Source organism: Glandiceps talaboti, chromosome 10 (genome assembly GCF_964340395.1).
Source record: "Glandiceps talaboti chromosome 10, keGlaTala1.1, whole genome shotgun sequence".
NCBI lineage: Eukaryota > Metazoa > Hemichordata > Enteropneusta > Spengelidae > Glandiceps > Glandiceps talaboti.
The window spans coordinates 6772501-7030000 of NC_135558.1; the positions used below are offsets into that span (position 1 = coordinate 6772501).

Genomic DNA, 257500 nt, shown 5'->3' on the forward strand with positions numbered 1-257500 from the left:
TCCTTTATTCCTATGAAATGACTTAATATCAACATCATGTTTGGGAGTTTTCACGTCCTAGTTTAGGGACGTAGTCATAGAAAGTGAGTTTCACTTAATAATGTACGTGTGTCTGAAAGTATTGAGGTTTAAATTGTGTGACTATGCAGCCTGGGGTTATTTTTTCTGTGCTTACATCGACGTTGGGGAGATTTTTTCAAACAACCAATGAATTCAATTCATCTGTATTTACATACACACTCTATGTATTTTGTTACGATTCCATAAATAGTATAAATCCATCTCGTATTACTGACTACGAGATAGTTCCTAACAAACTGAAGTGAGGTAGTTCTCCATAATTGCTATCTATGTCAATAATCTACTCTTTCAACTTGCCGGGTCACTGACTTCATATGGTTCGCTTTAACGTCGCATCGGGTTTCGTTCGCTCCCAGTATAAATTGTCGAAAAGTATCGCACACGCGATCATTTCTCCACCTCAGCGAAATACATGAAATATGAACAATTCTTGCGGTCGATTGTAACATATATAACACTAATGTGTCTATTTATTAACTCCTTCTTGTGCATTTAGGGATCCTTCAGTAAGTACGAATGGGGAGGGTCAGGGGAATGGGGGGGGGGTCATATTTTACAAAATTATATTTATATTTTTTAAATCGGTTCTCGGGGAGGGTCATATTTTAGAAAATGAAATTAGGGGAGCGTCACATTCTACGTTGACTCCTTGTATTATCTACAACTTTGCAATATTTTGTGGTTTTGCCATTCCACCGCCGCCACTGGTTCCACATCCCCGCACTGCCGCATAATCCCATCACTGCCACCGTTGTAGTCACGTTTACCAGCACATATATCACTGATTCAAATCACTACTTCTAACCAGGCAGTAAATCAACTGTTGTGGTGTGATTAGAGGGTCTCACAGGGGTGAACGGAAATGGTGTGGTGAGATGATATGGTTTCGGCAGTGTGCCCATTTAGTCTTTGGGAGTTCTGGCAATCAGCTCTGCCAATTAGATTCAAACACGGGAAATAATGTATGCAAAACCTTCATACAAATTCACTGTGGTGGTGGTGGTGGTGGTGGTAGTAGAAGTGAGAAATAACCACTGCCTTTAAAATCGTCAATGTGGTGGCAGCGATGGGATCGAGTCCTTGCTAGTGATTCTGCTACTCATGTCCCTTTCCACGTCTGACAGGATTTGAACACAATCATGTTATTAAAACAATATTTGCACAGAGGGGAGAGTCACCTTTTAGAGAAAGGAAATTGGGGGGGGGGTTCCAATTTTTAGAAAATGGAATCGCGACTACTCATATTTTACGTTACAGGTCGGGCTTGATTTCCCTCAGCCCTCCACCATGTAATTACTGAATGCTCCCTCAGTAGATTATTCATCCGAAAATGTAGAGTATTATGTGGTGTCTAAAACAAGGTATTTAGTAGGTCATTATTTATCTAACCAGATTTAGAAACACGCCCGTGACGGGCTTTGCTTTGCAACTAGTGTTGTAGACTATTGTTGTACGAGTAGTTTAATTTTAGTTGGTCCGGTGGATAAATATACCGTGGCTCTGCTGGGTCAGTACAACCAATACGACAGGGACTGTTTTCATTACTAAATTGCTAAAGTGGACAGACTTTATGTTCAATTAGTTTTCAAGCATCTACGAATAAAGGTAACATATGGACCAATTTGCTTTAAAGTTCTGAACTTAAAGTATCAAGCAAATAACTACGTACGTTATCGGATCATCTATTAGACTAGGACGATCATGCTCTGGGCCAATTAGCGGAGACATACTGACAACTCTCCGTATTGACGTCTCATTCAAACTAGTGTACATATGATGAATAATGATCATATCTTGACATAAGTATACAAACATATGTCAGAGTTCAAAGTTCAAATGTATGGGTGGGTGAAATTGGGCTAAGCTCGTTCTCGCTATATAATTAGATGCGATTACATTTCCACCTATTTTATTTGAAATGATATTGACAGCAAGCTGCTAAGAAGATTGGTCCACTGAATTACAAAATGGCAAGGGACACAAATGATTTCGAAATGTCTGTCCACCTCGGATTTACCGAAAATTCTAATCTCACCAGCTTCCTCGTGTTTATCTCACTGTCATTATTTTTGACGGTGCTGTGGAAATATTTCAGCGGGGGAAATCCTCACCTCAAGAAATTGCCAGGTCCGCGAGGAGTTCCTATCTTCGGTAATTTTTTTCAGCTTGATCCGAACCCACATATACAACTAACTAAACTATGGTACAAGTATGGCGATATATTCCGAATTTACATTGGCAATAGACCTGTTGTGATTGTCAATGGTATCGATACTATCAAAGGAGCTCTCTTAAAACGAATAACGGATTTTGCAGACAGGCCCAATTTTCCGTCCTTCTCCACTATCAGTGGTGGCAAGGGTATGGCGTTCGGACGTTACGGCGATAGATGGAAAGTACATCGTAAAATTGGCACAACTGCATTGCGACTGTACACAAGTGGTCGTCAACTAGGGGTACTGCAAGAAGAAATTACCAACGAAATGTTGACATTGGTCAAGATTTTGACGGACAACAACAGTAAAAGTGGCCGGGTTTTGGATCCTCAGAATTCTCTTCGGACAGCGACTGCGAATATAGTGTTTGCTATGGAATTTGGTAAACGATATGCACATCATGATGAGCAGATTCAAAGTGTGGTAAGACTAGCTGACCAATTCAATGACAATGTAGGAGGATTTGCCAACCCGGTTGATTACATACCATGGCTTCAATACTTCCCGAGTCCAAGATCAAAACTAGTGGAAAACCTGACCACTTCCCTCGCGCAATGGATGAACACTCGTATCGTCGAACATCGCCGAACGTACAAACCAAATGTACAACGTCACATCATGGATAACTTGGTGAAAGTGAGTCAGGAGATGGATCAACAGGAAAAAGATCGTGTCGGAATCACGGAGGGGCACATCTTTGCAACAATGCAAGACATCTTCGGTGCTGGTTTCGATACAACGGCAACTACTATACAATGGGCCCTCCTGTATGCCGTAAAATATCCACAGATCCAGGCGAAAATTCAACATGAATTAGACCGGGTCGTTGGTCGGAACAGTCTACCGACTCTGGATGACCGCAAGAACTTAATATACACCGACGCATTCATATTGGAAATTCTCCGCCATGCTACTGTTGTACCATTTACCATTCCACATTCCACACTATGTGCAACAAAACTTGGTGACTTCGTCATCCCAAAAGACACTGTTGTATTTTTTAATTTATGGTCGGTAAGTCACGACACCAACTTTTGGACAAAACCAGACCAATTCAACCCTGAACGGTTTTTGACTTCAGACGGACAGTCTTTAGATATAGAGACTATAAACAAAATGATACCTTTCTCTGCAGGTAGAAGAAAGTGTCTCGGTGAACAGCTAGCCAAGATTGTAGTGTTCCTAGCCGTCGCAATTCTTTTCCACCAATGCGAGTTTCGTGAAAGCGACGAAGCTTTGCCAAATTTGGATGGGCGGTATGGATTGGCACTTCGACCACAACCGTTCATGGTCCACGCAACACAACGACTGTAGATTTACCAGGATCTTTGATATAATAGTAATACGATAGGGATTTTCAGATGGCAATGGATGAGGTATACGACATTTGAAACTCCTAGTTACAGTTACAATAACTTTTGTCAAATTTATTATTGCTATTCTATCTATTGAATTGTGATGGATGACTTGCACGTATTGTGTATACTTTATTGGAAAAGGTATTGTAATTTCCATGTTCTCCAAACACCGTCGGCTATCATACAATTAGCGTGATTCTGTTGTGTTATTCTTGGTTCATATGTGGACATTCGATATTGTAAATTAACGACAAGTAAATTACATGTGTTTGGTTCAAACAAATGAACAGATCATATGCCACATGCGATTGTATGACTTCTTGACAGAATAAATGCATTTCAGTTGCAATTTGCCGTTTTCATAGAAATATTTGTTTTGTTTTCCCCTTTGAACGCCTATTTTAGAGCTTTCATTTATGTTATGTCTTTTCATAGTAAAATACAAATACGTACTTAGCTGCACGTTGAAAATGTAAGGACTAAGCGAGAAAGTTGTCAGAAACTGTGGGACTTACTAGCACACGTCATGGCATGACATGGTGTGTGTGTGTGTGTGTGTGTGTGTGTGTGTGTGTGTGTGTGTGTGTGTGTGTGTGCGTGCGCGCGCGCACGCTTACACGTGACTGTGTTCAGGTGTGTGTGTATGTATGTATATGTATGTATGTATGTATGTATATGTATGTATGTATGTATGTATGTATGTATGTATGTATGTATGTATGTATGTATGTATGTATGTATGCATGCATGCATGCATGTGTATATGCATATGTGTGTATGTGCAACTGTGTGTGTGTGTGTGTGTGTGTGTGTGTGTGTGTGTGTGTGTGTGGTGTGTTTGAGAGTTTGAATGTATGTGTAGTTTTAGTTTTACGTTATTTTACAAACGTCGTGGCGGTTCGCAGTCAGAGACCGTGTGTACACTGTACCCACTCAAACGAAAAAAAACTAAACAATGTTTGACAACTTTGGTACAGTATGAACAGGGTGCGTGTTGAAAATGTGTGTTTATCAACTTAATTTACGGTGTATTCGCACGATACATGTGATAGTATGAAAGTTTCTCACGCAAACTCCTAATCCGTGTCGCATTCAAATACCACGACTTGACTACTGAAGTGGCGACCTGGTATTTTAAGGGACTGGTCATATTCATTGTACGATGGGAACCAACAAGTACCTTACAGAGTGAAATATATACAATTGGATAAATTTTATGATATGTTGTTCGTAAATTTTAAATTCATATAATACTACTTTGTCTGTCTGTCTGTCTGTCTGTCTGTCTGTCTGTCTGTCTGTCTGTCTGTCTGTCTGTCTGTCTGTCTGTCTGTCTGTCTGTCTGTCTGTCTGTCTGTCTGTCTGTTTGTTTGTTTGTGTTTTCTTGATCATGTTTTTATGTTTTTAGTGTGGATTACCAAAACCTCGACAACGGCTTCTTAAATATATCCACCATTTTATAGTGTATACTCGTATTACAGAGATTCATTATCGGTCGACTGGTCCTGTAAACCAATGTTTTTATAAACGCTTTGAGATGCCAGTTTTTGTTTTGGTAAGCATAACTTGGACAGCCTGGGGCAGTATGTAACTATAAACCTATTTAATGTCTTGCCTAGAAACATATTCAATATCATCGATGTAGTGTTGGAATGCCATAAACGTTTGGCCTAGAATTGGTCGTGTTATTCATCACGAAATTTGCTGTGGAAGACACAAAATAATCAAAATCAATTCTGACTCCACAGTTATCCTTAGAAATTGTGATTCTTGCAGATCAATTAAGATCGTCAGCTCGATACACACACACACACACACACACACACACACACACACACGCACGCACGCACACACATACACAGAGACTTGTTCGCAGTAAAAGAAAGTTACTAACGGTGATCAAAATTAAACACGAAAACAGTACCTAAAAGACAGTATTTGTCAAACCAGCAGAATGATAAATAATAAATTTAACATTGCATTTAAAAAAAAAGAAACGATGGAGGTGGAGATAATGAAGTGTGCGTACATTTGAGGAGAGGATAGGGGGGGGTGTTCATTTTAACAGACAAAGATATCTATAGAGACAGACGTAGTGTAAGACCAAATCTAAGTCTAGAAAAAATGGCTACTTTTAGAACAGGTTAAATAAATAAATCATACGATCTCTTAAGTTAACAGGATGTATTTAAGTATTTCGTAGTTGTGGAATCTACGAATGTTTGTTTTTAGGCCATGCACACGGTGGTACCGTTCTTTCGTTGTACTGTCAATACCCAAGTAATGTTTGACATTTTTGGGTGCGTGTTGAAATCTAAGTTTATCAGTATAATTTACGGTGTATTCGCACGAATGTGTGATAGTATGAAAGTTTCTCACGCAAACTTCCAATTGACGTCGTTGGTAAATAACACGGAGTGCCTTTGAAGTAGTAGCACCAGTATTCAACGTGACTAGGGGGCTATCCTAACAACGTAGAGGGGTGGGACTGGGCATAGTCCAATTCGTTACATCGATACCGAAAAAAGATCATACAAAGAGATTGGACAAATATATTGTAAAAGGAAACGCAGGGGTAAAATTTTTCACAAGAACTTAAGTACATTTCGTAACTTGTCATTGGAGTTCAACAAATGTTCTATGATCCTAAAATACTTGTTGGTCATGAACAAACAAAATATCATGATGTATTTATGTAATGATCAAAAATGACGAACTCGGTGCTTCGTGATTTGCAATTCTATAGCTCGGAATGGTGCTCATGATTCGCAATCCTGGGTACTTTTTGAGAGTGTGTTAAAGGTCAGATCTGAACATTTTGTCTACGACATTTTTGTCTCATTTGAGAACGAGTTAGACATGTTATTACGCTGAAACATAACTTATTTATGATGATCACTATGGAAACCGCGAGATCTTTGGCATATACATGTGGTTTAATAGGCAGACCAAATGAATGATTTAATGATATACTATTTGGGTGCAGCCAGGAAAATGCTACTTACATCAGGACGGTAGACAAAATGCAGCCAAAGATCGCATGATGTGTGGATAATTTATGCTATTTTCAGAGCAAAAATCACCATTAATACGCTAGATTAGTTTTATGTAAATGGAGCTTCAAATTAGTTGGTATCCACCTCTTTAAAAAAAAGATAGAAAATAAAAAATCATTCTCGAAGTTTATTAGCCTAGATTCAAGTCATGTGAGGTTTTGATTATCGAGACGATAGTCAACTTAATCACCACGCAACTCTAATAATAGTAATATGTCTCGATTCGTGTACAATTTTGTCGCGAATAAGATAAGTGAGGAAACATGTTGTATCACAGTATACGTCTGCCATAACATATACTAGTCTAATAACTTCAATCCAGTCTAGTTTTTTTATTATAAAGATTTGTAAAATTCAAGCACATTGCCAGTGTTCATCATGACAGCGATACAAAGGTTATTGGCCTGTCCTTATCACCATGGTGATTAATGAGACACAATACCTGTGTGACTTTGTGACCTATATCAAAGTTTAAACCGTCCACACCCAAAAAACACTAGTTTGTCATCAACGAGCATCGAAACAACACTGCTATGAAGCACCCAAGTACTCAGACCACTCATCTCTGAGCCAAGTAGTTGGTTTAATCTTATTGTAGCGAAGAATTCCACGACCAAACCTCACTGTAAAAGTATTATGACTGCACTGTTTTCTCAGTTTAGTTATTTCTTTGGCCAAGCTAGTTTAAACTATATCTCATATTTCTCGTAGTTTCTCTTATATCGTCTGTTGTTGTCTTGCCAACTCCATCGAATTTTAAGAGATGATTTGATACCACGTTAACTTGGCATACAGACTCCCTTTACTCGAATATTAACCCTCTCCATAGCACTTGTCAAGTTAGTTTTAAAAGCATAAGCTGACTCGGCGTTTAATATGTAAAAGTACGGCTTGATTGAAACCTCTTGCTGTAAGATTTTGTTGAAATTGCAACACTGAGATGAATGTGTGCAAAATAATTAGTTGAACAAATTGATCAGCGAATCACCAAAGCGTTAGTAATTTTATGCATATTTAGATGTAGTATTCTAATTATTGAAGAACATTATACAACCCTTCCTATTGGCAGAACCCAAACCTGGTAATTTCGTATAATATGTAAATTATTTGGCGACAAAATTTAACATACATACACTACAGTGGGTCGAGGGAATCATTATTATGCTACGGATACTATACTCTACAACTATGTTAATGACGTCAACAGATGTTTCCCATGACTTCGAGAAGGCATGCTAGGCAGTGATTTAAATGTTGTCTTCTTCTCGCACGACTATTTTATAGTGGTCTGAATTTTTTGGACGTATAGTTAACCCCCATACTAAAAATAACTTGATAATATACTCAGTTTATGCCTCTTTAACTCCGCAGAATTATAAATTGTGCTCTTAGACAACAAATAATCGTTACGGTTGTAATTCGAGTGTCTATTTTCAAATCTGGTTGAAACTCTGCATAATATGGAGGTTTATAGGAACGTCGTTTTATCAGTTGAATTTATGACACCCTTGCACGCACACGTACTGGTGTAAGACCCACAGTCACGCAACCTCTCATATAAAGAGCGGTGGTCCATGACGATAAATGAACATTAACTGGTGTAAATCACACAGGATTAAAACAGGTCGACACTTTAAGAATAATGATACTTTAACTTGCATACATTGATCTGCATATAGTAATATGATTATCGCCTAACCCCATTAAAGGGAAACATTCTATAATTGCGATTTTATTTTTAGTGCAGTGGCGTAGATGATTTCATTTATCGTACAATAAGCTTACTCGTACTCGTCTGTTATTTGGACACACTTTGATTTACTTCATTACTTAATTTTTTCACTCCAACGAAATTACGTCACAGAGTAATTTGCATATTTTCTTCTTACTTCTGACAGTAGCTTATGATCGCTTGATATGTTTAGGTACGCGAAATTAATGAAAAAAGTTGACTTTGATTGGATACGAAAAACCAAGGTTTTGAACAAAGTTCCGTTAATGTTATGTTTCAATTGGGTAAATATTAGTCCAGATGCCAATGTGGTCTCGAACTAAACCATAAATCGTAACGATATTATACGGTATAGGGGCTAGACTAAGTAAATATTTGCTACGTCCTTGCAGAAAACATCTCCAGTTATTTATATGCTAGAGTTAGCCTTCTCGAGATAACATGTTCTAACTCGAGTTCTGAAATATTCATTTTCATTGCATCTGTAGTTGAAACTTCCATGCTTGTATATTAGGTTGTGTTGTCCACGTGATTGATTTAGTTATTAGTTTTCCCGACACACTAGACTGGCTCAGTAAATAAATCCACATTATATGGTAGTTATCTCAGGTAAAACCAAAGCATGAAAACACAGAAAATTGGCTTTATTTCAATTCAATCGACGTCAACAAGTTTAAATTCTTCCCGTAACAACTTAGGTATTAAAAGTTGCCGTTCTCAATGTTTGGGTTTGAAGTTTTAACATTTTCACTTTACTGTGCCTTGAAAACAAGTTTCTTTTGGTTGGTTAAAAACAAATATCAGAGTTTGCTCTCGACTCGATTAGAAAGCGTTCGTGCTCGATGCACAAATAAAGAGCGTGGGTAGGCTTCATGTTGAACAGTGATGATGTGTCTAGTGTTGACTTGCATTCGAGGATGAGAAGGCTTGTCAGCATTAACAAGTTTTGGTGGGTGTGCAACCGTATTGTTTACTTGGCAGTAATTACTCCTGAACGAACAGGCTCTATCATCACGCATTGCCGATCGAATTTCTCCGCAACACTTTAAACTTAAAGTAATGTATTTATTGAGTCTCGACCTCTACACATTGCCCGAGCAGATATACGATATCATATTTGCACCGGTCACTTTCCCGACATATAATCATCAGAACGAAATTCTGATGATTTGTCTCATTTCTGTCACATTTCTACTTTATGTTAGAAGAATTATAGAAATAATCTTTCACTTGTGACATAATGCCAAAATCAAGATTAAGAAATCATTTTTGTTTTCAATAGTCTGTTAGATACAGACATTCGTGCCACGTTATCAGCCAGCACCACTCATGTCGTGGTTAAGAAGCCTGATAGGGCTGAACAACGAGAAATACTGTATCTAACAGTCTAAGTTTTTGAGAGGATAGTCAGATATTGGCGGGGTTAGTTAGTGAAGAAATTAACACGAAGGTTTTAACTAGTAGCGAAGCAAAGTTCATGATCAATCTAATCGCAAATCACTCTATCTCTTGTGAACTTAACTGGTCTTACACGTTAATGGGGAAACACTTTTCATTCAGGTCATATCAGGATGCGACGATAAATTTGTTAAATTGCTCCATTTGGTGTCGTACGAAGAAAATGCAATTTAACTTTCCACAAATGTAATTTGTCTGACGAGTCGAAATTTCACTACAGGACCATTCATATATGTAGACTAATTTACTTTGAGAATAATGCTGACTACGAATCAAGGTGAACGGTAGTTGATGGTCTAAAAGTAACACCATTATTGCGTTTTCTTTTTCTGGAGCCCAGTCCGTGTTGACGAAGTCTATATGTCAGCGAACAGGTCAAAGGTTAAATAAATCAAATACACGGACTGTCCTCGTTATAAATTCGTTATTTTCTGAACTCGGTGGCAAAGAACATCTGGATGACAAATCAAATTCGTAAGCTTAGAGGTAACAACTCCAGAATAAGTGTAAGTCTTAGACTTGAAACAACTTGATGACGTGGTATAGTTCTCTTATTAGTGGATCTTTTTTAATTAGGAGAAAAAATGGACAAGTATGTTCACTGTACATGAAATTCTTTCAATAGGTAGGGATTACATACATTTTTACCTTCCGTAACGGATAGGATACATTTGACTGCACACAACGGTATATGTAAGGACGATACCATCAGATGTCCGGAAAGACATACATAAAAGAAACTAGGTAATTGGTGACAGTTTTTGCCAATTAGAAACTACGAAAGTAACAATTTCACAAGAATGATGACGGAATCGGCCATATTATTGAAAGTTCTTCGGGATTTCATTTTCCTCCTTTCAAATTGAAAGTTACCGAAAAGTTTAAATTTGTTTTCCTGTACATATGGAAATGCTATTCATCGCTACAAAACGGGAATGGTATAGTTCTTGACCAAATCTACCCAATATATATTATGTCGACAGCATACACAACTAATGAAAAGAATCCCAGACCATGGAGTCAGAAAGATCAAAAGGCCTAACATAATAAAATATAGACTCTTGGGTCAAGCAGAATAACGGGTCAAATAGCAGATTGAAGATCACGATGGCCATAAAGACTAATGGGTCACGCGTAACGGACCTCAGGGTCATGAACAACGGGTCAAATATGAAAGCCCTTGGGTCAAGTAGAATAAAGGGTCTATCGTGGTGGCAGTGCATTGAAGATCATGGTGGCCATGTATTGAGGATCCTGGTGGTTATGTATTAAAGATCCTGGTGGCTATGTATTAAAGATCCTGGTGGCTATGTATTAAAGATCCTGGTGGCTATGCATTGAAGATCCTGGTGGCTATGTATTAAAGATCCTGGTGGCTATGCATTGAAGATCCTGGTGGCTATGCATTGAAGATCCTGGTGGCTATGCATTGAAGATCCTGGTGGCTATGCATTGAAGATCCTGGTGGCTATGTATTAAAGATCCTGGTGGCTATGCATTGAAGATCCTGGTGGCTATGCATTGAAGATCCTGGTGGCTATGCATTGAAGATCCTGGTGGCTATGTATTAAAGATCCTGGTGGCTATGCATTGAAGATCCTGGTGGCTATGTATTAAAGATCCTGGTGGCTATGCATTGAAGATCCTGGTGGCTATGCATTGAAGATCCTGGTGGCTATGCATTGAAGATCCTGGTGGCTATGCATTGAAGATCCTGGTGGCTATGTATTAAAGATCCTGGTGGCTATGCATTGAAGATCCTGGTGGCTATGCATTGAAGATCCTGGTGGCTATGCATTGAAGATCCTGGTGGCTATGTATTAAAGATCCTAGTGGCTATGCATTGAAGATCCTGGTGGCTATGCATTGAAGATCCTGGTGGCTATGTATTAAAGATCCTGGTGGCTATGCATTGAAGATCCTGGTGGCTATGCATTGAAGATCCTGGTGGCTATGCATTGAAGATCCTGGTGGCTATGTATTAAAGATCCTAGTGGCTATGCATTGAAGATCCTGGTGGCTATGTATTAAAGATCCTAGTGGTCGTGCACTGAAGATCCTGGTGGCTATGCACTGAAGATCCTAGTGGTCGTGCACTGAAGATCCTGGTGGCTATGCATTGAAGATCCTGGTGGCTATGCATTGAAGATCCTGGTGGCTATGCATTGAAGATCCTGGTGGTCATGCAGAATATTGATTCAAACAGAAGCTCATACATGCTTATGTCAGTTAAAATAAAGGGTCATGCATAACAGGTCAGAGACCACGGTGTATATCAAAGAAACAAAAAAGTCAAATATGCAGATAGATCACAGGTCACCGTCTGAGTCAAGCAGAATCACACATAATAGATCACACATTTCATATGAAAAATCAAAAATTGCTTTTGACAACATTAATACAAAACAGAGTTTGAAAAAAAGAGAATCAAGTTTATTTTTGACTTTGAAATATGTACTTGTAAATTACAGATAAATACATCACAGAAAACATTAAAAGGAGGGTAGGAGACAAGATTCCCCGAATATTTGATTTTTAGCACACATGAAAAAAGAGTCTCTACATTCGTACAAGGAAACAGTTAAATAAACGAGGCTTTGATCTTAACATTACAAAACCTATAATTCCATAATTTGATGATGCCAAACTCAAATTACTTGTGTGGATTTTGTTGTGTTTTGAGAAATGAAATAACATCCTCTTAAAAACTGGGGACTATGATACAGAGAGACTGAGGTGTGTGCACCATGAAGTATATCATGTCACAAGTAATGTACAACTATCAAATAATACCCTTTCATTTTAAAGGAATACTTCACACAAATCCCTTAGGGCTGGTCATTTTGAGCTGGCTGGGGGGGGGGGGGGGTAGGTGTGGTATTTCTGGTGGTGGTGGTGGTGGTGGTGGTGGCAGGGGTGGTATTTCTGGTGGTGGTTGGGGGGCCTCATTTTGAGAAAACCCATGCATGTTCAACTCTAAAACTCCTCCCCATGACAGTTAAAAATGACCAGACCCTTATGAGAGAGAGATATAAATAACCATGAATCCATACGTCCATCTCAATACAGATAACTGACAGATTAGGATTAACATAAGATTAGGATTAACATAAGATTAACCAAACATGATTAAAGCTACAGTAAAAGTTGGTCCTAAACCAAAACAATGATCCCAAATAATCCTTATGATCCAATGATAGGACAGCACTAATGCAATAACTTGGGACTGAATTATGGGCCTTTAACCTTTGTCACGATTCAAGCATAATTCACATCTTAATTGACTTGTGGTAAAGTTCTGAAAGAAATTGTATATATTGGTTTTTAAAGATATCAGTCCCTGAGCTGACCCTCTGTTCATAGGATAACATGTGATAGAATAAATTCATTGCATTATATTCAAATAAGGTCAAATGAGTCAATTTTTAAAATATCTGACTGACATGAAATGATGTTATCATGGTGTACATGGATAAGGGTAATCCCAAAATCACAATTTCTTGTTACATTTTGTCTATTATGAAATAAACCACTGAAAGGTATTGTAACTAGACACAGACACATGCATCAATGTTTTGATGTCAGCATTTGATGTCTGCATTATGGTATGTTTCTTCATTTCATTTAGAGAAACTGTATTCATTCAATCTTGCTATCTTTAAGTGTAGCATACAAATGTATGTAGTTTCTTATTTGGTTCTGCTGGTTGTATCAAACAGAGCCAGTCAACACTAACGTGAAATGGGTGGTACTATACATTATGTAAAGTTGCTAGGCAACAAAGATTACAACTTAAAGCTATTTGAGACTGGAGTATGTTTTTTTGTCAAAAAAATACAAACTCCAAAAGTTGATCAAATTCTTCATGACAAATGTTGTACCTAGTAATTTGTAAAAAAAAATTATGATATGTAGATAAACTAATAAACTTAAGTCAGAATTCATATACTTCATTGATGCGTGGAACATGATTTTATGCAAATGTTACTTTAATCATGTAATATTTTTAAAATTAGTTAGCTCTCTTTTTATTTGAACAAATATTTCGGGCAAATGGTGACATATGAAAATATGGTGAAAATTTATCATGACAAAATGTGAAGTGATGTTTATGAAAGCTTTTCATGCCTAATTACCTTAATATATTTCTTCAAAACGGTTTGGTAATTTTATCAAAGAAATTTATTTTTTTAATTCTTTCATTCAACATAGAATATTTCTGTGAAACTAAAACTGTACGGAAATCTTATATATATTTAGTAAAATCAATGCTGATTGGCAACATAGTTAAGGGGTCTAAGCCTACTTTTACCCCTAATTATGACTCCCTAGCTTTATGTCAAATGTTCACTAAAATGTATCTAACTAAAAAATGCTACTCTGCATTTTCACAATTAATACTGGAGTGAGTTGCCATAGTGACACTATCATTTACAGGTAAGGCAGATGGGCATATCCCACAACAACCAGGGAGGAATATTCATTCCTTGTTCTCTTGCAGAACAACATTACCAACAAATTAAGAAATATACATTCAAGATTCATGATTTTACGATACTGTATGGTTAGTTTTCTTCATAGTTTGGCAGATAGGAAATAGGTTGATAGAAAGAGATACCTTAGGAATAATACTACACATCAGAAACCTACCAATATTGTGTGTATATAGATAGTAATATGTTAACACCATGACAGTCAGCAATCACCAAAACATCTCCCACTCATTTTCATTATTGCCTGGATTATGAAGGGGTAGAAGTCGAGTGATGGATAAACAAATCAGGGATTTCATTCTTTTCGTTGAAAATCACCCCTACACGTATAGGTGAAGAGGTACAGGATGACAATATTAAATCTGAATAAATTACCATTGCTACATCATTATCACTGTTGTTCTTTCATTTCTAGACTTTCTAACATCCCTCACTGACTTTGACAAATTGTCTTACTTAATCCAACAACTCTGATCCTCATGTATGGTGCAAAGCCACCTCACTGGCTTCACAGGTTCACCCACCATGTTGAGTGTATGGTCTTATGATATAGATGAAGGAACAACAATCAACGGGATCAGAGTTAGCCTGTAAGGTATGCCTCGATAGGGCGCCCTCACACATCAGTCAACCCCTAGGAGGCCGGTCAGGCGGCGTGACATGACATATCTTACACAGTCTAGATCAGAGTAGCTGTCAAATCAAATTTGGACAATTTAGCAAAGACAGCATGGTCGGACAGCATCTGTACCATTTTATCAATCATAAAATTTGATATGGGCCATCATTGTTTGCTCGTTTTGTGAAATCAACGAACAGAATATATTAGCATCTTAAATTCCCTTACAAAGTCATTTCATACATTGAAAATAAATTCTGACTTTTTTTTATGTAGATCCTAAACGCAAAGTTGATGAAGCAATCTAAAAATATAAATTCTGTAAAAAAAAAATAGCAATTTAAAAACAGTAGCAAATAGGGAATAGCAAATGTTACAGATAATGTTATTTGAAATAAAAACATAAAATCTATCAATATTAATCTTGTCACTACAAAACAATATCTTTTTGATTACAACCTAATGTTCGAATAATTTTTTATTTCATGAATTCTGTTTCATAATCAAAACATGATGGGCATGATACAGATATATTTTTGCAAAAATAATTTTTCCATTAGAGCACCTTTTTAGCAAGTATAAGGACAGATGCGGTTATAACAAAAGAGCGCCCTCTACGACACATATGTAAAGTTTTAGCATTCTAGATAGACAGCAGGGTTCGATTTGCACAATCATAATCATGATTTATTGATCACAATCATGATTTCGCATTTGATAATTACCAATCACAATCATGATTGGTAATCACAGAAATCATGCCCCGAACCATGATTTACGTGATTACAAGATGGCAGACAATGTAATATCATGATGGGATCGCATGCGTGTGGCTGACGGCAAGTTAGAAATGACATGATGTAAATAGATTGTGTTCAGTCAGATTAGTAATTTGTTATCATTGTAAACATTTTGACGATGTAAAATCATTCAATTTATAGGAAATGTGTGAAACTTTTAAACATGTTTACATGCAAGTTATCATGATTGTGATTGAGTGTTTTGTTTACAACCTCATTTCCAGAAATGATGTCAGATTTATCACAATCATGATTGTGCAAATTGAACGTGCCCCAGGTATAAGAAACTAGCACCCTCTATGGTAAACATCTACTTGTAAGCACAAGCAGGACCTCTGTGATCTGTGATATAGTTTCTACATGCCAACATTGACACACTTTGGTCACATGATAAATACTGCCCTCTATGGCACATTTCTGTAACAATGATGCTACCATTCCTTAAAGCACATAACCATTGACTAAAACCTGATTGTGTCCCTTTGATTTAAAACATTTGTCAACTTCTGTCAAAATTGCTCGTAATCGTCGATCTAGGGATTCATAGTGCAACTCACTGAGCACAGGACTGACAGGGTCATGTGATAATGCCTGTCGTAGGAGACTACTTAGTGTTCCACTTTTTAGGGTCTGAAGTTTCTGCCATGTAGATGATCTGATTCTAGTGTAGAGAGAATAAAAAAGTGAAGAAAGAAGGTGTTACAAGTAAACCACAGTATAGTATTTGCAGCAGCTATTATATGCTGGCTTGTCGGCAGTGCTGATTGGTGATTCCAATAACTCTTGTACTCCCTCCCCACCAGCTTGTTATAATAGCTATTCAAACCGATCAAACTAGCAACACCCCATAAAGCTATTATCAGAATACTTCTATATGTTTATATTTATATAATATGTAAATATATGTAAATCACTATACTTCAGTCATTGTGTTACATGTGTTCATTTACATAATGCCTTCATTTGAATAATCAATCAGTCTGACAGATGTAGTCACTCCCCACTGTGACCAATAAATTATCTACTTGATGACAAGATGAGAGTATGGGAGCTGTCAGAGTCCAGATCAGAGCCAAAGACACGCTACCTATATGCATAGATAACCCATAGAGTTGATCTTAGCCAGAAGTGTGGTAAAGTGTGATTGAACTTTCTAATGATGTAATATGAGTGATAGTCAAGTTCAAGACATGGCTTCTGTCTTTTATGACATACACACTGTATATCAACTTCATAATTAACTGCACATATTTTTTACATTTGCATTCATTTTCCTGGTTGACTTAGTTCCATAATAAATAAATAATTGGTACCCCTGTATGCATAATGTATTCATTGACAGAAGGCTACATCGAAGCTAATTGGCCACATCATGCATGATGACAATTATTTCAAAGAAGATAATTTGAAATCAGTTTGGCTACAACTACCTGTATATGACTTGTACCTGAATGGTCATTACGTCAAACTGATCCCAAGTTATACATGAAAACAGACCAATGAATTATTCACTATCGCTATGACATTCTCACAAAACCTTTTTAGCCAGGTACAAAATGAGAGACAAGGGTATTGAGTATAACTTACTTGCAGCACTGGAATATAGGGGCTAGGATGCTCTTTTCATCATGAAAGGCATTACCAAAACTAAAAAGAAAATTGCATAATATTTTAACACAGACAAACAGACAATGAGTAAACAATAATACAAACAAACATTTTACATCTTTGATATAGGACAAATTAACAGACAGTCATACATTAAAAACTGTACTATATACCATAGTATGTAAACTCCATACATAGCCTAATGACCTTCTTGCCAATCATAATTCCCACATTTACAAACAGTATTAATGTTAATATACCCATGGCGAATACATTTAAGATGACTGATGCATTACTGTTACACATTCAAACCTCATAGTGTTGTGTTCACTTTATAACAATGTTTTTCATTCTTCAGGTGACAAAAAAATGCATGACTGAGAAATATGCCCCTAAAAACAAAAGTTTCAACATACTAAAACATAGATGGCGCACTACATTGTTATGTATTAGTATATGTATATTTACCTTTTAGCATTGTCTAAGTTTAACAGCATGGCATCATTACCATCCTGTTTAAATGTTTCATAATGATGTCTATCTGCATTTCCTATAAGGAAGTCCAATACACTGGTATCTATAATATCTAGAAACCTCGGACCAGAATTGTATGGTACTCTCTGGACAACATCCTGACAATAACTGTTGTCATACTCCCATCTGTAAAACAATAACAATAACAATAGGTAATCATTGTGTCATCTGATCTGTGTATATGTATGTGTGGGTGTGTGGGTATGTCTGTCTGTCTGTCTGTCTGTCTGTGTCTTTTGTTTGTTTGTCTGCCTGTCTGTCTGCCTGCCTCTATGTATATGTGTCTCTGTATCGCTCCCTTTGTTTACATATATGTGTACTGTGAGTTGTTCCAAGTTATTTTCTTGACACACACACATAGACCCATCCATACCATTCAACTGAGTTCCATTAAGAGAATCAGGTCTGTTTCAGTCCTATATTACAGAGTCACTATCATGTCATTGTCAGTCAGTCTACAGTCTATCCCCCGGTTTCACTTAGCCTCTTACTACTTCACATTTCCAACTTTAAAACAGGAAACTGTGTAAATGTTATCATACATGTTTTTTTAAACAGCAGCAAAATTACGGAACTATGACATTAGTAGTAGGGATTTTAGTGGCATACGTAACATGTGGCAGTTCATGTTTATAAAATGCAATATGAGATTGTTCTCTCTCAGAAGTTAGATTTTTTAATTATCAGCCTTTATAATTGCTGGACAGTAAAAATATAGTTACTTTGGAATGGTAAATTGGAAATGAATGCGATGTTTTGATCTATCTACTATGGACTGTGATCATGCAATTATCATTGCATCAATCAATCAATCAATCAAATTTAATATAGCACTGATTTCCAGAGCAATGTTCTGTGTGTTTGTGTTGTCTTCTGCATGTTCAAGATCCCTAGTAGACGGATCGAAACATTGCATTCATTTTCAATTTAACATTCAAAATTAACTATATTGTACTGTCCTATTCATTCATGAAACCATGAACAATATGTTCTCCATATACTTGTCATCATGAACTCTGACCTTGCTTTCTTGCCTTCTTTGTAAGTCCTCTGCCATGGATGGTTAGATTTTTGTAATGGCCATGATGTTGGTAACCATAGCGTTACTGATCCCTCTATCATAGCATCTTTACCACATGCTGGTTCTCCTTTGTTGCAGTAGTGGCATACACCATAGAAACAAGTGTTGTTTTCTGAAAACAATCCAAGTCAGAAATTGGGGTCAATCCAACTGATTGCATAACAAAAGAGTACCTTTGGAACAAACACATTAAACATACAAATGTATGTCTTCTGCCCCAAACCAGAAAGTTAAATAAATACATTTCACAATGCTGTCTGGTCAGCATGCCCACTTAGGGAAAAGATCACAAGGTGAACACAGCACATTCAAGCAATGTACACCATGTGACACACACACACACACACACACATACACACACACACACACATGTATAGTATGTATAGAACTTGTGACTAACAAGGAAGGAAATAAGGTATACCTGAATCCAGGAAAAATGTTTCCTTAAGTCTGCTAGAGGCAACAGGTAATATTTCTGTTTGTAAATTGATATACCGTCCAACAACCAGTGGAGCTCTTCTGAGTCCTAAAATTCTACGGAAAGAAAAAAAAGTGTGTAAATCTACCAATTCACTAAGTCACTTTACCAACTATCTCTGTCTAACTTGTGGTAGAATGTATGGAAACTCAAATTAATTGAAAGAATGAATGAATTAAAGTTCATTATTTGTAGGGACTGATTTGCATTCTAAGAGCTAGCATAACACTGATAGTTACCACAATATATTATATTGTGATTACCAATGTTCTACTCATTTTGTACGTAAGGATTTGTAAGAGGGTGCACCAAATATGTGTCAAAGAATCGTGTGTTCTTAAAGAGCATTACAGTAGTGGTAAGGCATGTTTTTATAACTGGTAGTCACTAATAAAACAGTACAGTTAGAACAGTATGGACAATGAGTTGTTACTTCATGTCTGCTGTCTGTACGATACAATACTAAACAATTCTTGTCCTCATTTCCAACCTCAATACAGATTGCGAACAGCACTCCTAGTGGTTAAATCACGAAATCTTTATGTCTCTGATAACCAGAATATGGTGTAACTCATATAAATTCTATGTTTAACAGAGGCACAAAGAAACAAAACCAAAGCTGTGTTAGGTCATTCCACCAATTTGAGAAATTTAGAGAAGCTGAATAGGGAACTTGCAAATCCGCCATGTTGAATATTGCATCATGGGAAATGTCATAATAAATACTACTCAAATAGTATTGTAAACACTAATGTTACGTTGTTTTTAACCACAGATGATCAATTCATAGTCTACTTGATCATTGTGGGGGGTTTACTTTATCGGTAGCTCGAGATTAGGTATTACAATAACCACAGAAAATCCCATAGTCCTTTGCGTCTGAGCATGCTCAGTCTGGATTGCAAGTTCCCTATTCTGTGAATGTAGGAAAATGTTTCATAATCTTAACCTTCAATAATAGAAGGTAATTAATATTCTAAGATGACTTTTGAAAACACTGGTCTCTAAATACATGTATCAATTGTAGTTTACTTGAAGACATAACCAGGTATGTACTGTCATAAACAGAGTCTATGAAACAGTGCATTTAGCAAGAAACTCGTGCAAGAGATTTCTGCCCTCTATTGTCAATTAGTATAGTTTATTTTGTTTTTATGTGTACACATATGTATCAAGTGCAGCATAGCCCCTGGTATTCATGCCAGGATTTATATTTCACAGTAGTTTTGTTTTTATAATTTCAGTTATGATTCAGAAAGACCCAAATGCTGATATCTTGAAGTTGAGGATGAAAATTCAAAGATCTTTCAGTTTAGTCTTGAAACACTTACTTTCCATCATTTCAAAATTTTTATAAAAATTCTATGTCAAAGTAGAACATACCCCATGTACACGTTTTGTACAACAATTAATGTTTTTTTATGATGCTGTCTCAAGTCTATATAAAACCATGGGTCATTGCTATCAATAGGTACTTGATACATAAATTCTTTCCTTGTAACATACACCAAGGAATAAACACATTTTGATTGTGTATTGTGCTTGCACATTTTGAGAGCATTGGGCCTGCACATTTTGAGTGTATTGTGCCTGCACATTTTGAGAGCACTGGGATGCACGTTTTCTTTTAGTGTACCTGCAAATTTGAATACCACTGGTATTACAATGCCTACCAAATAACCACATCCGGAGAAGACATTCCCACTACATCACATGTGTGCTGGCAGGCAAGTATTTCAAGTTTTCTTGTGCAAACCACACTACTCTTCAGTTCATTTACTTTTGAGAGTTCAGTATGAATTACATGTACAGACACCCACAGGAACCTGAGTAAGTTGACACTTTCCACTACCAATTAGAGGGTCATGTTAGGAATTCAACTTTGCTGACCAATACTTGGCAGTATGAATATGGGTCAAACTCACACAAGGCAGCAATTCTTTACATCAGTATTGTTAAAATGCACAGATGACAAAATTTGGAGGGGTTGACAGATGAACTTTCCAATAGTTTGAGTTAGACCACTTGTACAATTTGCCTGAAGGAATCTGGGTCATAATTAACACAAGGCTACCATTCTTCAAATCATAAAAGCTACATGTATGTACTACAACTTACAAGTATGGTAAATGCATCAACCAACATTGTTGAGATGCTGGTAAATATATCATACATTCCCGGGATGTATGTGAACGGCAAAGAGTACAAGTCATCTTTGCTGACATTCAACAATAGCCACCTTAATGCAAATTGGGGGAGGGAGGACAAGAGAGATCTCAACAAAATACATGTAGTAGTAGTGACTAACAGACTTACTTGTGCATAACATTCTGACAAATTACAGCTAAAACAGGATGCATTCACTAGAAGACTAAATGTAATCTAAGCCTACCTAAAGTGGCCTGAGATGTATTAAACATACATTTAGATCAAAGTTGATCATATTGCAAATTGAGGTTGTTTTACTTAATAGATAACATGTAACAGCACTTTCACAATGTGTTTAAGAAAACTGAATTAATATAAACAAAACTCTCTCCTAAATCACAATCCTGCTGTGGTCAGCTGCAAATATGCCTGGATCTAGTGAGAAAAATAATGGCCTCAATTTGTGAAATAGCTTTGATCATCAAATGTGTATGTTATGTCTTCTTGTAGTCTAGTTCCTCTACGGTATCGTTACGATTTACACCTCCACCCACTAGGCTAGTTCCTATATGGTATCATTACCATTTACACCTCCACTCACAGTCTAGTTCCTATACGGTATCATTACCATTTACACCTCCACTCACAGTCTAGTTCCTATATGGTATCATTACGATTTACACCTCCACTCACAGTCTAGTTCCTGTATGGTATCATTACCATTTACACCTCCACTCACAGTCTAGTTCCTATACGGTATCATTACAATTTACACCACCACTCACAGTCTAGTTCCTATACGGTATCGTTACGATTTACACCTCCACTCACAGTCTAGTTCCTATATGGTATCATTACCATTTAAACATATAGAGACCAAGTTGGCATCCAGACTAGTCTTATGGCAAACTGACTCTGTTTTAGCTATAAAAGTTTGATTTATCAAATTGCCACATTTCATTGAGCAATTACACCATCACCTCATGAAGTCTACTCCTGTGGTTCCTTCACGCATATAAATGTCAGATACACCACAAATGTCAGTAAACAAATATCAAAATTACTCTTACATAGCTAAGACCTAGCTCACAAAAACAACTTAGTATCACTGTTTTACTGTTGCCATCTATACCCAGTCATGTTACAATACATTAAACTTGATCTATATCAACTAATTACTAGCTAACGACAACTGTAAGAGTTAATAATGTGAACATGACTGCAATAAATGTCAGTTGAATGTGACCTGTCCATGACCTTTCTCAACCTCATATGTGCCATAGAACCAGAACTGTTCATGAGGTCAAAGGTCACATGTTTATTTCATTATTAGTATTCTATATATAATATGCTTTTTATTCATTTTTTTTTCAAGATGAATCCAACATTTACTTGCACAATTGATCATTTATGAAGCAATTTTTTATTTCAGTGTTGGACTTTTTCAGATGACCTTAAAACCATTTTAAAAACCAATGTTTCACAAAAAATAAAAAAACTATTCTAAAAATAATTCTGCATATTTTACACTTCTCTATTCTTGGAAGTTTTTCAAAAACCAGATAGTTTCTAAACCTCGTCACTAAAACTCTGTTTACATCACATTCTGTGATTTTGCTTTGCTGTCTAACAAACCACTTGCAAAGCTAACAAGGCAAACCAATTAATTTAGCCATGTCCCTAATGACTGTTATCAGCATACCTGTTTGTAGATATTTAAATAATATTTGCTATATGCAAATTATGTCATTCTTGTGCTCATCTCAAGTGGGCACAGTTACATAATGACTTCATTTGAATATAGTCAATTAGGCTGATGTAAGTTATCACTCCCCACTGTGACCAATCAGTTTGAGTGCAGTTGTTCTTGGCAATCAGTTTGAGTGTATAATTCTGACAACATTAACTGTTTCCCATTGCTTCAGGAATACAAGGGTTTGTGAGATTGTGATGTAAAAAGTCTACTAAAGATCAAACACACTTGTTGTTTGTAAGTTACTCTGCATTTATTGTGTATCACCACAAGCTTCAGCAATACAATAACCAACCATTCACAGACTCTAAGTCCCATGATAATCATCAATCTCACTTATCCTGTAGTAACACAAACCTTGACTCCATCTTTTGCATATATCACATTATCTAACCATTTAACCATCAAACTTTCACAAATCACAGACAGACAAGTCAGGCCATTGAACCATGTATCAAGGTTTTCACACAATCTGAAATCTACATGTAGCGGCTGATTGCTGATGACATTATAGATATGCAAATCATGGTGTGAGTAACATGGATCAAATGAGTTCTTTGATGTGATACTTTTTATGAAATACATGTAATTGTTGTCAATAACTCTTTGCTAAATATAACTGTAGAAATATATACACATCAGTGTCACTGGTATTAAGATAGGGCACCCTTTACCACATTTAGAAACCTATATACTGGTATCAAAGCACTTGATGCCCCAGTTACGTACTATGAGTAGATGAGTGAGTCAAGGTTTTTATATTTGACATTCGTTGCGTGGAGCCATTTTCCCTGCTTTAATAAAAAGGGAAATAGTGAGCAACTGATGAAGAAACTGCGCTCAGGGTTTTGAAAGGATAGCGACAAAGGATTGCCGTTGTCAAATTTGAAAGATACACAAGATCCAGCTTCGTATCGCCGTGGCAATTTTATTAGTAATATTACATCATCAGCCAAACAGAACAGACACAAATAAACAAAACAAAAACACATCTCTACTGCACACACAGAAGTTTAATACTTGTTGTGTGGGAGTAACTTTTCCTGATAAAATAACTGACATGGCAGCAAATCATGTAAAGTTCTTAACATATTTACACATTAGTCTTGTGCTTGTATTTAAATACTGGACTAAATACCAACATTGCTGACAAATTATGTCAAGTTTTCAACATCTTGTAGTTGTACCATGTACACAGGCACTTTTACACTTTTGTATTCATAGGAAATAGGTGTTTATATTGTACATGTAGATGAAATATATCACCTAGGATACCAATTGATGTTTGCCCACCATTGATTGGTAGGTTAGGAAGCCTCCCACCATTAACCCTTCAAAGCCTGAAACACTATATTTATAGTGTAAGTACCAGAGAGTCACAGAAACCAAGTCACTTAAGAGGAGACAATGTGACTTGCCTCCCTTAATGGGAAAGCAATGTGATTTTCCATCGTCTGTGGAAAGGCTATGTGCTTTCCCACCATTTATAGGGAGGTTATGTACTGCCCACCACCGATGGGGAGGTTATGTCAACTTATGAGTCTTCTCACCACTGATGAGTAGGTAATGTGGTTTCAATTAACAGTCATGTCAGAATTAGTTGTTCTTCTCTCTAGATGACACTATCAACTTCCTTAGAATGTCTTCAAACAAATCATTATTTACAGCCACCCCAGAAAGAGTGTCAAGATTTTTAACGGGCAACTTCAACAACTACATGTATCAGGTTTATATAGTTATCATAGCATTATGTGAAAGAGAGTTTTATGTTGTCGTTCTCACTTCAACAAGGAATGTTTGTATAATCAATCATTCATGATAGGAATAGTGTATAAATAATGTAATGAGTATAAAAAAATGTGTTGTTACATACAAATGTATATGAATGTAGGAGTGATAACTTTACTGGTGCATGCACATACCACTGGTATTTGCACTGAAGTCAGTGTTTTTGTTAAGGGCAGTAAATAGGTAAAATCTACCGGGGTTCCCATGTCATTTTACCAGGGTTCCCAAACAAAATTACCATAGACTCTATGTGGAAACACTGCCATTTTTACCCCTTTCTCCCTTACTGTTACCTGGGTTCCTGAACGTTAGCAAAAAACACTGGAAGTGCAATATAGAAAACGTTTTTGCATGCATTTCTTTATACAAATGATACTAGTATACCACTTAAACGAGTTGTTCCTTACACACAAAATATGTGCCCATTGGGAATAAAAACAGAACTCTATGATATGTGAGTGCCTGTGTGGGTACTAAAGAATATTTGAACACATGCCTGCAGTGTTTTTTGTTACACTCTCACAGTCTGAAAGTAGACTGCAGAGAACACCACAATCAATCATGGAGTAGAGGATGCCGTACTTGAATTTCTACATCATGGGGTTCTGTCATATTATTGGGTCAATTATATACTGCGTTAAACATGCAGAATGTCCTACCAGTAACTAACAATGATTGACAATACCTCAATAAAATAGACAGCTCCTGGTAGCCGGTTTTTATACAAAACTGAATAAACAACCACATTGTACGGTAACTATATAAAACTGAAATTCTTGACTTGAGTTCTTCAAAGAGACACAAGCTGAGAGAATTTATAAGCTTTTTCACTCAGATGAAAATACTGACATAAATATAATCTTAATTAAATTATTCTAGTATAAAATTAATATTAATGTATACCTTCTTGAAAAGTGTCTTCTGGCGTCAACACAGTTGATGGTAAAACTGATGTCAGTGTACACAATAAAATGTATGTGTATTAAAGTGGTCATATGGATGAGAATTGAGTATCTATTTTGGATTTTTAATTTACAAAACAATTTTATCATGGCTTCTTAATTGAAAAATCAATGTGAAAAAATATATGCCAAGTCCTTATTTGTAATTCAATAAATTGCAAAAGATTACTAAATGTGTAAACTGTTTCTTATTGTACATACACAAACCTTTTTACACATGTTTTAGCTTTTTTGCAATGTATTGACTGACAAACACTGACTTGGTCTATAGCAGTTTCAAATTGATTTCCAAAGTAGGAAACTGTGTTAAAAATAGATACCAAAGTCTAATCGTTTTAAATCCTGTCATCAAAGTGTTTACATATTATGTCTGAATACTTGGCTTAGGAGGGAATTTGTTATGTTGATGACAGCTGAATTGAGGCCAAATATCACATGTCAACTCTTTCTGCATATCAAGTGTACAGTAGATGTACTTGATGGTCTTAATGGAGCATTTGAGATCAAATTTACAAAATTTCAGACATTTTCAAATTATTTCTGACCTGATTATGAGTCAGAATAATAGTGCTATGAAATTCAATTGAATGGTATTGGTAAGCATACTTTGGAAGTTATGAACAATGTATGCATACACACCAATGCACACATACAAAAGTGTCCATGTTTGCACATATAAACACATACTCTGTTTCTCTTTATATTTGCCTGTAGGGTGCATGACCATATGTTGTTGACTATATATAAATGAGAAACCACCGATAAGTGAGTTTGACTACATATAATTGTATGATATAGTAACCAAGGAACCATACACCATGCTGTATCATCTGTATATATAAACACATGTACACACACACACACACACACACACACACACACACACACACACACACACACACACAGAGAGAGACACAGACACAGACACAGACACAGACACAGACACAGACACACATTCATGTATATGAAAGTGTCCATGTTTGTACACTCAGTATACAGATATATACACAGTTTCTCTTATCTCTCCAATGCATAAGCGTACAGTGTATGTATTTGCACATGAACATATGTTGCAGACTGCAAATGAGAAACTACAGAGAAGTGAGTTTCTCTAATGTCTAATTATATTACATGGCAACCAAAGAACCATATGGTGTAAACTAAGTTTTCTCAATGGATGCATGATATAGCATAGATTAGCAGGATGGCTATTATAATTTTGAATATCATTTGTATAATAATCGTTATGGCCTGAATGTAGATTTTACTGAGCAAGATTGTATGGTGAAAGAGCCCAACGTTCACAGGGCCTGTAAGCCATACTATTGAGATCTACAAAAACCCACATATATACTTAAAGTCAATTTCTTGATAATCAAATTTGACACGTGGTGCTCAAATTTTGGAAAAGGAAACTGATTTTTGCCTCAGTACATGTATATTTGTTAGAAGTTAGTAAATCTTAGCAAAATCTATCCCAGTTCATGAGGCTTCTTAATGAGATTTGTCTCCAAAATTATTGAATTTGAACAAATTTTATCAGAGTTACTACAGTGATGGGTTCTACATCAAAAGCAGAAGGACATGGTAAGAAGATAAAAGCAGTGCGTACAAAGTTGAAGAGCTTTTACAATTTACAATGACCCTCGTCTGTTTACATCACCACATCTGGGTGATCTGTCACTAACTGCTTGTACATGTATTGCAAGCACTGGCAAATGATTAATGTGGTTCAAATATTTTACACTAAAAGTGATTGGTTTGAAAAAATGTACTCAATCTGATTGGTTGCAAAGGGGAGTGATAATGTACATCAGCCTAGTTGACTATATTCAAATGAAGTCATTATGTAAATGAACACTCAAACTGATTGGTCACAATGGGGAGTGATAATGTACATCAGCCTAATTGACTATATTCAAATGAAGTCATTATGTAAATGAACACTCAAACTGATTGGTCACAATGGGGAGTGATAATGTACATCAGCCTAATTGACTATATTCAAATGAAGTCATTATGTAAATGTGCCCTTCATTGAGATGATCACAAGAGTGACATAATTTACATATAGCCAATATTATGTAAATATCTACAAAAAGGTATGCTGATAACTGATATTGGGGTATGGCTAAATTAATCATTTGCTGCTACTAGCATTATAAGTGGTTTGTTAAACAGCAAAGTAAAATCACAGATCTTGATATAAACATGTTACAAGGACTCCAACTAAACTATGTCAACTGTATAGGAAAGAATGTACAAATAGATTAGTATAGAATGTCATTCAATCATCATCCAGTTTAGAGCCTTTCAAGTAATTTCTGTTTTAGACCAAACATCTAATAAAAACCAACCTCAAAGGGCAGTACATCTATGTATGTGTAAAGTCACATATGAAGAATACCCATGATGGAGTTGAATGGTTAGAGTGCTTGGCTTGAAATCTGTAGGGTGCAGGTTTGAGCTCTGCCACTGTGCAGTTTGTTTCTGAATGTCTAAAGTCCTTGTGCATGAACTGAATCATGACTGTGTCTCAGTCAACCAAGCTGTATAGGACTTGGAGGATAGAAGTTGCATGTGACTTCTTTAATCCTATGCAGTTATAGAGGCTGTAATGGCATGTATGCTCCCAGGGGAGCTGAGCAAGTATAAAGGGCTGTACTGTTATAGGTAACTTATAGATCTGTGCTAGGGGTAATAATTGTAAGCCCATTGAACACAGAGTGGGAAAGCACTAAAACAAAAATTGGGAACAAATTATTATTCATTCAAATGTACCCTAACTTAGTAATGCAATTCACTGCTTATGACATGAATAATGAATTGAAGTGAAATGATGTTGACAAGGTGACTGGTACTTACCAACTTATGTGTATGTAGCATCTTAATAATCAACAACAGACATTGCATTACAGAATTTTAATTCCATAAAAAAATTGACATTCTACCATTGAAACCTACAATTTCAAAGGTAGGGTTAAGCCACTTACCGAGAAAAGCTGCAATTTCTGCATTATGTATATTTCTACCTCTGAAATCTACAATATCAATCAATGTACATGTAAGGGTTATATCACTTACCTATCTAAGTGAAAAGCTGCAATTTCTGCATCATGTATATTTCTACCTCTGAAATCTACAATTTCAATCAATGTACATATAAGGGTTATATCACTTACCTATCTAAGTGAAAAGCTGCAATTTCTGCATTATGTCTATCATAGCCACCATATGGTGAACCACTAATAATATGATCTCTTGGATACCTGTAAAAAAAATATTGCAAAAAGAGACAAATTTTGAGATTAAAAAATGTACAACAATTATTTGTTTATACATTTTTTTTTATAGCTTTTTGCAATGTATTGAGTTACAAACACAGACTTGGTCTATGTTGTTTCACATTGATTTTTCAAGTAGGACACCATGATAAAAATTTTATAAATTAAAAATCCAACATGAATAACCAATCCTCATCCATATGGCCACTTTAAGCCAGATTTTCACTACTTCCACAAGGGTTGGTCTGAAATTTGCTTCAATACAGTTCAGTAAATACCCATAACTACTTTGAGGTACATGTAATTGCCATTAGACATTACTTACATTCTCAATCTCAATAAAGCCAGATTTTCGCTAATTCCACAAGGGTTGGTCTGAAATTTGCTTCAGTAGATTTCAGCAAATACTTGCAACTTTGAGGTTTGTGACCATTTTATATAAACATACTTTAAATTCTCAATCTCAATAAAGCCAGATTTTTGCTAATTCCACAAGGGTTCATTTGAAATTTGCGTCAGTAGCTTTCAGAGAATACATGTAATCGCAACTTAGAGATTCATTCCTATTAAACTTACAATCTCAGCAAAACCAAATTTTCGCTATTTCACAACGGTTGGTTTGAACTTTGCTTCAACGGAGTTTAACAAATACTTAACTACATGTAACTTGAGGTTCTTTCCACTTTACTTAAGCTTTTTGATCTCAGCAAGATTTTTAGCTAATACCACAGCGGTTGGTCTAAACTTCGACAAACAGTGAAGTCGTGCCAATTTTCGAAGCCACCTTTGTGGTACATGTACAATGTAACAGTACATGTGCAATCCCATTAAATTTAAAGTTTACAAAAGTTTTCAATGTCAGTGGAGCCTGACTTTTTGCTACTTCCACAGGGATGTCTGAATTATGAGGAACAGCAAAGTCAAGTATTCTCACAGCCACCTTTTGAGGTTCATTCCCTATTAAACTTTACCTAAGTTCTCATCTTAAAATACACCCCAATTCTTGGCCTAATGATCTGGTGTATATCTCAAGTACCTCTATTTGTATGTCTACGTTTAGTATGTAAACATTTATTCATTACTTTTGGTACTGCCTGAGGATAAAGTCACTTTAACACTGTTATCAAATTACTGTGCACAAAATAAATACAGACACTGCAACTGTTGATATTGCTAGTAATGGCTTACATAAGAAGGCCTGCATAGACAGATAAAATAACAATCTGTGCACGAATGTAATATTTTGTCTACATAGAGAATCACATGATTTTACACTTGTGATCCAATAATAAATATCGTTTTTGTAAACATAAACACTAAAACTATCATGACATCATTTTAAACAAGTAATAAACCCATAGACTTGTATGTTGTAGACTAGATACTATCCATGGCTTTGAATTTCTTCTCTCTGAATACTGGACTGGGGGGTGAAGAGAGATAGTGAGATTTGAAGCCACAGATACATTGTACCTCGAGACTAAGAACGTTGTGGTCACTATGTATAAAGAAGAACAGTATGCTCTACCTCTAATGACAGTTGACTGACAAAACTCTTTGTTGTGGATCAAAATTGGGTTTCCTTGTGAGTCACCCCATAGTATGCAATAGGAATTGGGGGGGGTCACAAAAAATTGCTATGTGTCAAATTGCACACCTAAGAAGAGTGTTAAAACATACATGTTTTCTTTTATAGTGACCACAGCGAGTCATGTGTCTGTGTTTGTTACATTTTCATTTTTCATCCATACAAGTACCTTCTACTTTCTTTGAAAACATAAATGTTGATAGCAGAATGAATTACATCAAACTTTTAGAATAAAGTAGTTTTCATAACCACTGAATAAACAGGTATGTTAACTTTTTCACAAGAAATTACAAATATCTCCCAAGACATGAACAACATATCATTTTATCACACAGATTTAAAATTAATTGAAATTATTCAACATAACATTGCAATATTTCTCACATACAAACGTCCCTGGACTCTCCTATTATTTTCTTAAGGGGACACTGTTACATTTTTGTATATGTAAAGTCCCTAGTGGTCAAGTTTTCACTCAGTACTGTCATTATCGCAATGGAAAGTCATTCTGTTCCACCTTATCACTATACTAAGTACTTCCATGTTACACATTGCCTAGAAATCATAGAGATTGTCATATACCATGGAAGTCTAGCAACAATTTTTTTTGTATTTGCAGCATGTACATGCTTTAATATCCGAGGATCTCTGATTTAAATTCTTTTCTGCAATTTTACTTTTGATCATATCATAATAAGCCACATTTTTATTATCCAGAGTTAGCTGATGTCATTTGTGATACGATACAACCCATAACACCGAAGTAAAGCATTTTCTGTATGTACCACAATCATTTATAGCATCCACATCAAGTGTAAAAGTATACTGTTTCATTTGCTAATTGACCACTTTATAAAGGCCATATGCTCGGCTTGTAAATAAACCAGTGGAAACAGTATACTCTTACACTTGATATGAATGCTATAAATGAGTGTAGCACATAGAGAAAGTGCTTTACTTCAGTGTTACTAGTTGTATGATGACTTGGGACAGGACAACTTCCAGAATATGGTAATGACCAAGAATTAGGTCTGGATTGTATGCTAAGTATGTTTTGTGCATTCTAAATTTGACTTTCACATGTCCTTTACTTGTGAATCCCAGAGTGGTACTAGAATGCACTAAATTTACATTACATACAATGTAGAATACAAATGTATGTAAATATTCTTAATACTGTCCTGGAATGCAATTAGGGTCTATGGTCTTAGCCAGTAAGTTAATGACCACATGCAGGCAAAGTGCATTCAAATATTCACCATATATGTACATGCAATGAGTCTTCAGGGAATTGTGTCAAAGTACAACATGACAATGACAGTGTATTACATCTACAAATGTATAGTCTGTGATGGAGACACTCACAAAACAAAAACAAGAAATCATTTTTGCCAAATGTATTACGAGAAACTAAACACGGGTTTTGCATTGTCCCTATCTATCAAAAACCTTTGTTTTGTGTTTTCATTTTAAAGGTCTCACAAGTCTGCAGTTTCAGTGGACCTATCATACAGTTGGAAAATATATCAAGAAGTTAAGGAGTTGGATAAAGTTAGGATAATAATCATGCTACAGAAAGAGTCCCTAAGTATGTACATTTATATCACCAACTGCAGGAATTTCATCATGCTGTATGTAGTCATCCCAAAATCTTTCACAACATACAATTTCACAAAGTCAGTGTTATCACACTTGAAAGCAAGTAGAATGAATAACTGCATATAATTAACAAGTCCATAGTTTACTTTCTCTTATAAACAATAAACATAATGAACACTAACAGATTAACATTCGGGAGTGCAATCTTTGTGCTTGGATTTTCCTGCTATTTTGGAACAGCTAGACTTCTTACATTTTGTAAAAAACATGTGAACTTGTGTTTCCATTGTAAACATGTTTAGGCAATCAATGTCATCCATCAAAGGGCAATGAACTCTAGCTGGGTAATTACTACCACAGACTTGGAACATGTGGGAAAAAGTTGGATTTGCTTACTTCACAGGGACCTAATATTTCATCTGATAAAATCTGCAGAGATGGGACGACTTGAAACACTGATAAAGCACAGACCATTAAAGAGTCACTGCATAAAGTTTAAAGGCTGTTACAATCAGCAAACTTACACAAACACCAAATGCAAATTAGTCTGAGGAAACCATACAAAAGGCCTTTTCAAAAAACACTATAGAAAAGTCAAACATAACATTGCGGTTGGTTTCTTGACACGTGTCTGGCAAAACTTCCTTTTTGACACATCTCGACATGACATTGCTTCAGTAAACTGTTCAGTGCTGTCATACTGACAGTGATTGTGTAAAGTATACAAAACACACATTGCTCCCACAAGTAGATACCAGTGTAGCTCCGGAAATACTTATCTAAAACTACTAACATCCATGGCTTTAGCAAGTAGGGTTGATGACCCTACCACTTTTCAAAAACAAACTTACCTCATTGGTTTAAAGACCACATGCTGACCACCTTCTAGAGTTAACATAGCTTTGAGTTGTGTTCCTTTATAACCAACATCAGCACGTGTAATTTTTGCTGTCGCCATTGCATGCAAGACAGTTCCTAAATCTGGAGCAATAGGTGGATAAATCTCTCTCGACTTCACCCAGCCTTCAGCAAGTCTCCAGATGTCTTCTATATTTTCAAATCCATGATCCTCCACTTCATCCTCACTATCAGGAAAGTTGAGGTCTCTATCAAGTCTTCTCTTCCCACCAACCACATTAGCATTTAAGTCAGGTATAAACATGTTACCGTCGTCATCCTCCACAAGAATTTTCTCAAAATGGGGCTGAGCATGCCTCTGTTGTATTGACATTTGTACGTTACTTGCGATGGCTTCATTGGAGTCCAAGGATAAGATCATCCACACGACAGCCATTACACACGCAAAGAACACAATTACTAACTTCTGTTTTAGCTTCATTATAAGGGACATTATCCGCATTGCACTTTCCGCATTGATATGAAATCCAAAACAAAATTCAAATTTTTCACTGACTAGCTTATCAGGTATAGAGTTGTTGTGTTGGAACCCAGCATGTATATGCAATCTTACAAACAGCTGTTCAGTTAATAGCCTATGGCCCAGGGTCTGATTTAGAGAGTCTGAGTCTTTGTGTTCATGTTCCTAGAAGAATGTAAGCCTAGTGCAGTTATGTAATGGCTGCTTGAGTTGTGATAAGACTTTGCAAATCATTCTGCATCCCATACATATATTAACGACCTGAAACCACACAATGGAGTACACCGTCAGAGGGTAGCTTATCCCTTCTCGCAACCCTATAGCATTATATAACAGGTTGTTTAGCCATTCTCACTTTCCTCTTTTCTCTTCACTTGGAGTCACTTTGATTGGACAACAATATCATGTATATGTAAAACTGGGGTTCAATCCATGGCTGAAAGGTCATTTGAAAGGTCAACTTGACTATTCCCTGGACATTTGCAGACCGAATCAAGTACACACCAATCTCGATCACACACCACTGCAGTGAGGAAGTCTGGTCAAAGCTGAAATGAATTACTGTAAGTTAGACAGACAAACCTATGACTACTTTATCTGACTGCTGCTAAGAGAGCTTTTGAAAAGATTTAGACTGGTTTATGTTCTGAGTACACTATAATTAGCAGACATTATCCTTCATCTACTATGCCTTATCATAATAGGATACCGTTTTAACAAGTTATAAACATCAACAACTGAAAACTATGGGAAAATATGATGTTCATATCTATGAACCATACAAAAATAAATTTTGGCTAAATTTGAAATAAATAAATTATCAGTAATATCCATATTAATAATAATATAAAAAGTAAGAACCATTGGAACCCTTGAGTTGAGTTTTGTTATATATGCACACATTACAGACAGACATGCATGCATGAGTGCACACACACATACATACATACATACATACATACATACATACATACATACATACATACATACATACATACATGCACGCACATATGCACGCATGCACGCACGCACACACACACACACAAATACATACATACATACATACATACATACATACATACACACACACACACACACACACACACATACATACATACATACATACATACATACATACATACATACATACATACATACATACATACATACATACATACATACATACATACATACATACATACATACATACATACATACATACATACATACATACAAAAATAATGAAAATGTCCTTGAATGGATAGAGAATTTGGTATGAATATGTGTACAATAGCTAGAATCGAAACATCAATAGCTATCATATAAACAAATGGACATGTCCCAATAAACAGATTCACCTACAAAAAGGAAGTTGATCAGACACCAACCACATAGAGACAGATATAATCAAGAATACATGTGTACTTTCACTGGAATTATATGACTGTTTTTTTTTTGTCTATTAATAACCATATAATAGTGATATTTTATGCAAAGTATTGCAGACGAAAGGTTAATGTATAAGCGCGCACTATTAATTTGTCTCGGGAGTTGGAGAATATCGCCTTGGGGTTCACTAACACAACTGCGAGTTTTGTACGTAGGCACACGAACACTTGAATCACTGGATAACTAGATAATAATACTATCACAGTTGGACATTATCTCTCACCAAGTTTAGAGACATGGCAAGCAATCCGTGAGCATTCTATGTATGTGGTGATACATAAAACAATAGACAAGTTTGGTAAAGTTAACTTCATAGGAATGAATGAACGCATATGTATCTGCCCGGTGAATCACTCCCATAACGACGTCTCACTGTCGACATTTGTTCCATATGCTACTAACGCAAAGACTGTCTTTTCATCTTCGCAATCGCTCCTACTCACCTCGTACTGCGTGTCTGCGTTGCCTGTCAACCATACGCTCTTCACGTCTTTTCAACCATGGACAAAAGTAGTCACAATGGATAAAACTACCTGCAGAACTACCAACAACATTAATACTTCGCCATCTTGTACCCTTTAAGTTGATGTAAGTTATTGCTGACATGACCAACTAAGCTAGGCTAGGTAGATCTTCACAGCATCTGACTGGTTAAAATTAGGGGGCGCTTTATGTATTGTACACGACATAGAAGCGCGACAGGAAGGAATACTGACTATGCATCGATATTTTGTAGTTATTGTTTGCTTTGAATAAATATATTATACGATACCTATCAGTATATGATCATGCCACGATTACCAGTAATTGGTTCGTCTAGGTTACTCATAATGGGGTCCCATCGTCGTAAACCATTGCCTCTTTTACGGCACCGTCCGTAAGCAGAAAAATTGTACTCTAGCCTAGCGAGAATGCGCCATCCACAATATTTTCCCCAATGTGGCTACTAGAAAGTAAGAGCGTCAATTTAATTACAAATGCGATTTTAATTAGCTAGTAGGCGTGCCATCTACAATTTGTTGGAATTCAGATCTTGAAGCGTCTCTTTAATTAAAAAACGTAATTTAATTAACTTCTGTGTGTTCCGTCTAATCCTTATTCTTATGACAGTATCGATTTAATTAAAATGCAATTGAATTAAACTGTTGCTCACTGCAAATGGCGTTTACACACAATAAAAGTTTTGATTTTATCAAGGCCCAATAAAATCTCCATCAATAAAAATCAAAAGCCATCGGTTTTCTTACATAATTTAACTCGAATAGGTCCGTGTCTACGTCTGTTCCAACCTGAGAGTTTCGGAGCTTAGTTTAGATACCTTGCAAACAAACGGTCAACAGGAGTGAAAACTTAACCTTGGTCCAACTCCCGCTGGCAGCATACTCCGACTGGAAGTACATATAAACAATTAAATTGGCAGGTGCTTATATGGTGCACGTGCATCAAGTGAATATCACTGCACTCCATATCGCGTCTCTAAACGTCTGTCTTTGATAGATACATACTTTCAATGAATCAATTAGTTACAAGTTATAAATAAACGTCGGATTTCTCTTTATTTTGAAGGACCACAGATCCTTCACAGGAGGGTCTATGGAAGGACACAATCATTGGTTCACTCTTCTAATTCCAAATAGTTTAAAGATGTCACGCGGTGTCACGGTCGATTTTACTCAATGTAGGATACTTTACTCAAATATATGTAGGATTACTTGAGGTAAAGAAATATGAGGCTGCAATGTTTTGAAAAAGAAGAGAGGACAGTCTTGGACATATAGTGAGCAATATGTATATAGTGCTGTTATATTGGCATGATGCTGGTGGTTTCATTTAGGCTACCATGATAATTACCCTGGCCATATCATATTACCACTCCCACCACACCTTGCATCGTCGGGCATAGATTTCAGGATGATAAAAATGTCGTATTTGATATAATATCCCCTCTATGTGATCACATTAGACCTGCAATAGAACATCCTTAACGATAATCTCACAGCTGAAGTCTCCTTAAAGGTCTTCAATTTGTTAAGACGGATTGGGGGTAAACAAGATTATAATTGTATTACATTTAAATATACTTGTTTGACCCGGCGTTATTCCTGTCTTGAAAACGTTTTGACCTTTGCAAATTGTCATCATTCGTTCTCAACCTAGACTCTCTGACAGCCTCACTGCTTTCGCTAATAAATTGTCTTACATGCGATCACTACTTTCGCTGTGAGTGGACTTTCGCTGTTTGTGGGTTGCCAGAAGTAACCGTTGGGGGCGACTTGCAGTTCATAGCTAGATCCAGAGATCCTACACGAACCAGGGTCTATCGGTCAAACTGGACAAATTCAGAAATTGAGAAAGTACAGAGGTTGTGAGACAGTCTATTTGCTATCCAGGCTTGAAATTAACGTATGTTGATGCCACATCCCTAATGAATTTGACGTCATGGTTGGCGAGACATGTATAGATTTCATCCCGGCTCAACAGAGATCCCAGGTACTTTGGAACCTTCTACTTACATACATACATAAATAAATACATACATACATAAATAAATAAATAAATAAATAAATAAATAAATAAATAAATAAATAAATAAATAAATAAATAAATAAATAAATAAATAAATAAATAAATACATGCATGCATGCATGCATGCATGCATGCATGCATACATACATACATACATACATACATACATACATACATACATACATACATACATACATACATACATACATACATACATACATACATACATACAATATTTTTTCAATACATCATCGATCTCCAAACAAAAAGAATTTTACTGTTAGTAAAGAAATATACAAGAAAAGAACAACGACAAAGTTGTCGTTCTGAAGTCAAGATTTGCCATCATTTAAAGTTCCTGCCATTTCATGAAATGTTATGTAGGTTAGGATTTATTTTAGAAGTTCACAATTTTTCTTTTCATGACAAAATCCATTTTCATTCTTAATTTAGTTAACTGGCTGTGAATTGCTCGATATTAATGCTTATTGGTAAAAATAGGTCTCAAGTTTCTTTGGATTATGTCAAAACTTTTGATTGGTCAAAAGTTACCACGTGTTTTAGTTTTATTAAATTCCGTTAAATATATTGCATGGTACGCATAGTCTCATGACTTCTTCTGTTTCTGGATTGGTTAAAGGTAATCACATGACATCTTCCGTTTCTTGTGATTCAGTTCTGTACTCTACATTGCGAGTTTCGTCTTTGGAAGCCAAAATAAAGTTTGAGGGTTTTCTCTCCTTCAAACCATCCATGTCTTCGTCTATCGTTAATTCATCGTCATCGAAAGGTGAGTCAAATGCACTATCTTCTCGTAAGAAGTCGTTTTTCGTAAAATTGCGTCGGAATCTGCAATTAATAAAAATATGCAAACATTTATAAAGTCTTTGTGTGGACTACAAATAACAATACAAATATGGTGAAGTGGTCCATATAGTAATGGGACCTGAAATTGTTCAGATAAACTGAATTCCGGATTAAACTATGTTTAACAGTGTTGAACATAGACAACAGGTACCACACTGTGAGAATCAACGAACATTTCAGTCCCTGGGCCGACAAGCATTTGAAAATACAAATTCTATGCGATTCGCGTCGTCTGCTGCACTACTTTCTTCGTGACATTCATGATGTCACCAAGTACGTCACTAAGTGAAACTGTTACGTGACGGAGCTCACACTTATTCCGAAGGTTGTCTTTTCCCTCTTTAAAAAAAATCCAAGGTAAAGTTTTTCTTTGAAATTCCTTTTCTTTACAGAGCAATAAATAGTTTGTGTTTAGTTTTTCTTATATGGTAGATTTAAGGACCACAGAGGTATTTTGATAAAACGTTTTTTTGGTCAATGAAAAGTATAACACAAATTCATGATAGTTGGAATTTTATATTTCGCAGTGAAGAAATGGTGTTATTTGATTGATCTTCGGATAACCGTGGTTACCAGTGTATGGAGTGCACTGGTATAAACTTTCCATTTCTCTGATCACAGCAGGATTCAGCTGTTGAGCTGCATAGCGTGTCGCAAGTTGTATGGCATGGTGATGTGAAGAAATTAGGACCATGCACCCGAAATTTGGTCAAACTTTACAAATGTTGTATTTTCAAATATGTGAGAGGGAGATGATATTGTCGAGCTCACTATTCGCAATGGTATGGTTTATAGTGAATTAATTATTTTGATGGTACAATCAAACTTCACCAATAGTCAATCGAGGGAGTACTACTAGTTGTGTTTGTGACCATCACAAAGTACCATGGCCTTTGACCTACCCTTCTTTACAGCAGCATCTTCTCAGAAAAGCTAGACTCAGAAGTAAACTAACGGTACCGAGAAGACCAACCCAGATGAACGAAGCTATGATTGTCGCCGCCTCGGCATCTGTATAACAATAGTCATCAATAGTAAATACCAACACATGACGTCACAGTCATAGGACAAAAAGATTTATACATTACAGTTTGTAACATACGAAATACATAAATAACAATAATTTTTTGCCGAATATTAAATTTACGCATTTACGGAGAAAACCACCTATCTTTATGTTCTATTTTTTTAAACATATGTTCGTTTGCGCGTAGTACGTAAATGTCTTTTCATGTACGTGTACATAGAAAGTGTTACTTTTTGACCGGATTGCGCAGAAATTTGATATTTATGAAAGATAAAATGGGGATACTGCGGCCTACGAAGATACCCCTTGCCCATGTAACTTAGTAAATGCAAAACTTGAAAATTGCAGTTAAATTACGGATTGACTCGATGGTATTTCTATAACTTGAACTGCACATACTGTGATGACAGCATTAATTGAATGAATCATGCTATAAATTAAGTACACAAAGTAAGTTGAATTACTGTACATACCGTTGACTATATCAGTAACTTCACAACGTACTCCATAGTAATTCGATGAACATCTGTTTGGAATAGATGAATAACAGTGTAAATATCGGCAATTCGTTTTCGATCAGCTGTTTCAGATATCTTTATCTATATATATATATATATATCTGTCTGTCTGTCTGTCTGTCTGTCTGTCTGTCTGTCTGTCTGTCTGTCTCTGTGTATATGTATATGTATGTATGTATGTATGTATGTATGTATGTATGTATGTATGTATGTATGTATGTATGTATGTATGTATGTATGTATGTATGTACGTACGCGCGCGTGCGTGCGTGTGTGTGTGGAACTTTTTTCTTTCAAAAATAGAGTTTTGAAAATACATGTTCATGTATATTTAAATTTGCTTCGAGTTTGTTCGATGGTATGAGTTCTTATCAATTGCTGCATGCAATCACTATGATTATGTAAATTAACGCAAATTTTCCATTGTGAAATAAATATATTTATATCAGCCAGGTGTCTTAATTCACAATCAATTACATTATTTGTAAATACTTCCACATTAAATACAAGTAGTACTTTCTGAACAAAACACACCCTCGTCATGATATACTCAAACACCTTACCGACACTGGATCAGGTCATTCGTGACGTCAGCTGAACACTGGCTGCCATGGCGACAGTAAAAAGTGTTGTAATCGCAATGTGCAACACATTTATCAGCTAGAGTTGTACAGTTCATATACTCGGGACATGGTTTTACATAACACCAATTAACCACCACTTCTGTACCTGAAATACAGAAGGATATGACTTTCTCCTCAAGAAGTTACACAAAAACGTATATCCCCACCAACACTTAGCACAAAACGCAAACAAAGGCGCCCTCAAGTTTTGGAGGGTGATGCTAGTACAGTGATGCTCTTGAAACTCCGAATCCGGAAAGGGTATTCTACCAAAAGGTAATATCAATTGGGCTTTGTCTTATAGAAAATCTTTCCACAAGTTTTCATGTAAATAATTATTTTAAATAAACTAACAGACAGACAGACAGACAGACAGACAGACAGACAGACAGACACACATAACCGACCACCCAGGCTCACTTTAATACGTCACCTTCGCTAGGTGACGTAACCTCCTTACCTACCTACCATAAGCTACAGGATATACGTACGCAATACAGTTTTTATGTTGCCATGTAATGATGATATTCATTACACAGCTGCATTCCTATTTCCCCACATCTACCCGATTCTCATTCAAACCAGATCACAGTGGTTGTACCATAGTATTATAGCATTTATACATCAAATAGACGTGTGCGCCTCACAGGTGACGAATTTGTGTCTCTTTATATTTTTCTATGGGTAGTAGAAATGTTTTAACATATCATGTTTTTACCTTCTGGAGATTGGTATTTGAGGTCCCTGGCGACGTAGTTACCAATGTACCCTGCATCGACGTCGGGATACACTGCCTGCAGTGACGGGATATAAACTGACTCGTCCACAAGTTGATGAAACACAACAACCATGTCAGCAATGACACTGCCAGACCTTCAAATGATATACAGATGTTACAATAATGTAATATGAACTAATGTGAGGGTATGGTGGCTGTTTATGAAAGATTAGTAAATAAATAGATAAAATATTATTTGTATATGGGACATATGAACATAATGCTGAAAGGTCTTCAAAGGTAGAAATCTATTTTTTCTTACACTTTTCTGATATTTCTGATAAAAGTGCAATATTTCAGAAACCTATGATAACAATTATTGTCTTGTAGTGTTTTCACTTGTAAAGTGTAAGTTTTGAAAGAGATAACCAAATCTCAGTTAAAGATTAGGATGTCAAATTTGTCACATTTGCTAAGAAAATAAAACCCTAGTATAGATAAGAGATAAAAATTAAATTCAGCTTCACTTGAAGATAATCAATGTGTTATCATAACTTTAGTATTAGCTGTACACACAAAATCATGGATAGTATTGTTTGTATTACTTTAGAATTATACTTGAGAAAGTTTATATTTTCAAGTATGGTGTAATATTGTTAATGCTGATATGTTACTTTGTAACATGAAGAAATAACTTGTTTAATCACATGAAACAGCCTGGGATATTAAAGTAGGACAAAAATATATAAATCTTTCGATCCTTTGATGAACAAAAACAAATAAAAGAAAATAAACACCTCAGTAATGAATAAACTAACAACACTAATAACAGAAAAATATTACAGACAGACATATACAACAAACAGACGGAAAGGCAGAGAGAGACACACACAGACACATAGATAGATAGATAGATAGATAGATAGATAGATAGATAGATAGATAGATAGATAGATAGATAGATAGATAGATAGATAGATAGATAGATAGATAGATAGAGAGAGAGAGAGAGAGAGTGAGAGTGAGATGGGAGAGAGAGAGAGAGAAGAGAGAGAGAGAGAGAGAGAGAGAGAGAGAGAGAGAGAGAGAGAGAGAGAGAGAGAGAGAGAGAGAGAGAGAGAGAGAGAGAGAGCGAGAGAGAGAGAGAGAGAGAGAGAGAGAGAGAGAGAGAGAGAGAGAGAGAGAGAGAGAGAGAGAGAGAGAGAGAGAGAGAGAGAGAGAGAGAGAGAGAGAGAGAGAGAGATCTTGATGGGGATATGATACCTGAAGTTCGTGACTGCTACGAGATTAAACCCTTCAATCTTTGCTCCTTGTAGGAGAACAGCAATCTGAAATGACATAATCGAATAAAATATTGCAGAACACTGTCTGTGGTAAAGAACCATGGAATGAAGGAGTATTAGAAAATAAAACAAGTCTATAGACATTATGTATTCTGAATCGAAAAGAGGATGGACAAATAAAGGAAAGAAATTTGGCTTTCGGTGTGAGAGTGAGAATGAGAGTGAGAGTGAGAGTGAGAGTGAGAATGAGAGTGCACTCCCAACTTTCAAAGGGGACGACGTCATTTTGTTGTAGCCAGCTATCGCGTTTGATTTAACGTCTTCATTTCTTCATTTCTTCACTTACAAGAAACCTTCACAACACCAAAATGAAATTTAAAAAGACGTTATTCTACATGACGTTCAATAAGCTGATATATACATTCTATCAATTCATTTTACGCTAACTTTACTCGGGATGTTGAGTTCCACTTACTGCTGTTTCCACGTCTGTTGCTAGGACATTGAATTCTATTGAAGATTTGTCAGAAAGTCCCACTGTGAATTCTATGTCTAATGTGACTTCCATCCTCATCTGCTGACCTTCCGGGAATTCTAAAACGGATAAAGGAACACAGGGAATCATATTACTTATACAGTTTTATGAATTCATACATCAATTTCGTTTCTTTTCCATTTCTGAATTAATGTATTTATATAAAGGAAATATGCCTAATTATAGAGTTACAAACTGAATGATTTATCATTGAAAAATCGAGAAATGTACTTCAAACGAAAGAAAAATTCATTTTTATACTAATTCGCATATTCAATGAGGTTTTTTTTCTTTTCTTTTTTAAACAAAAAAAAATGTGTTGTTGTACTTAGAATTTAAAGTTTCACCTTTTCAACCACAGCATTTAAATTCATTGTAAAATAGGTCTTTGCTTACCTTCTAGAGATTCCACGAAAATATTGAACGAACATTCGTTCGTATTGGCTGACGGATCAGTAGCGGTGTAAACTACCCTCGTCACTCCCTTCGGAAAATAATCTAAAGGATTGTGAGTGCTAGTTACGATAACGCTTCCAGAATTGTCAGTGGCGGTAGGAGGACTCCACTTAGCAAGAACACCACTCTGGTCCGTCGTTATTCCTCGTTTAATATCACCAGGACAGTCTTGAAACAATGGTTTCTCTCCATCTGTAAACGAAGCAGTTAAGATTGATGGGGGTGCCCGTACTGAATTCAATCTTTCTCATCGTAACACCTTAAAATGATGCGTCGGTCGGTTAAAGATATATTACCGTACGTATAAAGTAGGCCTAGATATGTGTACACGTTGGCGATATTTTCATTTCATAATATACTTTAACAGTCTGAATGACTTAGAAGTGACAAAGTCAGAAGGAACCTGAGCCATTTGTTTCATTAAACTTCCAAATTTCAGTAATAATTGATAAGTTTCACTCAAATATGCGCTTGTGAGGTCGCTATCGTACAAACACTCAGTGACGTTGCATGCTGATGTTGTCATTTTATAATACTACCGTAGAGGGCGTAAATATTTTAACTATCTTGCCAACTTGCAGAAATATCGAGTCAGTCGGGTTATGACAAACCTCAGACCACTATAAGAAGTAGATTTTAGAACGTCCGCCCTGATGTCTACGCAAACAATGATAATGCTACACACAAACATAATCTTAATTTGGTAAACACAATTAGTCTTCCCGTGTCTATGTTTAATCGAAGTAATTATCCTTAAAATTGTAGGAGCAACATTTTGTCCAAAAATACTTTAAGAAAAAGTAAATTTGATAATGTATTGATCAGTGTATTTATGGAAAGCAAAGTAAGCACCGGCTGATCTAAAACAAACAATTTTCCCGCCATCGCAGTCATCAACTACAGGGGGATTTTATCGACGAGCTAGATTATGAGCGTTGCCCTCACTGTATGCGGATATCAGATATTATACCAAATACCGTTTCCATAGTTCAAAATAGGAAATTACGAGTGACATAAGGGGCCCTGTCAAATCCCTGTTTTGTCTACGACTCATAGTGACTAGTCCCCTTTATGTCGTGAGTATTTTCAGACTAAACGAAGAATAATATTGGGGAATAATATGATCATGCCTGAGCAAGCTTTATTTAAGAAAAATGGACAAAGTAATAGCAATTCCGGACGTGTTGACTCTTATTTCGAGCTTCGCTGAACTAATGAGGTACACTCGGGTTGACGTGAGTATATATTGAGTATATAAATTCTGTATTTTCTGTTCTAACGCGTACAATTTAACTTGTGTATGGCAAACAGTTTGTAGTACTCTTACCTTTTACCGTTACTGTGAAAGTGCTTGGACAAGAAGCAAAATTTCCAGCTGCATCTATTGCTGTGTATGTTATCTCTGTCTCTCCTATTACGAAACTAGATCCTGGTCTGTGTGATGACGTTGTTGATACGTCACCCGAATTGTCTGTTGTAAATGGCTCATTCCATGAGGCCTTAGCTGATTTCTTTCCTTCAGGTGTGTATATTGTTATGTCTGAAGGACACACGTGCAAAACTGGATTTTCTATGTCTGAAAAGATTCGCACATACATTGTAGTCAGTAAAATTACATGTAAGTCCGTCTGACTCAGTAGATTTTCATTAAAACACCGATTTCATTTTTTACCCATTATTCTTAACTTTTTTGTATGGAATTGTAGAGCCAGAAGACAAAAAAGGTTGTTTATTTGTTTGGTTGGTTGGTTGGTCCGACTCGGTTGGTTGGTTGGTTGGTTGGTTGGTTGGTTGGTTGGTTGGTTGGTTGATTGGTTGGTGATTGGTTGAAAGACTGACTGAACACCATATTGGTCGGCATAAGGATAGAGAAAGATTAGATTAGATTACATTAGATTAGACTAATTAAAACTCATGGCAATAACATATGACGTTGAAATAAAACCCTCACCTATTTCACATCTAAGACCTGACCATCCATCTAAACATCTACAGCTGATAGATTCGTTCTCAAGGGAACAGGTGCCACCATTTTCACATGGATTGTCACTGCATGCCACAGCTGAATTTATAGGTGAAAACATAGTATGTCGCTACGGGTTAATAAAGTGGTGTTGATAATTTCAAAGTCCTGCATCAATGGGGTTATTCAAAGTCCCACATCAATGGGGGTTATTACAATTGTAAACATCGACGAAATAATTGACTTTCTTTGATGGACAAACAAATCAGTGAAGACCTAAATGTTTGTAGTAAAACTTAATAATTCAAATATTGCAAACCATATCTAGTAATAACTACTGAGTTCTGCCCATACACGTACTCAACAATGAATGACACACCAGCAGAAGAACAGTGCGTGTAGATATATTCTCACAAAAAACGCGAGGAACGAAAAATGTCACGATAATGAACTACTTCATTTTTAGTACACTCTAGAGTCGTATTCACCTATTTCACAAGTTGGGCCGGTCCATCCTGCTCCGCAACTACATAGGTATTGTTGACCTTGAACTATGCAGGTTCCACCATTTTGACATGGGTCACCTTGACAGGGATTTTCTGTTGTCAAATTAAAAAAAATATATTTCAATGTTTCTTAAAGACCAAGTTTGGATTAGGTTTTAAATGTGGATACAGTTATATAATTATAGAAAGGACAAAATAATACCCCTATGTAATCCCACTAATATGATGGCAATACTGCGATAACATGGGGTTGACACAAATATGTTTACCCACAGGTGATACAATACTGTTCAGGGTGTCAGTTATTATATATCGAACGAAAGAGTTTCAAAACCACTTTTCATTTACAGCTTGTGCATCTCTAATTCAAAACTCAATGTAGTCCATATTTTCTGTATGCAAATTTCCAAAAAAGTGGATACAAAAGTGTCTACATCGCTTGCTTCAGGACAAATCTTAGATAATGCAAATTAGACGTCGACAATTAAACTTTATATCTTATTTAACCAGTCTACTAATATTAAATAGGACTTACCAGGTTCCACACATTCTACGTAGCAGTCTTTAGTTTCGGTTGGTCGTGAACTCTCCTCGCATACTGTCGGTAAATTATCATCCTCTGGTTGACAGGTCACATACCGAATTTGATAGCCTTGTCCACATGTCTTAGGACACTGTATAATCGAATGCAAGTGAAAAATATCGTTGAGTATGGCTGTCACTGACAGAAGAAATTTTTATGCCAAACGATGGATGTATGTATGTATCAATACTTTATACATTGTTGTTATTCTGATATCTCATAAAATTTAGTATGCTGTGGTGGGCTGCATAATTCAATTATATTTTCGCCACAGTTATATTCATACTACGAACAACGTTTAGTATCAACAATTTCCTCTGTTACCTATATAAATTTCTTACTTTCTTACCTCTGCCCATGGACCTGTAATCCATACTCCGTTGCATGATTCTTGAACGCACATCTGTGTATCTGGTGGCTTGTCGTCTGATGGGCAGGACGCTTGGCTGTCCACTTCCTCAACTACTCCTTCAAATACACTGTAGCATGCCACTTGTCGTGTTTGAACCCCTGTGCCACAGCTTACATTACAATTTCCCCATTCACTGGGTAACCAGCTATACCTAGAAATAGTTTTAATAGTGTTGATAAACGATAATGTTCTCTCTCAGATGTTATAATAGTTTCATTTCAAGAAAAATAGAAACTGAATGTACGAATTAGCATAAATTGCTAAATTTGACAGCGTGTGGAGTATGCCTTATTATATATATGCAATGAAGACTGTTACAGTGGTCTTGCACGGCAGCCATTGTAATACTCCTCCGAGTTAAACTATAAACATTACATATATAATAATTGTGGTAAATAAGATACAAATTGGAACATCAACTTTAATTTATAGCGGGTTGTACTTGCAAAAATTGTCGTCAAAATATGCCATCACCTGGTTGGACAATTCTCCAACATACATACATCTGTATCATGGGGCTTTGCTGTCAAGTTGCAGTTCTTTTCGTCGAGTAGAATTCGTTCATTGGTCTGTAATATGCAGTACAGATGTCTATTCTGTGTACCGTTACCACATGTTGCTGAGCACTGTTAACAGAATAGTAGAATGGGATTGATTAATTGTAAAGGTAATGAATAAAACTGCAGTTTACATGCGATACACAATGTACATCAAACTTTTCGTCTGGAAGTTAAACTGCAAGTCTTTGTTGGTAGAGAGTCTATGATTATACATAATGTAATTATACCTCGCTCCATTCAGTGACATGCCAAACTCCAGGACATTCATCCCTTGGGCAGACCCGAGAATCGTCTGGTTTGAAGATGCCTTCCAGAGCACATTGAGTGTCATTATAAATTTCCAAATTACCAGATCCAAGATGGACGCAATAAACAGTCCTTCGTTGTATACCAATAACGCAGTCACAAATCTCCCATGATCCTGTGATGTAATCGAACTGTAACCTTCGTTTTGATAAATGAGGACAGTGTATCTTAGTTAAAACCCTGACATTTATCGGGTGATGTATGGTGATTTATGCAGCAAGAATTTAAAACAGTGAATTGACATGTACTGACATGTACAGTATATACATTTGTATTCAAGCTAGCTAGTAGGGATAGGGTCAAACTCTCTAGTACGACCTTAGTTTGTATCTTCTACATTAAGTGAACACTGTCCTATAAATCTCCCATTCATACATTTACTCACCAATTTGGTCAAATGTTAAATGTTAGCAGCTTCCTAACTGTTCCAGTATGTTTTGCAAATATTTTTTGCCGTCATAGTCATATCATGAAAACATTTTCTACAATAACCATTTGTCGTTGTCGTTTATTACACAGCTTGAAAAATGAAATTCCAGGAAAACGAATTTGTAATAATACATGGAATGGATTACGGAAAGTTTGACAAAAGAGATAAAGTAACTATGCTTACGTTCCATCTGTTGGGCACGTCTGTAGGTTGCAATCTTCGATGCTGGTTGGTTTAGGATCATGTGAACACAATTCATCTAACACTTGTGATTGTTCTGTAGTCTCTATACACCGTACAGTTCTGACTCTATTCCCGTCACCACATGACACAGAACACTAGATAAACAACAGTTATCTAACTTAAGTTGTTATTCTGTACGACTCCAAGTACTCTAACATCCTGATGTATCTCTATCTGACAATGTCTGTTCACTTCGTCTTCGACTAGAGTTGATAATACTTGCAAGTCACACATTTATGTTATTATGTTAGAACTGTTTTACACCACTATGCGTAAATATTCCGAGCACATAAAAAGTGGTGTGTAGCACGGGATCAACTATTTCAATCAAAGCTTGCCAAAGGCTAAACAGAAATCCACGCATTATTGGCCAAAGTAATGAGTAATTCATAATATACGATCCATGCATCAAAAAGCTCACTGCCTTGATGATTTTATACAATGAATCTTTCCTTCTTGAAATGTGTTTGTTCTCTGACAAGCAACTACCAATGATCTGTGCAGTGCAGCTATGAGCTTTTCTTCCTTCTCTTTCATTCACTTATAATATTATTTTCTCGTCTATCGTACTAATTAGTGTATTTGAAAAACCACTGGTCCTATGCCCTGATACCACTTACTTGTATATATATATATATATATATATATATATATATATATATATATATATATATATATATATATATATATATATATATATATATATATATATATATATATCTATGCATATACACACACACACACACACACACACACACACACACACACACACACACACACACACTTTCTTCAGCCACAAGTCTGAAAATGCCTGCTTACTCGGCATTCAAGATATTTTGGAGTCAACAGGTGTCTGTATGAAAGTTTTTACTAACCTCTGACCACATACTAGTGTCATAGTGAAATTCAGGGCAAAACGATATATTCTGGCACGGTCGTGAAGTGTTGGGTTTATTCAACTGCCATTCTTCATCACAAAATGATTCATGTACAACATTTAAGCTTTCAGTTGATAAATCTAGACATGAGACATTGCGATATTGCATCCCCTCACCACACGTGACGGAACACTGGATAATAAAACAAGAAGTGAGAATGTTAACTGATATTAACATAACTGCTCTAATGATAAAACAGATGCGTTTGAATTCATTCAAAATTTTAGTCGCTATCAATATCACCCGCCGAGGCAGCTAAACAAATTGCAAATATCAACTGCCAAGGTACATTCTATCGCCCTCTTGGGGATGGATACTATTTGAATACACTTATGTGACGCAGTACAAATTCATTTATTTCTTTAATTCAGATTTATAGTTATTTTATTGAATTACACAAATTTACAATTATGCTATAATTGCAGTATTGATACAGTCCATTCTATTGGCACGAAAGAGTTGGCAAGGGCTAACTTTTAATAAGTTTGTTTTTAAAAACTGAGAGAGAAACTATTTTGTCGTATGAACACGTGTCTTGATATGAGATGTAGTGTTACAGAATACTACAGCTGTTCATATTCCGTCGACGCATAACCATGACGTAGCACACGTTCTCATCCACGAATTCAATATGATAACACTCTTACAATATGGTGAGACAAACAACGGTGGCCAATACTATGATGTCATTGTATTAGAATATATAGGATGTGACGTCATTTCCAACGAATTGCCATTGAGTGATTTGAACTTGACTAATAAACAGGAGAGGAGATGGAAATGAAGCAATATTTAGGTGGAATTTTCTTTGTGTGAACCGAGTCATTTTTCCTTACAAAGTCCAAGCGATTTTAGTACTTGGGGTTACCTCTCAGCAAAGTGATGAAATGTAATGTTTTTAAGTTATCGGTGAAGTGTAAGAACAATCCCGAGTAACACATATTTTCGGCATCCAATTTAATTGTGCAGAGACAATTAGAATATTGTTTGATATAATTGCAAAACATAGCAGCTCCTCAAGTTATAATTGCAACTCAGTCCGGCATTTGTTATATTGATTCCTTCTTGTTCGACTTTGCTCATGAAAAACGTAACTATGTCTAACACAGCGCAAATCGCTGATATACGTCAGTTTACAAAAATAGACATTTCGCGTATTTTTCGAAAATACTCTCATCTGACGTAGATATACATATAACTAAACACCCCAATATATGTATATGAATAACATTATGTGCTACTGTTTATGTATATATATCATTCTAGCAAGCAACGACAGAGAGTTGCTGAAGAGGCCAGTCTTTAACGATGGCATCAGTTTGTGGAAGGATGAACTTTACCGTAAATTAACTTTCACACACAATGCACAATACTGCAGAAGACGTGATATGTCGTTAGATTTACGATTGCCTACCTGTGTCCAAGGATCCGTAACGTATTCATAGAATGGACAGGTCGATTCATTTTGACATGGACGTGACATAGCAGGTGTATTTAACTCAAGTTCTTCACAAAATGAATTGTTCACGATATCTCCAATATTTGGTTCCAAGATATCATGACAAGTAACATTCCGGTACTGAATGCCCTCACCACAAGTTGTAGAATTTGAACACTGTAAGAAATACAAGAAATTAGACAGATATGAGCTTTGAAATGTGTTCATAGAATCAAGTAGATGACATACATACATACATACATACATACATACATACATACATACATACATACATACATACATACATACATACATACATACATACATACATACATACATACATACAGACAGACAGACAGACAGACAGACAGACAGACAGACAGACAGACAGACAGACATACAGACAGACAGACACACAGACAGACAGACAGACAGACAGACACACACACACACATACATACATACATACATACATACATACATACATACATACATACATACATACATACATACATACATGTTACATACATACATACATACATACATACATACATACATACATACATACATACATACATACATACATACATACATACATACATACATACATACATACATACATACAGAATTAAATACCTCTTCCCAGATCCCCACTGAATATGCGTAGGCACCAGGGCAATCTCCCTCACTACATTCTGCCATTTCCGTTCTCGGTTTGACCATGCCATTTTCTTCACACATGGAATTATTGACGATATCCTGGGTAACGACGTCTAAACATTCAAGAATTCGACTCCTCATTCCAAATCCACACGTAACTGGGCACTAGAAATATAACAAATTGATGTTCGTTTATTTGTCTAGAGTATATATTTGGTCTATATGATTACACGAGGATCGTCGATCGAGACAGCTCGAAAGTACAGTGCTAAAAACTTTGAACTGCTTGTAAATCATTTGATCCACCAAACTGTACTGACGAACAGTTTGGTTATATGATCTTTCTTATGCATTGAATGTGTTAATTCTTACAATTGGATAACAGGTTGGCCTTGGTAGTGTGATATATTCTTTCATTGTCAAACAATTATATGTGACCCCATTTCCTAAATCGTTACTGTCTTTTCTGATAGTTAATAAACCACCATCCCCCCACTCCGCCTCCTGAGCAATTACAAGTGATTGATGAAAACGTTACCTGAGTAAAGTCTCCTTGTACCCACTGATATCTTTGAAATAACTGCCTTCGTTGTCGGAGCTTGATCTCTGCTAATGAAGCAATACAGACGATACATTGTCCATTAGTAACTTTCAAACGATGACTTGCATAAAGGACATGTTCATGTCAATGGGCCGTGTCAGTTTCATCGTATATAGTAATATAGGGAGTTCTACGATTTGTGTTAAGATACAGATGACGCATAGGACACCATTGTTTAATAATAGCAAACCCTGCAATGTAGATATTTTCGTAAGCTTTGAATAATAAAGACCAATGGAAAAAAGAGACCATTCGTGTTTGGGAGTGATAACTGGCGAATCATAAATCTATGTCTGTTGAGCTATTCCTCTGTGTGTGTGTGTGTGTGTGTGTGTGTGAGCGTGCGTGTGATCCGATACGAGTTGAACTTGAATGCAGTGTGTAGTTAGCTGAATATTCCCTACACCATTTGTTGTGAAGTTCACCAAGCGGCGTGGCAGTGCTTTGTTTTGTTTTAAGAAACTCCGAACCATTCTGAATTAAAATCAAGAAAAGAAATGAGGGGCGACCTTGACCTGGTCATTTAAAAAAAAAATAGAAAACAAAATTATCTCAAATATATACCTATATCATACTAAAAAAATAGTTGTATGGAAATACCAATGGATTGAAAAAGGAACTTTTTGTGATATATATATTTTCCCACGTGATTTAAAAAAGTGAAACAGCATTGATCAAGTCCGTGTTTGTACGTTGATCAATAAATTGCAACAAGTTAAAAGGAGTTTAAAAAGTTTGTTATTGTACGTTTTACCACATTTGGACCATGGATATTCTTATTTTACCATATTTGGATCGTGAATATTCGTTAACATATTTGGATCGCGAATAGTCCTACTTTACCACATTTGGACCATGAATATTCCTATTTTACCACGCTATTCTTCCATGTTTTGACTTGTATCGCCATACGTTGTACATGTTTAGTCGACTAATGCATCTCTGTCGATCTATGAAACTTCCGGCAATGACGTCAAACACGATCGATAAACAACGAAAAATTCTAAAACATGTCAATCATCCCCTGACAAAATAGCAACTTGAAGAAATCATCTCAATGGAAAATTATAAAGTGGGAAACACAAATGCAATATTGAAACTGGAAGGTAAAGGTATTAGGAGATCTCTAGGAACAGGTGGTTCAAGATCATGCTGCACATGCAATCTCAACTGCTATATTGGTCTTAAACAAACACTTTTAGTCTTAATTTATGCCAAGGACTGGGCGGGGAACAGGTATTTGTTTATATAGAGAACTAGGTTAAGTGGCACCATTATCGAAATAAGACTAGTATTAAATTGGAGTGTAATTATCCCTGTCAATTAAATGTAGTACATTCTTTGAGTACAAGTATAGCTTTCATCCAAACGTTTTTTCGTTGAGGTAAAAATGTATTTTACATGTTTGTTTGGTTGTTCGTCTGTCTATGTATGTATGTATGTATGTATGTATGTATGTATGTATGTATGTATGTATGTATATATGTATGTATGTATGTATGTATGTATGTATGCAATTCCATGCGTGTATGCTTGCTTGTTTGTTTGTTTGTTTGTTTGTTTGTTTGTTTGAAACAGCGGTAAACACAATTTTAAAGAAGTCTGGGTATGTTGATATCCGAAGCCAAATTCAGAAAATGTAAAATATGTTTTGATGAAATGACAAACCGTGCAAGCCATCTTTTTCAATTGCTTCGTCAACATCTCGAAATTCTCCATCCGCAATTTCATCCTGTAAAGAAATTAGACAATAATGAGACCCAGGAAAGAGTATTATACTCTCGATAGTTTGTGTGTTCTACATTTCGAATTCTGGGCCAAGCGATCACAATGATGTACACAGTATAGATTTAGTAAGAATTAGAAGTGTGCTGTACTGACTCCAGTTTCTACGTACTAAGCATGAAAGACTGCCCGGGGAGGGGATACTTGGCAGGGTAAGGGTACATGTGTACCCTGTCTGGTTCAAATTACAGCCACAAACGCTACAAAGATTTAAAAATTTTGGGTCAAAAGTCTACATTTGAGCCAGAAACTATGGAACAAATGTCAACATTCAGCAAGACAATAGCAGTAAAAACTCTCGACAACTTAAAAACTACGTTCAACTTGTCAAAAAAAAGTCTTAGAAAAACTTGAAAACTGGCAATTCGGAAACTCCGTTGTCCAAAATATGGTATTTAAAAAAAATCATATGTGTATTCAAATTGAAAGAGACGTCAAACCCCTAAAAATCAAGAGTCTAAAATCTACATGAGTCAAAAAGGAGATGGGGTAAAAACCGTTGTATGTTTACTAACTATAGTATGTATATACTCTTTACTATCTTAGACCCCGCCGTCCATGACTAGATAGGCGTCTGGAAAAAAAGGAAAGTGCGATACAAAATGAAAGCCATTGGAGGTCAAAGGTTAAACTATGTTTATGATGATACATCTTGAATTCATCATTCGATCACTGAGTGAACGACATTTGTTTCCTTACTTCTATAACTCTCTATCGACTTAACAGACATACAATTTTGTCCGCTAACATTTTTAATCCTTCGCGTTGTTCCGTTAGTATACAGTTGTCTGTTGTTAATATGTGACACAATGCTTTAGTACAGTGTTGACATTACTGATTTGATTTAAAAGACAGTTCCACTAGTACTGTACAGAGTGGTTTACTTGTCAATGCACTGTACATGTTACTTTCACCTTTCATAGGGTACAGAGTGGTTTACTTGTCAACACACACAGTGTACAGGTTACTTTCACTGTGTCATAGGGTACAGAGTGGTTTACTTGTCAACACACACAGTGTACAGGTTACTTTCACTGTGTCATAGGGTACAGAGTGGTTTACTTGTCATTACACTGTACAGGTTACTTTTACTGGGCTGTGTACACGTACTAAAATAATTATCAGTAGTTGTAGTATATGGAATCGGACAGATGTCAAATTATTATCAACACCTCGAGGACAACGGGCCAGTACTCTTCCAGATTAGAACAATTTTAGTTGATAAAGCCAGTAACAACTACTACTTTTAGTAATCTGGTATTTACATGTAAACTGTGTGTGTAAACAAAGACTATCTATATTTGATATTGTGTACTGAATTATTCAAAGCAGTGTATTTGGAAGTTTAGCGGTTAATTTCTGCATGTTTTTTTTTTTTTATAGTTTCTGTCAGAAAGGTATACTACTGTCTAGGGATTCTTGGATCCCGAGATCGTCCCGGGGGCTCTGACGTCTAAAGTTGATTGTTGTGGGTTAGAGGAATACACGGTATGTCAACAACTACACGAAACCTGCACCTCCGGGACCACTATACTATATTGATCTGAGTATACATCTAAACAAAGCTGTACTGCGTTTACCTTGTGGAATGTTTCAGGTTCTTTCGTGCCCGCATTCATATTGTTATTCTGACAAGTTCTTTTTATTGGTGATTATTTCAAGGCTATTGAAATCACCATGTTCAACTGTTGTCCTAGTGGCATGTACAACATGATGATTGTAGGTTGATTATACATTAAATCTATAATGGAGCCAAACTATCAATGACCCGGCCTAACCTAACTCTTTTAAATAGACTACAATGTGAGCATAGAATGTTGGAGACTCCTTATACGGGTTATGGTTGAGTGACTGAATTCATAAAGGTTAGTCTGTTGGTTAGTTTTACAGAGTGTTTTCAATGGACAACAGGGTAATCACATTAGGGTAAATAGGGAGAATTCAATAATGACTATTTTCACTGTCAAATATATGGTTTGTGAAAGCTGCCTCTAAACATCGTAGGCGTGAAAGAATCGCAGTTCACCACGAAGAGTAAATCCTCACCTGTAGGTTGAAACCATTACTTTAAATACATAGCCCCGAGTGATATGTCTCTTTTGTCTGACATTATCAGACCAAAGTTACAACTCTGTCCTTGCTTAGCAGAAAGAGAGGGAGAGAGAGAGTCAAAAATCTATTTACCTGATTGTTCGTATCCTGAATTTCTAAACTTCTGGTAATGGCCATAAAAATAACCAAGCAATTCAGCAGATAGCGGTGAACGGTCATGTTTCCTATTAACATAGCGGCTTTCGTCCAAATAACGAACGTCCTGAAGGCCACATTACTAACTCATGGCATTTATTTGGTTTCTGTGCCGAGTGAAGTGTTTGAAGAAAGTCCTCTATTGATATGGAAATGAACGTGTATGATATGTACACATCACTGGCAGAGTATTACCATGCCCTCTCTGTCCAAGTGATACGCCTTCAGGTAACAACGTTACATACCATTTCATTTCATTTCGACCCTACACAAAATTAAGGAGGGTGTTTGATAGGCAGTAAAGCCATTGCTCGTGCATTCTTAGAGAAGTATACAAGGTCAGTACACACAAAGTCGGTATACGATAAACGTCCCTGATTTTAGTATACTTTATTGTTGAATCTAGAATTGTTACCTTTCTTCCCAACCAGTTCATTGACTGACTGCTGAATAGAATATTCTCTCTTTTATCTCTTTCTACTAAGAAGCAGACAATACACAAGGAGAGCAATTCTCGACATTTTGAGCAATAAATCCTAACTGCTCAGTAGATGCATGTACAATACATACTCGAAATGATTCATCAGTTAAGGGAGAATCCCAGGGTTAAGAGAGCACTCTTTGCTCGCGCGTGACTTGAATTTTTTTCTCTCGATGCATACAAACATGTGCGCCCCTTCTTATGTAAAATGTATAAGTTTATACGGTTCACATAATTACTTTATAAATCTCAATTTTTTAAAGCGTTGTAAAGTCGGCAGACGACAACTGAGGTGAGCCATTGTATAATGAAATGACGTGACTACTCACTATAAAATCTAATGTGTAGATGACCATGGTATTTGCATTTATCCTAGGTAACATTATGAATGTATATGTGACCACGGTATTTGCATTTGCCCATCAAATATAAACAGCAAAATGCAAATGTGATGTCATATTCGTCTATTTAAACATAGCAATTTATATGGTTGAGTGAATAGTGATATTTCTGTAATTAAAGGGGAACAACCTGAGTTTGTTTAAGCGTCGGTTTTTTGCATACTTAAAAAGTACTCTCATTATTGTACTTACTGAAGCACATTTAACCACCTGAACTCAAACCTGGTATGAAGCTACAACTCATAAATGATCCGATGACGTAATTTATGATGCGTATCAAAAAAATGTTGAGGATATCCCTACTATGGAATCAGCTGTTCTAACAATAACAATAACAAAAGACAATCGTAATTTTATAGAAGACGTGCATTAACATTAACATTAAGTTGGATCGTGGTTTTATTTTAGTATTTTAACTTACTAGTAAAAAGCTTATAACTTGTGACCCAGCTTGTACCACTTTAAGTACCTACAATTTCCCACAGTTCACTGTGCGGGAAAAGTATACATCCAGACGGGAGATTTATGCTATGGGTCAATTGTATCAGTCGTTGGGATTTCCAATATTGCAATATTTTAAGTGGTTTTAGTCTAGTTTTATTGGGCCTTTTATCAACAATAGTGCAAACACATTAAGAAAGTGTAAACTATTCTAATTAATCTTGTGCAGCCCTGTTTTTCAAAGATATCACGTCAGCCTAGTGGTAGTCTCGGTTACCCTAAATCTCACTGACTGTTGGTGGCTACTGAGCTGTAGAAGTGGCCGTCGGAAGAGAGCCCCCAGTGGCGAATCGAGTCTGGATAACTGAACAAAGGGGGTCGAAATGAAGAGGCTGTCGACGGTTGTGGTCTTATGCTTGGGCTTGTTTTTGTTTGTTTGTTTGTTTGTTTGTTTGTTTGTGTGTGTGTGTGTGTGTGTTTGTTTGTTTGTTTGTTTGTCTGTCCGTCTGTATGTCTGCCTGTCTGTCTGTCTGTCTGTCTGTCTGTCTGTTTGTTTGTTTGTTTGTTTGCTTTCTTTTGGCCAATTCACATCTTGTTTTTGAAATTAAATATTCCTGATTTGGCGCAACGCCACTAAAATCACGTCTTTGGGACTCATCATTTAATGAGAATAAAAATATATCTCAGTGATTATACAAACGCAATGTATGAACACTGAACCCATGAGGGATAACACTGGACTTCTTGGGAAACAAGTTTATGACACTGAAAATGGAATCCAGTATAAACAAAAGACTATTAATCTGAAAAGGTGTGTATTCAAAATATTACGTGTAATTTGTCCATGAGGACATTCGATTCGAATGAATGATTTCTACTTTACTGTCCTGGAATACGAACCAGGGAAGATATCGCAACCAAACAAAGTAAAAAAACAGAGGAAACATGTCATTACGTTTGATTGTCCATTCTATAGTCTTCGTGCACCCGACGAAACTGTTCATACAAGAGCGAAAAATGCGTCTTTTTAGAGGGGTGGGCTTGTGTAGGCTTAGACTAGTGGAAGGGTATGGGGTGGGGGGGGGGCAACTCCAACCTCCTAAATGGAGGAATAGAAGTTTATATTTATTCCAACATAGTTATCAAATTGTACACAGTCATAACCCTATATCCAACCACAGACCTTCCATCAACGGTCTATGACTCAACCTATTCCTCTGATATTAAAAATATTCAGATAATTGTGCATTTCAACATAACTAATTATTTCCTTTCGCTGTTAGGGAGAGAGATGTATCCCATGTAATTAGGGAGAAGGCAGTAAGCGCTATTGTCGTGGACAATGCGGAGGGAAGATCTTAACATAGACGTTGGAGAGAAACGTCTATGCCTATGGTAATATCAAATGACGACGAAGGGGTGGGGGCGGTAGAAGGAAGGAGTGGGTGGGCATATATTAACATATCTTATAGTAGAAGGTGTGTGTACGAACAACTTTCACTTTCCCTGCTACGTATGTTTTCCTTACCTCAAAAGTTTTATAAGAATAGTTACGACACTTCTGGTGAATAGTTCACAATGATAACTCGTTGGCTGTACCTGTATTGTGCGGCATGTGAGTGTTACTCAACCCCGGCTCCACCCCAAGATCCACCCTTACATTATTGTGTAGAGGACGAAAGTATCCATGTGATCGCATTGATCGTAGTGCCAGTCGTTCTGATTTCTGAGCGATGACCAACGTCGGGCTATCGTTGAAAGTGACGGGTGGAGTTAAAATGTGGACAATAACGTAATTGTGAGTCATCAAGTTGTGCTAATAGCTTTAATTTGTACAGTGTCGTTTCTTATGCAACATTCATTGTTCCAAGCACCACAAAGAAATCGAACCCTTGAATGACATTTCAATCCGACCACTACAATCGTGGTCTGAGATAAAACTCACTTTTGTAAAAAAAAGAAAAAAAAAGATTTATAATAGTTACCGAATATGCACGCCCTAAATATGCTAATCTGGCTCAATACCCCTGCTGGGGGGAGAGGGAGCTAACCTGTAAGGGAAGTCTCCGCTCAGACCTCCAAACTCCAAAGTGCTGTACATGTTAAACATATTTGTACCACACTTTCAATACGAAAAATTGAATACCTTTTCTCATTAAAAACGTTAACGTCACGTGTATTCTAATAGTAGCGGTCATGAATTTGTCGCTGTATTGGTTGTGCTCTTGTCTAACATTATGAAAGGCAAATATGGTAACAATTTCTTAAAATAGTGGAGGAGATTACATATTAATATTTTGTATTTAACAACACCAAAAAATAAAATTGACCGTTCTCAAACCAGAGGGCAATAAAAAAGAACACCTATCGCACGCACCCTCCCCATATATGGGGAGTTGTATGGTAGTGGTTCAATATTCCGAATCCATCCTGGTGGTTCACTGTGAAAGATCATTTGGTGTCGATCAATTTTTGGTTAATATCACCATTTACTCCAAATGTCTTTTCTCTCTTTATTTTAAACGTAAGTCCTCTCCAAGGACTGTTTTTGAATACAACGTAACCTGTTTTCCGAGTCGACAAGTACTTTAGCTCTGAGCATTTTTATAGTTAATTTTAACACAAATGTGGATACTTTATAATACAAAAGATATTTGTATTTTCTTTCCATAGACAAAGTAACTTAAAGTCGTCAACGTTACATAAGGTTAAGTTTTTGGAGACTTTTTCTGGATTTCTACTTCGTCTTCTTCTAATGCCACACGGCAGGTTTTGTGATTTATAATTATTTCAAATTGTGTTGATTGAAAACAAAACAGACTTAACAAATGTGTAATCACATAGTAAGCTTGTTTGTCTTCCCATACTATCTAGGTGTCAATAATATATATGGTGATCTGGGTCAGTAAAGCCCGGTGTTGTTATTTTTCTTACCTTTCCAAATTAAAGACATTGGAAATGTTATAATAAATTATATCGATTTCCAGATCAACTTTGTCTGCTATAAGCCAGGCAGGGTCCAATAAATAAGGTTTCCTCTTGAACAAAGCGAGCTATAAATCAGAGGTGAATCATCATAACTTAAGTTTATAATGTAAATAATGTATCAGCTTAGAGTTGGTTTAAATGTGTAGCCTTCATTAAAACAAAAGTTTCTTGAGATTCAAGACATTGGTAGATATGTTACGGGTTCAACAAAACAGAGAGAGAGAGAGAGAGAGAGAGAGAGAGAGAGAGAGAGAGAGAGAGAGAGAGAGAGAGAGAGAGAGAGAGAGAGAGAGAGAGAGAGAGAGAGAGAGAGAGAGAGAGAGAGAGAGAGGGGAGGGAGGGAGGGAGGGAGGGAGAGAGAGAGAGAGAGAGAGAGAGAGAGGAGGAGAGAGAGGGGGAGAGAGAGGAAGAGACAAAATATATGTAGTACCTGTACCGCAAGATTACGAAAGATGGTGTTAGTACGCCCTCATCGTTCACTGCTGGAATACTTTTCATAACCTGTGGATGACCCCACCCTTTCAAGGTTCATGGATAATGAGTTCGTGACAAAAGTGGCTGGTACATTGAATGATATGACTCAAGCCCGTATTGTTCACAGGGTGTTGTTCAGTTGTGAGATATCTATTTGAAATTCACTACTATGTTACTGTACCAGTAGCCCAAGTCGTTTATTCACAATATATGTTTGTATTACCTGGTAAAAAACAGCATGCACGTGTTTTTGAAATGGGCGTTGGCGACGAGTACTCTGGTAATCAATACAACGTTGCCAACATTGATATATGTAAAAATTAAATAAACTCATGTCATTCTATAATATTTCAGTGCGTTGAAGAGTAAATTCAAACGCGAAACACTATTTTGAATAATTTTGAATTTGACAGGGAAAAAAACATGTTTTTCTTTTTGGCTAGCGTTGTTTTGGACTACATGCTATACTGTCATTTCAAACGGTAGACTCAAAGCTCTCAACCCTATGCAGTATCAGGAGTATCACATTCCAATAAAAAATCAGAACAAAACATTTCATTCAAACATAGACCCTACTCTCGTGTAGGGTCGAAGGACCAAACTTTGAATGTATATATTTGAAAGATTGAAATACATGTAAGGTGTTCATCAAGTATTTCGTTTGTTCCATGGGTAGGTGATCCAGACTTGGTTGCCAACTTTTATCATTATCAATCAGGAAATGTAAAATGTGCATGTTTATTTCAACATGGGGACTGACAATACATTTAAAAGGACTGCTTTACATGGTATACTGTTACAAGGTGAGGTTTCTCTGGAAAGTAGCCAATGCCCCAATGTACACACCCGGCTATGAAAGCTGCTGACGGACATCAAACCGGGTGGTTGAGTATCAACACTCGGGTGGGGTGAAAGCTGTACAGCGTAACGATACCTCACGTTTTCAGAAGACATCCAATTTCACTCAAAATAACAAACGTGTCTGGTGAATTCCTACCCCAAATATTTAGTATAAAGTGCAAGTATCAAGAAAACAGTTGTAATGGTATCTAGGAACATGTTTCGCATTTGTTATGTCACCCCTAAAATATCAATAGAATCGCCCTCTGTAAAAGTGAATGTGATTGAAGACAATATTTAAATGTGAATAGTAGTAAAGAATTCGTGCCTAGCTTATATTGTGACATTTGTCCCATTTTACCTATACCTTGTACAACTCGCTTGTGCCTTCTGAAAAGATAGGCATGGCTTTTACGCGAGTTTTTCTTCTGTTGGGCACCTACTTAGCCGTCCGGAACGTCTCCGCCGTACCCATTGGAAACTTGGATGCGGTAAGTATTACCTGAGAGATTTAACCTCACGTTTAAGGTGTGTATAGTACAACCTGTTCCACGCCCGATTTTACACGTTCACATTTGTAGTTGGGCTTCCAATGGTCTGCAAAGTCGTGACCGGCACTCGCATGACATTTCAACTTTTACCTACAGAATTCAACCTTTTTTCGCTAATATTTGTAAACTGATCAACAGGTTGTTGGGAAAACCGTACTGTCACTGAGTAAATAGAAATCACTATTTGTTGGGCGTCTGTTACAGATATAGTACGATGGAATCTTATTCATTCAATGTAAACGCCCAATACCTATTTGCAAGTGAACACATTTAATTGTTTCTTTTTGTTTATCTGCATTCATTACTATTACCTAGAGAAGATAGTTCTCTTACCGCGATACCATTACCACACAACGTGTCCCAACTTTAGAACTTTCACTAACAATCAATTACTTATTATGATCGCAAAACAAAATGCAAACTGTATTTCAAATTGTTTCGAAGTAACTAATGATAATTATTCAACGAGGAAAGTGGTATTAACTGTTACGAAAACTTTCGATCGAAAAGATAGGGAGTGGCCGATTGGCCCTCTTGAGTCAATCAAGGGACACGGTAATGAAGTTGTACGTATCACATATTACCAATGGGACCTGTGTATAAAATTTTCCACTAGGATGTCTTATTCTTTGTACGGTGGTATGCGTGAAATGTGAAGATTTTAAACTACTTAATCCGCCATGCGTGTCAAAGGTGGCTTTATAAATTTACTAACCTTGTCAAAGGGATCACAGCAGTGTGAACAGTAAACGTTCAATTATCTCTTTTTGAAAAAGCCCTATATATACTCCTGTGAACACGATTCCCTCACTACTGAACAGTTGTTTGTTTTTTATACACATGCGTATTTAACTTATATACACCTGATATTATTCGTTATATGTACCATAACCCCTGGTGCGTAATCCCCCTTGAGCCTTTCCTGATCATTACAAATTGTAACTACAACTTAGGGTCATTCTAGTTGGATGTCCACACGTTATAGATCCGTCGAAAGACCTTGCCTGTAAATTTGTGTATATATGTGCTATTGAGCTTTTTATATAATTAACATAATGGTTCTGGGACGAGGTCGAAAACAAAAGTACCAACGACGAAGTCGTCATCATGCATGACCGATGCATAATATGCGTTTGATCCAACTTTTAGATCATGGACGTATTAGGGGACGCGAGGTGGTACTTTCTTCACATCTCCTTGCTTTCTGCGCAAAATTCAAATTTCTCCTTCATCACCCTCGGAAATCACATCCCTCAATAGCTCATCTAAAAGTTATCGAATATCTATTATGCTAAATGACACCGACTTCCACTTTACTTTACACTGCAACTTTCAAGGTCAACGACAAACTTTTATCAGCTACCACCACCACCACCACCACCACCACCACCACCACCACCACCACCACCACCACATCATGAATGATGGATGGTCCACCCGCGATTTAAGGTTTTGACAATAGATAGATACATTGCAAGAATTCTCTGTACTGCTTCCATCATTTGAATATTCAGAAACTCCAAATGACTAAGATGGAAACTATCATATATTGAAGCCATGCCCTTGGTTCAAATTTGCATAACAACTTTCGTAACAGAACGAACATGGAGTTCAGTTAAAAAAAACTCGTTAGGGACAATGATCATAGAATAAAAAGAACCGATAAGTACAATGGTTTATTAATTGATAAAGAATTTGTTATTTGCATAATAAACTTCTCCAAATAACTCTTAAGGAGTCACTTCAGTTACTATCAAAATATTATCGCTCATTTTCATTATTTTTTCTCTTAACAGGTACCCGTCCACGAAGATTTGTCTCAATACTTTGGAAGGAGGGAGTTAAGAGAAGGTAACAAAATACAATGCTATTGATCTATTTAACAGTTTTCGACGAATATTTCGGGGAAATAGTGATTTTTAGAGATGAATGAGTATTGCAATTAGTAAAGAAGATTTAAATACAACATACAACATCTACACAACATAACTCCACATTCAAGTGGTGACATGATACAGCCTATATAGTCAACTGCTGTATGTGTCTGCATTCTAGTTTATTTAGAATGGAAAACAAAAGAACCTTTACAATTCGGTTGATTGCTACGTATTATCTCCTCTCCTACTGTACATTGTAAAAAATACAGAGAGCATGTTGTGACATAACGTTTAAGCATGTTAAAGATAAAAAATGAATGACTAAATGATCGCCACAAATTTCAAGTGTAACTAAAGTTTCAAAACTATTGTTGTGCTTTGATGTATTCAAGGTCACGTGCGATGCTTATGGCAATAGAGTTCAAGGGAATTTGTACCAACTTCGACAATACTGACCTTAATCACCTGTCGACTGCAAGGTATCTTTCTGTGCGTAAAAACTCATATTAAACTTTTGTACACATCTCTGAAAAGAGAGAACACTGGTAGAAGACTGGTAAATTTGATATTGATGAAGAAATTCTAACTTTTTTTCTGAAATTTACGCCATGTCATGTTATGGTGAGGTATCACTCAAAATATACGACTAAAGTCAGAATGCTATTTGCAGTGGTTTACAATCATGTTGACTTTTACACTGACAAGTGAGACTACATCAGGTTTGATCGCCACAAAAGTGTTATTTGAACTGTAACGCTCTGTACACTCCTTGATAAATAACTACGGCCTTTAACGGGTCACTTCAACCATTGTCAGTTTTTTTATAGGTTTTTCAGACAATAAATACGTGTGCTTTAATGTTTGGTTTTGTAAAGAACGTACGAGATAAGGAATGTTGTCGCGAAGATACCCTCTACTTCCATCTCAAGTAGAAGATGTAAAATCTGTGTCATTGTATACGTAGACGATTTGAACCATGGCTTGCATGCTTTACAAACTATGTGTCAAAAATCGTACATGGAATAAAATATAGGTCAAATCTAGGTCCCTCTTTCACAGAGACTATGTCAAAAAAGAAAACATAGTTTTAGGTACCAGAAGGTACACGTTTTAAGTATTATGGAATAACGTTATTTATCTTTAGTGTCTTGTTACAGATAATTGGTTATGCAAGCGATTATAAATAGTAAGCCTTACTTTATATAGCTTTAGGGAATTTCTGCATTCAGTTGTATGTAGGGTCGTCATGTGATGTTTCAATTATAAAGAGGAATCGGCCATCCACAGCGTAGTAGCAATTGTATTGTTGTCTATATCCACTGGTAAACAAGGGCCAAGCCTTGTTGGCATCAACCTGTTGTACATATTTGAATCTTATTATTCATACCGCACAGTCATGAACTAAAAAGCACACCACAAGTGTCTTTAAACGTAAATGCTAGCATTCCAACGTCATGGGTCTCGGACTGGACTTCAAGCATCTACTCAAAATTTTAAAAAAATCCTCTGAAAGTGTTCAACACAATAAATTAAATCTATATATAATTTGGCTGCTTAGACAGACCTGACCTACGTAGATTAATATATGCAAGTTAAAAGTAAAGGCACTTGGGTTGTCAAATATTTTGCAATCCTTTAGAAAAAGGTAACCCCCTAGGCACAACTGACTCTGCAAACTTCATCAAGCTTGCATTACAATAGATATGTCTTACATCATGGTAGACCTGCCCAGGTCGTTAGCCTAAAGCTTTTGTTTAGAATTAAGACATTCGCGTTGATCTGACACTCAGTGAAATTAAAACTTGACATTTATTTGGCAGGACTGTATATTTTATCCTATATTTATCTATTCATTTATTTATTTATTTATTTATTTATTTGTTTATTTATTTATTTGTTTGTTTGTTTGTTTGTTTGTTTGTTGGTTGGTTGGTTTGTTGGTTTGTTTGTTGGTTTGTTTGTTTGTTTGTTTGTTTGTTTGTTTGTTTGTTTGGTTGGTTGGTTGGTTGGTTGGTTGGTTGGTTGGTTAAAACAGCGAATGGGTAACAGTTTTGTATACTGTGTCTGTTCAGTGAAAGACTTCCTTTCAAAAAAGCTTGCGATGTACTACGTAATGTTTGCCGAAGCCTGAGGCAACTTGAACAAGGGCTCAAGATTGGTTACTTTCGATTTATCTGTGTTTCATAGAGTATTAAGTTTACTGTAAAATTCTAATTTTCACTTGGAGTCTACCCCCCCCCCCTTTTTTTTGGTGTGATTTCCGCTAATAAAACTGTTTGAAAATACTTTTCATTCATAGATACTATGCACACCTTCCTAAATAAGTGAAAATTAGGTCCACGAAAAAACATCTATGTTTGACAGCCTAACTTCTTCACACATAAATAATTTACACGAAACATTTTATGAATGAAAGTTATGCATATCATACTATGCACAAAAATCCAACTAATTTCCACTGGTCGAACTAGTTCAAGTTACAAGAAGAACGCCTGGAATTGGAAGAGTTATTTGACGGGCTGCACTTAATCAGACTGTTTGTTGATGCGTACATATGCATGTATATGCCATACTTAATGATTTATAAATTATCTCTTGTTATTAGATTATAAATTATGGGATATTCATGAAACAATACAATACCATACGATACGATACAATGCAATGCAATGCAATGAAGTACAGTATACTACTGTGCAGTACAGGACAGGGTAGGGAATAGCAGTGCAGTACAGTACAGTATCAGACCATACCATACCATACCATACCATACCATACCATGCCATGCCATGCCATGCCAAGCCAAGCATGATACCATACCATACCATACCATACCATACCATCCCATCCCATACAATATAAATTACAATCGCCCTATCTAGTCTATATTATGTGTATGATATAATATACATACATAATGACATTGATTGGTCATAAAGTTTTGATTGTGATCTTTGTGAATGTCAGATGGTTTCTTATTTAGCATTTTACGACTTGCTTTGGCAAATTCGATGTGTATCTAAATGTTTTTTATAGATAGCATATTAAAGAAGTTTCCTTTGATTTTTAATGAAGATAAGAGCGATATACATATCAAAGTGTGGTAGGCGATTTCTTTCACTTTCTGATCAGATCGGAATTTCGAGAGCACTAGACGTGTTAAGCAGCCCATTGTCTAAAAGCTACAACACACTGTACTCGGCGATTGGTCTGAATAGTAGTGCATACCATAAACATTATCATAAACCTACGTTTCCTGAATTCTTTTTATCAAACGTTTAATCATCATTTTTCATTTTCCTAGTTCCAGAATATGAGGTAGTTCAGCCATGGCCATTAAGAAGGGTAAGGCGGTCCGCCGATGAAGAACAGGCAAAGAACCCAATAGAATACCTGTTTCACGCATTTGAGGAAGAGTTTCACCTTTCTTTAGAACCAGTGTATGACTTCTTCTCAGATGGTTTATTAATTCAACATACTTGGAAGAATGGATCACAGCTTCGGGCTCCTTCTCTACACTGTTACTACCAGGGTGTATCTCTTAATCATAATGAATCCGTGGTGTATGCAAGTACCTGTGGTGGTGGATTGGTGAGTATTATACCCAACCATTGTTATATGTCTTTTATAATGCCCGAATGCTAATTTGTATTAGTACAATGTTCACACACACATTCTACAATGTTTGCTGTACTTACGAATACATGACTTGTATAAATTCGTTGGTTTTCTACACCTCTTAGAGCAATGTACCCAATATATTATATAGTTATGTTACCCAGTTCTAACCAATGACACGTGTCACGAATACTATGCCTTAGGCGTAAATATATGGAAACAATGACAGAACGCGTTGAACAAACTTGATCATCACGATGATTCCAAGTGGATACACGATAGAATAAGCCCAAACTCAAACTTCATCTGAAGTGTGATATCTTTTACTATCACTGGATGTGTCAAAGGTGTGGCTGTACTCATAATTCTTACCTGGAGAACTAATCGAGTACCTAATATCCTCGTTAGGATTAATGACTGTGGTATCCACATTAAAATATTTACGACAGTCACTGTTCTAAGTGTCGGCAAATATCCGGTGTTCGAAGCGTGCATCTACATGATACTATAGCATAGACCACAGTCCCTCTGTACAAGTTGGGGTACTAACCAAGGTCTATGATGATACATAGACCTTCACTGATTTAAATGAGGTGCAGAAAAACGTAGGTAAAACAGTCCTCTAAGATGTAAAGTTCGGTTAACGTTTCGAGCAATAACTCGATATATGTCAATATTTCATAAAGAGTTATTGATCGAAACGTTACGCGAACTTTACATCGCAGAGGACTTTTTATCTATGTTTTTTCTACACCCCTGTCTTCCTGTGATAGCCACACATTGAAAGTGATAGATTGTCGTCACCAGATCTAGGGGATGTGGGTGTATCGAATGAATCGATTTCAACCATCGGACCAGGAAATAGCATTTAGTTGTCGATTTCAATCAGGCGATTAGTTCCGCATACTGTGCATAGCTTCAAAACATTTGTCAAAGTTAAAAAATCGTGTAATTATATATATATAGAAAAACTTATGTACTGAGTATGTGACATAGTTGAAACATGACCTTTTCCATGAAATGGAAATCAAACATTAGAATATTAGGTATAAAATTTGCATGAAAATTAGTATTTTATATATCAATATAGCCCATACATACATACCCACACATACATAGAGAGAGAGAGAGGGGGGGGGGGGGGCTCACATTACGTACCAGCGAGCGCTCGCCCGCCCAAACATGTACATATGCTAGTGTTATACGATCCGAGTTCTTTCATAGTATCGGTTTCCATACTATGGTTATCAGATAACAATAGACGTGATTTAACAAAGCACTTATTTGCTTCTTTCTTCTGCAAATTTCCATTCTTGACTTTGGTGAGAGAATACCTGCAGCATACAACTACTGCTGTATACAAATACCGCAGGCATTCAAAAAGTCCATTGCGTCACTGAGAAACAACAGTCTGAGAGAGTTCTACATTGACTAATTTGTAGGTCTTTCTATTCGAGAACAAAAAGTGTATGTAATATAGAGACAAGTACTAGTACTCAGTAACAAGGAGTGTTTGCCTCATAGGATATCTTCGTTAAAAAGAAACATCTCTGTAAATACTGTTATGATGCCAATGTTTTGTAAATTTATCTATTTAGAGAGAGAGAGAGAGAGAGAGAGAGAGAGACAGAGAGACAGAGAGACAGAGAGACAGAGAGAGAGAGAGAGAGAGAGAGAGAGAGAGAGAGGAGATGGAGAGAGAGGGAGGGAGGGAGAGAGAGAGGGGGGAAGGGGGGAGAGGGAGAGAGAGGGAGAGAGGGAGAGAGAAATAAAGAAAAAGAAAGAACTTGGTCGAGAGAACATACAATCGACACGGACATTGTTATAACGCGATGTGGGTCACATTAAAGTGTGCCGTCGTTAGTCCAGGTGAAAATCGATGTGTTAATGACATGATGATTTTTAACACTTGTAGGATTTTTTAACATAACTGCCGTGTCATTAAGTGTAAGTTTAGATGGTGAAGATAAAAGACCAAGGTCACAGTTAACGTAACGTTACCATCAACAATATGATCCAAATACCACGACATTCCTGAATCAAAAGCTATTTCTTTCGGTTCAGCATGCAAAGAGAAAATCTATTATCTACAACATCCCATTGTTCCGAAAATAGAGTTTTCTTTGTTTCTTTCTTTGTTCTTTTCATAGTTATGAACGAACATTGTATTTTTACCCCTTCTTGTGTTGGCCATAAAAAAATCTTTAAATAGTTCGAATTCTATTGCACAGGATAATTTTGAAGACCGGTAATTTATTTTGAGTAACGCCCTCTGCGGCTCGTGAGGGCCCTCGAGTCGAGGTCACTAATACTTTGAGCATATTTATCGCGATTTTTTGTACAAAATGCTCCCCAATTTATCGATATGCGAATAAAGCAACCTTTTCACATACCTGGGATATTGATAATGTCACAAGATTAGATCAGATTTTCACCACAGTGACGGTATTGTCTAACTCTATCTGAGTCTAAACTTAAGTTAATTCACATGTCTGCTTTGGAACCTGGGATACATGTAAGTCACGTGACATAACACATCTTGTGTTCCTTTACAGTCAGCAACTGTGCGTACAGTTGAAGCAGACTATCATATTCAACCAATGAAAGAAGACCACGTTTTAAAATACACAGAAGATTCAAGGGAACCACCTGCTCATATCGTCCACAAAGAGATGGCAACAAAGTCACAGTGTGCAATGAAAGGTGAGTGACTGAAAGACAAAAATGTAATAAAAATAATTACCAAATCCCTATATTATGCAGCGTACTGTTGAGACCGTATCGATATACTAGTAAGCACCCCAAAGAACAATCTTGAAAAGGAGCCTTGAAGATTCTTCACGTGACCCGGTTATCATTACTTCTTTGTAAAATGTTGACAGCTTGAAGAAGCAGCATGTCACAATAGAAGTGTGTTCTTGTTGCTCGTGAATAGTATCCCGGAATGGTACACACACATACTTTCAAAGTATTCTATTACAACTAGTAAATTGTTAGTTGTAGAGTGCTCATTAAATATCCGTCAAAATGTCATTTATAAGAGTGCCATAGAAATGCACGTGTTTACTTTACGTAAAGTAGCCGAAACTTTCGAATTGTATAGAAAAATGTACACCGTCATAGAAGTACTATTGAAAATTTGCCGGCTGCAAAGCGTTGCGATGTAATGTCCCTTACTTGCTGTTCGAGCGTATATAAATTAACACTAATATTATTTGTTGCATACAAGTATTAAGTAGCCACGGGTAATTTTGCCTAACAAACCGAGCACATTGTCACTTTCTATTCGTGATTTTTAAAAAAGAATATCTTGTATGCAGTTCATGATTTCGAAATGCAAACGACTTGTAGAAGAAGCTTAAACTTTATAATTACTATTCTCACCCACTATGTGATAACGAACATTGCATTGTCTTTTTTTATGCAGACGGGGAAACGGAAACAAACTTCATCGATCGTAAAAGGCGATCTGTTGAAGACCTAGAAACAAAATACATTGAAGTCTACGTTGTAGCAGACGAAACAGTGAAACGAGAATATGGCGACAATACAGAATTCTACATACTTAGCATGCTCAATCAGGTAAGTTGTATAAGCAGACGACAGAACATTTCCCGCCATCAGTTCACCTCAAAACTCGTGTGCATACGAGGGTCGGTCTTTGCTCTCGGTCTCAAGCATTCAAAAACCCTGAAAACATTCAAATCTCATTTATGTTTGAGAAAAAAAACATTTGTTAATGAATCATTTAACAAAGCAATTGCGTTCACAGTCCAACTTTTTGAACACGTCGCAAAATTGTTTTACCTTGTTTGGAGGTCTGAGTGTAAGCTTAACCAATTCTCATAGGCAGAACGGATGGAAGTTTGTTGACCAAAACATATTTCATTCATTTTTTTTTTATTTCATAGGTGGCAGGGTTGTACAAGGACAAAACTATCGGTGCTGATATCAGGCTTCATGTGAACAAAGTTCAAATCTTAGAAGAAGCACTACCTGAGTTGGATGTCGACGACAACATCGAAGGAAGTTTGAAAAGATTTTGTTCATGGCAACGTAACCAGAACGCTGACGTATCTCTCTTTATCACACGGTAGGCCACTGACATTTCAAAATTTCGACCATGTTTTCATTAATTTTGTTTATTCACATTGTACACAGTGACAAACGAATGAAACTTATAAAAAAATTAGTAGTTTAAACTTCGAACTATGATAGTTATGGTAGTAGTAGATAAATAACCACCCTTCGCAAAGCTTTTGTAATATGTGATTTTTCGTTCGTTCATTTGTTCGTTCATTGTGAAGTTGTTGTTACTTTAATAATTCTAAAGTATTTATCTGTTTACAGACGGGATATGGCATTTGGTAATCACTATGACGTCACTGGCAACACTTACGACATCGGCGCAGCCTGTAATACAAACAAACGGTGCTCACTCGCAGAGGATCACGGTCCCAGTGGTCTTGTTTTCACGGTTGCTCATGAATTGGCTCACTTGTAAGTGTGTAGTTTAAATTAGTAAATACCAAACTGCTTCTCTGAATCCGCCTAAGCTAAGGAAAAAGAGTGTGTATCTTTTTATTTTATAATTTATTTTTCAAGTGTCAATTTACTGATAATAATAAAATTGTTTATGCGAGAATGAACGATGCGATTCATCATGGACTGCCGGGGTAAATTCTTCTCACAGAGTCGATGATGAATTCATGAAGAGACGTCAACGAAAATTTGGGATTCACTTTGAGCTTCCAAGACCTTTTTTTGACTCTGTGAGAACAAATTTTCGCTTGTCAGTATTTTGCGAGTGTGTGATTTTATTATTCTTTGAGTCATAAACGGTAATAACTTTCACAAATTGTTGAATATTTTATTTTTTAAAAATGAACTTCTTTATTTTTGACAGACTTGGTATGAGTCATGATGGCAACGCTGAATGCATAGACAATGGAAACATTATGTCTCCAAGTGATTCTGGAGGCAAAGAAGCCTTCAGATGGTCTGAATGCAGTAGAAATAGTTTACAACAGTGGCTAAGGTAGGATTTCGCGATTTTAAAACGTTCGTTCTGTTTAGTCACACTTTGTAATCCAATGCGGCTTAATTGAAAAGTCAAGGTGCACCGGTGATATTTCCATCGTGTATAGACTTACGTTCTCATCATGCTTTGAAGAAAAAAAAGTAAGTTTATCACTTTTTTTGTGTGCATTTCCTTTCCACCGACTAGTCCAAAACGTTCTACATAGCAGCATGTAAAACGTTACAATATTCTAATTTGTTGGAGAGCTCTAGAAAACAAGCTGCTGACGTTTCGCACATGCAAAGTGTTTTTTCTTAAACTTTAGTAAACAACCTTTGACCCAACTTGAAACCGAGGCTATGTAAACATGGCGGTAAGTTCGAGGCATTTTGCGATAGAGGCAGTACGCGCGTTGTCGAGTTTGCAGACATGAGAGTTGCCAGTAACGCATGTGACTGGTAAACAACGCCTGTGTCTGGTTTAATACATATTCGGGTTTACGCCTGCGCATTTTGCACACGTTACAATTTGTTTGTGTATATAGTTATTCACATCATGCACATGTGTCACTTGTACTTCACGTGCAGTGCTAGTGCTCCTTCAAGTCACAGAATTGTCTGTGTTCCAGTCTAGATGTATACATCGCGAGAGCGTAGTGCAAGTGCGAACCAGAGGTGCGAACTTTCACGGTAAGTTGACCCCTGTTCTTTCATCGACAAAAATGTACATGTGTCACTATTATTAGAAAAACTATGCGTGTGTCTGGATCACAACAACTTGTAATTGTGTGCTAATAAGTATACACTATTCCATGATGGCAATATTCTACTCTATTTCGACCGTAATACAAAACAATCAATATTGGCAGCTGAATATTCCGGAGCAATCGCCGGCAACGATAACTTTGAATATTGTATATACCCAAATAACGTCATTATTTTGTATGATCATCATAGATAGCATTCTTGAATAGAATCTTAGCTCACGTCACAAGGGACTGATTCTCCATTGTCAGAAACGTTTCCCGTAATATCAAGCAGGACATGCAGTTTAGAAAGTAGTGTGTTTGTCGCTAGTATAGACCCATCCCTATGCATTGTCTCACTCTGAGTTGTAACACATAAACACAGATAAAGATAAGATAACGAGGTGTAACATTTATTATGCGTACATGATTATGAATGCATCTTTATGCTCAAAATACAATGTACAAAGCAATTGACACAAGTACAATTAACATTCTGTGGGTTTAAAATGGGCCATATAATGAGTTTTGAATAAACACAGCTGTTGGAATGAACGATGTTTTGAAGAGAACCATGCAAGATTGTGTATACATAGACAGTTTTCTGAGCTTTCCTAGTGACTAGCATGAAGTTTAACAACAGACATTGATACTGGTAGTAGTACTGTATTCTCAGCTGTGTCTACAGTCAGTCAATCTTTACATGCATGGTAAAGCATACAAAAATAACATGCAGAAATAAAATGATTAAAATATATTCTTTTAACCAACTGATGGAGCACTGTTTACATCGACTAGAAAGTTTCCAAGAGGAAGTCTATCATCTGAGGTCAAAATATGCAGAAACTGAATGAAAATTTGAATTATCTAATGAAAAAGAAGAAGAATAAGTGCCTTTCTTTAATTTGTATAATGAGAATAAAGCATGAAATGATGAAATTCATCTTCTACCGCATAATTTGACAAAATTTAAAGATTCTTTCATCATGTACAGGAATCTTAGGAGTACACCATCTCCCCAACTCAATATAAATATTATAATCCAAAATTCTAAATTTAGTCACTAGTCTTCTACCAACTGGATTTTTAATTTGCAGAAGATGTTTCTCAAAACCAAAAGCTGTTTTAAATAATCTAAATGTTCTCATTTTGTTTTTATTAGTACTTTTTTCTTCTAATGTCATTATGTAATTCCCTGTACCATGATTACAAAATTCTAGACATAAGTCATAAAATTATGATGAACCTTCCTAGTATAATTAAACCTGCAAAGATTTGACCACACACTGTTCTCATTATATTTAACAAGTAAGTTTCTAATAATAAAATATAAATACCCCATGTTGAATAACACATAGAACAAATGTAGGCTGCTCACAATAAATTGTCCATCGACAATTAATCTATACCAATACTTTAACAGAAGTTTAATTACAGTGAAATTAGTGGGGAAATGACCTAATTCTCCAACAATACCACATCTTGATATCTTATAAGAAACCCAAAGTAGAAATCTATAAAAAGAAAAAAAAAACATCAACAAGAATCTGAAAATTTCTCAATTTCATAACCCCAAACTTCACATCTGTAAGTCACAATAGCAACAATTAAACAATCAAAGAGATCTAAAGCCACATCAATAGAAATACTCTAGTTAGAAGAAATAGTTATACATGAACTTAAGAGAGCTCTCGTGGATTTACACTTCAAGTTATTGAGGTTTTGTTTAAATTTACTGTTAGAAGAAATAATGATACCAAGAAAACAGTATTCTCTTAGGCTTACATTGTCGAGAGTAAAATTATAAAAAATAAAATTTGGATTTCCTGTATTTACATATGACCTTGATTTCTTAATGTTGATTATTATTTTCTACTTTGTACAAAATAATGTAATTTAAATAAACAACTTTGCAACTCAACTTTAATTTCTAGTGGTAGAGACTCATCAGCATATAAAAGACAATTCAGAGACACACTTGTAAGTTTCACAGGGCTATCATTCTTGACAAAACAAGCTCTTTCCAAACTGGTGGATTCTAAATCAACTCTTTCCTTGTTTTTGACCTTCCTTTACCAATCTTAGACTAAAGTACTAAAATTTATTACAAAAATGTTCGCAATTTTCGTTTTAAACATGTACAAATGTAACTACATTTTTGTATGAGGCCAGACACCAGAGTTATACCTAGCCTTACAAACTATGCTCTATTCCAAATTCATTCATGCTACAACAACACTGTCACTGTTTCTCACCTACTTCTATCCATCTTAGTCTAAACTATTAAAATTTATTAGAAAAATGTCAGCCATTTTGATTTTTAGCATGTAACTAGGAGACCAGACACCAGAGTTACCTAACCTTACAAACTATACTCCTTTCCAAATTCATTCATGCTACAATAACACTGTCACTGTTTTTCACCTATTTCTATCCATCTTAGACTAAACTACTAAAATTTGTTAGAAAAATGTCAGCCATTTTGATTTTTAGCATGTAACTAGGAGACCAGACACCAGAGTTACCTAGCCTTACAAACTATACTCTTTTCCAAATTCATTCATGCTACAATAACACTGTCACTGTTTTTTACCTATTTCTATCCATCTTAGACTAAACTACTAAAATTTGATAGAAAAATGTCCGCCATTTTGATTTTTAGCATGTAACTAGGAGACCAGACACCAGAGTTACCTAGCCTTACAAACTATACTCTTTTCCAAATTCATTCATGCTACAATAACACTGTCACTGTTTTTTACCTATTTCTATCCATCTTAGACTAAACTACTAAAATTTGATAGAAAAATGTCCGCCATTTTGATTTTTAGCATGTAACTAGGAGACCAGACACCAGAGTTACCTAACCTTACAAACTATACTCCTTTCCAAATTGAATCATGCTACAATAACACTGTCACTGTTTTTCACGTATTTCTATCCATCTTAGACTAAACTACTAAAATTTATTAGAAAAATGTCAGCCATTTTGATTTTTAGCATGTAACTAGGAGACCAGACACCAGAGTTACCTAGCCTTACAAACTATACTCCTTTCCAAATTGAATCATGCTACAATAACACTGTCACTGTTTTTCACGTATTTCTATCCATCTTAGACTAAACTACTAAAATTTGATAGAAAAATGTCAGCCATTTTGATTTTTAGCATGTAACTAGGAGACCAGACACCAGAGTTACCTAACCTTACAAACTATACTCCTTTCCAAATTGAATCATGCTACAATAACACTGTCACTGTTTTTCACGTATTTCTATCCATCTTAGACTAAACTACTAAAATTTATTAGAAAAATGTCCGCCATTTTGATTTTTAGCATGTAACTAGGAGACCAGACACCAGAGTTACCTAACCTTACAAACTATACTCCTTTCCAAATTCATTCATGCTACAATAACACTGTCACTGTTTTTCACCTATTTCTATCCATCTTAGACTAAACTACTAAAATTTGTTAGAAAAATGTCAGCCATTTTGATTTTTAGCATGTAACTAGGAGACCAGACACCAGAGTTACCTAGCCTTACAAACTATACTCTTTTCCAAATTCATTCATGCTACAATAACACTGTCACTGTTTTTTACCTATTTCTATCCATCTTAGACTAAACTACTAAAATTTGATAGAAAAATGTCCGCCATTTTGATTTTTAGCATGTAACTAGGAGACCAGACACCAGAGTTACCTAACCTTACAAACTATACTCCTTTCCAAATTGAATCATGCTACAATAACACTGTCACTGTTTTTCACGTATTTCTATCCATCTTAGACTAAACTACTAAAATTTATTAGAAAAATGTCAGCCATTTTGATTTTTAGCATGTAACTAGGAGACCAGACACCAGAGTTACCTAGCCTTACAAACTATACTCCTTTCCAAATTGAATCATGCTACAATAACACTGTCACTGTTTTTCACGTATTTCTATCCATCTTAGACTAAACTACTAAAATTTGATAGAAAAATGTCAGCCATTTTGATTTTTAGCATGTAACTAGGAGACCAGACACCAGAGTTACCTAACCTTACAAACTATACTCCTTTCCAAATTGAATCATGCTACAATAACACTGTCACTGTTTTTCACGTATTTCTATCCATCTTAGACTAAACTACTAAAATTTATTAGAAAAATGTCCGCCATTTTGATTTTTAGCATGTAACTAGGAGACCAGACACCAGAGTTACCTAACCTTACAAACTATACTCCTTTCCAAATTCATTCATGCTACAATAACACTGTCACTGTTTTTCACCTATTTCTATCCATCTTAGACTAAACTACTAAAATTTGTTAGAAAAATGTCAGCCATTTTGATTTTTAGCATGTAACTAGGAGACCAGACACCAGAGTTACCTAGCCTTACAAACTATACTCTTTTCCAAATTCATTCATGCTACAATAACACTGTCACTGTTTTTTACCTATTTCTATCCATCTTAGACTAAACTACTAAAATTTGATAGAAAAATGTCCGCCATTTTGATTTTTAGCATGTAACTAGGAGACCAGACACCAGAGTTACCTAGCCTTACAAACTATACTCTTTTCCAAATTCATTCATGCTACAATAACACTGTCACTGTTTTTTACCTATTTCTATCCATCTTAGACTAAACTACTAAAATTTGATAGAAAAATGTCCGCCATTTTGATTTTTAGCATGTAACTAGGAGACCAGACACCAGAGTTACCTAACCTTACAAACTATACTCCTTTCCAAATTGAATCATGCTACAATAACACTGTCACTGTTTTTCACGTATTTCTATCCATCTTAGACTAAACTACTAAAATTTATTAGAAAAATGTCAGCCATTTTGATTTTTAGCATGTAACTAGGAGACCAGACACCAGAGTTACCTAGCCTTACAAACTATACTCCTTTCCAAATTCATTCATGCTACAATAACACTGTCACTGTTTTTTACCTATTTCTATCCATCTTAGACTAAACTACTAAAATTTGTTAGAAAAATGTCAGCCATTTTGATTTTTAGCATGTAACTAGGAGACCAGACACCAGAGTTACCTAGCCTTACAAACTATACTCCTTTCCAAATTGAATCATGCTACAATAACACTGTCACTGTTTTTCACGTATTTCTATCCATCTTAGACTAAACTACTAAAATTTATTAGAAAAATGTCCGCCATTTTGATTTTTAGCATGTAACTAGGAGACCAGACACCAGAGTTACCTAACCTTACAAACTATACTCCTTTCCAAATTCATTCATGCTACAATAACACTGTCACTGTTTTTCACCTATTTCTATCCATCTTAGACTAAACTACTAAAATTTGATAGAAAAATGTCCGCCATTTTGATTTTTAGCATGTAACTAGGAGACCAGACACCAGAGTTACCTAGCCTTACAAACTATACTCTTTTCCAAATTCATTCATGCTACAATAACACTGTCACTGTTTTTTACCTATTTCTATCCATCTTAGACTAAACTACTAAAATTTGATAGAAAAATGTCCGCCATTTTGATTTTTAGCATGTAACTAGGAGACCAGACACCAGAGTTACCTAACCTTACAAACTATACTCCTTTCCAAATTGAATCATGCTACAATAACACTGTCACTGTTTTTCACGTATTTCTATCCATCTTAGACTAAACTACTAAAATTTGTTAGAAAAATGTCAGCCATTTTGATTTTTAGCATGTAACTAGGAGACCAGACACCAGAGTTACCTAGCCTTACAAACTATACTCTTTTCCAAATTCATTCATGCTACAATAACACTGTCACTGTTTTTTACCTATTTCTATCCATCTTAGACTAAACTACTAAAATTTGATAGAAAAATGTCCGCCATTTTGATTTTTAGCATGTAACTAGGAGACCAGACACCAGAGTTACCTAACCTTACAAACTATACTCCTTTCCAAATTGAATCATGCTACAATAACACTGTCACTGTTTTTCACGTATTTCTATCCATCTTAGACTAAACTACTAAAATTTGTTAGAAAAATGTCAGCCATTTTGATTTTTAGCATGTAACTAGGAGACCAGACACCAGAGTTACCTAACCTTACAAACTATACTCCTTTCCAAATTGAATCATGCTACAATAACACTGTCACTGTTTTTCACGTATTTCTATCCATCTTAGACTAAACTACTAAAATTTGATAGAAAAATGTCCGCCATTTTGATTTTTAGCATGTAACTAGGAGACCAGACACCAGAGTTACCTAACCTTACAAACTATACTCCTTTCCAAATTCATTCATGCTACAATAACACTGTCACTGTTTTTCACCTATTTCTATCCATCTTAGACTAAACTACTAAAATTTGTTAGAAAAATGTCAGCCATTTTGATTTTTAGCATGTAACTAGGAGACCAGACACCAGAGTTACCTAGCCTTACAAACTATACTCTTTTCCAAATTCATTCATGCTACAATAACACTGTCACTGTTTTTTACCTATTTCTATCCATCTTAGACTAAACTACTAAAATTTGATAGAAAAATGTCCGCCATTTTGATTTTTAGCATGTAACTAGGAGACCAGACACCAGAGTTACCTAACCTTACAAACTATACTCCTTTCCAAATTGAATCATGCTACAATAACACTGTCACTGTTTTTCACGTATTTTTATCCATCTTAGACTAAACTACTAAAATTTATTAGAAAAATGTCAGCCATTTTGATTTTTAGCATGTAACTAGGAGACCAGACACCAGAGTTACCTAGCCTTACAAACTATACTCTTTTCCAAATTCATTCATGCTACAATAACACTGTCACTGTTTTTTACCTATTTCTATCCATCTTAGACTAAACTACTAAAATTTGTTAGAAAAATGTCCGCCATTTTGATTTTTAGCATGTAACTAGGAGACCAGACACCAGAGTTACCTAGCCTTACAAACTATACTCCTTTCCAAATTGAATCATGCTACAATAACACTGTCACTGTTTTTCACGTATTTCTATCCATCTTAGACTAAACTACTAAAATTTGATAGAAAAATGTCAGCCATTTTGATTTTTAGCATGTAACTAGGAGACCAGACACCAGAGTTACCTAACCTTACAAACTATACTCCTTTCCAAATTGAATCATGCTACAATAACACTGTCACTGTTTTTCAACTATTTCTATCCATCTTAGACTAAACTACTAAAATTTGATAGAAAAATGTCAGCCATTTTGATTTTTAGCATGTAACTAGGAGACCAGACACCAGAGTTACCTAACCTTACAAACTATACTCCTTTCCAAATTGAATCATGCTACAATAACACTGTCACTGTTTTTTACCTATTTCTATCCATCTTAGACTAAACTACTAAAATTTGATAGAAAAATGTCAGCCATTTTGATTTTTAGCATGTAACTAGGAGACCAGACACCAGAGTTACCTAGCCTTACAAACTATACTCTTTTCCAAATTCATTCATGCTACAATAACACTGTCACTGTTTTTTACCTATTTCTATCCATCTTAGACTAAACTACTAAAATTTATTTAAAAAATGTCCGCCATTTTGATTTTTAGCATGTAACTAGGAGACCAGACACCAGAGTTACCTAGCCTTACAAACTATACTCTTTTCCAAATTGATTCATGCTACAACAACACTGTCACTGTTTTTCACCTACTTCTACCCATCTTAGATTAAACTACTAAAATTAATAAGAAAAATGTCAGCCATTTTGATTTTTAGCATGTACATGTAACTGAGACCGTACACCAGAGTTACATGTACCTAGCCTTGCAAACTTTGCTCTTTTCCAAATCTCATTTAACAGAAACATAACTAGCAAAAGAAATCATGATCAAATACTACACCAATACTTTGACCATAAATATTTGCAAGTTTTAGAGTTGAACAATAAATGTATTAATCCTTTGTTAACTTTCTTATCTCTTACAGGTTTGTTACACAGTACATAACAGATGTCCTATTCAAAGAAGCTGTTGTTTTGCTCGTCTCTAAGAGAAAAAAATAACTTCAGACTCTGTGTGTAGTAAAACAGAAATTTAGATCTTAAATCAATTAGTTGTGCACAAGGACATGAGCTCTATTTTGAACATTTTTAATACAATTGAAATGAAGAGTGTGTGTGTGTGTGTGTGTGTGTGTGTGTGTGTGTGTGTGTGTGTGTGTGTGTGTGTGTGTGTAAACAACTTAGTCGAAAACTGCAGTCCGATTTCTTTGATACTTGGTGGTCATGTTATATTGGATGTCTAGTAGTGAAATTGTTCAAATGAAAATGATCACATCAGATATATGGGTTTTGGGTCAAAAATGTGATTTTTGTCAAAGAATTTAAACTACAAAACTACTGGGCAGATTGGCCTGAAATTTGGTGGGAACATTCTCAGGGGTATGTAAATTAAGATTTGTTCATGACATGATGTTTCCATGTGTAATATGCAAAGTAGGGCTGTTTGGTTAAAAACCTACAATTCCAAAACTACTCAGTAGATTGGGCTGAACTTTTAACAGGGATGTATCTGCCGGTGTATAGATGAAGAAATATTAAGCATATAATGATCTCATCAGTAACATCCAAATTAGGTGTAAACATGTAAATTGGTCAAAAATTTATATCTCAAAAAGTACTTGGTCAGGGAAACTGAAATTTGGTGAGATGGTTCTAGAAGTGTTGTTCTGCAGATTTCCTTTAGAATAGTTTGACACAATTGGCCCTAGCAACCATGACCATGGCCTTAGCAACAACCAAATGGCAGTATATTTTGGTTAAATAAGAACACCATCTGGTAGGCAGTTAGTAAACATTCAAAAAATGTATGCAAATATCCCTAGCAACAGTGGCCCCGCCCATGGCAACAGCCCAATAATCACATATGTGACAAACATAACATGGTTGGATAGGCAACTGGATAGTCATTCAACAAATGAACACCTATTTTTAGAATGGACTAGCATATGGATAAATATTTTAAAAAACTACAGTTGTGCTACATCGCCATTGGCAGTATTTTGGAAAACAATAGTTGTGCTACAATGCCATTTTATATTTCTTTTTTTCTAAATATTTTTTTTCATATCTGAGGTAGTTATGTTTTTCATTGTTCTCCATATGCTCTCTGTTTTTGGTTTCTTCTCATCAGATGTACAGTCATTACATTTTGGAAGAAAAGTTTTATATTGTCTTTTTAAATTGATGTCAGTTTGTGCATCCACCAATTCTTGCGAGACTTCATAATTTTTGTGATGTTACAATTTTTTTCTTGAACTTGTTAATAAAAAGGTTAGGGTCGGCAGTGAAAAACTACGCAGGGTCAGATAACCGGAATCAAACAATTATTTTTTTTTATTGCTTTAAGAATTATTCAGAACATGATGATTCCATTATTGATATGCAAATTATGGCTAAAATGTGTCTTTTTGGTAAAATAATCTTTAATTCCAAAAGTAATGAGCTGGAAATTAATTTGAATGGCTCTTGGGGTATATAGATGAAGAAGTGTTAAGCATATGATGATCTCATCAGTGACATGAAAATTAGGTATAAAAATGTGAATTTTGTTTAATCTTGTCTCTTGGCTCTCTTCGTTGGTGTAAACACACATGTGTTTTTGTAATTTGTACTTCAAGCACTTGTTAAATGAGAATGTTAAAAGACACAATCTTTTGTCATTAGAAAAATTTTGGATATTGCAAAGAGATATAGTCATATAACTTAAATCATGGATAATATTAATAAGTAATAAAATGTAAAATGAACAGAAAACCAGTGTGGACTTCTATATATCTGACAATTTTACATGTTATACACAGAGTGAAGCTAGCATGTAAGTGGTGAATGATTTCATTTTATTTGATTCAGTTTTATTTTTTGTTGTTGAATGAGACTGATTTTAGGGAGCGATCAGATTTTACGCTGACTTTTTGTTCACCCCACCCCTGCTGACAAATAAAAAAACACTGCCCCCCCCCCCCCCCCCCCACATCTGTTGACAAGAAATATTCTTGTTCTTTCTTGCAATATATAAAGCTCTTTAGGCAGGAACCCTATGAGAAGTATGATTGTCTGTTCATAGCTGTGCAAAATATTCATGGTTTTAGTAACCAAAAGTTCTAGGATATCTCTTACATTGAGTGAACTATTATCATTATAGATTAATTCAGCTAATTATAAAGTACATTATTAGAAATGAAATTAACATAATTGTAAACCTAGGGGTTTCAGTAAGTTTCAAAGTAGGGAGAGAACTTGAAAAAGTGTCGGGAGAAGTGCATGCTATGCCCATGCGTGCATGCTATACAAGTGGGAGGGGGTGTCCCCCTCCCATGGTAAGATCTTTGAAAAATGAACACCTTTTGGAGGCCATTTAGAGCACCATTCATAAGTAAAACACAACTTAGTTATATCATAAAAGTATCACTAATTTTAGGGTTTCAAAAGTTTAAATCATTTCAAGTCATATTGACACAAATGATAATGAAAAAAAGATCAAGTACAAAGTATAGTATAGTTTGTTTTATTTATTTACTTGCCCTATGTGGGCTTACCAAGTGAACATTTTGTTCAATACAAATACATCCACTGGGCTTATAATAGTGTATGGTACTATACTATAAACTATACAAGACTATATACTATATACTATGCTATGCTATATACTATATACTATATTATACTATACTATATACTGTACTATACAATATACTGTACAATACTATACTATAATATTCTATACCTATACTATATTATATAGTATATAGTCTAGTATGGTAGTCTAGTATAGTATAGTATAGTATAGTAGAGTATAGTAATGTATACTATATGGTATATAGTCGTGTAGTATAGTAGAGTATAGTATATGGTATATAGTATAGTGTAGTATAGTATATGGTGTATAGTAGAGTATAGTATAGTATATGGTATATAGCATAGTATAGTACAGTATCGTATATAGTCAAGTATAGTATATAGTATAATATAGTATATTATATAATATAGTATATGGTGTATAGCATGATAGCATAGTATAATATAATATAGTATAGTGTGGTATAATATAGTAGAGTAGAGTATATGGAATATAGTATAGTGTAGTGTAGTGTAGTATAGTATAGTATTAAATCAAGTATAGTATAGTATATCATATAGTATGGTATATAGTAAATTATAGTGTATAGTATAGTATAGTATATGGTATATAGTATAGTATACTCTACTATATAGTATAGTATACTATATACCAGACTATACTATATACTGTACTATATAGTATACTATACTATATTATACTATACTACATAGTATACTATACTATACTGCATGTATATACTAAACTATACTATACTAAACTATACTATACTATACTGTACTATATACCAGACTATAATGCTATATTGCTATAATGCTATGTACTGTACTATATATTAAACTATACTATATACTATGTATTTTATTATGCTATATACTATATACTATACTTTACTATTCTGCACTATACTATACTGTACTATACTACACTATACTATACTATAATATACTACACTGTACTGTACAATGTACTATACTATATTATACTATACTATACTATGCTATGCTATATACCATAAACTATACTATTTTATACTATACTATATACTAGACTATGCTATATACTGTACTATATACTATACTATATTATACTGTATACTATACTATACCATACTATACTATACTATACTATACTATACTATTCTATACTACTAGTATACTATATACTATACTATATACCATACTACATAGTATAGTATACTATATACTGTACAATACTATACTATATTATTCGATACCTATACTATAATATATAGTACATATTATATATAGTCTAGTATAGTACATTATATAGTATAATATATAGTATAGTATACTGGTAGTATAGTATAGTACATAGTATAGTATAGTAGAGTATATGTTATTTTGTGTAGTATAGTATAGTACATAGTATAGTGTAGTATATATTATAATATAGTATATTATATAGTATAGAATAGTATAGTATAGTATAATATAGTAGAGTATATAGTATAGTGTAGTGTAGTATAGTATAGCATAGTATATCATATAATATGGTATATAGTAAAGTATAGTATATGGTATATAGTATAGCATATCATAGTATAGTGTTGTATATTATAGTATATAATAGTATAGTATATTATGGTATAATATACTAGAGTATAGTAGAGTATGTGGAATATAGTATAGTGTAGTGTAGTATAGTATAGCATAGTATATCATATAGTATGGTATATAGTAAAGTATAGTTTATGGTATATAGTATAGCATAGCATAGTATAGTATTGTATATTATAGTATATAATAGTATAGTATAGTATAGTATATTATGGTATAATATACTAGAGTATAGTAGAGTATGTGGAATATAGTATAGTTTAGTGTATAGTATAGCATACTATACCATACCGTACTATACTATATACTGTACAATACAATACTATAATATTATTCTATACCTATACTATCATATATAGTCTAGCATAGTATAGTATAGTAGAGTATAGTAGAGCATATGGTATATAGTATAGCATAGCAAAGTATAGTATAGTCTAGTATAGTATAGTATAATATACTAGAGTATAGTAGAGTATACGGAATATAGTGTATAGTGTATATTATAGTGTAGTGTATAGTATAGCATACTATACCATACAGTACTATATAATATACTCTACTATATACAGTACAATAATATACTATAATATTATTCTATACCTACACTATTGTATACAGTATAGAGTCTAGTATAGCATAGTATAGTATAGTATAGTATAGTGTAGTAGATTATAGTATAGTAGAATATATGGAATATAGTGTATAGTGTATATTATAGTGTAGTGTATAGTATAGCATACTATACCATACAGTACTGTATAATATACTCTACTATATACTGTACAATAATATACTATAATATTATTCTATTCCTACACTATCGTATATAGTATAGAGTCTAGTATAATCTAGTATAGTCTAGTATAGTATAGTATAGTATAGTGTAGTAGATTATAGTATAGTAGAGTATGTGGTATATAGTATAGTATACAGTCCAGTATATTGATGGCGCAAATCGAGAGATCTGGTTGATCTAGGCATCGAACTAGCGCGTCTAAACTGAGCGATAATGCACAGTTGGCACGTGTCCAAATTCTGATGTTCTCTCACTGTTCGTCTACGAACAGTATAGTCCGCGCAGGGATAGGGGCACAAATGAAACCAGAAAATGTTGCGTCATATCTTGTTTCCGACAGTTTCAATATACTGGTATAATATAATAGCGATAAACCACCCCTGGGAATGGTATACCACTCGGTTTTGACCAGTGAACGAAATATATTGAGTTCACTGCTCAAAACCGAGTGGTATACCATCCCCAGGGTGTGGTTTATTGCTTAAGTATACTATAGTATAATAGAGTATAGTAGAGTATATGGTATATGGTATAGTGTCGTGTAGTATAGTATAGTATAGTATGGTACAATATACTAGTATATGGAATATAGTATAGTATAGTGTAGGTTATAGTATAGCATACTATAGCATACCTATACTATTGTATATAGTATATAGTCAAGCATAGTATCATATAAAATTAGTATAGTATAGTATAGTATAGTATAGTCAAGTATAGTATCGTATAAAATTAGTATAGTATAGTATAGTATAGTATCGTATAGTATAGTATAGTATAGTATAGGATAGTATATACTAGTATAGTATAGTATGGTATAATATAGTAGTGTATAGTAGAGTATATTGAATATAGCATAGTGTAGTGTTGCATAGTATAGTATATAGGCAAGTGTAGTATATAGTATAATATAGTATATTATATAGTAGAGTATATAGTATAGTATAGTGTATCGTATATATTATAGCATAGGATAGTATTGTATAGTATATGGTATATTATACTATACTGTACTATATAGTAGACTATGATATATACTATACACTGTACTATATAGTATACTACACTATATTATACTATATTATATACTATACTATACTATATACTATAGTATACTATACTATACTATATATTATACTATGCTATATACTATATATTAAACTATACTATACTGTACTATATACTACACTATGCTATTAACTATGTATTTAACTATGCTATATACTATATACTATAATATACTAAACTAGACTATGCTATACTATATACTATACTAGACTGTACTATATACTATACTAGACTATACTATACTAGACTACACTATATACTATACTATGCTATATACTATATACTACACATTATACTATACTATACTATACTGTACTGTACTGTACTGTACTGTACTATACTATATTATACTATATTATACTGTACTATACTATACTATACTATTCTATATAGTATAGTATACAATACTGTACTATACTATATACTAGACTATACTATATTCTGTACTATATATTATACTATGCAGCATAATGCTATACTATATTATGCTATACTATACTATACTAGACTATACTATACTATATACTATACTATACTATACTATACTATACTATACTCTATTATGCTATACTATACTATATACTAGACTATGCTATATAATATATTCTTTACTATATACTATACTATACTATACTGTACTATACTATACTATACTATACACTAGACTGTGCTATATACTATATATTGTACTATATACTATACTATACTATACTATACTATAATATACTATACTATACTGCACTATATACTAGACTATGCTATATACTATACTATACACTACACTATACTATACTATTCTATACTATATTATACTATATACTAGACTATGCTATATACTGTACTATATACTGTACTATATACTTGTCTTTACTATATACTATACTATAAGCTATATACTAGACCATTCTATACTGTACTGTACTATATACTATACTATACTATACTATACGATACTATACTAAATACTAGACTACACTATATACTATACTATGCTCTATACTATGTACCATACTATACTATACTATACTAAGCTATATACTGTACTATATAGTATACTATGGTATATCATACTATACTATACTATACTCTACTATACTATACTATTCTATACTATACTTTACTATATAGTATACTATACTATATACTACTAGTATACTATACTAGACTATACTATATACTAGACTGTGCTATATACTATATATTGTACTATATACTATACTATACTATACTATATTATACTGTACTATACTATACCATACTATATAGTATAGTACAATACTATACTGTATTATACTATACTATACTAGACTATACTATATTCTGTACTATATATTATACTATACTATATTATACTATACTATGCTATATTATATTATGCTATGCTATACTATACTATATACCATATACTATACTATACTATACTAGACTACACTATATACTATATTATGCTATATACTATATACTATACATTGTACTATACTATACTATACTGTACTGTACTGTACTCTACTGTACTATACTATATTATACTATACTATACTATACTATACTATACTATACTATACTATACTATACTATACTGTATTATGCTATACTATACTATATACTAGACTATGCTATATACTATACTATATACTACACTATACTATATTATACTATATACTAGACTATGCTATATACTGTACTATATACTGTACTATATACTTGTCTTTACTATATACTATACTATATACTATATACTAGACCATTCTATACTGTACTGTACTATATACTATACTATACTATACTAAATACTAGACTACACTATATACTATACTATGCTCTATACTATATACCATACTATACTATACTATACTAAGCTATATACTGTACTATATAGTATACTATGCTATATCATACTATACTATACTATACTGTACTATACTATACTATTCTATACTATACTTTTCTATATACTATACTATACTATATACTATACTATACTATATTATACTGTACTATACTATACCATACTATATAGTATAGTATACAATACTATACTGTATTATACTATACTATACTTGACTATACTATATTCTGTACTATATATTATACTATACTATATTATACTATACTATGCTATATTATATTATGCTATGCTATACTATACTATATACTATATACTATACTATACTAGACTACACTATATACTATATTATGCTATATACTATATAGTATACATTGTACTATACTATACTATACTGTACTGTACTGTACTCTACTGTACTATACTATACTATACTATATAGTATAGTATACAATACTGTACTATACTATATACTAGACTATACTATATTCTGTACTATATATTATACTATACTATATTATACTATACTATGCTATACTATATTATGCTATACTATACTATACTATACTAGACTATACTATACTATATACTATACTATACTATACTATACTATACTGTACTATATACTAGACTATGCTATATAATATATTATGTACTATATACTATACTATACTATACTATACTGTACTATGCTATACTATACTATATACTAGACTATGCTATATAATATATTATGTACTATATACTATACTATTCTGTACTGTACTGTACTCTACTGTACTATACTATATTATACTGTACTATACTATACTATACTATACTATACTATATAGTATAGTATACAATACTGTATTATACTATATACTAGACTAGACTATATTCTGTACTATATATTATACTATTCTATATTATACTATACTATGCTATACTATATTATGCTATGATATACTATACTAGACTATACTATATACTATACTATACTATACTGCACTATATACTAGACTATGATATATAATATATTCTGTACTATATACTATACTATACTATACTATAATATACTATACTATACTGCACTATATACTAGACTATGATATATACTGTACTATATACTACACTATACTATACTATTCTATACTATATTATACTATATACTAGACTATGTTGTATACTGTACTATATACTATACTATATACTGTACTATACACTTGTCTTTACTATATACTATATACTATACTATATACTATATACTAGACTATTATATACGATACTGTACTATATACTATACTATACTATACTATACTATACTATACTATACTATACTATACTATACTATATACTAGACTACACTATATACTATACTATGCTCTATACTATGTACCATACTATACAATACTATACTAAACTATATACTGTACTATATAGTATACTATGCTATATCATACTATACTATACTATACTCTACTATACTATACTATACTATACTTTACTATATACTATACTATACTATATACTATACTATACTAGACTATACTATATACTAGACTGTGCTATATACTATATATTGTACTATATACTATACTATACTATACTATATTATATTGTACTATACTATACCATACTATATAGTATAGTATACAATACTATACTGTATTATACTATACTATACTAGACTATACTATATTCTGTACTATATATTATACTATACTATATTATACTATACTATGCTATATTATATTATGCTATGCTATACTATACTATATACTATACTATACTATACTAGACTACACTATATACTATATTATGCTATATACTATATACTATACATTGTACTATACTATACTATACTGTACTGTACTGTACTCTACTGTACTATACTATACTATACTATATTATACTGTACTATACTATATAGTATAGTATACAATACTGTACTATACTATATACTAGACTATACTATATTCTGTACTATATATTATACTATACTATATTATACTATACTATGCTATACTATATTATGCTATACTATACTATACTATACTAGACTATACTATACTATATACTATACTAAACTATACTGTACTATATACTAGACTATGCTATATAAAATATTATGTACTATATACTATACTATACTATACTATACTGTACTATGCTATACTATACTATATACTAGACTATGCTATATAATATGTTATGTACTATATACTATACTATTCTGTACTGTACTGTACTCTACTGTACTATACTATATTATACTGTACTATACTATACTATACTATATAGTATAGTATACAATACTGTATTATACTATATACTAGACTATACTATATTCTGTACTATATATTATACTATTCTATATTATACTATACTATGCTATACTATATTATGCTATGCTATACTATACTAGACTATACTATACTATATACTATACTATACTATACTGCACTATATACTAGACTATGATATATAATATATTCTGTACTATATACTATACTATACTATACTATACTATACTGCACTATATACTAGACTATGCTATATACTGGACTATATACTACACTATACTATACTATTCTATACTATATTACATGTATACTATATACTAGACTATGCTGTATACTTTACTATATATACTATACTTTATACTGTACTATATACTTGTCTTTACTATATACTATATACTATACTATACTATATACTAGACTAGACTATGCTATACTATACTGTACTATATACTATACTATACTATACTATACTATACTATACTATACTATACTATATACTAGACTCAGTATATACTATACTATGCTCTATACTATGTACCATACTATACTATAGTATACTAAGCTATATACTAGACTATGCTATATACTGTACTATATACTACACTATACTATACTATACTATACTATACCATACTATACTCTACTATATACTAGACTATGCTATATACTGTATACTGTACTATATATTATACTATACTATATACTATAAACTATATTATACTATACACTATACTATACAATGCTATATACTAGACTATGTTATATACTATATTCTGTACTATATACTATACTATACTGTATTGTACTATACTATATACTATACTATACTATATACTAGACTACATTATATACTATACTATGCTATATACCATATACTATACATTGTACTATACTATATTATACTGTACTGTACTCTACTGTACTATACTATACTATATTATACTGTACTATACTATACTAGACTAGACTATACTATATAGTATTGTATACAATACTATACTGTATTATACTATACTATACTAGACTATACTATATTCTGTACTATATATTATACTATACTATATTATACTATACTATGCTATACTATATTATGCTATACTATACTATACTATATACTATATACTATACAATACTGTACTATACTATATACTAGACTATACTATATTCTGTACTATATATTATACTATACTATATTATACTATACTATGCTATAATATATTATGCTATACTATACTATACTATACTATATACTATACTATACTATACTATACTGCACTATATACTAGACTATGCTATATAATATATTCTGTACTATATACTATACTATACTATACTATACTGTACTATGCTATACTATACTATATATTAGACTATGCTATATAATATATTCTTTACTATATACTATACTATACTATACTATACTGTACTATACTAAACTATACTATACTATACTATACTATACTATACTATACTATACTATACTATACTATACTATACTATATTATACTATACTGCACTATATACTAGACTATGCTATATCCTGTACTATATACTATACTATACTATACTATTCTATACTATATTATACTATATACTAGACTATGCTACATACTGTACTATATACTGTACTATATACTTGTCTTTACTATATACTATACTATATACTATATTCTAGACTATTCTATACTATACTGTACTATATACTATACTATACTATACTATACTATACTATACTATACTATATACTAGACTACACTATACACTATACTATGCTCTATACTATGTACCATACTATACTATACTATACTAAACTATATACTGTACTATATAGTATACTATACTATATCATACTATACTATACTATACTCTACTATACCATACTATACTATACTTTACTATATACTATACTATACTATATACTATACTATACTATAATATAATATACTATATACTAGACTGTGCTATATACTATATATTGTACTATATACTATACTATACTATATTATAATATTATCTCATTTTATTTCCGCTAGATTTTTAAATTCGGAATGCTGCAATTGAGTGTTGACCTATTTGTCTTTTAAGTTTATGTTTCGCTTCTGTGCTATGATTGGTCTTTTTGGATATAATTGATTTCATATCTCATTGTCTGCTATTACGTCCCAGTGTTTAGTTATTGCATCTCGTAGATGAGATCCGTTAATATAGAGACTCTATGTTGTGTTGAAGACCAATGGGATCTCATTTGTGGGTGTCCAGCGAGATATGTCTCACACTTGCACAAAGTGTATCATCACATGGCATCAGAAGCTACTGTATGTAGTTCCTGAAAATTGGATACTAGTCACTTTACATGTGGTATGTACACACATACTTTGCAGTCTGGCGCAATGCAGTCAGTTGTCGAAGCACTTGACTCGCCAGTTACACAAACAATCGACTATAGCATTCCAAAACCACCACCTGTGCATCTCCTAAAACTATTATGTGATTCTCACGAAAAACACATTTAAATTTAAAGGAGAATTCTACACACAAACATGCATGTGCATTGGCTCTTGGGCATCACCCGAAATAGCCGACATTCCATGAACTGGAAAGTCGCATTATTGAAATCTACACGGATAAAATATCACTCTGGACACATTTCAGGGGTGGCGTTTTCATGATATTTTGTGGCACCCAAGTTGAACTAAATAATCTGAGTGAAAAAATAAACCAAATACATCCAACTTTCAAATTTTCGTTGGAAAGCTCAGATACGGAAGTAACATATCACAATCTACAAATGTCAACGGCACCAATAACACAAAGTATTGGATATCAAAACTCATTCCAATATTTACACAGGTAATACTGCCGCCCGAACTCAGTCTTCAAAGGGTCCATTAAGGGTCAAACGATCAGATACATACGAACATGTAGTAACGAAAAAGAATTTCAAAAGAAAATTAAATTCTTCACCTGGAAACTGGCGAAAAGAGGCTATAATGAAACAGAAATAAATACTAGTAACCTGAGTCCACTATCATAATACTGGCATCTCTATTTGATGAACAATACAAGTAAACTCTGGGCAAACAAATACGGAAATACAACACTCCTCAATACTATACTACAATACACTACACTACACTATAATGTAGTATAGTATATAGTATAGTATAGTATAGTATAGTATAGTATAGTATAGTATAGTATAGTATAGTATAGTATAGTATAGTATAGTATAGTATAGTATAGTATAGTATAGTATAGCAATGTATAGTATAGTATAGTATAGTATAGTATAGTATAGTATAGTATAGTATAGTATAGTATAGTATAGTATAGTATAGTATAGTATAGTATATAATAGTATAGTATAGTATAGTATAGTATAGTATAGTATACTAGTAGTATAGTATAGTATAGTATAGTATAGTAAAGTATAGTGTAGTATTGTATAGTATAGTATAGTATAGTATAGTATAGTATAGTATAGTATAGTATAGTATAGTATAGTATAGTATAGTATAGTATAGTATAGTATAGGAGACCGATTTTTGAATTAGAAGACCGACACTTGAATTAGAAGACCAACACTTGAATTAGAAGACCGACACTTGAACTAGAAGACCAATTTTTGAATTAGAAAAATACGATCGGGTCGACAAAAACTCACTGACCTCCCCCCTTTGACCTCTGGCGCTGAGGGAGTCCTTGGGGGTTGTCGTCCTGACAGATCGGGAGGTTTTTTGTTTCTATTAAGGCAACTTTTAGGTTATTCATAACCTTTGAGGTAATATTTCCCAGCTTTGAAAAGCTAACGTAAATGTAAGTTTTAAATGAGTTTCCCATGTCACATAAAAATGGGCCCGTAAAATTGGTCAGGGACATTATTAATATTGCATGTATAGTATAGTCACCGGTATGTCAGAGAACTTTAGGTGGTCATACCTAGGGTATAACAGAAACTGGAATCTGATGAGATGTGGTGATTTGTAGTGTCAATAACATGACGAGTAGAACAATTTAGATTAATTTCATTTATAAACTATCTATGAAAATTGCCATTACGAAACCTTCAAGTTTGCCCCAAACTGCAATATAAGTAAAGCATTGATTGTGAAACAGCCAAGCATTTACATAACATGTTCTGTAACTAGTGTGGTAGCTAGGTAATACATGTATATGTATATGTATAGTTATGTTTGAAGTTATAAGTAATATTAAAGAATTCATGTAAGAAACAGGGACAAGAACAAATATTGACATGTACCACATTTCAGACAAGGCTATATGCCATTGTAGAAAGGATGTTTTTCTTCAATCACAATTTAAAACACAATGACCACACAAAAACACAATAAAACACAATATCCACCTAAAGTTCTTTAACATACCGGTGACTTTATTATACATATATTAATGCCCCTATACTAATGTTACATGTCTATTTTATGTGATATAGGAAACTCATTTAAAACGTACATTTACGTTAGCTTTTCGAAGCTTGGAAATATTACCTCAAAGGTTATGAATAACCTAAACATTGCCTTAGTATCTCAAGCAAAAAACTCCATATCTGCCAGGGGGAAAACCCCAAGGACTTCCTCACCCCCAGAGGTCACTCATGCATTCAACCAACAATCAGATGCACCAACAACCTTTTTACTGTCATAATGGTATTAAACTTTTCTTAAATATTTTCACCCTATTCTAATTTGAGATGATATTGTCTTTTCAAGATGTGAAATGTTTGCCAAGATAGTCTAAAATTGCCTTAATCTCCAAATCTCCCCTACCAATGATACTACCATTAGATGTGCTGACCTTTATTACATGTATATAATGATGTCATTTAACTTTTTAAGAACATATTTCAACCCTTAGTGTAAGTTATAAAGAATAGTTTCTGATACTTGCTGTCTTGTAAAGCATGGATTAAGTTATTGCTTGAAGGGTCTAAATAGTGTAAATATTGGCTATAAGAGTAAAATTCCTCCAGGGCTTCTAGAGGGAGACCCCCTCAGACCCCCGCCCCCGCATGAGGTGGACATATCCCAGTCTCAAGCTCTTCCGCTCTTACTGTCAAGATGCTATTAAAGTATATTTCAAAAGTATTTCAACCCTATGTAGTTGTTTTTTACATGTTGGTGTTGTCTTGTAAGGCTTGGAAATTATTGTCTGAAAGGGTCTGAATAGTCTCAAAATTGAGGGAAAAAACCTCCAGGGGTTCTAGGGGGAGACCCCCTTGGAACCTTCCTCCCCCCCCATGAGGTGTACACATCCCAGTCTCAAGATCTCCCCCTACCTCTTACTGTCAAGATCCTATCAAACTACTAGTATATTTCAAAAATATTTCAACCTTATGTAGTTGCTTTTTACATGTTGGTGCTGTCTTGTAAAGCTTGGAAATGATTTTCTAAAAATGTCTGAATAGTCTCAATATTGACTTTTCAGAGTTAAAAACCTCCTGGGCTTCTAGGGGGAGACCCCCTAGGACCCCCCATGACAGCTGTACATATTCCCTTCTCAAAGCTTTCCCCCTACCTTAAACTCCTTTTCAAATATATTTACCCTGGGTAGTCAATAATTATAATTATGATAGTGCTATATAAAAACCCGGGATCTTATAAAGTAGATGCAAGACAGTCAAGCAGTCCACACTGAGTCACGATCAAAAAATACCTGTCACTCATGCGAATATCATATATGGGGGGGGGGGGGGGTCATCATGTTTTAGAATTAAGTGATAGGGGGGTCAGCCTGTTTTGGGTTTTACAGATAGGGGGGGTCAGTGACTTTTTGTCGGCCCGATTTAAGAATCCACCGCCCCCCCCCCCCCCAGGCTGGAGAAACTGACCGGTCCCTAAGAAAAGCTGAGAAGGGCTTGTTTCTAGGAATCCAATGAAAAGATGATTGAAAGGAGGAAAAGGAGAGGCAAAGAAACATGAATTCAAAGATGATTTTTTATTTATATACTTTTTTAAATCGACCGACCGACCAAAATTTTCCATGGAAAAAAACAAAAACATTTTTAAACATTAGGATCACCCCTACACACCAACCTTGGTGACACCAGGTCGAATAAATAATAGTGGGTGTCTTTGCGATTTCTTAGCTTTATAATGTTATTCATGTTTTTATCAGATAACATCTCTAGTTGATAAAGTTTTAAATCAAAACTATCGTCTTCTCTGTCTCTTTGTAGCTTACCAACTTTGAATTAATTAGTGCACAGCTAATATCCTTGATCAAACTGGTAGGCTATTTGGCAAATTACTAGTAACATATTTCCATAACCAGTGTAAATATCTACTAACTGACAAATGGTAATACACCAACCGTTAGTCGGATTGGTAGATGTCAGTTAGTGAACTATAATACTTTTTAAGTTAACGTGAATGTTGGTGGCGCTATACAACTGAGAACGCATGAACGTACGTATAAAACATCTTGGTAATATAATTTTGTGTACAATGTATCTGGATGCGTAATTACCAAGTTGCGGCAAACATTAAACGCAAGACGCACATAAAGACCGCCATGCAAATAAACAATAAACAGAGGATACATTGCATTTATTAATCAAACGTTAATACATGTCAACACAATATACTAGGAAATTCCCTTTCCCTGTCTATCTTTCTGTGTAAAGACTTTTTAAGTTTTACTGTTCGTCACCGTGGTCTCTGCATGGACGTACGAGTGGGGTGGGGTGCACGGGGGTGGGGTGGCACAAACAATAATTACGTAATCAAACGCTATATACATAATATATAACTGTCAGTCAGTCGACGTAGGAAGATTACGCAGTGGGGTTTGACCTTTACTTGCACACGACAGCGCATGACAGAACTGGTAACGCTCATGACTGTACCAGACACAGGAGTTGCTAATGATACTCGCAACGCATAGATCTGGTACTCGAGTAGTACATGTCTGCATTTTGCTCCCATGTCGTTTGTAGACCAGTGTAACTTTAAATTTACAGTAGTTCTTTCCTTCATTTTTGGAGAAAAGATACTTATGATGTGCTATATGTCACACCCAACTTTCAAATGTGCACAGTCTCCTTAAAAGTTGTGATATTTTTGGGGGATTGAACATTTCTCATGATCATTCGTCTCTTTTTTAATGTTACAGTTCTGAGTCAGCAAGCTGCTTGGACAATGCTCCCGTATCATCGTCAAAATATTTCCTTAGTAGCATTCCATTGCCAGGTTTCCATTTCGACGCAGACTTCCAGTGCCGAGCTACATACAACGACAACAGTGCAGTTGTATCAAACGAGTTGAAGGATTCAGAGGTAAAACTAACTATAACGACTCTCCAGCATGAAAACAATATTGTGTATATTGTCATATGTGCTACATTCTTGCCAATATTTTGAATTGCACTTTAGTCTAATGGTGTTTAATTTCTTGCTTGAATTTACAGGAAATCTGTAATGAGTTGACCTGTGACTATGGATTCCTGTCATCAGTTTCAAATAAAATCCCACCATTGGACGGTACAAGCTGTGGGTTCTCCAAGGTATGAACTTCTTTTTCCTTGTAAACTGGAAAGATCTGTTGTTATTGGCACGCTTGTTAATCGGCCAGCTAAACCATAGACAATGTCCAGTGTTTCTGTAAGGAGGTAAAATCTACCTTAGTTCACCAGTCATTTTACTGGGTTTCTCCACCAAAATTAAGGTACAATCATGTTTTGAACAAATCACTTGTCCTGCTACAGTACCTAACTTGATCTGACAGAATGATGCAATTTTGCTGGAGGTGTTGAGTACACTGAAATAGAAATATGTTGTATGGATTGATGTCCAAGTTGTATTGTACTCACAGATCTTGGACAGTTAAAAGCATTGATGTACAAGAAAACTTTGACCAGTACTTTTCAGGTTTTTATACAGAACAGAATATCACAAGTGAATTTTTCTCCAAATGTTCAAAAAACAGCTTACAACATCTTTGACAATTAGAGGCATTTGCACACAACACAACTTTCCTAAATACTTCCAGTGATGGTTGCAAAACAGGAAGTCAACCATGCATTTGATCTTCAGATGTTTAGAGTAACAGTTGTCAGTGTACAGGAAAATAACAGTAATGGCATGGTACACTTGTAATATCTTTTGTAGGCGTGTATCAGAGGTTGGTGTATGGACCTGCGTAGCAAGTTGGATTGTGGTGGTGGTCCTTGCCCTGCTCAGTAAGTGAATATATGTACATGTTAATGAATTGTAAAGTTTTGACGTCATAAATTCAGAAAAATTGATAGTTCAGCCTGTTCAGAAAATCTTGAATTATAGTCCCCCCCCCCAAAAAAAAAAAAAAAAAAAAATCATGATGTCCTTCAAAACAACCATGACAAGTGCAGTCGACAACGAAAGTCAAATGCTTATTTCTTTGCTGTTATGCTGAAGATGTTTTCCCATAAAGATGTGAAATTCTGATAACCTGTCGTATGGAAATTAGTAAGGTTGACTTACTCTTTATCAATTTGTTTGTGTTTCCATAGATACATCCTTGGAAGTTGGACAGCCTGTGAATCAACATGTGTACAGAATAGACAGATATTGTGTGCAGAACTTCATGATGATGGAAACACTGTTCTCCTGGAGAATTCAGCTTGTTCAGAACTTGAGAGTGAAGTATCAGAGAGATGTTGCTGTGACTCGGGCCTATGTACAGTTGGAGCTAGCGCTGAAGCAAGGTAGGATTTTAGTCAAGAGAGTTGTGTATGTATAATCATGTATAGTTGTACATTAAGGGTACATTTGAATGTTTGGAGTTATACAGTGGCAAGGCAGACAGGGGATTGCTAATCAATACTTGGTTGGTAATTTACCACCTAGGGCCTGTGCATTGTGACTTGTTTCTACTCACAATCACATCCATATTTGGAAGGGCCTTTAGATATCGGCTTTAAAAAGTTGAACTTCTCTATTTTAAAGTTCTAGAGAAGGCGATGTACTCAACTAAATTACACAATTTTCCAAGGTTTAAATGATTACAAAGCCAACTACACTTCCAGTCTCCCCGACACGATTTAACTAGTAAGAACTGTAAAGTATACTCATTACTGACTGATACTTTCAGGTACCGGTGGTTGGTAGCTGACTGGGGTAGTTGTTCAGCAACTTGTGGTACAGATGTTGTCCAAACACGTACTGTTACCTGCTATGATAGCCAAGCACAGCTGCCTACTGATGTGGAAGACCTGTGTAATTTAGAAGAAAAACCCAGTAATGTACAGGCTTGTGATTTAGATGCTTGCCCTACCTCTACAAGATACCAGTGGATTATTGGATCATTCACTTCAGTATGTATCTCCTTTTTATTTGTACAATTCAGATCTCAAGATTATGGTGGCCATACATAATTGAAAATGAAAAAAAAAACCTATGTATGTGTACATGTTAGTGGTATTTTCACTTCATTATCAAACAGTCTGAGAATAACGTCAAAAGGAAACTTTGAACTGTTTGTTTTATGAAACTTCCAAAATTTCAGCAAAAATGGTAATTATTGATCTGATATGCACTTGTGGGGTCACCATCATACTATCAGTGACATTGTGATGTCAATTTTGAAAAATTATTTTGCAGATTGAAGAAATACTGAGTCAGTCGGTCATATATAGAATTAAGTACAACCACCCTTACAATAGGCCATTGCAGACTGCAAACAGGAAATTGAGAATACAACACCCTCGCTCAAATTGGGGTATCATCACCTCATAGTACTGTTTCTTAAGAGCTTTGTTCCTTGTATTCTGTAGAAGTGTAAATCAGGGATGTTTTTCACATTGTTGAGACATCAAGGAAAGCAGTAGTGTTCTATGATTAACTGAGTAACCTATACCATGTATACCCCCAGGGTGTACACACAGACAGGAAGTGTAGAGCACCACCATGGCAAATTTTGGAAAGGCCTATAAGAGTGGTACTAATAACGCATGTATGATACTGAATGCATATTTCCCAAAGTATGTTTTGATTCTCATTTTTTGGAGTACATATTTTTCCAGAGTGTGAGAATTGAAAAAAAAGTGCACATCGTTGCAGTTGTCTGTGATACCGTTTTGATGATCTGGCTCATGCTATGTGTGGGTGTACTGTATAATTAGTATCCCTGGTGTAGACCTATATCAGGGCAATGGCTCTACATCACTTCCTGAAATCTGTGGGGATCATACAATGATTTAATTCTCATGTACTCAGACAATTAATCTGCTACATACTGTTAGTAACACTGACAGACTGACATGAATATCTTCACTATTTATTACCAGTGTTCAGTAACTTGTGGTGGAGGAACACAGAGCAGAGCTTTAGCCTGTTATGACAGTCAAATAGTGAACATTGTCAGTGATGATGTTTGTACAACCAATATTGGTGCAAGGCCAACAGTAGAAACACAGGCATGTAATACACAAGCATGTGAAGCTGCAGCATATGAATACACAGTGGGAACTTGGGGACAGGTAAGATGCATTTTTTTTACTACCTGTATAGATAGTCTGACAAGTGTATACAACTGTATGAATTCACAGTAGGATATAGGATCTGTGAGATGTTTTGAAATTCCAACTTTTGAATCCCAGGGTCCTGGATTATTACTACATTTATCTTACCAGTGGACCAACTTTTTGTATATTTGTTGTCAGACAACTGTGTTTCACACCAAACTGTTATCCAAATTTGACTTTGGCCTTTAACTTGAAATACTGTCCTGTATTGGTACTTTGACAAGGGTTACATGTATGTTGGTATGTGTCACCTAAAGTAGTACTAATAGTCAACCATATGTCCATTGTAGGAAATAAGGTCATATCGGGAAACTTTGGGTGTTGGAGATAAGAGTTATTTCTCGATTGTAATTTGTATATCACTTTAGTTCCTTTACATGCAGTTGCCAAGGAAGATCAGGTTGAAACTATCATTCATTGTTCAGTGTAGGTCCTTGCCATGGATGCACACTGCTTGTGGAAGTCAACAGACATGCATACATGTATGTAATAGCAGAACATAAATATACATGGTTTGAAGGTGATAAGTTAGCACTTAGGAGTCATGAATATCTATGTGTTGCTACTGCAATCATAATATGTGTATGTGATGATTCTCAGAACCAAGAGTTTACGAAAATGCCTTTATTTCCATGGCAGCATCCCCCTGAAGGTCTGACCTTATGGCTGTTCAATTTATCACTATCCCTAATCATCGTACCCAGTCACTGTCAAAGACACTACTCCCTATAGAAAAAGTAGCTGGACCATGTCTTTAATAGCCACATATTTCAAAGATCCAAATGCATATTCACATCCACAGTGTAGTTTATCATGTGGGGATGGTGTCCAAAGTCGAAGTGTGTCTTGCAACAGCCTGTCTACTACATTTGTGGTAGATGAAAGTAACTGTGTCAGTGAGGGTCTAACAAGACCATCGACAACCCAGGCTTGTAATCTTGGAGTTTGTCCACTAGTACCAACTTATGAGTATTATACTGGTCCCTATGGTACTGTAAGTATACATGTAGAACTACATGGTCTTTATGTGGCTTGCATGTTTGCATGTACATGCAGATGCAAGGAAGTAGTGCTGGGTAGCCTAGATATACTTTGTTACTTACTGCTCCTAATCCACCCTTCCATTAGCTGTTCATACTATTCCTGCCAGCAAATCCTTCCGTAAGTCTTGGGTGCATATACATGTACCATTCCTGCTATCCAGTGTGCCTTCTAAGCCAATTTGATGTGCCAATGACATGCCAATGATATGCAGCAATTTCTTGTGGCACACTGAAAGCTGGTGTTCATATCCCTTATGTGGGGACTCACAAGAAAATTCAGTTTTTACAATTCTGACCAACACCAACAAATGTTTTGTTAGAGAGCACACTGCTGCTGCTATCCTATTCCAGTAGTTGCATGTTAGAGCTAACTAGTGTGTGTTTTTGGATGTAGACAACTTTTAAGAAATCTTTCACGCTGTGAATATATCTATAGCAGCCATATCACATGATAAAGCTGAATACACCATATTCCAATTACCCAAGTTCTGATAATTTCACACTTGTAAAGGTCACAAGAGGTCTCCCCAAATTTTGCAAAATGAGGGCTAGAATTTGGACATGTATATGTATGCCAATATGCATAAAGCCATGAATAAAATACAGATGTATGTGTAAAGGTACTCTGTGTATTACTGTGTATTTAGTAGTACCCCGGGTACTCTGAGCATTACAGTAGTGGTGAGGCATGTTTCGATTACTGGTAGTCGCTTATTAAACAGTACATGTATATAGGAAGAATAACATAAACAGAGTTGTTACTTCATGTCTAATGTCTCTGGCTTGATACAGCTTGTGAACAGCACTCCTAGTGGCCAAACCATGAAATCTTTTATCTCACTGATAATTGGAATATAGTGTATTACCACCTGTGTATCTCCTCAACCACTGTAAAAGGGAAAAATATATAGTAAAGGGATAATTGGATGGTGCAGTTGTTTTAATTTAACTACATGTAAAGTACAATAGAACGATCATCCTGGTGTAAATTTTCAATACAATTTTTTTAACCTTTATGTCTCCAAACATCATTTCATGATCAAGATCTGTATGTAGAAGAGAGATTAAATTGTGACAACAAGCAGTGTTGCAGCCAGCCTTGCTAGATATTTGCTGAATGATTATGCAGTTGCCAATCCAACCCTATTGTTATTTATGCAGTATACGCGATCATTTGGCTGTTGCTTTATTATAGGTGTGGTCATGTTGCTAAACATATTTGCATACAATTTTAGTGTGGGTCATCTATGACCCATCACTTCCAAAAGTGTGGGTCTGGTCCAAAAAATGTGTGTCAAATGACCGAAAAACCCCCTCTGGCTGCAACACTGAACAGGTTCTAATTTAGTCCTAAAGTGACTGTAATACTTTGTCCAATTGATTCTTGGAACTCTGAATGATCTATTTTCTATTGGTTATAAATTATGTTTAAAAAATCACAAGATATTCATTTGTATTAAAGTTACCCACTACTTGCCTGAGTAGAACCCTATGTGATATCCACAGTTGACTAATCATGTCATTCATATTCTGTGTAGTGCTCTGTAACCTGTGGTAGTGGTGTTGAAAGTAGAGATGTGTACTGTAGAGAAGTAGGTACAACTACAGAAGTGGCAGAAGCACAGTGTATTACACAAGGTTTAACCAAACCAACCTCTGTTCAGGCATGTACTTTGTCAGCATGCCCTTCAGCTGTCTATGAATACTACGCTGGACCCTTTGGAACGGTATGTATTCCTGTTTTCTTTCTTTTTACATCACAACAAAAGGAAGCAGTCACCAGAAGATTGCATGTACATATAACATTAGCCTGGCGTTTGTTCTTTTGTCCACAATTTTTTTTTATTAGGCCTAACTATCTATTTATATCTTCTTCTGTATATGTTCAGTGTTCTGTAACTTGTGGAGGTGGTTACCAAACTAGAACTGTGTACTGTCGAGAAGTTGGAATAGACATAGCATTGACTGATGCACCATGTGAAGCACAAAGTCTGACCAAACCAGATGTGATTGGAAGCTGTACTGAACAGTCGTGTATAACAAGCACATATGAGTTTTCTACTGGAGAATGGGGATCGGTATGTATTACATTTACTTTATTTTGATAACTACTGTGTTTTCATTCCACTATTCCACTATGTTCATCCTGTATTAAAGATGATTGAATATGTGTGGCTTGTTGTATTGTTCTATGTCACTGTTTATAGGTTATACTGGTCACCATACGAGTACTGTAGATTTTGGAAGTGGTAAAAGATGTTCCAGTACCAGTTTATTTTTTCCCCTCAGTTTTATACAGTGCAGGTTTTCCTATCAGTGTCACTATCAGTTTTACTTCAGTACACTGTCTTTAACTATAAATATTTGATATCATATATATTACTTACAAGATGTGTAAAGGGGCATACGCTGAGTTTATATGTTTTTGGGATGTTTGGTTCCGGTTACCCGACCCCACCTACATGTAGTTTTCATTACTGACCCTACACTTTTTTTATGTATTCGAGAAAAAAAGTAATAAACTTGCGAAAATTATGAAGTCTTGCAAGAAATAATGGATGCAGAAACTGACATCAATTTAAAAAGACAAAATAAAACTGTTCTTCCAATCTGTAATGGCTGTGATGGGAAGAAACCAATAACACAGAGACCATATGGAAAATAATCGAAAACATAACTACCTGAACTAGACACTCACATATGAAAAAAACATAAATATATACAAAGAATAAAATGAAAAATCCACCTACCTCACCTATTTTAAAATTGAGTGTAATCGGAACCACATAATTTTTTTTTTTGCTAGGCCTAAGCATAACTTTATCTCTATTACATACCTCGGTTCGGATTACAAGTGTAATCGGAACCACACAATTTTCTTTTTTGCTAGGCCTAAGCATAACTTTATCTCCATTACATACCTCATTTCTGAAATGATGCCATTAAAAATTGAATCGCCAGCTTCATAAAGCCCCAGCAGAGACAGTCCTTCCTAATTTGCACATTGATGCCAGATTTAGTCATGTTTGGCAGTGTCATTAATGTTAGGATTTCATTGCCAGTGCCTTACTCCCTGTGGCGATGGTATTCGAATAAGAGATGTGTCCTGCACGGTAATTGGAAGTGATCCACCAGAAATTGTACCAGATGCTTTATGTATCCAGGATGGTCTTACTAGACCTGACGAGGTTCAAGACTGTGTCATAGAAAACTGTGTGTACGAATTCTACACTGGAGAATGGCAAGCTGTACGTAAATATTGGAATATCACTCGTACTGTCCTTTCTGTGATTTGAAGTGTATTTCCAGATCATACTGAAATATTTACATGTAAATGGTGAATTAGATGTGACTGTGCACTTCAAGGATTTACTGGATAAACTGTGTGCATATACAAATATAGCTTTACAGACCAGCAGATATAATTTGTTGTCAAAATACGGGATGCACTATTATGATGATATTACAGTACAGTGGAGTGTTATTATTCTATTACTGATGTCAGTATTCCTTGTTGATAAGATGCCAGAATATCCTGTCAACTGGCCACATTGTTTAAGCAGTATCCTGTAATAAATTATTGCTTGCTGCAATGTCCCCGTGACTTGCATGTTGCTACAATATTCAGCCAATGTTCTATGTCGCTACTACAATGTTACCTTCTCAGCATTCTATGTTGCTGCAATATCCTATTGGCATTCTTTGTAGCTGCAATATTCTATTGGCATTCTTTGTTGCTGCAATATCCAATCAGCATTCTATGTTGCTGAAATATCCTATTGGCATTCTTTGTTGCTGCAATATTCTATTGGCATTCTTTGTTGCTGCAATATCCTGTCAGCATTCTTTGTTGCTGCAATATCCTATTGGCATTCTTTGTTGCTGCAATATTCTATTGGCATTCTTTGTTGCTGCAATATCCTGTCAGCATTCTTTGTTGCTGCAATATCCTATTGGCATTCTTTGTTGCTGCAATATCCTATTGGCATTCTTTGTTGCTGCAATATTCTATTGGCATTCTTTGTTGCTGCAATATCCAATCAGCATTCTTTGTTGCTGCAATATCCTATTGGCATTCTTTGTTGCTGCAATATCCTATTGGCATTCTTTGTTGCTGCAATATCCTATTGGCATTCTTTGTTGCTGCAATATCCTATTGGCATTCTTTGTTGCTGCAATATTCTATTGGCATTCTTTGTTGCTGCAACATCCTGTCAGCATTTTTTGTTGCTGCAATATCCAATCAGCATTCTTTGCTGCTGCAATATCCTATTGGCATTCTTTGTTGCTGCAATATCCTATTGGCATTCTTTGTTGCTGCAATATTCTATTGGCATTCTTTGTTGCTGCAATATCCTGTCAGCATTCTTTGTTGCTGCAATATCCTATTGGCATTCTTTGTTGCTGCAATATTCTATCGGCATTCTTTGTTGCTGCAATATCCTGTCAGCATTCTTTGTTGCTGCAATATTCTATTGGCATTCTTTGTTGCTGCAATATTCTATCGGCATTCTTTGTTGCTGCAATATCCTGTCAGCATTCTTTGTTGCTGCAATATCCTCTCAGCATTCTATATTGCTGCATGTAATGTATTCTGTTGGCATTCTGTGTTGCTGCACTGCTTTTTATGTTGCTTCAATATCCTGTAGCTGCACTATCCTGTAAACTTATGATGTTGCTGCAATATTCAAGCAGCAAGCCATGTCACTGTTATTGCTGATGTGCATGCTTTCCATGTACCTGCTGTGTTCTGTCTGCTTACAGTTGCTGCAATACTCGGTCTTAAATGTATCACGATTTTGAATAATGCTATGAATATTTCTGGCATATGCAACAATGTTTGTGTCCACAACAACTACGTGAACTTTATGTTCCATCCATCTTTGACATGTTGTTGATTTTTTTACCCTTTTTATACACAAATAGTGCTCAACCACCTGTGGAGATGGTTACCACTCAAGAGAAGTGTATTGTCATTTGTTAGAAAGTGACTTCCCAGTATCAGAATCACACTGTTATCAACAAAACTTGACGAAGCCATCAAGTTTCCAATTCTGCAATGTTCAATCATGTCCTGTTACTCAGTATGAGTTCTATACAGGAAGTTGGCAGCCAGTATGTATGCAACTTGAAGAAAATGTTCATTTTAGTTAGAAAATCCTGTTTTGACTTTGATTTAAGATTTTAACAATTGCGTCAGTTACTTTTTGCAAGTTGTGCAGATGATAATACAAGTGTGTAATTTGCATTTTGCTAAAATTTGGAATATTTTCAGATGCATACTTTACTGAGCAAATTCATTTTCTGCCACCTCCTGTCGGCATTCCATGTATTTGGGTCCTGTCCTTGCTGTTGAATTAGTGCTTGTAATTCATATATATCTTGCTGTAATATTTTGTCAGCATTTAATTTTGCTAAATCAAGTGCTTTCCTAAGAATTGGGGTGGTCTGAATTCAGCAGTAAATATAAATCTCCTATCGGTGGTGGCCTTCTTACAGATCAGCTTGCGATGTAGTTAAAGCCCTTTCCTGTAAACTAATACACATATTTCCTTCAGAGCAAAAGTAAAAGAAGAACCATCTTTCAAATGCAAAAAATATATTTTTCAAAGGTTTTCTTGCATTATGATGATGTTAGCTTTCAGGGTGAACACTGCAAATCTGTAAAGCATTAGGGCTACTTTATCTGGCACTTTTTGCATTTAACATGCAATATTAGTATTCTGTTCTGTAAAACAAGTGCTAACATTTAGGCAACGCCTGCAAAGAATTTGCTGTTGTACCAAAGCCAGCATAAACAGCATACAGTTGCTACTGTACCAAAGCCAGCATAAACAGCATACAGTTGCTGCTGTACCAAAGCCAGCATAAACAGCATACAGTTGCTGCTGTACCGAAGCCAGCATAAACAGCATACAGTTGCTGCTGTACCAAAGCCAGCATAAACAGCATACTCTTGCAATGTGCTTTCATACCTACTTCTTCTCATTGTACTTGGTGAAACTAGCAGGGGAGTTATATATTATATCAACAAGTTTTCTGTTCACGTTGCTTTCAGTTAGCTTTTGATGGAATTCCTTATCCATACAAGTGTTCTTTGACTTGGAGGTACATGTAACATAATTGTAACTGTTATCCTGCAAGTACCAAGATTTGCAGCAGTCTTGATTCCTTTTCTCTCCAGTGCTCAGTAACTTGTGGTGGTGGTTATCAAACAAGGGAGGTGTATTGCCGACAAGTTGGAACTGTTACACCAGTCTCTGACGGATTCTGTTTTCAACAAAGTCTGACTAGCCCTCCAGCTATTCAAACCTGTAACTCACAACCATGTTTCATTGTGTATGAGTACTACACAGGCGCCTGGGAGACAGTATGTACATATACATGTATAACAACAACTTTTGAACTTTTGGTTGTAGTGATGTATAACCCTTACAACGTCCCTTCAGCCCTTACTGTCAACTTTCCATCCTCTCTTCCCACCTCCCTTTTCACATAACTATATGTGGTAGTTCTAAACTCAAAGCAGTGAGTTTTTGCCTAGTATATTTCAGCTGATTCATTCCACCTTTATCAGCTGTTATTGCACAGGGTTAATGTAATGCAGACAATCATAGACTTGTCATATGATAATGACCACATGAGGGCATTGTATACTACTGTACTTCCATCCCCCTCATCGCTTATGACTCTTACGAGGTGGGTGTTTTATCTGGAAGCTTCTCATTGGTCATTGGAATGTCATTAGACCATGTACAATAACAGCTGATAAAGGCTGAGTCATACAACCAAAATACATGAAAAGTAAAATCACCTCTCTAAGTTCGGAACTAGCAGTACATAATTTGATTCCAGAGCAAGGAAGCAATGTTTTTGGTTGTACTTAATAACTACTGGTATTTTAGTAACAACCATACCTGTACACCTGGTTGTTTTTATGGGACTATACATTGTACTATGACAGAACCCCATGACACGTGAGTGCAAGTGTGGCGTACACGGGGTATATGCTTGAGTGCTTGCAGTGTTCTCCATACCTGTACCTTCATAAGCGTAGCATTTGAAAGTGCAGGCCAGCAGAAAACACTCCAAGCACTCGTGCAAATACTTATCATAACAACAACCTCAGTGTTTTTGCTAAGGTTTGGGAACCCCGGTAACAGAAAGGGGGAAAGAGGTAAAACTGGTAGTGCTTCCCATGCAATGTATCATAGTTTTGGTGGGGAACCCCGGTAAAATGATGTGGGAACCCCGGTAGATTTTACCTACTTACCGCCCTTAAATAAAACACTGAACCTAAGTATTTTTCACCGAGTGGCTAGATACATTGCAAGTAGTAACAAAGCCCCTTTAGGTCACTAATATATTCCTTGGATTAATGAAGGAAAATGTCATGGAAAAACATCTAATTATTTAATGTTCATGATCAACCGTACAAATTGTGTATTGTACTGTAGAATTGTTTGTACTGATATTTGTTGTTCATCTTTCATAATGAGCATCCATGGTATTATCCATGGGAACCAAAATGAAACTATAGCAGTAACTCTAACCCTAGAGTTTTACCATTAGACTTGATACCGAAAAAATGATACTCCTGTTACAGTACTAAAGACATCAAATATTACAAATTTAAAGCAAATGATGACCAATACTTATCGTGTGTATGTAGATAATTTTTGCAGGTACACGTAGATGATTTACAATAACCTTTTTCTTATCAGTGTTCTACAACCTGTGATGAAGGTATTCAGTTTAGAACTGTATACTGTCAACAAGTTGGAACTAGCACAGAGGTTGCCGATGAGTCCTGTACTAATCAAGGTCTAGAAAAACCAGGCACTGTCCAAGCATGTACTGTACAAGCATGTCCTACAGTCACTTATGAATTCTATACAGGTTCATGGTCAACAGTATGTACATATTACATTTTGGTGGTGGTGCAACATATACAGAATGTATTGTAGTGTACTTTACTAACAATGTGTGGTTTGTGGCTGCTTGATCACTGTTTGTACATCATGCATGAAATACACTCTCACTAATAATAATATTAAACACTTTTTTCACCTGTGTGCCCAGTAGTTCTAAAAGTAGTTCTAGTAGATCTTGTGTATATGCTTTGTAATATAGTTTATGAAATTTGTAGCAGGTAGTATAGTTCTTTTTAAAAATAGTATTAGTTGTAGATTTTCTTAAAATGGTGTAAATAAGTTTTAGTGGTTCTTATAGAAATGGTTTTGTTACTGGTAATGCTTTGAATGGTTTACTGTTTGTAGTTCTTCCAGAAATAATGCAGCACCTGAAGTAATTCTGCAAATAATGGTTTTACCAATACTATGGGTGAAATCTTGGTTTTTAATATACCAACCTTGTTAATGGTAACTGATCCTACAAACTGAGTTATTGCCTTACTTGATTTTAGTATGCTATCATGTATAGTCAGTTGTACTACAACACCATAGGTATTATTTTTCAGTGTTCTACAACCTGCGATGAAGGTATTCAGTTAAGAACTGTATACTGTCGACAAGTTGGAACTAACACAGAGGTTGCCGATGTGTCCTGTACTAATCAAGGTCTAGAAAAACCAGGCACTGTCCAAGCATGTACTGTACAAGCATGTCCTACAGTCACTTATGAATTCTATACAGGTTCATGGTCAACAGTATGTACATATTATGATTTGGCACTGATACAGCACACATAATGTATTGTAGTGTACTTTTCTAATTATGTGTGGTTTGTGGCTGCTTGATCACTATGTGCATCACTAATACACTTCTTTATTACCTGCCAAGTTGTTGTCACTTTAGTCATGCAGTTCTAGTAGATCTGTTAAAATAGAAATGATGGGTGACGTAAATCTAAAGTATATCTCTTGTTGGCTTTTTTAACGAGTACTATAATTGTCACTTACCAGGCACCAAAAATCCACACTTGCGCACTATTGTTGCAAATCTACGCATACAATGTCATTGCACATTTCTGTTTGCAGTGGTGTACTACTTTTAATTTATTGTTCTTATCAGGGTCCTTGCACGTTTGAAAATTCCAGGAAAGAGTTGGTTTACTAATGGAAAATGAAAAGTATTATTGATGACAACCATAACATGTTGGAAAATGAGCAATTGCAAACTTTTGGTGGAAAGTACTACAGAATACCTGGGGAAAAGGGCATAAGTTGACTATGAAGCCTTTTAGAAATGACTTGATATTCCCTGAAATTTATTTGGAAATTGAAGGAATTTTCAGTGTATGAACCCTGTGTGGTTAAAATGGTTTGGTTTTAGCGAACAGTTTGAAATAGGAGTTACTGCACTAAGTGTTTAAAAATTTCTTTATAGTGTGTTGAAGTACAGGTATTCCTTTGAGAGTTGGTTATTCTAGTGTTTATTCACAAAATAGTTTACTTTTTGTGGCTATTCTTGAAATGATGTGCTACAAATATCACTGGTGTTATTTTTCTTATCAGTGTTCTACAACCTGTGATGAAGGTATTCAGTTTAGAACTGTATACTGTCAACAAGTTGGAACTAGCACAGAGGTTGCCGATGAGTCCTGTACTAATCAAGGTCTAGAAAAACCAGGCACTGTCCAAGCATGTACTGTACAAGCATGTCCTACAGTCACTTATGAATTCTATACAGGGTCATGGTCAACAGTACGTACATATTATGATTTGGTGGTGGTGCAACATATACAGAATGTATTGCATTGTAGTTCTCTAACAATGTGTGACTTGTGGTCTAGTTTCCTATACATATTGTAGTATAGTTCTCTAAAAATGTGTGGTGGCTTGTGGTCTAGTTTCCTATACATATTGTAGTATAGTTCTCTAAAAATGTGTGGTGGCTTGTGGTCTAGTTTCCTATACGTATTGTAGTATAGTTCTCTAAAAATGTGTGGTGGCTTGTGGTCTAGTTTCCTATACGTATTGTAGTATAGTTCTCTAACAATGTGTGACTTGTGGTCTTGTTTCCTATACATATTGTAGTATAGTTCTCTAACAATGTGTGGCTTGTGGTCTAGTTTCCTATACGTATTGTAGTATAGTTCTCTAAAAATGCGTGGTGGCTTGTGGTCTTGTTTCCTATACGGCTTGTGGTCTAGTTTCCTATATGTATTGCAGTGTAGTCCTCTAACAATGTGTGACTTGTGGTCTAGTTTCCTATACGTATTGTAGTATAGTCCTGTAACAATGTGTGGCTTATGGTCTTGTTTCCTATACGTATTGTACGTAGTATAGTTCTCTAAAAATGTGTGGCTTGTGGTCTTGTTTCCTATACATATTGTAGTATAGTTCTCTAACAATGTGTGACTTGTGGTCTTGTTTCCTATACGTATTGTACGTAGTATAGTCCTGTAACAATGTGTGGCTTATGGTCTTGTTTCCTATACGTATTGTACGTAGTATAGTTCTCTAACAATGTGTGGCTTGTGATCTTACTTTCCTATACATATTACAATCACTATGATCATCTCTACTGTAGAGTCAAATGGGGTGACTCTAGCATAGCATTTCGTTTTGACTCCCAGCAGTGATAGTTTATAACGGTATTGGAGAGTTGATATATGAATGTGATGACATTATTGCTGCTATCTGTCTTGTGTTTTCACCCAACTTGTACTTAGTTGAGTACAAACAAATACCACCTAGGCAGAAAGAGGATTAACATGATTATGATGATACCGTTTATCCAATCTGGCCGAAATTAATATCTGTGTTGGCTGTAAGTACAGGCTAGTTTGTTGTTTCACCACATTGATATAGTACTTCTTTACTTTAACTTTGACAGTGTACAGTAACATGTGGTGGAGGAACCCAGACCAGAGACGTGAACTGCGCTGTCGTCGGTACCAATGGAGGCTCTGTTGTCAGTGATGCTACCTGCATACTAGCTGGTCTCAATAAACCTGCAGTCTCACAGACCTGTAACACTAATGATTGTACTGGTAACTACATCTATGTTACTGGGCAATGGAGTGCTGTAAGTATGATAAAATCATTTCTTGGTACACTTGATACTGTACAATCTGAAATGTTCCATGTCTGTGACATATTGACTGAAAAATATTTATGTATATCCAATCTGGATCTGTCCTTAAATAATTTCAAACTGTGTCCTAATATTATTTGTATTACCACATACAGATTCTTATCACCTACATATGTCATAACAATAACTATCGTTTCATTTCTTGGTAGATGTCATGACTTTCATTTCACGTGCTACACATGCATTTACTATATAGAATGAGAATCAGCTGATCATAATATGTTCTATTTCCTCTGGCATGAAATAAATTGAAATTATACAATTTCCAAAAATTTATATTATCAACAAAACTTACAGTAGACTGTTTTTTTTTATTTGCCTCATTGTAGTTCCATTTCTTTTGTGGTTTAAAACCCTCTTCAGGTGAAGTACATGTAAAAGATAAGGGCTGTGGTAGGATCAGGGATTTAAATGAATATATTGTGTCTTTGTTTTAGTGTTCTTAGACTACTACTTGTGGTGCTGGAAAACATACATGTATTAATTTTTATATCTTGCTATGTTTTCCACTTCATTTGCAGTTTAAATGATTTTATGTCTTTTGTTGCAGTGTTCTACTACATGTGGTGCTGGAACACAGACTAGGAATATTATCTGTTTTGATACTTCAAACGGTAACAGTGCAATAGTAGATGATGCCTTCTGCGTAAATGCCGGTGTCTCCAAACCAGCTGAAGTCCAGAGTTGTCCTAACCCACCAACCTGCCCTACAATAACCTATGAATTCTACACTGGACCTTATGAAACGGTATGTACATATCATTAGTATACTTGTACATTGGAACTTGTTCCTCATTCACTGTACAGTGAAAGTCCATGCCATGGACATGCATTGTTTTTTTTTTTTGCTCATTGAAGTCAGCAAGATAAGAAGATATGCACAATTATATATATTGTAATCATTATTCATGATTGTTTCATATGGAGGTAATAACTTTATGAACACATTCATTTCAGGCTATATTTGATCCACAGTACACAGTATCCTGTGGTGGTAGAGTCCAAAGCAGATTTGAATTAATAGTATTTTCTTGAATGTTTAAATATTTGATCCACAGTGCACAGTAGTTTGGAAGAGTCCAAAGCAGACTTGAATTAATAGTATTTTCTTGAATGTTTCAATATTTGATCCACAGTGCACAGTAACCTGTGGTGGGTGAGTCCAAACCAGACTTGAATTAATAGTATTTTCTTGAATGTTTGATCCACAGTGCACAGTAACCTGTGGTGGGTGAGTCTAAACCAGACTTGAATTAATAGTATTTTCTTGAATGTTTGATCCACAGTGCACAGTAACCTGTGGTGGTGGAGTCCAAACCAGACTTGTATACTGTAGAGCTGTTGGAACCACTACTGAGTTAGATGACAGTGTGTGTATTGGTCAAGGTCTAGTTAAACCAACAGAAAGCCAGGTCTGCAATACCAACTCATGTTCAGTCACTACTGATTTGCTATTTATACCCGGACCATGGGGACAGGTAGGTTTACTTACTTTCCATTTGGAATCTCTCTAGTACCGGTAAATACAAATTGAACATTTTGGGTATTCCTTATTTTATATCTCCATTTACTATTTAGTAGCCACATTTCTAAATATTTTAAACATCAAAAATACATTTGAATGATCTTTCACAAAACTGTATTTGCCTACTAAAAAGAAAGTTGCAAATGTGACATTAAAGTACCAACAACTAAATACTAAACAATGAAAAAAAGGTTATTCTGTTTACTGTGCACCGTGTATTGTAATCATATGAATAATCCATGATATCAGCAGTTTATTTCAATTCTTATGCTATATAATAACTTAAAAATCATCAACTTGCGAAGTTTTTACTCATTTGATTATTACACATATAGTTGCCACTCATTTTCCGCAGTCTTCCCTCTGTACTATTTACAATTCTGGAATAAAGTATTATTATTATAATAGTAACTACCAGTAATGAAAGTGTGACTAACTGTTACCGTAATGCTGTTTTAAGAACAAAAATAAATCAGTTCTTTCACACACATTTTATTCATTGTGTCATGCACTGCTGTATAATGAGCAGCCATGACGAAAATTTTAGCCCCCACTTTGCCAAACCTGAGAAGCCCTGTTGCAGTGCTTACGGTACCTGTGATATGGTAATGGGAATATGGTATATTATGATACAATAACCCCACCCTCACCCTTACCCCTATCCCACCTCAAATCACTTACCCCTACCCCATCCCCTCACCCTACCCCATCCCCAGTATGTATACATTCATTCATTCATCATCATACATACAAATTTGTTTTCAGTGTTCAGCTACATGCGGTACAGGAACCCAGACCAGACCTGTTGCTTGTATTGATACCTCTACTAGTACTGCTGCAGATTCAAACTTATGCTTGGCTAATGGACTAACACAGCCTGAAACTACCAGGGTTTGCCCTAACCTTGATGCTTGCTCAACATATGCTTATAACCCAGGTCAATGGGGAGTTGTAAGTGTCATGCTGTTTTGCAACAATTAATCTACCAACTGCTCTAATACAAATGCTAAACTATCATGTTAATTTTATGCAAATGAAATTTTTTTTTATGCATTCATTTGTTCACTCACTCACTCATTCATTCATTATTTCATATATATTCCTTTGTTTCATACATTCATTTATTCATTCATTCATCAATGTATGTATTTGTGTAACAATATGGTGTATATCATTTAAGTAGTGTATATAAGTTATTTACTATGGATGTATCACATGTGTCAGTATTTAACTTTCTCTGTTTCTCCTTCATTTCATATGTCACAGATGCACTCCTTTGAAATGTTCATGCTAACAATCATACCATGTTGCTTTAGTGTACAACTTAATGTTTGTTACAGTGCACAACCACATGTGGGTCAGGTACCCAAACTAGATCTGTCACCTGCATAGACACCACAACCAGTGAAAGTGTTGAATTGTCTGTGTGTGAAAATGCTGGACTAACACTACCTGCAACAACACAAGCCTGTCCAGATCTTGATGCATGTCCTGTGTATAGCTATAACCCTGGTAACTGGGAAGCTGTGAGTGTATATTAAACCACTGCTTTGCATAAATCTAATACTACATTGCTTCACATCATTTTGGCAGCACCGTTACGTTTCGTTGATTTTATGTAACATTTGCATATCAATGCTGTATCAGAGACCTGCCATGCTGCTTTTATCTGTTCCATGCTGCTCATGTTATTGTCATCAGAGTGTTATCATTGCTACTTCATTATTACTTCTATCATGCAGTGCTCAGTGTCGTTTGTTGATACGTACCCAATACGTGCACATTTTGCATAAAAGAACTCCTCACTACATTGTACATGCTGGCTTTGTATTCATACACTATACTACTACACTGTGTGATGTCTGAAACAATTTTCAACCACTGATGTCCAGCTATTTTGTCAATCAATCAAGTACACTCCCTGACTCTCACAATATTGAAATACAAATGTAGTTATAACTGACATCTTGTTTATATTCCAACCAGTGTTCAGCCACATGTGGATCAGGTACCCAAACCAGAAGCCTCACCTGTATAGATACTTCATTAAGCACCATAGTTGATAATTCGAATTGTGTGAATGCAGGTCTAACTGTTCCTGCAACAACACAAGCTTGTCCTAATCTTGATGCATGCCCTGTGTATCAGTATTCTACTGGAGCATGGGAAACTGTAAGTAAAAAAGAATTACTTTTCTATCATCCATTTAACCATCATTATGTCCTAAGTGCAAAGACACGCTTTGAACCATAAACATCCTGTCAGTTACATGCACAACATCAGTCCCATGAAATCAGCATACTTATCAACATTATAATACTGAGAAAAAAAAATTCCTGCATTCTGCTCCTTTACCATATTCACACTATATCATAAATATTTGTCATGCTTGCGTTCATATTACATGTAAATATGCACACTCATTTATTTCTAGTGCTCAGCCACATGCGATTCAGGAATTCAAATTCGATTTGTGACATGCATAGACACCACAACCAGTGAAACTGTTGATACATTGGAATGTGAAAAAACTGGATTATTGGTGCCAGAAACAACGCAAGCTTGCCCAGGTCTTGATGCATGCCCTGTATATGACTATATCCCTGCTGCATGGGAGGCTGTAAGTGTTCCCTTTGCTTTGCGCAACCTAAAGCTTACTTTTGCACAAAATAATACTCTTATCTCCATGCTGAAATGTCATTGCTTAGATATCATTCATCATACACTTTTTATTCATATACATTTTGCCATATATACATATACTGTGAATGTATTTATTTTGGCACATGAAGAGTTTGGGTGGAATGACACTTACAGACTTGTCATGGTGTCAGGCATACATTATTATGGTAGACAGTACAAGTGGAAATTTTCACAGGCTTATTGACTTTTGGAGTCATTTCAACCATTACACATCCATTCTGCACATCATTCCAAAGTCATTCTATACTGATACTGTTCCTGAAGACAACGTCACTACACACCACAGGCACAAGTGTACTTAGTGCAGAAGTGATGACAAGCAAACTGTAGGGACACCCAAGTTGCTAATAATAATCTCATATCTATATTCCAAGACTTATCTAAATATGAAATTTGGAAATTCACTATAAATAGAAACTTATTCATGGCCTTGATGCATGGCGCATGTTTCACAAACATTGTTAGCATGAATGAAGAGTGTCAGAATGAGTGGTGATTGTGATAAACATGATGATAACACAGGCACTCAGGCATAATTATTACATTTTGTCTGCCCTCTGACCAGCACTCTTTACCTTCGGCTAAGACATCATCAAAATATTTGTAAAGAGTACCAGCTCTTGGGTAGGAAATAAATTGCGATACATGTACACATCCAATATTGTCATTACATTTTCCTCCTCACCAGTGCACAACCACATGTGGATCAGGTACCCAAACTAGATCTATCACCTGCATAGACACCACAACCAGCATTACAGTTGCTATGTCTGTGTGTGAAAATCTTGGCCTCACATTGCCTGCAACAACACAAGCATGCCCAGGTCTGCCTATATGCCCTGTATATGCATACGCAGAAGGACCATGGAGTTTTGTAAGTGTTTCTGTTGAAATTTATAATAATTTTTTTGACTCGGGGTCAAGAAGGGAAAGTAGATTTGTTAGATGTAATTTTTTTTTATGGGAATTTTAAATTAATGTTTTTTCAATGAAGTGACCCTAATGTGTGTTCTGAAAGGGAAAAGATCAAAGATTTTTGACAAGAGATGTTAACTACATTGCCAAGAATATTTCCATCGATTCACTTTTCATTTATCTACTACTTAAGATGTACTGATTTTTCATGTATCATTCACTTAATTGCCAGTTAATGTTGTATGTGAATGTATATTACCTCCACCAGTGTATTGATGTGTATGTATATGCACACCACCTAGTACACTGATGTACATGGTTAATATACAGTAACCCCTCCATCGGTGTACTGATGTACTGTATGTATATACACACAACCTAGTACACTGATGTACATGGTTATATACAGTACCCCCTCCATTGGTGTACTGATGTACTGTATGTATATACCCACCACCTAGTACACTGATGTACATGGTTATATACAGTACCCCTCCATCGATGCACTGATGCATATTTTATTGTCTACCCCTACCAGTGTACTGCAAATGTATTATGCATTAATTATTTTCACTCTTCAATCTTCCAGTGTTCTGTTACTTGTGATGGCGGTCAGCAATCTCGTACTGTTGAATGTATTGAGACCACTGCAAACAATGCAGTCGTAGATGATTCAAACTGTGTGGATGCACAATTGACCAAACCTTCTGAACAACAAACTTGTAATACTGAATCTTGTGCAGGTGGCGATGTGTAAGTTTAGTCAACTTATGATGATTGCAGTGATGATTATGTAGTTGTTGTTGTTGTTGGTGGGTGGGGTGTGGTGGCAGAGGTGATTACAATGATGATGATGATGATGATGATGATGATGATGAAGATGAAGATGAAGATGTTGATGATGATGAAGATGTGGATGTATGCAATGATGATGACAATGACCATGATGACGTCGTCAACAACGACAACAATGACAAAGATGATGATGAAAACGATGATGACAATAACAACAACAATGATGATAAAACAGATAATTTATGATAATAACAATAACCACAGATCATCATAATACTGGTAGTCATGACATGAACAGATGTACTTTTACTTAGTGTGAACAGATGTACTTTTACTTAGTGTAGTGTTGAGAAGGAATTTCATATACAAAGCAAAATTCTTAATCTTTTCTCTCTGAGTAGCTCTAACAAAAACCTTTGTCTTCCTTTTTATTAGGTTTATTTACATTACAAGTGCTTTCAGTGATTGTGACTGTAATACCAATACCCAAACCAGAGCTGTTCAATGTGTGCAACTAACAGCTACTTCTGTACAGGTAGCCAATGATGCACAGTGTCAACTCCTGAATCAAGTCAGACCAGATGCGACTCAATCTTGTGTACCACCTCCAAATACCTGCATCTACTCATGGAACGCAACTGATTGGACACCGGTAAACAACTTGTATTGTCTTTAATAAGGGTACACTATGGAATTGATAGATAGGCTCTGTTATGTAGGGGTCAAAAGTGGTTGTTTTAGCACCAAGTTAATATGAACGAACGAATGAATGAACAAACAAACAAATGAAGGAACGAACATACAAACAAACGAATGGATGGATGCATGCATGCATGCATGCATGAAAGAGTGGATGGATGGATTTGATTAATGGGAGGATATCCTGTATGGAAAGATAGTTGAGTGGGTGGGTGAGTGAATGAATGCATTGGATGGATGGGTGGGTGGGTTTTTCGTAGTTTTGTTTGTTTGTTTGTTTGTTTGTTTGTGGTTAAGTGGTTGGTTTGTTGATGAGTGGATGGTTGCATGGTTGGATCATTGATTGGCTAACACATGAATGATTTGATTTCCTTTATTTGTTTTTTTATTTACTTTATTTTCTCTTAATTCTACTTGCAGTGTTCAGTTACATGTGGCATTGGAGAACGTACAAGATATGTGTACTGTGAATCAGAGATCGATAACTCAATAGTTTCTGACAACCTGTGTCCTGTAAACAGAATACCTGAACGTGAAACATGTGATACACAAGTCCATTGCCCCAAAGAGTAAGTGAATAAAACTATTATGTCATATTACCCAGACAGTATTGCTTCCAATTTAATTCTGAGGCATGCATCAAACCCTTCAATAATTTTCCATATCATGCCCTGGCACACTTTGCCCAACTATGGTAATTGGTGTGCATGACTGTCAATATCCATTTGCTTTGTCAGTGATCTGGGTTTGATTCTCTTTGCACTATCTTTACTGTTAAGATTAATATCAACCTCGACCCTTCAGTTATTTGAAATGTTGAGCTTTTAGTAATTTGTAATTTTGAACATGAAGTATTGAACTTTGAAGATAGATTGTCTGTTATCACTTGTCAAGAAAGGTTACAAAACATAAAGATGTCATGGGTAACAAGTCACCAATCAGAATGCATTTTTTGTGATACATTGAGGCATTGCATTTTTCAAGTAAAAAACTTGCAATTTGCTGACTTATACTCAGCCCAGTTATACTTATTGAGTAAGAATTCATAACTACACAAATGCATGAATGTTAAGAAGTGCATACACATACTATTGATACATTGAGACATTACTAAGCTGAAATAACATTAACTGGAATTGTGGTAAAAATGAAGTGTCGTACTTCCAGCAAACATTGTTTCTATACATGTATAGTTAGATTCACAATAGGTGTACTGTCCCAAACATTATGTTTTGTTACTCTAATATTACCATATACACTACTGACAGTATGCAAATGATATGCAAATAAGGGGGACATCATATATCTTAACAATGGAACGTTACCTGCATTGAAATTGACACCCAAGTATTATTGAACGATACAATTTTGTCAAAAGAAAATTGATACAAATTGAGTTAAAGGTGTCAAACTTTATTCAAAATGCATTCATTCCATGTTTATACATCAATGAACATTTTTATCCATGTACATCACGGCATCGACAGGGTGCGACAATACTTTCTGTCGGTAGTGGCCATTTGATTTATAATAATACTAGACTTATGGTCAAGTGGACAGGTCATGAGTCGTGTAGGCTCTCTCAAATTTATTATAGAAATTGATGTTCCAGTGTATGCGATAGAAGTTCATGCACCTACTATTGCATACACAAAACTGTATGTTATTCTAGTATTACTATATACATTCGATTCATAATTCTAGAAATTGATGTCCCAGTGTATGGGATACAAATTGTCAAAGACTTTTTTAAAACCATCCCTGCAACACCCAAAATCTTCTTAGATGTCAATACATTTTGCTTTGGCATACTGGATGTGGGTTATCATGACATTTTGTCTTTCTGAGATTAATAAAAAAAAGTATCATTTAAGTGTCTACACCTATATTATCAAAGGTAAGTTTTCATTCTATCCTTTGATGTTCTACAGTTACTACTGGTTGGAAGGCGATTGGAGTGAGTGTTCTGAAACCTGTGGTATTGGTGTTGAAACAAGAACAGCTGAATGCTATACTTTGAATGGAGTAATACATAAAGTGGAAGATAGTTTCTGTAGTAATGAAGAGCTACCACAAATAGTTAGAGCCTGTAATCTACGTCCTTGTCAAGGCATATGGGTATCAACTCACTATTCAGAGGTAAGTTACGTAACCATTATTCACATTCACATTTTCATTTCTCCATCATTTGCATGTTAATGAAAAAAAAAATTGTCTATCAACATACAGACAATAGGCTATGTTTGATGACAGATACTACTGTGGAAGCCAAGCTATAGGCAATCAATAACAAAATGTACTACTGGTACTATGGAAAGCAAGCTGTCAGCAAACTAAGATAGACAAAAACTTAAAACTATAGTAGTACTGTGCATTTAGTGAAATATGCACACAAACATATTTTAAATTAAAAGAAAGATTTAGCTTGAAATGTATTTATATTTGTATATTTTGTTGCAACATTCAAAATTGCGATTCACTTCCCCATATTTTGTATATATGTAGATTAAGTTTGTGTACCTTTAATTCTGTAATTATATAGTAATTACGGTAACAATATATTTCCTTCAGTCCCCGAAAAAGTTCCTGACATAAGTGACATAAGGGTGTTGTCATAATACATATTTGACTTGTAGTTATAAACGCCCCTTGTGTCACAAGTATTTTTAATTGCTGAATGAAGAAATATGTCAGTGAATAAATAAATACTCAGAACATATTGTTTAATATGTACCATACTATGTTCGTATTTCAGCAGAAATATTATCTTTTTTGATGATATCAAATAATTACAAAACTCTCATCAAATGTTGATATTTCATTTCACAATGCTTGTTATTTGATTGTTTGATACAGTGTACTGTGACTTGCGGCACTGGTATACAGACCCGTCAAATCGATTGCCGTTTAGCCAAAGATGCCAATGAAACTGTTGCTGAAGACGATTGTGTTCAAACCAAACCACCAACAGAAAGAGACTGTGTTAAAGACCCATGTCCAAAACCATTTGGTAAGAAAATCATTTTCAAAATTTGTCATTGTTTTGTTCTGCAACCAAAGCACAGAATTACTTGCAAATATCATTTCACCTGTTCAGGTTTTGTCAAACTCTGTTTACTGACTGGCTTTACGCCTACAGTGTAGTAATAATGACATGATCGTAGAGATGATGCAGTTGGCATGCCCCTCATCCATCTTCATGCTGTTGTGTCATTGTCTTCTGATGTGGAGAGATTCTCTTATTTGCCAGGATAACCTGTCTCATTCTCTGGTAATGATACCTACAGCGTTCCAATCAAATGGCATGATTATGACATGGTCTACATGATAGCTGTAATATCCAGTTATTTGGCTGCACATCTTTCACTAGTTCGACATGTACAAAAAATGTATCTGAAGTCCAACAGATACTCAATTTGACAAAGCCTATCAACCCAAACAGGTGAAACCTTACTAATAAGTAATTAGAACCCTTGGTCATGTAACAAGAACTATTTTTAACTGACCTTGAAGAACATGTGGATAATTATTGTTTACATCCCCTTTTTTTCCATGATTAGGCTGCGACGCAACTTATTACACTGAAGAAGGCATTCTGACTTCACCCAACTTCCCAAACAAGTATCCAGTCGATCTCGACTGTCAGAAGACAGTAATATCTGGGCCCACGCTCATAGCTTTCCTTTCACAAGATACTGATTATAGGCCAGATCAACACATAGAGATAACATTTACTCAGTTTAATCTTGAAGAAAGTGAGGACTGTGCCTATGACTTCGTTGAGGTGAGTATATGGTCTTCTGTAAATAAGTACAAAAACAGCTTGAATTTTCCACTCATTTTGTACCTCAGTGGGTATTTTGAATATCTTTGATTCAAATTACAGTTTGAATATCTTGTATCCATAAATAAAATAAAAGAACATACATAAAGGAAAGTTAGGTGTGAATTGCAAAACAAAATCTTATGTTTTGCATGTTTGTCATCCAGCGTTAGATCCTAAGGACTGATAAATTCATTTTTCAGATCAATGATCACTATGGTGTAAAGCGAACAAAACTTTGTGGAGAGTTAGATGAGCTGCCATTTACATACAAAGCAGTTGGTGACTCTGTTGATGTCATATTTTACTCTGATACGACTGAAAATGATCAAGGCTATGCAGCCACCTGGGAATTTGTACCCAATGATAGACCATATTATACCGCAGGAGAGTGGTCTGAGGTAAAGTGACATTATTTAAAAGAATACCTTTGTCTGTAGACTGTAAAATATGTTATGTTGTTCAGCTCTATCAGGCTTCTCATTTGAATACTGGCTGAAAGAATGTCACAACATGTTATATTAATCTGACAGGCTACTCTGTCTTCAACTGGACAGTTTGTTATTTATTCATTGAGTTATGGTGGCCACACCTGACATACAATGTACTTGTATTATATCGTGCATGAGCCAAGTTGAGTAAAAAAATATGGAATTTATATCCTTGTTCTACGTCTTGGCAGCATGCGTTTATGTCATGACAAGTGTCTAGATCACTGGTTCTTCTGTGTTTGAAATACGAGTCAAAATGTTCAAAATTGCCATTACTTTACTCTATTTTTCTTTGATATTACTGACGCTGGTATAATTATGTTATTCTCCAATATATTTGAACAAAGAAAAATATATGGCATACAATCTTATTATACTGTCTACCACTACTGTATTTCATCACTTCGTGGTTTCATGAAAGTTTCTACCATTGGGAATAATTCTCATAGAATGAACTGTTTACATCTTGGTGTATATCTTATTTGGATATTGTTATGTCTACACTTCAGTGTTCTGCTGTATGTGACAATGGAATACAAAGAAGGGAAGTGACATGTATGCAAGAAGAAGAGCGTGTTGCTGCGAGAGACTGTGAAGAGATTCAGCTGATCAGACCTGTTGATTCCCGTCCATGTGAAAACCTGCCACCATGTCCACAATATGGTAATACCTTTGTCACATTTTCAGTTATAACAATTATGCCCACATGTATAAAGATTGTATACTGCTGAGACAGTATTATATGTCATTCTAGCTGTCATAAGATAGATTACTGCTTGGACTGTAAAGACAAATATACTCATTTAGTCTGGTAGAGTAGTGATGAATCAACACTCGCTTCTCATGGATTTGTCACTCAGGGCATACTTGTGCCTTATTTGAAAATGCAAGTCACAAAGTCTGGCAGTGAGACTAATTGCCATATATTATATATTATATAGATAAAACAAGTTGTCAGAAAGTGTATAAGCTTCAGTTTACTGCTGTAAAGATCTGTACAAGTCTTCTTATTTTTATAAGATATCAGTTTTCTCTGGAACAATAGAGATGGGTGATAAATATTTGTCATAAAATGTATTTTCCATACTTAGTTATTCCACTCACTTCATTGAAAACTAAATTGTGAAATGAAAAATATACTCACAGGCTTCCTGTACTGAAATTCCCATTTCCAGTTATTCATTTATCAATGCAATTATTAATTAGTTTTTAAATTTCTTAGTTAATTAATTAATTGATTTATTGTTTGTTTGTTTGTTTACCTTCTATAGAGGATGTGTGTAATGAGACTTTGACAAATGAGACATCAGTGTTTTCACCTGGTTATCCAGCTAACTATGCAGATGATACTGACTGTGTAACAATGATAGACAGTGAAGATGCCTGTGTCAAAATCACCTTTGATTTCTTGGATGTTGAATTCAGTCCTGATTGTCGAATGGACTTTGTTGATGTAAGTGACATAAATATAGCTAGTGAGTGAGTGAGTGAGTGCGTGCGTGCGTGAGTGAGTGAGTGAGTGAGTGAGTGAGTGAGTGAGTGCGTGCGTGAGTGAGTGAGTGAGTGAGTGAGTGAGTGAGTGAGTGCGTGCGTGCGTGCGTGCGTGAGTGAGTGAGTGAGTGAGTGAGTGAGTGCGTGCGTGCGTGCGTGCGTGCGTGAGTGAGTGAGTGAGTGAGTGAGTGAGTGAGTGAGTGAGTGAGTGAGTGAGTGAGTGAGTGAGGGAAAAGAATATACAAGCTGATTTGAAATACAGCCATGATTTCAATGTTTCATTGGATATTTTTCTTGGTTGTATATTTCAGTTGCGTGATAACGACAATGCAGCATTTTCACAGAGATTCTGTGGTTCACCTGACACACTACCTGTATGGCACTCATCATCAGGAGATGTGACTGTTACTTTCCATAGCAATGGACAACGCAATGGTCAAGGATACACAGCTTCCACTGAGTTTGTAACATGTCCTCAATTTCTGTATTCCACTGGACCATGGGAAGAAGTAAGTTTGCATTTCAAATTCTACCATTGTTAAGAATAATGCAGACCTAATTTTTTGACAAACTAATCATCTCCTACAAGAGAAATAAAAAATCTACAACATACATTAGTTAGAGAAAAACTTGAGAAATAAAAGTAACAGGAGAAAAAGGAATTAGAGATAGTTGATTAGCCACTAACCCAGTCCAAACCCTGTAACAGGAAAAGGGAATTGGAGGTAGTTGACTAGCAACTAATCAAGTCCAAATCCTGTAACAGGAAAAGGGGATTAGGGATAGTTGACTAGCTACTAATCCAGTCCAACCCCTGTAACAGGAAAAGGGAATTGGAGGTAGTTGACTAGCAACTAATCCAGCCAACCCCTGTAACAGGAAAAATGGATTAGAGGTAGTTGACTAGCAACTAATCCAGTCCAAATCCTGTAACAGGAAAAATGGATTAGAGGTAGTTGACTAGCAACTAATCAAGTCCAAATCCTGTAACAGGAAAAGGGGATTAGGGATAGTTGACTAGCAACTAATCAAGTCCAACCCCCGCAAACACATTTTCTCATTTACATAATTTAGACATTGATGTTGTATCTCCTATGTACCATTGCAGTGTTCAGAGCCATGTGGTGGCGGTACACAGACACGTCCAGTGCTATGCATGAGGGTATCTGACAACAACGTCGTAGCTGATAATCAATGCCCTGGTGTCAAACCTGAAGACTCACAGCCTTGCAATGAGAGACCTTGCTCAGGTAAATAATTTGCAAGATATCTGAAGTGGTGTTCAGAGAAAGAGATTGGATGGATGTAATTATAGAATTAATGATTAAATCAGACTGTGACATGTAATGCTATTCTGTAATCATACATCTAATGGAAATACAAATGTGTTGTTCATGTATATTTTATTTATCTTTATACTTTGATAGTAGTACATGTAGTAGTAGTCTTCGTAGTAGTTGTTGTAGTTGTCGTAGTAGAAGTTGTAGTCAATGTCATAGTAGTACATGTAGTTATCATAGTTGTAGTCATGAGTCCTTGTAGCTGTAGTAGTCATAGTCATACGGTAGTCCTCGTAGCTGTAGTAGTCATAGTCATGGTAGTAGTCATAGTTGTAGTCATAGTCATGGTAGTAGTCGTAGTAGTTGTAGTCATAGTCATGGTAGTAGTCGTAGTTGTAGTAGTCATAGTCATGGTAGTAGTCATAGTTGTAGTAGTCATAGTCATGGTAGTAGTCGTAGTAGTTGTAGTCATAGTCATGGTAGTAGTCATAGTTGTAGTCATAGTCATGGTAGTAGTCATAGTAGTTGTAGTAGTCATAGTCATGGTAGTAGTCATAGTAGTTGTAGTAGTCATAGTCATGGTAGTAGTCATAGTAGTTGTAGTCATAGTCATGGTAGTAGTTGTAGTTGTAGTAGTCATAGTCATGGTAGTAGTCGTAGTAGTTGTAGTAGTCATAGTCATGGTAGTAGTCATAGTAGTTGTAGTAGTCATAGTCATGGTAGTAGTCATAGTAGTTGTAGTAGTCATAGTCATGGTAGTAGTCATAGTAGTTGTAGTCATAGTCATGGTAGTAGTCGTAGTTGTAGTAGTCATAGTCATGGTAGTAGTCGTAGTAGTTGTAGTCATAGTCGTGGTAGTAGTCGTAGTTGTAGTAGTCATAGTCATGGTAGTAGTCATCATAGTTTTAATAGTTGTAGTATACTATATTTACATGTGAATGTACAGTTTCAAATTATCAATAAAAAGAACAGAAAGTCGATACATCACCCAGCCCATCGTGACCAATGACATTGAATAATGTAAGTCTGAAGAAAAGTGTAAGAAGTGTCTCTAATTCAACAGTTTATTGACTTTAAATACAGTCATTAATACTAACTTTAATGATGCTTCCATGATGAGCAGAGCAATAGTAAATACAGCAATGCTAACAGGAGTAAAGACTGTGAAAATGAAGTCCATGTACTGTAACAGTTGTGGTTGGTACCACTGTACCAACTGCAGTAAATATAGATATGCAAATATTTGGTGCTGATGTCAACTTTTCTTGTTACTATACACTGTTATGCTCATTTATTATACATGTAGGACGGTGATTTACAGAAATGGCAATAAAAAGTTTAAAAAAACGACTTATTTTTTCAAAATCAGATGCTACTGTTGAATGTATACATGCATAAAACCACAAATGAAAGGATGGTCCCAACAAAACTTAACTCACATGTTCACAAACGTTCTGAGCAGCTTTCACCCATGCATGTATATAGTAGTATGTTTACATTACACTTGATGGAATATAGAGGTATACACAGAACAGTTGTTATACTTCAGTGCAATTACAAGTCACAGATGTAAACACAGCTGCACTGATAATGTTCATTTATGCACCATGTTTGAACACTTAGTATATTCTTGTCCTACAGATTGCTCCCGTTTTATAACCAGCAACCAGGTTTTTTCATCACCCAACTACCCTCAACCCTATAATGACAATGATCTGTGTTCCGTCGTCGTCAGCAATACTAATAGAGATGAATGTGTTCGACTCACCTTCCTTGCCTTTGATGTCCAAGATGGTGAACAACCAGGAGATTGTGATAGAGATTCAGTGAAGGTTAGTCTATTTCTAGTACCATGCATTCAGGGATGATTATTTTAAAGTGAAACAATACCTTGTGAATTCAAACTTGGATGTCAAAAGAGATAAATCTCATTGTTTTCATTCACATTCACATTTTACATTCACATTCACATTTTCATTCACATTCACATTTTACATTCACATTCACATTTTACATTCACATTTACATTCGCATTTACATTCACAATTTACATTCACATTTTACATTCACATTCACATTTTCATTCACATTCACATTTTCATTCACATTCACATTTTACATTCACATTCACTTTTTCATTCACATTCACATTTTCATTCACATTCACATTTTACATTCACATTTACATTCACATTCACATTTACATTCACAATTCACATTCACATTTTACATTCACATTTACATTTACATTCACATTCACATTCACATTCACATTCACATTCACATTCACATTCACTCATCAGTATAGCTTTATCTTAGGCTAAAGACACGTGTGTATAGAGGTATGTATGAGTACCTCTTGTGATAGAGATTCAGTGGAGGTTATAGTCTATTTCTAGTACCATGCATTCAGGGATAATGATATTAAAGTGAAATGATACCTTGTGAATTAGAGGTACCCATATATAAATGGTGTATATGTACATATGCCTTGTGTTGTCAACTGTTTCTATTGTTATAATTGTAATTACCATAAGAATGCAAGCAGTCAACAATATGTTGAAGTTCCCTATCAAGGCTGTATGTCACTTCTTCAGATCAATACCAGCTCTGTATTGAGAAGTGAAAGTAAATGAAACCAACAATACATTTGATCACATTACACATCCGAGTTAGGGAACTTGCAATCCAGACTGAGCATGCTCAGATGCAAAGTAGTATGGGATTATCTGTGGTTATTGTAATACCTAATCTGGAGCTACTGATAAAAAAAACCTCCCACAATACTCAGGGTGAACTATGAATTGACCATTCGTGGTTGCAAACAATGTAACAGTATTGTTTACAATACCAATTTATTAGAAAAAGTATTTATTATCGCATTTCCCATGATGCAACATTCAACATGGCGGGGTTGCAAGTTCCCTATGAATTCGCCACATACATAGCCTAACCTATAGCTATAAAGAAGATTTTACACTGTGTCTAATCTCTACAAGCAAATCTGTAGACACAGAAGTAAGGTGATTATTTTACATTATGGAAAGAAGGTAACATGAATATACACGTACACAATGGCAAAAAGAGAAGGAATTTTTCATATTCACGTTTTATTAAAAGTTATTACTGTTTAATAAAAAATTTTTTGTTTTCTTGTTATACCTAGATAGAAGACATCGGTAACAGTGCCCTCACAGTTGAATATTGTGGTCGTCAGACTCCTCCAGCTTTCATATCCTCATCATCTGATGTTATGTTAGAATTTGAAACTGACAGACAAGGTGTTGGTATTGGCTATGAGGTTGATGTCAGGTTTGAAGCCTGTCCACCTTTCGCTTACCAAGCTGATGACTGGTCTGAGGTACGTCAAAGGGATAGAGTGAGCCTCTGTTTTAAAGTGGTTTTTACTCTTAGACTAGTGAATATATATAAACACAGAACCTCTGTTAAGCTATTCTAGTGCAACGTTAATATCAATACATGTCTTCTATGACATTGTCATCTGGCATTGTTAGAGTAGATGATTGCATAGTAGGGATTTCCTCAACGTTTTTTTGGATACGTAGAATATTTGTTGACAGTTTATAAGTTATATCTTAGTACCAGGTTTGAGTACAGTCAATTGCAAGTAGAATACTACAAGTATCTTTGAGATATCCAGATCGTCATATTTTTCTGTGTTAATTTTATTTCATATCATGAATGATTAAGTTGATTTTACTCTACACATTTCAGTACTCCTAGTTACCAGGAGGAGATCTGTCATATTGCTTTGTAAACAAACTAAGCTAATGTATGACAGTACACTTTGGATATACCTAGAAATTGTTCTTGGCATCAGAAGCCTATGAAAAATTGCAAAAAAAAACCCCCGGAAATTGATAGTACTTAGTGATTTTCTGCTGACTTCTTACAATGTTCTTATAACTAGTAGTCTGTAAGGTATGCCATGACAGGGCGCCCTCACACATCAGTTCATGGAGCAAGCTGACGAGGGAGGAGCAACATGCCATATCTTGCAATCTAACACTGTCCCTTATAAGGACAAATTTATCTTTCAATTTCAGATAGCCTGTATAATTGCTTCTCTTGATTACTTTGTAGTGTGATGTGACTTGTGGTGGAGGAACTCGTACTCGTAGTGTTACATGTGTTAATGTAGGCAATGGGCAAGTAGGTGCACTTGATGAATGTGTTGGTGTCAGGCCACGTGATCGTGAACCATGTAATGAAGAGCCATGTCGATGTAAGTACCCACAACTATTAGAATGGCATTAGTTGAGTTTGATAAGTTATTTTAATCTGGTGATATAACTAGACATGACTAGACATAAAACTATGATGATGGTTATACCATGTATGAGCCATTTAGAACAAAAAAAATATAGAATATATACTCTGGTTGTTCTATGCCACGGCAACGTCCATCTATGTCACTGGTTCTGCTGTGTTTGAAATATGAGTCAAAACGTTCAAAATTACCATTACTTTTCCTGATTTTTCTTTGATATTACTGCCATTGGTCTAATTGTGTTATTCTCCTACATTTTTCTTCATTCAGCTGGAAAATATGTGTGACTTAAGGGTTGTCACTACTTGTCTATCAACTTATAACACCAAAGACCCTTTAGGTCACTCATATTTTCCTTGGCTGAATGAAGACAAATATCGGGGAATCTCAGAATAACATCTAATTAAACTATTCTAGTATAATATTAAAGCCACTCTAGGAAATAGAGGCATCAATTATTCATTTTAAGGCGTGTATTGATAATCACTGAACAATAAGGGGCATTTCAAAGTCTCATTGGTTCCCTACGCCATATAAATTTCACTGTAAATTCATTGAAATCTTGTAGATGCATGAGAGAATAAGTTGATCCTCTAGTTCAATTTGACCCCTGGCATGAGTTGAAAAACTATTACAGGTACTGAGAATAAGTTGACCTTCTTATTCTATTTTGACCCCCCAAGCACGAATTGAAAAACCATTACAGGTGCAGAGAATAAGTTGACCTTGTTCTATATTGACCCCTTAGCATGAGTTGAAAGACTATTACAGGTATTGAGAATAACTTGACCCTCTTGACCCTCTAGCATGAGGTAAAATGCTATGATAGGTACTGAGAATTGCTCAGTTAAATATGTATAACAAGAAGGTAATGACTGATTGATTTGGTTTATTTTGTCCATGTATGAATTTTTCTGACTAATTTATCTTGTCTCCTACAGTACCACGCTGTGATGAACGAATTACTACTCCTAACCAATTCATCAACTCACCAAACTTTCCCCAGGACTACAATACAAACCAAACTTGTACAATAGAAATTGTAAATCCAGATGGATGCATTAGACTGGTAGAGATTGATTTTGAGGTAGAGCCTGGAAATGGAACAGTATGTGATAATGACTACCTAGAGGTAGGTGTATAACTAGATATATACCCCTATGAAACTATTTCAGTCAAGGGAGATACTTGATATATAATAGTATGATGGATAGTTTAAGGTAGAGCCAGGAAGTGGAACATTATGTGATAATGACTACCTAGAGGTAGGTGTATATGAGATTTATACCCCTAAAACTATTCAGTTGAAGTTCTTCAAGCTAAATACAAAATCTTGTCATTCTATGTAGTAACTATGAGCTGCTTAGCACAGGCTACCTGTACTAGTACTAGTACCCTAGGGAGAATAGAAAATGAAAAGTGCCAGCTGTATTCAAAATAATGTCACCATAGGAATCTAGTCCATACCATGTGACCTGCTGTAAGCCAATCATGATGTGGTGTAATAGTATTTATTCTGTCATGTCATCAGGTTGAGGATGGTGAATATGAAGACCATGGTGGTGAATTCTGTGGAAGTGATGGCTTCAGTAGTTGGACCTCATACAGTGGCAGTGTTGAATTAACATTTGAAAGCAACGATGAAGTGGCACATAAAGGCTACAGTATTTTTGAAACCTTTGTTGCCTGTCCAGAAGGTGAATTTGATGTCGGTCAATGGAGTCGGGTATGTATATGACAAATAATCAAATTGATGAACACTTGTGGCAACAAGGAAAGTAACTGTGTTCAGTAATTTAGGTCATCATCCCTCTTCTTATACAATTTTATACAATTGAGAATGAAAATACAGGAAAAACTCTAGAGAGACTCCTGCAAAAGATATCCACAACACAGAATCTGTATTGAACAAGATTTATGATTTCGGTCCTCAGTTTTTCAAGGGTGAATGAAATGTTCCAGTAGTGAAATGTTCCAGGGCTAAGTTTAAAAAACTAATAATTCAAGTATCACAAAATATGCTGCATGTATCATCGAGTGATACCCATATCACTGTATTGTGAAAAATCAAGATTCATCTATTGTTATAGTAGATTGTAAACATTGAATTCTTTCATGAATGCAAACTACAAATGTACAAGGATAATAATGATAATGATAATGATGATGTGAATTTATAATATACCTAAATAAGGCACTCACAATTATTACTCCTGGCATGGATCAGTGTCAACACAATGGCCCTCTATACTTCCTCAAGTATTTGGGGAGCATACAGTCCACTGCAGTCTCTATAACTAGTGTAAGTGTATAGGATTAAAGCATTCACATCATAACCTCTATCCTACCAGGTCCCCATATTATACAGCTGGGTTGTCTGAGGCACAATCAAATCTAGCCCAAGGACTTTAGTCATTCAGCAACAAATGGCAGCAACAAGACGTGAACCTGCAACCTGCAAATTCAAAGCTGGCCACTCTAACCATTCACCCATCATGACTCCATGGATGTTATTTCATACAATTAACATTTCGTTAATCTGTAAATAAATTTATTTGTGTTACAGTGCTCTGAACGATGTGGTGGTGGCGAAACAACACGCAGCGTACTTTGTAAGGATGGTAACGATGTACTACCAGACGAACTGTGTCCTGGAGTGAAACCACCAACCACTGAAGCATGTAATGAATTCCCATGTGGTAAGTTTAACACTGCAGGTTATCAAGTGATACCCAGTAGATAGTGTAGGGTGAAAATGTCATACTCAGTCAGTGTGAGTCATGTCATAAATTGTGAAAATATACCAGTTTAGATGAAGGCTACAAAGCAGATGTTTATATGAAACGGATATCAAAGTATTTAAAGTTTAAGTAGATATATTTTCAATGCCATCTACTCACAGCAATACCCATAGTATGAAAAAATCTGTTGTAAATATACTATTCCTTTCTACACTCATATTATGTCTGTGTCATCAAATTGTGTACAATAACAGTTGATGAAGGCAGAGTGATTTGGCCAAAATATATTTGGAGCAAAGAGTCACCATTCTTCAGTTTGAAACTACTAATAAGGACAATGCAGTAGGTACATGTGTATGCAATTTTACCCCAACTAAGGCGTTAGGATAGAGTTTAAACATAGGGTTAGACTCCATAGCATAACACCAGATTTGTACTGTCTGCAATGAGCATACACTGTTCTACATTTGTGCTATCCAGTGCAAATAAGTTATATTCCTTGGGACTCTTGGAAGGTTGGGCCATGTATTTTCCAAGTGAAGTGTATCTTACACATGAATCTCTGTCAGTGTTTTGGTGGTAAGTACTAGGTAAAATCTACCTGAGTTCCCCTGTCATTTTACCAGGGTTCCCTACCAGTGTTTTTATTAAGGTGGTAAGTTGGTAAAATCTACCTGACTTCCCCTGTCATTTTACCGGGGTTCCCCACCAATATAATGTATGGGAAACTATGGTAGTTTTACCAGATCTTCCCCATTTCTGTTACCGGGGGGTTCCCAACCATTAGCAAAAACACTAAATATTTTGTGTGTTCTCATATGTCACCAATTGTGTTGTATCTTGTAGATACAGAGTGTGATTTGAATGTGACCAGTGTTGAAGTGGTACACTACACAGCTGATGATTACCATAACAGCTCTGATTGTAGAATTACAGTCACTAATGATGCAGGTTGTGTTGGCTTAGTTTTTATACGTTTGGATATCGAACCTGGAACTACATCTCAAATATGTGACAATGACTATTTAGAGGTAAGCTGGCAATTAAATTGATCTCGTTTTTGTTTTGTACAAATATTATAGTAATTTTGCTTTGAAGCTAAATTTTAGACATGTTTAGCTGAATTTTGAATTTTCCTGAATTTTGTCCTGATGCTTCTGATTGAATTACATTTTACTCTCACGGTGTATTTTGACAGCAAATTTTAACTGCTTGAGAGCCCCCACCCAACACCCCAACTACCTGAGAGCTCCCCCTCCACCACACATCTTTTTGTCAGGGTTCGCCATGCAAAATTAAAGTCATTGCAAATGCTTACGTAACTAAAAACTGAAATCTCTGTCACAGATTTTATGTGAATTTCATTGATTTAAGAATATCTGAAATGAAAATTTGTAAACATGTTTTTTATATATTACGTCCTGTTTATGGCTTTACAACTTTTTCTCATTTAAACACAGATTGATGACCCCGAAAGAAGTGGACCAGCACCTAGATTCTGTGGTACAAACAACCCTCCTCAGTTACAGTCAGTAGGCAGTACTTTTGTTCTTACTTTCCATACAAATGATGACGATACCAGAAGTGGATTCCAATTTGTTCCTCAATTTAATCAATGTCCAACTTTCAACTGGGATATTGGTGCTTGGGGAGGGGTAAGTGTGACAATATCAATTTTTTAGGGTTTGTTTGCATTTGTGGTCAGTTGTTGCTGCAGATGTGTGTAATTATGTTTGTGTGTGTGTGTGTCTATGTATGTATGTATGTATGTATGTATGTATGTGTGTGTGTGTGTGTGTGTGTGTGTGTGTATGTATGTATGTATGTATGTATGTATGTGTGTGTGTGTGTGTGTGTGTGTGTATGTATGTATGTATGTATGTATGTATGTATGTATGTATGTATGTATGTATGTATGTGTTTCCTTGTGTGTATAAATACATATATGTGTCTGTGTGTTGTATATAATATGAAAAAATAGGAAAATCTTGACAAGATAGGTAGTAACCAACAACATTATCTTAATTAAACCCATATAATAGGACTTGAAAGTGTAAAGGTCTTCAATAAAGAAATAAACTGCAACAAAATTTTTTGTTGTTGATATTTTATCACCATCATCTTCAAAAAATGAGCTATTATTGAAATGTAACCATTGTCTTTCTTATCTACAGTGTGATGTAACTTGTGGTGGTGGACAAAGGACCAGAAGTGTTTCCTGTATCAATTCTTTAACTAATGCAGCTGATGATGAATCACTGTGTCCCTTACCAAAACCAGCTGAATCAGAAAGCTGTAGTTCTAACCCATGCCCAGGTATGGTACCAACTCTGATCAATGCAGGGTTCAAATTTAATGATCAGCTGATTGTAGGTAGTTAGGTAGTTCAATGCCCTGTTGCTGTTTATCTTTAGATTATACCATCTGATGTTGATAGCCTCCAGGATCCTGATCATTCTCTGATTTTCCAAATCATTTCACTTTTACTTCTCAATGTTGATATTTAATAAGATCCTATACGAGATTGTGATATTTTTGTTGTTGATGCAAACAATGATCCCAATTTTGTAAATAAACTAAATTTTTGTTCAGTATAGTGAAGCTAATAGTAAGTGCTATTTTTGTACTTCAGGTTGTGACCGTAATGTTACCACAGCTGAATTGATTCAATTGACCAGTGCTGAGTATGAAAACAACTTAGACTGCAAGATTACAGTCACCAATGATAACGGCTGTATGAATTTGATCTTTATAAGCCTGGGTATTGAAGCTGGAAGTAGACAGGGTGTATGTGATAACGACTATTTGGAGGTAAGCATATTTCCATATAAACATTCGACTTTGTCAAAATGAAATAATGCAATCCATGGACAACAAACTCCATGTATGATGGGGACTGTAAACCTACCGTAGATATTTTCACTATGAGAACATTTTACGATTTTACAGTCTTCAGTTAGTTCTCAAAGACTAATTTTCACTAATTGCCAGACTGGTACATTGTGTTCATGTGCAAGAAGGTATTTTAGTCACTACTTATTTTTGCTTTTTTGGTTTCCAGTGAAATAAGTGAAAATAAGTCTTTAGCGAAAATTTACAGTACTTTACAGGATTTAAATGTACAAGATGTGCTTCTACCTCTTATACTCATACAATCAGAAAAACAAACACGTTAAATTTGGCCAAATATCCGCTCATGCTACAAATATTGACCTAGCACTCGTTTAATATCTTTGCAAATTTCATCTTCCTAGAATATATCTACAAGCACATCTCCTCGCAAGTCTTGTCAACCCTCAAAGTTCTGCACATATGCTGTGAATAGTGACCTCTCGCTCGGTCATTATTTTTGCAGCACAAATTTCATCTTCCAGGAATATATCTATGAGCAGATCCCCTAACACGTTTCATCAAATCCCAAAATATTACATTACAATCTGGTACATAAATTATGTTCTTAGTCTGTAAGATACTGACATTCGTTCCACGCTATCAGCTAGCACTGAATGTGGTTAAGAAGCTTGATAGGGCTAAACAACACGACGCATCTTACAGTCTAGTATATACTCTGATACCTGGATTCAATTCTGATATCGTAATTTGATTTGATTTGATTTGATAGGTTGATGATCAAGGTGCAGGAGGTCAGCCACCCAGATTCTGTGGTTCTCAGACACCACCTCAATTGCAGTCAGTCAGTGGCACTGTTGTTTTAACAGTACATACTAATAGTGCAGTCACAGGAAGTGGTTTCCAAGTATTCCCTCAATTCAATCAATGTCCTCAGTATTCATGGAATATTGGTGATTGGGAGCAGGTAAGTGTATTCAACCTTACATATGTCCATCATAATTTTACAACATTGCCATAGACATTTGGATGAAGCTTGATCAGTGTACACAACTTTGAGTGTTAGAGGGTACAATAAAAGTGATTTGAAGATAATAATAAACAAATACTACCCCCCCCCCCCCCACCCGGTAACTTTAACACTCTCACTGGTAGAAACTGCATTGTGTATCTCAAAACATGAAAGCATAGAAAAATAAGATAAGAAAAACAAAACTTACAGTAACTGTTGTATAGGGTTTGACATGGAAGAATAAAGTATAAATAACAAACAAAGGGTACTTTAATAGTAAGTCAAATTTTTGGCAAATTCTTTGTCACCAAAAATCAATGTTTTATCTTCTCCAAAATTGTTGGATCAATGTCAGTATTCTGCATGAGATGAAATCAACCACAAGGTGTAGTTATAGTTCAAAACTGGACGTCTATTTTAACATCTGTCAACATTGTTGTATTTTCAGTGTGATGCAAATTGTGGTGGTGGAACCAGAACCAGAACTGTGACCTGTACAGAGACTGGAACGACCACACTCGCTGATGAATCACTTTGTGCTGGACAAAAACCAGCTGAATTAGAAAATTGTAATGAACAGCCATGCCCAGGTAAGGTGTTAGTAATACTGACCAATGATTTAACTGTAATGATATTGAAGCAGCGATCACTATCGCCCATTTCATGTTAGTGTTCACTGGCTCTGTTTGATATAACCATACAGAAGTCACTAAGAAACTGCACATTCAACACTTTAAGTTAGCAAAATAACAATTCTTTGCTACATTTTGTCTAAACAAACTAAATCATTTAAATGTACTGCACCTACAGATGTGCAGTCACCAATGTTTTGCATACCCTGGCACATTACTTCATTTCATTTAGACAAAACGTCACAAGAAACTGTTATAGTATTCATTCAATCTTGCTATCTTTAAAGTGTAACAAGTGCAGTTTCTCATTGGTTTCTACATATTTATATCAAACAGAGCCAGTTAGTACTAACATGGAATGGGCAGTATTTGTTTAAATTCATCAAATTTGATGACAAAATAAGAAGTTGATGATTTTCATCGGTTACTTTTATTTCATTTTGAAGTTGTGTACATACAACATTCCAAGTACTCCTAAGCAGCTGAATAAAGAAAGTATTGTAGAATAATATGATACTAGTAAAGAACTATGTAAGCTGAATTTAAGAAAATATGACAAAATTAATGATGATTCTGAATGAATGCTTTGACTCATATTCCAAGCATTGCAGATTGAACCAATATGACTTTATGTGTTGTCATGGCACATAACGTCCAGTGTATAAAATCCAAATTTTCTGTTTGAACGCATACAACTTGGCATGCTGCAGGTATAGTAATCTTTACAAATTTTGTATTTCAGGTTGCGATCGTAATGTAACCACCAGTGAAATGATTCAGTTTACCAGTGCAGATTATGAAAATGATTTGGATTGCGAGATTACCATTTCAAACAGTGCCGGGTGTATGCAGTTGATCTTCATCACCATGGATATTGAAGCTGGAAGTAGTCTAAATGTTTGTGATAATGACTATTTAGAGGTGAGTTTAGTCAAGTGTGCTAAAGTGTAAATGGAACTCACAAACGTTGGTGCTGTTATATAAAGTGACTGTATATATAAGTGTGGTAGAATCAGTGGACATTGGCCTGCGTAGCATTGTTTATGGTGTATCTCTGCCTAGTGTTCAGAACGTCATGGTCCTTGCCAGCTTCTTTACTACATCTGGCAATAAGGTACAGTGTTGTAGTTTGAGTGGGCTCCCAAAAAAAGAGAAGGGAGAGGAGGGTGGTATGATCAATAGACATCAGTGTGGCTAGCATGGTAAGTCATGTATCCATCCAATGTTTTGACAGTTCTGGGTTTGAGTCCCAGCCCTAACCAACTTTTCTCCCTCTTGACTACATAGTATTGATGATAACTTAACCACATGCACATTATTTTGATTTTGCCAGGTTGATGACTTAGGAAGAAACGGTCAACCACCCAGATTCTGTGGTTCCCGGGTACCTCCTCAATATCAGTCAGTTAGTGGAACTGTTGTTTTAACAGTACATACTAATAATGCAGTCACTGGAAGTGGTTTCCAAGTATTCCCTCAATTCAATCAGTGTCCTCAGTATTCATGGAATATTGGTGATTGGGAGCAGGTAAGTAAAAGTAGTCTAAGAGTATTTCATGTTATCCAAAATGTTATCTAAGACATTAAGACATACAACTCTACAACCTAAAGTCAGATGAGTGAAGTCACGTGTTTATCATGTCAGTATAAACATGTGAGGGTTGAGAAAGTTGTCAAGACTCCTCACTTTCTAGGGCACAATATTCTAACAATGAAGAGAAAACGAATTTTTTTGAAGAGTTGTGAATTACTATCATGATAATTTCTTAGGAATGTGTGCATTGTGCATTTCAAATTGCATTTTGAGAAATCACACACATGAATAAGTATGTATGTTGCAAATTGTATTTTAATATTTGGTAAATATCATCTTTTTGAACATTTTCAGTGTGATGTAACTTGTGGTGGTGGAACCAGAACCAGAACTGTGACCTGTACAGAGACTGGAACTACCACACTTGCTGATGAATCACTGTGTGCTGGACAAAAACCAGCTGAATCAGAAAATTGTAATGAACAGCCATGCCCAGGTAAGGTGTTAGTAATACTGATGGATGATGTAACTGTAAGGATATTGCAGCAGCGATTGTTATTTGGTTATTAAAATTTATCATATTTGATGACAAAATTACCATCTAAGTATCAAGTATTTTATGATTTTCAGGCAATAAGTTTTTTTATAGTACACCATATTTTCAAGCACATATTCTTGCATAGTCAAAGCAAATCACTAAAAAGACTGTGTACATGATTATTGCCCTAGGGAAAATAGAATGACTATTGCCTCACCCTATGCAAATTGAGGTCACTAAGGGTCACTAGTCCATACCATGTGACATGATCTAAACCAATCACCGAAGGCTGTATGAAAATGATGTATTATGATAAGGTTTAGTGTATATTTTGTAATTGCGTTTTATATACTGACATACTGACTTAGTAAAAAATGGTGCCTCATGCAGTTCCAGACAAGGTCACCTTCACCCATAGACCGTGGATGGAGGGGTCTATGGGTCTATTATACCAGTGCAAGATTAATTTAAAGAAAAATGTGGAAAATAATAGCGATTGTGAACATTTTGAGCACTGTAGAATCAATCAGATGGCTAGGCCTTGTCGCAGCATACAACAATGATACAGTAATGATTTTGACAAATTTTGTATTTCAGGTTGCGATCGTAATGTAACCACCAGTGAAATGATTCAGTTTACCAGTGCAGATTATGAAAATGATTTGGATTGTGAAATTACCATTTCAAACAGTGCCGGGTGTATGCAGTTGATCTTCATCGCCATGGATATTGAAGCTGGAAGTAGTCTAAATGTTTGTGATAATGACTATTTAGAGGTGAGTTTAGTGAAGCATCGTAAAGTTAAAGTTTAAATCAAACTCATAAACATTGGTGCTGTTATGAAGTGATTGTATATAACTTGTGGTCGGGTCAGTGGACATTGCCTTGATAGCATGGTTTAATGTGGTGCATCATCTGTCTAGTGTTGGGAGGGTTCTAGGTTTGAGTTTTGGTCCTGACCATCTTCTTCCCATCTTTACTATATTTGGTAACTAGATATAAAACTAGGCATGTATTGGCATTCAGCCTCTGCAGTGTCATAGTTGGATTGGTTTCCAAACGAGAGAAAGGAAAATAATGTGTCATAGGATCAATGAAGTCAACCTGGATAGCGTGACTGGTAGTGCATCTGTCTAGTGATCAGAGGGTCCCCACTTGAGTCCCAGCCCTGGCCAGCTTTTCTTCCTCTTGACTACATAGTATTGATGATAACTTAACCACATGCATAATTATTTTGATTTTGCCAGGTTGATGACTTAGGAAGAGCAGGTCAACCACCCAGATTCTGTGGTTCTCAGACACCTCCTCAATGGCAGTCAGTTAGTGGAACTGTTGTCTTAACGGTACATACTAATAATGCAGTCACAGGAAGTGGTTTCCAAGTATTCCCTCAATTCAATCAATGTCCTCAGTATTCATGGAATGTTGATGATTGGGAGCAGGTAAGTGTATTCAACCTTACATATGTCCATCATAATTTTACAACATTGCCATAGACATTTGGATGAAGCTTGATCAGTGTACAAAACTTTGAGTGTTAGAGGGTACAATAAAAGTGATTTGAAGATAATATTGAACAAATACTACCCCGGTACTTTAACACTCTCACTGGTAGAAACTGCATTGTGTATCTCAAAACATGAAAGCATGCGACAATAAAATAAGAAAAACAAAAGCTAGTTAATTTAAATTTGTATAGGGTTTGACATGGAAGAATAAAGTATAAATAACAAACAAAGGGTACTTTAATTGTAAGTCAAATTTTTGGCAAATTCTTTGTCACCAAAAATCAATGTAGGTAAGTAAAGTAGTCTATTAGAATGTTTCATGTCATTTAAGACATTCAGACGTTTATCTGATGTACAACCTACAAACGGATGAGTGAATCACATATTTATGTTATCAATAAACAACTTAGAGTCGAGAAAGTTGACAAAACTCCCCTAATTTGCAAATGGCACAATGTTGTAACAGCTAAGAGAAATAGAAAATTATGGAAAAATAATTATGAGCTGTTGAATGTTTTTTGTCAGATAGTTGTGCATTGTGTTTAGTTAAATTTATAAATGCAGAACTAGGTATGTTGCTAATTATATTTTAACTTTTGTAAAATATCATCCTTTGTGAACATTTTCAGTGTGATGTAACTTGTGGTGGTGGAACCAGAACCAGAACTGTGACCTGTACAGAGACTGGAACTACCACACTTGCTGATGAATCACTTTGTGCTGGACAAAAACCAGCTGAATCAGAAAATTGTAATGAACAGCCTTGCCCAGGTAAAGATCATTTCATCTGTCAATGTCTGTAATGCATGGATGGAAAATGGTAATGCTTTGCAATATTTTTAAAGGTCCTTTCCAGATTAGGATTAAAACTTAGGAATGAAAAAAGTTGTTTTGTGGAGATCTAGAAAACATTAGTCATGAACAAAAGAGTGATGCTATGTAATCTGTATGGCTTCATTGACCTGACATTGTTAAAGTGGCCATATGGATGAGAATTGGGTATTTATTTTGGATTTTTAATTTATAAAACAATTTTATCTTGGCTTCCTACTTGAGAAATCAATGTGAAATATGATAAACCAAGTCTGTGTTTGTAACTCAATAAATAGCAAAATGCTAAAAAAAAGTCAAATTGTTATTCTACATACAATAAAAAACATTTTACTCATTAATAGAAGCAGTCTTTTGCAATTCATTGAGTTACAAACAAGGATTTGACATACATTATTTCACATTGATTTCTCAAGTAGGAAACATGATAAAATTGTTTAATAAATTAAAAATCCAAAACAAATACCTAATTCTCATCCATATAGCCACTTTAATGCAAGAGTATGAGATGGACCTCATGGGTCTTAAATACCCGTAATTGTTTTGCTTGAATACTAGACACTAGGGGATAACATCATGTGTACAGAAGGAGGGTGTAAGTCAGTTTGAGCGTACCAAACAACAAAATTTCCCTCTAGTATTCTGATTTCCTCCTCCCACAACATTAAAGTGGTCATGTGGATGAGGATTCTATATCTATTTTGGATTTTTAATTTATAAAACAATGTTATCATGGCTTCCTCCTTGAAAAATCAATGTGAAACAACATAGACCAAGTCTGTGTTTGTAACTCAATAAATTACAAATGATTAATAAATGTGTAAAATGTTTGTTATTGTGCGTATAATAACAAACTTTTTACACAATGTTTGGCTTTCTGCAATGTGTTGCGTTACAAACACAGATTGGGTCTATGTTGTTTCACATTAATTTATCAAGTAGGAAGCCATGATAGGATTGTTTTATAAATTTAAAAATCCAAAATAAATACCCAATCCACATCCATATGGCCACTTTAAACACCAGGGCACTGAACAGCGGTGGTCATGGTAACAAATTTCCAAGTTTTAGACCAATGAAGATTATTGAAACTAATGTTATTTTTCATCTTTGGTATTACAGGCTGTGATCGTAATGTGACCAGTGGTGAGTTGTTTACCTTTACCAGTGCTGACTACGAAAATGACTTGGACTGCGAGATTACAATCACCAATGATAATGGCTGTATGAGTTTAGTTTTTATAAACATGGATATTGAAGCAGGGAGTACACAGGGTGTGTGTGATAATGACTATTTGGAGGTAAACCTTGATTTCATTGCTTTTAATCAATAATCAAATACTACTGTGGAAACCAAGCTTTCAGTTTACTGAGATAGACACAAACAGGTGTCCAAGGTGGTAAATTACACAAGTGGGTAATAACAATGCCTCTGTTGTGTGGATAGACTAAAACTAAACATTTGGACAGGTGTCCAAGGTTACACAAGTACAAATGTGATAATGCTACCTCTGTTGTCATCTGTTGTGGGGATATAATCACTCAGTAATCAAGACAGTGTAAACTGTGGTAGTCCCCAAAAATGTACACTGCAAGATCATTGATGTCATAAAAAAAAATGCCACCTTACTGAGAGTATATGGCCATTAATAACCAATGGCCTGAAAGAAATGTATATATCAACATTTCACACCATAAGTTTTAGTCTGTGTCTCTCTTAATTAGCTGATTAATTTTCTGTTTTATACTTCCATTTTATTATATGTGGCCTTTTTCGATAAGTATGTTTCATGCACCTATATTTGTTTTTTTTTTCTAGATTAATGATCTAGGAAGTACTAACCCACCACGCAGATTCTGTGGTTCTCAGACACCACCTACATTGAGCTCAGTCAGTGGAACTGTTGTTTTAACAGTACATACTAATAGTGCAGTCACTGGAAATGGTTTCCAAGTATTCCCTCAAAATATTCCATGTCCTCAATATTCCTGGGATGCTGATGAGTGGAGTGATGTAAGTAAATGCATCATTGTTCCATAGAATATTTTATAGTGTTTTATATCGTTAGGATTTTTGTACAAAAGTTTGCATAGACCAGTAATACTTTTTGTAAAAGCTGGTAATAGGAGTCCAGGAAGGGAGAATCTTTTTGTACATAAATAACAGAACAAGACTGTTTTGAAGTATTTTCAATTTCAAACTTATCTGTTGTTAATTTAAGGAAAAATATCTCTGACATAGACACAGACTTGGATACTGACACACCATTATGTTATATTGTATACTTTCAGTGTGATGTAACTTGTGGTGGCGGAACCAGGACAAGAAATGTCACCTGTACAGAAATTGGAACTGGCCAACTGGAAGATGATTCACTTTGTACCGGACAAAAACCAGCTGAAATAGAAAACTGTAATACCGATGTATGCCCAAGTAAGGCCATGTTACTATGGTTTATTAGTATTGTCCAAAACTATTCATCACCATTATAAAATAAATAAAACAATATTTCTGGTACTTGTAGTTCATAAATGCTTTTGGTTGTTTGGTTTCATGGGTCAGGATGGGTTAGTTTGGGTTTGGTTGGAATTTGGCTGAATTTGGTTGAACCATAGACCCTACGTGTAGGGTCTATGGTTTGACAGAGTTTGGTTATGTTTGTTAGTTGACAGGTTGTTTGGTGGGGATTGGTTTGGGTTGATTTGGATTAGGTTGAGTTTGGATTAGGGCTTTAATAGTTTGGTCAGGACTGGTTTGGTTTTAGGTAGAGCAAATTACTTGTCCAGAAACTAATGTAGGATGGTGTAGATAGACTTCTCGCATCCAAAATGGACTCCAATACATTTAATATTTAAACCTTGTGATAAAATTGAACACAAAAATTAAAACCAGATTACATCAAATTATATTGAAATTACAATGAGTTGTAAAAGTAGTTTGACTTTGTGAAGAAAGGGTAAAATAAAACAAGCAATTATGAGTGAAGGCGTGTAGTAAGTAAATACATGATACGTTATTTTTGCAGTAAAAGTCAAAATACTCTATAATAGATTCATGTTTAGTTGATATTACAATGAAAATGAGTATCATTTCACATTAACATTGGACAACAAAAATCAAAGTCTGTGAATTTACTATAATTAAAAATATTACGATTTGATTGTTCTGTTTAGGTTGTGATGGAACCATTACAACACAACAGTTTATTAACTCACCCAACTATGACCAGAATGGTAACTATGACAACAACCAAGACTGTACAACTACTATCAATGCACCAGGTGGTCTGTGTACTCGTCTTACTTTTGTTAACTTTGTGCTACAACCAGGATCAACAGCAGGACTATGTGATACTGATTATGTGGAGGTAAGTAAAAGTGTAGACTTGCAAACTCCACATCTAGTGCCAACCCCACCCACATCTAGTGACAACCCAACCTCTAGCGCTAACCCCACATCTAGTGCCAACCCCACTGACATCTAGTGCCAACCCCACATCTAGTGCCAGCCCACATCTAGAGCCAACCCAACATCTAATGAAAACTCCATATCTAGAGTAAACCCCACATCTAGTGCCAGCCCCATATCTAGAGTAAACCCCACATCTAGTGCAAACCCCACATCTAGAGTAAACTCCACATCTAGAATAAACCACACATCTAGTGCAAACCCCACATCTAGTGCAAACCCGACATCTAGTGCAAACCCCACATCTAGAGTAAACCCCACATCTAGTGCAAACACCACATCTAGTGCAAACCCCATATCTAGTGAAAACCCCACATCTAGTGCCAGCCCCATATCTAGAGTAAACCCCACATCTAGTGCAAACACCACATCTAGTGCAAACCCCACATCTTGAGCACATCCCATATCTAGTGCAAACCCCACATCTAGAGTAAACCCCACATCTAGTGCAAACACCACATCTAGTGCCAACCTTATATTTAGAGCACATTCCTATCTAGAGCAAACCTCATATATAGTGCAAACTCCATATCTACATGTAGTGCCAACCCCACATCTAGTGCCAACCCCACATCTAGTGCAATCCCCACATCTAGTGCAATCCCCACATCTAGAGCACATCCCATATCTAGTGGCAACCCCACATCTACAATGTAGTGAAAACCCATATCTAGAGCACATCCCTATCTAGTGCAAACCCCATATCTAGTGCCAACCCCACATCTAGTGCAAACCCTACATCTAGAGTAAACCCTACATCTAGAGTAAACCCTACATCTAGAGCACATCCCATATCTACTAGATAATCTAGTTCATCATGATTATCATTATTGCACACCTTTATTTTTGAAGCTAATTCATTTTAAGTAAATTTCAAGCATAATAATTCAATTTTATCTTTCAGATTACTGACCTTGGTTATCCAACCTTGACTGATAAAATGTGTGGAGGTATTTCTCGTGTATTTAATTCACGTTCCTCAAATGTTGAAGTTGTATTCCATTCTGATGATTCAGTCACTGCTAGAGGTTTCAGCGTATATGCTACCTTTGTGACATGTCCAACATATTCCTATCTGCCAGGAGCGTGGGGAGAGGTAAGGCTTCAAACACATTAGTGGATTACTATACTTTAAAAACAATTTAATTTTCTTTGAATTGAGAAATTTGCTGGGTTGCTTTGATATACATTTCACAATGTGCAAAGCATGCATAGTCAATATGAACAAATTTGTCCTTTTCAGTGCGTTTTTATATAATTTTTCTTTTTTCAATGTGTGTTTTTAATACATTCAAATGTATTCTTAGGAGAATACAAAATATTATGACATGCACAAGCCAAGTTCAACAAAAAAATATTGAATTTATATCCTGGTTTTTCTGTGTCACAACAGCACATGTCTATGTCTGTGTTTGGAAGATGAGTGAAAACATTCAAAATTACCCATTACTTTCCGTGGTTTTTCTTTGATATTATTGGCACTGAGATAATTATGTTATTCTTCAATATTTTTCTTCATTCAGTCAGAAGATATTCATGAGCTAAGGGATTTTGTCACTACTTGTCTAGCAACTTGTAGTGACAAGCCCCCTTAGGTCACTCATATTTTTCTTGGCTCAGCCATGAAAAATATTGGGGAATAAAATCTTATTTGCACACTGTCATATTTTTGAATTAACATCAATTGCTTTACTCATTTACACTTTATAATTGCTTGTTTGGTTTCTAGTGTGATGTGACATGTGGTGGAGGACAGAGAACTCGTACTGTGGTGTGTCAACAAACATCTGATAATAGCGTAGTAAACGACATTAACTGTAACCAACTCGCCGTACTACCAACAACAGAACCTTGCAATTTAGAGGCATGTCCAGGTAAACACATGACATTTCTCTTGCATCGTTTGAAACTGTACACACAGGTTATTTTCACATGCAGCAAGTAGAGGCAAATTGAAACGTTTTACCCATGCTCTCTCAGCAAATATGACGCACCATTGACACTAGTTGATTGACCTGCCAAAATTTGGTGTTCTCCTTTCCTCGACCCACAACAAACCTATTTGTCATTATTTTGAGCCGCAACAGAAACTTAATCTTTTTAAGGGTGCACTGGTATGTATATGAAGATATTTTGATTTGAAGGAAGACAAACTATTACAATAATACATTTTATCCTAGGAATGCCAGTCCTACTTATAATATGATAAAGAAACATTTAACTTAATTTCATCAAAATATGTTGTACATTATGATATACATGTATTTTGACTAATGTCAATAAAATATAGTTAATTTGGAAAGGTAAGTTAGAAACTATGTTTTACTGCCGTATTGATTCTTGTAACCATGCACAATGTATTGTGAATCATTCTGATTATTCTACTTTCTTTTTTCTCCTTTCATTTCTCCTCAGTTTGTGATGCTTCTTTCAGTACAAGCGGTCAATTCATACAATCTACTAACTATCCCCAAGCCTATCCAGCAAATCAAGATTGTACTTACGACATCACCAATGGCAATGGCTGTGTTAGTGTAACATTCTTGGCTTTTAATTTGGAAGATTCAGTGGACTGCACTAAGGACTATCTTGAGGTAAGTACTAGTGGAGCCTTATGAAGTCTTTTTGTCTCATCGGAAGATCTCATCAGAAGATGTCTTTCTTGAAATCAGTGTTTTAGCTAAAAGGGGTGGGGTGGTTGGAGGGATAGAGGGGTAGCTAGGGACAACTTTTACAGCACACCATGTCAGCTAAACCCCTCTGGCCCTCTGGGTAATCGGGTAAAATTGCATAGATTCCACACAGTGTATCATGAGTTTGATAGCAACTCTGATAACATGAGAAATTTGATAAACTTTGCATAAATTCCTATACCTCGTACAATAATTTTGGTAGGGAACCCTCTATGGAACTCTGATTTATTTAATTTCTATATTATTATACATATCCTGCTCTTAACATTGGTAATCTTCCTTATGAGGATAGCAAAAACTAGTTAAGTTTATGTAAACATTAATGAGTAATTTGCATAAATACCGATTGTTGTTAATTATGTAACCTTTGCTAACAGATTCAAGACACAAGCTACCCAGACTTAACAAGGAAAGTCTGTGGAGTGGCCATACCTCAACCATGGGTCTCCTCAAGTGGATCAGTCGATATTAATTTCCATAGTGATGGTGATAATGAAGGCACTGGCTTTTTCATTCAAGAAACATTCGTTTCATGCCCAGTGTATGACTGGATAACCGGCGCATGGGGACAAGTATGTATATCTTTACATAGGTTTAACTAATAAAAATATGTCTTATTTGCAAGCAATCAGATCAGCTGCTTTCTTTTCCATGTTCATTTCAAAGTCTGATGTGTATTATTCCATTCTCTGTGATGTATTACTTTCCATGTTAATTTCAAAGTCTAAATTAAGTGTGTTTCGTTTTCAGTGCTCAGTGACTTGTGATAACGGAGTAGAGATACGTACCGTGGAGTGTCGTAACACTCAGACTAATGCTGGGGCACCTGCCGAATCACTGTGTGTAAACACAAAACCGGATGAAACCCAGCCATGTAGTCGTACTGCCTGTGAGATCGGTAGGTTTTCAATACAATACAATACAATCAAATTTATTTGAATACTCCAGTAACCTTGGAATGTTACAATTTAAATAAATAAATTACAACTATGTACTTAACCAAAATGCTTGGATAAATCCTAGCTTGCACCATTAGTCCTCAGGTTTTCTTCAAGGATGTGAAGTCGTGATATTTAATATTTATACATGCATGACAGAGACAGGGTTGTTACACTTTACTACCTGTCTGGGACAACATCCTGAAGTCAGACATGTGTAATCATTAAGTGTAAATATGGTATAATAGCCACATCACAAATCCTGTATAGCCATGTTATGCTCAGTACCTGTAATAGCATTTTACATCATGCTAGAGGGTCAAAATGGAACAAGGTGGTTGACTTATTCTCAGTACCTGTAATAGCATTTTATCTCATGCTAAAGGGTCAAAATAGAACAAGATGGTTGACTTATTCTCAGTACCTGTAATAGCATTTTATCACATGCTAGAGGGTCAAAATGGAACAAGGTGGTTGACTTATTCTCAGTACTTGTAATAGCATTTTATCTCATGCTAAAGGGTCAAAATAGAACAAGATGGTTGACTTATTCTCAGTACCTGTAATAGCATTTTATCTCATGCTAAAGGGTCAAAATAGAACAAGATGGTTGACTTATTCTCAGTACCTGTAATAGCATTTTATCTCATGCTAAAGGGTCAAAATAGAACAAGATGGTTGACTTATTCTCAGTACCTGTAATTACAGTAATAGCATTTATCTCATGCTAGAGGGTCAAAATAGAATGTTAGGTTATAACCTATATGTATAGTATAACATGTGTAATGTATGGAGCAGGAGTCATGATGTGGACAGAGAAATTGACTGATTGTTACAACGGTAACATGCCTACTGGTATAGATGGTAAATATCTGTCGATATTTCATATCACAAGAATTCATGGCTGTTGTTCTTTCATGGCTAGGTGATAAAATCCTATTACAAGTAACAAGAATTCATGGCAATTTTTTTTCTCTCGTCATAGATTGTGATGCTACGTTGACATCAGCTTCTGCACTGCAGTCCTACAACTACCCCAGTAATTATGTCGATGGTTTAGACTGTGTAACAACTGTTACTAACGGTGTTGGCTGTATCAATGTCATCTTTACTGCCTTTGATGTCGAAGCTGGCTCTACTTCGGGACTTTGCGACAATGATTATGTTTTGGTATGTATAGAGTTTACACAGATTCAAATTTACACTTTTATGCTTGGTAGTCAGATTAAGCCAAGTGAATGATTTCCATCTGTCTAACAGACTACCACTGTATAAATTTGATAATATAGATAATGATAATAATAATAATTTAATTTATATAGCGACTATAGTGCACAGAGACAGTGATCAGAGCTGCTTAAAATACAACACAAGCATAAAAAGTATAAAAATTAAATTCCAGATCTAAGAGAAGGCAAGATTAAAAAGATGTGTTTTCAGCATATGCTTAAAAACATTGAAATTATCACAACGACGGATTTGCAGAGGGAAAGCATTCGATAAAACTGGGGAAGAAACTCTGATAGCCCTGTCACCTTTTTTTTGTCCTGGTTGTAATGGTACTAAGTTTAAAATGATCAGCAGAATGTAGGCTATGCCCCGGGACATAGAGACTGACTAACTCACTAAGATATGGAGGACCTGAACCATGAAGACATTTAAAAGTGATGACTAAGATTTTATAAATAATACATTGACATACAGACAACCAATGTAATTCCTGTAGAAGTGGAGTGATATGACCATGACATAATAATTCTGGCTGCAACATTTTGTACATGTTGAATGCGATTTATAGAATACTGTGGTAGATACAATGTTTACTAGTATTAAGTCTATACACTGTGGATTTTAATTTCAAGATTCATATCCACCAGTTTTGATATGTTGGCTGTATCTGTACCAAATTATCATGATAGATTTGTCTTATCAAATTGTTTGATTTTTTTTATTTGATAATTCTGCTATCAATTTCAAGGGTTTATAAATACATGCCATAACATAATTAGTAAGATTGATAAAAACATTTTTTTTTCTAAAAATCTTTGGATTCGCTTCCAAGAATGTCTTGACTCTATGGGTATAGAAATTTTCATTTGTAACTTAAAAAAATAGTATACCTTGTGCAGTAACTGAAGTCATGGCAGCTTTACACAGAGGAATGACTAAGTTGAAACACTCTTATATGATAATAAAAACTTGATGCATAGTAAACAAGAGTACTCTATTGATCTAGTTCAAGATACCGGAGTAAGGCAAATTATTTTATCTACCCCAGAAACTTTCAGAAGTAAATGTTGGAAAAATTCTTAGAAAATGGCGATATTTTGAGATAATCTATATTATCAGACTGATGTTATGATTGTGTTATTATTGTACTACACAGATTGAAGATACAGTGTACGGTATATCTGAGAGATATTGTGGTACATATAGTACACTGCCAACTTTCCAATCAGCATCTGGTAGTGTTAGAGTCACCTTCCATTCCAATGATAACAGTGTAACAAGTACTGGATACCAAGCCTTTGCAACATTCAACACTTGTCCACAGTTTGCATGGTCACCTGGAGCATGGTCAAGTGTAAGTATCTCATTCCCAAGTTTTTTATGCTCCTGTATACAGTAACTCTTTCAGTGTGTTTCTCCAAAAATAAATTAATTTGACATCATAATGAAGCATATGAATGATTAACTTAATATATACCTGAACTTAAGCACATCATAATTTATAGAAATTCTGTGTTCCTTAGCAGTGTTTCTCTGAGTAAATGGATTTAATCACGTATGGATTCACCAAAACATAAAGTGTTGCATATTGACAAATTTACATATTTCAACTCCAGAAATTTTACATGTATAAACTATCGACCGTAAATGTTATTTCTATTTTGTACTATTCATTATCACATAAATACGTGCATATCTTCTACTGTGTGACGTCAAACAGGGGTGATTTCAGAGCATATCACCCCTGTTCTACCGAACTATTTTTTCTCCGTACTGTTCGAGTGCTCGTGCCAATCCTACGATCAAGTTTATCGTAATAATTATGTGCTTTCAAAACGTAAATGCATACATTACGTTACATATATCCTTGGATGACATGAGTTTGATATGTAGAAGTCCTTTTATTTTAATTTGATACATCTTATTCTATTTAAAAATCACGTAGATTATCGATGTAGCAGCCGGCAAGCTGTAACTTCCGATTTTCCGTCGAGCTCAGATCTCCGAACTTACACAACCCGAGAAAATATGATTAAAATGACGGCACAAAAGTCGTATTCAGACAATTCTACTTATGTTTTAAACTAAATTCGATATAACATGTACATCGCAAGGTTATAACCGATAATTTTGGTTGAGAAACCACACTACAGTATGACCGATACCATACATATGGTAAGCTTGACCTCGCGACAGGTCACGCGATTATGTAATTTGCATAGCCATCGGGCGCCATTTTTTAATACGCGATGAAGAATATAGTGCGATGAAATGATGCAGTATTCGTAAAATACGATTTAAAATTTTAGAAAAATACGGGGAAATACTTAGTTATGTGATAAATATATAATTCCATGAAATCAATGTTAGTTTTACGTCATAATGCTCCTCGTATGATTCCGCGGACTACAAATTCTCGCCTACCGGCTCGAATTTGTATTAGTCCGCGGAATCATACTCGGAGCATTATGACGTAAAACTAACATTGATTTCATGGGATTATATATAAATATTTGATAAATGCTGATATCAATGAAGGGGAACATGTGAAAATATGAAGTTGGATGAATGTATGAGCTACTGATAATACAAGGAAGTCTAAATGTATTATTTTTGTTTGATTCAGTGTTCAGTAACCTGTGATGGTGGAGTACAAACCCGTACAGTACAGTGTCTGAATTCACAGAGTAGTGAAGTAGCACCAACAGAATCATTGTGTGCTGGCACCAAACCACCTGTGTCTCAAGTCTGCAATACACAAACATGCTGTAAGTATAGTGTTATCTAGTGACTTTCAATATACTCCACCTGTGTCTCAAGTCTGGTACACTCACACATGCTGTATGTATAGTGTTATCAAGTGACTTTCAATACAAGGTACTCACTAGATCACAAATCATATTTCTTTATATATCTATATTTCATATTTCTCATACTTCTACCAGTTTATCAAAAATGTATACAGAATCCTACAAAAGACAATTAGATTTCCAAGATACCTTGCATATCTCTCCATACAATGGCATGTATTTTGTACACACTAGGGAAGTTTGCGCACACTACTCTAGGGGATGGTTGTCACCTGATTGTACCCTGGATGTACAACATAAACTTTATCATTGATGGAGTTTCTTCTTCTGTAAAATAGTTTACAATTAAAGTAGCCATCATGTCTTTCCAACGATAGACAGTGAATGTTATTTCAAATTATATAAATTGTAATAAAAGACAAAACAAGCCTGAATGTAACGACACGTGTGACGTTTTCTCATCTAGTGCAACTTGGAACTGGACTATACCGTATGATACAAGCAACACAACACAACACAACACAACACAGCAAATATTTGCAAAAATGACACTACGTAATCACATGCTTTCGTGTACAACGAACGATCATTTATGTTTTTGGTATTACACTGCACTTTGTAAATACCACTAGTATGCATGTGCAATGGTGCAAGTAGTCTATTGTACATTATGTTATACTAACTTTAACATACTCTTGTCTGTATATCTTTGTTTCTCCCTAGTATGTGGTCAAACGCTAACCAATGTTAACGGCGCTGGATTACAATCACCAGACTACGGTTCTGCTTATGACAATGATTTGGATTGTGTGAATACTGTTCTGAATACTGCTGGGGAATGTGTACGCATTATATTCATTAATTTGGATCTTGAAGAAGGATCTACACAGGGTGTTTGTGATAAGGACTACATAGAGGTAAGACTGCTTTACAGTGCCATGATATTCTGGTGAATCACCTCATAGTGATTTTCAAAAAACTGTCACAAGAGGGCGCCCTACATTAGGGAAAATGAGGGCTACCTATTAAAAGTCACATACGACAATACATGAAACAGTCAATAAAATATAGCTAAAAAAGAACTTCACGAGTTCCTGAAAATCACTTGATTTGAAACAAAGTTAGCAGAATTTTTTTTACTGGTGGAGAATGCCACCAACTTTTCACTTTTGAACCAGTGGGAAATGATGATTTTTTCACAAGAGGCTATAGCTCTCACTTGTCCACTTGTTGTCCAATGGATACTCCCGAACAGCACTCCTAGTGGCCAAACTATACAATCTTTTGTTTTATTGATAACCAGAATATGGGGTACTAATAATATTTCATTCAGTCTAGATAAAACTTTGGAAATTTAGCAGTATGGCCACCAATGACCTAGCTATTGCTATTATTATATGATAGTGTTAAAAGCAAGAGAAAACTGGAATACTCAGGATTGGGGTGGGGTGGGGTTTGTGTGTATATGTGCGTAATTTCATTCACTTTGTTCAGTAGAGTCAAACAGCAACAACACCTTTCTGACATTCTGCCTGTGTTATTTTAATCAATTCAAACCTAGTCATTGCATTCCAAACACAAAGTGAAAATTGTTTGAAATTTCTTTGGAAACAAAAAATTTACTTTGATGCAATGATGTACCAACGAGCATATTCTGTGAAGTTTCCTAACTAAAATTTTGTTATTTATGTTCTGTTTGATAGATTTCTGATACTAATGGTAATACCCCAGCAGCTACATACTGTGGAAGTACAACACCAACTCAACCTTGGGAGTCCACTGGTAGTACCGTATCTATTCGTTTTGTTAGTGACAATAGTGGATCAGGCACTGGATATTATCTCTTCTACTCCTTCTTTACATGCCCTGATTACACTTGGCAAACAACTGTTTGGGCCGCTGTAAGTTTCAGTTTTTTATTTCTTATTTTAGTGTATCCTATTTTCATTGAAATGCATCACTAGCTATTGATACTTGTATTACCAAAAATATGTTTGAATATTTGCTAAGACGTAATATTATTATATGGCTAAAATGAAATGGGGGGGGGGGGGGGGGGGGGTTTCTCTTACTGACTTGATAGAGATTAGTATCTAATCTATAAATCTGTATCTCATTTTTAAACTTTTATAGCCATCCAATAATTTGATGTTTCAAGACTGAATGATTACTAATAATGTGCAATATCATTTTCACATAAAATAGAAGACTTTGACTGCAGAAGTTGATAAAGCTATCAGGCAGTTAGCCTGAAAGATCCAGTCATTTGTCTGCCTAAGGTACTAATAGCTCCCCAACGCTGTGGGGTAGCAAGTGGTTACGTAACACCAAATAGGAAAATTGGTTGGTTCCAGTTACCTGACCCCCACCTAGTTTTTCACACCAATCTTAAATGTTTGTTTACATATTTGAGAAAAAAACAATAAAATCGTGAAAATTGTGAAGTCTCGCAAGAAATAGTGGATGTGGAAACTGACATCAACTTAAAAAGACAATATAAAACTGCTCTTCCAATCTGTAATGGCTGTACATCGGATGAGAAGAAACCAATAACACAGAGACCATATGGAAAACAACAGAAAACATAACTACCTGAACTAGACACTCACATATGAAAAAATAAATAAATAAAGAAAATAAAGTACCCACCCCACCTATTCTAGAAATGAATGTAATCGGAACCACACAATTTTTTTCAATAGGCCTAAGCTAAGGGGACCAAAAACTGGACCTTTCACACTATCAGGCAGTGATGAGTGATGAGTTTTTCCTTTGTTGACACCCATTTTAACCCTAAGCTTATTTGACTTTTATTCACCAGTGTTCTCAGACCTGTGGTGGTGGAGTACAAACTCGTACAGTTACCTGTCGAGACGGTTCTGGTAATCCTGTATCAGACAGTTTATGTAATGCAGGAAGCCAACCAGTTTCCTCACAGGCTTGTAATACAAATGCTTGCCCTACACGTTATCAATGGCAGACTGTGGTCACTGTACAGGTAAGAAAACACTTCTAACCTGAGCATTTCTGCATCATATTTTATTGCACAAAGGTCATGCTAATATTTATTTTATTTTGGAATATATTGTCCTTGCACTTGAAAATGAAAATGTTTTTGCAACTTTGTAAAGTTCAGACGAATTGCAGATTTGCAGACCAAAGGAAAGTGTTGTGTGTCAGATTTGCATATCACAGGAAAGTGTGTTTCAGATTTGCATATCAAAGGAAAGTTTTGACACACAAAAAATCTGGTCCTGGCTTGCCAAAATTCTCCTACTGCCGGTATATTTGAATTACAAAAGGACACCCCAAAGTAGCTGAAAGAAAAAAAGTTAATGAATATTGCAGCTTTGAAATGTGCAAAATATCTAAATTGTGAAATCAACATTGTAAAGTATCCCATTGCTAAGCTCCAAAGACAAATCTGTTCTCACCACTGGAATTTGACTTTTTTCACCTACCAAATATCTCATTGCCAAGTTCAAGGACAGTATATTCCCTTCTCTAAAATTTGACTGTGTTTTCATCTACATAAAATATTCCATTGCCAAGTTCATCACTTAATTTTCATGATTGTGTTTTCACCTACAGTGTCCCGTAACCTGTGGTGGTGGAACTGAGACTTTGCTTGTATATTGTCAAGATTTACTGTCAAGTAATACAGTAGATGATAGTCTGTGTACAGAACAGAAACCTTCAGATACTAGGGCCTGTAATACTGATGCATGTCCATCTGATGGAGTACCAGGTTAGTCTGAACTTATTTCAATTTACATGTAAATCTCACATGTCAGTTACTGTAAGTTAGATTTTCATTTCATTTCAAATTCCTTACAAAAACATTTACATTTGAGTGAAATTGACAAACTATAACTTAAATATGACGTTAAAATATAATATTGAAAATAAATCTTGTAACGTTGCACCGGAAATCATACTTTACTTTAACTGCAGAAGTTAAATTCAAGAAGAAACACTGTACAGTTGTCATGAAGAGTCAACTTATACATTTGTTTCTTGCCCCTAGAAATCATATGTGACCCACTTTTCTTAATGTATGCTGTTGTAGCATTTTGTTATAAATAGTTTAGTTCAAAGATGGGTTGTATTTTACGTAAAGTTGATTTAATAAATCTCACATTCCTTAAACAGCCCATTCTAGCCATAGTACACCTATTTTGTTTTTATTGTTGACTTCAAATTCCAAGCAAGCTATAGTTAATCAACTCTGAAATCGAGTTTAATTGTAATAAACTACATTTTATGTGTAACACCAGTTAATTCTATTGAAATAATCTCTTTATTTTATCCCACATGTTCAAAATTAACACGAGCCACATGCACATACTGTCAACTTAAAGGCCAGGGTTTCAATCCAAGGATGCACATTAGTTTTTATCTTATCAGTGGGGCTATAAGGAATACATAGGATAATTCTTTTTTCTGGACCAACCTTTGTATGTAGCTCTGTCAAAGGATTGTACATGTGTATTTCACACCCCAGTTTTATCTAAACCTGACCTTCAAGGTGTTTTTTTATATAAAGTATTGGGTTTCCTGGCTCAAATCTCACAAGGTTAACCTATCTGGGCCAGCACCTCTAATATACAGACTTGGTATACTTTTGTTTGCTACACATACAATCTGTCCCCCACTATGTATATAAGCCTATACTTTATTGTTGACTTTACAGCGTGTGGTTCAACTGTTCAAGCAACATCCACAACTGGCACCATCCAGTCACCACAATACCCATCCAGCTATCCTAACGATCAAGACTGTCTGATCAGTTTCAATCTACCAGCTAACACAAGGATCAAGTTCACAATCACAGCTTTCTCTTTGGAAGAGGATACCAGTATACGATGTGAAAAGGATTATCTTAAGGTAAATATACAGACCGTGCCACTATTCCTTGTAGATTTGTCAATAAAATCTACCTGTTCATACTCTCTATTTTACTAAATTCCATTTGCTAGGATATTTCTGTGATTATCCTATGTTGTTTTCCATTGTAAGAGACAAACAAGATGCTATTCCAAATAATGTTGTGAATTTCAATAGTTTCTCTGATGTTTGTGATATCTACAGCTGTACCTCAAAACCATTACATGGGTTGAGGAATATAAGACTTAGAGACAATTCAAGTTGATCTAAGAGGAACGCTTGGCAGATTTACCAGACGATGTTATGATCTGTGACAGATAGTTATGAGTGCATTTCTAAAATAACAGTAAAACACCCAAAGTGTTACCCTCCTTTGGTAGCCAGTAATTATGAGTGAATATCTGAAATAATACTATTGTAGTTAATAGCCGAAATAATAGCTGAGATCATAGTATGTTGTAGCAAGCCAGTGTACTTGTATGTTTGATTTGACCATAGATCTTGGAGGGGACCCTCCAAAATGTGTGATTTGACTTTATCTTCTTATTTTTCCATATCTAGTTTGAATCTTTACCATCTGGCAATGCTGCCTTGTACTGTAAGGATTATTTATTACCTTTGATCTGGGAGTCATCGGCTGGAGATACGTCAGTCTCAGTTCAATTTTACAGTGATGCCAGTGGAACAGAGTCAGGTTATACAGCAACGTGGGAGCATATTTAATCAGGTAAGGAAGTCCTGATAAGAATTCTATATAAATCTTCTCGTTCAAAGTTTGCCTAAAGGTTTCAGCCAATCAGAAGAAATAACAGCAGTAAGATCAAACAAACAACATGCAGATGCAATCAGGCCACTGAAACCATTGAGATGCCAAATAGTGATGTTCTACATGGTATCTCAAGAACTCTAGTCACACACAGTAGGTTATTCACAAGTCAGGCTGCTATTTAATAAATTTCAATACGTGAATCCAAGGATCTCACATTAGTGCTCTCTTATCAGTGGAGCCAGTAAGAGTAACAGTCTGTTAATAGGATCAACTTCTTGTGTATCATACCTACTACATATACTGCGTTGTGATTCGTCAATAAGGGGTCACATGGTATGCAGAGTTTTTGCACTATTGACTAGAAATGACATTTACTGGTTAACAGTTGCTAGTTGCTGTTGTCTGTATGGGCAACAGCACTCGCAGCTGTTAACTGATCACTCCCATGCAACATCATACTTTCATTTCCCTCGGACCTGTGGTTCACCCCCAACACAGACTGTTTCCCTTGAGGCTTCACCCTGGTGAAACACTCTGTGTTAGGGTGACCCACAGTCCCTCAAGGAAACAGACATCTGCTGTTGCCCTCACGATCAGTCAACATGTGTGTATATATTGTGTGTATCTGTCAGGAAGATGTGTTTCACATCCAAAGTTTAATCCTAATCCGACTAATAGTTGTCCTTTCAAAATACTCATCCTTGTCATATTTTCTCCTTGTTTTTCAGATAAAAGAGGCAACAATTGAAGACTTATCACTTCTTAAATCTATGGAGTAATTTTCATTCCGATTCTCAACGTCTCCTTTCTGTAACACCAATTTATCATTTCTGAATACTCGAAGCAACAATCTATCCAAAAAAGTGGTCAATCTATTAAGTTTTATGGATGAAATTTTCTATAGCTTGTGTTTCTTTGTAATAGATTTTATGAACACCTTGAAAGATTATTATGGGGTCATAAATTTGAAGATAAATATTTTTCAGAATTATTCTGAATTTCTTGTCATTTTCAGAGATTCCAGTGCCAAACTATGAAAGAGCAAACTTAGACAGACAAAACTAATTATTTTTCTAATTAAAAATAAACAATTGTACTTTGATATCAACTGTTTCCTCTGAAGTAAGAATTCAAAAACAACCCAATTCCAACATAAAAACCTTCATTTGTTACAAAATTATATTTATCAAGATGACATGAAATGGTAAATTGGTGTTCTCTCCCCTCTTCCAAAATTTGTGCAATCCAAGCTCTTCAGATATCAGATGAGGTGGCAATGTGAGATTTTAGGAGGAGTAATAAGTAGGGGAAATGAGATCAATGTATGGTGCCGACTCGTAGGAAATGCACCTATATTTACATGCAGTGAGCACTCACAAATTCAAATCAAAAACAAATTTCTTATGCTTTGTACATTGTAAATTTTGCTGACAAAAATGCCCAGCCTTTCCTTATCTTGCCCACCTGTATGTAAAATGGTTCTTCCCTCACCTGTTTTAATCATTTGGTATGATCCATAACAAAGTAGATGATTATATAATCGGTACAAACCATTGTACATCAAGGGTGATCAGAGGATACATCTTGATTTTGAATTATATACCATGACACAAAATCACTGAATTTTAGTAGAATGTAGATACTAAACAAAAAATAATTTGTAGTTTAATTTTTTATGAACAAGATTTTGTATCATTTACCACATTTAAAACATTTCTTTTTATTTTAAATAATCTTTACTCAGGTAATATTTGGCATCAAGTTTTTCTTTTTTAATTCCTTCATGAGTAATCAAAATAATAATGTCTACTTTGAACTTACAATGATATCAACTGTTCAGAGTTTTAATTTAACTTTTTCTCTTTTTTTAACACAAACAGCATTTCAATCATCATCAGTATTATTAATGGTAGGGAAGCAATGTAATATGAATTTATACTTTCAGAATATTTTGTATATTTTTGGAAAACGAGATTTCGCAATTGACTATCATACTTTGAACTATTGTCATTATTTATCACAGAAAGACAGTGAAAGTGAATTTATGCAATTAAACAGGCACAGTCTTATCAGTTTTGTAGAAAAAATGTAAGTTCTATAATTAAAAGCTTGCTTAATTACTATAAGTATTCTCACAAATGTACAAACAGTGAAAAAAAAGTTCACCATCGGACATTTTTTTCTTAAAATTGTTCATGGACTATCCCTAATAAACTAGGGGATCTGGTAGTGATACAAAAAATTAGGCATACTTAGGTAAACAATGCATATTTACTTGGACTGTGTCTGTTTAACTGATGTGTATGGCACATTAATAACTTTTGAAATGTTTATTACCAAATAATTTAAAGATAATTGACAGTGATGAGTTTATGTATACTATCATAATATAATTAGTTGAATCACAATAACACCATTTAAAGTGATTAGATCTAGTCAATCATAGTATCTCCATCAAGTTCCTATACTGAGATTTGTAATGTAGTTTTTTCCCTTTCTCTAGAATTATTTCAACTATTTGGAATGTTCATTTATTTATATTCTTGTACATGTAAACAGTTGTATACAGATCACTCCGTAACCCATAATTCTTGTAATAAATTGGAAGGGGGAGTTAACTAAAATGTCTGGTTTTTGTGTTTTCTGTTAATTTATCATACTTTCAATCTATGTTTCTTTGGTTTGGACTTCTTGGGGGGGGGGGGGGGACTTGAGATGTCTTGGTGGTGGTTGGGGTGGGGGTGGTAAGGGGTGTTACTATTTGCATACCTGTATTTTTGTGTAATCTTATCAGTGGGAGCCATGAGGATTATTACATAAGATATTCTGTTCTAAGCCAACTTTTCTATAGCTCTGTCATGCGTCTTTTTTCACATCTAAATTTTAGTCCTCAAGTATAGACCTTTAGTCTGTATTTTCAAATGGTCAGGTGATATGTCGTGCTCAAAGTAAAGTGTCCTAGTTCAAAGTTCAAAGAACTCAAACCGAGTACCTACAGTATGTGTATGTGTGTGTGTGTGTGTGTATATGTGTGTATCCATGGAGTTTCATATCATTCCTTAAATGATGTACATTTGAACATTTCTAGCAGTTTTGCCTCAATAATGTGTACTTCATATATGTATATTTGTTTAATGATACAACTGATAGCCAAGTGTGTGTGTATTGTCAGTATTCATTTGATTTAATCTTTATGTCCGTGTTATGATAGTTTGTAGCCCACTTTACAATAATAATCATAAATTCATCTTTAGTGTTCAAATCATTCAAAAGAAAGGTGTCTATTATTACGTGCACTAGTCATGTTTGCAATTATTCTGTACATAAGTAACTACAGAAAATTAGATACTTCATATGCAGCATCAACATTTGGAGTTTTTTATTCTCAAACTTCAAATAAACCGATAAGCTAAAACAACGATGATCATAATTTAGTGCTTAAAGACCATTACACACAATACATGGCTTAATGGTCTGTACATAAGAAATTGCAAGTGTTAAAATATGATTCATGAAAAATTTATAAGTGCATCACATCATAAAATCACAACAGTTTGATTAAGAAAAATACCACCAATGGTGCTGTAGCACAACTGCAGTTAGCTGTTGCCATGGGCATGGTCTTGTTGCTAGGCATATTTGCATACATTTTTGGAATCGTAAATTGTCTACCCTTTCCAGTTTTCATCTTTGCAATATGAACCATGATTTAGCCGTTGCTATGGTCATGGTCCTGTTGCTAGTTGCATACATTTTTTGAATATTTATTCACTAACCTACCCATCCCTGTTGTTATCTTTGTAATATGCATTATTTCCCTGTTGCTAAGGGCGTGGTTATGGTTGCTAGGACCAATTGTGTCAAAATGCTTTCAACAGTAACTGCAGAATAACACCTCCAGAAACTTCCCCACCAAGTTTCAACCCCATTCACCATGCAGTTTCAAGATATGTTTTTGATGGGCCAAAACCTAATTTGGATATCGCTGATGGGATCATCACATTGTGAATACAGCTTCATTTACACATCCCCAGATGCAGCCCCATTAAATTCCTGCCCAATCTGCTCGGTAGTTTTGGAATGATAGATTTTAGACTCATTTTAGACCTAATTTGTGTGTCACTGATGGGATCATAATTTTATGAACAATTCTTATTCAAAACACCACGAAGAGTGTTCCCATCAAATTTCACCCCAATCTGGTCAACAGTTTTGGAATTCTAGATTTTTGACCAGAATTACAATATTTCTAGACCTAATTGCATATTGCTGATGGGATCATCATGGTGTGAATACAGCTTCATCTACTCATCACAAGATGCATCCCCATTAAATTTCTGCCAAATGTGCTCAGTAGTTTTTTTGGAATTATAGATTTTTGACGAAAAAGACGCATTTTTATACCTAATTTGCATATCACTGATGGTATCATATCATGAATACTTCTTAATATAAACACCAATTAGAATGTTCCCACCAAATTTCAGCCCAGTCAGCTTAGTACTTTTAGAATTAAAGATTTTTGACTAAAAAGACACATTTGTATACCTAATTTGCATATCACTGATGGGATCATCATGTTGTGAACAATTCTTAATCTAAACACCTTTAAGAATGTTCCCAACAATTGTAAGACTGATCTGCCCAGTAGTTTTTGAGTTTAAGTTCTTTGACCAAAAGTCACACACCAGTGGTAAGATCATTTTGAATTGAACAATTTCTCAATTAGACACTCAAGGTAATACACCCACCAAATATCATTGCAATAGGGCCAGCGGTTTTTAACTTTAAGTTGTTTACACACACACACACACACACACACACACACACACACACACACACACACACACACACACTTTGCCATGCCTATAGCACTGCTGAACCTAGTCAGTTCAGTTGAACAACAAAAGAAACAATACAGGGCACATTATAACCTCACAGAACCTCAAACAATAAGAATAGCTTGATCTAATACATCAAAAGAGCTATAAATCTTATCAACATCAATAATACCATAACTAGTCTTGGTCCATTCTTGGACATGATTTCATTTGATATATCCTTTCTCATAAGATTTCAAGCGTTCTTTGGCACAATTACATGTTTTGAATATGAATAATAATCATTTGAAAGTACATGGAATATAATGAATTCTGCCTGGTTTGTATTTAATCCCAGGCATTAATAAAATAAACGGCACAAGCAATAAAGTTAGATATACAACTGTATAAGTCAATACTATAATATGTAATTACATATATTCAATTAATATTTATAATATGCCAATATTACAAGTCGCTTTAATATTAGAAATACAAATTTCGTATATTTCATGAGAGATTGAATGGAATATACCGTAAACAGCTAACACATTACTAGTACATCCAAGTTTATCTCAACATTTACTACAGTGACATACCAGTACATTGTTGAAGAAAGCGGTCAGTATTTATGTGCGGATTGCTGTAGTGGTAAAAAGGTAAGTTAGTAGCGCGAGCTTTGCTCCAAATTCAAATACATGTACAGCTAAAATTAAAGGTATTCAATGTTGAATTTACATTTATGTGTGAATGTTTTCAAAGGCATGGAAGATGGAAGACACACGTAGACTTTATTTGTAATACTTCATTACAAATGCCATAACAACAGCAATGAAGATAAATATCTTCAAGCCATCACCGAACCCTGACCCCTTCTTTGCCTCCTTCACTGGACGCGTCTTGGTAGCATATATCACCCTTTCCCATATGGTTTCAATGGCTTCCTTGGCACCATTCCATTTTCCAGGACCAACCAAACGATACTGATATGGTGTGAATGGACCTAACACACATTTCCATGCAAGTTTGGGATCACTGAAAATCATCTGCTGGAAATTTGGCCGTACTCCGATCTGATTGGCTAGCTCATCCATGTATGGAATGTAGTCCACCTGGATTGTGTGACGCTGTGATTTGACATATCGTGTTGCCATGGCTTCTTTCTTGGCCTGGATGTCACCAATCATGACTTCTTTGCTTGGAAGGTTAGCAAGTCCCTTGAAGACTCGTGTAGCCCAACGACACTGCATTTCTGAGATGGCATTTATGGCACCAAGTGGCTGAATTAGTCCAATAATCGCAAGGGTTCCGTGTTTCAAACTTGGTGGGAAGACATACTTATACACTGACACCTCGTTGTTGGTTACCTTGACAACGGATTCATCCAGAAATGGGAAACCAAAGATGTAACCTGTTGCCATGATAACTTCATCAATATCTTCTTCTACTGTGCCATCTTCAAACTCGACACTGGATTTCATGAATAGCTTGACATTGGCCTTGATCTTGACACGACCTGACAAAATCTCATTTGGCAACAGGTCATTGACCATAGGATGTTGTGCCGATGGAGGAAAGTCTGGTTGAAGACCATAGTTGGCATGGTTGAAACGATGATTCAGTTTCTTTATCGTTTGTTTTAGTCTAATTGAAGCTGGCAACATCTTCAAAAAACGTCGAATAATGACCAAGTCTATTGGATAACCTTCATCACTAACTCTGTTCAAAATCCAACTTCCTCTTCTTGTACTCAAGAAAACCTGTAACAGATCACAGTAGTAAATATAATAAATTTAGGAAGGTAAAGAACAATGTACTTATCCCCAGGATGTTACAACCATGCACATTTCAGCATATGCAGTTGCAATTCCAGAATTATTGTGGCATTTTATTATTATTATTATTATTATTATTAGACTTTATTTAAACTCGATAGACTGTTGAGCCAAAGGCTCTTCTCACACAGTGTCGAGATAAAAATATACAATATATACATTAAAAATACTAAACCATTAAAACAAATACAAGGGTGAGTAAAATGGTAAAAGCCAGAAGAACAGCCAGGCGACTACTAAACTAACTGTTTTCTAAAAGATGACATTTACATTTACGTTTAAAAGACTGAAGAGTGGAGCATGGTTTGATATCAATACTTAAATCATTCCAGGTTTTAACACCATTATATAAAAAACTCTTCCTAAAAAACTGTGTTCTATGTTTTGGGATGTAAAGTTCATCTCTGTCTGCTGCACGTGTGTTACGAGTGTGCACTTCTCGAATGCCTCTAAAATCATTCAGATAATTTGGAGCCAGGCTATTCTGGACTTTGTACATTAAAACAGCTTCATTGTAAATGATACGTTTTCTGAAAGGAAGCCATTGAAGAGATTCAAATAAAACAGTACTAGGTGTATTAAAATTAGTGTCTAAAAGCACTCTTGCAACAGCTTTCTGAAGTCTTTCAATGCGGAGTAAAAGCGTGTTTGAACAATGACCCCATATGTTAGAACAGTAGTCAAAGTGGGGTAGTATAAAACAATTGTAAAAAGTAATCTTTGCTCTCTGATTTAAAAAAGTTCTAATACGTTTAAGTTGATGAAGTTTAAAAGCAACTTTACTACATACAGTGTTCACTTGTTTTTCCCAAGTCAGTGTATCATCAATATTTACACCTAAAAGCTTTTCATTTGAGATACATTCTAGCTTGGTACTGCCACATGTAACATTGATACAGTTATTCGTCCTCGCTTTTTTCTGCGATGTTCCTATAACCATCACCTTGGTTTTCTGCAAATTTAGGCACATGTTACTACCTTCACACCATTGTGTGATTAAATTTACATCATGGTTGAGTCGGGTTTCAATTTCAGAAACATTAGGACTAATAGCCTGTGCTGCGGTATCGTCAGCGTACATGTACATATCTGTTCTTTCAGAAATTAGAGGGAGGTCGTTGATGAAGAGTAGAAAAAACAACGGCCCTAAAATCGATCCCTGTGGCACGCCAACACAAACATTAAGGGGGTCGCTCAGGATTCCGTTAAACGATATAGATTGTGACCTATTCTGTAAGTAGGATGTAAAGAAGAGCAAAGTCTTCTCCGAACAGCCGTACATTTTCAACTTCCGTATCAAGGCATTTATGTATAAAAGATCCATATATAGATTATATTCATAACTGACCTGTGACCCAACCCTTGCCAACTCCACTGCTGCATCACCACCAGAATTTCCAATACCAATCACCAAGATACGTTTGTTCTCGTACCCTTTAGGAACCTTGTAATCATGGGTGTGTACAATCCGACCCTGGAACTCATCTTGACCAGGAAATGTTGGTTTATGTGGATCCACATGGTGACCTGAACATACCAATACTGCATCAAAGGTTTCAGTTTTGGTGTCGTTCTTCTCAGTGTCTGTATACTTCACATCCCATTTACCAGAAGTAGCGTAGTCAGAGGCAGGTTGAACACTCTCAGTAACCATGTTGAAATGGATGTATTGAAGGAGACCAAAATGATTAGCAAATAATCGGAAATATTTCACTACCCAAGTATTATGCATAAAGTTAGGATATTCTTTGGGTGCTGGAAAATCACTGAAACACATGATTTCCTTACTTGTATTGATGATGGTAGAACGGAAAACGCTGGCATGGCCTTCTTTGATATCAGTATGGTAGTTCCATAAACCTCCAATGTCTGTACCCTTCTCAAAACACACTGGTTCTAAGCCTTCATCAAGACAACATTTGATGGCACCAAGACCACTTGATCCAGCTCCAATAATAGCCACTCTCTTAGGCATGGCGATAACTTAATGGAAATGTTTGATGTCTGTATTGATGAATAGATAAAAAGAGGGATTTGTACTCAAATTACTCCATATAATCCAAAGCTACGTCAGCAAGGTTTATAAAAGAGGCTGGTTTTTGTAAAATATGCATTCTGAAAACAAATGCCTCCTTACAAAAATCATCAATTATGCAAATTACTCAGTAAAATCGAAAGCTACATTCACAGGCTTTATAGGATGGGTGCGCTTTGTTACTATCAATATATACACTGAATTATATGATATTTGAAGAATGTATTCTAAAGTTTCAGTCTAATCTCTGAAATCGTTAAGTATTCATTCAGTAGTTACCTAATCGGTTCTTACTTTTCTCATATTAAAGGAACACGTGTAGCAAGTTTCATTTTAATTGACTTATTTGTGTTAGGGAAATGATGACACACACACACACACACACACACACACACACAAACAAACACACACACACAAACAAACAAACAAACAAACGAACAGCATCTAACCACCCCATTTTTTGACCTCTCCTTATACCACAGTTTAAAAACACCATGGCTACTCTGTGACACGCACGTATGACCTCTCCTTATACCACAGTTTAAAAACACCATGGCTATTCTGTGACACGCACGTACTCCACTTTGACTGAATCGATTTTCGGTTGTGGAGTTTGTATGACCTGGTCATATGCCTAACTACTTTACATTGTAATGAATCAATGTCCAAATTCTCGCAAACCAGAGCTACTATGTCTTCCGCGACACTTCGAAATGGCGGCGCGTCTTGGACGCGGTGCCGTAAGAGGCTGTTGTTTGACCTTTTGATTCTAATAAAAGACGGCTTGGTTTTAACTATCGAGACACGTCAAATATTCATGGAGCCATATAAACTTAGGTATTCCTCTATTAGTGACAGTGTTAAATGTATGTCTGTCATCTTATCATAAGACCATAAAATGCTATAACTTATACACCACCAAAACAACAATGCCCAGGTAGGTCGAACAAACAATTATTACTATGTACGTGATATGTACTACTACGAGTCGAATATATACTACACAGTTCACCTATAGATCGACATGCTATGATCGACCACTCATAGGTGGATGAACGTAACATTTCACGAACTTTGAATGTGTGAGAAGTAAAAGTAACACTCACCTAGGTATATCGTATTGATGTGAATGGCTACAAAACTGACGTCGTGACAGACCTAGTTCGGTACTGTCAACATAATTTATTGAAATGTGTCACCCTATCGTCATATAAGCATGTTTACATGTATATACAGGTGCATACAAAGTACAAACTACCATGCTTTGTTACAGTCACTATATATTACACATATGTCATATTAAAGACGGAAACGAGATAGCCTGGGTTACCCAGTCTCTTGCCGTTGAGGGCATAGCGTCCCCCCCCCCCCCTCAATGGGCAAGAATCTGGGTAACCGTGACTCGGAACGAGAAGACTTTACGGCGGGGAGGGGGGGGGGGAAATGAGGGCAACGAAAGAAAATGGGGGGTGCGAAGGTGGGGGAGGCTTGAAAATTTTGATGGTCTGAAGGGGCTATGAAATATTTTGTTCATGATATGAACCAAATTTAACTAGGAACAGTAGTTCGCCAAGTATATTTGCAAAATTTCAACAATAAGGGCGAGGCGTCGTGTTTAATATAATGTGCACTTTCACCTGTTAAATTATCGTGGCAATTTACATTTTTTAGTATTAACATCTGGCATTTATATAACGGTTGCGACAATGGATCCGGGTGGCAGCATCGATTTTGGACTCAGCAAGTTTAATTTAAGTCACATTCGCCTGGTCCAGAAGAGAATTATCCTGTACAATATAAAGGTGAAGAAAAAAATTATAATATGAAAGTGCTCTGGTGTGTCTTACGTACCTGTGGCAATATCGGCTCACTTTAAGACTAGCTGCTTATTTCGTTTCTATAATTTACCACTGTCGCTTATAATTTTTTTCAAGGCCATTCAGGTTCACTGAACAGAGAAATTTCTATATTGCTTTGAGCCAGTTTTCACTGATTCAGGAAGGTTAGCTGCAATAATTGTAGCCTTCGTTGTGACTTTGAGGGGTTTTTCTTCTGTTTTGTGATTTTTTCCCGTTCCAATGTTTAACTGAAAGCAAACGCTACAATTCCTGTAACGTTAACGCAAATAGACGGAAGCGATTCAGATCTGAATCGCAAAGTTTGGCAGATTTTTCTGCTAAATTACGCCTTACCTGCCAAAAAATCGGACATTTCCTAACTCCAACATTAATTATATCGCCTTAAAGACCCAAGAAATGTTCAGAGGTACCTCAATCCCGTCAAAATCGGCAAAAGTAGCAACGCATGCAGCATTTTGAAACGGGTAATACGCTGACAATCTCGCTCACGTTTTCAGTGTGATCTCGTCTATTTGTGTTAATGTTACAGGCATTGTAGCGTTTGCTTAGGTTAAACATCAGAACGAAAAAAAGCAAAAATGAAAAGAAAACCAGTGAAAACATTGAAAATAAATGCCAATTGCGAAATTTAGTAATTCACAGTAATTCACGTGCGTGTGTCTGTATTTGTCCACAAACAGAAGAAAAAAAACATGTTTATTATTTCCATAATTCTGTTGTTTTTTTCAAACATAAAGTACATCATTCTGAATGAGTATATCAGATCACACAGACTTTGGGTAAAGGTGACAACTGATCATGCAAATGCGATTATCCAACACTCTCCTACTATACACGACTCAAAAATAAAAATAACTAACAACTCTAAAACTGTGTCTATTGCAAGTTAAACTTAATATGCAGCTTCCGAATATTTAAGTACTTGTCTTAGCCGTAAGCCCAGTTTCCGCTGTCGTAAATTTGCTTTTGCTACGCATTAAATAAAAAGAAGTTAAAACACACCTGGCTATAAAGAATGACAAATTGTCTGAATTTAAGTCATCAAACATCAAGAGTGTTGGCACGGTTATTCAACCAGGTGTTATTTACGAATTCCGAACATGATGAGACCGCTAAATTTGTTGTCGACACCGAGAGAGAGAGAGTGTGTGTTGATTTATTGGGTATTTATTGACTACAGTCTTATTTAATTGGTTGTTCTTTATGACTCTCGACGCCCTTGAATACAAATGATTTTAAATTTGTATAGTAAGTCTTCACTGATCATTTATAAGTATTGGAAAATTACTCGGTACGTTTCCCAATGGCATCGAAGTTAAAAATCTGCATTTTTCACCAATGGCAGTGAAGTAGAGTAAGGCTTGACTGGTAAAATGTATGTCATACAGTTTCCTTCCTGTACATGACTCTCTGGATCAAAATAAATGGAATAAACATGTTTGACAAACAGAGCAAAGCCTTTGATTCTGTGCGGCTAGATGCATGGTTAACAACGAATAATATAAACTGTAGTTTATAATACATACCAAATGAAATATTGCTCTCTATCAGGTCCTGCGCAGATCCTATCATATTTGATACGGGTCTTTGTCAGCAAAGATGGCACGGCGTTGTAACAGCTGTAGCCACAGGCCTGGTGTGACTACATTACTGTATAAATTGCTGTGGGTACGTACACTGCTTGAACATTTATGTGTGTGCAGGCATGTCACGGGTCTGTATTTTCCTTATGTGACGTGTTTACATGACTGTATAAATGGATGTGTATACAGGTGTGTTCGATCACAGGTCTGAAAATTACTTTGAAATAGTCTATTCATCTGACTGCAGGATGTAAACATCATGGGCATCGTAAATAATTCTCTTTACGACTTTACATCGTCATGGACATAAAGCAGATAAGATTATCTTCCATGGCCATCGTACCCACTGGTGATGAAATTCTCGATACTCCTAGTAAAGTGTTAATGATTTCTGTCTCCTGTGTATAATAGATGCGTGATCTATCATGTGTTCAGGCGTACGTTCTCTTAAAAAGTCTTATTTTGTATATTTCCACGCAATAAGGCACAGTATAACTCCAAAGTGTAGCGCACATTGACGCTTCTGTAAGTGCAAATAGTTGTTTGACTGCAATTATACTAAATGACAAAATGGTAACATGTGAGAGACGAGTATTTATTTGGCAATAAAACATCTTTCCTGTGTCTTTCCACTGGAAAAGCTATGCGAAACAGCAATAAACCAAGTCCGTCTATGAAACTCAATAATTGCTAAATTCTAGGAGGAAAAAGTGCAAGAGGTTTGTTATTGTACGTTCAGAAGTGATTTCTATGCAAACTGGTTGTAATCACTACGTCATGTCTATAGTCTGGGCATGCGTCTTACCCATTATATTGAAGCTTCCCCATGCATAAATAGTTAAATTGCATGTGTTTTTATGTGGTTGGCTGTGATCACGCATTTATCCTAGCTTGTTCAAAAATAACATCCTGTACCAGTATAACAAACTCTACACATTTTTAATAGCTTTGTGCACATAGGCCTACCCATTTTTCGACCATATTGCCGCTTAAGCGGACGGTCATTTAACTGTTTTGGGTCCGTTTTTCACATTTTGAAAAACACCACTTGAAGTAGGGGTTGTCCTTTTGGACAGCACCAGTTGAATTTGGGTCACTTTGGAAATCAAGAAGTGTATTTGTCATTCTGGTGCCGTGAAATGACTCATGTGCAACTATAATTTGTCACAATATTCTACTGTACCCATATTGATCAGCAAATACAGCACTTTAACTTTTATTTGAACTGGATATTTGGATATTAATCAATTTGCCATCCTCATAATAAAAACTTGTGCTGATTAAAATAGTTAGGGAATTGTTTGCTACATCCGAATGTATTAGGAGAAGCCATAAAAGCATAGAAAATAAGAGATGTACAATTAATAGGTATTTCATTATAATAAACTGCACAGAGAAATGTGTTTGTTTCTGCACAGTTGTGTTACACATGTCATACGGCAGTGTGTAATGGTTTATGTTGCATTCTGTCAACATGTACTAACTTTGTAAAGACCAATTTTGATAAGGTCGGTCGTGTAAAAACAAAGTCTACCGGATATTTATGTTAACAAGTGTTCTGAGATATACCCTGACGGATAATATACATATGTTTGATAAATTCTATATAAACATGTATACAAAGACAACAAAAACTGTACCAAAAGTTATCCACGCTCTTGAATAACAATGTTTAATAACTTTCAAATAGTAATCAGCATTACAGCATTAGAGTATTAGACTACCCCGTATAGTTTACATATGAAAGTAATATGTGTTCATTTTGGAAAATGTTACATTTCCGGGGGGGGGGGGGTCATTTTGGCTTTGGTCATCGGAGCTGGAGGTGATCAGTTTGAGAAAACTCACGTTCAACTCTAAAACACCGGCCCTCACAGTCAGTTAAAATTGACTGCCCCCTAATAGCTAAAACGAGGTTTGAATTGAAATCCAATTAACTTTTCACTGTTAAGAGACAGCTGCTAGGTATTGGAAATCTAGATAGTATTTTCCCTTCAAGCCTTTCGTTAGTTGTTTTCCGACAGAGCTAAAAAATAGAAAAAAAGTGAAGGAAACATCTTCCCTTCAGGTTTATATCATTATTAAAGAAGAGTCCTTTAAGAGAGCTTGAGGAATGTATGAAAAAAAGATCATTTGAAAAGTGGGATTACTGAAATGTCGATCGGCTGTTTACTACTTAGATGGTAAATTTTCATTATTTAGAATTTTCGACTTTACAAGTCACGGACTCATAATTGGAGGATTTTGTTCTGCCTTGGAAGAAAATGTCATACTTATAAATTTTAATGTTTCTTGCCTCTGTTCGAAATCACAGAATAGGTTGAGACCACTGTTGTAGTGGTAAACATGATATGATATAGTACCTGTGATGCTGACGTATACCTAATCAGTCACGTGAGCAATAGTATTTAAATCCAGGAGTACACACCGCATCTCTCAACATTCACGGCGTATCTACAATACCTTCAACAGTACACAAAAAAAGGTAAGAAAGTTCATTCAATCTTTCCATCTTTCTATCCATCTATCTATCTATCATGTACATCTGTACATGTCTGTCTGCCTGCCTGTCCATCCACCCCTCCACATCCATCCATCTATCCATCTAGTATCTATGTCTGTCTGCCTGCCTGCATGCCTCTTCGTCTGTCTGGCTGTCTGTCTGTCCATCTAGATAAAAAAAAATGTAGTTTTGTACATAGTTTGTGTAGTCTTATCCCTGTTCGTGTCTTCTTTTGAATCATGATACGACCACCGGAGTTTGGGATCACTGCAACCCCGGCCACAGTGTGTCCTGGGATAACACCAAGGTCCTAGTCAGAGAACAGGACTGGTTAAAACGTAAAGTCAGGGACGTATAAATTAAAGGACAGAGGAGACCCATCATGAAGAAGGATCAAGGATACCATCTCAGTTTTGTAAAGCGCATTGAGGCTGTTGCGTAATGCGCTGATAAGAATTTATTATTATTATTATTAACTACCATCAAATTAACAAACATATCATTTTGCCAATTTTGGAGAGAGACATTAACGCAGAATAATTAAATTATTGCGTGATCAAGGTCTGTAGTAGACAGATTGAAACGTCGCATTTATTTCTAATTTACCGTTCCAAAGTAATTATATATTGTTCTATTGATTCGTGTTGGAACCATGAGTAATATATTGTCCATTTAAGTACATATTACATAATTACATATTGTTCTCGCGATGTTCATTTAAATGAAAGAACAGCTGCAACGAACATGAATGATGTTAATTACATATAACTGATGACAATTAGTGGTAACCTTGCTCAGAGCTATAACATCGGACTGTAGGTAATATAATCGCGTATATCATCGCGTACTGTATGTATACAATACTGTCACTGTCCAGTAATAGCATAACAACTTAACAAATAAAATAGAACACGATCTGTTTGGGGCTACATTGTAGTGCATACGTTTTGAACTATGTGAACACTGGAACCTTGAAAAAAAGTAATAAAATTAAATAAAATGTACAATAATAAGAATCCATTAATCTCCCTTTACAATTCTTTGCTATTCATATCATTTTCCATTATCTGTTCATAAATAGTCACCATTATATCTTCCTACACTCCATTACAATTTGTTGATGTTCTCGGGCATCGAAGCTTAAAGGTGACAACACTCGTCAGTTATTTTATGATGATGATGTGTAAATCGTCGTTATTGCGTCGGGAATTATACGACAATGTATCATGAGAAAGCCAAGTAGTGCAATGTAAGCATTCGAACAGAAAATATGGAATATATTATCTGATTATTACCTTGCGACAAGGTGCATCAAGATCATTGTTTCTGCAGTACCAGAAATTTGTGTCAAAACGTTCAAATTCGTCATTAAGTTCACCATCTCTTTCTTAAATACACGGGTATCATTATTTTACTCGCCAATACTCCTGTGCATTCCAGAAAGTAATGGTAGAGATATAAGGTTTCTGCCACTCCTCGTCTTTCACTTCGAGTAACAAGACTTATCATGACACCGTAATTTTTTGGACGAACGTATTTAGGTACAATGCCAAAACTTCGACATTAAAATCGTCTTGTTTTTTTATTTGTCTATCTATTCATACTACTCTACTCTTTATTTATTTATTTATCTATCTATCTATCTAATATCTATCTATCTATCTATCTATCTATCTATCTATCTATCTCTATCTATCTATCTATCTATCTATCTATCTATCTATCTATCTATCTATCTATCTCTCTCTATCTATCTCTCTCTCTCTCTCTCTCTCTATATATATATATATATATATATATATATATATATATATATATATATATATATATATATATATATATATATATATATATATATATATATATATATAGAGAGAGAGAGAGAGAGAGAGAGTATATTTTGTTTTCTATTTTCTGATTTTGACTCGCTCATTGACTCTCAAGTCACGGAGGCCGGTCGTTTGTGCTTCATGTCAGTTTTTTTCATATAGATAGACACACTATAAATACTAGCATATAGTCTGTCTGTCTGTCTGTCTGTCTGTCTGTCAGTCTGTCTGTCTGCCTTCCTGCTTGCCTGTCTGTCTGTCTGTCTGTCTGCATGTCTGTCTGTCTGTATGTCCGTCCGTCCGTCTGTCTGTCTATTCATTAACTCTTATTTCTCCTTATTTTGCACCATACCCAGGTAGTAAAATGGAATCCCTATACTACATCATATTTTGAATTTCCTAATTGATGTAAAATATTAATATTCGTTATACTCCTTCACCTATACATGTCTGTATATATAAGGATTTACTTTTACCTTCATTTTTTTCTACCTGCTTAGGTGAAGACAATGACAGACTTAAATGCAACGTTTGGCAACGAGAGCGACTTGTCAGACGAATACGAGTATTACTATCTGTATTATTATGACCATAACTTCTCTACCAGTGACACCGTCTCCATAGTGTTTTTCCTAATGCTCAGTGTCATAATAACCATATTTGGTAATGTGCTTACAATTGCATCATACTTTATGGACCACAAATTAAAGTCTAATGCCGGAAACGTCTACCTGGTAAACCTGGCCTTTACAGACCTGATAGTTGCCGTCATATCCCTTCCACTGTTTGCTAGTTGGTACATTATGGATTCTTGGGTACTTGAAGAAGTTGTTTGTAAAATCTGGCTGTTTTCTGACTACCTCGCTGCCTACGAATCCGTGTATGGAATCTTGCTGATAAGTCTGGATAGGTATCGACTTGTTACAAAGAAGATGGAATATATAACAAAACATACAAAGAACAAAGCTATCCTTATTTGCACAAGCACGTGGATTTTCTCTCTAATTAGCGTCAGCTTGTTAATATTTGGATATCCAAGATGGATCGCTTTAGACACTGTTGATTACTCTTTTAACTGTTACACTGAATTTGGTCAACAACGAGATTCTTCAATAGTTTATGTTATAACTTCTTTCTTTGCACCATTTGTTGTCATACTTTATTTAAATGCCTCTGTCTACATAAGTATCCGGCGTCGGTTGCGAAAGAGAAAATTTAATGTGATTCAACCTCAGAATAATGGTCTGTTAGTCCCGACAGTGTCACGCAGTCCAGGTACCAGCGGCAGACAGACTGTTCGTACTAACAATCAAGCTACGTCTTCTATTGAAGAGACAGACTTGAACCGAAGTAATCAGCGAACAAATACAGATTTAGACATACGACATTTTCACAATCAGGAAGGAACCCAAAGGAGCAATCAGGCAAATGTGCCGAGCATGTCAGCACAATTACCGAACAATCCGGTGCTAAATGTACACAGTACTCAATCAATACCTTCTTCACAGGAACATGGAACGGTTCGGAGAGACCGTAAAGCAGCTAAGACACTAGCTACACTTGTAGGCATTTTCATACTCTGTTGGGCTCCTTTCAACATTGCTCTTATCACAGACGTGTTCTGTGATAGTTGTGTACCTTATCAGTTATGGTACGTCTTTAATCATTTGCTATGGTTTAACTCTGCTATTAACCCCCTTCTTTATACGCTCTGTAATGATAGATTTAGGTTCACATTTAAACGAATATTGCGCTGTAAATGCCCGTAAAGACATAAAGAAATTTATTTTTAAAAACTACCTTCATTTATTATCTTTTAGACAGTGTTCAGAAGAAATATGACCACCAAAAGAGCTTGATTTCATATTATAGTAAAACTGTTACGTTAAATGCATGTATAAACTTCTAGACGTTTCATTATTAAATGTCTTTTTTGAAGTAGATTTGTAATTGCTTTTCATTTAAAAAAAAATACTACCTTAAGCATAAATTGACGGTGAAATCGCTAGCCTTTGACAGTGTTTGCAAATAAACTATGGTTATCAAGAAGAATTTGATGATCATTTGCATAACTAGCAAAGTGTGTGTGTCATTTGTATGATTGAACGACCTGCATGGAATCGTAAAACAAGCATGAATTTTACATAGTTTGTGTTAAACAAGGCAGAACTGCTTATAGTTGGCAATATAATGCCTGATAATGGAAAGTTTACAGGTCATTGCAAATCTTTAAATATCTGAAGATTCGTAATGAAAACAGGCTTTACAAACTCAACAAACCGTGAGTACAGAAAAACAATGACACTGATCTTTGATGTATGTATGCGCATGTATGTATGTATGTATGAATGCGCATGTATGTATGTATGTATGTATGTATGTATGTATGTATGTATGTATGTATGTATGTATGTATGTATGCGCATGTACGTATGTATGCGCATGTATGTATGTATGTATGTATGTATGTATGTATGTATGTATGTATGTATGTATGTATGTATGTATGTATGTGTGTGTGTGCGTGCGTGCGTGCGTGCGTGCGTGTGTGCATGCATGCATGCATGCATGCATGCATGTATGTATGCATGTATATATATATATATATATATATATATATATATATATATATATATATATATATATATATATATATATATCACAAGGATATTATAGTGAGATTCGTATTATTTCTGTAGACACATTAATATTTTAAATTACTAATTAGGAAGACACACCTTGTTTATAAGTAATTGATGAAAAGACTAATGAAATGACTAGCTTTATTGGCCTCTAGATAATCACAAACACGGTGCAATAATGTTGCCTTACGTACATATGAAATATTCATGTATTGATCAAATCCAAAGGGAGCCCTTCAGAATAAATTTTCAAAATAAGGTCGACATTAATATAATTAATTAAGAAATTGTTAGTCGTGGACTCGTGGCAATATTTTACTATCAAATTGAATGTTAGGAAATACACGAGAATAATATTGTTAACTGAATGAAGTCTTTATAAAGTTTATCAATAATACATAAAATACACTGATATTCCAAGATATAAAAAGGCATGTGTAAGCGATGTGACTCGGTAATTATTAATTTGAATTAGTTACTGTTTTAGTCCCGGACACAAATAATGTCATAAAAGTGGCAGTTGATAGGCGATTTATGGAGAAAACATCATTGTACGAGTTATAAAGTTGATAGACAGTGTATAGAGAAAACGTCAGTGTAAGCTTATGATCATGAGTTGTAAAGTTGATAGACAGCTTGTAGAGAAAACATCATTGTACATACCAGTTATAAAGTTGGGGGCTGAGAGGTTCTTCTCTGCCCAAATTATACTATCCAAACCTAAAAAGAAGCCATGTTTCTCAAGAAGATTCTTTGTAGGAAACTTGTTAAGAAGGATACACATTACAGCAATTGGTTAAATTTTGGCATGAATTCATAAATAGTTCAATCAATTTTTTGTATGTTGTATATTAATTAGGCGATGCATATTAATTAGCCAAATTAGCATATTTTTCGTCAATTTTTGACAAACTGTGTGAGTATCTCTGTTCGTAGATTGACCGACCATCGTCACTGTGATCATGATGATGTTTATTAATCATTCGCTGTAGCTCCAACAACGACGAATCTCCATTCAACCCTGATGCATTTTTCTGTAACTTGCTACGCACATTTCTTCATTGTCATTTAATACGCTTTTTGATTTTTAATGAAAAAAAATGTCCAACTGTTTTGAAATCTCCGTAAAAAAAAGTTCATTGCCTGTGGCCTAAGCTTGCTTTGGTTTAAATCAAAATCAAATTGATGCCACATGTGGTAATTATTTAAAGAAATGCTTCCTGAATTCTGCCCCGTATTGAAAATTTTGAAATTATCATCAGTCTCAAACGGTAATGAAAAATACCATTTTCTTGATCGTCATGCGACCGCAACCCATATAACTATAGATCCTATACTTACCTACTTTGTGTAGGGTCTATGATGTAACTTATCAGTTATAAGGAACACCAAAACGGACGACAGTGTACTGCAGTTGACGACCCCCGTGTGTCACCTGACCGTGTACTATCACGTGACATCTTGAATACAAAGGTCATATATATCACCAAGCCCAAAGTACGTGAAAATTTACTGTAACCTTTCGATTGGTATTTTTTACACCAGGACAAAGTGCATTTGTCAAGAGTTTGTTCACATCACAGCAAAGTTACCCCAAGTTTAACCTTTGTTAGTTTCCAGTACACTGTTGTAGCTTTTGCAGAAATTTGAAGCGACTCACTCTAATCGATCACTGCATAGTGGTACGTCAACTTCTCATAGTCGTGTCATATAGTTAACAAGGTGAACGAAAGAAAACACAACGCTGTGAAAGGTAATCATTCGTGTATAGTTTTTCATTAATTTATGTAAATGTAAAATGTAATATTATAGTTAGTCTAGAGTCAAATCGTGTGGTGATTACACGATTGTCTCCCCTCAGCCCATGGATGTATTTGGTGATATCATGGATGTATTAATTCCACGGTGATAATTATTATAAATCGATACAGTCCTGTTTGCAGATGCATAGATCATGGATGTGTCAGGGGAGATACACACATGAATAGATCATAGGTGGTATACGGGACGCGATTCTGATAATGTCCATAAACACCGAGAGCTAGTACCGACTTACTTGCCCATGGATGCATGTATTAGGTCTCCCTAATACATCCATGCTTAGCCCTTGGTTCTATTATTGAGATCTCATAGATCCATGCTTAGCCTACCTGTTGACTTGAACGACTATCGCTACAATATTCCGCTATCCTAATAACTGACTTTTTTTTTAATTTTTGCTATCTTTCCAACGGAGCCAAAATAAAAATGTCAGTTAGGATAGTGGAATAGGGTAGTAGTGGTTCAAGTTTAGAGGTAGGCTACAACTTACTTCGTCTGCAAGCAGGACTATATATGCATCCATGCTGACACAGTGCACATGCTCAATGCATTCAGTAACTTTAATAGAATCCAATCCAATATCTTACTTTTGTTCTCAATAAATGCACAGAGAGTGGGTAATACTACTAATAGATTAGACACATCCCTTTCTCACAGGCACTTGTTTCCTGAGATGTGTATCAGAATGTTTCTATCAGAATACAATAAAATATCAATAATATTGACATGTTTTATAACACTTGTTTCTGTAATCATGCAAGTCCACTCACAGTGAGGTCTATATCTCGCGGTGAGTGGACTTGCGCGATCACAGAAACAAGTGTTATTTTACCCCTTTCATATACAGTTGGCTAAAACATGTCAATATTATCGATATTATCGACATTTTATTATGTTCTGATCAAAACATTCTCGATACATATCTCGGCGAACAAGTGCCTGTGCCCTTTCTTTATACAACATATAAATTGCCATTCTAATTAACCACAGTTGAAATGTACGTAGAATCTAAAGCTTCAAAGCTGTTGGCAGGGTTATTTCAAAGAGAAAGTCTGATGGCCTACGTGTGTATGGTCATGGTCTCATCTGCAGTATTATGACGGGAATCATTGAGTTTAATGACCTTTGCTCTTTGAACTTTGAACTTGGCCACAGCATGTCTTACTTATGATATGCAGTCTTCCCCACACTCTGATCATTATGATGTACAGTTGTATTGATCTCTGCTATCAATGTACATATGATTTGGGTGATAAAATAACACCTTGGTAACTTACTCAATATTGAAATCTTGTTCGGAAGCTCTACTGAACTTGACATGTGTTCAACCATTTTGGGAATTCCCTGCAAGGGTTTATGGGAAAACCTGACATGATGACATCACATTTACCACAGTCTCTTTGTCTTGATACTTATATGAATTTGCAATTACTATAAAATGCAATATTGAGTCTAAGTAAACTTTTTCTTTGACTCATTCTGTAAGCTATTGAAATTTAAGTAGTTGCTCTACCAAGTACTACTTCATTCACTGAAACAAATTCTTCTCTTGCTGTGATAAAGAACAAATATATTTAGTTAATTAATAATAATATGGTAGTTGGCCAACTGTGTATGCACAAATATCGCCCAAAAACTAAGGAACTTTCAGATATAAAAACAAAGCAATAGATACAACAAGTTTCATTTCATTGTGACTGAGATTGTTAATGGTTATACAAATGTACAAACAGGCAGGCAGACAAATGGACATACATACATACATACATGCATGCATGCATGCATGCATACAGGCAGGCAGGCAGGCAGGCAGGCATACAGACAGACAGACAGACAGACAGACAGACAGACAGACAGACAGACAGACATCATTAAAACATTCAGTTCTCCTACAGGAGTTTAAAATGACAAAAAATTGTGAGTCTGTCATACATGTATACTGCAAAGAGGGCAAACGTTTACAAATACACAATAATTTATTTACAGAAATAATCCAAGTCAGTCAGTTGTCACCATGACTAAGAGAGTGGCTATCATTGGAGCTGGTGCTAGTGGTCTTGTTGGTATCAAGTGTTGTCTTGATGAAGGCTTAGAACCAGTGTGTTTTGAGAAGGGTACAGATATTGGAGGCTTATGGAACTACACCCCTGATGCCAAGGATGGTCAGGCTAGCGTTTTCCATTCCACCATCATCAATACTAGTAAGGAAATCATGTGTTTCAGTGATTTTCCAGCACCAAAAGAATATCCCAACTTTATGCATAATACTTGGGTAGTGAAATATTTCCGATTATTTGCTAATCATTTTGGACTCCAGAAATATGTCCATTTCAACACTGCAATTGAGAGTGTTGAACCTTCCTCTGACTACGATACTACTGGTAAATGGGATGTGAAGTACACCAACAGTGAGAAGAATGTCACCAAAACTGAAACCTTTGATGCAGTACTGGTTTGCTCTGGTCACCATGTGGATCCACATAAACCCAAATTTCCTGGCCAAGATGACTTCCAGGGTCGGATTGTACACACCCATGATTACAAGGTTCCCAAAAATTATGAGGATAAACGTATCTTGGTGATTGGTATTGGAAATTCTGGTGGTGATGCAGCAGTGGAGTTAGCAAGGGTTGGGTCACAGGTCAGTTATGAACTCTTTCTATTATGCATTATGGGGAATGAGACATGGTAATTAGCCTCACTATCAATCCACTGACTTCACGGACTTGTCATTATTTAAACAATAATGTACGCCCTCCCAGCCCATAATGGACTCAAGCAAACTTTGAACGACATAATGGGCAAGGCGACAGCCGAGCCCATTATGGAGTGCAAAGTTTGCTTGAGTCCATTATGGGCTGGGAGGGCGTACATTATTGTTATTGTTTTATAGTTTTGCCAATTCCAGAAACGCAAAACAACGTATAATATACACAACGCTGAACATCGTCTGCCATGTTCGGCCCGGAAGCTGAATACTAATCATAGCGACACACGTACGTACACGCACACACACATATACACTTCAATGAACTGCTGTGAACACAAATTTGTTTCATGAATGCGTTGTATTTTTAAACAGTGGAAATGACAATCATAAGTAACAACATACATTTCGAAAAAAATACCTAGTCGTATGAAGAAACAGAACAAATAAGCTTGTATTGTTATGCTCGTTCCGGGGCCATGATGCCCAATAACGGAGTACATTATCAGTAATAATGTACAGTGATGACATCACAAAATTCACTGGAATTGGTAATGCTATAATATAATTCACGTTAACGTGGACCAATTAGCTGTGAAGCTGTATGTTCAGAAAATGTCACTGTAATCCACTGTTGTGTGTAAACCTCTCACAGAAAGGACTGTAATCCACTGTTGTGTGTAAACCTTTCACAGAAAGCACTGTAATCCACTGTTGTGTGTAACCTTTCACAGAAAGCACTGTAATCCACTGTTGTGTGTAACCTTTCACAGAAAGCACTGTAATCCACTGTTGTGTGTAACCTTTCACAGAAAGCACGGTAATCCACTGTTGTGTGTAACCTTTCACAGAAAGCACTGTAATCCACTGTTGTGTGTAAACCTCTCACAGAGAGCACTGTAATCCACTGTTGTGTGTAAACCTCTCATAGAGAGCACTGTAATCCACTGTTGTGTGTAAACCTCTCAGAGAGAGCACTGTAATCCACTGTTGTGTGTAAACCTCTCAGAGAGAGCACTGTAATCCACTGTTGTGTGTAAACCTCTCACAGAGAGCACTGTAATCCACTGTTGTGTGTAAACCTCTCAGAGAGAGCACTGTAATCCACTGTTGTGTGTAACCTTTCACAGAAAGCACTTTAAAGAGGCATAAGCTGAGTTTATAAAACTTTTTATTCAAGTGAAAATATTTACATAAAACCTTGATTAAACTATTCTAGTATAATATTAATGTGAATGCATGCCTTCAATGACAACACACTTGCCGTCAGGTTTTGTTAGAACAGTTAACTGCTTAGTATGGATTCCTTGATATTTTTTGGTATGTATCAAAAATTATTTCATCATGTTCTACATCATGTTTACATGTTATATCTTAGTAGCAGGTTTGAGTTCAGTCAATTGCAAGTGATAGTTGCGTATGCTTCAGTAAGTAGAATACTACGAGTGACTTTTAAATATACAGCATAAATCTCGGCAAAGAAATGTATAAAGACAGCTTGTGCCCCTTTAATCATTTGAGAATGAGTCTATCATAAATATGGCATACAGGGACATTTTCTGAACACATAGCAGCTCTAGACTAATTGGTCCAAATTAATTTGTAACAATGGCAAGTCAGCAAAGGCTGTGCAACAGCCATTCCAACTGAAGAAAGTAAAATATCTGGAATGCTATAATTATGTACCTCTACAAAGTTAGGAGAAATAATAGGTGATTTTTGAGCATTATTTGTGTATTAGTGCATGTTGCTTGAGTTTTGAGCATCCAGAACCAATGATGTGTGACATAGAAAAAACAAGGTATAAATACCATATTTTTGTTTGAATGCTTTCAACTTTGTGAGGTACAATATCTTTACTCTTCCTCAGCCACCTTTTGTGAAATTAGTATGTATGTATGTTTATATCATCTGAAAATATGGAAATTCATCAAATCATGAGAATTTCAGAGCCACACATAGCATAATTGTAATATATGGTGGATATATCAAGTTGCAAAAGAAAATGTTTTGAGAATTTTGCTGATATTTAAAAAAAATTTCTGTGATATCTCTCAATTGCAGGTTTTCTTGAGTACAAGAAGAGGAAGTTGGGTTTTGAATCGTGTCAGCGATGAAGGTTATCCAATTGACTTGGTCGGTATCAGACGCTTTCTGCAAAAGTTCCCACCTTCAGTGATAAATATGGTTGCTAGAAAGAAGCTAAATAATCGTTTCAACCATGCCAACTATGGTCTTCAGCCAGACTTTCCTCCATTAGCACAACATCCTATGGTCAATGACCTGTTGCCAAATGAGGTCTTGTCAGGTCGTGTCAAGATCAAGGCCAATGTCAAGCGATTCATGAAATCCAGTGTTGAGTTTGAAGATGGCACAGTAGAAGAAGATATTGATGAAGTTATCATGGCAACAGGTTACATCTTTGGTTTCCCATTTCTGGATGAATCTGTTGTCAAGGTAACCAACAACGAGGTGTCAGTGTACAAGTATGTCTTTCCACCGAGTTTGAAACACGGAACCCTTGCAATTATTGGACTAATTCAGCCACTGGGTGCCATAAATCCCATATCAGAAATGCAGTGTCGTTGGGCTACTCGAGTCTTCAAGGGGCTTGCCAACCTTCCAAACAAAGAAGTCATGATGGGTGACATCCAGGCCAAGAAAGAAGCCATGGCAGAACGATACGTCAAATCACAGCGTCACACAATCCAGGTGGACTATATTCCATACATGGATGAGCTAGCCAATCAGATCGGAGTACGACCAGATTTCCAACAAATGTTTTTCAGTGATCCCAAACTTGCATGGAAATGTGTGTTTGGTCCATTCACACCATACCAGTATCGTTTGGTTGGTCCTGGAAAATGGAATGGTGCCAAGGAAGCCATTGAAACCTTATGGGGAAGGGTGATATATGCTACCAAAACGCGTCCAGTTAAGGAGCCAAAGAAGGGGCTAGGGCTTAGTGGCGTCTTGAAGATACTTATATTTGTTGCAGTTGTTATTGCTTTTGCAATGAAGTATTACAAATAGAATCTCTGAGAGTTTTTCTTGTGTAGTTCATTTCAGTCTCAATTGCTGACTAAATCTATACCTGTGGAAATGTTCAGAAAAAATGTAAATCAACCAACTTTTTTAATTGTCTTTGACTTTAGCGCAAAGCTCATGGTAGCAGTGTCCAGAAATACTGAACACTTGTTTCAACATTGAATATATTCAACAATGTCATTGTCAGTCACTGTTTTAGTAGCTGTGAAGATAAACTCAGAAACCAATACTACTAATCTATCAACATCTGTACAAAAATTTTAATCCGTTCTTCTCTCAAAAAAACCATGAACATTGTAATTGTAATGAGCAAATGATAATAGTATTGAAGTGAACTTTTGTTCCAAACACAAACTTCAAAATTGTACGTGAAAATTTCGACTGCACACTTCAGTCTTTGTGAACAGATTGACCCCACTATTCAGTACATGTGACCCATGGACACATGAGCCTAATCAGTGATCATAGATGCCTGGAAGTTAGTGGGTCAATCTGTTGACAAAGACTGAAGCGTGCAGTTTAAAATTTCATTGTTGTGTTTGGAGCAAAAGTTCAATTTGATATTAATGATTTGCCAACACAGATGAATTTGCGTTTGAAGCAAATGATAATATTGGCGGCAACAACTTTAAGTTGTTGTGTATCCAAATTTCTTGCTTAGGCCGTTTATTTTGATTCTTACCTAGAATATGACACTACCAAAGAAGAATAAATTCTATCAGATATTACCAACATTTCCAACTTTTTGTTATTTGGTAGATTTGTTTATTGCACAAAGAGTAAACAAGAGGGTTAGCTATCCCTTTGTATAAGTAATGAAGCCATAGAAATCATTCAAAGTCTGATTGAAATTGAAAAAATTGAAAAAAATGTACTTAATCTATCCAGTTGTGTTGACATAAGGTTCATTTTGAAGAGCAATTCCCAAATTTCCTAACACATGGGGGAAAAGAACTGAAGACCAGTTATGAAAAATAGTATAATTTTTTAATATAATATATATAGTATATTTTATAATTATTACCACGCAATATATTACAAAGATTGAAGTTATTTTGAATTTGAAATGAAATAAAAAACTTGAATAAAATCTTTCAAAATCTGCATGTGTTCAATTATTCACCCTTCTGTTGCACTATTCATGACCTTTTTGACATTGTGAATTTTTTGTGTGCATAATTCAATCATGGAATAGTTACACATTCTAGCAATATTTTTTGCTTAAAATCAAAATAAACTTAATAGAAACACCTCATTTATATGCCTATATTAGTTGTTGGTACTAGGGAGCTATCATCACTGCTGGGGGGGGGGGTTTCAGATGAATTACCAAAGAATAACCCCCTCCCCTAGCCTTGCTCACTAAAATTACTAAACCCAGCCAAAGTATTTGCATAAGAAAAAACAAATGTTTTTCAAAGTGACCCCCCATCATAAATAATGACAACTCCCTTACTATGTTTTGATAACTGATAAACGGATACCTAGACATTATTTTGTGCCAGGTTCACTTCCAATTCAATGCTAGTTCAACAACACGTTTTACACAGTGGAAGCCAGGTGTGTTGTATACTGCACGTGTGGGGGTGGGGCAAGGATTAAGGCTACTACACACCTCATTAATTTGTTTATATTCCACCCGCCCTCTTAAATAATTGGTTTATTTGTCTTATTTTGTTGAAAAAAAACATATTTCCTAATTTGAAAGATAATTTTTGTTGTATCCAGATCTTTAATGAGATAAATAGACACTCAAACAGACACGGGCAATAAAGTTGCTTCCTAAAACAAAGCAAGCCTGAATTTTTAGAATCACCAATGGTTTGAGCCGTACAGTGACTAACATATGATATGTCACGTGACATTTAAAAAAAGAAAGATAAGTGACGTCAGCCAAGGATCAATTTGTCAAGTTTGCTGTCGGTCTTTTAGCTCAGTCGATAGAATGGAAGAGTAGATTTCCCCCATCGAGGTGAACGGCTTAGTTAAATCTGTCGAAATACTTCGCAAATACTCGCCCAATCTTCGCTGCAACCCACTGGGGCCATTCTCGCAGAGTTATTATTTCTACCAGTACCACTACATGGCCTCATGGGAGGCTCGTTAAGAACGTTGCCGTAAAACAAGCCGTGGTTTGCGACGATGACTGGGGCACGTATTATTGATTAGATTGCCGTTTTCTTTCTTTTTTAAATATACGAATCCTGCTGCTACAAATGTATCAATTTCTATACTAGTAAATACAACACACATGTTTCCTCACAGGTAGGAAATCATAGTCAAAACGTTGTTATATCCCGTGGACATGGAAAACAATAATCTAACAAACAGTACATGCCCCTATGCTGCCAACAAACGTCCCTTTTACACGAACTGTAAGAATCGCGCTGGTCCCTGTGATTTCTTTAAACTCTTACTTTTGAGAAAGTTTCTGAGAAAAAATACCTTTGTCTAAGAAAATCAAAGTCGGTGTATTTTATTTAGTAAATGTATCAGATAATTTGATTATCAGCAGACTGTCAATTCATTGCTCTGTCATAGTATGCCCTTGATCAAAATGTCTTTTTTTATGGGGAAAAACGTGAAAATGGTTTCAAGGGGCAAAGCTTCAAAAAACCATGACGCTACATTCAAATATTCGCAATTTTGTATGTGATGAAAACTGTAACAAAAATGATTTAATTGAAATATGTCATGTGCTTTTCTTATATGTTTTACTAATATAACAACTGAATGGAGAAGAAGTCCCAAGTATATTTATGTAGCCAAGTGTTTATTGATCAGTTCAAAGGGCATCATTTATTGCGAAAAGTTCGTTGGCTTTATCTGATAGCTGTACAGGTATATATAACATTGTACATGTGCAGAGTTGGCGTTTAGGTGAAAAGTGTGTGGTAACATCGTCCTCGGTAAGTAGACTTTTAAAGTGTTTGCACAACATTCGAGCTTTTACTAAAACGTGATGTAATGCGTGAAGCATATCTTATATATGCGTTACTCCTGGAAACAGTCCCGGGGACGTACAGTATCTTGATGTGATATAGGAACAGTGTCTTAAATCTTGTCTAGCTATTCCCCCACACAGTCGAAGTAACGGTCTCTGCAACAGGTGTTTTGTAATTAATATGATAATCTTGGAATCTTTCTAATAGAACATAATTTGTACGTCATATAAGCTTATATGTAAAAGTTTGTCACTGCTTATTTTTGCCATTGTGTAGAGTATAGATTACCTGGTGTAGGTACCGAAAATCGAGTCCTTGGCAAACGACGAACCATTATCATCATTCAAACTTGAAGGAGGCTGGATGTAGCACGTCAGTCGAGGGATATGAATCATAGCATAGCCTATGACAAGTGTCTGTGGATTGTCCGCCCTCTTCTATTTCGCCGGCCGCGAGCTCACATTGCTCCTGGTGTGAATCCGCTGAGTGTGATCTTATGATATCGAATGGTCTCATGAGTGGTTAATTGATTTATGTTTGCGTGGAATAATAATTCCCGAGTTGTGTAATATATATGTCATGTAAGAAATATGATGTGATCTCTACCAAATATACTTTGTGCCATCTACTCACAGGCGTTTGTAACAAGTCGACAGAATACGAGCTAGCGCCATAAATAAAAACAAACAACACAAATAAACATACCAGGTGTACTCAAATTATGTATGAGTGAATGAAAATATATTAAACATAATGACACAATTAAGTATCTAGCTAGCTACCCCTATCTATACTTGTCTGTTTGTCTGTCTGTCTGTCTGTCTGTCTGTCTGTCTGTCTGTCTGTATGTATGTATGTATGTATGTATGTATGTATGTATGTATGTATGTATGTATGTATATGTATGTATGTATGTATGTATGTATGTATGTATGTATGTATGTATGTATGAATGTGTGTGTGTATGTATGTATGTATGTATGTATGTATGTATGTATGTATGTATGTATGTATTTATGTATGTATGTATCTATGTCTGTCTGTCTGTCTGTCTGTCTGTCTGTCTGTCTGTCTGTCTGTCTGTCTGTCTGTCTGTCTGTCTCTCTGTTTTTCTGTATGACTCTAAACTCTCAATTAAAGTTAAAGTACCGTTCAGTAATCCGTATGCACCCACTCACTGTCGACATTTTGTGAAGGCGGGTGACCGTTCCCGAAATCACAGTATAGTGCCATCAACGACTGGAAACACATAATCGTCCTTACGTCTATACAGGCGTGCACGGTGGTAAAAATAGCCTCAGCCCACGTACCTGTACCCACCTCATCCGATCCCTTTCCACATGGCACCCGAAACCCAGGTGTCTAAGTCAGACACATCAATACCACCGATCTCCGCCCAATCACATTCCCTATCACGCGACAGAGGTTTTTTTTTTACAGTTTCTGTATATATCAGTGTCCAGTTTGTGCATACATAAAAATTAAGCCCCTTATAGTGAACAATATTATTTAGCCATATATGAATCAATGAAAGCAAGCCTGTTGGGTAGCTGACATTAGCCAAACACTGGCACTCCATGACCATGCATCATGGTAAGGACATGAAATATGGAGTGCACGGTCCCAGACTAGGTACGTGTATATTTACTCTTGCTTGCAGACGGGATGCGAGACTCGATTCAAGGGAGAGAAGGTACAGTGTCAGATTCGCCGGAGTGTCGACTTATCTAGAGTCAACATATAGAAACAAAAAAATCAGGAAACATTAAATATGTATAAAGAACTAAAGCTGTTGTAAATAACAACAACAGCGCTGTATTGAATTAATGGAATTTCTAAAATGTCCCGACCAGAAACAATTCTCTTTTTTTGCCTTACATTTTCGATACAACTTACAAGTGTATGTTTTTCTACTGTATACGTAGTCTTGCTGCTAGACGTTCGGGCTTTCTTTCGATACTATAAGCGAACGAAGTTCGCAGTGAGGGCTTGCCCGAATATTCCATCCTCGATAGCGATGTTCGGGCGTGTGTTGTATTCTATCGGAAGAACATCCAAGGTCTAGCAGGTAGACTATTGTATACGTAGCGCATTATTTTAATATTACATCGTACTAGTGCAATGGCACACAGTGTCGATGCAATCGTTTAACAAATGTAATCGTGAAACAGGGCCTAGATCCCTGGGGGTCTAGATATGTGAAGTGGTGTAAAGCATGCTATTGTTAATATTTATTGTTTCACCTGTATCGTGTATGTGTTCTGTTACGTAGAGCTTACCATATTACGTAATTAAAGATATTTCTGAAGGTGAGGCCATTCTTCTTCAAATTTTAACCTGACTGTGGCATAGGGCTAAACCATTTGATTTTTCGGGGGGGGGGCTGGAGGATTTGTTTCGGCCACCATGACAGCAGATGTTTTTTTGCAAGAGCAGCTAGGTCTATAGGCATCAAATTGTTTTGGCCTAGTGGAGGTTCAGCAACTTAAAAAAAAATATTTGCTTAAAATTTCCCCATTGTCCTCCTGTCGCACTGCTCCGCGTCCAGACAAGCATATTGCTGACAGTGCAGTGTCTATCAACCGACATTCAAAAGTAGCAAATAGACGCACGCGTACCTGGGAATAGTTTTTTTTTCGAAAATCCTCCAACCCCACCCCAGATATAAAATGGTGTATCCCTTACACAAGTAAAATATCGCACTTTTGGCACCAGTCAAAACCGTAAAACATGGCGAAGAGAGTAGCTATCATTGGAGTTGGTGCTAGCGGTCTAGCGGCTATCAAATGTTGTCTTGATGAAGGCTTAGAACCGGTGTGTTTTGAGAAGGGTACAGATATTGGAGGTTTATGGAACTACCATACTGATATCAAAGAAGGCCATGCCAGCGTTTTCCGTTCTACCATCATCAATACAGACAAAGAAATCATGTGTTACAGTGATTTTCCTGCTCCTAAAGAGTATCCTAACTTCATGCACAACACTAGAGTTATGGAATATTTTAGATTGTATACCAAACATTTCGGGCTACTGAAGCATATCTATTTCAACACCCTCGTAAGCAGCGTTCAACCTGCCTCTGACTACAATGCTACTGGTAAATGGGATGTGAAGTATACAGACACAGAGAAGAACGACACCAAAACTGAAACCTTTGATGCAGTATTGGTATGTTCAGGTCACCATGTGGATCCACATAAGCCAACATTTCCTGGCCAAGATGAGTTCCAGGGACGGATTATACACACCCACGATTACAAGGTTCCTAAAGGGTACGAGAATAAACGCATCTTGGTTATTGGTATTGGTAATTCTGGTGGTGATGCAGCAGTGGAGTTGGCTAGAGTTGGGTCACAAGTAAGTATCGCAGATAAGCTCAGACTTGTCTTGCTGTTACTATCTCAGAAGCTTCTTGGAAAGTATTAACACCAACTTGACCAAGACAAGTATCTGAGCTGTAGAAGGTTTACTACACTAAGAAAATTAGTGAAAATTAATGCCAAGAAAATAATTTTTAGGCAATAATAATGATAGCTCCTCCAGCGCTAATGGTAATACGTATCCGGTGATTACTCTGTTACCTGTATATATAAAGTTAGTCTCAGATTCAGAATCAGATTCACATTGGATGATAATACGAGGCTAGTCTTATATTGAGCCTCAGATTCAGTCTCATGGTTTCACTTACAGAAAATCACTCAACAAATGCAGTCAAAACAAGAAATAATAATGTTGAGGCGGCTACATAAGTCTTTAGAAGTGACATTTTATGGTGGATGTTAAATGGGATATTTCCTGTAGTATTTCTTGTTGACAGCTTCATGGGGTGTCATCATGATATGCACGAGACTATATATGAATACTATATGAGACTAGCCTCATGTTGTCCGCAAAGTCTGAATCTGAATCTGACGCCAACTTTATACGTAACTGTAGTCTAGTTCCTATACGGTATTGTTACGATTTACACCTCCATTCACAGAGACCACATAGTCATCCAGACTATATGTACAATAATTACATGTATCAAAGATTCAACACACTCACTTCTTGCCTAATGTTACAAACAAACACACATGCTTTGGTAAATGGAATATCATTTAAACTTGTGGACAACTATCTACATGTATATAAGTATATTAAGGGAATGTATACAATTGAAATAATGTACTATGTTTCTATATATATATATATATATATATATATATATATATATATATATATATATATATATATATATATATATATATATATATATATATATACTCCTCCATAAGTGTTGTTTGTAAAGACATAGCATATTATTTCAATAGTGTACAGGCACATATATACATGTATAGTTTTATGTGAGTTTAAAATGACATTCCATCTACCCATGCATATGTTTGTTCATTTATTTATGTATTTGTTGTGTGTGTGTGTGTGTGTGTGTGTGTGTTTGTTTGTTTGTAACAAGGCTCCTGTGCTCCCTGTAATGTAATCACTGCTAAGTGTACATGTATTTGTTAATTTGAGTGTATTGTAATCCTTGCTTTTCAATTATTTATCTATTTGTGACAATGTAACCTCTATATCAATATATTCCCTGTCAATGCGAAGGGAAATGTCACATTTTTTATGACATTAAAAGTATTAAAAATAATTTATTAAGATTCTGTTCATTGCAGGTCTTCCTCAGTACAAGGAGGGGTACATGGGTTTTCAATCGTGTCGGTGATAATGGTTTCCCATTGGGTACAGTTGGTTGCCGTCGCTACTTCAAATTGTTTCCCAAGACTATGATAATAAAAGGTCTTGAGCAGGCGTTAAACAAACGATTCAACCACGCCAACTATGGTCTACAACCCAAACACAACCCAATGCAGGCACACCCAACAGTCAATGATATACTACCCAACGAAATCTTGTCTGGTCGTATCAAGGTCAAAACCAATGTCAGGTGTTTCCACAAGACCAGTGTCGAGTTTGAAGATGGCACAGTAGAAGACGATATTGATGAAGTTATCATGGCAACTGGGTACTCTTTTGGTTTCCCCTTCCTAGATGAATCTGTTGTCAAGGTAACCAATAACGAAGTCTCTGTGTACAAGTACGTGTTTCCACCCAGTTTGGCACATGGTACCCTAGCAATTATTTCCATGGTCCAACCACTCGGAGCCATCAACCCAATAGCAGAAATCCAGTGTCGATGGGCTACGAGAGTCTTCAAGGGACTTTCCAAACTACCAAGCAAAGAAGTCATGATGGCTGACATCCAGGCCAAGAAAGATGCCATGGCAACACGATATGTCAAATCACAGCGTCATACAATCCAGGTTGACTACATTGAATACATGGATGAAATAGCCAATCAGATTGAAGTACGACCAAATTTACTCCGCCTATTTTTCAGTGATCCTAATTTCGCCTTGAAGTGCTTCTTTGGTCCATTTACTCCATATCAGTATCGTCTAGATGGTCCTGGAAAATGGGATGGTGCTAAAGAGGCCATTGAAATGTATTGGGATAGGGTAATATCGGCCACTAAAACGCGCAAAGTAGACCTGCCGAAGAAGTCCGAATCCAATGGTTTCTTGAAATTCATAACCTTTGTGGTTCTGATTTTTGCTATTGTTACAATGTTCTTTAGATAGATCATGGCTCTGTTATCAAGATACATCCATGGATAGATTATCACTGTTCTTCACAGTATCCTGTTGTTAAGATAACCTGTTTGAATAGGGCATCCTCGGAACGCCAGTCTTACGTACATGTGCGTGATACCATAATGTGTTGTAAACATCTACTAATTGGACTTATGGCCATGGTCACCATTAATAGTCAGATAATGAGTAATCAAGAAATCAGACAGACAGTCAGTGGAAATAATAGCTATGATACTTAAAATTCTATTTGAAATGTAGACAAAAACAAGAAAATAATATAAGAATTCGGGAAATCATGGAAAAAAATGTTTATGCCTCCTGCCCCCTGTGATAAACCCATAGCTAATCCTTTGCTTACTTTATGTTCATTCACATGATACTGTGTCAGGGAACATACTACAAGGGGTAAGTGTACTTATCATAGAATGGGGTGAGCCTAAAAAAAAGTGAAGCTTAAAGGAGGGCTGTGAATATTTTTTGTATGTGTGAAGTATACAGGAGCAGTTGTTTACTTTGTACATTTGCAAGAAAAGAAAATTTTTTGTCTTCATCACAACACTACACTTCAGTTTTTACCTACTATATATTTAGTCCTCATGAAGGGGGACTATTACAGTGGACTCTGTCTGACCATCTGTACGGCCACTGTGCTAAAATCAAATACGGCAAGCCCAAATATGTCTAGCAACAAAGATTATATCCATAGCAACAGCTTAATGACTATTTACCATTACTAATGTACTTTGTTGCTTTATACAATTTTTTTTTTGGAAAGCAAGACATAACTAGATGAGTGCGTATAAATTGAATTTTCTTTATTTCTTAGCATTAACTGTTGCTATTCGTTAAACATAGCACCAATTCAACATTTTTTGACAAAGTGTTAAACATTGTACAAGGGGCAATGAATACAATGCGCAATCCACTCCATCATAGCGTACTATAAACATGATAAATACTCCTTGTAAAGACTTCATTTTGTACTTTACTGCACATTCTCAGAATGAGAACAATCTGAGGTGGTCAAAGGTCAGAGTTCAAGTTCAAGTGTCAACAATCATGGATGACAACATCGCATAGTTTAGTCCATTGTCAAGTAAGAACGCTATTGAAATTGCTGCATAGACAGTAGTATTGGTGTACTTAGACTAAATCTTCATTAATTGGCTCCAGTGTCAATTCTTACTAACTTTAATATCAAACAAAAAAACATAAATTTGGCAATTTAAAACATTGGAGACCAAATATTGTAATATTTTGAATCATTTGAATTGTCAATGGGATGTCAGAATGCCAATATATTGATGCAGCTAGATGGAATGGAACACATCAATATTGTCATCCATAAATTATTTTTGTCGCAACATTTCTCTCTGAAATCAATCAAATGTCTAAAATTATAATATATAATATAAAAAAAGTCTTGTCTTTATGACCACATCACCTTCAACATTAAAGATTAGTGGATATAAGACTCGACAAAAAGTAAGTGCCCAATATAGTAGTGGTATATAAAACCAGTAAAAACAAAAGAAACATCCTAACTAACTGGTGAGGGCAGTAGACAAGTATACTCGGATGTCTGCAAGGTGTTAAAATTTTCAAGGGATCACAACAACCCCATTGAGAGTCAGATGGAATGAAATGAAGCAAAATATGAGATACACTGTAACTTTATAATCTATTGGTGAAGGTAGTTAAGAGAATAAATAGCACTAACTCTAGGCCTCTGTGCCCCGAAGTCAATAAAACACTGACTGTACAGTACACAATAAAACCATGTGTAAAGAATAGAGATCATAATCTCAACAAGATTTTTTAGACTTGACATATATATATACATATGTAACAATGGTCTTCCTTTGTATTATTCTGGTGATAAACTTTTAATTTTTAGAATTTTGGACCAGTAAAAATATTTTTGATAACATACAATTGATGAGAACAATACATACAACAGTAGAACAAGAAAGTAAACTTAACGTGAAAACAAAACGAAGGTGTACATACAAGTCTTGATATCACAACCAGCCTCTAAAACACAATATCATGTTATTTACATAACAAGGTTGTCTAACGCCCAGGACAAAACTTTGAAGGATTGATTGTCCAGTGGTTTGCACACTTCAAGGTAATCAAGAGTATTACTCTGCTCCCAAGCGTCATTCAGTAAGCCAGGACTGTACAACTTTATGACAGGGGTGGCTGACAAGGTACAGAGGGACACAATGGCAATCATTGTTTTGCCAGCAAAGAAAAGAAACCATGCAGTAACAAGTAGTGATTACAGTTGTGTCCCTCAGTAGTTGGCCACCCCTTACTTGTATAATTGTAAAGTCCACAGCCAAGCACACACACACACACAGAGAGAGAGAGAGAGAGAGAGAGAGAGAGAGAGAGAGAGAGAGAGAGAGAGAGAGAGAGAGAGAGAGAGAGAGAGAGAGAGAGAGAGAGAGAGAGAGAGAGAGAGAGAGAGAGAGAGAGAGAGAGAGAGAGAGAGACAGGGGGGGGGGGGGGTAGACTAAAACTCTTGATTCCAAACCAAGTGACAAGCTGTTTGATAAATACACTGAAATTTGGTTGACTCTTATAATATTATTGCACCAATATTTTATCTGCATTACACAGACTTGATTTTTTGAGATTGAATGCCCTGGTTTTTTAACAATGAAATTTTGAGATTCAATATTGACTATATTAATGTATAAGAGCACAATTCATCATCTGACTGAGGTCAAAGGTTAATTCATCATGTGCCCGAGGTCAGAGAGGTCAAAATATATATATACACTATATCACATTAAAAAGAAATTCAGACATCAATTCACTTCTCGACAGTTGTACCTACAAATCGTTCCTAAATTAGTCATAATAATGAGGAAAGGGAAACGTAATGTAGAAAAATATGAGTTTTTAAATAAACATTTGGTGGGAATTGATTGATACTGAAAATGTTTGGTCATCTGATGACTTGAGATCAAAAGAAAAACAGAAACGTAAATATAACAAAACAGTGCTGTATTGCCTTTAGTGGTAATAATTAAGTAAGAACCTGGTCAGAACAGATGCCCTGCTTTTTCCCTCCTACTGTGGGATCCTTTGCGATGTTTGTTTGAGGGTGGAAATGAGACATTGCGATGAATTTTGCCACTCTCTGCAGTTCCAATGGATTCATATAAAGTCTCAATGCGATCAAAGGTTTCTGCTCTTTTAATTTTTGGAATGCTTTTTCCATTGCACAATTTTGGGTGTGTGTGACTGCCCTCTACAGCTGGATGTCGGTGAGCACTGCCACTGAAGATAAGCCCAGCACTGGAAATATTTGTTCTTGATTGGTTGCTGACATGGGCATCATGAGAGTTCGTATTGTCAAGGCAACTAGATGATGCTGATCCAAACCTACTTCTACCTTTCACTTTTGACTTGTATTTTTTGATATGGACTTTAACATCCTCTTTCTCTCCCGTCTGTCAAGAAAATAACACAAATTCCATTATAATAAAAAAAATTTAAAATTTAAAAAAATTAAGAATAACACAAATTGCATTATATTGTGTTATGTCCATATTGAGAATAAGAAATGTTGACAGCATATTGAATAAGAAAACTCAATTTTACATGACACACACACATAGCTATGTTCGCCTTTACAGCAGGCTAGATGGTTAACCTTGCAAGCATTCTCACCTTACAGCCTGTGAAGTCAGTAATGAAAACTTAGCAATTTTCATTGATACCATACTAAGAAGCTGATTGGCTGAATTACTCATTCACTGATAAGTGTATGATAAGTTAGACTTACCCCTTGTAGTACATTCATTAATGGTTTGGTAGGTTCAATAATAAGTAAACTGCTATAGTCTCCTAAAATACAAACACATAAATATCAATTAAAATCTCCTGCCATACTATTAGAATATCATATATTGTAGCAATAAATTTGTTCGTTGAGTACGATGAGTCTATTATGATAGTGTGATATGTTGGGTTCATATTTCACAGTTTTGGGGTCAATGTATCAGTTGAATTGGGGGCACACTTTGCAAGCTACTGATTGCCAGCCTGTGTGTGTGTGTGTGTCTGTGTGTGTGTGTGTCTGTGTGTGTGTCTGTGTGTGTGTCTGTGTGTGTGTGTCTGTGTGAGGGAGAGAGAGAGGGGGAAGGAGTGACGGAGGAAGGAAAGAGGGAGGGAGACAGATGGAGAGGAGGAAGGGAGAGACATAGAGGAGGGGAAGAGTGAGAGGGAGAGACAGGGAGGGAGGAGCGAGAGCAAGAGACGGGAAGAGAGGGGAGGGAGGGAGAGAGAGGGGGAGGAGGGAGAGGCAGGGAGGAAGGAGAGACAGAGGGAAGAGAGAGTTAGAGGGAGGGAAGGGAGGAGAGGAATGTGAGAGAGGGGGGAGAGAGAATGAGAGGGAGGAAGAGAGAGAGACTCACCCTTTATTTGAATATTTTCATCATCTTGATGTCTCTTTATAACATCATCCATTTCTAACTTTTTATGATTAATTGTACCATCTGCAGAGTTGCGTCGTTTGATTTTCTTTTTAGTTTTAGTCTTAGGTGGTGTATTAGTTACAACTGAGGGTTGATTGATGACAAGTGGCGTAAGTCTGGCATGTCGTGACGTACAGAATAGGAAGAGGAAACTAATAATTAATACTTCTATCAGCATCAGGAAGAAATGTCTCTCGATCATCTGAAAAGAGGAAAAATAGAGAAATCTATCAACCAATTAGATTAGAGTAGATATTTATATCAACTATTGTGTTCTTACATTTATCCATACAATTGAAATAACTTACACATACACACACACTCAAGCATTTAAGCACTTTCACACACACACACACACACACACACACACATCCACACACACACACACACACACACACACACACACACACACACACACACACCGATCAAGACAATTTTCCTTCTCTCTTCATCCCTTGCTTGAGAATATCATAAAGGACATACAATATACATGGCATTAGATTGTCACATGCTTTGTATGGCAACAAACCACATAAAGATATTTGTGTATATGCATGCCATTCTCTCACTATCATTCACTCATCATTCATTCATTCATTCATTCATTCATTCACTCATCATTCATTCATTCATTCATTCATTCACTCATCATTCATTCATTCATTCATTCATTCATTCATTCACTCATCATTCATTCATTCATTCATTCATTCATTCATTCATTCATTCATTCATTCATTCATTCATGCATGCATGCATGTATCTATGTATGTATGTAAGCTAGTGTGTGTGCAAATAATCTTCCTACATATGTTTGACACGTCCTGGGTCAAACAAACCATTAGCACATGTAAAGATATTGCAATGAAATGTAAGTTTTTCTACAGTACTAGAAATAACATTTCTGTTTGTAAAAGTGGCCATACCTGACTCTGTTTGACAGTTATTTCTTCTGAGACATTCTGGAGTATATTGGTAAGACGTACCACATGTTCTTCAAGGCTACTAATGGCTTCTTCTTGTTTTTGATCCTAATATAAATCAATGGAAATCAGGTCAAATAAATCCAGCCGACCTAATTCTAATAATCAACGTTACAGTCAATCTCATGTTTATCATTAACTGAGTGAGTTATTGCCACTTACTATGTGAAATAAATATTTGAAGTCAATGAATGACTGCAAGAAAGTACTCTATCTAGAGCTTTTGTTGCAAACAACAGTAAGACTACCAGGACTATAAGTATGGACTTGTTAAAATTGAATGGTACTTCAGTTACAAGCTATTTTTTGGGCAAATAAAGTAAATTTACAGTGAAGACAGAACTATTTAATCATGAGATTTTAATATTTTAACTTGGTAAATGCTAGAATAATAACGAAGTGTTACAGTGGCCATACTGATCAGAAGAGGTATAGATTCCAATATGTCAAATTGGTAAACGCCATGTAACAACTGGGTGCACAGTGCCCATACTGATCAGAAGAGGGAGTGTAATTTGGATTTTAAGTAATCATCAACTTTCCAGTTTAAACACCTACATACATAAATATAATGGGAAGCAATGAATACAATCATGTGAAGACTGGACATGAACCCAAACTAGGAAGAAACTTGTCTGTGACATGACATGACATGACATAGTGATTACTTCCTGTGTGTACAATACTGGTATTCGTTATTTTCACTGTTCAAAGTATGTTTGGTAGGATTGTTGGTTGCATGTAGTTTGCATGTTTACCTTGCTTTCCGCTTCTTTAGATGTCTCTGTTAATTTACTAATAGTTTTGTTGAAGGTTTTCTGCAGTTCTTCCATCTGTTTACGATACCTGCACAAAACAACACAACAAACACATGAATGCATCACATTCCATTTAACTACATGTACTTATTGATGAGGAGATACATTTACATGGTAATGTCCAAACCATAGACCCTACATGAAGTGTATGATAATGTCCAAACTCAATTGTCACATTAATCATACTACACCCATGCACTGTAAACTTTACCTTTATTTGAATCTAAGGAAGTGAGAATCTAAACTATTGTTGATACATCTTGGCATATATATTTATGTACAATATATTTGGTTGTTAACGCAATGCAATTTTCAATTGGTTCTTTGACACCCCTTGTTTTTTAATCGGCAATTGTGCCCCTGCATGAAAATACTAATGAAACTGTCAGTCACAAAAACAGATATACAATATATATAATGAAATTTTACCATTGACTGAGTTTATACAACTAACAAGATATTGTACTTACTTTTGACTGAGTTTATACAACTAACAAGATATTGTACTCACTTTAGACTGAGTTTATACAACTTACAAGATATTGTACTTACTTTTGACTGAGTTTATACAACTTACAAGATATTGTACTTACTTTTGACTGAGTTTATACAACTAACAAGATATTGTACTTACTTTTGACTGAGTTTATACAACTAACAAGATATTGTACTTACTTTTGACTGAGTTTATACAACTAACAAGATATTGTACTTACTTTTGACTGAGTTCTTGAAGGTACTGTTGACTTAAAGACATATTATACTCCAAATCTTTAATGCGATTATTGAGTCTCATGAATATTGATTCTTTATTTGCAGGAACTGAAGACCCACTGGTTCCTATAGATTGCTCTGTTTGTCCACTGTCTATCTCTTTCACCTCTTTCTCAGTATGTAAATCAGTTGTCTTGGCAACAGGCTCTGCTTTAGAAGCTGTGTTTTCATTGGTGGATTGTATTGCATTATTGTTGTCCTGTGTACTGGCTGCTTCAGTCTTTTCAACAGTAAGTGAAGGTGTTGGGGTGATCTGTGTATGTTCAGCTATTGTGGTGGCAGTGACTGTGTTTTCAACATTCAATGAAGTTGTTTCTTTGATTTCAGGAGTTGCTATGGTTACATGGTCAAGCGGTTTTGTCTCACTTGACTTGATATGCATTTCAGATTTTGTTGTAACTGGCACAAAAGGTTCAACTTGATCTAATTTACTCTTTGTTATCTCAGTTTGATCAGTTTTTAAACCAATATTTTCTGGTGAATCAGTTTTCAATTTCTGTTCTGTATCAGTTTTAGGCATGTCAGTAGTTATTTTGATTTCTCGAGTTACTTCGCTGCCCTCTACGGCCACACCTTGAATGCTGTCCTTGCCATTGGGTGAGGGCGCTGTCTTTATATTTCCCTGTTTGTTACCCGTGTCAGTAGGCTGTTTGTCCATGGTGTTACTACTTAGAGGCACACTTTCCGATGATTTAATATCAGTAGTTCTTTTGCTTTCCATTTTTGAAGATATATGTATGGTGGAGACACTATCTTTGATAGCATCCTCTTTTGTTTTATCACTTTCAACATCCACAGTCTTCTCTTCGTCTTTTCCTTCTTCTTTCTCACTCTTTTTCGTTCTGTCTTTCTCTTTTGAGCTACTAGTTCTCTGTGTTTGTGGAGTTGGCGTTTTAACGGTGAAATATTTACATGTAATTGGTTGAAATGCTTTCATGTATTTGACATAATTACAAACAGGGAAGTATTCACTATAGTCACATTTCTGACAGTAAGTACATTGATCACATAGATCATACAGTGTCTCTTTCCATGTCAAGTTTTTCTTGTCATTACTATTAATTTTTGGAATTGCTGTATCTTTATCAAAATTTTCCATATCCACAGCTACACATCCTTTATCTTCCGGTGGTTTCTGAGTTGTAATATTGCTGTCAATCAAACAGAAATGATACAATATAACCCAATTGTAATATTGCTGTCAATCAAACAGAAATGATACAATGTAACTCAATTGTAATATTGCTGTCAATCAAACAGAAATGATACAATGTAACTCAATTGTAATATTGCTGTCAATCAAACAGAAATGATACAATGTAACCCAATTGTAATATTGCTGTCAATCAAACAGAAATGATACAATGTAACCCAATTGTAATATTGCTGTCAATCAAACAGAAATGATACAATGTAACTCAATTGTAATATTGCTGTCAATCAAACAGAAATGATACAATGTAACTCAATTGTAATATTGCTGTCAATCAAACAGAAATGATACAATGTAACCCAATTCTAATATTGCTGTCAATCAAACAGAAGTCATACATATAAACAGATTATACAATAACGAATTTGATTCAAAACAGAGCATGCTCAGATACAAGGACTAGGGGATTGTGGGAATGCTTGCAGTTGCTATTACATGTGATCTGGGATGCTCAGAGGGATAGCCTTACTGGAGGGGTCTGGGTAAACAAGTCTAGATTATTTGTAGCTGTAGTAATACCTAATCTGGGATGATCAGAAGGATAGCCTTCCTGCAAGGGTCTGGGTAACCATGACTACCCATAGTTACCAACATGTTATCATTTTTTTCACTACAATAATTTATTGATGGTATCAGTTGTACAACAGTCCCACAATGCAGTTGGCAACACCAGTAAAGATGGCAGGTTTGCAAGTTTCCTCATTGTCGTAAACAACAGCCTCTTTTACGACACCATCCAAGACTCATCGTGTCACAGAAGAAATATCAGCTCTTATTTGCGAGAATGAGTTTCCAATATATATTCTACACCACAACATTTTATGTAAGACACATTTTCAACTACAGAATGAAAAATACAATAAATGTTACCATATCTTTTGTAATCATTTTGATAATCAAGAACTCAGTCTTTGGACACTAGTTGCAAACAAAATATTCAAAGAATTATCTCATAGGGATGTGACTTTAAAATCTTGAGAACTTTGAAAATAAAAGAATTGAGAGAGTAATCAACTTACGGATCTTCTTCTGGTAGACATGGTCTTAATTCATGTAAATTGTCATCAGAGTCTGTGTAAAAAGAAGGATAGGTATAAATATTACCATAAATATGTAGTTGAAATTTGACTTTGTTGTGACTTGTCAGCTGTCACTTTTAGACTATATGTTTGTCACTGTTGAATACTGGTGTATTGTTTGTATACTGCGATCAGTTGTGTATGTATGTATGTATGTATGTATGTATGTATGTATGTATGTATGTATGTATGTATGTATGTATGTATGTATGTATGTATGTATGTATGTATGTATGTGTGTGTGTCTCTCTCTCTGTGTGTGTGTGTGTATGTATGTGTGTGTATGTGTGTATATGTATGTGTGTATGTATGTATGTATGTGTGTGTGTATGTATGTGTGTGCGTGTGTGTGTGTGTGTGCACGCATGTGTTACTACATGACTACACTCACGTGTGTCTGTGTGTGTGCATGTGTGAGTCCATACCACATTGCATCTACCATAGACATGATAGATCTGCAAGCATAGAATAGTAACAGAATTACCAGTCTCAACAAAGTAGGATATATAACTCTAACCTGTACTACAAACTTCAATATTCTAAAATCACAGCATGTATTCATCTCTGTGACTATTTCATTGCTTCAAAAACAATATGCCATCAATAGTACATTGAGTTACATAAACTGAACTATGTCTGACATTCTCCATCCGGTACAAGTCGCAAAGCCACAGATTTCCAAGAAAATTTTATCTTAATATTTCAGGTTTGTTACCTCTTGTATTTCCTGGCAGGCAAAAGTTCAAGTCAGGGGGTTATTCTTTTTTACATCCCAATGGAATGTTATTGATTATTGCAAACTTGTGAGTCTTCTGTAGTAAAGCTCACTATAGTATAAGCAATGATCACTTATCACCTGACAAATGCTGACAATCTCAATTAATGTCTGTAGATAACTTACCAACACATGCCGTGGGTTTGGTAGAGTCGTCAGACCCTGTAAACACTTTGGCTGCATGCTTGACAATGTTATTGACAGCATCTGCTATGGCACCTGCTATAAGATTAGTTTTTTTAAGACCTTCACCTGCTATTAGGTCATCATCTGTCAAAAGATCTGAAAAAAAAATTATATCAACTGTTATTTATTTCATTTTGTTTCCATTGAAAGCATAATTTTTTTTGTATATATATTATAACTCACAATGACCTTCTATTGAACCTCTAAGCCTGTCTCAAGCTGTGCCAAAACTACCAACAAACAGCCAGTTTCTCTATTGATCACAGGTCTAATCTTTCACTCCCTGGTGTTTAATTGTAAACAAATTGTTGATAAGGACAAGGCTGGCTTGTCCACTACACATATGACATATGACATACATACATCCAGGCAGTAAACTTGAAGTGTCTGATGCATACATTAATACAATTACAAGTGTGTCATGTAATATGTGTAGTCCACCACCCAGCCTTGTCCTTATCAACAATTTGTTTACAATTAAATACCTGGGAGTGAAAGATTACAATTGTGATAAATATGAAAAGTCACTTTTAGTAGGTAGTTTTAGCACAGCGTGAGATAGGCTTTGAGCTACATTTGATAGAATTTCGTTGTACTTTCAGCTATACTTCAATGATTGTTTGAGTGTAATCACTGTCAAAGACAACTAAACATCTTCCATTATACTAATATGATCACTCTGTTGTTATCAATCATCTACAGCCTGCAGGAATGTAGAACATTTAGTGACAGAGGGAAAAATGTTTGGATAGGTGAAATTTTGCATGCAAATCATGCAGTGACTGCTCTGCATTCGCAGCAGTTGGGATTCCCTTTCTATAGTTAGGACATGTCTCAGCCGAAGATTTATCACTGACAGTTATTTTTCCACCTTCCGACTCTTAACTACATCCTTCATAGTTCTCTGTGCCACTGATGCCAAGGTAGATTTATATTACTAAGTTCCTAGTATTTTGAAATGTTTGCCAACAGCTTGTTACGTTGATTCCCACTTCTACCACTGTCTTTTCATTACCAAAGAGCTCTCTGACCCTTTAGTTCTCTGGCTTCCTAGTGATAGTGATTTTTTACAAGAGACTCCTAACTAAGTCATTTTAAGTCTCTAACCTCCATCCAAATTCTCTTCAGTACCACTAGAACTCTCAGAGTCCCGAATTATTTCTTCTTCCATACTTGTTCCAAAAACTCTGTATAGTCACAAAAAAAGAAGAAAAGAATTGTAAATATGAGAACAGTGAAAGGTTTGTAGAATTCTGATACATATGACAGAAAATGAATACTTGGCCAACATTCTTTAAATAATTGTCCAACAGTGTTGCAGAGTTGGCTTGTATTACAATGATTTACTGCCCGCAATGTCTCCAACACAGTGCGCTCTAGAGATGGCATGTATTACACTGATTACTGCCCTCAACGACATCAAAATAATTTCTTTCTTCTTTATATGGACTGCATACTGACTGAATATATTACTTTTCCACCTAAGTGAAATATGACACAAATAAATCCTTTCTTGTACTCTACCATGAAATTAACTGCAAATCAATAAGAGTGTAAGGTTTATGTTGTAGATGTAGACAAATAGAAGCTTTACATAGAAACTACATTGTTGATAGCATTACAGTGACGGTATCAATAACCGGATGCTTATTTACCAATATACCCAGCTACATAGCTAGGCATACAGTGAATTTAGTCAGTAATGAAAAAGACACTTTATAAATAATAGCCAGAGTTTTACTGGAGCATGGAGTGAGGGCATGAGTCAAGTTACAAGTGCCTTTCTATGGTATGGAAGAAACCATTTCATGCAGAGGCTGTACGCAATTGAGTATTCGATACATATCTTTATTACCTGCTTTGCCAACATATTTCAGTAAGCTTTGGTGACAATTCTCATTTTCCAGCATGACAATCATTTAATTAAAACCCATACACCATGAAAAAAACCAACCTTTCAAAATAATTAGTAAGTTTATCAGATGTTTATATAAACATATCACAGCAGGACAGGAGTTTAGTTTCAAAACAAAGAGTCTTGTTAATTATCAGATGAAATCTCTGTGTGGGGGAGCAATTTATCTGGCTGTTTTACTAATTAGGTGTCCGGTTATCAATGCCGTCACTGTAATATGAATCGATAATTTTTTTTAAATTAGTAACTAAACTGAAAGACTTACCGAAGTAAACTTAGAGGACAATAATGCTCAGATCCAAAAAAAGTTAACATTTCTACTTTCAAGTACTTGGTAAACATCAATTGATCCTTGATTGAGAAACTTTGTAGAGTTCGTTGATCTTTAGCATTGAATGTTCCTAATACATGCCACTCTCTACTAGGATATCTGTAACAAGGACAACAGAAACGACAACAAATTCAATAATAGCAGTCATCGTGAAAAAATGGTGAAATATAATGACAATGTTGGTAACAATAGACAAATGAATATATTTGTAATGGTAATCTTCTGTTTTGACTCTTTAGCATTAGTAGCGTACCTTTAGCCTTGAGAACGTACCTTGAGAACGACTATCACTACACTATTCCACTATCCTAACTGACATTTTTAATTTTTGCTAACATTCGTCAAAAATTCAAAATGTCAGTTACGATAGTGGAATAGTGTAGTGATAGTCATTCTCAAGTCTACAGGTACAATATAGCATGAGGCAAAATTTCAGGTACTAAGAATTAAAATAATGTTCTATTTCGACTGTTTAGTAGAGGTAACATTTCAAATCCACTTTGGACTAAAACTTTATTTCTACATACAGGCTAGCAAGCTATAAAATTAGTATGAAGTAATCAATAGGATAATTATCAAATATGTTGATTTAAATAATCTATCTTCAAATGGCCATATGGATGATAAATTGGTATTTATTTTGGATTTTTAATTCTTTAAGACTCTACTATGTTTTCTTAGTTGAAAAAACAATGTGAAACAGAATCAACCAAATCCTGTGTTTGTAACACAATAAATCACAAAGAGCTAAAAAGTGTGTACAAAGTTTGTTACTGTACAAACAATAACAAATATTTTAAAATTAATGTTTTGCAATTTTTTTGAAGGATTCAGTATATGTTATTTAACATTGTTTTTTTTTTCAGTATAAAATCATAGAGTTGTATTCAACATTCACAACGAATACTTGTTTGTCATACATCCATATTAGCCATTTTAGACCATAAAATGTCTATTTGGAACAGAAACACCACAATTATTGTCTTAGGCAAATGACAAATTTCCACTCACACAGTTAAAAAAAAATTTTGGTAGCAAATCCAAATTAGAAATCTGTTGACTCTGGAATCAAAAATTTTCATTTGACACTATGAACCCAGAATCCATAAACATTAATTTCTGGATTACTGTGTTGTATTTTTATTAATCCCACTGGCAATTGTGGTGTCATGAAAATAAAGCTTCAAGTATTAGTAAAAACATATTTAACAGATTATTTGGAAGCAGATGGAACAACAAATAATGTAGCAGTGTCCTAGATATGGTCTTTACACGATATTTTATTTATGTTATCCAGCTAGATATAGTCTTTACACGATATTTCATTATGTTATCTAGCTAGATATGGTCTTTACACGATATTTCATTATGTTATCCAGCTAGATATAGTCTTTACACGATATTTCATTATGTTATCTAGCTAGATATGGTCTTTACATGATATTTCATTTATGTTATCTAGCTAGATATGGTCTTTACACGATATTTCATTTATGTTATCCAGCTAGATATGGTCTTTACACGATATTTCATTTATGTTATCTAGCTAGATATGGTCTTTACATGATATTTCATTATGTTATCTAGCTAGATATAGTCTTTACACGATATTTCATTATGTTATCTAGCTAGATATGGTCTTTACACGATATTTCATTTATGTTATCTAGCTAGATATGGTCTTTTAAATATAAAATTGTTCAGAGATAAGTTAATGTCAATCTAATATAATATCCAAATCACAGTACAGACAGTAAATACTACACATATTTCAATTTTAAATTTGACAACTAGTCATATAATTTTTCTGGCACAATCATATCAATATGTTAAAAAAGAACTTGATATCATAATTTTTAAATTAGTACTGTCGGTCAGATCACGGTGAATAATTCCATACACAATGATTATTATCTAGAGGTATTAAATTACTGAAAATAGATTTCACACAAAGTTGCTTTCTGTCAAATATAACAAACAACCCATTTTGAACATATCACTTTTGTTCGAAACCAGAATATATATCTATAAATAAATAACAACCATTTTGAATAAATGTGACATATAAATAGTTATTGCCGACTGACATCTTTCAAAAATAAAGCTTCTTAGTATCACATCAGACATATGGATCAAATGATTGTGGTAGCAGATGGAGAGACTTTTTCATTAAGACTCAGTGAACTGTAACAAATATTTTATGATCTGAGTGAAATTAGACAAAATATTACTTTGTCGGACATGTGGTTTGTCAGATTTCATTGAAATTGGACATGTACTTTGTCAGATTTCATTGAAATTGACGTACTTTGTCAGATTTCAATGAAATTGGACACATACTTTGTCAGATTTCATTGAAATTGGACACATACTTTGTCAGATTTCATTGAAATTGGACACATACTTTGTCAGATTTCATTCAAATTGGACACATACTTTGTCAGATTTCATTGAAATTGGACACTTACTTTGTCAGATTTCATTCAAATTGGACACATACTTTGTCAGATTTCATTGAAATTGGACACTTACTTTGTCAGATTTCATTCAAATTGGACACATACTTTGTCAGATTTCATTGAAATTGGACATGTGGTTTGTTTGATTTGAGTGAAATGGGACCTATACCTTGTCTGATTTTAGAGAAAGTTGACCTATGGTTCCAATTAGAGTGAAAGCATAGATATGCAAATGCATATAGTTTGTCAGATTTTGAGTAACAATCTAATTTGTCTATTTTTTTTTCTTATTATCTTATTATTTGTCTTATAGTTTGAAATAGAGTCTCAATATTTCCTGTTCTTATAATAAAGTAAAATATCAGACTATGCCAGGTATGTAAGACAAACATCAACCACTCACTGCATTCCTCTTCTAATCATTCTCATCTCCATGGTAACTTACCTATCACTAACATGAATACGAAAACTTGCAGGCGTCGAAGAGAAGAGTTCAAAATTGGCAACTTCTAGTTGTTTTATTTGTATAGGTTCACATAACTCCACTGTAAACCTACGGATAGAGAAACACGTTTTTTATTTTGTTTGTTTGTATGGGTTCACATAACTCCACTGTAAACCTAGCAATTGAGAACGAGTATAAAGTTGGCGTCAGATTCAGATTCAGATTCAGCTAGCGTCATATTGAGCGTCAGATTCAGCGTCAGATAGCGTCAGATCCAAAGGTACCCTACGGACTCAATCAAAACTGAAATAATACTGTTGAGACTACAGGGAAAGATTCTGCTTCACAACCTTTTGATGGAAGATGGAATGTCTCTGCTTGCACAATTTTTAAATTCAATTTTTTAAAAATGACAACATATTACATACGTAAACTTAGCTTTTACTGACACCATGTACATTATTGGCAAAAAGTATCAACCAACGAACATACAGTGGCAGTCCGTTGACAAACATTGGAATGTATAGTCCAAAATTCCAGGTAACAATTTTCAAGTTTGTGTTTGGATCAAACATTAATACTTTTGATGCCATGGTTTACTAAGTTACAGAATCTAATGCCAACTTACCATATTTTAGCACTGCAAGGATTTAACATGTAAACATCTCTATTCTGCATCAATATAGCTGACGTACTTTGAGCTTCAGAGTTAGAACCCAGGATCTTAGCACCGCAGTCAGCTGATGCATGGTTTTTACTGTTTTGATTCAGATTAAACTGTCTGTGTTGACCACCAGATGATCCTGTACCACCATTACCTACAAAAAGACAGTAAACATCTCAACACGTCAGACAGGATAAAACAACTTTTGTAAAGTAGTGTTGAGAGTCGTAAAGGAAACAGATTGTGTTAGTACTTAAAATTTCAGAGTTGGTACCCATAGTCTATACAAGTGGTTTGTATACTTCAATTTATTTTAATATTGTATTGCTGGTTTGCCTCTCATCAAATTTTACAAAAGAAATCATTTTCATACAACAAGTGGATTTCTCAGAAATACAGAGAAAATATTGTAAAGTTTTGTTTAAAAAAAAGTGGAAATAATTGAAAAAATATATCAACTTGATTTTATTATTTTCAACATATCTTTTTACAATTTCAGTATTTAGATTTTCATTTATGTAGAGAGCGGGTAGATTGCAGGCAGTTTAATTTTTTGTCAAGTCACTTCTTCAATTTTTCTTTTCATTTGTAAGTTGTATGTTTTGATAGTTTTCAGGTAGTTATTTCTTTCCTCCACTAAATCAAACTCACAATCTGTACTTTGGTCACCAACAAAGGTTTAGTAGACCGTTATACATTACATACAGGGTATTTAGTGAAATATTTATACTCCCACACACACACACACACAATGTGACTATTGATCCCAAAATGATTAGTTATTAATGTGATAAGAAGTGTGGCTCAAAAATAGTGCAAACAATAAAAGCAGTGAGGGGTAGAGAGAATGTGACACTATCTCACTATTAACTACTCACCCATGCCTCTATCCAGGACACTTTGTGAAGTCAAAACTGTGAGGGGAAAATGGTGACAAAACAGAATGATACTAAATGCAGAACGGGATATCCATGCTACAACTGACAACAGTATTACATTGACATGCTACCATTTTTTTTTTTACAACATTGGACAATTACCACTACCAGTAATATAGAATGTGATAGGGCTTTATACTAACCATGCAGTGCAGTGCTATGGTCTTCATATACATTACGCACAGAATAAAACAAAAGAGAATCTATGTTGATGATACCAGTCACGTCATTGCATCGTGTATTTTGCATGGACCTTATGAAATCATAACTCGTTGATAACTTCGCATTGTTTGTCTCATCTCTAGAATATGTTTGACTCAATGTCATCAGATAAGTTCAGTACAATTAATTATTTCACCTTTTCTACCCATTTCTTGCTCTGCCATCTTTTTCTTCTTCCATTCATCAAATGATGGAATATCTTCTTCCTCAGCTGTTTTCTCCTCTTCTTTTCCCTTTATCTCTTTCCCATCAGCTTCTTTGAGGTCAGCAGTTTTCACATCGGTCAAATCAGATGTTTTCACTGTTTCACCAGTTTGACTTTTATCCTGTAACTCTTCTTTACTTTTATCTTCTAACTTGTCTTTTGTTTCTGGAATACTGTAGACAAACATAGCCAGAGATTCAAGGTATATTAGTTTGTCCTAGGGACGATCAAACAATGTCACACAAGCTCAATAAACAAACTTCACTCATTTAGGGGGGGGGGGGGGAATCTGGCATCAATGAGATTGCTGAACTTCATTTCCACACTTCTAACCAAATTTTGAAAATTTTCGAGCTGTCAACGATACCAGGTTCAATAAATGAGAGATGTTGATAAAGTTAATTATAATTTACTTCTATGTGATTATACAGTGCTTGGTTTCTGGTTAGTATTTTAATGTGTTTACCATCTTGTTTTTATATTACATCGATTGCAGTGGTGTAAAAAAGGCAAAGGAACAAAATTCACAAAGTGATGGAAGATAGTGGACAGCTACAACCATCACAGACCCTTACATTTATATAACAGACCATGACTATATCTAATACCTAATATCTCTGTTTCACTTCCTCATAAAGGTTAAGATTAGCAAAGCATATAATTGAAAACCGTATTTGCTTTACTACTCCCTTCTAACCAATATCACAAGTAGCTCACATCTACTAATCTCCAGTCTTGTCAAATTCACAATATCAGAAAATATAAAATCCAAAAACAATCTTTACACTTTTACCTTTCTTTTTTCTCTTCCTGTGATTCCACTTTTTTCTCTTTCTCTCCATCTTCTTTCTTAGAAGAATCGACCCTAGATTCCAATCTTGCCTTCTCTTCTTCTAATGCTTGGTCATCAGGGAAACAGGGTCTATGTGAGAATATCAAATATTTAATGTGCACATTGACAATTAAGTATAATGATTCACTTGCAGTATCAGGTTGTAAGTTTGAAGATAGTATCTACATTCTGTATGTATAGTTTGTTCAATCCATCCATCCATCCATCCATCCATCCATCCATCCATTCCATCCATCCATCCATCCATCCATCCATCCATCCATCCATCCATCCATCCATCCATCCATCCATCCATCCATCCATTCCATCCATCCATCCATCCATCCATCCATCCATCCATTCCATCCATCCATCCATCCATCCATCAATCCCTTCCATCCATCCATCCATCCATCCAGCTGTTCATCCCTTCCATCCATCCATCCATCCATCCATCCATCCATCCATCCATCCATCCAACCAACCAACCAACCAGCCAACCAACACACCCCTCACACAACATCCATACACATACCTGTCAATTTTTATCTCTTGAGTTGATACTGCACTGGTAGGTTTTTCTTGAACTGCAACGGTGTCGACTTTTGCCACGTTGGCTTCATCCTGACTTTCTATGACAGTAGCTGTCAGCTGTATTGACTCCTAGAAACATAGATTACAGTATCTATAATTACCAACTATGCATGTCATGTGATACACTGCTATTGTCATGTGATATGCTGCCACTGTCATGTGATACACTATACAACATGGTTGTGTTCACACAGGAGTGCAGGTACATGTTTACCATGTTTATGATCACAGGATGTGAGACAAACTGACAGACGAGACAGACAGACAGACAGACAGACAGACAGACAGACAGACAGACAGACATAAACATTTACACACACACACACACACACACACACACACACACACACACACACACACACACACACACACACACACCAACTTTAAGACAGCAGATCACCTGACATAAACCTCATTTCTGGCCTACTTTCCAATAAGCTCATGCACACCAACCATACAATATATCTTTTGTGTGTTGCTTACATCTTTTGTGTGTGAATAGGTAGTACTCTGAAGAAAGTCACAATGACAATGACATTGATAAATACAATCTGGTTTCACCTGGTTTTTCAATTGGTGTTGTTAAAAAAATCCCTGTACAAACCTGTTGACCTTTTACAATTTTGTATACATATACTATGTATATATGTATACTTTAGTATTTCAGTTGGTACATCCACATCCCCCCCTCCCCCCCCCCTCCCCCCTCTCTCTCTCTCTCTCTCTCTCTGTGTGTGTGTGTGTGTGTGTGTGTCTGTATGTACATTGTATATATGTATGTATATGTGTGTATGTATGTGTGTCTGTCTGTCTGTATATGTGTGTGTATGTGTGTGTCTGTCTCTGTCTGTCTGTGTGTGTGTGTGTGTGTGTGTGTGTGTGTGTGTGTGTGTGTGTGTGTGTGTGTGTGTGTGTGTGTGTGTGTGTGTATTAATTTATATTATGTTTATGTATACATATGTACAAATGGCTGTGTATACATGTACTTTTGACAGCATGTGAGATCCACCATGAAGAGGTGGATCTTTCTGGAACAACATGAATGTGAGAATTTTGACAAATGACATTTGTTTCTTAATTTGTTGGTTTGCATATCTTTTGGTGGTATGTACATTTGTATGTTTGTTTAGTGATACAGCCCCTTACTTGATGGCATGAAATGATAGCCCCCTACATGAGAGGGTGACAGGAATTGACAAATAAAGCCTTCACTGGAGGTCTAAGTACTCATACGTGTCACTTTGGTAACATGTATTGGAATCTCAGAGGTGACAGGGGTCACATGTTTCATTTTGATGTCTATCCTGTGTGTGACCCACATTCACTCAACCCACAGTACGGTACATAAGTAGACATACATGTACACGTCACCTACATTCACTCAACCCACTGTACGTAGGCATGTACACGTCACCAACTCTTTAATGCCAAATTTACAAACACGTCAGCACTTTTAATGTTTAAGAAGCAAACCAGCTGTTCTCAATCCCTGCACTTACTGCAGTATGAATATACTGCTATACATCATGCAAGCCAAGTCAAACTAATTCAAACAAAATATATCGGTTTTATACCCTGGTTGTTCTACAATATATATTACAATGTACCTCTACATCATCCTGCAGTGCTCAGAATGTCAAGTCAAACTGTTTAAACTTGACATTATTTTTCCCAATTTTTCATAAATTAGGCTTGTGCATGTATAATTATATTATTCCCCAATATTTTTCTTCCTTCAGCCAGAAAATACTTATGACCTATGAATTTTGTCATCAATAGTTACAAGGCCCCTTAGGTTACTCATATTTTGGTAGGCTGAATGAAGAGACAATCATTGAGGAAATATCTACTTGTATCATAAGCCCTGTCCATATCTGATCTGGATCACTTTATCCGTCCACACTAAACTTGAAAGATGGATTCAATTTGAACTACATCAGCGTACCTGTCCACACATAACCAGCTTAGATTTGGATTACTTATTATCAATGTAATTCACTCTAAGACTATGCACCTGTCTACACCAGGCCTAACTGATCGAATTACTTTGATCCGGATTGAAAACCACCACCCAGAATAGGCTTCAATCTCGATCAGTTAATTCGTATTAGATATGAATTAACCACTACATGTAGTATGGACAGATAAATCGAACTGGGTCCAGATCAGATTTTGTAGGATGGACAGGCTTTATGGTGAAGGATATTACTTGTCTACATGTACTAAGTCTTGTATCATTTCATATACCAATATCTGTATGATTTTTAGTGACCATCTCAAAATCCGGAATTACATTTCATATCTTCTGAATTAGCCCAGTAGCATATCCATTTCAAAAGACCTTTGTTATTTCCCAATATTTCTCTTTGTTCAAACGAGGAAATTGTGAGCGACACAGTCCTAAATTACTACCAGTAGAAAACTAGCGGTGACAAATCCCATATGTTATGAATACTTTCAGGCTAAATGAAGACAAATATTGGTGAACAATTTAATTGCATTTAATAGCTATGGGGAAAATTATGGCATTTCTGAACATATGAATGCTATTATTAGTGCTGCAAAACCATACAGATCATGTATTGTCATGATGTAGCAGGAAGGATCAGGATATAAATTGTGTGTTTTTCTGTTCAAACATGTACAACTTGATTTATGCCTGGTAGAGCTTTCCATCTCATTTCCAGGGGTGACTGGTTTTCAACACTATTTCTGAACTGTGAATAGTTGAGGCTTGGTGATGTTTATATATGAATGTAACTAAAGACCAGAACAACTATTTCAAACAGTAATATTCAATGAATTATATATCACTGGTGTATTACATCAATAATGCATGCACCATACAGTAACTACATTTGTAAAAGATGATAATATTGAATAAAGATGAAGAATTTTGATAGTTTCATTCACAGACAAATTACTTGCTGACTCAGTCTGTGTTTCATTCAAGTTTTGAAGATCTAAATAACAGTCTTATTGTCCATCTTCAATAGACTGTCTTCACACTGTGACTCAAAATAGCTGAGTCACAGATTCAGCCAAATACACAGAATACACTTTCAATAACTTCATCTCCAATGTGCCATCATAATAACCTTATAATAATTAAGTTATCTATTGATAAACAATAACTCTTATCCTCTATGGTTGCCTAGAAGTCTAGTGTGTCTACTAATTACAACAACCCCTCTTAGGAAATTGCCAAGCAACAGTTACCTTGTCCCAAAACATTCACTTACAGTCAACAAAATATACAAAATATCATCAATATTACAAAACAAGTTGAGATGAATTACTGACAAGACAAATCATTTTGCAGTCTACTAGTGGCTTAACATAACCCCACCCTTTAGTTCAGTGTGCCCTCTAACGATAGCCAAATTTTGTTGTTGTGAGTCAAAATAGGAAAATCTGGGATTTCTTTGAGTCACCACATAGTAAGAGATAGGGGAACACCAAATTTTGGTGCATTGCCAGAAATTGTGTGCATCAGTGGCATGTCAAATTGGCTTAGGAGAGCACACTGCTTTAATAGTTCAACCTCTTCAAGTGCCTGGATCCCATATTTAAACAGGCAATGTCATGCAGCCGAAGTGGAATCCCCCCCCCCCCCCTTTCTGGCACTCTTTCAGCCTCTTCAGACAGACACCTAGATATTTGGTAGGCATATATGTATGTATGTATATAAGCACACCACACCTTGAAGTTTAAGTAGCACCACCCCACCCCACCCCACCCCACCCCACCCCACCCCACCCCACCCCACCTCTGGGAGTCTTTCAGGTTACTCAGGTACCTGAATATTGGGTCTGCATATATATAAATATACACGTAAAAAACCATCAACTCTTATATGTAATTAACCTTGGTTTTCATATTTAGAACACTACCAGCAAATATTCCTGAATTTTAGACTGGCCTAAAATCTATTGTTATCATTTACTTTATCATTCAATTTTCCCCTTTTTTTCATTAAATTTGAATACTCCATTATTCTCTTTTCAATAGGGAAATGCTATAAAACATCCTAATTATAATATTATTATTATCACTGTCATAAGGTACAAAATAACTCTCTACATGTATGTACATGTGGCAGTCCCATCTACTTCACATGGCTGAGAAATATATGTATAAACACATATGTACAAATAAGCATACAGGTGTACTGACAGACAGAGACACAGAGACACAGAGACACAGAGACAGACAGACAGACAGGTAATGTACACAGGTATACTAACACACACATACACATACACATACACACACATACGCATACACACACATACACATACACACACATATGCATACACACACATACACACATACACACACACACAATACACACACACACACACACAATACCATTCTCTATTACTGACATTAATTTCTACATGTAGGATTTACATAATTTAATAAATCATAAATAATAATTTAAACATATATGTTTTTATTGAATTGAAAAAGTTTATTTTCAGTTTCTTAAAAAAAAATTTCACATGAAAGCACCACAGCTATAATCACAATGTAGTACATTGCATTCCTCCGACAGTTCTACCACCACAGACAAAAAAAACTAGTTTTTATGATGACTTCCTTACCTCCTTTGTATTTGATGTATTATCCTCTCCTGCCTCCGTAACTGTATCCAACTGTATTCCAACCTTGTGTGAATCCTCTTGTCTTTCATTGCTGTTCTGCTTTTGTTCAGTTTCATGCTGACCAACGCCTGTGCTGTGATCCTTTGATAAGAAAAGAAACCAAATAAAGACAATACACCATGGTGTGTATGACATGCCAGTAGAGCAAGTATCCCACATTCTGACAGACATTCTAGCCCAAACTTTACGCCATACCAGCATGTACTGGTTTATGAATGCTGTAAATATCTTATTTGAGTTGAAACACATTGGTTGGGTGGTATTACCACATACCTTGTAGATCCAGATTCAACCAGTTTTGTGCAGGTACAGGGTATGCAATCACTTAATACAGTTCTGCCACGTTACATGCAGCTCCATTGCCACGTGCCTTATCAAACATGGTTTACTTTTTAACAGACTTAAGTACACAAATGCACTACTTCCAACATGTGAGCCATGATATTTGACTCCAACCCTAGACATAAATACTAAATCTTGAGGTATTCTGTGGAGAGAGTTTCTGTGAATCCTCCGCTGTCGACTGATAATTACGTAACAGACTACACAAGCCAACAAAGGTGTCAGACTGCTAATTTAAACAAACATGTTGACTTCACTACGTTACCATTGTTACCAGCACTGCACACATAATATGTACAAACTACAATACATGTTTTTACTATCCAAACTATCTAGATGGCTAGCTAGCAAACATTACTTCTAGGTAGGAAGGAGAGTCTTAGGTAGAGATTTCTTTCCATGTTAAAACTATCAAAACCAAACACTGCACAAACGTATGTGCACACACACACACACACACACACACACACACACACACACACACACGTACATGCACACACATACACATACACATGCACATACACGTACTATATTGTGTATCTAATCTAATGATCGCCAAAAGCAACTACTTAAGATAATGATTTATAAAAAGTTCAAACCTAGGACAAGGCCTGATGATAAACTCGGTAAAATCAGATAACGTATCAAATATTAAAATGAGTTTCAATAACAACTAAACAAGTAGCTTACAATCTAGGCAGTTGGGACTTTGAACAAAATTCAAAAACCCCACTGCCTGGATTCTAAGCTATAACAAGTGTAACAATATGTTCACTGTGCATGCTATGTTAGGTATAACTCAGATCAGATCAAAATAATATAGAACATATGTGTTGGGGCAACAACTGATCTTAAAATGATGACATTTCTGAGTTTGACTGATGATTATTCCATAGTTCAGCTGAATATATATAGATTATATTGTATGTATGTAACCACACACATCCTCAACTCCACATTCCTTCATTCGTTTGTTCAACTATTCATTCGTTCATTCTATTTTTCTATTTTGCCTATCTTTATTGCTATCAACCAATACATGTAATTCTACAGATAAAATGCAATCCGCATTTAAAGTTGAAAGTATTAAATATTGTATCCAGAAAGCATTGACCATTCACTATATTTCGATCTTTCTATATGCAAATCTGGACAAAATAACATATTTTTGTTTTGAGCATAAGCAGGTAAAATCCACAGGTACTTGAATCAATTTATGTATTTTAAAAATTGTTATCTATTTGTTGCAATCTGTTCATTTGTTCTCATACGAAAACAAATAAATATCAATTTTCTTTTTACATATTGATTCAAGTGCCTTTGGTAAATCTACTTGAGTTCCAAAGATATTTATTATACGAAGGAGGTCAAAGTGAGATATAACAGACGTTTTGAATATTCTACTTTTAGATTGATTCAAGTGCCTTTGATAAAAATCTACCTTCATTCCTATTAAAGGTATTTCATTGGGTTCCCCATGAAACTGCAAATTTTTCCTTACTTCCTCTTCCATGGTTCCTCATCTTTAGCAATAACAGTTTATGTATTCATTGATTCATTAATTGCAACCCTTTTGTATCCGGTGCTCACTTAAAGCATGTTACGAGAAGCACTAACAGAAAATTAAAATACATACACCACACATGCACTACTAAAAAAAATTAGTTAAGATATTTGGATAGTTTCATTCCGACATATATGGAGTCAATTCTCAATTTGCAGGCATACTATGTTCATGGGCAGAGTAAGTTGACGGTTGATGTTTTGCGTCCAACTAGCTGATAGACTAGTTCAAAGTATGCTATCTTTGTAAGTCAAGTTAAAGTGATTAATGATTTCTTACTTATCAAGCATGGCATAAACGGAACTAAATAGAACTATTAAACTGACAACAGGAGGAATGTCCAACTTAACAGAAAGTTGACCCTGCACAAGTTTACTGTATGATTTTGTGTAGCCAAAAAGAAACTTGGCTAGCTGGCTCAACATGGTGCGTCAACACAACAACACTGTCAAATCAGATAGTCAAGTATTGATGTCTAAATAATTTGGTAACAATTACATGTATTTATATGTATGAGAAAAACAAAAGAGAAACTCTTTCCAGTATAATCAACAGTGCATATGTCCTTGTGAATATAACACAACTTGAAAAGCGGCATTGGTTGTGTGCAACTAGGACATTATTTTTATCAAGCAACCAAAGATATACTTCCTAAAAATTGTCCAGTTACTTATAAAAATACAATGCACCTTAAATATCGTGGTCAACTTTATCCATAGATAGAGAAATGAAAAGTTTAGATCTTGAGTGAAAACTTAGTTTTGAATCCAGCACCATGTTAGTTTGGTTTTGATAGCCTTGGTACCTATATACATATACGGTAGTGTTCATTGAATATTCAATATCGAGACAAAGCTAAGTCATACATTTTCAGTCCCAGTATTCTTTCACAACGTATGTCACATGAATGATTACATTTTGTGCAAAACATGCTTGTCAATGAAGACACTGATTTTAACATTAAAATACAAATTCATAACATTTTCATACCTGTAACCATGTCATGTGTACAGTTATACACACAAGTTTACCTACAGATGATTTAATATACCTCAGGGTGTACAGTATTGAGAGCAAGTCATGGTATCTAAACAGTTTCAAACCAGATGCAGCTGGTGTACATGTAACTCATTTTGTGCAGTTTTTAATAATAAACCACTGAAGTTATCCATCACTCAGTGCATCAGTTATATGCTTGTTTTGATTATATAGGTGTCAGTCTATTTGCTTATATTTATGTTTCAGGGTTATGTAGTGCATATCACCCACTTTCACAGTGATTCATGATAAATACAGTATGTCATGTTGTGACCACCACAGCAAATGCTGTCACCCCCAACCCCATTAAATGCTGTCACCACCTCCCCAGTCTGTTTTCAGTCAGGGAGGCCTCAACCATGTCATCATATTACTACCTACATATATAATATGTTCAGTATTTGGCATAAAAGATCATATCAGAATGAACTATGGTTTACTATAGTCTATTCAAATAGTAATGAATAGAACTGTTGTACATACACACAATGGACAGCGTCATAACTGCCTTCATTGTCATCATTGTTGCCGCTGTTGTCATCGTCCTTTCCCCCCTCCTCCTCCTCCTCCTCCTCCTCCTCCTCCTCATCATCATCATCATCATCATCATCATCATCATCATCATCATCATCATCATCATCATCATCATCATCATCATCACCTCTTCCTCCCCATTCATCCTTATCACTTATCATTACTTACATTAATTACTTAAAATAATCATAGTCATATCTGTAATAATTTTGAAGGTTATGAAAATGGAACGAAGTATTGAGCTGATAAACCAAATCACTGTAACTAATAGAACACACAGTACTTACCTGTTCATCTAGTATTTTAATATTGTCCTGGGATACAGGATGACTAGTCTTTTCTTCGACCCCTTGTTGACCGTTACTGTCAGCGTGGGTGACTACCATTGATTCTTTGTGGTGTTCATTACATTTCCACTCAGGTAAAAAGCTATAAAGCAAACACAAACACACTTTATAGTGAGATTGATTGAAGTAATGCAACCATAAACAATGACCTGATTGTATTCAAGTCAGGACAGCTGACAATAAAATAAGACTGTCTGGCCTTCACTTCAGTTAGTCACTATAGTACTACCAGTGTAAAGTGAACATGAAGGCTTGTTTTACGTTGGTGCAAAATCTGTAACATACATGTATTACTAGCTGCGGTCTATGTGTTATAGAGTCTTCGCCACTATACATCATAACATGGACTACTAGCTATGGTTTATGTGTTCATAAAGTATTTGCCACTATACATGTACTAGCAGCGTTCTACATGTTCATACAGTCTTGGCGAGCTACATCTCAGTACTAGCCGTGGTCTACGTGTTCATACAGTCTTTGACACTATACACCATTACATGTACTACTACTAGCTGTGGTCTACATGTTCACATAGTCTTTGCCAAAATTCTACAAACTGTGTCACAACAGGGACCTGGATCATGGCATGATACTATAAGTTAATTCTTGGATTTGAGTATTCTGTTTCCACAAGACAGGCGCTAACAGGACATTACAGTACAGTATACAGGTATGGTTCAGTGTACAAAACATCCTATAGCTGTATTTACACAGACTTAACATTGCAATTCACCTTAGGCTGTCATACAGTATATTATGTGATTTTATATTGTTAACATGCTATGCATAACCGTGCGACTGTCTTGTACATGTACAATAACCTTATGGCAAGGTTTCATATCAAATCTGTTCATGTTGACTGATAACTGAGATTTTTAAATTTATCTTCAATAGTCAAAATAAGATAATGGACTTTAGATTGTTGATTCTGAGATTTTCCTTTTCTCAGACATGTTGGCAGTACATTTCAGTAGCATAGACAGAGTATGGCATAACATGCACCACTGAAATCTGTCATGCATACAAACATACATGACTGTACATACAGTAAGTCCATTGTTCATTGTGTGATACAGACCTTTCATTGTATCCCCCATCAAAGGTGCGCCAGCCATTCAACAAGTTATGTGTATGAACATTTCACACTGTAAGTAGTCCTTTAAACCTATCATGTTTTCTACAATATCTCCACAGGACCAAGGACTCAATCGATAACCTTGACTGCAATCGCTGGGATTAAAACTTCGGAACTAAACTGTAGCAGAAAGAGTGGAAATTGCTTGTTGCTATAACTTACATGAGACCAAGAACTTTGGTGTGTGTGTATGTGTCTGATACTGGCATTTTCGCTGTTGCAGTAGACTACACATGTGTTACACCATGTTTCAACATAGTGTAAAAGTAGGCCAGCTTTTGTTTAACAGATTGACTTTGTAATTTGGAAAGTCTAGGAACCTTTTTCAAGTCAGAGAGATGTGGCGCTTTAGGAGAATCCTTCAACTTTTCAGTCGAAGTGAACAATATCAATATCAAACTGACGATTCAGATGACAACATCTTACTGAAACCTTTACAACAATGGCAGCACTTGAAACACAAAAATAATGATATCTTGGAACTGGATGCAAATTCACTGGAGAGGTACCATACATCAGTCACACAAAATGGCCGACAGTTATCAGAACCATTGAATGATGAATATGCTTGTAATGAAGAAAACGAGTCAAAGGGGGGTAGATTTGATGGAGGACAAGATGGCCGACACATAAGAGATGGTGGTAATTATACAGAGTCTCAGATATCAGAGACCCAACACGGACTAATAAATACAAACCACGATATTGGAGAAGTGGTGTTTGCAACTAATACCAGTCAAACTACTGGATATCACGATGATATTGGTACTATGTTTAGACCTAGAGCTGACCACCAAACACCAAATCATTATCACCAGCATCGGCAGAATCATCATCCACATCCATGCATCCAGAATGTTTCTGCAGAACATGACCCAAGAGATGACACTATAATTCTGTATGTGGATCTACATGTTCCATCTCCTAAAATCAGACAACGGCAGGTTACTGATAATTACCAAAGACAGCAACAGGTTGATGATAACAGACAATACACCGTCCCTTATGAACGACGACAGACAACCATCCATAACAACAGACAGTCTGTAGACCCTCCAGATCACCATAAACAATTGGACGTCAACCAAGAAGAGAGACAGCACCACGCCGTATCAAAGATCTCAGCAACCTCAATCCCACACACTGCTACTAGTATACAACAGTTAGCAGTGTCAAGACTCGCTAGTACCACTACTACACATACTGCCAGTATTCAGCAACTAGCGACGTCCAAGTTATCACCTACAACCACTACTGCCAATATGAAAAGAAGAAGATACGGCGTAGTGCACCACGATCCATTAACATTTGCTGATGCTGACCCACGAGATATGGCTGCTGTGGCAACTACAAAACTAGCATTATTGAGTAACCCTAGAGTTAGACGTTCTCTGGATATATTTGGACACAAACCACAGCTAGGAGAAGAAATCCCGACGGAAGACGCTACCGACACCCAGATCATAGATGGGCATGAACAGATACCAATGCACATCATACACAGACGTGATAGCTCTGCTGATGACCCGCATGGTCTGTTTCATTCTAGCCTTAAACTTGAAAAGACAAAATACATCAACCCAGTACCCCTAGAAAGATGTCCACAAATTAAAAAGAAGAAAACACAACATGTTATAAAATTTACAAAAGATATGGTCCTGCGAATGGAAGTACAGGCGTTGTTAGCAACTACATTAGCTGTTTGTTTATGGTTGCCACCAGCATTTACATCTGTGACATTCAAAGTACATATGTGTGCATGCATTTTACTTATGACGTGTTCATCAATTTTAATTTCATTGTTTTGTGTTTATTAATCATTTGATAAATTTTCAAAACTGGAATTACACTCTGAGATTTTATTTTTAACTTCAGCATTGATACTGTTAAAAAATCATAAAGTTTACGCAATGTTTTAGTTATCAAGTAAAAAAAAAAGTATGGTCTTCCTTTTTATTATACATGACTGATATATTGATAATCCAAAGAAAAAAAGAAAGATATATTTAAAACCCACAAAAATCAAAACTGAATATAGTACCCTGCGGGTGTTAAGCTGTTATTGTTAGTATAGTGTAGTATAGTGTAGTATAGTGTAGTTTAGTGTATTAGCCTGGTATGTGAATCTTGGTTTACTACGATTTCTTTTTTGTTGAAACAAGTTGATACAACAGTGATAAGCTATTGAATGGATGTTGGTTTAATTACAGTCTCAGTAGCAGGTGTCTCTGAAAACTTATTTATTTAGAGTTCCATAAACTTGCAGCAGTGCTGTTTTGGGGATTTCCAATGTTTACACTCCTTTGTTGATCACGCAGGGTGATTAGAATCCACAACAGAGGAACCACTATCACCCACTTGTGTAGAATCTACCACATTGAAGAACGATAGATTTAGTTTGCATCTATCTTAGTAAACTGAAGGCTGGATTACCAGTGTTGTATGTGTACAAACATTTTTAGCTTTTGTTATTTTGTTCAAGGAAACTCCTACCGATTTTGAATTCCAATCGAAAAAAAAATCAGAGACCACCATACAAACTTTTGAAATTAAGGTAAAAATGATCTAAAACCTGGCCCATTTAGAATCCAAAATTGTCACCAAATACTGTGTTTATCTCTATGGCAAAAAAAAAAAAAGATTGCGGATTAACTTGAAAACAAGTTGCAAAGCCCCAAATTTCTTGTATCATATTGGAACAAAATTTCATAAGGCATAGTTTGTAGATTTTGATAACTTCATGGAAGGTGGACACTCTACTTTATAAACTTACATATACATTGCATGCTAGTTGATTTTTAAGAGAAAGCAAATAAATTATACTAAATGTTTGGATCGATCACAGGAGCATGAAATGACAATTTATTTCATGTTATGTTTGGATCGATCACAGGGGTATGAAATGACAATTTATTTCATGTTATGTTTGGATCGATTGCAGTGGTATGAAATGACATAATTTATTTCATGTTATCTTTGGATCGATCACAGGGGTATGAAATGACATATTTTATTTCATGTTATGTTTGGATCGATCACAGGGGTATGAAATGACACAATTTATTTCATGTTATGTTTGGATCGATTGCAGTGGTATGAAATGACACAATTTATTTCATGTTATCTTTGGATCGATCACAGGGGTATGAAATGACATATTTTATTTCATGTTATGTTTGGATCGATCACAGGGGTATGAAATGACACAATTTATTTCATGTTATGTTTGGATCAATCACAGGGGTATGAAATGACACAATTTATTTCATGTTATGTTTGGATCGATCACAGGGGTATGAAATGACACAATTTATTTCATGTTATGTTTGGATCGATCACAGGGGTATGAAATGACATATTTTATTTCATGTTATGTTTGGATCGATCACAGGGGTATGAAATGACACAATTTATTTCATGTTATGTTTGGATCGATCACAGGGGTATGAAATGACACAATTTATTTCATGTTATGTTTGGATCGATCACAGGGGTATGAAATGACATAATTTATGTCATGTTATGTTTGGATCGATCACAGGGGTATGAAATGACATAATTTATTTCATGTTACGTTTGGATCGATCACAGGGGTATGAAATGACATATTTTATTTCATGTTATGTTTGGATCGATCACAGGGGTATGAAATGACAATTTATTTCATGTTATGTTTGGATCGATTGCAGTGGTATGAAATGACATAATTTATTTCATGTTATCTTTGGATCGATCACAGGAGCATGAAATGGCAGTTTTTTTTCATTTTATGTTTGAATCAATCGCAAGGCTGTGGAAATGGCACAGTTTATATGTCATTAAAGTTATTTTGATATAATGTTTTTGATATGATACTGTACTACTAATCAGTTTTGCAAACTTGTTCAAAGATGTGTTTTTATAAATTGTATAAAATTCATGAAATGGAACCAAATGTTATCACCAGGTACGTATATATGAGATTACTGACATACATGTATTGTACAATATATTGATTATTATTTGTCATAGTTTCTGACATAGAATGGATTATATTTTTCCAAAGTACCAATACGGTATCTGTCCCACTGTTACCCATCTTTTCCAATTTTGTTTGAAAAATTTCATGAATTTCAATTCATATAATGTCAAAAAGATTCATAATTTTTTTCAGTTTATTACTTATTAATTACTGTACATTGTCATGAAATATTACATCAGCATAAATATTGGAATTTTTTATCAATCAATCATAATAACTTTATTGAAAGTGCCTGACACCGAAAACATTATTATGTTCACTGGCACTGAATTATCAATTCATTTTACACTTGTAGGTAATCGTTTGAATGCTTGCTTGACATGCATGTCAATGTCTGTCTCCAGTTTACTCTTTAACAGTTTCCAGATTTGCATTTAGCCAAGTATTTCATGAAATAGTTCACCCGGGAAGCTTCAGATCTGACATTTTTATAGAAATGATATGTTTAAGAAATCATAACATCAAAGATTAAATGTCGTGTATGATTACCATTTGTAATATACACATAGGATTGTAAATAAAACATACTTTGAATAAACAAGTTTTATGTTGAACTTTCCCATGATTCAATTTTTCTACACATGTGCAGACTTCAAAGCTGATATATGCATTTACATTGCTTTTTTTTCCCTCGTAAGTATAAAACAAACTTTGTTTTCATGGAAGACCACACTATCTATTTGTACAGCTACAATGATAGCTAAGCTAGAGTATCATAACTCTTTCGGGTAAAAGTAAATCTTATCTTGAATGGTATATGTATTGTAGACAATAAACTGCAATACCTTCATGTAATAGTAGTTATCATTACTATTATGACTGACATCAAACTATGTTATGTCATGTCGTTCAGTCCCTAACCAGTCTCACCTTGTACGGACTGATGGGTGATGTGACAGCTGACACCTAACCAGTCTCACCTTGTAAGTACTGACAGGTGGTGTGACAGGACACATCAATCACATCTTACCAACTTGACTGATAACTATAGTCTTGTACTTTCTATATATAAAACATCTGTATATCAGTTTGAATTGAATATAAACCAATGATCCATGCTGTGTTATACATTTAGTGCACACTGTAGTTGTATGGTTTCTCTAATGACAGAGAAGTCCCTCACTGTCACATTCTGTATATATTAGACTACGTGTAGAGTAGTACTGGGTAACACTGTTAGTTAGTTCAATGGAGTCAAACCCCTGTTGTTATTGATTTAATGTTGCAATTCTATGGTTTCCGAAGCAATAATACAGAAATCCCTCATACCAAGGCTATACATTAGACAGTAAGACAGTGGTGTTGTTCAGCCCTGTCAGACTTCTAAACCAGTGAGTGGTAGCTGATAGTGTGGTATGAATGTTGTATCTTACATACAGCATAACCTACATGTACATGTCTGCAGCCATTTCTGAGGAGGTATTGGACAAAAATTCTCTCCAATGTCTAGGATGTAGGTGTGAGATCATTGTTGTATACAAGGTTCTGGAAAGAGTGATGACTGCATAAACAAGTCTGGATGCTGACGTGGTATTGGAAGACAGATCTTAAGCTTTGATGAAGGATAGTACTAGACTAGCACAATCAAGTACTATAAGCAACTATGTAAACGTTAAGGTTATTAATAAATCTCCTACAAATCACACATATTCATCAGTTTATGTTGGGTTACCAACATCCCACAAATCTTGGTGCAAACTTGATATTGACCTACTTATGATAGGTTACTAAGGAAAGAATATGATTGGTCAATAGAGAAGAGATTGCATTCATGATTGGTCAAAATTACATTAAATTGATTGGTTGAGAAGCTGTCAGAATCCTAAAACTGATTCAAGATGAACATGAATTTCAATTCTGAAGGCAATGTAGCTAATTGGTAACATGAATCTGAATAAACTAAATAAGTTTTGAACTTGTTTATAGCTGGAAGTGAGGCCTGGGAAACTGAATTTGAGCTACATCAAGGCCAGGGAAACTGAATTTGAGCTACATCAAAATTTGTTTGTAGGAATAGAGTGATAATTATACCCCAGCAATAGTTTGTAAACACACAGGTTAAAAGTTGGATGGAATGGTCAAACCACAACTACCACAATGTACATGTAACCAACAACAAAGTCAGAATCTTGAGGATAAGGATTCAGTTACTGATATGGCCTATTAAATGTAGTTGAAAGTGATAAGAACTAATAGTATAAGTCAGCAATTGACCCACCCTTAATATTTTGTAGAACAGCGCCCTCTCTGACAAGAATAAGCAAGCATCTGAACTGTCAATGTAATCTACAGTCATGGCGGCGGCAATGAAACTTGTTCACCAACAGAGCATTTTTTCATGGCGGAAGTTATTCAAGTAGGGGCTAACAACATGGCAATTGTGTAGAGAAGCTGGGAAGAGGAGGAAAAGGAGAGGCTGAGAAATATGAAAATGTTGAATTTTTCTTGTTTTACCTTCTTTCTTTTTTAAAGCAAATGGACTGACCCATAGTTGGTATGAAAACGTAATTAGAAACATGCACAAATATTAGGGTCACCCTCATGCCAACTGATAACATGACTGTTTACAAACCACATTAAACATCATATTAGATTTTTTACACACATCAGTGAGTATATCTAAACATAATTACATCATCAAACTGTTTTTGAAAATACACAATGTGTTTAATTTAAATACACAGACAGCCTGGCAGCTGTGTCAATTCGACTTCTTTCACATTCCTACTGAAGACTTATGTTTATTTATAAACCAACATCACATACATGTAATTATAACATCGTAATACCATGAAGTCTATCATTTCTATTTTTGTGTATCAAAATTTGCATTCAGTCATTTTCATGAGCACTACAACGTGTGTTGAATTGATACATGCACCTTGCACAAATAAAGCTGAGTCATAGCGTTGTCTGTCATGAATACAGAGGACCAAGTTGTACAAATACTGACTATATTTTACATATCACATTCACAATTAGATAATATTCCCAATATTTTGGAAAATACAAGTGACCTATGGGGCCTTGTCACTACGAGTCACTAGACAAGTATTTCCCAGCTGAATGAAGACAAATATTGGGGAATAATACAATTATACATGTGTACCTCCTCAAGGATAATTCATGAAAACTTTGGTAAAATAATGGCGATTTCAAATGTTTTGACTCATATTTTGTGCACCACCAAACCAGTGATGTAGACATTGGTTCTCAATGATGTAGAATGACCCGGGTATATAATCCATATTTTCTGTTCAAAGACAAAATCTTGGCCTGTGCATTGCATAATTAAAGTTGTAATATGGTTCAGAATAGCAGGCTTTTTCTATATTGAGCTTTGCGCTGCATATTAATATCTATTTATACCCAGAAATACATGTATATAAGGGACGATTGCACAATGTGCGAACAAGCTTGACAAACATTTAAATGCAACATCAGATGTTTATATATCATGTATTGTAAAATAGGATGAAAACTGTAGCGGTCAGACCACTATGATCGATGTAATGTAAAAACATGATTGTAAACGCACATTCATACTACAAGAAACCAAGCACCATATCTCACATTAGAAGTAAATTTTCATCAACTTATCAAATCAGAATTCAGATCTCAGTAGTAAATACAAAAACTGTTATCATTGAAGGAGTGAATGTTTTCCGTCGAAATTTGGTTAGAAGTGCGAAAACGAAGTTCAGCAATCACATTGATGCCAGACCACCACCACCACCACCACCACCACCACCACCACCACCACGTGTACCACCACCACTACCACGAAAGAAGTTCGCTTATTGAGCTTGTGTGACATTGTGTGATTGTCCATAAGTATATTAACATAAAGTAAACTGTTATACAAGTAAAGGATACCAGAAAACCTATGTATTTGACTACAATACACACAAACAATAGTGTACACATGTATAAAATTGGAAATTTCACACTTGAAATGATTCAGATAATTACTGTGTAATACATGTACTTTGTCTGGTTGTATACGAATGATTAAGTGAAGTGGAAAAAGTTATGAAATACTTGATGATATGTTCTTGTGAAGTACATTATGAACGAAAACTCATAACTGTAATTAGTACTGTGATATATGATTGTTATAAATATCAAATTTCTTAATAATGGTTCTGAGGAGACATTCCGTTTAATGAATGTAATTGTGTGCACAATTTGTTTTTGCATGGTAAAAAACTTCTTTTAGATGAATTGTGTCAGGCTGTCCTATACTTCCAATACTTGTAATATAGTTGCATTCAGCATGAAAATGGTAAATTGTAGAACAAACAAATCAAAGTCAGAGAATCTTATTTCAATTTAATAATAACTTAATACTATTTGTTTAATATCTGCTATCAGTGGGGTTCAAGCAAGTATCTTTGTTTAATATGTTATTATGAATAGAATTGAAGAGGTGTGATTTGTTGATGAAAGGAGCTGGGTATATGTGAAATACAACAAATGCTTTTCTTTGGACAACATATGATTTTATGGGTACATACCATAACAAAGCAATATTAGGCATACTGTGTCATAGCACATACTATATTACTACAAACGTATGTGATATCAAATTTGTTTGATATTATTGCTACTAGATGAACACATCTTCCTGTATTCCCCCCTCCTGGTAAATATGTTACAAAGAACGATGTCAAATAAATATAGATACATTTACTGGGGATGCCAGTCACAGGAGTAATGGCTGAGTGGATTCAAATCTTAGATATTAGTACATGTATGTGAACACTTCTAGATCAAAGAAGTCGGTCTGTAGCACAACGTCTGTGTACATATAAACAGCAAAGTTGGCATGTCAGGACACGTGAACACATACACACATACACAGCGTAATACAGCTGCTAGGGGGGGGGGGGGGGGGTCAAAATGTCAACTCGTGAATGTTATATATGGTGTGTTACACACATGTGGATATACAACAAAAGTTAGCATGATGTGTCACAATGTGTATCACTGTTCAGGTCAAGTACTAGCAACAAACACAGACCTGGCCGGATATACGACAGGTAGTAGAGTGGGGTTAAAATGTCATAAGTGTTATGATGTGTGTAACGATATGCATGTACACAAACACTATACACCATGGACATAACACAGCTGCTTGTAACGATGGGGTTAAAATGTCACATGTTTATGCATGTGTACACATAATGATACAATGAAAGTTAGTATGTGCTACAATTTGAATGTGCACATTATACATATTGTACGTAATATAGCTATATGATTGAAATGTGTATGTGTTATGATGTGTGCCTACATATTCATATGTCTAGCATAGTATGGTACCTTTGTACTAGGTTTGGTTGAAATAAGTTGATGCATGCCAGAGATGTGATGTGCACGCATGCATGGACTGATGGATGAACAGACAAACGGATGGAACCAAATGTAATGGCCCCCTCCAAGTGGTGCCTACTAGGAAGCTAAAAACATAGAGCATGCCACACTTGTACTCACATACCACCGGTTTACGTTATGTTTACACTAATAGTTGTGAGAAAATCTGAACATTAAGTTAAACATATTAAAGCTGCAATAACTATAATCTGCAAGGTACATTGTATGCTGTGACAGGGTGCCCTTACCACATTGGTCAACTCCATCCAGGGGGGAGAAAGGAGGCCAGTCAGTGCAGAACAACACAACATATCTCATAGTCTACAATAACTTTTACTGGAACATTTTATTTGAAATGTTTTGTGAGGTGCAATAACTTACTCATAATATTGTAGGATTGCTTGTGGGTAAACATATTTTTGTAGCTGTATACTCGATAAACCATTGATTTTTGAACCCAAAAATCCAGTTTCTATACTGCTTATGGATAATATTGACCACTGATTAACATGTACAATGTCTAATCATTGCTATTTTACCAATTTTCAGTGAATATATCATGGTTGTCTGGTCAAAAAATGATAATCAAGTTTACAACTACCCCGGTAGTACAGTTGTGACAGATTCAAAACGGAGTTGTAGCACAAGATATAAACTTGCCACTGCTACTTCTGTCCCTAATTAAAAAATACAACGTTCTTTTATAAAATATTGACCAATTTTTAGTCAATATATCTTTGGTTATTTGATGAAAAAAATGCCCCAGTCACAGCTAGTACAGGTTTAAAGTAAGTGATATGAATTTTCCACTTTTGAATGGCATTGATAGTTTGATTATACTATAATATAACATATTCTGCCTCTTAAATAACCCTGAATTACATAAACCCTGTAAATATATTAGTATCACTGTATGAATTCTGTCAAATACTTTAACATTTAGAATAGTAATGAAAATTTCTATTCACGGTATCAAAACATTTCTTGGAAGCGAATTCAGAATTTTTTGCTGACATCTCATCAGCATCATCAGGGATGTACTACAATAGGTTATTGTTATTAGTCTCGCAAGAAACAAGTGAAATGTGCTTGGGAAAATATTTATTACTAAGTATGAACCCAGAATCCATGAATATATTCATTCTCACACTTTTCACTATCAATATTATTTCAGTTTAACCATCATCACATTAATGTTGCGACAAATCTAAATATACCTGTACAATTTTGAATTTTAAACAGTGTCACAGCATGCATGCTATCTCTACACTACTAAAAATGCATCAATTCACCTTGTAATAACAAAATAGATTCACTGTACAATAAATTACACATAGCACAGACTGACAGTCACTCAGCTGTTGTACAGCATCATGTCTACTCAGTTATCCATCTAATTTACCTAATTTATTCATATCTTAGAAAGGTTATTGACCTAGCTGAAGACAATCATGAACCCTGGGAATCCTAGACAATCAATACTGTCTTGTAAATATGTGTATTTCTGTATCAGAAGATAGACTATTATGTAATAGTTGTTTTTTTCACATTTTCTTAGAATCTACATTTAACTGATTAATCTTGACTTTTGTCATCTCCAGTCAAGATCAACCATGAAAATTGCTGATATAATAAAGCTATTTTCTTCTCAAATTTTCAACTCACCGAGTCAAAAAAATTCTTGGAAGTAAAATCCACATTTTCACTGACAATGTGACATCTCGTCAGCATCGTCAGGGGTGTACATGTACTACTATGGGCTACTGTCACATATCTCTGAAGAGACACATGAAATGACCTTGAGAGAAACTGTTAGGATCTCCATGCCTACATCCCTGACTACACTGATGAGACTTCAGCGAAAATTCCACTTCCAAGAATCTGTGAGAAGTCATTACTTAAGTATGAACCCCGAGTCCATGAACATTCATTCTCAGAATTTTTTTTTCTGGGATTTTAGGGTACATATTCAACTGCACAAATATGTAATAAACAAAAATATGAATTGTTAGTTTTGATCTATAATCTTTGTAATTAGACAATTAAAAAAATAATTACAAATATACTTTTTTAAAATTTCTTTTCAATTTATACATTGTCATAATACTTTTGGTTATAAGAAAGGAAGACATCAGCTTATAATTATACATCTTACTGCAAAATTATGAAATAAGAACAGTTTAAGTGTAACTTTAGACTTAGACTAGAATCTAGCCGTTGGGTTTTTGTATCAAAATATTATGAGTTAGTGTTCAGTGAGCTGACATATATATCCAACTTGATTTATAGATGAATGGAAAGTGTGCTAGCCTGGAGATATGGCCATCTTGTTTGACAATGGCCTTCACCAGAATGAAACACCAATATGCTGGGTTCTATAGTCAAGTCTTTGGGTTAGAAGTGTACTTATAAAAATTGACATAGCCCAGATACTTGGTCATCTGGCTTCACAATGTTTACTTTTGCCCAGGTGAACCACACAGACAAGCCTGATAGCTAGTTTAGTGGCTAGCTTATGTGGTTTATTTGGAAGTGTACAAATTGCACTTCCTGGCTGGCACTGTAATTGTAGCTTCATTAATTGTAGGATTTGTTGTAATGTTGAGGGTATTTTCTGCTGTTTTGTGCTTTTTTTTCTTTTCCGACGTTTAACTGGATGCAAACCGTGACTACAAACAACAATGTGTGAAGGAAACAAAGAAACTGAGCCACATTTCTACATCAGATATTAATCATATTGCACAGGCTATGTACTAGTAGTTCAAATTATTAAAATTTTAAGAATTCATATCATATTGTCAGCCAATGTCTAGAGTGCATCCTCTCACCTACTGTGTATTACAGGCTTTCTCTGTGAAAAATAACCTGGTAGTCATCATATCTTTACTCACTGTACACTGTATGCACAAATCACAATACAATATGACAGCTAGCTATTCAGCTTTGCAATAATGATTTTCAACGTCCTGTACAAGGCAATAGGAATCTGTTTATAGCGTAAGGAGCTACGTGGCAGTACTGTACATACTATACTATTACAGGCTGCAGTGTACAGTTTATATATAAACATGAACCCTGGTAGAAATATCATATTACAGAGAAGATTTGGGTCATATCTACAATGTAAAATGTACCAGCATTTAGAAACTATTCATTGAAGACATTTACTTTTGTAAAATGAAGAATTCATGTTTTAAACGCTTTAAGTAAATTCACAATGTGACGCCCATTCTGTACATACAATGGACATTGAATAGAACACAATAAGGTATGGTACATTCATGATTATGTACATGTCCTACTGTCAACATAACCCTGGTCTAATACACTGAGATATAATGGCTATGTATGCATGTATAGGTCATCCCAATACATTGAGACATAGTTAATACATATCCCATATTGATATTAATGAATACAGTCTGGAGATCTCAGCTGCATCTTTTGCAGTTGTTTATCTTGCAGCAATGACACACTAATTTAACTTTCAGAGACTGACACAATCCTAATTATATGTAAGCAATTTGCTTTCCATATTTTCATCGTTTTGTTAATAAACGTGATACCCAGTAAGTAAAAAGAGGAATATATGAATTATACAACAGTGCTGCTAGATAATGATGAAGTGTGGTTGGGCAAAACCTACAAAAACTCATATACAATTTGTCATCTTAGATACGATGTCTCCCTCTCAGTCTAATGGATTTGACAGGACACTTTTGTGGCAAATACACGATACATGTAGTTTGTCCTCAGTTTCATCTTAGACAAAATGACATATGTCATTCTTGCAAACCAGAGCTATTATTTTCTTCTGCTACACTTCAAAATAAACCAGTAGGGACCGACTCATTAAGAACAGTACCGTAAAACAGTCGTGGTTTGCGACGATGGACATATGTTTGCACCTAAAGCATCCTCTCAAATTCATCAGTCATGGAGACATACAAAATACTGTATATTTATACAACTTATCAGTTATCTAGTACTAGTTAATAGTAAATCATAACTAGATAACAAATACCAGTACAACAGTACTACTAGTACTAGTTACTAGTTAGTAAATCATAACTAGGTAACAATTACCAGTAGAGTAGTACTACTAGTTACTAGTTAGTAAATCATAACTAGGTAAAAAATATCAGTATAGCAATTCTACTACTACTACTAGCACTAGTTACTAGTTAGTAAATCACAACTAGTTAAAATAAATACCAGTACAATATAGAAGTAAACTAGAAGTTAACTAAACTAGTACTGGTATACTACAAGTAATAAAACCAGAGTTACCCAAGTTAACTATATAATATTACAGTATCTTAGAGATAGTTAACTCTGAAATAAGTGGCAAAATATGAACAAATTTAGTAAGCTTTATCATACTGTGTGGTACATGTATGTTGGAGGAACAACAGTTACTAATGATGCGTAACTGCCAGGGTAGTGTCATATCTCTTCTGATGATAATAGTTAATACCATATACACATTGATATGATCATAAAAATTTATTTTCAGAAGAATTTTCATTCGATATTCTCTTATTACATACATGTATGCCTTCACTTCAATACATTTTTTCTGACGGGCCCTATTTAGGTTTGTTGTCAGTCTGTTGCAATGATGGCATGTATGTGCCATATTATAAATATAAAATATGGAAGAATTACTTCTGAATCTGAAATGTGTCAATTTTCCTGTTTACAATTGTTTACGAGGAAAATGGGTAATTTCTTTTTACAAATGTAAGTTATTTTGATATGCTGAATGAATATCATCCTTCACGGCCTCTGATGGTGACTGCATGCACATGCACAGTACAAAAATATATTAATATTATAATTATAATAATAATAATAATAATAATAATATATTTTTTTACAACCATACAGTCTTTCACTTGAATTATGCAAGTTTGCCCAAATTTAAAATAACAGGCTGAAATACTGTATCCCAAAGAGCAACATGTGTATGGTCTTTATATATGGTAGTGCTTTAAGTGAAGTACACCCTCAGCCACCCCCCACCCCCAAGTGCCCCCATCCCACACCTATGGTGGTAACATTGTCCCATGTGGAGATGGGGTGGTGGCCATCCACAGCACAAGATCTACAGTGTGTTCAGTCTATTTTGGAATAACTGCCTCTTCTTCGTTTATCAGTTTAAAAAGTACACGTGTACAAGTTTGTCTTCACAAAAGTTTCAGTTCAACGTCATCACATGAGTTAGCTCGAAATCGATCTACATCTACACTACAACTTACACTGGAGTGACTGCATACATGAACAACTAAAAATTCCAGACATAAGTACTTAATGTAACAGTTGTTGTGACAAACAGACTTGTGCCACTAAAGCACACACCATGTGTTATATGTATCACAACATTATAATCGATATATTTCAGACCTGACGCCTGCATACTGGCTATATTACTGTGAAGAGTTGGTGTGATTCGATATGATGTCCCCCCGGACGTCATATCAGAACGACGGTGACAGGGGCTTGATATATCGCGTGCATATAGTTTACAACGATGGTCGTGATACTATCACAATAATTACAAAGTGTATACAAACAGTTCCATCGACAGAGAAAGTCGTAACGAAATGTTCACTGTGAATCTGGATTCACATTGGCAATGCCAGTGGCAATACAAGCACTGCAGTTGCTTCAGTTTATATCTATTCTACTATATGAATTATGATGGAGTTCAAACTTACCAAGAAAATAGCAGCACAATAAAAATTCGCAGAGTCCAAGATTGAAAGATATGTTCCATCGCAGATTATGTGACCATCGTGCTGACTGTGTGTAAGTATAAAATTAAAATATATCTGCCATAAGTAATGGTTTAGTTTCTTCGTCGATGTAAGGGTGACGTGTTTTTCGTTGCAGTAATATTCAACGCGCATGCTATATAGGAAGTGAGGGCGCCCTCATTGCCTTGGCGAGTTCATCCTATTGTTTAAAATTAACATGTCAATCAACACACCCTCCACACGCCCATCTGTCTGATTCACATCACGTTGTGGGCCATGCGACTTCACATGCTTCAGAACACCAGAGGACTATGAGACCGCGGAAATAAAAATAAAGAAACAAAAGCAGGGAACAAAAACACAGACAACAGACAATGGAGGAATTGGTACATGTATTATTTCAGACAGTAAGCTTTATACATGTATGTAGCTAGCTATCTCATTCTTTTTAGAGGTCGAGGCACCATTTAGGCATTATGTAACTCAAAACACGGGCAGGTTGTTATTGTTTTAATGGTCTGAGACACAGGGGCGTGTAATATTGCATAGATTGTTGTTTTCCAGGTCTACAGACTAAATAAACAACCTTTTGAATATATATTCCTACCTGTATAGGGAATATTTATATTTATAGTATACGTAGTACTATAGATCGATACATTTGTAGCAGCAAGATTCGTATGATATTTTCCTAAGAAAACGGTAATCTAAGCAATAATACACGCCCCTGAGATAACGGTAAATCAGAACAAAAGTTATTGTATGTTTTTGTCAGATTGGATGGCGCTGTGCTGTGTCTGTCGGTATTAGTATACGGCATGACATGGTACTTTCAAGACATTCGATAATTCGTTTAAAGAAATTTAACAATGAAACAATTTCTACGCTGCCGGTGAAAATAAACAATAATTTATCGACAATTTTGTAAGTTCAGGGGAACATATTCGACATTAACCAAGTGAAGATCCTTTAAAATATCATTTATTTTAAACATTGTAAATGTATTACAGTCCACGTCAATTTCGATCGAGAATCCAGGAAAATTGTGTGGTATTAGCTTTAATACGCCTATATCATTATCACAAGTATATTTTCTTTAGAAGTCTTTCTTTTCCTAAAAAATAATAATCACATAATCAAATGAAATGTAATAACAATAATAACTAGGTCTTGCGCTCTTGTCTAGCAGATACATGTATAATGTGGATGTAACCAGTTTCAACCGGTCGGAACAGTTAACATTTATTCATACGACGTATGAGGGCGCTCTTTTAATCAAGGACATATTTCAAGGGTAAATGGCGAATACGTCGACGACACGATTCAATACTATTCTGTTCTACAGAGTTCAAAGAAATACATTACATTTATCTAAACTAACGATTTTCGTATAAAAGTTATTTTGTTAACTATCATTACTCCAGTTTATATATTTACTAGTTTGTATTAGCACCAAACACTTATTGCAGAAAATCCAATGAAGAAATATATACAATAGTCAATACAGGTTCTATTCTATTCTAATTGCACACAGAGTGCAAAATATGCGTTTTTACTTTTTTTTCAGTTTTCAATTAATTCATGATTTCATAAAGAAATTCACCCTTTCGTACGATAAGTTCATTATTTTCTTCATCTGTTAGATTCAATGCCATATTTACAAAAAAAAATATTTGTTAGAATCAGAGGCAATATAACTCAGAAGTGTAAGCTTATATCCTATAACTAACAACATATGCTTACATTGTTTATTTTTCTAGTGACATTTTTAGTTTATCAGAAATTCGAAATTTACTAGTATCTTTGTCATTAAAATATGATAATTTTTATGTAATCTGACAGGAAAGGAAATAATTATATACCAACAACTAGTTATACATTCATGCAAAAAGTTAATATAATCGGTTTGATTCTTCATACGTACATATGCAGTTGTTCATTATTTAGCTGTACATACCGTGACTTTAAGATGCGTCATGTCACTCCGCCCTCACCGGTGGCCTGACTATTTTTATGTGACTGAACGTTAACATTCTATCCGTCTTTGTACACAACTAACAAAGACGGGATAAATCTTATCTTAGTTCCATTTCATTATGTTTAGGGACCCCAGAAAGTACTTTTCCGTCAACTAGACAACCTCTCTGAAATATAATATTAAAATTGGCAAATCGTGCATATAGACGAGGCTTGTTGTACACTTGGGCGAGGCATTATGGGAAATAACGAAAGTTAGGAGCTTCAAACAATTTTTTTTTACCTCTTGCGCGAACAATGCTGAGGAAATTATGAATATGAAATTTCTCAGCCTGGGTCCCTAAGCCATAATAAAACATGTAAATATGAACTGACGTGTTATAATGGTAATTTAGAAATAGGATTGGAATCGGATTTGGAAAATATTGAACGCTACTCGGATCAATTTTCATATATAAAATTGACCTCCGTGCAAGGCAAAGATGAGCCTGAAGGTAGCAGCAAGTTCAAATACAAATTATGGTAAGTTCATTCAGACGGGTCATTCCATCAAGGTCGTACGGTATTATAGAGGCTATTAGTAGAAGCTATATACATACACTGGTATGGTAGACTAAAAGAGTCGTCGCTGGGGGCGCTACACTAATTCGTGTTGTTTGAGGCGATACAAAGCTAAGGACAGGCCCTGGCCCAGAGTGTAACACATATGAAGTTGCCACGTTACGTAACTTGAAAAGAAATGGCATTAATAATTTATGAAAACATTGATCTTTGTTATCGATTTGTTAATTGTTTTGGCAAACCCCCAAGTCACGTTGCTAGGGTGTTTCATGCAAATGGTCACCGTGTATCGATCTTTGCGCGGGAAACAGTTATGTTATTGACTTCAATTTTCTCATGAACACTTTTGAATTCAGTCAACTTCAAACTAAAGTGGACTATTCCATTCGTTGTTTTCACTTTATTTTCTCATCATTATTATTATTACATTAAAGTTATGCAAGACTAGGTTGTTTTTGTGGTCTGAGGGCTATTTGATTTACTGACAAAGTTTTATCTTCTAGAATTCTGAAGATATTTAGTTTCCGAAAATAAACAGCCATCTATCTATAAATGTTGTGAACCCCCCCCCCCCCTTGAAATGAAATGGTCTTTATTTGAAATTATGGGGATACCATAGAGACTGGCGAAACAAAGGTTGACGGAAAATCCAAAGTAAGCCGCGGCCGTGTAGTCAGAAGTGAGCTGGATGGAGTCATGCTACTGCCACGGGAAATATACTGCAATTAGCCAATAATGTAGACCTTGCTTAACGCATTTGTGGTAGAGCTGGAAGGGACCATACAGTGAATGTGTAAATCGCACATTGGAAGCAGACTATATATATACCAACGACGATTCCAACTACGATCACCAGAGGCTGATCACCGCTATCATTGTGTGTATCACCGAAGAAAGTGACTGGATCATAGCCCCATCAAAACGAATTCGCTGAACTGATGTTGTAGTGCACAACCGTATGATGTTCGACAAAGACAAGCGATAAGTACTCAACGATAGCGTCTTTAATTAAACAACTTAGAAGGAACGAAATTCGATTGCTTCTGGACACAAACAGCGACTATATCTGAAAAGTCACCTCAAAGTGCTAGTGAACTCCCATGATAGACTAATTGTGCTGATAATACCGTTGTGTGTTTTTAAAACAAGGATTAACAACCACTAAGCTCGAAGTCTGTCAGAATGGCACCTTTACAGAACGCAATGAAACCAATTTGGACGGGAGATACTCCTCCAGCTAGTATTCAAGAAACGTGGGATTATATCGATTTTCAACTCCGTATGTTGAAAAACAAACTAATGACAAAGATAGAAAAGATCTTCTACGGCAGTATTGACCCTATACAGTATCTCATCCACGTAGAAGAAGTGTTGAAACACAAACATCGCACCAAACGAGTTAAACAAGAAATTCCTAAACTGGCATCCTTGAATGATTTGGATAATTTGTGTAGGGTGACAGTAGCTGACGGCAAACGACCTGGTCTGGGGGTACGGGACGCAGGTTTCAGCAAAGATCTACGGCAATACACAGATAGCTTCAAGAAAACACTCAAACAATTAGACGAACTTTACGATGAGGTACATGACCTATTCACCATGCTACATACATATTGCAGGAATTACCAATCACTGGAAGGGGAATTCGACTTAAAGTGGGCCAGAGAAACAAATTTGGAGTTGAAGAACAACTTAAAAGGAATTTCGGAACTGTTGAGCACTGCTAAGAACGGAGTCCTCGTCAAACTCTTTAGTTCCGAAAAGTTTTCGTTGGAAGTTGCCGAAACCTGCGACTGTCGTCGTTATCCCATCCTTCGACTTTTCCCGGATATTTTCCAGAAGTTCCATATCTGTTTACAGATGATTGGGAAGTGGCGCGCGTATGATCAAATTTACCTGGAAGATGTCCAATTCAAGTTGATCCGAATAAAGCGCCTCCTACGTTTAAAACAAGAAGAATACGGCAATCTGGAAATCGAGCATGCCAACCTGTTGAGCAATATCGTCGAAAAACGAATACGAGTGAAACTGAAAGAATTCCATGAACGAATCAAACTCATTGATAACGACATCTCGCGTCTTTCCTCGCGACGGAAATCAATGCTTGGAGAAAAGGGAGACACAGAACAAACGATTTTAGACAAGAAACGACTTGTGTACTTCGATCGGGAAACAAGAGACAATAAGAGAGATGTAGAGGTACTCTCCAAGAAAATGAGATCGCTGGCGAAAGGAGTGAAACTAGTAGAGAAAGAAATGGGAGTCAAAGAGGATGAAAAACGCGACATTGAATCGAATTTGGAAAGACATCGTCTAACTGTGTCTAGATCAAACCAACTTGCCTTTGAACGAACTGAACTCATTAAAGAAATGGACATTCTGTCAGAGAAAGTTCAAGAGTTAGAAAGTATCATGTTTCGAAAGACAGATAGAAACAAACTTGCTGAAGCGCATGAAAAAGCGCAAGCTAAGATATGAGAAGTTATTGCGATGAGTGAGTGAGTGAGTGAGTGAGCGAGCGAGCGAGTGAGTGAGTGAGTGAGTGAGCGAGCGAGCGAGCGAGTGAGTGAGTGAGTGAGTGAGTGAGTGAGTGAGTGAGTGAGTGAGCGAGTGATGAGTGAGTGAGCGAGTGATGAGTGGGTGAGCGAGTGAGTGAGTAAGTGAGTGAGTGAGACTATGGCAGCATGCAGTCCTTCAATCACGGTAACCAGATATGTCCCTCTCATGAAATTGTTCCATGTTTTAGTATGTACAAGCTATAGATACACGATACTTTGTGAACTGTGTATATTTTACTTAATATCAGTCACTGTATATATCAACGGTAGTTTTAGGTAAATCGTTTAGTTGAATGTTTATTATACAGTGACCCATTGTGTATTAGTGGCAGTAAATTACTAGAGACAGCGACAAAAGACAAAAGTTCACATAGTTTGACCACTTGGAGTGCTGTTCAGCAATAGCTTTTGGACAATAACTTGAAGTGAGGGTCATGATAGTCGAGTACTATAGCTGCTCTCTTCATTCTTAGTTTTATACGTACGGCAAACTTTATTTGCAATTCTAACCAGCCAAAACAATCCAAAATGTTTACATATTGAATTTAGTTATGTTATTAAGCCATATTTTGCTGACTACTTACTGTACTGTCATATGATTTTATCCCTCATCATCTCCTCTCCTGGGTCGACCTCGTATGAATTTATTCAAAAATGGCGGCTTGCAAGGTGATTAAATGGAATACGGCATAAATGATTCAGGTATCATTCAATAGCAATACGTCTGAAAGTTTATGCTTTTTTGATAATGTAAAAATGAAAACACAGGGAGTTTGTAATAATATCCAAATAAAATAAAGTTATAAAATGTTAACGATTATTGTGCTATTGTGAAGTCTTTTTGTATGAATTCATAGATAAATATAGGATAGGTCTGATACGATCACTGCAATGAAGAAGGAAAAAAAACTAAAAAAAAAAGTGTGACACATTTTGACGACGGCGTACGGTGTACGTCATTCATGTTGCAAGTTGCAACAGACTCGTCACCGTTTCCCAACTGTTACGTTTCCATGTCTTACATTTCCATGTTAGCATGCCTTTCTTGTAAATATATTTAATAGCTTATAAATGTTTAATGACGACCTGGCACATACACACAACCGGTTGAACCGACACTAAAGGTTTTGACGTCCAAGATCTATTAACACATTAAAGCAGGCCTGCTAACCTTTCATCTCCGTCACAGTTTTAATTAGTGTCTTCCCTAGGGTGTACATACCGATTGTACTGTATAATTGTAAATCCGGAAAACATTTATTATTACTTTGGGCAGACGTTGTCAAGTCATCTGCCAACGATCGAGTAGAAGGCGACTTGGCCCATGTACAAGACTGTGACCACAGGAAAGTGATTAATAAGTTATACCGTCCTGAATAATAATGAAAATGGATGAATTTCTTATCGACAACTCTATCTGAAATTATCGAACAGGGATTGTTTGTGGCGCATAAACATATTTGGTAATCAAGGCAAGGGGCTTAGTTACACTTTGATGATCTTTGCATAACACAGATCAAATCAGACGTGGTGGTTAGAGCTCATGACTTGTAGTGAGAGGTTATGGGTATGTATCACTCAGCAGTTTCCCACTCACACGATGAGTGCGAATGGGGAGGGGGGCTTCAGAATCTGTAGTAATAACTTCAACAGCCAGGATACTCACTCGGAGCCAGCAGATGCTCTATGTATGCTGGGCATGGATAACTCTGGGATAGCATGTGGACTTATTACTGGGAAAACCTTCAGTTCCACAGCGACGTGATATGGAGCGTGCAACCATAGACCATCCACCAACATGGAGGGTCTATGGTGCAACATAGCCCTGTCACGTAGTCCCAAAACTTCAATGGATTTCTGGAGAATTGTGTGTTTCTGTGTGTATTTGTCTGCATAAAAATAAGAGGAATTCCCAGCACAAAAAAGAAGAAAAAACAAACTATTACTAAACTAGGGGGGAGGGGGATAAATCACACCCCTTGAAATCGAACGATGTCTTGCAGGGATGGATCACTCCCTTCGAGATCAAACGACCTCTTGGGGGGAATATATCACTCCCCTTGAGACTAAACGTCTCAGGAATACCTTTGCTAGGCACGTGGGATTAATCGAAAACTTGAAAGCGTTGATTGAACATCGTAGCCTGGGCATAACTTCGAGTCAATATTCCCTGGTCAGGTGTATATGAAATATCACTTGGCTAGATGATATGCGATCATTGCTATCTGCACACTTCGTTAAAGTAAATGTAGTACAGCAAAGTATCTATAGCTATAGAACAGTATGTACAGTGCACAGACTGGTGACGTCACCAGATAATGGCTACGCATGAACCAGTGGTGTCCCCAGCTAATGACTAAACGCGAACCAGTTGTCACCATACAGAACTGGTCACGTCAAACGATAAGGAATACACACGAACCAGTGATATCACCAGACGAACGACTACATATGTGAACCAGTGACGTCACCAGATAACGACTACATGTGAATCAGTGACGTCACCAGATAACGACTAAATACGAACCAGTGACGTCTCCAGAGATAAATACTATACATGGACCAATGACGTCACTACAAAATTGTTGAAAATAATGACATTTCAAGTTCGAAATGTGATCTACAGCAGGATGTTGAAATCGGATTTTTTTACTTTACAATATAATAATATAATAATATAGATATAATGTGACGGTCTAATGGCGGTTCGTCAACTCGATTTGTTCTTCCGGCCAATGATACACCGAGAAACTGATAATTGATATTTAAAAAATCACATTTTTGAATGTCACGCAAATGTCAAGCAAAGACATTAAGATGGAGTCATAACTTACATACATAAATTATAAGTTATATAGATGGGTAAATAGGACAGAACTAAGACGAAAATGTCAAAAGAAAGACTGATGTATGAGCTTCTCATTTGAAAGTAGACAAATAGTCCATTCAAATTGTGATATATAGCCATTAAACATTACCAACGAGCTCCATACATCATTTATTGACAATAAAACTACCGACACTGTTGTAGCGTAATCTTTTCAATTCCAATAGTTCCACGACTGTTCAATACACAGTTGGTTTGAACTCAAATATTGTTAAACGATGTCACGGATTCACAAATTACGTCATAATTTGAACGATATTATGTTCATACATGGAATTAGAAAAGATATGAACGAATCTGAAGCCATGAATTAAAATATTGAATTACTTATCCATATATGAGATTTGATAGATTAAGCAACTCACCGTGACACATTCATGTTACGAGCCAGCTAAGAAATTTTGTCTGCTTAACAATCTATGAAACACGTTTGTTGAGAAACGTTTTTGTTCCATCAGCTTTCATGTATATTAAAAGTCAATGGACAGTCATGTTGTTGGCTGGAACATCAGCTTAGATGCACACGGTTTTAATGGATACATCTTGGCTGGAACATAAATATCTAAGTTCGATACAAACATGGTGATTAGTAACGATGGAAGGGAGCACCTCGACACCAAAGCCTCATCAATAACTACTGAATCGTTAAGCCAGCTGTTTGTAACTTCCTCTAAATCCAACAATAGAGTAAACTGAAGTAACTTTAGTCACGTTGTAGTCCAAACGTAGTCGATCTGAAGTGGATACTGTGTCTACAGCATTATGATTATGTTCTCGCAATAGCGCGTAAAGCATCATTAAAAAAATTTCACCGACTTGCACATGTTTCCTTGTTTTTAATTTATTATTTTGATTTGTACATTAAGTTCAGTCATAGATATAAATTACCCAATGGATTGTTTTTTATCATTGATTTCTGTCTGGAAAGTGATTTACGTGACTGTTGACTCTTCGGTAGAACTATATACATCTGACCTTTACAACAGCAAGCAACTAGAGCATCATACTCGAATGTCAAACGTCAAGCTACAACATCAACATATTGGATCTATGAAACTGTTAGAATCTTTCTGATTGTAATATGAGCTTTATTGATTGTCTAGATCTTTTAAAATCAAACACAGTCGCATCTTATTCTATATTGAACATATGGAGTAATTCGGGACTCGATTCTGACAATATATAGCTCCCCCCCCCCCCCCGCGTCCCGTACACAGTCTGCAAGCAGGACTATGTTCACAGCCGAAATACTGGGGCCAATATACGAACAGTATAATATACATATATTTAGAACAGAACACAATTATTTACCCAGAAATTCTTTTTACTGTATAGGCGTGCCCAGCTCTGGAATTTTGTACAAATTACAGTTAGTGAAAGTGTCAGTGCAGATAATTTAAAAACCGAACAAATATATACCATTCAGTCTGCAGGTCCGTGGGGCCGGGAAACACAAAATTAGCCATCCCTACTTCAGTGAAGACAACTGCGGAGCCAATCATGAACAAGCAATGCCCCACATACACACTTGCTCAAAAGTACGAAACAAAAAGAACAGTAACCCCCATAAATAGTAGACTCAGTCTGAGTGACAGGTTGAGAATTAAAAAAAAATCCCGTCGTCGCATCATTTTAGACAAACTGTCCTGACCAGAAACAATTCTTTTTTGGCCTTACTCATTCGCAACGGGTTTTTTTTCACGTATGTTTTGCCTCAGTTTTTCTCTTTTCTTATTGATGCTGTCAGAGGCAAATAACATACTTGTCTGTGATGCTGTAAAGTTTAGAAGATTAGCGACACTGTTTTCGAATCTAATAAACCATAGACAAGTAACAAACTTTCATACTTGTCTGTGAATAAATCAAATAAATACACAGACAAGCAAATATTTGTGTTGATTATAATAACACACCCAAAGGTTGTACTACTGTTATACTGACATGTTCGTTATTTCACGTCATGGGAGTTGTATATTATGTATTTGACGAGTATAATAACTTATGTGGGTCCTTTAAAATGTGGGTCAAATCCTAAAATAACGTCCATAAATTTCTGCTCTACACAATATACAAAGACATTCGCACGAAAACACTTGTTCTTTGACAATAACACAGCTAAACGGATAGATAGATTTTGTGCGTATGCGTGTGTGTACTGTGACAGAAGGTAGTGTTGGACGCAAGTTGTCACGGATGTTTCAGATTACAAACTCATTGACATGTACAATATAGCTGGGGAAAACAATGTATTTTAATGAATTCTTTAGAACTATCGTATTGATAAAAAAAGAACCATTCTTTAAGTGGGGTTACATATACACTGACATCAAGCTATCGGTATGAATGAGGTATATACTTCTAATATCTATATTATGACAGTATACATACATAAAACACAGGAAAAAATATATATACCATTCCATATAAATATATAAAGCATTGTATCTTATATTATGATTGATATGTAGGGGTTACCATGGCAACTATAAACTTGCTTTAATACAATGATTTCACCAGCTCTACTACTATATATACAAAATTCTAATTACCCAACATGTAAAGCATATCCAACAAAGTATATGTTGAGAGGTTTGGTTACAAGTTAAGAGGAAAGTGAAGTCAGACGGGCTGCCTCTGTTGAATTTACCGATATCAAATGTCTTTGTGTATACCAATCACACTTGTAACATACACGAGCAACGTGACCCATGACATAGTTCCTGTAACTTTTGACATAGATCACCACATTCAAGTGACTGACTCGCTAGACATTTGGCCTTGCATGGTTCATTGTACAAACACACTGTCTGTGTAAGAGGCATGACTCACTACTGTATATTCATTCAAGCTGTATATAATATGTTATTATGATAGACGAAGGGTTACTTCGTCATTTTAACAACACATATGATATAACAGACTTTCTTTCATATCAAGGCGACTGCAAAGTTGCATATTAAAACAGACTCAATTTTAAGATCGTCACTTTGAAGGCACATCAAAATCTCGATAGATTTCCATATCCAGATATACATGCATGTGTATATGATGTTTTGCAGCCTAGACATATTTTGCAGCATATATCACGGGTCTATTATCCCTACTCTTGTGTGTGTATGAATATGTGAAACAAGTGTATTTAAATAAATGCAAGTCATTTTAGGTCCGAAATTATTTAACATGTTGGACATCAGTACGATGTACTAGCATCAGCATCCACAGTATTGCACGAATAAATTAAAGCAGTACATTTGATAAGCAATTATGGTCGTTTGGTTCTTGAGTTTTTTTGTTGGTTTACAGTTTTGTTCTAGATCGTTTATTCACAGGCCAATTGTTCCAAGGTTTTTACAAGGATTTCGAGTCCATAGTCGATGTTTCACTGTTGGCTTCCGTACCCGACTCCACTGCCCCTGTAGAGAGAGGATAAGACAATCGATATGAATCGTAGAACTATAGTGATTGTACAGATATATCAGACAATATACACAGAGAGACATACATACATACATACATACATACATACATACATACATACATACATACATACATACATACATACATACATACATACATACATACATACGTACGTACGTACGTACGTGCGTGCGTGCGTGCGTGCGTGCATGCATACATGCATACATACATACATACATACATACATACATACATACACACACACACACACACACACACACATACAGACATACATACATACATACATACATACATAGTGCATATAGTTGTGATACTCATATCTCGTTGATAGTGAGAGTGACGTAAGTGCATCATGTATGAAAATGACTCATCGGTAATACATCATACATGATAAAACAGAAGATACAAACACTACACTTGTAAAGAACAGCTTAGCTTTCGGTGACCCGAATTTTACAATTATCATTATCTGAGAATCATATTTACCGGGAAGGGTTCGCCAGAATTGCTTAGACACATCATTTCTATTGATCCCTTTTGGTAAGATACCATTAAAGCGAACGAAGTTCTTCTAGACCAGTCAATAAGATTATAGTTGATAGGAGCTCCACCACCAGGTATCAATGGCATACTCTCCTGCCTAGTAATAGTAAGTAAATATATCTCAGTTATCAATGACATACAATCCTGCCTAGTAGTAGTATTACTACTAAGTACATGTATCTCAGCTATCTCATGCCTAGTAATAGTAAACATAGCTAGGTACATTTCGTGAGGCATTCTCTTGAGTCAAGGCAGCTTTTCCACATTTTCGTACACATATGTAATAGTTGGATGTATATATATTAATTTGTTAACTTACTTGTACATACGTGTAAAGAATTTATTCAAAGCCCTCGTGGAGATACTACTTTTACACACTTCGAGTTCACTTCGTGGATAGTAATGTATATAATTAACACACATCTCATCTTCAATTCCAAAGCCGCCCTTTAAGAAATTGTACATTCGGTGTTAATAATCCACCACTACCACCACTATCGTCGTCGTCTTCATCGTTATCTTTATCACTAACGTGTAAAATTTCAACATGTCTTCGTGATATGTATGTACATTGTACAACATTCAGGTCGATCGGAAAACGAAGGTTTCAGGATAGGATAAACACACTCGTCACATACATATTTGCCCCAGCTTAGAACATCAACAATGACGTACGTAGTTTAGTAACAGATAGTTCTTTTCTTGATAGAGAAAATACTTTGACATTTTGCTATGGTATATTTCATCATTATTATAGTGGGGTCTGAAGTGCATTTTTTGATCAATTGTTCTAGGTACAGTCAACACAGACACAGTTTCTTTCAAACGGTATCCACTATTTATCCGATTTGATGGATAATGATAACAAGACTAAGGTCACCTTAATTATGTCTCAAGTATAGATAAAACTACTGTAGTGACGACTGCAAAATTCATAATTTCGTTTTGTTTTCTTCTTTTGGCTCATATGACTTCCTTTCAAATTAACCATTCTCATGTATTTATGTAACCCTCCTCCGGGATTAAACAGAGGTATGTTCCGTTATTGAAATAATGACTTTATAACTTGATTATACATAAGTTGTTCGTAATATTTCATAACAATACTCATTATTGATAACTGCTATCTACATGACTTAAAACTTACCAGTGTAACGTTTTCTCTGTCCATTGTTTTATATCGACAACTAGTAATGAGCAAGTCTCCCTGAAGTAAAACAGATCAAGTCAAACCATATTTTGATCCGGGGCAACGTTAACGTAACACGGTAATGTTAAGATAAAGCGTAATAAGTGTAAAGTAGTCATATCGAGGTGGTTATAGATACATTTAAGACAATTTGTTGTATTGATGTGGTGCCGTAAAACCTGACATAATAATAAAATGCTGAAAGTTGGCTCTCCTCAGTCAGTATGCTTACATTGTTGTTTACTATCACAAATGTCATCATTATTAATTGCAGATGTTATCTTCTGTTATCTCATCTTCTAAAATCTCATTGTCAACGTCCACAGACAATGGGACGCCAATCATTACGTACTGATATAAGACCATGCACTATAATAATATATCAAATCATAGCATGGGACGAATGTAATGGTTTGTAATTTAAATTCTATATATTCCATGTGATGCACAATCAAGTAACAGATCGTCATGTAACGTAAAATCATTTTGATTTTATATGCAAATTATGAATATCCATGCAGAATATAATTTCATACTTATTGATTTAACACTGCTAGCTTATGTAAACCCAAAGGTTATGTTTTGTAGTAGACATGTACACTCACCGGAAGAACAGACACTTGCTTCTTTAGTAGGCGTATTTCCTATAAATAATTTTAAAAAAGTGATATGTTGTTTCAGTGCTACGCTATTGCAGGATAAAGTGGCATATAGCTGTTGACATTAAATCAACAGCCAATGGCTGGCAACTAGTCATTGACCGATCTACCTACTTTAACATATGAAAATATCAGCGACAAAGTTAAGGAGAAGCAGTAGAGAACTTGCAATCCAGATTGAGCATGCTCAGACGAAAAGGACTATGGGATTATCTGTGGTTATCGTAATACCTTAGCTGGAGCTACCAATAAAATAAACCTTCCACAATGGTCAGGATGACTATGAATTGATTATTTGTGGTAACAAACAATGTAACATTATTGTTTACAATGCTAATTCATTAGTATTTATTATCACATTTCCCATGATGCAACATTCAACATGGCGGGTTTGCCAGTTCCCTATTCTATATCTAAGTTTTACTTCGAGTTATGTAAATGTATGAACTGCTGTCCCTGTTAAACTTACCTAAAAGTAAGTATAAACCAGAAAGTGTTTCTGTTAAACGTACCTACCTGAAAATGTGAACTATAATGCTTATCTTCATTTAATTTTTGTAATTCCACACCATTTCTTATGTGCCTAGTCCAGACTGCTACACCAGTTAAATGTGTGTGTAGCTGTGAAGCAAATACTTGTATTCCATCTTGTGATAAACCCTGATATAAATCGAAGCAGACAGTGATTAATTCAGTAATTACATATAGTGTATGCACTATACAGCTTCAATGACATTTAACCTTTGGTATGTGTGTCTGGACACGATAACAAAATGTTGACCATATAAGTGTGTGATATGTGAAGTCATTAGTGCAGGGAAGGTAAATAAAGCAAAGAGGGGGTGAAAATCCTTACTAGAGATTGTTACTCATTCGTGTATGTTTCAATAATGTACCAGCACTACAGTGACTGTCAGCTCAGACGAACTACAAGGTTAAAAGGTTAATACAACCTATCTTGTATTTAACACTGGAGCCGGGGTTACTTATGGAACACAAATCAATAATTCATCCACTCCATCTAATCCAAAGTACAATGACTTCCGAACGGCCATTTCCGAAGTGTATTACTTTGATCAGCTATAAACCTTTTTTGTCTTGCATATCTTTTACGACTAAAATTCTGTAAATTATCAAATATTAAGTCTTGTTCTAAATTTAGGATGCATACAATATTTGTTTAATTGTTTAATCTAATAACGCGACTCGTTTTAGAATACGAGTGCATTTGGAAGCTGCCATACACGTCTTACCTCTTTGGTACACCCTGGTGTACAATATCCATCCAGGATAAAACCTTCACTTTGTGGAGGTATTGCCATCTTTGAGGTATAAATCAACCCTAATTCCATTATTCCAGCATCATGAGGCCGTAGATTCGGTGTGTAGTAAAATCTCATTCCAGAGGTATCAATTGCTCCTGTAAAATGGAAAGCGTTTTGATCTATAAAATACTGAAATCAGGCAGGGACAAACAGAGACAGTATTAAAGAGACAGACAGACAGACAGACAGACAGACAGACAGACAGACAGACAGATTAGGATATTACACTACAAGATTGGTTACACAAATGCTATAATGTCATGTTGCAGTTACCTTTCCTTAAATCAGGGTTATTATAGTGAACTTCCAAGACAACATATTTGGCAAATCCTTCTCCTCCAAGGGGTACACCGGCTTCCTTTGGATAGACAAATGGCTGAAAAGATAAATACGTCATTGTGGTTATATATCACATCGATTTGTATTTATTATAAAAGAAAAGTTTATAAAAAAAAGGTTTGAACCAGACACATTTTGGGTGAATTTCTGACTTAATATATTTTTATTTCTGTTGTTTTTTAATTTCGCATTTTGTGCAGTTGATGTAAAGAAAATCTACAACCTTGTCAGTAATTACTGAAATAATTTCAGTCTTAGGTTTACAGGGGATAACTAAATACAATAGGTTGAATCTTCGATTCCTGTAAAAAGAAAGTAAACTATTCAAGTACAATGTGATCTAGCAACAGATAATTGAAACCATCTGCTCAAAAGAAATGGGAGTTGGAAAGTTGTTTGAAATGTTTGATACAATAGCTTCAAGTGTCTCATTCTGTTCAATGAGCTCACATTTTGCCGACTCATTGATTCTGTTCAAAGTCATTATGCAAGTTGGTGAAGTAGAATTTAACGATTCATAGCGTGTGAGGGTAATACCCATAGTGAAGCAGTGCTTTACTTTATGTGAAAGTGTACTTTGTTCCATTTTCAACAAAGTCCCTACTGCAAGCAGTATCTCATAGTATTTGAAAGCACATTTCAGTTTCAGTGTCAGCATTTATTTCGCGGTATATGTGAATTTCACAGTGTTCCCTTGTTTCATTTCAATAATGCCGATTCTTCAAGTAATATGTAACAGTACGCAAAGTGTATCCCAGTTTCAATTTCAACTTACTAATAGATATACCAACATAAGTTATTGGTGAGGTTATGCAGGTTTGTAGAATTTCTTAGTTGGTAAGGATCACTCGCGGTTTACACGACAATAATTATTAAGAGAATCACCCACAAAATGCATATAAGCACCGTTTATATTCGGTGCTGCACATAGTAATAAACAAAGAAGTGGTTACACCCGATGGTATAAAAACAATCAGAATAAGCAATCACTATAAACTTTATATGTCTAAATAACGGAAACGTTAATCCCGGTTTCCATCTTTTATACAATTTATGACACAACATATCCATAAAGGTTTATTTAGAAAATTCAGTTGAGTTGTATTTACCTCTGCACCCATTGCCCAGGCTCCTAGCACATGTTTACAAGATTCAATTGGTTTGGGTTTGTTTTCCGTTTGACAAGGAGCATTGTACATTTCAGTCACGTCTTCTTCGCATAAAAACACTTCCATGTGGTGGACTAGGCCTTCATTTTCAGGCGTAATTACGCTCTCAAACTAGAAATAAAATAAGATTGGAGCAGACTGTATTAGTTCTCAATCACAAGCTAAAGTGGTTGTACAGCTGTAACTTCTATATGCCGTTTGGAGTGCTTTTTTTATCTGTCTTTAAGAGCTTTTTCAAATATATTTCAAGTTGTCCAGGTTATTTTGACAATAATCCAATATAAATTTGTTGATACACACACGTCATGTCCATGGAAAGGTACGAATTGACACCTCGTGTCTTTTGAGATTAAAATATCGCTCAGCTGTAAAATGGTACTTTGTGTTCGGGATTGTGATGCACTATTGCCACATATTCTTACAACACCTGATACTATTATACAGGAATAACTTTTTAAATATACGTGTTACCATGACTACATGGACAACAGCAATACACAATGAAG

General features: G+C 35.5%; 9 protein-coding genes across 10 annotated transcripts in view; 4 read left to right on the forward strand and 5 right to left on the reverse strand.

Moving 5' to 3' along the window:
• Positions 1–15966: 15966 nt before the first annotated feature.
• LOC144441316 (glycosaminoglycan xylosylkinase-like) lies at positions 15967–33987 on the reverse strand. The gene is made up of 7 exons (XM_078130874.1): positions 33488–33987; positions 29348–29434; positions 19458–19570; positions 18977–19148; positions 17890–18081; positions 17401–17460; positions 15967–16474 (listed from the first exon to the last, which is right to left on the reverse strand). Exons 1-7 carry the CDS (start codon positions 33985–33987, stop codon positions 16255–16257), a joined length of 1344 nt encoding a protein of 447 aa, XP_077987000.1. The 3' UTR covers positions 15967–16254.
• A 4581-nt stretch (positions 33988–38568) lies between these two features.
• LOC144441178 (uncharacterized) lies at positions 38569–56783 on the reverse strand. Of its 2 annotated transcripts, none has more exons than XM_078130727.1 (22): positions 56626–56783; positions 54325–54388; positions 52594–52661; positions 52032–52220; positions 51372–51572; positions 49895–50089; positions 48960–49114; positions 48268–48484; positions 47955–48106; positions 47418–47631; positions 47021–47159; positions 46468–46578; positions 45968–46078; positions 45344–45592; positions 43957–44208; positions 43501–43619; positions 43006–43070; positions 41743–41897; positions 40965–41130; positions 40357–40409; positions 39759–39867; positions 38569–38838 (listed from the first exon to the last, which is right to left on the reverse strand). In XM_078130727.1, exons 1-22 carry the CDS (start codon positions 56725–56727, stop codon positions 38634–38636), a joined length of 3291 nt encoding a protein of 1096 aa, XP_077986853.1. In that variant the 5' UTR covers positions 56728–56783; the 3' UTR covers positions 38569–38633. The 2 variants fall into 2 exon arrangements, with proteins under 2 accessions (XP_077986853.1, XP_077986852.1); XM_078130726.1 differs by having other exon boundaries at positions 52594–52664.
• Positions 56784–62680: 5897 nt separating this feature from the next.
• LOC144441317 (A disintegrin and metalloproteinase with thrombospondin motifs 18-like) lies at positions 62681–100492 on the forward strand. Its single transcript, XM_078130875.1, has 11 exons — positions 62681–62804; positions 64661–64715; positions 68046–68332; positions 70915–71062; positions 71787–71941; positions 72271–72452; positions 72710–72859; positions 73266–73397; positions 99424–99586; positions 99718–99813; positions 100418–100492. The coding sequence occupies exons 1-11, from the start codon at positions 62718–62720 to the stop codon at positions 100490–100492; spliced, it is 1530 nt and encodes a 509-aa protein (XP_077987001.1). The 5' UTR covers positions 62681–62717.
• A 2054-nt stretch (positions 100493–102546) lies between these two features.
• Positions 102547–163975, forward strand: LOC144441318 (cubilin-like). Its single transcript, XM_078130876.1, has 60 exons — positions 102547–102765; positions 103613–103804; positions 105392–105580; positions 105743–105931; positions 106916–107101; positions 111578–111766; positions 112333–112521; positions 114653–114844; positions 115464–115661; positions 116200–116391; positions 118425–118610; positions 119830–120015; positions 120646–120809; positions 121287–121503; positions 121971–122119; positions 123482–123689; positions 124407–124560; positions 125111–125334; positions 125577–125774; positions 126374–126527; positions 127136–127317; positions 127667–127864; positions 128464–128605; positions 130277–130467; positions 131802–131996; positions 132740–132881; positions 133868–134058; positions 134458–134652; positions 135493–135625; positions 136514–136698; positions 137128–137322; positions 137842–137983; positions 138300–138478; positions 139290–139484; positions 139978–140119; positions 140904–141082; positions 141495–141689; positions 142050–142191; positions 142831–143009; positions 143481–143675; positions 144371–144512; positions 145695–145873; positions 146392–146586; positions 146865–147006; positions 147747–147940; positions 148946–149137; positions 149771–149915; positions 150457–150635; positions 151112–151306; positions 151485–151632; positions 152658–152842; positions 154059–154256; positions 155529–155670; positions 156436–156629; positions 157416–157613; positions 158534–158710; positions 159304–159460; positions 160406–160599; positions 161161–161326; positions 162097–163975. The coding sequence occupies exons 1-59, from the start codon at positions 102547–102549 to the stop codon at positions 161320–161322; spliced, it is 10590 nt and encodes a 3529-aa protein (XP_077987002.1). The 3' UTR covers positions 161323–161326; positions 162097–163975.
• A 3004-nt stretch (positions 163976–166979) lies between these two features.
• Positions 166980–169998, reverse strand: LOC144441320 (flavin-containing monooxygenase 5-like). The gene is made up of 2 exons (XM_078130877.1): positions 169372–169998; positions 166980–167948 (listed from the first exon to the last, which is right to left on the reverse strand). The coding sequence occupies exons 1-2, from the start codon at positions 169996–169998 to the stop codon at positions 166980–166982; spliced, it is 1596 nt and encodes a 531-aa protein (XP_077987003.1).
• A 12219-nt stretch (positions 169999–182217) lies between these two features.
• On the forward strand, positions 182218–188164 carry LOC144441324 (flavin-containing monooxygenase 5-like). The gene is made up of 3 exons (XM_078130882.1): positions 182218–182227; positions 184282–184936; positions 187067–188164. The coding sequence occupies exons 2-3, from the start codon at positions 184310–184312 to the stop codon at positions 188033–188035; spliced, it is 1596 nt and encodes a 531-aa protein (XP_077987008.1). The 5' UTR covers positions 182218–182227; positions 184282–184309; the 3' UTR covers positions 188036–188164.
• A 5561-nt stretch (positions 188165–193725) lies between these two features.
• On the forward strand, positions 193726–196628 carry LOC144441321 (flavin-containing monooxygenase 5-like). Its single transcript, XM_078130878.1, has 2 exons — positions 193726–194352; positions 195663–196628. Exons 1-2 carry the CDS (start codon positions 193726–193728, stop codon positions 196626–196628), a joined length of 1593 nt encoding a protein of 530 aa, XP_077987004.1.
• A 3068-nt stretch (positions 196629–199696) lies between these two features.
• LOC144441322 (SUN domain-containing ossification factor-like) lies at positions 199697–240453 on the reverse strand. The gene is made up of 19 exons (XM_078130879.1): positions 240311–240453; positions 223999–224140; positions 220174–220314; positions 215508–215635; positions 214963–215062; positions 214072–214267; positions 213654–213689; positions 212740–212929; positions 212112–212219; positions 209142–209306; positions 208069–208148; positions 206902–207057; positions 205941–205992; positions 203651–204859; positions 202875–202962; positions 202060–202164; positions 201074–201335; positions 200443–200504; positions 199697–200107 (listed from the first exon to the last, which is right to left on the reverse strand). Exons 1-19 carry the CDS (start codon positions 240367–240369, stop codon positions 199697–199699), a joined length of 3690 nt encoding a protein of 1229 aa, XP_077987005.1. The 5' UTR covers positions 240370–240453.
• Positions 240454–250642: 10189 nt separating this feature from the next.
• Positions 250643–257500, reverse strand: part of LOC144441323 (dopamine beta-hydroxylase-like) — a 28037-nt gene continuing 21179 nt past the window's right edge. Inside the window, exons 6-14 of the mRNA XM_078130881.1 lie at positions 256935–257105; positions 255760–255862; positions 255415–255581; positions 254678–254821; positions 254108–254146; positions 253461–253520; positions 252633–252760; positions 252257–252410; positions 250643–251745 (exon numbers count right to left, since the gene is read on the reverse strand). Of these exons, the coding sequence (XP_077987007.1) occupies positions 251656–251745; positions 252257–252410; positions 252633–252760; positions 253461–253520; positions 254108–254146; positions 254678–254821; positions 255415–255581; positions 255760–255862; positions 256935–257105 (1056 nt within the window). The 3' untranslated portion in view covers positions 250643–251655. The remainder of the gene's footprint in view (positions 251746–252256; positions 252411–252632; positions 252761–253460; positions 253521–254107; positions 254147–254677; positions 254822–255414; positions 255582–255759; positions 255863–256934; positions 257106–257500) is intronic.

Excerpts from the sequence above, each read along its gene's own strand:
- LOC144441324 (XM_078130882.1), top strand. The coding sequence starts at position 184,310 with ATGACTAAGAGAGTGGCTATCATTGGAGCTGGTGCTAGTGGTCTTGTT. Across the intron at positions 184,937-187,066 it reads TAGCAAGGGTTGGGTCACAG|GTTTTCTTGAGTACAAGAAG; the intron begins GTCAGTTATGAA and ends TCTCAATTGCAG.
- LOC144441322 (XM_078130879.1), bottom strand. The coding sequence starts at position 240,369 with ATGGAACATATCTTTCAATCTTGGACTCTGCGAATTTTTATTGTGCTG. Across the intron at positions 212,220-212,739 it reads CCTTGCAGTGCTAAAATATG|GTTTACAGTGGAGTTATGTG; the intron begins GTAAGTTGGCAT and ends CTCTATCCGTAG. Across the intron at positions 204,860-205,940 it reads TGTCTACCAGAAGAAGATCC|CAATATTACAACTCAGAAAC; the intron begins GTAAGTTGATTA and ends TTTGATTGACAG.
- LOC144441321 (XM_078130878.1), top strand. The coding sequence starts at position 193,726 with ATGGCGAAGAGAGTAGCTATCATTGGAGTTGGTGCTAGCGGTCTAGCG. Across the intron at positions 194,353-195,662 it reads TGGCTAGAGTTGGGTCACAA|GTCTTCCTCAGTACAAGGAG; the intron begins GTAAGTATCGCA and ends TGTTCATTGCAG.
- LOC144441178 (XM_078130726.1), bottom strand. The coding sequence starts at position 56,727 with ATGTTAATAGGAAACATGACCGTTCACCGCTATCTGCTGAATTGCTTG. Across the intron at positions 47,632-47,954 it reads TTGGAGAATTGTCCAACCAG|GTATAGCTGGTTACCCAGTG; the intron begins GTGATGGCATAT and ends AACTATTTCTAG. Across the intron at positions 47,160-47,417 it reads TTACAGGTCCATGGGCAGAG|TGTCCTAAGACATGTGGACA; the intron begins GTAAGAAAGTAA and ends TCGATTATACAG.
- LOC144441320 (XM_078130877.1), bottom strand. The coding sequence starts at position 169,998 with ATGCCTAAGAGAGTGGCTATTATTGGAGCTGGATCAAGTGGTCTTGGT. Across the intron at positions 167,949-169,371 it reads TGGCAAGGGTTGGGTCACAG|GTTTTCTTGAGTACAAGAAG; the intron begins GTCAGTTATGAA and ends GATCTGTTACAG.
- LOC144441318 (XM_078130876.1), top strand. The coding sequence starts at position 102,547 with ATGAATATCTTCACTATTTATTACCAGTGTTCAGTAACTTGTGGTGGA. Across the intron at positions 126,528-127,135 it reads GCCACCATGTCCACAATATG|AGGATGTGTGTAATGAGACT; the intron begins GTAATACCTTTG and ends TACCTTCTATAG. Across the intron at positions 151,307-151,484 it reads TAACCGGCGCATGGGGACAA|TGCTCAGTGACTTGTGATAA; the intron begins GTATGTATATCT and ends TTTCGTTTTCAG.
- LOC144441316 (XM_078130874.1), bottom strand. The coding sequence starts at position 33,987 with ATGTCCCTTATAATGAAGCTAAAACAGAAGTTAGTAATTGTGTTCTTT. Across the intron at positions 19,149-19,457 it reads AACATTTTTCCTGGATTCAG|AAAACAACACTTGTTTCTAT; the intron begins GTATACCTTATT and ends GATTGTTTTCAG. Across the intron at positions 16,475-17,400 it reads CCTATATTCCAGTGCTGCAA|AATCAGATCATCTACATGGC; the intron begins GTAAGTTATACT and ends TCTCTACACTAG.
- LOC144441317 (XM_078130875.1), top strand. The coding sequence starts at position 62,718 with ATGGCTTTTACGCGAGTTTTTCTTCTGTTGGGCACCTACTTAGCCGTC. Across the intron at positions 71,063-71,786 it reads GTCACAGTGTGCAATGAAAG|ACGGGGAAACGGAAACAAAC; the intron begins GTGAGTGACTGA and ends TTTTTTATGCAG. Across the intron at positions 73,398-99,423 it reads AGTTTACAACAGTGGCTAAG|TTCTGAGTCAGCAAGCTGCT; the intron begins GTAGGATTTCGC and ends TTAATGTTACAG.